The following is a 288358-nucleotide window of genomic DNA, read 5'->3' as shown; positions in this document are numbered from 1 at the left end:
AGGATGTGTATGGAAAGAGCCTGATCTGCACAGAAATGCAACTTGGCCAAAACACTGGAGTTCTGCTATTCCCCCCCCGTGGAGGAAAGGGAATTCAGGCATCCTGAAGACAGGCTCTTGATGAGAAGAAGATCACAGAACCTGGTCCAACTTCTCTCCATGAGCAGGGCCACCTAGAGCCAGTTGTCACCTAGAGCCAGTCCAGCACCTGCCACAATTGTGATCCAGCTGCTTCTCAGCCATGTTCTCTGATTATGGAAAAGAGTCTGAAAGCAAGAGGCCACATTTCAGAGCAGACTGAGTTGTGGAAATGTCTCAAGAATGGTTGTGTCTCACCCTGTGAAACTCTCCTTGGCACGTTTGAGCCCTCGTGGTTGTCTGTATTACAGGGATGTGTTGGGGGATACATTTGGTATTTCTTGGGGTGCAGCTGGAGTGGAGCTGCAGGTTGAGCTCTGGAGGAGCAGGAGCTTGAGCCCAAGGCAAGAGGTGTGAACTGCAGAGCCTGTGCACAACCAAGGGCCAGGGGACCTGTGGCTCAGCCAGGTGAGGGACAATCAGACATGGCAGGAGGTGATGACCCCAGATTCTTCCATTCTTAGGCTATGAGGGAATAAAAACTCACAAACCCTTTGTTTGGGGTCCCTCCATGGAGGCACTAGCTCAAGATGGTTATTGCACAATGATTACATTATTTTAAGGGTCTGGACATCTAAGACTCAATTATGGGAAACCTGGGGTAACTGAGAGTGTGAAGGGGCCTTGGTCCCAGCTCGGGTGGTGGGACAGTGACCGTGAGAGTGGCTCCTGGATTGTTGGACAGGGGAGTTTCTTTAATACATAAACATAAGAATATCTGTATCAAGATCTTTGTGGCTCCTTCCTCTGACACTTGCCAAGAGAGTGTTCCCAGTCAGAATATGTAAACATAACATGCATGTAGTGATCTTGCTGTGAATGCTTCCACGGCCTCTCTGATGTGTTGCTTAGAGATTTTCTGAATCAGTGACAATGTCTGTGATGTATTTTACATCTAAACCTAATTTTTATACTATGAATTTGCCCATTACCTGGTATCAGATACACCAGAGGGACATGCACATCACTTTGGTGCAAAACTTAATGTATTCCATAGAAAAATTTTTGTTCTGTGACCTGACTAAAAAAGAAGAAGAGAAAAAGAAAACCACAATTCTACAGTTTCAGCATGGTAGAGAACAGAGAGATTTGACTGAGATGGAGACATAGGGTTATATCCACCATCTTGATTGTTTTAAAGCTCCCAGAAGCCCCAGTGGTTCTCAACACTTAAAAAAGGCTCTGTCACTGCAGGGACAGTGATGGGTCAGTGTATGCAAGGAGGTCTTCAGCCACCCCTGGAAGCTGAGATTAGATCAGATCCATAGTGCCTTGGAGGTCCTGGAGTGGAGGTCTTGGAGATCTTGGAGTGGAATTGTCACTACTCTTGCTTAAACACTTTTCACAAAGTTGTTTATGCAAATCTGAGGCCTACAGACATGTCTTCAATAAAAATAAATTAAACAAAAAAAGAAAAAGAAAGAACAACAACAAAAAATCCCCAGAGCAGGTATTGCTGTTGAAGAGCTGTAAATTAGCTTCCTCCTCTCAATGACAGAAAAACCCACAGAGAATAAGGCTGCAGATGAGATGAAAAATAGAAATTATTTCACGGCAAAAAATGAATGGAATTTGTAATAAATACAAACACAATAGATTGAGAGAATTCAACACTGAGGTTGTATTTGCAAAAAACCTGGAAGAAGTTAATGTTAAGAAACTCGGACTCCCAGGCAGTGGCACATTGCCTCCAGCTTGAAATAAGGACATGGAAAAACTGTGTCAATTGGATATTAATGTGGCTGCAGTTTCTGGGGTAAGAAAATAGGCATTTTTTTATGTTTCCCAGGAAGTAGGATGTTAGCAATCACCATGCCTGTAAAGTATGGTGGCATAAATAAGGCTCAAATCACTTCCTAGAAGCAACATTCTGACTTTCCTGAAGTATGTGTGTACTGAAGGCTAAAATGAGAGGGGAAATGATAACTTGATATTGGATCCATATAGATTGTGTGACAATGGGGTAAATACTACTCTCCTGTATAAATTCTGAGGTGGGATGGGAGCCTGATAGAAAGTGCCTGTTACAGAGTTCAGTGCATCAAAGGAAGTCACCAGGAGTGGTGTAAGGCTTCACCAAGAGGCAAGACAATGCTGAATTCATGAGCTAACACACTACTGGCATGGGGTAAGACCCTAAAGACACAGAAATACCCTGTACAATCCCAGCCAAGCCTACTGTAAGGGCAAGATATCCTTGAGCTCCAACTCACCCAATACATCAAAGCTTTGCTCTGCTCCAGACCTGAGACAGTGTGCCTCAGGGTCACCATGTCTGCCCAGCTGCCACACATTTAGGCCACACTATTTTCTCCTTTTCCTGATATGGCACTTTGCTGGCCTCTCAAAAACCCCAAAGGCAGCTGATGGTGTTTCAGGGCTGCCACCAGTCCCAGTCACTCATCTTCTTCCGTCTCCAAAATGTGCCAGCCTGATGTTCTTCCTCCAGAACTCCTCCTCCTCCCTTGGCCTCAAGCAGCACCCAAGGGGCACTAGTGAGCCACCCACTTGCTTTTAGGTGGGACAGACCTCTCAGGACCCAAAGGCCAGCCCAGAGCATTGTCCTGGCAGTGGCTCAGCCTCGATGGTGTCTGAGGCTGTGTGGCAGCAGTGTCTGCACACCTTCTACTACCTTGAACCAAATGCCCTCCCACCTCTCCTGCTACCTGCACTGCCACCTGAGGGTGAGGTCCATGTGCAAACACATCCTCATTTCACTCAGGAAAGAAAACTTTTCTGTGGTTTGCCCTTTGACAGCCTGTTCTCTTCATATGGGCCTGGGGAATGTCCCAAATAAAAAGTTTGGGCTCCCCTGTGCCAAAGATTTTACCAATATTTCTTTGAGGACATACTGAGCTGGACACTTTGATCACAAGCCCACCATTCTGGTGTTTTATCTCCCTTTTATTGGATCTATTTGCTTCCCATCAAGCTTCCTCCCTGTCAGCACTGAGCAAGAAACACATGTGGCTAATACAGAAAAGAAATAGGGAGCTCGGTGCCTTCCCAGCCAGGTCAGCCAGAGGAACTTGCTAAATATGTTTGTCATTCCCTTGTTGTCTCAGACACTGCCAGAATATTTAGAGCAGCAAAGGCCCCTGCAGCCCTGCTAGCTGAAGGGCATCAGCTGGCAGCTTGGCTGTCTGGTGGAAGCATTCCTTTCCCTGTCTCCCAGTGCTCAGTGCCTGCCTGTTTTCCACCTTAACAGCAATTTTCCTGCTGTTTTTTTTCCAGATCCTGGCTGTTCTGATCCAGCTAGATCAGGAATGCCACAGCTCCTTTGCCTGGACAGTTTTATCTGAAGAAGATGACAGGTTAATCTGTCTTGGCCTGCTTTTGACAAAAAAGCTGATGTGACTTTCATCCACTTTTCCTTGTAGCATGGACTCTGCTGCAGGTCAGAGCCCTCTGGACAGTCATTCCTGACCCAGACTTTGTCATTCCCAGTCCTTACTCTAGTCCATACATGGTGTGTGCATGGTGTATGAAGGCAGGTCTGGAAATCCCTCCTGAGGGAGAAGTGAGCAGATATGGTCCCAGTAGAGTTGGATTTCTCCCCAGCTTGTCATCTGGTCCCACCAAATGTGGAACTGTGGTCTGGTCTCTGTAATGGCCACATGAGAACTCCATAGCAGCCACCCCAGAAAGAGTGGGCAGAACACTAGAATCTCATGATTCACAAAGACATTCAGGCCTGGCAGGACTGGTGGGAGAATTTCTCTAGCCTCACTGAGAATTCCTCACCATTTTGGATCATTTAGCCTGTTGCCATAAGTTTTTCCCGGTTTTGCTGAGCGTTCATATTAAAGGAGAAGTCCGTACCTTCTCACGCTCTTTTAATGTAAACATCAGCTATGTTCTATAAACATAGCCATTGTTTTTACATTCCGTGCCAGGACAAACAAGACTGTGTGACAGTCCCTTCACCAATGTGATGTGGAGGTGGGAATTCCTTCCTCCAATCCACAGGCCTCATAGAAAAAGTATAAAAGTAGGTTTTGGTAAATAAACCGAGTCTCCTGCCCTGCAAGCTCTGATGCACTCAGATCTGTGTCTACGGTCTGTTTTCTGGTTAGGCCTCCACAGTGATATTAGCCAGTCTGTTATAAATTTGAACCAGAATGGGATCAAGATAGAATAGGGGATATAGGTAAACTTCAGCTTTTTTGCCTACAGGCAAAAGAAAGGCAGCAGAAAGGAACTGCCTTTGTTATCATGAAAGTTTACTCATATTTATGATATATGCCTTTCACTACATGTGCCTGAGCCTTGGACTTCCAAACTATAATTCCCAGCCCCGAGGAAACTCCACAAAGTAGAATGTGCTTATCTTAAAGGTTGTCAGGGACTGGTGAACAGTAATGTTCTGTTTTGATGGTGAGCAGATGCTGTGCCTTGCCAGAGGGAGGACCATCCATGTATGTACCAGTGAGGGGGTGATGTCTTGTGTGGTAGAAGGATTAAGGAGTTTAGTGTGGATGTGTCCTGAAAGAAGATGAAGAATGTTCCCCCCACCTTGCTCCCCACAGCCCCCACTTTGTGAGGAGGAGCTGCAGGAGCTTCATGGCCTTTGATGGATTTTTCTTCCAGAAATTCACTGGTTTCCTTTTTTTTCCTGAGCTTTCAAAAAAGCTCACAGATAACACAGACAAACCTACCCCTATTCCAGTATATTTCAGTTTTATAATACTTTAAACTATCTGATACACCAGATATTTTATTCAAAAACCTTCCCATGGGATCTACAGCTTGCCTGTGCTGTTGTCAGCCATGCTGTCACATGAACAGGGACTGCTGGAGGCATCAGTGCCCCCTGTGCACCCTGATTAACTGTCTGGCAGGGAATATTCACACTCTGCTGCAGCAGCATTTCTGCTGCCTCTGTGTAAAACGAGAGCTCCCAGGAATGGTAGCACATGCTGAGAACAAATGCTGATGCTCTGATCTGCTGGAGCAAAGCTTCTCATCCCTACCCTTCTGCTAAGACCTAGCTGAGTACTGGACCATTGCAATGGTAAGGACATACTTTGTATATAAAACCAGTAAGAATCAGATCAGACTAAAGTAAAGTGTATTTCTTGTAGGCTGTTTGTGTGCCATACTGTGGCTGGCATGATGAATTGCCCAGGAAAAAACATGGTTTGGAGATCTATTAGGCATCCCTAATCCATGCTGGTGCAGGGAATGAAAAAAAAAATAGTAAGAAACATGAACTGACCTCAAAGAAAGTTGCTAATTTTCATAAGTAATGACAGACTTGAATGCATTCACTGGGATGAAAAGCAGTTCAGGATGTTCACTGCATGGGCTATGATAGATGAGAGCTAAAATCCATGGAAGTAGAGCATAAGCTGCAGGATAATGCTGCTGGTGAAATTTGGGGGGGGGTTTTGGGGGTAAGAGGTGGGCAAAGGCTGGTTTTATTGTTTGTTAATTTGTATGAATTGGTGGCTTTTATCTCTTCAACTTCTATTCCTCTAGTCTTAGTGGTTGCTATGCTTGTGCTCTTGCTTCAGAGTTCACAGAAATCAAAGTGGTTACTTTTCCTGGTATGGACTGCTGTGAGTTACATATTTGTAAAGGTGATGCCATCCTTTTTCAGTGTGGACTCCAAGTGGCTTCCTGAAAAGCTCCAGTGGCAGATTATCTGCAGTTAAGGGGAAGGTGTCATTTGACTGAGCAGAGGAAGGTAAAAACTGTGACCTGGAATGACAGGATAAACAGTTCTTGAAAGTGCATCAGAGTTAGCTAATCATTCTCCTTCTTCCAGTGCAGCAAACATGAGAGGATGACATCTGAGCAGTGTTCTAAATAATATTAGAGTGATGTAGAGGATACTTTTTTCACCACACACTGGAGCTTCAGTTACACAGAAGATGAGTAGGGTGGAAAGACTGAGAAGCCAGTGGGAAGAAGATTAGTGCCTGGAGATGTCTGAGATGTTGGAAAGTGAAGAAGAAATTATGGAAATCAGTGTTCAAAGCTCAGTATAAGAAAGAAAAAAAGGCCAGCTTGTAGTGAGAAAAGAGAAAGGATGATATCAGTCACATATAATGTCTTTGTGCCTCTTAACGTGCTGATGCTTTTGTGCCCAGCAGACACAGTTGTCCATGCCCAGGCTGTTGAAGGTCAGACAACTCCACTGTCCACATGGGGCAGCAGCTCTAGTGGAGCTCATCAGCTGCATCTATTTTAAATCTTCTCTTTCAGATGGTCCTTTATGCCTTTTATGGGCCCATGTTTCTTCCAAGATCAGTTACCTGTGCATCAGCACATTTCAGATCACAGGCAGCCTGACTCCAGAAATAGTGTCTTGATGCAAAATGACTCCTGTCCTCCAGCCAAGGCAGCAAATCAAAAGTGAGGGGAAACTGCTTTTCCTTACTCATCCCTTTCATATTGCACTCTGATTCCAAAAAGTCTCCAGCCATGCTTTCCAGGATGGCTGGAGGCAAGGGCAGCTCAGCACAGTGCAGTGAGTGTGATTTCTCTCCCTCTCCCACCTGTGCACTCGGAATTCTGGCCCAAGGTGGTGTCTCTGAAAGGACCTGCAATGTCACCTTTCATCAGCTGAGCATTTAGTAACAAATCCTCATTACCCCAGGCTGTAATTTCTTCCAGGTGAGAGAGGAGCCCCAAGAGTTTCAGGTCCTTCAAGTGCATCCTGATTCTTTCACAGTCAGAACAGCTTGTTCATTTTGGAGGGTGTTTGGAACATTATCCCAAGGGAACAGGGATTTTTGGCACTGAAATACAGTCCCCAAAGTTGTTGTGATGTTTGCTAGTCTGTCAGCAGGTTTAAAGAGGTACAGATGGAGCTGGAAATACTTCTCCATGTTTTCACTGAGCCACAGTAGTAACTGATTTTTGAATTATGTTTATGGGGTTGTTTGTGAATTTGTTTGTTTAAAGGAAGATGTTCTTTAGAACAAAACAAATTCTGCTTTCTTTCAAGGTGTGGGAGGTAAGGATTTGTGTAGAAAGAAAGAACACCACCTATCTCTTAGGAGTATATTGTGGAAAGGGAAAAGGAGTAATTTCCCTTCCTTGTTGCCCAGATATCACTGGCACTGATGAAGTTTTCACAGATTCACACATAGAGATGATGTCCCTGAGGAGCATCACTTACAGTGACACAAGAGTCAGCACACGGTGTCATCTTTTCCTTAAATACATTTAACTGGTGCCTAGCAAACTACTTCCATATTTGGTTATAACATGGGAGGATGCTATGGGTGTAAACCTCAGTGTGTTTGGGAGGAGGAGGACTTCCCAGTCCTGAAAGCTGTTGCTGCAAACACACTGACTGCTATGGTCACTGCAAAAGGCTTCCTTCCTGCTGTTTTGTCACCCCACCTCCTTTCCAACAATTCCAGCTCCCTTCCCCAGCAGTTTTACAGCTCCTTGAAGCACTTCCTGTAAATAAAGGGGTGTAGACCTAGCCAGGAACCTTGAGGGACCCACAAATGTTCCTGCAGTGTGATAGAGCCAAGTCTCCTTTACAAGGGTAAAATGGAAAATGGTATCTGCATGTAGAATCTGCCCTTGGCAGCTGTGCTGTGTGCCTGGCTCCAGTACTGCTACAAAGGTGGTTCCCTGTTTTAAGTACTGCTTCTTGCCTTGCAGGAAACAGCCTGGCATGTGTTTAGGACTTCAGACCACTACACTTTGTGTAGAAGTCTTGTTTCTTCCCTGTTCAGTCCAAACACAGTTGGTATCTACACTCCACTTATCCAGTGCTGCAGGAGTCAGACAGGTAGGACAGTTTGCCATTATTATCTATGGATTTTTACCTCTGTAAAGTGTGAGATTTTATGATTTCTTTCAAGTTGTAATGTTCTAAGTATTATTTCCACTTGAATACTTATCTTGCATGATGAAAACTAGCTCTTTTAGGTTTTTTTGTATTTGTACATTACTCTTAAGTATTCCTTAGCACAAAAGCTCATACATTTCAATACTGGAAACACTACACAGTAATGCAGCTGTTCCCAGCTTATTCTGGTGGCTCTGCATATTACACTGCTTGGGGCTTATCCTCTTGTTCACACTTCTACCAAGCTCATTAAGTTCAATTTAATTTACAACTGGAACATATTGTATTAATATTGGCTACTCTGCCTCACAGAGGAAGTAAGGCACTGCAATATCCTCTTATCCAAATAATACATTGCTTTTCTTTGAAACTGATTGTTAACACCATTTTCATGAAGTTATTACAAATGCTGTATGATCTTTAAATTTGCTCTAGAGTTACTGGCCTTCACTTGCCTTATTCTAAGGCAGCACATCATTTCTTGCCTAAGCTCCTCCATAAGGACTCAGAGACATACAGATGCTTTGGGACTACAGATGTTTTCCTTTGGGGCAACATGCCTCTAAATACCACTTGCCCAAGTGATAATGGGACCATCAATGAGAACCTCTGAGTACTGTACCTATGTAGAAACATAACTCACAAAGGCAAAAACATTTTTTCTATGCCAGGACAGAAAAGGTGCTTGTCCTGCCTTTGTCCTGATCCTCTCCCAGTATGGGAATTAATTTTATTCCCACCTTGGTAATGGAGTAAGTCACAATGGAGAAATACTGGAGATGGGATAAGTAAAGCTCTACTCTTACACAAGGGTTAAAGTAAAATAAATACTTCATTTGAAAATGCCCCGAACTTGTGTAACTGCAGAACTGAATTGTAACGACCAAAGTCACTGATTCTGCTGGGTATGCGAAGAAATCTACGGTCTTTATTATCTACACATTGACATGACTATGAACACTTGAAGAAGGAAGTGACAGAGGGCTCACATTTTGTGCCACCCTCAGGTCACTCTGCTGCCTCAGGACATGGTCACTCTTCCTCTCCTATCTTCTTGCCGATCTCCCTGCTCTTGGCTCGGAGCTTGTTGACCTGTGACTCTGCAATGTCAGCCCGCTCCTCGGCCTCCTCCAGCTCGTGCTGGATCTTGCGGAACTTGGACAGGTTGACATTGGACAGCTCCTCCTGTGTGGGGAAAGGCAGTCGGTCAGGAGCACAGGGCAGGGCTTTCACTCCTGCTGCAAGTCCACCTTGCAGATCTCCATCCTGCTCCCACCACTGCTCACACGTCAGCCTCACACAGAGCTCCTCATCCTCCCCTTTTCAGGACCCTACTGGGACAAACTTCACCAGGATTATGCCACAAGTGAGGAGCAATTTCACCCCTTTGATTTGCCATTTCTGTACTTACCCTCCCACTGCTTCCTGCTCAATTGTCAGTGTGACTTACCAGGTTGGGAAGATCCTGAAGCCTTCTGCTGCTGATTACTAGCAGAGACTCAGGAACTTGTCAGTCAGTGGGTGTGGCCCCCGGGTTTGTTTACTGGGGCCTCCTGTGTGGAACAGGCTGCACAACTTCCCTTAGTGAATGTCCCTGACCACAGGGTGCCCAGAGCTCACCAAGGCCTCATGACACAATAGCAAAACAGTGTGGCCAAGACATTTGTGTCTCAGGAGTTTCTTTCATAGCCCTCTCCTGGTATTCAGCCTCATCCCATGTGTGTATCCAATGGAATGTGGCCTTTTCCCATACTCCAAGCAATATACTTACAGCTTCCTCAGCTTGTCTCTTGTAGGATTTCACCTTCATTTGCAGCTTGTCCACCAGATCCTGCAGCCTGAGGACATTCTTCCTGTCTTCTTCAGACTAAAGTAGTTGGCAAACAGGAAAGAGAGTCAATTCTTGGTTCTGCATCACACAGGGTTAACAATTCCCTTGGGGATGGTGTGTTCAAAATGTGCCTTGCTGTGAGCAAAGCGTGTCAGAGCAGGAGGGCTCCTGCCTTACCTGGTAGGTCAGTTCCTTCACCCTGCGCTCGTACTTGCGCACTCCCTTCACGGCTTCAGCGCTGCGCTTCTGCTCAGCATCCACCTCCCCTTCCAGCTCCCGCACCTGCAAGGACAAGCCCATCCCTGCAGCCTCCTGACAATGTCTCTGCAGGGACACAGACACAACTCACTCACAACCCCAGCCCTACACACCCTGGCCTCCAGCTTCTGGATCTGCTTCTTCCCTCCCTTCAGTGCCAGCTGCTCGGCCTCTTCCAGACGGTGCTGCAGGTCCTTGACCGTCTGGTCCAGGTTCTTCTTCATCCTCTCCAGGTGGGCACTGGTGTCCTGCTCCTTCTTCAGCTCTTCTGCCATCATGGCCGCCTGAGCAGAGCAAAGGGGCAAAGGCATTTGGGGGCTGGAGATATTCTGGGGAGAGTGCATTCACCATCAGCAATGGCAGGAGTGTCCAACTCACATCTGTGATGGCCTTCTTGGCCTTCTCCTCAGCATTGCGGGCTTCCTGGATGGTGTCCTCCATTTCACCCTGGATCTGGGCAATGTCTGTTTCCAGCTTCTTCTTGGTGTTGATCAAGCTGGTGTTCTGTTGAATAATAAAAATTTATTCAGTTATTTCCAAAAGAGAACAATTATTTAAGAAATTTACTGTTTCAATATAACGTTATAAACTGAAAGTCTAATATCAACATCTTCCTGACGTATCTGATCAGGTCATACACAGTTAGATAGCAGAGAATTATTGAAATTTGAAGCAGCTCTTCTGACTGCTAATGCAATCCCACTCATTTTGCTGTAATCAATTTCTCTGTACAAATGTCATAATTCTGTTTCAGATAAAGTATTTTATTACAAGAGTTGATTTAGGAATTTACACAGAAGAAAATCTGTAAGCGAAGACAAAGGCCCATGGGATTTTGAATCTTACCTGAGTGTGGAGGAGCTGAACTCTCTCACTGGCATCCATTAATTCCTGCTCAGCCACTTTCCTTGATCTCTCTGTCTGCTCCAGGGCTGCCCGGAGCTCCTCAATCTCAGCCTGCAGCAGGTTTGCCCTGCGCTCCACCATGGCCACCTGCTCCTTCAGGTCATCCTGAGTCCTGAGAGCATCGTCCAAGTGTATCTGGGTGTCCTTCAAGAGAATAAAGTGACATTATAAGGTGAAGAATAAAGAGAAATTGTAAGACAACACAGCACTGTTGCACAATGGCAATGGCCACCAGTCCAATAATTATTATGGCAGTATAATACATATAATTATATGTATATATTTATGTGTGGAGTTACTGTCCCTCCATGCAAAGTGTATTAGAAAAGTCAGTAGAAGGTTGATTCACAGGGATCTAGAACAGCTGAAGAGTCAGGTCAAGTCCCTGAAGTTTTTGGAGAGTGGACTTGAGTTTTTCAAGGAATTCCTGGATGGAACCCCATTGAGAACCTCCTTTTAAGAATAAAGAAGCAAACAGGTGTTAAGAATGTTTTTTCTAGAGTGCAAGAGTTCTCCATTTATGTGTATAAGCAATCAGGCATGAGAGGCAGGAGATTAGCATGGCTGAGCAAGGACATTCAGGTCAAACTGAAGCATAAGTGGTAGAACAAGTGCAAAGAAGAATATATTCAGAAGAATATAGAGATGCTGCCAAGACGTGTGGTAATAAGATTACAAAAGTCAAGGCAGAGCTAGAGCTGAATTCCTGCTTTTTAAATTTTTGTGTGGCCTCACATTGAGTATTACATCCAGTTCTGTGCTCTTAAATTAAGGAGAGTTATTAAGGGACTGGATTATATCTAGAGGACTGAAGCAATGCCAATATTGACAAAGTAAATCCTTAAGTGGAAATTCTTGGTGAAAAATACCTTGAGCACTGCCTGGGTGTTTCTCAGGTTCTTCTGTGCTTCTGCAGCCACACGATTGGCATGGCTCAGCTGGATCTCCATTTCATTCAGGTCTCCCTCCATCTTCTTCTTCAGCCTCAGGGCTTCATTCCTGCTCCTGATCTCAGCATCCAGGGTGCTCTGCATGGAGTCCACAATTCTCAGGTGGTTTCTCTTCATCTGATCAATCTCCTCATCTTTCTCTGCTATCTTCCTGTCAATCTCAGACTTCACTTGGTTGAGCTCAAGCTGCAGGCGCAGGATCTTCCCTTCCTCATGTTCCAGGGAGGCCTGGACAAGTGGACACAAACATTGATAACGTTGATGAAAGTCCTTCTTACATTCTAGGGAATTGCAAAATATTTCCAGAAATCTCAGCTCTCTATACTTCCCAGACAGAACAGAGGGGAACCCAGGCCTTTTCAGACGATTTCCTCATTCATTTATTGCAGATACCACTCATTATGGTCATGTACCTCAGCTTCCTCCAGGGAGGCTTGCAGTTCCGATTTCTCCTGCTCAATCTGCTTCTTCACTTTCTCCAGCTCATGAATTGCCTTTCCTCCCTCTGCAATTTGCTCCGTGAGGTCGGAAATCTCCTCTGCAAGGAAGTGTGAAGAGCAGCATGGTCAGGCAGAGAGCAGAATGGGAAGGGCTCTGGTGCATCAAGGGGCCAAGCATGTTCTTGACCCTGCAGGCCCAGAGCTGTTGGGTGTGGCAGACAGACAAGCTTGTGAGAAAGGGAAGTGAGGAGCAGAGGGCCAGGGACTTACGCTGCAAGTTCTTGTTCTCCCGCTTCATTGTTTCCAGGTGGTCCAAGGACTCCTCATAGGCATTCTTCATCTTGAACAGCTCTGTGCTCAGAGAGCGTGACTCCTTCTGGGAGGCCTCCAGCTCAGCCTGCGTTTCCTCATACTTCTGCTTCCATTCTGCCAGGATCTGAAGAGAATAGTGGTGTGAGTTGGGCTTTGGCCATCATGGGGGCCTGTTCTGGCCAGGAGTGCTGGTGCTGGAGGCCAAAGGACCTTGTCAAAGTTCTTCTGCTTCTTATCCAGAGCAGCACAGGCAGCATTGGATCTCTCCACATCAATCATCAGGTCCTCCACTTCATTCTGCAGCCTCTGCTTTGTCTTTTCCAGGGAGGCACATTTGGCATTGACAGCCTCAACGTGTTCCTCTGCATCCTGCAGACGCTGGGCCAGCTTCTTCCTGGGAGGAGAAAAGCACAGTGCCTCATTAGAGCTTGCAAGGGTATCAGTTCTATACTGTCATGAGAGGGCAGCTGGTCACTTTAAGAGTTTTGAACTGGTCACTTTTCACAGATATGGAAGGATCTATCCTTTGCTATGTTCTATCACCTATTAGGCCTGTCATAGCACTTCCCAACACTTATATTTTCCCTTCCAATCAACTCTTTCTTTCTCACTTCCTCTCTTCCCTTTTTTAATCAAGACAGTATGTCCTTGCCTTCATCCCATTCTTGTCTTAACCCACTCTCAGAGATTCCAGTTTCCCTTGACCAGTTTCAGTCTGCTCCCATCATTTGCCACCCTGCTTCCCCACGTACTTGGCCTCCTCGAGCTCCTCCGTGCGCTGGATCGCGTCCGTCTCGTATTTGGTTCTCCACTGGGCCACTTCACTGTTGGCCTTGGACAGGGCTCGCTGCAGCTCCCCCTTGGCCTCCTGCTCCTCCTCATATTGTTCCCTTAGCAGGTCACAGTCGTGGCGAGCAGACTGCAGGGCATGGGCCAGGGCATTCTTGGCCTATATAGAGAGTGGGGTTGGGTCAAGGAATGGTAATATGCCCGGAAATTTCTTCCAAGGAATTAATTTCATTTTATAAACATGAGTGCTAGAAGAGTGTTTGTGATGAAGAACAAATGTAATCCTGGAGGACAAAACCCATTAATCAAACTTGTTGCAGAAAAAAAGCCATCCCCCAGGATGGCTTGTGCTAAGCAGATCCTGTGCCCACTAGGCATTGTGAAGCTACAAGTGTTGTCAGTGGCCAGTGGTAAGAAATTAGGAATTACCTTAATTTCTTCCTCTAGATGCCTTTTGAGTTCCTCAATCTGTTGGGTGAAAGCCTGTTTGCCTCTTGACAGTTGAGAAATCAGAGCATCTTTCTCATCGACCTGGCGTGAAAATTCACCTGGGGAAGCACACAAAGATGACATTCTAATTGTCGTTTATGACCCAAACAAGCTGGTTCAGGAGTCATGCCAAAACATATGTGAGTCTCTCTCACCTGCCTCTGTCTGCAGACGAGCTCTTTGAGCATTGAGGTCGTTGATCATGCGCTGATGTTCTTCTTCCTTGGTCTTAAGCTCACTCAGCTGATCTTCCAGGGTGCGGCACATCTTCTCCAGGTTTGCCTGTGGAGATCACAGAGAATGAAAGAAGATTAATGTCCCGATGTCAGCTTATTCTGAAGAGTGGGATTCTAACCAGAATAATGTGAACAGACTTGCAAGTTATGGAGATTTCTTTGGAGTTAGAAGCTTAGAAAAGAGTTCCATACAGAGACAGAGAGGTAATGGTGACCTGGCCATAACTTTAAAGGATATACATCAACATTATTTATTTTCATGTTGTTTTCATACTTTTCCATACCTTGGCTTTGGAGACAGACTCCATGTTGCTGGCCAGGTCATCAATCTCCATCTTCATCTCACTCTTCTCCTTCTCCAGCTTCTGCTTGACGCGTTGCAGGTTGTCGATCTGCTCGCCCAGCTCAGCCGTGCTGTCCGCGTGCTTCTTGCGCAGGGCGGCAGCCGTGGCTTCGTGCTGCAGCGTGGCCTCTTCCAGGTCACGCCGCATCTTCTGGAACTCTGCCTCGCGCTTCTTGTTCATCTCAACCTGAGCTGCTGTGGCCCCTCCTGCTTCTTCCAGGCGCTCGCTGATCTCCTCCAGCTCCCTGGACAGGTCAGCCCGATGCTTCTCTGCTTTGGCGCGAGACGTTCGCTCGGCCTCAATTTCCTCCTCCAGCTCCTCAATGCGGGCCTGCACAACACCAGGGACCCCTCACACCCGTGCCCTCCTCAGGCCTGAGCCTCAGCAAGGGAGGGGAAGCAACAGAGACTTGCCTGCAGCTCCTTGATCTTCTTCTGAAGTTGCATGCCCAGGGCTTGTTCATCCTCGATCTTGCTCTGGATCTGGTTGATTTCAAAGTCTTTCCTTTGGGCCAAGTGAATTGTGTTAGAGCTCAAAGAAAAAAGACAAGTGCTGCAGCCCAGCACTCAGCTGCCCCAGGGCCACACTTACTTCTTCAGTTTCTCATCCAGCTGCTGCTTATCGTTCTCCAAATCCATGATGCTGTCCTGGGCCAGCTTCAGGTCTCCTTCCAGTTTCCTTTTGGCTCTCTCCAGGTCCATGCGCAGTTTCTTCTCTTGCTCCAGGGACCCTTCCAGCTAAACACAACAACACCATCAGGCCTCTACCAGCCACGTCAGGCTCCATACCTGTCCCCTTCCTGCCCAGTGTCTGTGTGCTCACATCGTCCACTTGCTGTTCCAGCTTGATCTTGGCTTTGGTCAGAGTATTGACTTTGTCCTCCTCTGCCTGCAGGTCATCCAGGGTCTGCTGATGGGCCTCTTGGAGGGCCTTCTTCTCTTTAGTCAGCTTGGCGATGGTCTCGTCCAGGGCTGCCATCTCTTCAGTCAGGTTTTTCACCTAAAAAAATAAGCATGTTTTAAAATTCGGAAGAAAACATGCTCACTGTTTTTTGGTTTCATTTATCTCTTAGATGCTCAGAGAAGCCCAGCTCAAGATTTTCCAAAGCCAGCATGTCTTTTGGTAAGTTGCCTCTTTCTCTGAGAGTCTGTAATGTCCTAACACTTTATGTGACTGCCAATGTGTGTACCTTGTTTTCGGTGGCATGTTTCTCCTTCTCCACCTTGGCCAGTGTTAGCTCAAGGTCATCAATATCTTTCTTCAGCTCTGAACATTCATCCTCCAGTTTCCTCTTCTTGGCTGTCAGCTCAGCATTGATTTCCTCTTCATCCTCAGCCCTTTCAGTCACCTCCTTGACTTTGGCTTCCAGCTGGATTTTGGTTTTGATGAGCTGGTCACACCTTTCCTCAGCATCAGCCAAAGCATCAGCTTCCTAGTGGGAAGATACATGAAATATTATTTAATACTGAAGGTGCTGATGTGAATTGGTAAGACTTACAGAATTACTTCTGCAGAAACAGCATGCTCTGTCATTACATTACAAACAACAAATCTAGATTAAGTTTTTAGTTAGTCTTCTTCTTCTTGGACCTTTTGCATCATTAATACAATTCTGTGTAGTTACATTTCATTTCACCTTATTTATTTTGGGTATATCAGTAAGTCACTTAGATTTAATTGACATTTTCCTTCTCTCCTTTAGAAAGTGATTGTATATTATTATGTACTAAATTCGAATTTATGGGGAAGTGTTGAAAAATGTAAATGACTCTACTACTGAAGGAATATTTCAAACTCTCATTAGTAGCTTTATACTCAGCCAATGCTTTCAGTGGACAATAGAATAAGATTTATCTTTCCCTGAAATAGACATTTAAACACAAGGCTAAGGGAAAATGTTTTTTATGGTTGGAAGGCCAAAAGACATTGGAGACAGACATATGGAGATGGTGCTTGTGTGGTAAGTTGTAATGGGCATCTGTGTCTTCTGGGAGTAGTAGGCACAAGAGCTGACGTGAGATCTGCTATAAGAAATGGTAATCAGCTCTTCATTTTGACAGCTGAGTTAAGGCAGAGTAGTAGGTCAAACTACTGTCTCTGCTCCACTACAGTGACTACAATAAAGCCTTATGTCTCACATAATGTCTCTCTTTAGCTTTATGAACTCACATGGAGACATGTAGGTAGGAAGACTAAAAACTCATGCTTTTTAAACTCAAGCTCACAATACGAAAAATGAGTGGAGAAAGAATGTGGCCTTAATTTTATCTTACATGGTATTAGGCTTAAAGTATTTTAGAAAGCTTACTATCTAATATGAGAGTCCTGTATTAGGAAAGAAGAGTTAAATCTTATTTACTCATAAAAGTACAGAAAAATCTTACTCACAGCCTGCACTTGGAGCTGCAGGTCATTTTTCTCCTGTACCAGTTTCACCATTTTCTCCTCAAGCTCCTTCCTCTTTGCTTCAGACTTTGCAAGCTCTTCCTTGGTTTTCTCAAACTCTTCCTTCATGTTGGCCATCTCCTTCTCAGACTCTGCACTCTTCAGCAAGGGCTTGATCTTGAAGAACAGCTTCATCCATGGCCAGTGTTTGACATTCATGAATGCACGAATGTTGTATTGGATGCAGAAGATGGATTCCCTGAGGCATAATTAAAACATGCAATGAATATTCTCAGTCTGATGAATGTCAACACTTTCCCCCAAGCAAAGTGACTTTAACTGAAGAAGGGGAAGGTGTACCTCCGCTCCACCATTCTCTGGTACTCCACTCTCATCAGGAAGCCCCTGCACCTGGCCTGGGTGCGGGTGATGAGCTGTGCCAGCTTCTCATCCCGCATCTCCTCCAGCAGCCCTATCAGCCCAGCTTTGAAGAACACCTGGAGAGAAGGAATGTTGCAGCACATCACTGCCAGGCAGAGCAAAGCCCAGGCAGGCAGTGAATGGAGGGGGTTGTACCTTGGTGTGTCCAAATTTGTACTGGGTGTGATCCACATCGATTGACCCCAGGAGCTTCTCACAAGCCTTCTTGCTATCGATGAACTGTCCCTCAGGGATGGCACTGGCATTGAGCACCTTGTATCTGTAGAATCAGAGGAAGATAAGAATGGTTTTTTTCCAAGCAACACACAGTAGTCACTAAAGACCATGGACCCATAAGTGAACCAACACTGCTTTTAATGATGCTGACAAGCACCATGCCCTCACCTCTGTTTGAAGTCAGCGTAGAGGACTCTGCTGGGGAACCCCTTCCTGCAAATCCTGATCCCTTCCAGCACGCCGTTACAGCGCAGCTGGTGCAGCACCAGCTCGTGCTCCATGGCACCTGGCAATGCAGAGCACAAAGGAATGGCACAGATTGAAGGCAGGGATGAACGGGTGTATCAGAGCCAGGATCTTTCTGCCTGAGCATCTTACCAGGTGTTTTAGTCTCATTGGGGATGATACAGCGCACAAAATGGGGGTGAGTGCTCCGCAGATTGGTCATCAGCTTGTTGAGATTCTCCTGTGGGATCACGCATAGTAGGTTAGATGAAAGAAATTTACTTTTGCATACTGTGGACCAAGATGCCAAGGAACTAATATAAAAAATCTTAGGAGAAACCAGCTTTCAAATTCAAAGTTTATATTTAATCAAATGTTCTATATACTTTTTATTGAAAAACATTCTCATTTTAAAAAGTTTAAAATTCTTCACCTTATTTTGGAGGAAGTAAAACACTATGAATATTTTAACAGAAGCCTTTTTGGGATAAATATTTATATTGCATGACAGATTCTGAATTTTTTTTTTTTTACAAAAAATGGGAGTGAACTTTTATTAGAAATTCTGAGAGCCAAATGAAGACCGAATCCCATATCTGAGCAGTAAATCACTATGAGAGGCACTTCATACTTAGTAATGTTTCTTTAGAAAACCAATGCCAAAATACAAACCTGAGTGTATTTAGCTCAATTTTGACACTATGTTCATGCCATTTTATAGAAAATGAATCCATACTTTACCCGGAAAAGAGCTGAGACAGTCTGGAAAGAAGAACCCTTCTTCTTGCCTCCCTTCTTTCCACCACCAGCACCACCACCACTAGCCTCTTAAAAAAAAATGAAAAAAAAAAGTTTTTCAATACAACCTTTCTTTGTTGCATCTTTACATATCCCAAATGTTGAAAAATAAAATTTAGAAAAATAACCTGCTTCTCCTCCACCGTAAGAAGCAAAGAGTAAAGCCAGGGTCTTCACAGATGATTTCTGGTACAGCCCAATGACAGTTTCATTCAGAGGGTCCTTGTTCTTCTCCAGCCAGCCAGTGATGTTGTAGTCCACTGTTCCAGCGTAGTGCACCAGGGAGAAGTGAGCCTCAGCCTTGCCTTTGGCAGGCTTGGGCTTCTGGAAGTTGCTGGACTTGCCCAGGTGCTGGTCATAGAGCTTGTTCTTGAAAGAGGTGTCAGTTGCCTTGGGGAACATGCACTCCTCTTCCAGGATGGAGAAGATGCCCATGGGCTGAAAGATAGTTCAATAAACAAGAGAGAATGCCTGTAGAATATATGATTATGGCTTGGTCTCAAAGGGAATGCAGTAAAAGACAGGAGGCTGAAAAACAAACTTTGCCATGTAGAAAATTTACTTCTAAAAAATATGTTTGCATGATTCACCTTCTTGATTTACACTGTGCCATCGTGATGCAGGAATGTTTTCAAGGCCAAAGACCATGTTAAATTTCATGAAGAGAAAGAATATATTTTAAAGTTTTTTTCACAAATGTGCCTATTGCATATTTGCTTCTGGTTTTGAATTTTCAATCAGTGCCCTTAATTATATGGAACTATGAGAAATCAGCATTTCTTCATCTCAGAGGTAAGGCACTGCACTTGCTTTGCTGTGAACCATACAGAAAAATATGTGTTTTCCAGATCCCTAAGAATATGTTTTTATTTCTATTTAGGAACTGTCCTGTGTTTTTGAAGATAATATCCGTTAGCCAAGCAAATGGAGATACCTTCCATACAGAGAATGTGTGGCAGTGACTTCTATAGTTTTCTGTGGACATTGTAATATCAATAATGCATAATTAGCAATAGTACAGGTCAAGACATATTTCTGCAACTAAAACCAAATACAAGACTCTAACCACGGGAAATTTAAAACAATGGTTTCTTTAAAATGGAAGACATATTGAATTAAAAACCTACCTTCTCAATGAGCTCAATGCAGGCAGCCAGGTCCATGCCAAAATCGATGAATGTCCATTCAATCCCTTCCTTCTTGTACTCCTCCTGCTCCAGCACGAACATGTGGTGGTTGAAGAACTGTTGCAGTTTCTCATTGGTGAAGTTGATGCACAGCTGCTCCAGACTGTTGAACTGCTCAGTGGAAAAAAACCCACAAAAACCAACCCTCATCAATATGCCCAGTTCTTCAACATTCTCCTCCACCCTTTATAAATCTCCGCAGTTAAAACAGAACTGAATTATCAGGACCCCACCATAACAGAACTTATATGCAGCTCCAGAAAGAAATACCTACATAATGAAAATGAGGGATATTTTTCAGAGCAGATTTTTTTAGTGAATCTCCTAAAATTAATAAAATACTTCGGCATTTTTTTACTCAGAAAAAAAGACGAGTGCATGCTTTTGTCTCCAAATTGAAAACCCTTGATGTCTGATTAAACACATAACTGTTAATTCCTTGGTTCTCTAAACAATTTGAACATCTTTAACTCATTTTATATTTGCCAATGCCTCTTCTAGTTCTTCTCTAAAAGCTCTTCTATAAATTTATTGGAATTATTTTGAGCTATTTAATCCTTAGCATTAAGCTCAAACACTTGTAATATTACAACATATAAAATTCTATTTGCTGCTTCTGCACAAACAACATGACTCTGTGTTTGTAATGATGGAGCTTTTGAGGATTTTGTTTTCTGCTATAAAAGAAAATGACTGTGTTTTTTTCTGCATAAAATTGCAGATGACTAGCATGTTAAACCTTCAGAGGAACATTACTTGCAAGTCCACAGATATAACAGTCCTTCCCTTCAAGAGCAGCCCTCAAACCTGAAATCCTTACATCAAAGATCTCGAAGCCAGCAATGTCCAGGACACCAATGAAGTACTGCCTGGGCTGCTTCGTGTCCAATTGCTCGTTGATGCGAACAACCATCCACAGGAACATCTTCTCATAGACAGCCTTTGCCAGGGCACCCACTGAATTGTACACCTAAATCAAAGCAGAATGGAGCAGGAGGAAAATAGTACCCAAAGGAAGAGAGTAAATCAAGTCAGAGACTCCCAGTCAAGCTGTTACCTGCTGCACAGTTTGGCCCTTGGTCACGTATTCATTCCCCACCTTGACTCGGGGGTAGCAGAGGGCCTTGAGCAGGTCTGCTGAGTTCAGACCCATCAGGTAGGCAGCCTTGTCAGCAACTAAGTACAAGGACAAGGAGACAGAATAATCAAGGCCAGCAAGACATGCAGCACTTTGAGTGATGAACCCTTTCCAAACCAGCTGCAGTATTTAATGTTCTTGCGATTAAATTTTGCTTACTAGATCTCAGAGGAATCATAATTATTCAAATGAAATCATCTTTGCATTGAATGTTTTACACAGCAGTACATCTAAAGGCTATATGTGTGTTTAAAAATCTTCACAGAAATATCTAGAAGCAATGTATTTATTAAAAATTAATCCTGGGATTCATGAGTAATTTTGACTTAAAAAGTGATTTATGAAATAGAAATTCTATAACTAAATATAATGCCTTTATTTTCTTTAACTATCAAGCAGGAAAAAAATTGTTTCTTTCTCAGTGGGTCTAAGCACAATGAGCAAGTTATACTAATTCAGAGTGGTAGATCAGGAGAGATTTTTGGACATATATTCAGTTGGTAGTGCAGATAATGATGAACAGTAATTGAAGAAAGAATATATTTTGGATGGCAGTTTCATATCCATGTACCATCTCACCTAAACACATTTCTACTCTGTCTTCCAAACACTGAATTATTATTGCCATTTCTGTTTCTAACATGTCAGCCAAAGATTTCGCTGATACCTTCGGTGCCATCAGGCTCTGCCTGCTCCTCTCGTTGCTTCTGCTTGAACTTCAGGTTCCCGTAGTGCATGACAGCCCCTGTCAGCTTGTAGATGGCTGTTTTCTCATCAGCACTGAAGCCCAGGATGTCGATGGCACTCTGCAATAGGAACAGTAAAATAAAAGCTCTGCCTGGGAGATGAAAATAGTTACAATGCTCTGAATTGCTACTTACATCTGTGGCCATCAGCTCCTCCTGGTCGTTGATGCTGGCAACAGTGATCTCCCCTTGACTCACAAATTGGTAGTCATATGGGTTGGTGGTGATGAGGAGCATGTCTGGAAATCAGAGGATGGGTCATGTGGGCTCAGTTTAGTCAAGCAAGTAATATTGTGAGCTGATATTCAGTAATCTTCCTCCAACCTAGTGATCTTGCCTACCAATTAGCTCTGGCTTCTTGTTAGACATGATCTGATAAAAGATGTGGTAGCTCCTTTCCGCCTTGAGCTGGAAAGTGACTCTGGACTTCTCCAGCAGATCTGGAGGGGAAAATTAGTTAGAAACAAATAGAAACTGGGGAAAAAAAAGTAAAGAGAAGATAGGAAGAAAACAAGGAAGGCAGTATAGATGGTGGGGTGAAAATACATTATATGGATAGATAGGGGAATGGGTTGATTGTGAACTGCTCAGCAAAGTGTCTTACATGTTTCAATGTCAGCAGAAGCCAGTTTGCCTGTGGCACCAAAGTGGATTCTGATGAATTTACCCTGAAAGCAGCAGGAAAGTCAATCACGACCTGTTTTACCCATCTGGACAGCAAGAATATTCCAATTGGTGTTGACAGTTGTCCCAATTAACAACTCACAAAGCGAGAGGAGTTGTCATTCCTCACGGTCTTGGCATTTCCAAAGGCCTCCAGCAGTGGGTTGGCACTGATGATTTGATCCTCAAGTGTCCCCTAAAAGAGAAGTCTTCCTGTCATGATGTAGCTCATCCAGAAACAGAATAGTTGCAGGTTCCTGGCCCTGGGACCTCACCTGCATTTTGCCAGAGGTCTGCTCCTCCTTTTTCTTGTCCCCACTGGCTGCAATTGTTGCAAAGTACTGGATGACACGCTTGGTGTTCACAGTCTTCCCGGCCCCGGATTCTCCGCTGCCAAAGCCAAGGGAGGAGCAGAGGGAGCGTGGTCAGGCAGGAGGGCCCCTGGCACCGGGCAGCCCCGCAGGGACCCGTGCAGGGGGGTGTACGTACGTGATCAGGATGGACTGGTTCTCCCGATCTGGGAACAAGGCAGAAACACAGCACTCAAAACTCAGTCAACAACAGAGAGAGAATGAGACACAGTAAGTTTAACTAAGTTTAATCTTTAGCCTGATGTCAGCTTGACTTAAACAAGCAAGCCTCCAAAGCTCAGCACTGAGTGCAGAGGTGTCTTTCATTTAAAACAGTAGAAACAATGCTATGAAGATAGTAAACACCACAACAGCTGTGTGTGTCAGAACCAAGAAAGCTTTGAAAAAGTCTCTTCCCTTTGCTGAGACAGAGTATCCCTGGAGAGAAATGAATGCTCCAATGCCTCTGAGACAGAGAGAGCCACTCACCAGTCAGCATGAACTGATAGGCGTTGTCAGAGATGGAGAAGATGTGTGGAGGGGCCTCCTGGCGCTTCTTGCCTCGGTAGGCCAACACCACCTCGGGGTTGTACACCGGCAGCCACTTGTAGGGGTTGACAGTGACGCAGAAGAGACCCGAGTAGGTCTGTGGAGAAGGGACACAGCACGTTGGCTTCCCCTGGGCCTGGCCCAGCAGCTCCTGAGGCTGCCCAGAGGAAGCTGCTGCTGCCACTTACGTAGATCATCCAGGCTGCGTAACGCTCTTTGAGGTTGTACAGCACAGCGGGTTCGTGCAGGTGGGTCATCATGGCCATGTCCTCGATTTTGTCATACTTGGGAGGGTTCATGGAGAAGATCTGGTCATCCTTCACAGTCAGAGTCTGTCAGAGGAAGAAGGATATGTCAGCTAAGAATCCAGAGTGAGGATCAAATATTTTCCTTCAGCCTTGTTTTCACTCACCTCTCCCCCTTCAGTCTTGACAGTGACTTTGCCTGATTCCCTGCTCGTGACTGTCCCTTTCACAAAGGACTCCTTTGCATGTACCACGAAGACAGATGACTTGGCATCAAAAGGTTTGTTCTGGGCTGCAATTCTCTCCTTTTCTGACTTTCGGAGGTAAGGAGCTGCCTCCCCAAAGACGGCCATCTCAGCGTCCGTAGACATGGCTGCACTTTGTGGAGGGGTTTGTCAGCAGAGAACTCTGTGGAAGAGCAGGTATGTTGCTCAAATTTGACAAAAGTAAGCACTTGTTAGGAGAAGAAAAGAGAAATTTTGGAAAAAAACACCTCTATTAATACTGCTTGTAGCCTTTTGGAAGGAATTGCAAATTTTTGCATTGGTCCAATCCAATTCAATATCTATTGATTGAATACATCAAAATTATACTTTAGGAGATTATTTGACTTAAACTGAAATCACATAAATCACATTTAAATAATCTATAGACACATCAAATTCAATTTTTCAGGCACTGTACTGTGGAATTAAGAACCTCAAAACTTCTTTTAATTGTTTAGGCACTCAAAATTAATTTGGAATTATTATAATGCTCCTTCTTCAAAACTGATAGTTTTTCACAAAGCTCAGAATGCTCATACTCCTTTGTCTGAATTGCGTACTGAAAACACAAGCTTCTTAATGGCTCAGTTTCAGTATTTAAAACTTTTGTAAAATTTTCTCTAATTTTATTATCTACTTGAATCTAAGCATATACTGCAACATGACTGTTAAAAGAAGATTAATGCTGTTCAAACCACACTGAGATAGCTCCTTTTCTAGTGCTTTCTTTTGCCTTTTAAAAATAATAGAATTTTAGAGAAAAACAAAGTTCAAGGATTTAAAGCTCAAATGAAGTGTTTAAAAATAAGGAATTTTAAAGCCTTTATTAATTTATCTGAAATATTTTTTTTCTTCCCTCTGCCTCAAGGGAAAAAAAACCAAAAAACAAAGCCCTAAGTGGGCAGCTTAGGAGAACATTTAAATATCTCTCTCTGTATAGAGTTAGGTACCTGATATTTATACAACATTTAGGTACCTGATATTTACACAACATTTAATCTTGTGTTAATTGGAACTAAAATGAGAAAATATATAACATTTTATCTCTGGAGGAACTTGTAGTGGCTTCCAGAGGAGGGGGGCTGCATCTTCCAGTTCTTGTGAGGTAGAGAAAGGAGCAGAGCAGGGGACAAATGGCAGCATTGCCTTTTATAGAGGTAACAATTAGAGCTTGGTTTCTTCTATTACAGCTCTTTCTGCTCTTACTTCTTTAGTGATTCCATGTCAAATTTTGGATAAAATATCACATTACTTCACGTATTCTGAGACAAAATGCTGATTTTTGCAGTTTTCCTACTGTATTCTTAGTTCGGTTACATAGCTACAACAGCAAAGATTGGAAGGCAGTACACCTCACTCCCTGTCAGGTAAGCAGAAGTGAAGAATGTCCCCATTGGGATTTTCTGGCCTTCCATGAATTGTCAGAGACTTTAAACACAGCTCTTTAAAGAATGGGCCAGATGACCTCATGAGATTCCTTACAGCCAGGACTGTTCTATGATTCAGTAATTCACTTGAAAACCTTTGCAACCTCCAGTACCCCACCACCTTATACTGTGACTACAGTGAGAACATACAGTGAAACAGGGACCATTCACTCAGCCACACACACACCCCACCCCAAAGGATCTGTCTCTGCCCCGGAGAATTATTAAATCAGCTTCTTACCTCTCGTGACACCAGATGTGTGGCTTGTGGGCTGGCAGCTGCTCAGTACTGTAAAACAGAAATGGCAGTTCCCAAATTGCTGCTGCACCAAAACCAAGAGTGAAAATACGCAGGTGCCTTGAAAACAGATTTATAATGGAGTCCCCTCCTGGACAGGAGCACTGGAGGCAGCAGGAATGTGGTGGCACCTTGGGGTGCCATCCCCTCCTGCCAGCCTGCAGACCCCATCCTCTTACCTTGGAGCTTTCTGTGGAGCCAGGGCAGACGTGTTGCAGGGACGTTTTATACGCTCTCGCCTGCAGATGCTACAGATGCCTACTCTTTCTTCGGTCAAAAATATTTTGGCAAACCCTCTCTGGCTAAGCATTGTCTGGCAAACTGAACTAAGGGCATAATTGTCATTTGACATGACTAGATATAATTAGAAAATTTTGAGGTCTTAGTGGCTATATGAATACACCTCCTATAAATAATGTGACAAGGGTGTTAAGGAGGGAATCTGGACTAGTCAAAGCACTTAAAGAACTTGGATTCAGGACTTATGGATTCTATTGCTGGCTTTCCCACCGCCTCACTGCACGACCTGGGATGGATTGCTTGGTATGTCTGTGCTGCAGCTATCCCAGCTGTGCAATGGGAATGTCAACTTTTATCTTTCCCTTGTGATGGTGTGAATCTTGTAAGAAATGCCTAAGAGGAATACATTAGGCAAGCCACTAAGAGGGAAGTAAGTATTATGAAAAGCATTTGGCGGATGTGCTGGTAAGATTCTGAAGCAGAGGAGCAATCTCTGTGATAGTGTGATGGTGCTGGTGCCTGAGAGTCATAGACAGGGCAAGATAGTATGAGGGACAAAGATTTTGTCACAGAAATAAGAGGCTGGTGTGTAGCTGAACTACTGGAGTGGGTCTCAGAGAGATGTGAGGTCACTTCTGGTTTACGATGAAGAGCATACATACATTAGTGCAGACATACCAATCTGTACACTTGAAATTGCAAAAGAAGTGGGAGACTCTCCAAGAAGGGTTATTATAAGCCTGTGCATGAATTTGTGCTAAGGTGAGTATTGTAAGATGTGCTGTGTTTTCTGCTATGTAGGTCAGTGCAGCTTAACAACAGATGTTTTATCCTTTCTTGATGATGTTTCAATTAACCAGAAAGTACCAATATTGGCAGTTCAGAACAGGATTTCAGCTGTTTCTCATGTCTTTTTTTCCAAGTCTGACCTGTCAATCAGTACCATAAATAAAAGAAATCCTTGAGGTAAAGATTTGGGCTTGTAGAAATCTGTGCCATTTGAATATTCACACCCCTTTCAACAAGGAATAATTATGGGTCATGAGAGAGTCTACATTTAAATTCCTGCAGAAATTTCTGCTCCTGCAGAATTTAAAAGCCCTTCACCATCACAAAGTTCAGCTCAGACATCCCAAAGACAACCTCAGTAAAGAGACTTGCAGTCCTCAGTTTATCCTTGTTTCCATTTCTGCTAACATAAACAAACCATGGACTCAGCTGAAAGCCTGTCTCCCATCTAGCTGCCTCCACTGTCAAACTCACCAACCAGGAAAAAACCAGGTCCTTCCCACCTGTAAGGACACCTTCCACTATCCCAGGTTGCTCCAAGCTCCATCCAGTCTTGTCTTGAACACTTTCAGGCATGTGGCAGCTACAGCTGTTCTGGGCCACCTGTGCCAGGGCCTCAGCAGAAGAATGTCTTCCTAATATCCAATTTAAACTTGCTCCCTGACAGTGGGAAGCCATTCCCTCTTGTCCTTGTCAAAAGTCCTTCTCCAGCTTACTTCCTTCCCCTTTCAGGCACTGGAAGGTTGTTAGAATGTCTCCCTAGAGCCTTCTCTTCACCAGGCTGAATCTCCAGCTGTCTCAGCCTGGCTCCAGAGTAGAGGATGCTCTTGGAGCATCTTCATGGCTTCCTCTGGATTCACTCCACCAGGTCTGTGTTTTTCTTATGCTGGGGGCCTCAGAGCTGAATACAGTGTTCCAGATGAGTCTCAATGAATGAGGCAGAAGGACAGAAACCCTCCCTCCCCTGCTGCCCACACTGGGGGATCAGCCCAGCTTCCAGGACATATGGCTGGGACATGCTGGGCTTCTCATCTGGCAACACCCTCAAGTCCTTCTCCTAAGGGCTGTTCTCAATCCATTCTCCACCCAGTCTGCACTTGTGCTTGGGATTGCCCAGAAACACGTGCAAGGATCCTACACTTGGCCATACTGGACTTCATGAGGTTCACATGGGCCAATCTCTTCCACCTCCCCAGCTCCCTCGGGGTGACATCCCTTCCATCCATCGTGGCACCTGCACACCTGCATCACATCGTCTGGTGTCACTGCTAGACTTGCTGCTCCTGTTATCTAAAGATATTAAACACCTCTGGTTTGTTTTACCTTTTACAGTGGCAACTTAAACAGACAGCCATGAATTCTTAAGTATGATGGATAGTGGCTAAGCCATTTCCTCTGCCACTTCCCTCAGGACCTGAGGATGGATCTCATCAGGTCCCATGGACTTGTGCACCTCTAAGTTCCTTAAATGATCTGAAACCTGATCTTATGCTGTGGGTTGTTCTTCATTCTCCCAGTTCCTGACTTTCCTTTCTGCAACTTGGATGATGTGGCTTGAGCACTTGCTGTTTAACAAAGAGACAAAAATATCATTCAGTTTTCTCTAGATCCCAAGTAATGACGTGATCTGATCTCTTCCGGAGAGGGCCCAAATTTTCCTATCTTTCTTTTATCACCAACATTCCTACATAAGCTTTTCTTGTTGCTTTTGGTGTCCCTGGCCAAATTTAATTCTATCACAGCCTTAGCTTTCCTCTGCTCCTTAGTGCTTGGACAATTTCTTTATATTCCTCCCAAGCTACCTGTTCCTGCTCCCACCCTCTGAAGGCTTTCCTTTTGCATTTCAGTTCATCCAGGAGCTCCTTGTTCCTCCATGCACACCTCCTGGCATTTTTGGCTGACTTCCTCTTTTGCGGGGATGCATCACTCCTGAGTTATCCCTGAAAAGTCCAGTCTGCTCTCCTGGAGTCCAGGGCAGTGAGCTTGTTGTGTCCCCTCCTCGCTGCCCCAAGGATCTCTAACTCCACCATTTCATGGTCCCTGCAGTCAAAGCTGACCCTGAGTTTCAGATTCCCCATCAAACCCTCCTCGTTGGTGAGAACAAGATTCAACACAACCTGTCTCTATATTGGCTCCTCTATCACTTGAAGAAGGAAGTTATCATCACAAGGAAGTCTTGTACCAGTTAGAGTAGTCCCAAAGGAGGGCTAAGAACTGGAACACCCCTCCTATGAAAAAAAGCTGAGATACTTCACAGAATCATAGAATGATTATGGTTAGAAAAAGCCTCCAAGATCACAGAATTCAACCTTTGACCAAACACCAGCACCCTCACTAAACCACAGCCATGTCCAGTCATTGGGATTGTTCAGCCTGGAGTTGAGAAAGGTTCAAGGACATCTTCTTGAGGCCTTTCAATACTTAGAGGGGGCTTGTAAGAAAGAGCAAGGAATTTTAAGGGCAAGAAGCACTGGTTTTAAGCTGAAAAAAACATAGATTTCAAATAGATGTAAGGCAGAAATATTTTATGGTGAATGTGGAGAGACGCAGGGATGGGTTTCCCAGAGAAGTAAGAGATGTGCTACTGCTGGAGGCTGGGTTTGATGAGGCTCTGAGCAGTACCCGTGAGGTCTTCTCTGAGTAGCTGCTGCTGTCCTTCTGTTCAGTCCTGCTCTCAGTGGCATGTAGCAACCCTGTCCTGTGCAGTGCTGTCGGGCTGGGACCTAAGGTAGCTTCTCACGTGTGAGTCAGGCTGTGAGCAAGAATTCCTTCCTTGCTCCCTAATGTCCTCTCAGTAGTCAGATGACATTTTCTCTAGCTGCAAATCACTCAAGTTTTATTTAGTCAAAGGCCAAGTGTGTTTGGTCAGTGTTCCTAGGAGAACATAACTGTTGCCTGTGTTACGTAGCTATATCATATGTTATTCTGTAATACAGCTTTCCACAGCTATATAGCAGAATAGATCCATATTTATTCTTTGTGAAAAAAATTGTGAAGGACTTTGTGAAGTTATTGCAGTAAAGGTGAAAAAGATATGCTCAATTCCCAATTTTACTTCAGGAAAAAAACACGGTATTGTGTACATTTCAATATAACATCAATAACTATGGTATGCAACAGTCCTACAATATCTAAATGTAAGTATATATGGATATTCACCTCTAATTCTTACTGCTTTACAACTTTCCTGTACATGAGCAACATACTGTTTGCCAGTATATTTCAGTCTTAAACTCACATGACACCCTTTATCATTACAAAGAGTTACAGTGGTTTTCTCTTTTTTCAAATATTCTGAATATTTTTAGTATCTTTTTAGTAAATTGTGTTCTCAAATTCAAACAGGCATTTTTCCTGCTCTGATTGTTTTATATTGTACAAAGACAATACGAAAAATAATCAAAATACATAATGATGCAGAACTTTAGTTTCGTTTATAGAGTCTCCCACAATTTCTACACATTGAGTGAAATCAATTTAGAGAGAGTAGTAGCAATTTAAACCTGATTATGTTTATATGCACTCAGGCATAATGACAAATTCAGGTAATTTTCAGGGTACAGAGAGAAGAATAGAATTATCTATGCTCTTCCAGAGAAGCTGAGGAAAATGCCTATGTACTGAGCTGCTCTAAAATATGATAAAGCCTATGTCATAAATGAAACTGTCCTGCTGCCTTTTCCATAAGCCACATCTAGAGCAGCACTGATCTGTCTTCTCAATATGACCTTCAAAGGAGCCTTTCAGGGCTCTTTTTAGGTTACAGCAACAGCTGAGAAAAGAAGTTGCTGATTCCCACTGCTGCCAGGACTTAATGGAAACTCAGCAGGGGATGGCTGGAGAAATTAGTTTCTTCTTATGTGCTTTCTCTGATATTAATGTCTGCTGCTCTTTGCCCACCATTTGAAGGGTGACATATACCTGAGCCCTTTTCCTTGTCCCTCTCAAGTCTCTTTCCATGTAAAAGCACAGAGGGAAATAACATCATGCTGAACTCACACAGCAAAAGTTTGCAGTGCTGCAGTATTTGCTTCACAAGATCCAGGATCCAAGGTAGGGGAGATGATCTCAACAGGATACATTAATAAAACCAAAATTCTTCAGTATATTTATTCCTGATCTAGCTCTGGTCCTACTCAACAGCAGGTAACTTTTGACAAGGATAGTTGGGGCACTACTATGTGTATTGAAGAATGTGGTCTTACATTTGAGTTAATTCAGAGTTCAGTGGAGAATTAGAAGTATCTTAATGGTGTTCTGGTGACAGCAGGCTGTGTCCACCTGAGTAGCAAGGACAGTCACAGTTCCCAAAGCTGTATCAGATGACAGGAACCGTGCCATCTCAGTAGGCAGTGCCGTAAACATGCTCCTGCAATGCCAGCATCTCGCCAGGAATGGGAAGTTCTATTTCTTTCAAAAGCAGGTGATAATTTAGAGACAGCTCAACTAATAGCTTGGGAGGGCTTTGGCCTCGTGTCTTGTAGTAAACTCATCTATCTGATGAACTCAAGGACTGATTAAACTCCAACAATTTACAACTAGAAGTATTTCATTATGGAATGAGATTTAAATGATGATGGTTTCAATATCAGAACAAAGTAACAGCATAATTAAATAGCTGGAAGGAAAAGCTGAATTCACGTGTCCAGATTTATCTTATTTGACACTGTGTGATTGAGAGATGCTAAAGTCATCATCAGTTCCCTATAAGCTTCAACAGACCAGGAAGACAAAAGGTATGGGCAGGCAGCATAAATATTTCTTCACTCTAAGCATAATAGAGGCATTACTCTGAGTGTTTCTATCCACCACATAATTGCATTGCAAACTACTAGAAAAACTCAATATAAAAAGATGAATCTGAGGTATTCATGATTTGTGACAGCTTTATCTTCTTTCACAAGGCTGATCTTTCTCCCACTTGATGATTAATTAAATTTACTGGCATGTTGGCCTATAAGCTTCTTCTAAAGAATCCAAAGTCCTCAATCCTATTGGTTATCTGCTCTTAATTCACACAGTGAATTACACTGGATTACTGTGTGAATTACTGGAGAAAAGTCCATTTCATGCTGCCTTTCCTAGAACACTGCCTCGTGCCAGAGCACGTTTGCAGACAGGGGAAGCCAATCACTTCTACTGATAAATCATTAGCACATTTCTTGTCAAGCTTTTGACCTGTGCCAGCAACACATCTCCTAAACAGATTTAAAGGCATAACTGGACAGCTGGCATTTTCTGGGACCTTTCCCAATACAGTCTGCATCCAGCCTCACCATGCTTGATACAGAAATAGTTTACTTCTATAAGCATAAATAGTCCCATGCCAATTGGCCTAAGTTCCTGGACATGTTTAATTTACTGGTGTAGCTGCAGTATTACTCTGGAAAGGTTTGGAGGAGGGACAGCAGTATCTGTCCTTGGGAAAGGAAGGACCTGCCAGAAGAAGAAACAACACCTTGATGTAAAAAGGGAATTAAGGTTGATTGTGCCTCGATTAACTTTCTGCCAATGCTTCCATCTCTTCAGGGCTGGACTCCACTAACGCTGGATGCAAACCACAGCAGAGTCAAAAGAGAAGAGACAGATTGAGGGTGGACTCCAGCTACAGGCTGTCCTGCACAGTAGCGAGGAAGGGGCAAGGATCTGCAGTGCTGACATTCCCATGGAAGAGGGAGGATTTTATTGTGCTGAAAATAGATCCTTCTTGAGATGGAGACCGGGCAGCTGCCTCATCCTTTGCCAGCTCTCACCCATGGCTCCCCCTCCCTCGTGTTCTGCGACTGGCTGTGAATTCAGGAGCAGGAATTACAGCAAGGCAGCAGAGTCAAGTGGGAACATGGAGGCATCTCAACACTACCAGCCTGTATCCCATTAGGACACCATCCTGAGCCCCCATCTGTGTTTTTATCTCGATACCATTCAGCTCAGGAACCAGAAACTTGACTTTAGTGTGTGGATGAGGAGGTGGAAATAACACATGGTATGAAATACCTTGCTGAACATCCTGAGGTGTGTGAAGTGTTTTCACAGTGTATCTTGCAGGTGTCTCCTTTGGAAGCTGAGGATGGGCTGGACAAATTCGTGGTTGTAACCTTTGAAAATTGTCTGAACTGTCTCAACTGCTCAATCAGCAGCTAATTAGTAGCTGGCTGGCAGTTGTTACTGAGAACAATACCCCTGTGGCTCTTATCCTTCAAAATCTCTGTCCAAGCCCTATGACTGAGTCATAGATTACACCTTTTGCAAATTTGCCAATAACGTTAAGGAATTCCAGTGACAGAGATTTAATCTGCCTGCAACTTTGAATGAACAGGGCTTGTCAGATAGAGCTTATTGCTGTTAACTGAGTTTTTCTCCTTCCTAAGGCCAGTTTTGGTGATTCAGATGCATTCAGACTGTTCTCAGCCATTGCAAATGCAATCTTTTGTATACATCCAAGGATGTATAATTCCCAGCTCATTCAAGATTTCTTTCTTGTTGCCCTTGCATTCAGATTTCTTCTGCTTATAGCTCTGGTAGCAATCCTGTGCCTCAGTGAACATGGAGAGTCCATGTATTTAACATGCCAGTGGCACTCTCACCTATCTAATGGATGTTGGAGCCAGGGGATGTGAAAACAGACTCAGTGGATAACCATGCCCAGTAATGTTCTTGAGCTACTGCAGTCCCAGCTAGACAAGACAGGGGTTATTCATGGTGACAAGCAAGCCCAAAGCCTTTCTCAGGTGGGAATTCAAGCTCTAACAAATAGAGAGCAAAAATCTGTCTTTACATATGTCATTATTTTCTGTAAGTATTAATATAATGAAGCCTTTAAAGAAAGCCACAGTATGAAAGCAGATGTGTCACAGACAAGAAATCTCTCAGCTGGGCTCCTGTATCCAGTAGCTGAGAAAATGGGACAGGAGATGCTGTGAATATTTAGGGAAGATTGTCTCAGCATAAGGGAATCACGCACCTCCATCATCCAAAGGGTGTTAAAATGTAAGTAATAGATGCATTTTGGTGTGAAAATGGGGGCACTGGGTTGCCTGCTGGAGCCTTTCCTGTCAGCTGCTGGCTGCTTGTTACTTTAAACAAATGAAAATCACACACAGAAAAATAAAGTTTTTGATGAAACCATCAGCAGGGCATGTGGACTGCAGGCCCCAGGTACAAACCACAGACTTACTCCTGGGGATGACAGGAAAAAGTCAGCAGGGATGTCAGGATCCAAGAAAAAGTACATTTTTCCCCATGTCATGGGCTGGCCCTCCCTTCACATCCATGAGCACAGGCCTTCCATAACTGCTGGAGTTATCAGGGTCCTGGCTTTAACCTGCTGCTGCTCTCCCGAGGGAGACAAGTCACATTGAAGGAGAACAGACAGAGTTTGCAAACTCTCTGCAGGTGGGTACAGGGACCCCTGAGGGATCCCAAGCATGTGAATGGCACTGCTGCCCATTGCTGCTGTCTGCACTACATGTGCTGAAAGGTTGTTGCAGGTGTAGTCCTGTCCTGCTGAGAGAATTTCAGGTCAAGATATTTTTCCTGATCTGCAATACAGGAGGATGAAAAAGGCAATGGGGAGGGAGAATAGAAGATAATACCTGTGCTTTTTACTGGACTAGCAACTTGCCAGTCCTTCAGCATTAAAACGTATCTTGGGCATCGGTATTCAATCAGCTCAAAGCTGGCAAAAAGCTCTAATTAAGGAAACTAATAGGAAGTCCCAGGGTGAAAGAGCAACAGGAGGTATGATGTCACTTTTTTAATTAGCAGAGTTCTTGCAATAACTCTTCTGAGCAATAAGGACACCACAAGCCTTGTGGGAGAAACCTGTACTACTCATTAAATCCTTTGCATCTAAAGCCAGTCACTGCTGTACCAAGTTAGCTGTGACTGCTGGAAAATCTGCATTATAACATGAAAATCTGGATTGTTTGTTGCTGTCTTGACAACTGAGATGGTAACTTAATATTTGATCCACATGGGCTGTGTCACTGCAGTAAATAAAACAATCCCCCATTAGTTCAGAGGTAAGATGAGAGCACAGCAGCAAAGAGTGACTGAAAATAAGAGCTGAGAGCATTAGCAAAAGTCACATGTTCTGTGGGTTTCCCAAACAGGCTCAGTGATGTGGAGTGTACCAGAGTGGTACTTTGGAAACTGTTAGGGAGCACACGGGTGGCTCTGTAAGAAATTCTGGTGGCCCCTCTGCTGAAATATTCTGTGTAATGTCCCAGCATTACACATTCAGAAATTACTGACTCAAGGGGAAAAGGAGAGTTTGTGAAACCACAGGGGAGCAAAGAATCTCCCTTGAGGGAGGAGCTTGGAGGAGCTCAACTTAAAGCACTGGGGTCTTGGCCAGCACCCAAGGGACACTACTGAGCCACCCACTTGCTTTTGGGTCCTTCAGATCCTTACAAATCCACCCTACAGCACGTTGCATCCCCAGTCTCATGCACTTTGCAAACCTGACTTGCCAAGATTGAAACCCACATCAGCCTGGAGCCAGGATCAGCAGGCACAGCATGAGCTGCTTTGCCCAGGCAGGGAGAGGCCCCAGCTGGCCCTGGCTCCAGGAGCTCTCTGTGCACTCCACGAACACACAGAGAGCTCTGCCTGCCAGGCGTGTGCTCTGCCCAGAGCCACAAGCAGTGCCTGTGTCTGGCACTGTCTGTGCAAACACAGGGCTGTCCTGGCTGCAGAGCAGCAGCCCCTGGGCTCCAGGCTCTCCATGGCCTCCTGGCAAGGGAGATGTCCCTGCCCTGCTGGCTTCTTGTGACAGACATGTTGATGCCTTAAGTTTTAGGTTTCATATTTTCCAGATTCTGTATTGCCTTAGTGTGTGACTCTGAACTTCATGTGAAGTGTGAGCAAGTTCTCCTCACAGCTCAGTCAGACAAAACAATCCTTCTCCAGCCCCAGAACCAAGGACACCATTGCAGCTTCAGGCTCAGAAAGTGCAAACAACAGGGAACTGAGGAGAGCAAACTGGGAGGATGGGACTGCATCACCTGAAGCTGTAATTGGACAATTAACTCCAATATGTAAATGGACCAAAACTTACAAAAGTGTGAAAACTCGTGACCCACTGTCCATCTTGGGTGGAGCCATTGCCAGGCTCTTGTCCTGCCCAAGGTGTATCCTCTGAAGGCCTTTTTAATAAATACCCAGTTTATTCCTTTAAAATTGTCTAGCCTCTGTCCTAGGCAGCCTCTCCAGGCATCAATGTCAGGACCCAAAGGCCAGCCCAGAGCACTGTCCTGGCAGTGGCTCAGCCTCGGTAATGTCTGAGGCTGAAAAGCACAGGAATGATGAGACAGATGTGCTGAAGCTTCTCCTTAACACTACCCCATTCCTCAAGTGCTCCTGGCTCAGGCACATCCCAGTCCTGCTGTCTTTGCTCTGTGTGGGAACAGGAGTCTGCACCTGGTTTTCCTATCCTGGATTTGTCTGGCAGATTTTTGAATGAATGGAAACCTTCAGTAGCCACTGCACTGGTGGTGATGAGCTGTGCAGATTAATGACAAGTGTTTTGAGGAATATGTGACACTAAATGGTCTCCAAAGGATGGCTCTTCTCACAGGGGAGACACTCTTTGGGCCATGGATGTTGTCTCCTCTATTTTCTACCACACATGAACCATAACCTTTTCAGATTTATGATGTGGACATCTGCACTGTCTTGGCCTGAACAATTCTGTCAGCAATACATCCCTAAGGATCCCAGACCAGTTATTTTTATGGATGGTAGTATCATTGCTCCTTGGGGTTGGGTTTCAGAAACAGGGAGATTGTTTTTCACTGACATCTTAAAATTTGAGGGGGAGATTAGAATTCTCCAGGGAGTAAGTGTGGCATTTGTCTCTGTCAGCTGCATGGAGTATACAATCTGTTCCTATAATAAGAACACCAGGATTTATACAATTCAGGACATCATAAATTATGCTAAAATGTGGGGGTCTTCTGAATTCAGGAAAATGAAATATAAATTCATGGGAAAATGAAAGTACACCCACATTTGCCTGCACACTGTTTATGTTGCTCTCATAATTTCTCTTTGTGTCGATCCAGCAGTGGCTGTGCAGAGCTTGAACTCTTCTTGGGAAGAAACCTCTGCGTGAATGCACAGAAGGGCTGAAAACCTTTCTAGGCTGTTGTACTAAAAAACTCCTGGAAAAGAGATTTTTCCAATGCTGATTTTCCATGTAGATGAGGAGGACACCTTTTCTTTTTTGGCAGGAGGAATGAGGTGATAGGAATGTCCCCCTTGTCTGATTTCCACAGAATTCACCTGGACAAAGGTCTCCTGTGTGGCATCAGGGCTCCTTAGGGAATGTGTTGGGCACATCACAGGTACCCTAAGAAATGTCTGCATGAGCTTCTCTGTGCTATCCCCACACTGCCCTCACCCCATCTTCAGTATCAAAATTTGTAGTAGGCACTAATGCAGCAAACTTGTCAGGGAATTTTCCTGTGAAAGATTTCACACAACAATATGCTCTGTGCTTAGCTGCATCCTGCCCTGCCTCAACTGCTGCTCAACCAAGCATTTCCCAGAATTTGTGGGAGCAGGAGTTAGTGAGAGGGGGTCCTGTCATCTTCTTCTGCTGTCATCTGAGAGCCACTGAACAGGGAGGAGTGGGAGAGCTGGAACCTGCCTACCACAGTCAGCATGGCTCAGTCAGCCCTGGGTCAGAACAGCATCGTCTTCTCCTGAGGAACAGGGATAGAAGGAAGGGAAAACTGGGCCAGAGAGGAGTCTTTGAAGTTGCCTGGTGCAGTGCAGCTGAAGTAACTCACCCTCTCCAAACTGTGAAAGAATCACTGACCCTGTGTCAATCTGACAGGTTTCTCCCCTCAGAGAATTTTTTTTTTCTGGCATGACAGAACAACTACCTGGTGTGGGTCTCCTCATAGCTGTAGGGAAACAGGGCTGTTGATGGTGACTTGCATTTAGCTCAGAGGAAGGTGCTGGGCTTCATGCAGCTCTTCCCAGAGCAGCATTTCCCTCAGCTGAGACGTCCATGTGGCAGTCCTGACAGAGCAGTCCTGGCAAAAGACTTGTTAATACGCCCAGGAAACAATCCACACATGCAATGGCTTCGTGGATTGTTTGGGAAGAGCCCATGGCATGGCATCCAGTAGACACTATGGATTATCTGCATAACAAGGAAGTTTGGATTTTGTTTTATGCAGAGCATTCGGGGCTCTCCTGATGCAGGCCAACAGAGTGGCATGTGCAGGAAGAATGTGATTCCCTTCCTAGTGTCAGGAGTACAATGTGGCATGAATGAACCCTTTCCTAGCATGGTATTGTATAACCTCCAGTGAGCAGCTCATCCAGAAGAGAAGGCAGAGAGCACAGGAAGAACTCATCTCCTGCTAATAACAGACAAAGAGAAGCAAACAAAAAATTATGTGATGTAATATAATGATGAACAGTAACTCTGGAAAGAGGCCAACCCATCAGTCATTTTAGAAGAACAGATATAAACAGATATAAAGTCACAACAGTCAGTGCAAAATTCCCACCCCTTGTTATAAATCCAGTATTTACAAGGCACATGGTTCTCCCCCAGACAATTCTCTCCCTAATGGCGAGAAATGTTTGGCATGTCATGAGGGCTTTTGTTAAATGATTTTTGTGATTTGCAGATTGCTATTCGTGAGTGGGCATTTTGTTATATCATTTGTTTATCTAAGACTATAGTTTGGGCTTTACACATCTGTCTGGATACAGGAGCTTGATAAATATCCCTGCCATTCATTTGCTATCCATGACAAAGCCAAAACTTCTTGAGCAGAAAAACATTGGAACTCCTGGAAGTCCATCTGGAACAAAAAAGAAGATTGAGCCTTACATTTATAGCAAGACTGCTGTCATTTGGAAATGAGAAGGATATGAACACAGAAGCAGACACCTCCCCAGTCTCACTGTAACAATCAATCTAACAGTAAATTCTGTGATCTCATCAGGTCACAAATTATTGCCAAGTTATAGTGAAACCCAAAAGTCAGATGGAGAAAAATTTCTGATATTGTGCTCACCACTGCAGGGACCAGAATTTTATGGCATCTTCCAGATCTTAATTTCTGTAAAATTTATTTGTTTACCTCTAAAATTCTCAAAATATGGATATATCGGTGTTTGAGGAACAGAAACATACCTCTAATTCTCAAAATGAATTAGCAAATGGACTCTTTGCTTTCATTCATTTTGCTCCTAATATTTTCCTTCAGCCTTTTTTTTCCTTGTTTGTTTGGTTTTTTTTCTCCTCAGTGGAGTTATATAAATAAATCCATCTTGTATCAGTTTCATCTCCCTAGACTGTCTTTCCAATCACTCAGCAAGTGTGACACATCAGAATTCAAGCCAGTCTTTTCAAGTCTCTCATCATAAAGGAGTTCATCCATTCTCATGAACATTTTAATAATTCTGATGGGCTGGAACAAGAGAGAGACAGAGAGAGAGAGATGTGCAGTATGGACCAGGAGACAAGAAAAAACAAAAAGCAGTAGAGAGGTGAGTAAAGGGAAAGCAGTGGGAGAAAGCATTTACAGCTCAGTACTAACTCTAATGACCACCTTGTTCAGAAAGAAATATTTCTTTCTTCTCAAATGAATCCTTTCAGTAACTTGAGAGTAACTGAGTGGATTTTCCAAGCCACCCAAGACTCACAGTGGTTCTGCACAGGATCTGCCCCTTCAGGGGCCAGGCTGTCCTCATGAGAAGGACCATGATCTCACTGCTCTGTGCCTCACAGTTGCTTGCATGAAGGTCACACTCAATCTCGATTTACAAGAGTCACCTGCTTGTAAAATAGCTCACCCTGCAGTGCCCAGTGAGCACATACTCTCTCAGGAGTGTCCCAAATACCCTGGTCACCATCAGTACCTCTTCTTCCCCTTCTTTTGATGCTTTCAGATGTTTCTTTGGCACTTGTGGTGTCAGAAGGAACCAGGCACAACCTGCCTGCCTCTCCTGCAATGCCAGGAAAAAGCAGAGATTTGGAAAATTGATCTGTTTCCCATGGCACCCATGAGATAGTCATTGAGGTACGGGGCAATGGGGATGACATTGGGTGGAAAAACACAGAATATACCCAAAGCTGGTAGATCTTTTCATCAGACATTTCCAAGTGATTCATCTTTGCTCTTTCTTTTAAAATAATAAATTTGCCTTTAAAGATTGCAAACCTCTATTTATCACTGCTTAGATAACATTTATTCATAATTTATTCATAATTCCTCCTTATTTTGAAAGAGCCCAGCAGCATGTGCAAATGGTGAGCATTCCCCATTGTGAAAAATTGTCACTATCAAGCTTTAAATTGCATGCCACAAATCAGATACCGTGGGTTTTTTGGGGCATTAGGATATTCAGGGTAAGGCACTTTCACTAGTTAGTCCTAAGGAAACAAAGTTGCTCAAGAAGAAACAGTTTCTGTGGAGCAGGGATGTGTTCATCCATCTCTGATGACAGGAAAGGGAATGGAGCTCTTATGTTCTAAGACATACCTATCACTCTCTCACATCAAGATTATTATGGACTTGGAAGTCTCTGCAATAAAAACAAGGTATCAGATGCATCTATTTTAAGGTTTCTCTCAGAGGTGTACATTTATGCCTATTATGGAGCCATGTTTTTCCCAAGATCAGTTACCTTTACATCAGCACTTACCAGCTGACAGGCAGCCTGACTCCAGGAATAGTGTGTCACTGCAAAGTGATGCCTGTCCTCCATGTATGGCAACAAATCACAAAGTGAGGAGAAATTAATTTTCCATTTCACCTCTATTAATATTCCATTTTGATCCCGATAATCCTCCGTAAGTTTCAGGGTGTGTAGTGAAGGTCTGCACAGTGCAATGTGTGGGAATTTTGTGTTGCCCAGAGGTACCATTAGAAAAGCCAACTGATATTTTTGATTTTAAAAAATTGCAGATTTTTTTTTCTGTTTAAAAAACCCCACAATATCAGTAGTTTTTGCAAAGTACTGTAAGATAATAATTTATTAAGAAAGAAAGAAATCAAAATGTTTGATTTAAAACACATTGTGATTGCTTCAAAATAAATATATTTCATTCCATATCTTTTGTGACATCATCCAAAGCAAAGAGAATGGATTATGGCTAGTTATAAAGTCTATTTGCCCTTCAGCAAATAGACATAGACTTCAAACTTTTCTACACTTTAAATGCATTTTTTAAGGCAATTCACAAGAGAAACACATCAATTAAAAGATCACATTCTGTTGTTTCATTAGTGTTATGAAAAATTGTGGGATGGCTCCAATCCCTTCAGTCCCTCTGGTGGACACCAGACCAGTATCAGGTACCAAATATTATCGCTAGTCCCAATAACCTTTACTGGGTTGAATTTGTTGTTTCTATGACCTTATGCAAAACCTCAGAACACTTTTCATGGTGAAACCCAGGATGATGTTGACCTTGTGCCTGCCAGGTCTTTTTCTGCTTTCCAGACAGTCATCCCCAAACCTGTGCTGGTACATGGGGTTATTGCTCCCCAGGAATTGTCCATTTTCATTTACTGAACTTATGTCAGCCTGTTTCTCCAACTTGTTAAGATAATAATAATAATAATAATAATAATAATAATAACAACAACAACAACAACAGCACAGCTATGTGGTATATCAGCCACACCTCCCAGTTCTGTATCATCATCATATTTGCTGAGTGTGCACTCTGTTCCAGCATCTAGAATGCCAACGAAGATGTTAAAATAATGTGGGCATTTGTTTTGATCACTGGAACACAACAACATTTTTCTGTCAAAATTTTTTTTCCCACAAGTCAAAACATGAAGAACATTAATGCAAATCACCCGTGAGGGACCATAAAAGTTGTTTCGGAAATTTCAAGCTGTCAGATGCTGCATTCGGGAAGGCAAAATGACATGTTAGCTTTTGCTCTTATGTTGGGGATTGCATACCATTGCACAACTCATGGTTTTCTTGCAGAAAGATTAATATAAACAATTAAAACTCATAAGTTTTATCTGAAGGGTTTAAGCTCAATCTGACACCTTGGGAAGGTATTCTAGGTTGCAGGGAGGACAGCCTCCTCAGTCCTTATTTGACAACTACTGATATCCCTACAGAACCGTGTCCTCGAGAGAGGGTGCTGGATAACCAACTCCCAGGCTCACACAGGCTGTATCCCTTGTCTTTTAGCTACAATTATAAATTGCTGGCTATCATGACTGGCAGGAAATTCAAGAACAGCCCTGCTATTTCAGGGTAGGGGACCCCTGTCTTGGAAGCAGACCAGCATAAAAATCACAGCCCTTCACTCCCTGTCTGCACGAGTAAGTATTTAAATTGTTGTTCAAATTTCCAGGGAGTCCCATAGTTTCAACATTGTAACAAAAATATCTTTTTAGGATTTTGTTGTTGTTGCTGTTTTTGAGCCCAGCATGGTGAAAATAATTCTGTAATGATCCATATACATCAAAAGAGTAACTATGAACAGGCTGATTTCCTGGCACAGCAGTCCTTACCCATGTTCTAGGTCCCACATTGGTAGGGGACAAACCTTTGTCCATTCTGTGGCAATGGGAATTGTTGTAAATCTCAGCAACAATCCATAGGGAAACATCAAGTCCCTGCCCTGTTTTCCTGTACAGCTCTTCCTTTGGCCATGAGATTCTCTGCCACAGCTGAGGGTACCAGCCTGTTCCCTTGCACTCAGTGCTACATAATAGTGTGTAGCACTGTGCCCCTAAATATTTTTTCCTTTTTTTTTGCATAATCATAAGAATTAAAATGATCCATCTATATCAAATGTTTAGGAAATGAAAGAACAGAAAAAGACCCTGGAGAGAAGGAGTAATACAATCTGATACATTTAAAGTGTATGCATCAGAGTGCACCAGAGGACTTCCTGCAAACACTGGTTGTTAACAGCACAGTTCATGCTCTGTAGCAGGAGTTCATGCTGGATCAGCAGCAGTCCATTAGTCATGTTAGTAAATCACACAAGAAATTCTACACCGTTTTTGACAGGAGCAGGTGCATCACACGAATGTCTCTAGACTTTGGCAAATCTTTAGGAGTGTGTAATTTCATTCCCCAAGAAGCAAAACAAAGCTGAACATTTTTAGATTGTCCAGTAGCTTAGTTCTTCTCTAACAAGTTTCTTTTAACAAATTTACCTCTATAGTCACACAATTAGCCACGCTAATAGTTTCAGATTTGAATTATGAACATAACCAATGGAACAAAGAAGCTGGCTAAGCACCAAAGCCATCATCATCTGACAATTCCTCTTCATTTCAGTCTTGAACACAAAAGTGAGACATAAACCTATGTAATGTATTCTAATGCCACACAGGGACACATCCAGTCAAGAAGACACTGGGAGTCAGACGATTTTGGGCACACTTACCAAGAATATTTTCTGTCATCACCAGATTCTTACTCAGCACAGATACTGATTTACAAGGGGCATACAAACCTGGGGGAAGACAAAACAAAAAAGGCTGAGGAAAATCATGAAGAGTTCAGCAGGAACAAACCATGCAGTAAAAATCTCCTGTAAAAAAACAGGTGTGTGTAGAGAAAAGCCAAAGGGCTGTCTGTAGGGTGACAGTGGGGTCAGAGCTCTCAGAGAATGATCATCAATAGAGGGCAGCCTGCAGGAACAGCTTTCTAATGCGGGATTTAATCCTAATTTTTCCTGCCACTTCTCCAGGGCTGAACCTAACTGCTTTCAGTTTAGCCTTATTTTGGAGCAGTAAGTGGCTGAGCCATTCAGAAATGTGCCCTTTCCAGAGTATGCCAGATTGCTGAGGATGCCAGGGAGCAGCTGGATGCCACAGGGGCACAAACACGAATATTTGCACCTACCTTAAGCTCTGTGCCTTGGAGGGAAGGTAATTGGCCTTGCATTTCCCTGTTGATTTAGCTCTGTGTACAGAATCTCTCATGCTGGACATTCCCTCAGACAGGCAGCCAATGACCCATTTGGCTTATGTTAATTAGACAAGTCATCTGAGAGTGAACATGACTACTATAGTGAGAATAAATATACACTTCCTGGTGCTTCTGAAACCCTCTGATAGGAATTTTACTGTGCATTCAGTAATGATATTCTTGGCTATAGTTTCTTCAGTTTTTGGTTCCTTAATATCATTCTTAGAACTTATTGAAATATTGCTCCCTCTTTGTCCATACTTTGTGTTCTGAAGCAGAATGAAATGTTGTTCAACAGAGCAAATAATCTTAAAGCCATTAGCTCTTCTGAGAAACCACCCTTCAAAGTTAATGAACTCAGGACTTGGCAAATTACTGGGTTCCAAAATTCCTCTCTGGAGATACCTGGAAGAAGTTAGGGAATAGATTGTCTTTGGATTCCAACATATAAAATTCAAATTTCTGTCATTATCAGGACCTCCTTGCACAGTTAAAGGAGAGAAAGCCTGAGAAAAGTATCTAAGACCAAATGATCTGCCACATTTTTTAGCCCATTCTCTTAATAAATTGAAAACAGCCAATTAGAGAGTCATTACAGCACCAATAAATCAGGTATTAATGGAAAATGTTCTTTACAGAATAATGTTCTTCATAGAGCATTCAAACCCACACACAGAAAAATGAGGGAGAAAGCTCAGATTTTAGTACATTGATTCAAAAGTTACTTTTACAGTATATCATCACCTGTGTTTGAGATCTCATATTTAGTTTCACCTCCAGGTTAATAGGAATTACCTAATAAGATAATGGATCTAAGAAAAAATGACAGATTAATTACTTTTTTACTATGCTCTGCTTCTGTGATCATCTCATTTGACATCTGAAAATGAAACTCCTTCGACTCAGTTTCCTGTTATCTGAACAGTATTTTAATTTCTTCTTGGGAGTTAACCAAATAAACCCCTAATGATATTTTATTAGAGCGAATACTTCATAATTTCCATAGGAGGCAACTTCAGATTCACACAGGAAACACTGCCCTAGCTAATACATTACCAAGCTTCCCATTTCTGACTCTTTGAGAAGGTGTGACAAAATGGTTGAGAATGTCTAGAACAAGATAAAGTGCTTGAGAATTTGATGAAGTGTTTTTTCTTGAGTTATTTCTGTAACTCAGAATTACTGCTAAATAGAAAGGAGCTCTTCTTGACTGCATTTCTATCTTTTGTTAGCCAAATGCTCTTTAGATGTGTTCTCCATCTGCACAGAGAATACCTGTGGGAAAGGTTTCTAAACCTGACTGAATTTGGCTTAGTAACTCAGACTTTATTCAACAAGATTTAGAAGTAGGACACTTCATCTTCCAGAATCCTATTTATTTTGGAAGATTCCTCTTCTTTCTTCTTTGACTGATGTACTTTCCAACAAGCTTCCTACCTGTCAACACTGACTCGTTAATTAGTGGGTTTAAAATAGATGAGAAATGGTAGCATTAGTGACTTTTGAGCCAGGCAGACTGTGGAGCTTTCCAAACATGCTTGTCATTCACTAGGTACCTGAGACACTGCCAAAATATTTTCAGTAGTTGTTATGGTATGTCCTCCAGTCCAGCTAAGACTATGATATTAAAAACCCGCAGAGTTAGCTCATTCAGCTTTCATGGACCTGTAGGTTAAAATCTACTTGTGGCAGGGGTAGACAGAGTAGAGAGTAAGGAGATAGCACAGGCTATTGACATTGTTAGATCTGTCTACAGTTCACAACAAATCACCACAAATTTGTAATTTGAGGAAGAATTAAATAGGAAGAGGAAGAATGTTTTGCAAAGAGTGGGAAAACAGTTGTTTCCTGGCATATGAACTGATCAGGAGTTAAATAATATTCTCATGGGAAACAACAAATAGATATTTGAGGTGATTTTGAGAGAAGCTCTGTAAAGAATGTTGGAACTTGAGATTATGTCTACTTATTTCGTGCTTCCCCATTAATTATGGTATCTTAGAAAAATGGGATACGAAGGTTTTGAACAAACTGCAGAAAACATCACAAGATGGCTCTGCCCAATCAACATCCCATATAAAAACCAGATAATTTATCATTTCACATGGAACAGAATACTTCTCCATGGAATGTTTAAGTCTATTGACAAATTACATTAAAAAGCCCCAAAACAACAACAAGCACACAAAAAAAATACCTTTATGTAATCTGCAATTTATAAATACTGCCAGCTCTGCTATCTGAATTGGAACAGCATGCTTGGAAAGATTAATATGGCCTGGAAACCATTGGTGTGTAGGATATGATGCAGGAAACAGCCTCATTCTGCTGTTCCCTGGCTAAAAGGAGATCTTCTAGGAATGTTGGCAGATGATTAGCAGAAATGTTAGGACACTAATCCTTCAGATCTTCTCATTGCTATACTTTGACTAACTCATTGCTGTGAACAGGACCTGGAGATGGTAAGGATACACTTTTTTATTACATTTGATAAATACTGGTTCAGGTTAAAATAATTATAGTGAGGACCTTCTATATCCTTCACAGAATATGTTAAATTAAGATCTTAACATGCTGTCCTACTTTCTTAATTTTCCTCTAAGAATCCATTTGAATGCTTGTGATAAAGACTTGATTTACTGGGGAGGACAGAGATGGAATTTTGAATGGATTTGTAGAGATAAACCAGTAATTACCATTACTAATGGGAGTTGCTGAGTCATTCTCTAAGAAGAAAGGCACCTGGAACCAATAATTGATCTGCTTATGTAGAAGGCAGTGAATGGACTAAATGTAAACCCCCCAAGAATATTATTGATGAAGATTAGCTTGTGCAACAGTTCATGGAAGGCAGCAGCAGAGTTACCCATCCTCTTTCCTAATCTTGCACTTGCTTTCAAGAACTGATATCTGTAATGGCTTGTGTATTTATAATTGAGCCTTACTACATCAAAAGGGAAGCAAACATTCCATGTGTCCAAACAGAGAACGTGGAAAATGAACTTCCATAAGCATGAAGTCTTCTCTTTCTAGCAGTAAAACAGACTTTCATACATAAGTCTAAAGCAACTTGGAGAGGTGCTGAAACAGCCAGCTGAGGGAAGAAGGGTGGGTAAATGTGCATCCTGTGGTTGGGAAAGGATGGTACTGAGTGTGCAGGCAAGGTGAGCAATACACACATCTCCTATTTCCACAGCAAATAGTAGGTAACTCTTAGATAATATGCAGAATGTCATTTCCTTCACACATTTAAGCAGCTGAGTGACTCCAGTTACAGAACAGCTCAGTGAAGCAAAAGGCCTTAGAAGTATCAGTAAAGTGTAGAAAGCAGAGGGACAACAGGTGGCAAAAAGAGTCAGAGAAGTTCAGAGAGGTGTATGGAAGGGAAATTACAGCTGCTAGCCTGACATTACTATTAGGAAGCAAATGACTTAGAAAAAGGAGTCGGGGGCAGATTCCCTTAGCTGACCCTTGTCTGTCACAGGACTGGAGAGGTTTCATGGTGCAGGCAGATTAACATAACTGTGATGTGGAACTCTCAGACATGGTGCATGGAAAGACAACTAAAGTATGTTTTGCCTGAACTTTGTTAGCATATTTCCTATCCATCTTCAGCTATGAAGACCGTTTCACTCATCACTGCTTTCTCACTATATACAGATTTTTAATATCTTCAGAAATGCTGGGCAACTCACTGCCACGTGCCAAGGCAGAGGGAGAGGAAAGATCTCATCCCTGTCAGCAAGAGAAAGGAGGTAACTGGAGGGCACTGGAGCTGGAGGGCACTTCTGTGTCTCCTTTGGGGGCTTAGGTGGGGACATTGAGGTCTTTGCTCCCCTGGGGGCTTCTAGAACGAGCCAGGTCAGCCGAATTAGGTCTACTATGATCAGACTTATTATATCCAGCTGTAAACCAGCTGTATATTGTTACAATACTGAGCTCTATAATCAATAAATTGGCCTCATGCACGCAAATAGTCTATAAAAAGGTTTCTGCTTTCTAATAAACTGGGATATATATCTTCTACGAAGGCTAGAGCCTGTGTCGCTCATTCAGCCACTCCTAACACAACAGCGACACCTGCCAAGCAAGAAGAAGGTGCAGGAGGGTCTGGTGCCAATCTCAGCCCTCCGGAAATTCCCACTTCCAAAGGACTCCAACAAGGCCTTTGTTATATTTCCCATCCCCATGCAGATGCTCAGGACTCTGTTCCTCAGGGTGCAGAGCTGCCCCAGCAGTGGGATTTTCCCAGCACAGGCCAGGACAGCCTGGACCCTTCTGGATCCCGTATTCAGGGCCATGAGAGACTTTCTGTTGACCCCAGGTTCACCCCAATACCGGCCACTCCCTTTGCAGTTTCAGATGGTTTTCCAAATAAAAGAATAAATCCACATAAGGGAATTAGTTTATTTCTCTCTCTCCCTTCCTAAACTAAGGTACCCTTCTCTGGCCACTTAGCCTGGTAGTTTAGCTTCTGTACTGGCCACTACTGGTACAGTATTGGATTAATCCAGGTTTACTTGGGGGGTCTACTCCTATCTGTTTCCAGTGTTTCAATATACATTTCAACAGAGAATTTGGAATATCATCTCCCACTTTGGTTTTAGAAGAAATCTGCCTCATATTCAATAATTACAAATATACAAGCTATTACCTCAGAATGTCATAAGGGTATTTTGGGGTTTGTAAGGGAGGGGGGAGTGGAGAAGAGAGACTGCCAAACCAGCAGTCACTAAAAGTGACACAAGAGGGTGCTTCAAGTCCACAAATGCGATCTCAGTCACGGACACAAAACTAAAGCAACTCCAAAACTCCAGCAAACAGTGAATCATGCTCCAACACTCTCTCAGCAAATGAATTTTTATATCACAAGAGTAGAAAGATCACTCAGCAGCTGGCAAAAAAGTCTAGAAGAAACTGTCTAAGAGAATTTTCAGCTGCACTGATTTCTGCAGGCTGCAAGACTCAAATGATAATTTGAAAAAAAAAAAAGTGTTCAATAGCATGCATCCAGCATTGCTAAAACAATTAATTATTGCTCCATTGCTTCTCTGAACTTGGGATGTGACAGTCAACAAATGTCTCATTACAATTCACACAGAGCTGTGCAGTGTGTTCCATACTCTCCTGCCTCTCTTGGGAAAGAAGCTGAATGATACCTCTGGAACTTGCACTCAAAATTAGCCATAGTAACTCTCTGATTTGTTTGAACATATCCTCCAGCAAATAGATCCTCCAGCAAATAATGTCTTCACCTCAGAGCAATTAAACCAGTGGAACAGGACTTCACTTGAATATGTTTACTGCTCTAATCCTGCCTTTGCCATATGCTGATTTCCCCCAGAGGGAGGAAGTCTGAGTACCATGCATGATTTTCCAAATAGAATAATAAATGAGTGGGTGTTTGAGCTCTGAAAGGACGTGAAGCCCTGAAGCTGGTGTAGCTGTTTTGGTATTTTACTTGCATAGAGTAAACCCAACATTTTCCAGCATGTTTTCAGCTCAGAAACCCGTGTGTGCTTATGCAATGCATCGCCAAGAACAAATGAAGGTGAAGCACATATGACAAATTAATGAACAGGTCAGGCCTCTGCTATCCCACTTTTCCAGCTGTGGAAGGTTTTACTAATTTTTAAGTACAGTAATTAACGTGTTTCTGCTGGAGGGCCCTGCAGGAAGGGGCACTCATGCCCAGACCCTTTTGCCCAACATGGGCAGGGCTGTTGGCAGCCAAGCCAGACACCCCTCACAAGGACACACAGCCCTGCTCCTGCCATAAAACAGCTTTTTTATCCTGGTCAGATGCAAGGGGATGTTATTTGGATGCTTTTCTGTGCAAGGAGGCTGCAGAAGGCCTGGCAAAGGGCTGTGGACCTGGAGAAGTTTAATACTCCACCAGTGATGCACCTCAAGGCCCTCAGTTCAATGGGGGAAGATGCTCAAGGAGAGGGGAAACCTCATTTTTCTTCTACTGCTTATAGATAGCAGGATTTCCAGATACAGGCTGTCTCTGGGCATCAGTATTTCAGTTATATATTCAGTATATAACTATAAAAATTGTAGGCAGCTGGTCCCACAGGCCTGGGTGGTGCTGGATGTGTGTCCAGCTCCTGTTTCAGTAAAAGCAGCATGGCCAGTGGCTGCTCCAGGCTGATGCTTTAAGGAATCCCCAAATTCATAAGTTTTTTCTGCCTTTCCCCCAGTCTATCCTCTGGGAACCTTTTCTGTGCTTTCAGGCAGACTCAGAGAAGGCTGCAAGAAGTTTCTAGCTCAACCAACACCCTTAATCTAAAAATATGAGGCATATAATTGCTGTTACCACTCGTAACAGCCTTAAACCTGTGCAAAGTCAACCAGTGGCTTTAATGCGGCTGCTCTCCATTTAGATTATGCTCCCGATGAGCTTGTCATTGCTTCATTACTTTACTCCCTTCATAGTTTTCCTGCACTTTGATATCAAATGATCCTTTGCTCTCAATGACAAGAGCACGTGTTTCTGTGAAGCATGTGATAATCTCACTTACAGACACAATTTGCTTTATGAGTGGCCGTGCCACCTTCAGAGATCAGCCTAGTAAGGAGGACTAGAGGAGAAAATGTGCAAAAATTGAATTTAGTAATTTTTTATGGTAATGTATTTGTATATATTGTGATGAAAGGCAAGAGATTGATATACTCCAAGTAGTAGCACATACTTCATTAACTTTATTAGGCAACATTACTTAGGACTTCAGCAATATCAAGTGCTAGTCCCTGCCCAGAGTAGTATCACAGAACTTTAAAGCATCATTAATTGCCAGAGCATCTGCCTGCACACATGTAGTAGAAGTGAGATCACTCTAAACAACACAGATGTATATGTTTATTTACATGTCACTCAATTTTATGGATGCATGGAGTTGCTGTAACAAGTGTTGAATTTGGTCACTCCGCATGCAGGAGTTATCCTGGAGGTCGTGTGGCCTGGTTTTAGCCCTGGTGCATCCACAATGTGCTTGAGATGTGATGTTTAGATTTGCACCTGGGTGTAGTTCTTCCTGACAATATTTTTTGCTGATGTGGTTCCTCTAAAGCTAAAAGAGCAGTGGACAGTTTGTAAGCATGAAAAAAGGCCTCCTGCTTTGTCAGAAGAAAGCAGGTCTTAGCTCTGCAAAGGAGCATTGTGAATTTATGTGCAAATAACTGGGAAAACTTCAGCTGAGAAAAAAAAAAAACATGTCACGATTTTAATAAAAAGAGCCTTCTGGTGCTTTTACTCAGCATATGCAGAGTAGTTGGTGTGGGTAAGTGTTCTCTGTGCTTCACTCTGCTATCCCAGAGAACAAGATGTTCTTGCAGGTTCAAATCAAGATTTAAATACTTCATATGTTCTCCTTGTCCAGTACTATGTAAAAACACACAGCTCTGATATGGGACAGTTTTTGCCCCTTTTCCCTTTCTCTGCTCAGGCAGAAGGATTCTCATTCTAGTAAATCTTTTTCCAACTGAATGAAAAGTATGATTAAAAAAAAAAAAAAAAAAAAACGGGGAGGAGGAGAGGGAAGTAGTTTTTATACCTTGTGACAGAATTTTGTTCTGATCTGCAGCTCCTGTGGGATTGGCCTGTTGAGGTTCCCTGGTCCAGCAGCTCCACCCAGGGGTGCTGCCTCTGCCATTCCTGATCCTGACAACTGCTGCAAAGAACTCATTTGCAGGGCTAAAGTTTTCAGCATGATAAATTCTATTTCCCCCCTACATCATTACTTTCCAACCTCACTTTTTCCTTTTTAATATAACTAAGCCAAGTGGGATAAAGCACGGAGTAGGTTTCTGCACTCCAGGTAAAATTTATAGCTTTTGGAAAGCTCCTATGGCTCAGGATGTTAATTGTAACCTGGGAGTAGAGCTAGAAGTAGTAAATCTTTAATAACCTCGTGTGCTGCAGCTGGGAAAGGGGGAAAGCTTGAACAGTCTGTTCCCCTAAATACACCACTGTGGTGTCCCTTGGTGCCAGTTTTGGTGATGGCACAAAACTCAGAATTTAAAAAAAAACCCTAAAAATTGTACAAAGCATGCATTTATGAACAAGGGCTATCTCCAGATTTCTCCAGTGTCCAAGCAAAATTTGATTTTGTCATGGTGACACAGGTGGGAGGGCAGGACTCATGGATAGTTCTAGGAAGGGGTGGGAGAGCTCAGCTGGGGAAGCCGGGGAGAGGAGCCTGTTCAAGGACTGGTTCCATGGCTGGATTTCATCCTCTTCTGTTGTTCCTGAGGCTCATCTTTCTTATATGCACAGAGATAAAAATCCATTTTCAGCTTCTCCCACTTGAATTCCTTTCTCCTGTGTAATTTTACTGTGTATTTAAGCGGGCATCTGCAAATCCAGCCCCAGACCAGAATTCCTTTGCTGTAGGCAAACACAAAACAAAAACATATTGTCTGCTCCAAAAATGTTTGCAAGGTCATATTTTTGTAAAAGTAAATCCATTTTCCTCAACTTTGTTTTTCATTCTGAGGTGATAATTTAATCTATTCTGCTGTTTAGCCATGAGTTAGATGCTAGAGTCATTTGAAGAGTATGAAAGAGTATTAAAAAACTGTAACAATCTTCTAAAAACTTAAAATAAGCAGGTTTCATGACCCAGCAGAACAATTCAGAGAGAATCAAGTGATACATGGCAGAGGTAAGACATCTGATGAATGGCTCCAGTACAGGAGGGCAGATGATGTCAGCTTCATTTGCAAGTAATTGTTTTTGTACATGGCTGGCATAAAATCTGCAGCAACCTGGCATTTCAACATTCTCCTCAGTACAAATTGGCAGCAAAAGCAGATGCTTTAATATTCAACCAGCAGCACTTCTACTGAACCTAATTAATTTATATAAAATATCTATCTAGTGGAGAGAGAGAGCACAAAAACCACGGTAAAGCTGCAATGTTGCTCAAAGCACTAATCTGAATTTTTCTGATTTTCAAAGTGTGAGTTTATTGCTGGGTTGGACACACCAAGGTAGGGCAGGTACATCGAAACTGGCTCAGGATGTAAGGCAAGGCATGGTGGACTCCAAATATTTTTAGTTCTCTGAGACATTTGCTGGTTCATGGAGAGAAAATAATCACCTGATGGCTGCTGGTTCTAGTCTGCAAAACAAAGCTGTTGGTCTCATTTTGTCCTGTACAGACAGGTATGCTCATCATCCAAAAACTGCCTACCAGATCTAGCACTGATTAACTCCAGAGCTGGCCATCTTTGCCTAGAGATGTAAATGAGAGAGGAACACAGATGTTAAAATACCAGTTTATCCTCAGATTTTGGTCCTTTTCTGTCTATTTTTTGGTCCTTCATTGTACTTTCTGTTGTACTTTGTTCTCACTTACATCTGTGCACTGTGAAGGTTAAGGAATGTGGCCCTTTGTCTTTTGGAGAAGTGATTTTTGCAAACAATTACTATTTTTATGAAGCCCTGAGAGCAGCCAACATCCTGTCAGTGGTTTGGCACGAGGCACTTTGGGGTGAGGCCCCAGGTGGGGATGACTGAAGTTCTGTTATGCAGAAGAACTTTGTCAAAGGGGGAAGAATAACCTTGTATCCCTCCCAAAGCTTGTTGGCCATCCTGCTGCTAGGTACAAATGCCTTCCACTGAAGGGACCTTGGAATGAATTGTTGGGATTCAATGATAGACCCATATATTGGCACATCTCGAGTTCTCCTTGATCCTTGTAAACCCACAGCCATCACAGGCTGTCTTTTCAAGTTTTGCTTTCCCTGTGTTGTCCCAAGTTTTAGGGAAATGTGGGGCTCTGTGGGCTTCAGGAGCTGTGTGAACTGTGGTGCAGAACAGGATTTAGATGTTGGTGATGTTGACTTAGTAAACGTCTCAAAGCAAGCTATTTATGCAAAGATTAAAACTCTGCTGACTATTTGCCTGAATGAAGAGCCTGAGAGTTCAAACATCTGTGTCTCTCTTTACCTTTTCTCTGGCTGCTAAATGATTTTTATTGTATTTCATTTTATTCAGTAACCTTATCACAGACTTGAAATGAGTTTATCCCCCTCAGACAGAAGCTGATGAGGTCTTGATTTTCCAAATAGACTTCACTTACAGTTGCAGAAACCTCTGAAAACTGCTTTCCTTTCCCCCCCTGCAGTTCCAGAGAGTAAATGGTATGCAGTGGTATGGGAAACACAGGCCAAAGCCAAAGCTTATCTGCTGAAAGTTCCTATTTACAGAGCTGGGAGAAGTTTTTTCCTCAATGGAACAAGTGCAGAGCAAAACAATGGCTTTTCATTTTCTTTGAGCCAATAATCTGAGGTTCAGTCCCAAGCAGTGCCCTTGCTCTGCTTGTGCTGTGGTTCAGCATTGCACCATCTGCATGGAACTGCATGGAACAGGAATTAATAACACAGAATGGGAAAGAGCACATTACTGATTACTTTAGATGGATCTTTTGAAGTTATTAAAAATGAAGAAGCAGTGAGTTTTAATTAGGCACTTTTCGGCAAAAAAGGGACTGACTTTGTTTTCTTTAGTGGGCTGTAATTGTGTATTCATGTATTTCTTTGCTGCCACTTGGAAAGAGTCATATTTTTACAGGAACATAACCCATTTTCCCTTTATTGTAATTGTTTTGGAATAAGAAGTAATCATCCAGGACTGAACAACTTTCTCTACCAAACATTTTGTTCTCAATCCTAGTAAATTGCTTTGAGAGTTGAACAAAGCTCTGCTCAATCATGCAAGATATCCGTTCCAAAGAACTCCAGGAAAGTAAACCTGCCTTAGCCCATTGCAATAATTTTTACTTCTCAAAGATAAAACTGTGAGAGCATGATTCCAAATGCACAGCAATCTGCACTCAATGAAGAAATTAGTTTAATAAAACAACTTCATGTTCTTCATCTAAATCTCCCGACCTGGCAAGCGTTTAACTTCTAATTTATTACTAATAGAGCAATTCTGCACTGATACGACCTTCCATCTGTGGGAATTGGTGTTTTGCAGTTAGCAATGAAGGTGTTGAGCTCTTCTGAAGGGACCTGCATGGGAAGGCAGAGGGTGGAGGGGATGGGGTGTAAAACAGGAATCACTCACTTGTGCTTTTTATTGACAGTCTGTTTGCAGATACTGCCTGTACTCCTGTGCTCCAGAAGAAAAAAACAACACAGGAACCTGCTGTCCAGTTAGCATAATTGACTTTTATCTCTCTCTCTCTCTTTTTTTTTTTTTTTTTTTTTTCCTTTTGTTTGTTCATTTTTGGGGTTTTTTTTGCCTACATGTATCAAATGTATGGATGAGAAAATCTCGCTGGAAATCTTTCCTTTTATGTGCAAGCACATTCCCTCTAAAATTGGAATTTCAATCTTTCAACCTTTTTTTTTCTTCCCCCTTTCCCATGTCACTTGCTGGCTTTATTTGTTAGTTAAGTCAGAAGTTGAGTGTACAGACTGCACACCATGTTCTTGTACTGGTCACAGTGCAGCCACTGGCACATGTGCTTGCCCATCTTCTTAGAGAAGGAAAAAGGCAATAAAAGTTTTTATGGAACAAGAAAAGTGATATTGGTAGTAGTTATTGTTCACAGAAATGCAACATTTTTCAAAGAGTTGTGTGAAGGTTTCTTGTACTTTATCATTTCTATTTGTGGCTATGGGAGGTTGGTAGCGACTGCTTGAAAGAAACCATCCACCTATTGAGTAAATAATATTTTACAGGTTAATAAAGAGTTCCTTTCCTATTTCTTTTAAAGATTATAAAATAGTGAATATGACAGGAACAAAAAGTTAGGGTTTTGAAACTGCTGGGGTGTAACAAGCTAATAATGATGGAGCCTTGGAAAAGGGCAGTGCACCTGGGCATTTTCAGAACCTATGTAAATACAGGTTGGTGAAACAGCTAAATAATGTTCATTTTATCACTACAAGTGTCTTCCAACTCTGGGCAAAGTGCTGCTTTGTTTTCAGTCTCCTGCTCCATGAGGCTTCTCCTCATTAGCAGAAGCTGTTTGTGGTTTGTTCTTTCTACAAACTCCCATTGAAAATGTTCACAGCAGCTTCTTAGCTCTGCATGACACAGATAAAGTCAAATCTGGGGTTTAGGATGTTACAGAAAAGACAGGTGAAATTTAATTGACTTTATAAGTTCAAAAGATTTCAGGCAGATACAGATTTTTTTAATTATAAGATTTTTCTACTGTATGCATTTAATAATGCTATGCATTTAGAGAAAATAGACAAAACTTTACACACTTTGGTGCCACACAATGGCACTCATCTTTTTCCTGTTCATCTTAATGAACTTCAGAAAACTACTTATTTCTCCACTGAAAGTATTCTGTTGGGAGTTAGGATATTACATGATGTAAAAACAGGAAAAGGAAAAAAAGAACCCAGACCAAACTATTTCCCTTTCCCCATTATGTGGTTTGTAGGTTTGGTTCTTGAGTTTTGTGGTTGTTGGAATTACAATATATTCATATTTAATGCTGGAGATGTGCTAAACTACACAATGAGTCTGAGAGCAAGGATCAAAATACTGGGTGGCATGGATGAAATTATGTTTTGCATGATAAACGTTTATAACCATAGTAGAAAAGTCTCATTTGCCTTCAGATTGGTGGTGTGTTAGTATATGAAATACCCTAAACTCATGGCAAGACACTCTGTGGGTGGTAATTTTAATAATTTATATTTTTTGTGCTTATGCTGTGTAGCATTGTGGGAATTCTAGCCAATACATTCTGTAATGTATATATTTGAAGAGCTGTATTTTTTTAAGATACTCATCAAAAATATTATTTGGTGTTTTTTCAATCAAAAGATGATAAATTCCACTTAAAGCAACGTATGTGCCCTTTCCCAGGTGAGTTGAAATAAGGATAAAAGGTGTTATTGCCAGAATTGCTGAGTTCTTTTACTGTAGTGACTTGCTGTGTGACCTCAGCTGTATTTCATTGGTCATCAAATGATGATTTAATGATAACGTTGATGACAACAACCAGAGACAGTTTCCATGCTCTTGGGAAAGCAGAGTTGGCTGCTGCTCCTGCTGTGCTGAAGCCATGGAGCACCTGGGAGCTGCTCACCTTCAACCTTCCCCACCAATATTTGAGTGCACACGGCTGGGGGTTTGGCTGAACTGTTCACAAGGACACCACAACCCGTCCTTTTGTTAGCCAGAGCTCTAAATTATCCCTTACAGCTCAAGGAATAACCAAAAGGTTGCCTCTTCTGAGATGGATTTGTTTGGGAGCAGTAAACGTGGAGTGGGACAGGTTTCTGTGGCCACAAGATGGCAATCACAGAGCAAACATCCACCCTCTCTGTAGGATGCAGCTTTTAAATTAGCACTGGGCTCCTTGGGATGCAAAGATTCCCATAAAATATAAATGGTCCAGCAGGTAGAGAAAGGTGCATGTATATGTAAAATGTACATGTGCTTGTTTAAATGGTATTTCTTCGCTAAATCCCACAAATTCCTAGTGCAGTATGTAAAGACACTGTTCACTGCTTCAGGCAATTGCTGGGATAACTTTTTCTGGTTTATCTTTATCACTTTAGGGCTGTGGCAAGTGGAAGGCAGCAGTATTATATTAATATATGTATTATGATTCCAGTATACTGTAGTTACTATAAAGCTGTTTAATAGCGGCCTTTTTATTTAATCTCTTTTACCAGAAGCTGCAGAAATTGTCTGGTTACTTTTATATTTCAGTCCTGAGGGCAAAAAAATAACTGTAAAAATTGGTTTGGAATGTTCCCTGTTAAACTATTTTCACGGGTCAGAGGCATGACATGAAATATTTCTACAGAGAAAATAACAAGTTCTGCAGTACGTCACTGCTACAGGCTCCATTTTCACATCCTGTAAAATAGCTTCTCTCCTTTCTCCCCATTTTTCTTGCTGTGTGAATGGATATGGAAGTGTTATCAGAGTTGGCTGCAGTACCGTGTGCTGATTTTGATGGAACTATTTCAGAAACAAGTTAGTGTGAGCCTCTTGTGCAGGGATTCAAGCAGAGAGCCCACACAGTGTGATCACTGCATTAAAACACCTCTCTCTCTCCACCTGACTCTGCTTCTCTTAATCTGCAGAGGTCAGGCACCACTTCAGGTGGCTGCAGCAGTGAGGGGAAGTTGAGGATTGTTTGCAGAGGATGATATCCTCTGGATCAGAGTGTGCTGATCTGGGGTGGGCATCCTTTTGGGAGAGGATCCATCCTTGGCTGGAAATGCTGCCTGCAGCCATCAGACTTCACATCTGTGCAATGCTCTTGGTGCCTGGGCTTGTGCACATCTGTTTGGAAGGCTCTGATCAAGCCCACAGGGTTGTTGCCCCACTAGACACGGAATTTTGTGGGATCCAAATTGTCACCAAGGTAGGGAAGTGAAAGGCTTGGACTCAAAGCTGAATGCAGAACACTCCTTTGCCATAGCTGCTGCCCAGAGCCCATCTCTATTCTGTTTCCTTTTTGACATTGAATGGAATGTGGTTTGTGCTCCCTAATAGAGCTGGCACAATTTCAGGCTGATATGGCTGTCCTGGCAGTGTCAAGTCTGTCTCGAGCCATCAAGGCACAGTGGCTCGTTACATACTCATTTTTATCACCTCCTGCCTCCCTCTGCTGGAACATGGAGCAGAGGTTAAAAACATCCCAGTGCACTGGGACTCCTCTCCAGCTGCTAGGAGCCCACTTTATCTCTGACCCTTCAAGGTACCAAAGCCAGGCTGCTTTAGCTGTCACCGGCTTGAAAGGAAGTCTGTCCCTTGGCATGCTGCATCATTTATTCCTGCTTCTTTCTGATCTCTGGACTTGAAATCCACCTGTTATCACTGTGGAGGCCCAACCAGGAACACAGACTGGGGACACAGATCTGGGTGCAACAACAGCAGCAGGGCAGAAGACTGCCCTTAGTTTATTTTTCCATTATATATCTGTGGCAAGGTGACCATGGATTGGAGAAGGGTATCGCCACCTCTCTTGTCACATTGGTCCAGGAGGCTGTCATTCAACCTCCCCTTGTCTTGGAGAAAGTATTCATAACATTGCCAATATTTACAAAACATGGTCCTGTGTTTACAATTCACCAGCATGAGAAACTGCACATTTCTCCTTTAATATGAACGCTCAGCAAACCAGGAAAATTCATGGCAACACACCTACCATTAACGTTCCACCAGATGCACATAGAGGGAACCTGTTGTAAACAGCAAAACATTGGGATATTTTTTTCACACGCAATGACATTGATGATTTGAAAACAATCTGCAGCTTTATTAAGCAAATGCATGGTGTTGGGTTTCAGTAACTGGGATAGTTGTTTATTAGCTCTGTTGGGCTGGATTTTAACAGGCTGTGCTGTGAGTTGTCCATGATGATGGAGACAGAAATGTGACAAGAACACACTGAGATCATGCAGCAAAAGCTGAATTTTATTGTTGGGCTCCTTTTTTAATAGGGGCTTCAAATTTCCCGCTCTTACACGTGATTGGATAAAGGTGTTAGCTCCTCCCAGCTCACTGGCCAATGGGATGGGTGCATTCCTGGGATTGGCTGGGTCCCCTGTTTGGGTTTGAATCTGACCTATCAGAAACACGCCTGGGGATTTGTTAACTTTTACCTGCTAATGAGCTGGGCTGGTTGAGCTGGTATTTGTTAGACCAGATTTTCTGTGCACCTATAGACCAGCTATACAGAAATGCAGAAATGCAGAATGCTCACAGTGAGCATTCTGTACTTAGGGCCGCTTGCAGTTACCACTGTTCTGAGTCTACTTTTATTTTGCAAAAGCCACACTTATTTCCATAATAAATTCCCTGTTTGAAGTTGGTGGGGAGTGAGGCCTGAGGCTCAAGCAGTAGAGCAAGCCTAGACATTACAATAAGAATGGCAATAAATGTAGTAATAAAAGGGATTTTAAATCAGCAGTCACATTTCCCCCCTGCCTTGAAGTGTTTTCTCAGTATTCTGCCAGAACTGTTGTTCAGGTGCAGTTCAGGACTTTGCCTGTTCTGCAGCTTATTACTTTAAAATATAAACATTAATATAAACATTAAATTTTGTCTGAGAGGTCTGTTGGAATTCATTGCTTCATCACAAGGACCTAATATTTGCAGCAGCAAGGAGAGTTATCCAGAGGACCCTTGAAAAGCTTTTTTATATAGGAAAATCGGCCCAAATTGGGTGCTACACATACTAGTAAAGAACTGTTATTCCTATCCCCATACCTTTGTCTGAGAGCCCCTTTATTTCCAAATTATAATAATTCAGAGGGAGGGGGTTTATATTCTCCATTCCAAGGGAGGCTCCAGCTTTCCCTGGCAGACACCTGTCTTTCAAACTAAGACCCTAAGATTTAAATAAAAGGGAGGGAAAGTAATCTAATCTTCATGGCTTTGCTCATGGTTTATAAATGGAGAGCTGGCTGTATTGAATTTGGTGTAGCAATGTGTTCTCTTGTGAAAGTGAATTAAACAGAATTTGCTTATCTCTTGCTAACTCTCCTGTGTTGTCATAGCACTGGGATATTTTTTTAATGTGCATTGGATTAAAGTTATTTTTGGACCTTAAACTGTGCATTCCTTCTTAAAAACTGTCAGAAAAAGGTGGACAGCCCTTCTTTCTGGGCTTTCTTTCTTTCTGAGAAGAACTGGTTTTTTTGAAATTTTTTATAACTTTGTGGAAAAGAGCCCATTCTCTCTTGATGGCATTTTGTAACTTCTCTCAGGGGTGAGGAGATGGTAGAGCAAGGGTTTGAAATACCACCAGTCTGAGCAGTCAAACTGAGTTTTTCTTCTAGTGGTAGATGTGTACTGGGAAGAAACTCATGGATTGACTGCCTTTGTATATCTCGAAAGTTAGAGAATAGTTACACTTTCCTTATTGGTTTAAATTTCCTAAGGAGTTTCCCCCACACATTCAGATTCTGTTCTCTCAGTCTTTCTCCTTGTGGGCCTGTTTGTTATCCTGAGGGACTTGTGGGTGTGATTGGGGAGATAATTTTTGTGAGAGCAATTTCTTCTGCAGCAAAGGCTTCTGATGATGTTTAGGAGCTCCTGATGAGCTTTTCTCCCTCCACCTCTTTAACCACCAAGGATTGCCCAAAGCCATGTAACTTTTATTTAGATATGTATTTAATATATTTATTATATCTAACACACATATATATGTGCACATGAGCTATAACCAGTTTTTAAAAGCAGTTAGGGACTATTAGCAGTAGTGGTCTCTTTTTCCATCATTGCTCTGCTGCTAATGTCCCCTGAGCACAACAAATATCAATATGAAAAACAAAAAGTATCCAGCTGGGAATTGTCTTCATGACTTCACTCATGAGAGGAATTTCTCCTTCACAGTTTGGAAGAGTTGTAATGCATCCAATTCTGCTGGGCTAACCATAAAGGAAAGCTTCATAAGAGCTGAACCTTCTGTGTTTGTAATTTGTTTGCTTAATAGATTTGTTTTGATGAATGCAGCAGTAATTATAAACCCTTTTACCAGGCACAGATTTGAGCCTCTCTTAAGGGGCTGTTTAGTGGTTACTGCTGTTTTGCTAAGCTTTTATAAAAGGTATCATCACATGATAAAAATTGAGCATTTCACAACTTTTATAATACTAGGAAATGAGTTGGCTGCATTTCACTGAAAGGGCTTTCATTAGAAGTCTGGAATAGAAACACAAAAATATTTCAAGGATTTGTATAGATTGGTAAATTCCTGGGAAGACGAAGAATGTCACAATTTGAAATTAGGGTTACCTAAAGCCATATATATATATATATATATATATATATATATATATATATATATAAGGTTTAGCTGAATTTAAAGCTCTGATTCTGAATAAGAAACTGTAAACTGGACCTCAGTTATCTGACTGTAGTTGAAACAAGTCTACAGTTGGAAAAGCAAAGGGTAAAAGTTCTGGTGACTCAGATGGTGTCCATATATTTATGGATAGTATATTTTCCCACCCTCAACGGAAAATATTTGGAAGGCATTCAATTATTCTGGCCCTAATCTGTGTCTGGTTTTGTTGCCTACTTTTTAAAAATTAAACTTGTGAAGAACTTTTTCAAGACAGAGGTTATGCAGCCCCCTTTTATGATAATTGAGAAATATTGGTGAAAACTACTTTGTGCCTGGGGAATCAGCTCCTTGCAAGAGTCTGTGCAGATCAAACAAGTTGTTACTAAAAACAGATTTTTGACTGATAATATCCACCATCTGGGAGCAGTGATTGCAGATCAAAATTGGATTCACCACGGGAGGTGGTTGGTGCTGCTTGATGTTGAAATAGCCTTTGAGAGAATAGGAAGAAGAGCTGTTTACAGGAGATAGACTTCCACAAATTTCTTGTATGAATCCATTAAAACTCTGTTCATATCCTGGGGAAGTGGGCGCTGAGTATTTTCTAATATCATTTCACATTGAAAATGAGGGAGAGAATTTATATAAAAATATATTTCCCTTTTCTTATGACGTTTCTCTATTTGTTATCCTCAAATCTTGGCAGGGGAGGTTAAAACAACCACCAGATTAATGACTTAAAAAGATCTTTCTCTGTAGACACAATCTGATCTTTTTTAAAAAACACTGACTACTTAGAGCTATCAACAGATGCTGAGCAAATCCTTGTGTGACTTATCCTTGTTTTTTGAGGCTGAGAAAGACTTTGCAAAAGAGGATGAGAAGTGGGGATTTTAGCATTCCTCTGCTGGCACTCCCAGCCCTGAAACCTCCACCTTTTTCCAGCTGCAGACTGTGGTAAACTTGCATTGGAATGACAAACCTCATTGATAGGAAAACCATGGATACTTAGGTTTGTGTTTCTTTGGCTGAATTTTTGTAACTTGTGTAGTTTCAATCAAAATTTTGCACAGACCAAGGGGTAAGAAACTTCCTGGGAGAGGCTGAATTGGAGCCACCAAGCACAAGCCTGTTCTCTGCATGAAATACCTTTGTATGGATGTGAGTATTCACAGCCTCTTTTAACCCAATGCACCCAAGACAAATTATTTGGAGGGAAATGGTTTTTGCATTCCACAATACTTATGATATTTCTAAGTATGATGTCCCTACTGCTTTTGTTATGTGGGAGATCCACATTCCAATCATAATGCTGAATAAAACAAGCTGTGGAAACAGCCCATGCTCTTTAATTCCAAGGAATTGTCTCGGAATCAGAATACAAACAGAATAATTGGGTTTTTGGTGTTAAATCCTCTCTGGATCAATTGCATTGATTCCATTAAACCACTGGCTGTTCAGTACAGTATCTATTTGATTATGTTTTGTTGTTGCTGTATAGATTTATATTGAATATTCAGACATTTCCTCAAAAGATAATGTCTCTCCTCATCTTCTGTTTGATACAAATCACTGTAGTCTGTGAATTATAATTGCATGAAACATGCAGGAAGATTGCTTTACCTGAAGATGCCTCATGAGTGGCCAGTAAGTCTTTTATTTTTGTCCTTTGATGAAATAGCAATTTATTTATTTGGGTATCTGAGAGATTGATTTAGAAGTAGCAAGCAGACTAGAAAGAGCATATATTTCCCTCTTGACTTTTGAGCAGAATTGGTGTAAATGAATAAGTTGGGGAGGTCTCTCAGGCTTTGTTGTACTGGTGGAATGCAAAAACAGGGTTGTGCATTGAGCATGAGGAAGGTTCTGTGATCATTATGTGAGAAATGCAGGATAAAGCTCAGGTTTGGGCCATAATGAGGTTCTTACTCTTGATTATCTTGGATAGATACAGAGGCCAACAGGACTCCTGATTTCACTGGGAGCAGAACTTGACATATGAATTACATTTTCAGCTCTAAGGACCTAATTCTTCAAGGAGTTTAAAAGCTGAGGTGAGAGCAGGCATATTCATTACAAAGGTCTATTTTTGTGGAGTCCATTAACACAGTTGGAAGACAATGATAATGCTATTAAATGAGTAGATTTGAAAAATGCTTGGGAAAATTGTCTTGTTAACAGGAACCAATGAGCTGGTAACCTGAAATTAGACCAGTGGGACTTATTATACTTTAGAGATACTTGGAGCTAGAGAGAGAAGGTTCAAGATTTTAAGCATAGAAAATACATATTTTTAAATTCCAGGTTAAATTGAGAAGGCATGATTACACGTGTCTTTCAATATATCCCAACTTGCAAAAATTCCTAGTTCTGTAAGACCTTTGTGCCAAAATGAAAATAACAATCTTGACCTCAAATATTTTGTAGCCTAGCATAAAGGAGCTTTGGCACTGGGTGATGTTTGAAAGGGATTATTGCAGGAGTTTGCTGATTTTTTGTCTGTCCTTTTAACCGTTGAAGGCTTTGCAGAAATGGTACCTTCCTAAATGCTTTTTCCAAGAAAGATCTGATCCTTGCTGGTGGAATATTCTGCAAGTTTATTGGTTTAAAAAAAATAAATTCAGAATTATGAGATCTAGAAGTCACTAATATATTGCACATTAGGGCAACCTAGTACTTTAGAATTGTGCAGAAATAATGGGGAGAGGTACTGGTTTTATATAAGTCTTTCATGAAGAGAGAATCTAAAAAATCTGATTTAGCTGGAATTTATATATATTTTTTTATGAGCTGCATTTCATAAATGAGTGAATGTGGCCAAGGACAACTGGGGAAAAAGCCAAAAATTGTCATTTTTGTAGGGCGAGGGATGTTCAGGGCTGGTTTTCTGAACAAAAATAAACAATTTCCTTAATCACAGAAAATGTTTGATGTTGAATGAAAATGTCAAAGAAAAGAGACATGGATAATCTGCATGATTATATTGATAGAGTATTGTTATGACACACCTGAATAATGACCATAAGATGCCATATGCTCCTAGCTAATTAGTATTCTTATTGGCTTAATGAGACGTGATCTTAAACGGGTAAAAACTCAAAATAATTTAACCATATTTTAATAATTTAAATATGATTTATTTATATTTAAATTATTAGGAAAGGAAAGTTACGAACAGTGATGCTTCAGGCATGGTAAAAAGTAGACAGGAAATAAAAGGTTTAAGTGTGGGTGAATGTTTTACATTCAATTCTGACCTGGCTGCTCATCTGAACCACAAAAGCAATTCCAGCCTCCCAAAGCCTCTTGTAACATCCTGGCACAACATTGCACCTACAGGGCCCTTGGCAAAATGAACTATTTTTGGACTCATGGGAAGGAATTGACACCTGGAAGGAAGTAGGAATATAATTCCTCCTCATGGAGTTGCCTTGTACCCTTCTGCTATAAGAATTATTCTGTGTTTTTCCTAAATCTCACCAGATAAAACTATAAGTCTTCTCAGTGCAATTTCAGACTTTCATTTAATAACATATGAAGCAAATGTATAATTTAATTTATGTGCCCGTGGAGGTTGTTAAGCAAGATAAACCCTCACATATTAAAATCATAATAGAATTTATGCAAATCTCATTTCCTGCCTGAAATAGTGGGTACTATTTGTCAAAACACTTTTTCTTTCCCTAACACAAGGCTCTGTGTTGCTGCTGGTTTTTGTTTGGTTGCTTTAAACTGAAGTAGGAACCAAAAATAATTTCAAACTGATTTGATGCTTAATTTTTCATGTAAAAAACCTTCAACAAAATAACACCACCAACACCTATGGTATGAAAACAGTAATTCTTAAAACAGCAGCCTGAGCCTCTACCTGAATTTTCAAACTTTAAATCTGAACTCTGTGCACTGTGGTCAAGTTCTGGTTTAGAATGTTCTATCTTTATTATATTAATGGAAGAATAGTGATGTTTTGGCTGGGGAAATGCTATATTGCTGTAGCCCAGGCTTTGCATCCTTCCCGTTCTCTTATGCACATTTTAAGACTGGTTTATTTTCTCCTTTTTGGGGAGGAGGAAAAGTCTTTATCTGACATTTTTTTCCTGGATATGTTAGTATGAGTGACTTCCCAATTATCTTTTTTTTTCTTTACCAAAGTGAAAATTCAGATGGTGAGCCCAGTGGTGTAAGTGCTGTGTCATGCTGTGATCCTTCTCCCAAGGTCCCAGACCCCGGTAGTTTCTGACACATGGGGTGAAATTATTGGTGAGAAGAGTCTTTTATTAACAGGGAAGGCATGGCAGTGCTTTATTTTCTGTTTCCTTCTGTGCTCCTGTAGTTTTGCTTTGTGGTTATCAGTCATGGCTTGTGTGAATGCAATTTCTCACATTTCATTTGTGAGCTGTGGTCTCCTTAACCACGGCTAATGTCAAATACTCCCTCTTTTGTAACATTATCTCTAAAATGATAGGAATGTTTTTGCTCTAGAGATTACCTAGTTAATTCTTTTCTCTGTAGCCAGGATGTTGTGGGAGCTAGCTTTGGATATTGCTTTACAGTTCTGCACTGAATTGGCTGATGTGTTTATCTTTTTTTCCCCTCTGCATTTATAATCTTTCAGTCCTTAACAACTGTTCTTTTATATTTACCAAACTTTGAAGGGCTCAGTTTCCTGTGAATGTGGAAGAGTTAAATTAATCTTTGCTGTACGTAAAGAAGTTTTAAACTGTGAAATGCCCTCTGGAGTGCTGCTTTGTTCTTGAAAAACTGTAACTACTTTAGGGATTTTATAAGCTTCTGATTTAATACCTGGATTTTCATTGTAAGTGAGGGATGACCAAAACAAAAAATAGGTCAAGCTTTGGGGAAATTCAAACTTAGATCTGTTGAAGGAACTGATGCCTTGAGAGGCTGACCTAGAACAGAGACTAGACAGAGTTAATGAATAAAGTTGATATTTATTAAAAGGCCTTTAAAGATACACCTTGGGCAGTACAAGAGCCTGGTCAGGGCTACACCCAAGGTGGACCCAAAATGGTCACAAAATGGACAAACGGTCCCAAGGTCTTAAAGTTTTATCAGTTTTTGGTCTATTTGCATATTGGGATTAATGGTCCAATTATAGCTTCAGGTTATGAAGTTCCATCCTCCTTGTTTGCTCTCTTCAGTTCTCCATTCTTTTTGTTTTTGGGTCTGAAGATTGTAACGCTTGTCCTTGGTCTCAAGGTGTGAAGTGTGGCAGCGTGGCGGGAGGGTGAAACACCGCCAGCTTCCCAAAGAGTCTCCTTCAGCAGCCGCTGGAGTGGCCTCAGGAACAACCACTTCAATTCCATGGACACACACACACCCCACAGATAGCTCAGCAAAGGAAGGCAGGAAGGGCCTTCTGCAGGATGGATTCCTGTGCGCCCGATTTTCTGAAACCTGAGAATTGCTGGCATTTCCCAAGAGAAAGTTTTCAGCGGTTTCTCCTTTCTCGGGCAGCTCTGTGTAAATAATTTTTCTGGGCAAACAATATTCCTTCCCCATAACCTCTCTGCCAGGTGTTGTTTCTGTTACTGAACCCATGGAGAGAGGTATCCATCCTCTGGACCAATGGTATTCCTTATTAGCACAGCATGTTATAAAAAGGCAGAAAGAAATTGTAATAAAGCTTTCTGATGAAGGAGAAACTGCTGAAAACTTTCTCTTGGGAACAGCCAGCAATTCTCAGGCTTCAGAAAATCCTTCCACAAATTCCTTCCATAAAGGTTTATTACGTTCACCACACCGAAGGGATCAGGGACAAAAGACCAGGATCAAAGGAGTGCCCAGGGTTAAGCACAGGGTCAGGAATGAATGGTCTGAGGGCAAGGGGAGATACAAGGGCAGGACAAAGGGCAGGGGACATGGGGACAGACCACCAGGGATACCACAACCAGTGGGGAAACAGGGAAGAGGGAAGCCACGAGAACCAGGGACATATATGAACCACAGAGGTGGGCAAAGCCCATGGACCTATGGGGAAAACAAAACTGAGGCAGATTAAAATAATATTGCAGAGCTCCATGGGGGAAGTCTTCCTGCTTACCCTAAGCTCTGAGGCTTTCTCAAAGCCTGTGGTAGATTCTTCCAAGGTGTTGGCCTAGAAGTTTTCCTGACAGGCTCAGGGGACTCCACAAGAAAGGATTTTTTTTTTGTCTACCTACCCTGTGAAGAGAACGTACTGACACTTAATGTGAAGCTCAGAGCTACACACCTGGGCAGCAGAGGATCTGAAAAATAGGAAAGCTAAAACTAAAGGCTAACAGCTCAAACTTAAGGCTTCTGCTTTATTCTGGACATATTCCTGCTGCTCTGCCACAGGATTTATGCCCACATGAAGGGTGGGCTGGAATTTGAACTCTAAAATTTTTTGAGGTTTTCCTCTGTTTCCATAAGCATTTCTAGTGCTCAGTCCATCTTAAAATCAAGCCTGAAATGTCAGTGATTTTTTTTTTAATCACATTTTAAAAGGTGACTCATTGTGGATGCTTTTATTGTATGTTGGGCTGGGAAGGACAGATAATGGAGTTTTGATAACAAAATATCAGAAAGTGGAAGAGATCTCATTATTGCAGGAGTTGAAAAGTTAACATATTTATTAAAGTTCTGACAATTGTGACAGCCACTCTTGCCTGTAAATGTCAGTGCATTATAAACTTCCATAGCTTCTCCTTGTTTTTCAGACTCTTGTCAATCACTGCAATTATAACATAAATCAAAAGTCACAACATAAACTTTCTTTACTTCTCTGCTGCATTATTTTTAAGCTTAACATATGATAGAAGCTGTGATTTGTTTTTCTGGAATATTTGACAGCTGCTTGCTATTAATAGGATTTTTTTTGAAAGCACTGCCTTTGAACCCTGCACACTGCTCTGAATGCCCAGCCACAGCAGGGGAAATCTTTGCCTGGGTTTATTGCTCTTACTGCACCTGGATTTTAATGAAATATTGCAAACAGGACTGTACAAAATCTTACACAACTGATCCAAAAAGGGAGATGCAAAAAGGGGAAAATATGCATGAATGGAAAGAGTTATGTGATGAAAGCTCAGAGAAGGGGGGAAAATTTTAAATTTTTTAAAATTTAATTTTTGTATTTTTATTCCTAAATCAAAATTGCAGCTGTAGAGGTGAGGAAGAGGAAAGGTGTCCACCATACACTTTCTGCAAGCTGTCTGTACTCTGAATGTTGAGCTTTTTTTCTTTATAAAGAGCTGCAATATAACTTTTAACTTTATCAATTGTATTTTAGCTTGAGGTAGAATGACACACTTCCAAAATACACCATTTCCATAACTGCACAAACAAGTTGTTTTTATAGTACATTTCCAGTGTGATTTATCATCCCATATGTAATTTTTTAACATGACAGTGGCAGCATTTAGTGAAGAATAGCAACAGGGTAAAAGTTTTAGGTTTTCCAGAATTTCTCAGTGTTACATCTTCTTTTTGGTGTGTGTGTGTTTATGTTTTGTTTTCATTTTTATTTTCCTCTTGGACTTACCACAAAACATTAGATCATTTTGTGCTGAAGGGTTTGCTTGTTCCTGTTTTCAAACTTCCTTAATCAATTTCTTAAAATACAAATTACTTATTTTTTTGAGGGGCTCTGATTTCCTCAGTGAGTAAACATATCATGGAAGCTTTTTGAATAAATAGTTTAATATTTTAAACTCCATGGCTGCTTTTCATGTTACTTGCTGACGACTTCAGTTAAAATGAATTAAAATTTCTTCCTGAGCCTAGAAATCTACCTTTTTGTATCCAGTTGTTGATAACATTTTGTTCTACAGCTAAATTATAATTTAAGTTCTTATTATAATTAGCATCATCTGATTTCAAGAATGTTGAACCATTAGAAATGCTCCAACAGCTTAGAAGATTATGTAGTCTATAAGCCAGCTGGCAAACACTAAAAATGGAATATCTGTTGTGATGGTCTTGGAAACTGCAGAGTCCCTGTCTTATATTTGGGTGCATTTTAGGATTCTGATTTGTCCACAATAAAGTGCACAAGCCATTTTAATTGAAACATTTTTTAAATTTGGAAATATTTTCATTTTTCCATCTTACCATTTTGAACATTTGAGGTGTGGAAAACTTTCAGTAATTGGGCTGTATTCCTCTTGTTTATTTGTTTTTTTCTGAAGATGCCTCTGCATGTCCTACACAGAATTGTCTGGTGTGCTGTTGTCTATTCTGGTTTTTCCTGTTGGATAAACCTAGCAGAGCTGGCGTGAATGAGACTCACTTGAATTTGTGAATGAAAGGATATTTGATATCACAAAACCCAAGCCAACTGTAGCCCCATTCAGCTCAGTGTAGGCACTTGTCAGGTAGATTTTCTCAGCGGTTCCCATTGTTCAGGTTTTGTTCATGGCCCTAACTTCTTATCCACAAAATAATTCCCCTGAAATCAGAACCTGAGTGTGCTCTCATTGTGAGAAGAGTCAAATTCTCAGTTCAATCCACTTCAAGAATAAAACTGTTGCTTATTTATGTGGCAGGGCTGGCAGTGTTGACTGTGTATTTATTTTATGCACTTGAATTCTTCTGTCTGTAACTTACATGTGTGAGTCTGATTATTTGTCAGTTGTGATGCAGGCAGGTCATGAGCTGCTTTTGTCTTACAATCATGCACAATCAATAAAGGAGTGAGCAGCTCCTGACAAATATTAAAGAATTTTGGCATTTTTCTGCTGGCAAATTGCTTGTGAACAGATGGCATAACTTTCAGATTTAGTCAAACATTAAAGTTTTCCTATTCTGCCACCTGAAACAATCAGATCTGAAGCCAGTTGAGTAAGTATAAATTCACTGCCAATGTGTGGTGGAATAATTTATGCTCTTCAGTCTTGTAGATGACTTGAATGCATAAACACCAACTTTTCAGCAAAGGAAGATTTTCTGAGAGTTCTCTAGCACTGTGGCTGTTGTGTTGGTTAGTTCAACTAGTGGTTTTGTGAACTTTGGTTTCTATTTACTGTCTGATCTAACTCCCACTGAATTAAAAAGTCATTATCTTTGATGAAAAATGCAATTGTTTGTGTTCTCTAATGTGTTTACTGTCTCTGTTATGACACACCCCAAATCTTTGAGATGGGTTTCACAGGCTGAGTGTGATGGAGGAGTAAAGCTCCCTGTGCCCTGAAAATCTTGTCATGAGCTGATATCTATGGTTTTAATGGCAAAATATTTATTGAAGTGAAATATACATCAAGTAGATCTAATAATTTATATATATATATAAATGTTTTATGAATAGAATGAAAACAACAAAGGTATTTATGTAAAGTTAAACAAACATTTTTACCCTGGCTCTTCTGTAAATAATAGCATTTTAACCCTATTCTTTATCAGTGTATTTTGAGGGCTTCATTTCAGACCTTCATTTCCTCATGCTCAGGGACACAAAGGATGCAGATGGAGAGCCACTGCTATGTGATATTTTGAAGAGAATTTTTGTGGTTTTGATGAGGATTTTGAATGAGAAGAGAAACAGTTCAGGTTGAGAAGCAAACAAAACATTGGCAGGGGTGTTGTGTTGCATGACAGCATTTGAAGGAGTTATGGGGAAATTGGCATCAGGACCTGGGTTCTGCCTGAGCTCTTTCACTCACAGTTTTGTCCAAAACAATATCCAGAAAACCTCTTCAGTGAGATGATTTTAATTGCTAACCATCTTTGTGTGTTTTTTAGTGTGTGGGATTTTTTGTTTGATTTTTTTGTTTGTTTAATTAGCCAAGAGAGTAGGAAACTTCCAAGAAATATGTTATTGTATAGTTAGGAGAAGAACTGAATTTAAAACCAACCAGCTTTTTGTACATTTTTGCATTTACATGGGGTTTTATCCAGGATCATTTCCTCAATTTCTGATTTATCATTGAGAATGGAGTAATTGCAAAATAAATGTAGTCACTGAGGCAAAAGTAATGCACATGACAGGTGCCAGGTGGATTTAGATGAGAACAGACTGAAAGCTAGAGGCTGCCTTGGTAAACTAAGACACTGCTTCAGTGCTGAGGAGAAAATCAACGTGGAGATGTCAAGGGAGACTCACACAAAGCAATTAATGATGTGCATTTCCCTTCTCTCCTTCTGTGGACTTTGAAGAATCTCAGTCTTTTAAAATTCTAAGATACATCTCGGACCGTGTATGGAAAATTTGTGATTATCTAATCCAATTTGTATGGTAAGAGGGTAATTTCTTTTTCATCCACATTACAATTTGTGTCCCTGATTTGCTAATTCCCCATGGAGGATGGGTTCTTTTATAGGGTGCTTAAATCTGATTCTAATTTAATATAAAATCTAAAAGAAGGAGGAAGCTTTTAAAATAATGCTTGATCACTTGCAACAACCAAATGGATTGTTTTAAAGGGAATTGCAAACAATTTTTTTTTTTTGCAACACCATAATGTAATGAAGATATAAGAAAAAAAAGTGCTTTGTAAATAGCTCTAATTCCTTGATCGTTGACATTGGACATGAGTTCCTCCTTCCTCAAATTTCTTTGCTGTAGAAAGAAAACTGAAGTTTCTTGCAGTACCAAAGCAATGCTTACACATACTGACTTGGAATCTAATCTATGTGTTTTTTGTAAAACAACACTGAAATTTCTTACTGCATACAAGAGAAAACTAGACTTTGAATTATACCTAAACACTAAAATTTCCCCGTGCATCAATATATTTTAACTTCCCTTGTTGTAGAGTCTACTTTATAAATTAATTGCCTTATTAAAGTGTGTAGATTTATATGAGTTTATTGGCTTGTTGTACCTGGTTTTGCTCGTAAACAACAGTAAGCACACTGATTTACAAGTGCTGTTGATAACTTACCAAGTACAAATGCAGATGTGTTTTTGGGGGACCTGTTAGGATGGAAGCAGGGAAATACTTCATTTGAATACATTGCTGCAGTGCTATCAAATTGAGGCTGTGGGTTTTTTTGCTGCTTATATCTCTTTTTTTTTATTTTTCTTTATGCACTACATGTAACCTCTGGCTGTTTAGGATGAGCTAGAAAGGTATAAGCATATGTTCTTAGATGATGATTACAGACAATACTTTGGCAATCAATGGTTTTGAGGCCAGATGGCCATCAAAAATCCCATAACACTTCCTGGTTTGCAAGATTTATTTTCTAGAAACCGAACAAGCCGCATATTTAAAAATGAAAAAATGTTGTAGCTCTGCATAGCTACATTTGTTTAGTTTGAGAGCAGCCATATGCTTCCATGTGGAGAGTCCAACGTGTCACTGCTGCAGCAGATGGACGTGCAACTCAGAACCCACCTTGGTGTGGGGAGTTCTGCAGGAAGTCATGGTGCCCTCCTTGGTGTTCTCAGCTCATTTAAGGCATCCCAGGGGCTCTAAAACCTCACTCAGACTGATTTTGTTCTGCTGAAAGAAACTTTATGTGGATCATAGGACACACAAGTTTCATTCTTCTGTTCTGTGGTTCTGGGTACAATCACACTTGTGAGGTACAATCACTTCTTGTCGGGTAGTTGTTTCTTTATATGAAGATTTCCCCTCTCTGGCAGTCAACTAAGTAATATTGCACAGTATGATACACAGAATATCTCCAAAAATTACTTCTTTTGGATACCAAACACACCTATTTTCTGCTTAAGTCGCCCTGAATTTGATCCCTCTGGCCAGCACAATTTCTGTAAGACCAGTGTGTTGCAAAGTGATGGTGCACATGAAACTTCAACTTGAGAACACTTGTTCAGTGACTCATTTCTTCTCTCTCTATAAATATGGTCAGATGCCACAATGTTGTGACCAGGGGGACAACCTGTGCATTGGGCTTATTAATTTGAGGGCATGTTTTTAATGAGGGACTTTGAAGTGACGCTGTGCTGGAGTCTTTTAGCTAGCTCAGCCACCAGGGCTGAGAGGGGGACATGTCTTCCGAGCGGGGGACAAAGCTTAGAGCTTCCTGCTCTGTGGCATGGAGGTCTTAGATTGGCACAGGTTGGGGACAAGGGATGAGAGGGAAGTCTTCTGTTTGTAATCCAGAAGGGTTTACTCTTCTTAATGGTCAGGGACAGAAAGAACTCAGAATGCAGTCTGCAACAGCTTATAAACAGGAGAGGTTCTGGGGGTAGGCATCAAATTCTAACGAACAGGGAGAGGACATGAGAGGAGAACAATGAGGAGTTTTACACTTCAGGAACCAGTGGGAAAAAAGAGGGAAGAGAACAATGAGAAGTTTTACACTTCAGGAACCAGTGGGAAAACAGTGGGAGGAGAACAAGGAGGAGTTTTATACTTCAGGAACCAGTGAGAAAACAGTGGGAGAACAACTCCAATTGGGGCCAATGGGGCAATGTGGATTAGGGAATTCCAGGGAGGGGTTTAGGCAGGGGTTGGCCCAAGGGAAGGATTGACTTAGAACATTCAGGAAAAAATGGGTTGGGTTAGGTGCACCTGACAGCTCAGGGAGTGGAAACAACCTTTGGGACAAACCATTAATTTTCATTAATCTGAGTTGAGACCCTCATAAATCAGCCAGAGCCACCTTGCCTCTGGTATTCCAATAACTGTCTGAATGTTCTGTGATCTGACTTTGCCATTGTCCTTGAAATCCAGATGTGTGATGATATACTGCAAATGTGTGGCTAAAATTTATGGCTTACACCTTTTTTTTTTTTTCATTTTGCAGAATGAAGCCTTCAGTAAAATTGGGATTTGATAGGTGCTTATGAAGATTTTGAATGAAGTATTATCTTTTTTGTTCATAATTGCTGAAGCAGGGACTACTAGGGAACGCTGGAAAAATCTTTAAACAGTTGTTTAATCCAAAACAAAACAAGAATGCAGCACACACAGCCTTGATATTTAAATTACAATTTATGCTTGACATGGCACATTGAGTTCTGCATGAACAGTGATTGATTATATTTGAGATTATGGTAAATTTAAGACCTATATTTAGGGGATGTGTATATAGAGTGTTTTTATGCCATATAGCAGAGGATTTAAACAGAAGATTGAAAACTGAACTGGTCATAGATCCTGTGCCGGAATTTCTAAGTGCTTTGAGGTAGAACAGGAATGTTGGGACTTACCTACAGTTGGCTTTTTTCTGAAAAGTGTTGCCACATTTTTCTGTCTGGAAGAGAGAACAGGTGGGATAAAGAAGGTGTTTTAGGTTGCAGTACATTGCTCATGTTATTTATGTCTTACCTGCTGGCTTACCTTTTAGGACACATGGTTATTTTACTTCTTGAAGAGTGCTTCTAAAATGGTAAAGAGAGGCCCTAAACCCTCCTCCTTCATCATCTTTCCATTGTAGAGAAAAACTAGATCCCAGCAAACGGTTTTATTTTCTCCAGCAATCATTTGTAGCAATACTTAGCACTTTAAAAATATGCTTTTAAGGTGTCGGTTTTACTGCAGCCCCTTTTGATTCACTCTCAGCTGTATTTACTTTCCCGTTACTTTTCCTGTAATAAAAATATTTCTATAAATAAATACCCTACAGGTTTAATGGCTAAATGTGCTGTCTGTCCTCAGCTGATCTGCTTGGTGAGTAGGAATATGGGATAGAATGGTTTGATTTTCTTCCTTATGTACCGAAACACCCAACCTAGCTGGATTAAATGGCTCATTTTTAGCATTCATTAAAACCAGCCCGTGACAGGAATTGTGTAGCTGCTGAATTAAGGCCACACAATTAGGTGCTGCTTAATGTCTGAGATCTAACCTTCCTTAAGAGAAACCTTTCTCCCTCGTCATGTTTGTGTATTTCAAAGAGGTAATATAAATCATCTTCTATAGTGATCCTCCTCACTTACTCCCTAAACACCTTTTAAACTTTTATATTTGTACCTGTAATGGAAGAGTGATTCTTACTTCAGTAGTATGAAATTAATCAACAGACTCTGCTTCTTGGAGAAATTGTATGACCCACCCCTCTAAAAACAAACAAAATCAAGGTTTGCATACCTTGAAACAAATTGAAAAATTAGCTTCTTTGATCCTCCAGATTTTTTGCTGGGGAATCAAGGTTGCACCCATGGTGCTCAAACCTTAACACTAAAAAGATTGTGGGCATCAAATCACAGGTGGAAATTGAGGACATTAACTTTTCTTAAAAGGAATAGACACAGAATCACAAGGAGAAAAAGGAGGCAAGAAACTTATTTAATAAAATCATCCATTAAGTTCTAGGTCCTGAACTGAGAAACTGGATATTAGTTAAAAGACAACAGGCCATATAAAAATAAAGCTCTGCTAGACAGGAACAATTAATTGTACTGTAAGAGAAATAAGTTTAAATGCATTGTCTCCATCGGATTTATTTACACCTTAAGGGCTAAATTATCCTTCTTATAATTTCAAAATCTTTGAATTAAGTGAGGGAGAGAAAATAAATGCATAAAAGGCGACTTCTTGACAGTCTTGTCAATACATGCTCAGAACTGACAACAGGAGAAATTATGGTTTCAGCCTAAAAAATTGAACTCCTCAGGGCTTTGAAAACATGAAGATGATGACATCACTATGCCAGAGCTATGATCTATGGATCTCCCAACTGTTACAGAATAATCAATGACTGCCACATGTACGACACTTTGTATACACTGAGTATAAAAATGTATAAATAAGTGTTACAATGCTCTGAGCTGCAGGGGAGAGAAGAATTGGTATATTTATAAACATTGTTTCTTGTACAATGAGATAAAGGTAGACACAAGAAACCCTCACAGAGCTGAGAGAATTCTGCAGTCAGTTTAAACTCGCTTAAGTACTTTAAGTGCAAGGCCATAATATAATGACCTTTTCACAAACATGTTCATCTTGTACTTGAGAATAGTGGGCAAAAGGGTGGAAAGGAGCTTTAGTTTGATGGAATAAAGAAATAAATCGGAATATACAAGAGGAAGAAAATTTGCTAGTTAAGAAATGAGTAAATGTAATTCTGCTTGCAGTGCCCAGATAAACTTCAAATATGTTGGCTCAGGGGTCTTTATACAGGATACAACACTGGTCTGGCTCAGGGTTTTTTCAGTGGGCTGTGGTTGGGTTTGTGTTCTATAGCACAGGCATACTGTGGGCATTGATGTGGGAATCTTCTGTTTCACCAAGTCTCTGAGTCTTCACACACATTCTGCAGAGTTTGCAGGTGCTTGGGTTTTTCTGTTCACTAAAGCATCTCGAAACAGGTTTTGGCTGACTCAGTAAAGGTGGAAGAATAAAAGTGTTTCCCTCTGATCTCTGTTCGTTTTTGATTTCTGACTTGAGGACTGAAGCTCCTGCTCATCTGCTTTGCAGGACAAAGTGTCAAAAAGCTGAGATTCTTCCTTGTGTCCAGACAATGCAGATTGAGGGTGTCGTGCTGATTCATCAGGATTCAGCTCCCTGCAGGTAACATGACTCCTTTCAGCAGCTTTGGCATTGGCATTCATGAGACTCTGGGGTCAGATCAGGACCCTCTTGCTGGGGATTCTGCAGTGCTCTGTGAATGGTGATGATTAGGTTATCATGTCTTTGCTCTGTGATCCCTTCTACAAGAAAGGCCTAGGATTTTCCTGTACATGGATGAGACCACAGATATCCCATTAAATTCTGAGGGGAGAAAGGGGCATCAGGTTTGAGGCATTGCCTGTAACCTAGTCACTGGGAACACTGGCTAGTCGTGCCTCAACAGGCTTTTTATGTTTTATTCCATAACTCAGTGAACATTTCATCATCTGCCTATCTATTACAATTTATAAATGAATATAAGCAGTGTGCTGGCTTTGGCTCCAGTTTCAAGTGTTAAATGAGTGAACTTGAATGAAGATCTTGCCTGACTTGTCTCCCTTGTGTTTGATATTAGTAGAGAAGGTGAGTACAGAGCATCTGTGTCCTTTTCCAGGTCTATGGATGTTTGTAAGGGAAGGGCCATGGCAGTGCCATGCCCAGGGGATCAGCTGGTGAGGTCTCAGTGACACAGGATATATCCATGATGAGATTCTGTGTTATTTTTCATTTCACAAGAGTGACAGCAGAGCACTAGATGAGCTGCAATAATTTTAGCTTGTTTCTCAAGCATTTGTAGGCACACAGGAGATTTGTGTGTGGTGTCTGGGGCCTTGCTGCCAGTTTGTGTCATTGCCATTTCCAGGTGGGATGGGAGGGTTCTCTCACAGCCCATCTCTCATGCCCAAGTCTTGAATTTCTTTGTCACCTTCCATTTTTAGGAAGCAAAAAATGGTTACTAATTAGAAGGGATTTATTCCCAGTGGATCAATGCAGATATTCCTGGGGTGCTGGGATGCATTGGGAAGAAAATGATTTCATCCACTACTGTAAGAAGAGGAATCAAAATGCTAACACATGAATTTGAAACTTAAGCAGCAATAGTCATTGCACAGCTGCTAACACAAAATAAACTCAAAAGCAAATATGACCGTTTGTGAGAGAAGGCTTTCTCAGCCTTGTCCAGGTGAAGGATGCAATAAATAAAAACAAAAATCAAAGCAATGCTTAGGGCTTCGGAGAAGGGTGCTGCTGTACAGAGTAGGATATCTCTGTTTTATAATTACATCATGCACATGCTGGAGAGCATTGGTTGAGCAATTGTTCATGCTGAGGCATTCTAATGAGCACGATGCTTCACACTTTGCTTTCCCCAGTAAGTATTGCTCTGTAATTTGTTTTTGTACTCACATATTGATGGTCTCTGTAAAGTCACAGTTGCAGCTGTGCCTGAGCTGCAAATTTATCTCAGATTTTGTAAGGGCTTCCACTGCTGCAGCATCTGGATTGTTTATGGGGTGGTTCCCACATCAGCCCTTCCCTACTGTGCCAAGGCTTTTTTGTGGTTTTTTAGGTGTGAACAGAGACCTAAACAGGGGCAGGGATTTGTCACAGATTCCAAGAGCAGCCTCTGGTGGAACAAACCTCTCCCAGGCCCCCAGGCTGTGGGGAAATCCCAGAAAGCTGATTACTGCTTCCCTTGAATGACCATATATTCACACTATAAATAACAGTGCAAACATGGAATATTTTAAAATATGTTGTCTCTTGTTGAGCTCTCTTCCCCTGAACAATCCTGACGGCTATGAAGACAAGTCAGTTCTTTCAAATTTTTTTTTTATGGGTTCTTTTTTTTTCCCTGGGATTTTTTCTTATCAATATTTCTTTTTCTAAAATATTAATCATATTTGATCTTTCTGTTTCTTTTAAGTTACTTTATAATTAAGAGGAAAATGATGAATATTTTCATGAGTGAATGTCTTGCATTAATGTTCTTATCATTAAAAAGTATAACAGAGGTTTAGGTTAATGTATTTATATGTGCATTTATGTAGCCTCAGCACTTATTTTGTCTGCTAGTGTTTCTAAGTAGCAATTAGAAAATATATTCAAAATGAACTTGATTTCCAGTGACTGTGCATAATAAATGGACATATGCTAAACATAATTACATATTTAAATGCATTAAACTGCAAGAATGATGTGGGATATTTCAGCAAAGCTCAGTGAAGAAGTGTGGGAAGTATCTGCAGTAATTGCTCTAGATTTAATTGTACCATTAAAGGCATGAGTGTTTATATTGTAACAATATAATCTGATTTAGGGAGAACTTGCAAAAACATGGCAAGTAATTGTAAGTTTTCTATAACCAGTATTATTTGTATAGCAGCACAGTGCTATCCCTATTCTTGTAGCAAGAGGAGAAGTTCCAGTAAGATATCATTTATAAATATTTAAAACTTTTTTTCTGGAGGCATAACATGCTTGAGATAGAATGGATTTGATTTTTAGATCGTCACATAAGCAAAATATCCTCAGGGCAGGGGCTTTTGTTAAAATCATGTAAGGGAAGATGGTCACAGAATAAAAACTATCTGACAAAAATGTTGCCAAATAATCTTTGTGTAAAGTTGGTGCTTTCAAAAGGTAAAGTTTAGATGAAAAAGTTTCTGTTTTATTTCTTCAGTTACCGAGGCGAAGGGCCTAAATCATTGTCTTGGGAACACTTCCAGGATTTCTGTTTTTGTTTTTTTTTATATGTATTGAGCTGGAAAGACTGATGTCCAGAGGTGACCCAAGGCAGCAGCTGCAGGGAGGAAATGCTGGCTGGTGAGAGGCTCTTGTACATCTGGGGTGGGAGGTTATCACAGCAGAGAGGGATTTCAGCTCCAGGCCATGCAGGATACAGGGAATTCCACTGTCAGCCCTCAGAATTAGAGATACTTGAAACCCAGCCAAAGGCTGCTTGAAGTATTTCAAAATGCCCTTTTCTGTGTACACAGTGCTTTTAATGTGCAAACAGTCGCAGGAAGTGGATGTTGCCACCACTTGTTTTTTTAAAATAAGCTTCCAACAGTTTTTTTTAGATTAGATACAAAACTGGAAAGCAAAACAAACAGAAACACAACTTGACATAATTCTGAATTACAGCACTATGCCACTGAGCCATCAAATAAGCAATAGGGGCTTTTTTTTTCTGTGTTCTTCCTTGTTTTAAAACCGATTCAAGGTCATGGTTTGAATAGAAAAGTAATTGGATTTGAGACACCATATGTTGTGGGATGCTTATGACATCCCTAATGAATGTTATAAGGGTACTACTTCCAAAAAAGTGTTGACATTAGCATTGTAATGACTGTTGACATGAAAACTTTCATTAAGAGAAACATCTTGAAGTCAGTCTCATCTGATTTTTTTCCTTCCTCTCTTCCACCCATCATGATAAGATGCCCACTCCTAAGACACAAAGGGCTTTGCTTACCTTGCCAGGCTCCAGCGTGTCACAATCACTCACCAGACTTTACTGCCCTCTCACAACACCTCCTGATTCACAGTGACAAATCCTACCCTATAAAAGCAACCAGACTGCATTGCTGTGTGTCTCTGGTTAGTCATTTCACAGTATTTATGGTGCTGCTTCCACACAATGTTATTTCTATGCTCTGTTTTGTAAATCAACTACAGGTAGACTCTGTTAAAAGAAAATACATTTTCAAGGCAGTCAAGTTTGGAGAAGTTTCTTTTTTTGTGTTTGTCTCTTTCAGTGTTTTTGTCTGAGAAGCACAAAGGTGATCTCAGATTTGTTCCCTTCTTGCTTGGCAATGTAACTTTGAAGAATCCTTCATGTAAGGAACCTTAATATCATTTGTGCAGGATCTGTTCCTCTCCCAAGTGTCCCAAACAAGCAAGTTTCTCATTAATTTGTGAAAAATTATCATAAGACTGCAAATAAAGAACAAATATAGGAAAAAGAATTTGATACTATTATTCTCAGGTGTTAACATCAAAGAGGTAATAAAACATACAAAAATTCTGAGTAACCACACAAACAAACATCATAAAGGAGCAAACTGTTACAGTCTAACAATCCAACTCCATTCCTGCTTTGAGATGTTTCCTTTCTCATCCATTTCATGTGTGTAGCAAGATCACAATCCTTCCCAAATCACAGTGCAGCATTAGGGGTTGTAAATAGAGCATTCACAGTTTAGTTATTGCTGGTTGCAGTTTCTCTAAACTTGAACCTGGCCTTAAATTTCTTCTGTTTCCATGGTTGCTTGCACTGGCTGGGAATGACAATGCTCTGTCAAAATGGAATGTTGGAGCCTGTACTTTGGAGTCCCAGTGATTTAGTTTTAGTTTTAGTGTCTCAGCTGCCCATCTGTGTGGGAGGAACATGGGCAGCAGTGGGGTGAAATTTGTGTCAATGGAGTTCCATTTTTGTATCTCTTCTGCAGCTTGAGGAACACAGATATAAATAAATGTTTAATGAGAGAGGCCTCCAGGATTGTGAAACTTTGGCATGAATGACAAAAATGTCACTATTATTACTCCTAGTGCTGTCAAATTTAAATTATGTCTGAAAGGAGGCTGCAAGCTAAAATCAGCTTGCTGCTATATTGCTGCATCATTAAGGGAAAAATTCAGGGCAGAGGGAAAAGATTGATGTTTTCTCCCAAATTCTGTTTTCTGCCACTGTGCCTATGACTTTCTATGTTGTCTTAACATTCCTTCATAGGATTTTTATCGCATATTTGAATATTAATATATATCCTCATCATGTTGACATATTCCCTTCTCTTTACAATGTGGGGTTGACAATTGTTTTTTCATCCAGCACATTAAATTTGGCACTTATCCAGGAGTCCTTCAGGGCAGCTCTGCAGGGATAAACTTCCAGGGAGTTTCTACTAAAGCTCAGGTAGCACAGAAGGACAGCAAGTGGAGCAAGCATGGGGCATTTCTGGTGATTTTTTTGCAGAATCCTTGAGCAAGGGTCACAAAATCTGCCAGGTGGGTTCACAAAATTCTTGACAGGGCACACCCAAATGGGCAGTTGGGAAGAACATTCTGGCCCTGATTCAGCATCACCTTCCCTTGACCAGGTCCAAACATGGTCCTGGTGCCTTTGGACAAATGCCATGGGTGCAAATACCTGAATGCTTCAGAAAGTGGGAGTGAGGTGTTGGCTGTCTCCTTGTGCTGGGAATGCCCACCCAAGGCTGAATTTCATAGCCTTGACCTTCCCTCTGGGGCAGCTACATTATTTTCCACTCTTACTTTGTTCCCCTTGGATTTACTTTTGGCTCCAACTCTTTCTCCCCTAATGGGGTGAGAGCATCTGCCTAAATTCATAAACTGCATCGATATTTTTGCTGTTTTTCTAATACTTTTAAGGATTTCCTTCTCTATTCAAAAAGTGTTATTTTCCTGTCCTTAGAAGATCTATTATCCTGTTTTTCATTTTCTGTTCTGAGTATGGGTTTGACACATCTTTAGGTATTAGAATAGAAGCCTGACACTGTAGGAAACAGAAAATGTTTGCCTGCATTACATTTCATATTATAAATGGTGCTTATACAGGCTCCTTGAATAATTTTACAGTGTGCTGTTGAGAACTGTGCTGAGCCATTTGCCAGTAAATCAGCATCTCTTACAGTAAACTTTGCATGCTTTGTCAGCCACTATATCTGGGGAATAAAATCTAATTTAAAAACTCCAAACATGGAGCAGTTACAGCTTATCTCCCTGAAAAACTTACAGTGTTTTGAGTTTAGGAACCAAATATCTGGATTTTTTGGGGTGCAGTGTTCAGTAATAAAGCTTTGAGATGTAAAGTAAAATGTGCAAAACATCTGCCTTTTGCTACAAATCTGGTATCTGCAATAAAATACATTGGCCATTTGCAGTTTTCCCTTTAGTTCCTGACTTTTGTGGAAGACTCACCTCCTGAAAGCTGCAACATTTTCAGCTTTGTGTCAGTTTAGGAGGCAACATCCTGAAAGGAGCATCTCCTCTAAAGAAGGCAGGATTCAGCACTCCTCCCCCACCAATGATACCAAAGGAATTTTTTTGAGGAAAGTGAAAAAAAAAACCCTGTTTATTTAACACACAGAGTGCACGCAGACACAGGGGGGAAAGAAAAGAATAATGTTAGGTATTAAAACCTTCTGGCTGTGGAGAAAGCTGATGGATTGGAGAGTTCTGCTTGGCTTCTCCTGAGATCTGGAGCTGGGGTGCAGTGACCTGGGGCCTCCCCACCATGGTCTGTTCTCATCTGAGCCAAAAAGTTCCAGAAGAAGCCACAGCAATCACCAGAGAAGCTGTGTGCAGTCCCATATGCAGAACCTTTACTGCATTGCTCAGAGCTGCTTCTTTAAGAGAAGGGTGCTGGTGGAAGTAATGAGGAGTGAAATCCCCAGAAGATGAAAATAGGAAGAGCAAAGGCAGGTTCTGTTAGAAGCAGGGAGGATTCTGAAGTTTTATCCTGGTGTATTTTTTGTTTTGTTTTGTTTTGGTTTTGTTTCTGGTTTTGTTTTGTTTTTTTTCTTTGTTTTATAATAAATGTCTTGAAAGATCCTACTGTTTGACATACAAAGTATCTGAACAACTGGGACTGGATGTCTAAATGTAAGCACTACTGGAATAGACAAAACACTTAATTCCAAGTTTTATTTGGGTCTATTTCTGCTGCAAACTATAACAAAAACCTAAGCAATTCATGGCAAGATATGAAATCTTAACTCACAAAATTGAGTTGGAAATGTTGACAAATATATTTGTGGTGTCCCAGTATGATTTCCCAGTATGATGTCCCAGTCCCTTTCTCAATTTGCAGGGTTAATCCAAAGCACAGCATGATTCCTTCCTAGAACTACTCCCTTCTATCACAGCTCTCCCTCCCCTTAAATCCTTTCTATCAGCTTTCATTAAAATAGAAAATAGAGTTTTTTACTTATTACAGAATTTATTATGGAAGCCTGGCTTGTCTTCCTTACCTTCTGTCACTGAAAAACTTGGACCAACAACTGCTGGATATTTATCCAAAAATATAGATTGATGCATTGTGGATTTTATGTTCTCAGTAACTTTACTCTGCACCCTAAGTGAAGCTTAAAGGACACTAAAAAAGTAGGAGAAACAAGTTTATAAGTTACAGATCACTTAAAAATATTGAAGGCCTGTGACTTCCATTGTTTTTCAGATTTTATTAGCTAGGTAAACCTTGAGGTGGAAATTTTGCTTTTTCCAATTACAGATTTTGACACTATTAATCTACAGTGAAATACTCACTGTGTGACATCTCTGTGGTTGTGTTGTGGATTTTCCCATCACTGCATGGCATTGGAAGTAATTTGAAATGCTTCAAATGAAATAACTTGAGGATCAAGTATTTTACAATACACAAACAGGATCCTGGGAATTAAACACCTTGAGGATCAGGTAATTTATACGTGTGCTGAGAGGATCCTAGGCCAGGGTCACCAGTCCAAGACCTGGTGCAGACAAGGCACCCTTGTGCCAGCCCTTCTCACCCAAGCCTTCCCTGCACCTTGCACTGAGCAGTTGAAATGTTGACAATTTTGGGTTCCTCAGTTTTCCATCCTGAGGGTCCCCTGAAGGCCACTCCTGGCCTCTTCTAACTTTACAAGCTGCAATCTTTCCAAACAACAGACTCTTGACTTTCCTGTCAGGTGCTCCTTGCACTGTTCTCCTCAGGCACAGATAAAACAGCATTTTTGTCACATTAAAGCTCCCTGGCTGTTCCCTCACACTTCTTGTAGTGCCTGTTCTTCCATTTGGTGCAAACAATCTCTTGTTGCCAGAGCATTTTCTGGCTTCATCTTGCTTTCTGTGAACTCAAGTGTGGTACAATGTGAGCATTAGGGATGGGAGATCATGAGGCCTTGACCCCTCTCCAGACCGAAAGAAAAACCAACCTGAAAAATCCCTCAGTATTCAAGAAGGTCAAACATGCGCTGTGTGAACTTGTTAAACACATTTATTGAGTTCTTGACAGTAACCAAACACAGTGAATGACCAGTATAAATAAGAAAAAAAGGCATTTCCTTTTACTTGGTCAGCTCCTGCTTTATCTGTAAAGAAAAAATATCCCTTTCACCACCAATTTACAGGACTGAATGTTTTTCCCAATAATGGCTTCAGCAAGGAAAATGACAATTTTAAACTAAGATATGTTTCAACTGCTTTCTGCTTCTGAGCCCAGTTCCTGTTAATGATGGACCAGAAAGTAAAGTTTTACCACCTCTAAGTGCATTCCCAATTGTCATTAACTCACTTGAATGGACTGCAAACAAAGAAATGATGTAAAAATAAAAGAAAAAAACCAAGAAAAAAGAGAAAAACACAAGTAATGCATCCACAGGTAGTAGAGGCTTGTTATTTCAGAAAGGAAAAGAGAAATCAAAGGTAGTAGAGGCTAGTTGTTTCAGAAAGGAAAAGAGAAATCAAACTTAACTAAATTAATTTGTTAAACACATTTATTGAGCTGTTAACAGTAATCAACACAATGTATGGTCTGTTGTAAAACAAGAAACAGAAAATGGATATATTCTGATTTTTCCAAATCCTACTACACATATGTAACAGAGGGAAATATTTCAATTTCCTTTATATTCTGCAGTGATTTATTTACAATACTTATCTCTCAAAGTCTGTCCCTTTTTAAATCAAATTAACAGAAAGATCATAACCTAGAAATAAGTTTCCTTTACAGTAATCTTGTTCTGTCTTGTCAGTATCCATGAATGGTAGTGAAATAATGAGAGCTTTCCAAGGATTACTTGGCACACAGAACACAACTCCACTTTGATGCTGTACTGAGCCACCTTTTTTCATTTTTTTTTTTTTTTCAATTGAGGGAGGGGAGGGAGAAGAGGAAGAATTTCACATGTACAAAGGCTGAGAAGTCTTTCTTTGTGACTAAATTAGTTCAGGAAAATCGTAATCACATTTACTGTAATACTTTCTCTTTGCTTTGCTTTGTTTTGTTGTGTTTTTAGATGGCCACCAATCACATGAATGAATTTGGAGGAGTTTCCAGTATGGCAGCTCTTTTCCCACAGCACGTGGTGCTCGTGAGCCCAGAGAGGGAGGTTGGGTGCGTTGCAGATGATGTCAGTTCCCAGAAGGAGCATTCCACTGAAGATTTGGATTCTGCCTGCTCTGTCTCATTTGAGGAGCCATTCATTTACTGGAAGAGAAACAAACAAAAGCAATTATGCTTTAATAAACTTCAAATATGAAACCAGTTGAACACTATGAATCAAATTGATTTAACACTGGATTAGACACTTAGACAAAATGTCTTTAAAAAGTCAGGAGGTTCAGTTTCCTCCTCTATCTAGAAAAGAATTAATTCTGAATGACTGTTTCTTTGAAGTATTGCAACACAGTCATCTGCCTTGCTGCTGAAAATGTCCTTTTTTTCCTTCAGTGCTGCTCCTTCATAATGATGATGTTACTGCTGCCAGGGCACTTCCACACCATTATTTCAGGCAACACAGCTCAAAGATGCATGAGACATTAAAGCTCAGTTGTGAGCCTCAGCTGTGGCAGTGTAAGGCTCTAGCTGCAGGTGACTGAGCTGCTTCATTGTTTATATCCACAGCTCCACACAGCATTTAGCAATTTAGGTGTTTGTTGTGGTGCACCTGGAAGTGAAATTAAGTCTTATCAATCATTAATTTTGTTTCAGATCAGTTGTCGTCAAGACTAGCTCACCCTCCTTTGTGGGTGAGTAAACCAGAGCAAAATGCACTTTGTAAGGCAAGAAGACTTTAAAATGAGGCTAGAAAACCAAGGGCCTGCTGTATTTACTTCTAAAAAAACCTATTAGATGTCCCAGGCTGGTTTTTTGTCATGCTTTTACCTGTACATTTACTCATCTATTTCAAATGTGTGGCACTTGACTGACACAGTTATGTTGCTGTAGGACACAAAATGAACCACACTGACTCCATGAATCCTCAGAAGGCTAGAAAGAGAGTTTATTCAAAAATGTGATTTCTTTATATACTATTTACAGAGACCAATATAATTGGATGGGCAAAGTTAACAACTCTTCAGCCACACTGGTCAAGCCAGAAGGCCATCAAGAAGTCCCTCCTCTAAAAAGAATGAATAACATAGATATAGTTAACAAAACATCTCTTTTTGTGTACAGCAAATCACCTGGGAAAGAAATTTCACAACCCAAAACATCTCAGACATGAAATCAGGGCTACACAGTTATTTCCCCATATCTGGAGTTTTATGTGTTTTTCTTTATGTGTCTTTTTATGCCCTTGGATGTCTCAAAGAAAGGAGCTCAGTGAAAGCATAGAAAGGGTTATTGTGGGGGAAAAATGTACCTCTATACTGTAGTTTCTGTGCTCTATTGTTTGGACAATCTTTTCCCTGTAAACTAAAGTTGATGTTGGTTCGGATACATCGATTGTTGAGAGGCTGGACTGGTCTGAAATTGTCACTCATGCTCAGAAATATCTGTGATGGCTGGTTCTGGCTTAGTAGTCGTAAAGAATGCATCTATAAAGACAAAAAAAGGGTTTTTTTAGTGCTGGTCTTTCTGTAAGTAAACAACATACAACACTGTTAAATAGATCAGTTAATAAAGAAATAAAACAGAATGTCAGTGAAACAGAATTTCAGTAAAACAGAATTTCAGTGAAACAGAATTTAACTTTGACAGTTTGTAGTCAGAGTTAACTTAAAACCATTCCTTCTGTGCTCCTCTGTTTCTCAGCCCCATTTTAAATGAGAGTAACCAGTTCTGTGGGGAGTGAATGAAAACAGTATTGAGGTGTCCTTGGGTGAGCTGGAGAGTGATGGAATCCACAGTGCTGGGTGGCAGCAGCTGGTACAGAGCAAATGAACTTGATGAATGACAAGAGGCAATTTCCTGAATTTTGTAGCTATCAGTGCAGCTTTCAGATGAGAACCCACAGATTTGGTTTGTGTTATTCAAGAACCAGGTAAGTGCAGGCTGGATGGGAAGGAAAACTGACAGTGATGCTGCTGAAGTCATGAAATTAATGATGTTAAAAAGTGAGAGCCTCTTTTTGCTGACAGGTCTGTCATGGTGCTATCTCTGCTGTGACTGTGAGTGTTCCTACAGCAGACTACAGCCTTCTTCTGAGATGGTTTCACAGCTCAGAGGGAAATCCTGAATCACCCTGTGCATCCAGCACTGGTTGGCAGAAATGGCTGTTACGGTGACTGTGCAATTCTTAATTGATTCAAGTCAAGCAAAATCAGAGAGGGAAAAAAAGTTTCAAGTTACAAACCAGAAATCCTCAATATTTTTGTTTAAAGATATAAAAACAAATATTTCCCATGTCAGTGTACAGCCTAAGGGGTTTGTTTATGGCTTTTAGTGGGAAAATCCAGTAGCTTGGTTTAATGTACTGGAAGTCTATAACAGCTTCTAGAGAAAACTTGAGTTAGGCATTGCTTTTTCAGTCTGAGTCCACAACATAATTAGTAAGTATTCCTCAGAAGCCATTTACAGCATTAATAATGGAGGATATAACTAAGTATTAATGGAGGATGTGATTAACCATTAAAACATGACAAGGAGCAAGTATCATGAGGTTATAACCCATAGGTAGCAGCACAGACTAGAAATATTCTAACCCTTATTTTGCACATTAATGTTGGACCAAAAAATTTTGCTTGTAGGAAAATATTCAGGTCCTTTTTTTGAAAAGTTCACAATATTGATCATTTTTGCCTGTGGTCAGCTGTGTCATTCTCCCAAATCACCCATTTAGAAAAGAAACAAAATGATTTCTCTGCCTCCAGACTAAACTGGACAGAAGGAATATCACAAAAAAAAAGCAGCTTAGGCTTTTAAAAGTCATCTTATTTACGATGTTAATACGATTTTAAATCCCAAAGTGATATTTAGGGTTGTTTTCTTGCTCCTCATTTCATTTCTCAGGCCATGTTTCTTCTGCTGCCTGCTTGGGGCAGGCAGATGGTGGTTCAAGTATTCCTTGGGGTTCCAGCAGCAGGAGAGGAGGTTTTAGTTCAGCCTACAGCTCTGCAGACAACTTACTGATGGAAACTCTGAAGAGGAGAGCAAAATCAGTGCTAAATTTGCTGGTTTCTGATGCCAGGCATTGGATTGTAAGCAAGTTGTACAGAAATATATTTTTTGAGATTTTTCTACCTGTGTGTTTCCTCAGCAGCTTCCTTTTGGATGTGAAGTTGTGTTTTCTCTTGTATAATTTCTCCTGCTTCTCTCTAATGGGGGCTTCAGTATAACAATCTGATTTTTCCAAAGGTATTTGTTGTGTGTATCCTGTAATTTTATTCTGTACCAGAAAGCATTTGCTGATTTTATTCCTAGGAGGCTCCCGATACTGTATCTGTCACATTATTGTGCTATTGATATGTGTTTATTCAGACCTAGGAATGGCCTCTGTTGTCCATAATAACCTCAGTTATGTTTGTACAACACTGCTGTACTTGTTTTAGAGTCCCCAGGTAACTGTTCACAGCATCACAGAATGGTTCAGTTGGGAAGAGACTGCTGGAAACCATTTAGTTCAAACCCTCATGGAAAACAGGGCTCCCCTCAAAGTTTGTGTGTGTAGACACTGACAGAGCTCTAAACAGCTGACTTTTTTTTTTGACAAAAAAACTCTTCAATGCTTTTGCAAATTGTATAAATTGCATGCAGAAATCCCTACAGCACAAGGGTTGAATCTAATGTAAAGCTATTAATAATATGTTTAAAATAATATTTTGTACCTATTGTAGATTGAATTTGTAAATTGCTTTACCTGCATCCTTGTTATGTAGACAGGTTTGTTCATTATTATCCAGCTTGCTGTTTCATAGCAGGGTGGAATTGTCATTGACCCATCATATGTAATGAAACTAGATGTCTCTGGATAAAGTTCCTCAATATTAAGCCCCTGTAGTAAGTATGCATCGTCTGGAGAACAGAGGACAAAACAGCTCAGGTAAAACAGCAGCAGCAAAAAAGAAACAAACCAACCCAAACAAAACAAAAACTAAACCAAACCAAACAAACAACACCGCCCTTTTCTTGTCTCCTCATTCCAGAACATGGTGCTGAGTTTTAGCAAAGAATGAAGTTGAACAGATGCACATTTCTGGATGCTCCAGCAGTTTAGACAAGAATGACACAGCAACATCCCCAACCCTGCTGGCTGGAGATTCCCATTCACACCCTGAGAGTGAGCACAGGCTCTCACAGGGTAACCCTGAATCACATTTAGGGACTGCAGTCAAATACATCTTAAAGTTGCACTTATTGATTGAGATGCAGAAGCATTTGGAGAATGCCAACTTTCCATCTTTTGGGGTGATTAACAATTTTTTGCTCAACAAAGCCTCAGGAAGGCCAAGAGAGTTAAAACTTAATTGCCCTTCTGGCACAAGAGGAAGTTCCAGTTGATGCATGATGATAAAACTGCTCCATGAAGCCTCCTGGCCTTTCATATGCACAGTGGTGTGCCAGCTCCCTAGAAAACTGAACTCCAGGTGGAAAGCTTGCTGGGAAGCAGTACCAGGGCCCCTGCCTTTATTGTAAAGCTCCCTGGGAATTAATGAGGTGTATTCCTCTGCAACAGAATTTATTCTGTGGATATGTACCAAAATATAATGAGATATGGTTATATCTTTTGAAATTCATCAGAATTCCTCAGTGTTTTCTGTACTACCAGCACTAATTCTCCTGGGTAATGCTTGCCCTGCAGTACTTTTGGCAGTGCTGCCAAAGCTAAAACTCAGATTTTTCTGCCAAATCTTAGGCCGTAGGAGCTCATCCACTTAGGGATAAATATATTTTATTACTGATACACTGCTGCTTGTGTGTGTCTCAGAGAAGGCTGGGGTGGTTATGATTTGTAGCATTGTGAGATCTCTTTGAACCCTTTCATTTGTGTTTGGTGTCTCCAATTTGGTTCATTTGCAGAGGGAACATTAAAATGTAGGCAATAAAAGTGCACACTGAGGTGTGTTCCCTCTTTCAATGCTCAATATGAGCTGGCAGAGAAATCCAAATGATCAAGGAAGTGTATAAGAGCTAAAAAAGAAAGGCATAATTTAACTTGAATTTAACATACTGTAGCTGAAGGACATAACTTAGATAAGCAAAAGACCTGTCTGGTACAATCTAATGGGGAAAAAAAAGGCTGCAGACTAATGTCTTGGGCAACAGAAAATCAAAGAACACAGAGCAAATGTGACCTTCCTTTTTTTTTAACACAGCAAAGTCAACAAGGTACAGGGGTTTGGGGCAACAATATTGGCAGCTGCAGCATCAGTGCCCCTAAAATGGCAACTTATTGAGGAATAATAAAGCAGTTTTCTTTTGAGATATCCACACAGCTTCTGACTGAAGTCTGCTTGAAAAAACCCTTGTTTCAGCTTGTCACAGTAGATTCTTTGGGCTGCAATAACAGAATAAAATAAACATTTAAAATCTCCTTAAAAATTCCTTGGGGTCCACTTTACTTCACTGTAGCCATTAATATCTAAGAGTACAGATTTCCCTTTTAATACTCTTCGCCTGTGGAAATTTCATGCAGCAGGAGAGACAGCACTTAATTTTGTTGCTGTTCTTAAAAAAACAACAACCAAAACCCTTTATTTATGTCATGAACTGTCCTGACTCTGAGCCAGTGCTCCATTTATCATTCCCTCCATGCTCCTCCTGAGCACAAGGGGCCTGGGCATTTTGTTAGCACCGTGCTGAGTATTGACTTCAGGAGTGGAGCCCTAAAGCAGAAGCTGAAAAACCCCAGCTGCTGAAGGCACACGAGAAATCCTTGCAGTGTAAGAGGTAAAATTAGTTTTCAGCAATGATGCTATAATCCATCATGCAAGACAACTGCAAAATTACATTCAATAACACTTTCATGTTCCCAATTTACACTAAAAATTCCCAGTCAATACTTGTTACTACAGTAAGTAACCCAATGCCCTGTGGAATATTGTATGCATTGTGTCTACCAGGGGTTTAATTTTAATGGATAAACTTAGTGAAAACAGTGGTTTAAAAATTAAAGCAAATCAGTAAATCACTGCTTTTCCAGCCTGTGTTTTGTGTGTTCATCTTCATGCAAAATTTCATTTAGTAAACCCAAATTAGATGTGATTTGAATTGTGTTCCCCTTGTAAGGAGACAAAACAAGCAATGGGAGGTTGTGGGACACTGACAGCTCCAGAGAGGAGGAGTTCCTACTGTAAATGCAACACACAAATGAAATATTTGGTATTGGGAGGGTGTGGCCCCATGGGAGAACATCTGGCTGGTTCCCAGACAGAGGCTGGGAATATGGAATTTGTGTGTGAAAGAGCTGGAAAAGGCACACACAGCCTTAATAAAAATTCCCTCTTTCCAGGATGCTGCAGGTAGGCAGGAAGCTCTTCCAGAACAGCCTTGCTCTGTTTTTGCAAGGAATAAGGACAAGCAGTTTAAAAATGGGTCTGATCTGCTTCTTCCATGCAGAGAGGACAATTGACACTGATAGAACAATCTGGAAAAAATATCCTGAGAAGACTCTCTCTTTTCTTCCTTTCCATAGGTATTGTAGAGAACTGAGTTTTATTATCACAGGAGCCTCTCATTTGGAGCAAAGATGTAACAGGATTTGTTAGCTGTCAGGTAAAATCAGAGGAACATCAGTGGGTGAAACGTGTGTGTTGCACGACAGGACAAGGAACTATTTGTGTTACCAGCTTGCTGTGTACTTTCTGAAAGTTAAATTCTGGTTTTGTTAAACTTACAAATTTAATAGCAACTTAGAATATTTGACAAAGGAAACAAGGTTTTCAGGAGAAGAGGTTTAATTAGTTATATATATTTTTCATTATTTTCTCTAAAATACCTTAATTAAGCTCCAGTTTTCCACAAGGTCAATATACAAACATAGAATTATTGAAGATCATCAGTTAAAGGCTTTTCAAATGTGAACACAACAAATATAAAAGCTTTGTCAATGACCTCTTTATATCTTTTAAATGCAGCAGTAGCTGAATAGAAATGTTGTAACTTTTCTGTACAAAAAGAAAACACTGATGAATATTAAATCCAGTTAATGGTGCAGCATCTTGACATAACCACATCCAATATAATCCAGGCTGCTCCACATGTCCCTTTTACTGCTAACAGTAGGCAGTTTCTCCTGAGCATTCTGTGTGCATACAGTATATGTATGTGCCAAATATAATTTCATTAATCTGTTGTTGCACCTCCAGACATAAAACAGATTTTGAAGTTCAAAATTCATTTGATAAAATGATGACCTAACGAGCTTTTACACATTCCTGAGTTTATCATGCAGGGTTGCTGGCAATGCAAAACTGGAATTTCTGCCCATAATGAAATGACTCTTGTTTCAGGATCACTAAATGTGTTATTTGATTCTGAAAGAACACAGCTGTTACCAGAGGAAATGAAAAGAAACTTACTCTTATACGTTATTCTCGTTATGGTGTCTCTGTTAAGCATACGATTTAGAAATGGATTTGATGATTCAGATACCTACAGAGGAGAAAATGCACAATGTCAAAATCTTCTCACAAACATTTCCTTGCCAGAACTGCAGCTCTGCCATTTGTGCACACACATGCTCACTCTCTGACACTCCTCCAACTGGGTTCTGCCTTTTCTTCATTGTTGTGGGAGAAGGAAATAATTACTGACTGGTTTTTCTAATGAAGCTTGGTAGAAAGTTCATAAAATACATAAAACACAAGGATGGGAGAACAGGGTGAACAGAAATTCATGCCTGAATAAAAGCGTGAGCACAAGTTTCTTCTCCAACAGCTCTGATGAAATTTGCAGGTGGTTGATATATTTGGCAGGATTTTAATTGGTATTCTATTATTTTATTTATTGATAAATTCATTTCCTTGCAGCAGGCTATTTTAATTGCAAATTAAAGCTCTCTTCCTCTGGTTTATGTCTGGATAACATATGAGGTAACACCTCATGTTCAGGTGGAACATTCCATGTGTCAGATTCTGCCCCCTTGTTGCCTCTTTCCTGTTGCTCAGCAGCCCTGGGCACAGCCTGGTCCATCCTCTGACACATCCCTGCAGGTAATTCTAAATATTGACAAGATTCCCTCTGTCTCCTCTTTAATTTTTCCCTTTTTCATGAATGCAGATCAGATTGTTGGGTCATAATACAATACATTTTGGACGGGAAAAAAAGGCAGACTAAATATCTTTCTTAAATATTAGACCTGTGTGAAAATTGGCCTTTTATATCTAATTATTCAGTATGCTCTGTGAAATGCACACTTTTAATTCTGAGGTTAATGCTTTGTTAGGACCTTTATGAAATGGGATTAGAGATTTAAGGGGAAGTAATAGATATCCCATACCTAGGGTGGGATGAAGTGAACTTCAGCATTACTCAGAAATACAAACTTTTTTATACTGGTGAAACAGACACACATAATGGCAGAATAATAACAGTTTTTGGAGGGGAGAAATACATTTTTTATATAAAATGAGAGAAGAGGTTTCTCCAATGTAATTAAAGAGGTTTGGGAAAACCATGAAGTCTTGAGTTCAGTGTTAGATCACTATAAACTATAGACTTAACTGTGTACCTTGAATGCAACAGGATGGAGACAAAACATTCACGTCTTTTTAACTCAGTGAAATGGAAGATAACTACTTTTAGAAGTTCTACTTTTAACATTCTTTCAGTTTTGAAAGTTTTAAGATGTTTTAAATAACACTGACAAAACCTGATTTTGCTGGCTTTGACACATCAGTATGACATGCCCTCTTTCCCAGGGCCCCAGCCTACTGGAAGAGATTTGGATGAATAACATGAAAAAGACACTAAATCTGCAAAGCTAGTAACTTCTGCCATAGCCATTAAAGTGTTATGAGTGAAGTTTATGAATGTAAAGGGTTTTTTCCTCACCTTGCTTATCCCTTCTAATTTCCCTTCTGTTGTAAAAGCTTTGGAGCAGAGATGGTGTGCTCAGTTCAGGATGAAGCTGTCTCTGGATTCCAGGTCACAGCCTCTGGGCATTGCTGTAGCATAATGAGGAGTCTAACTCCTACATTTACAGTTCAGGGAAAAGTGTACTGTCTGTATATTGGGAATCTGCAGCACAGAATACTTACTTTCATAAATATGGAAACTACCACCAACCCGTTAGGACTCTTAGCAGCTTCTGTGACATTTGCATACAGCTCGTGGTTATAGTGGATCAGCTGAACCTACAAAACGGTGAAGGGAAGGATTGAAATTAAAATTACAATTAACCAGTGGCAAATCATCCCACACAGTGTTTGCAAATACTCCCCACACACTTCTTGGTGTGTATCACAATCCCATCTCTGCTTTGGGTACTTCGCAGCAAGGTGATTTTCCAGGCATTTGCAGCACGTGTCATTTTAATATTTTCATTCACCATCTGGCTCCAGCTGGTGCAGGATCAGCGTGTTCTCCTCTGAATTTCCAGCCAGTGAATTCACTCACATGCAGTTACAGACTGCTCTGCAGGGGCTGACATCCCTTCCCTGTTCCAGCAGCACTTCCATGGGCACCACGTTATCTGTGCTCTGCAGCCTCAGGCCAAGCACAGAGGAACCAGGGGTTGAAATATTTGAGGAAATATATGGGATATGAGTTTGGAACTGTTAAAACCACCACCCACAGAATTCAAAATACTGATATTCACTGGCTCCAGATTCTGAAAACTTGGTTACAGATTTCCTACAGTTAAGCAGTTACTGTATTTTTTTGACCAGGTTCTCTTAGCTCCTGCAGCTTTCCTTCTGCTTTTTGGTTTTATGATTTGCTGGAACTTCTAAATTTCAAAGGCACAGTTACCTTCTCTCACTGCCTATGTAAATGTCTTACCCAGAACCTTGACATTTGATTTGTCTGGGATCACCAGACACTGTTACCATTTACATTGCAATTTGTAGCTTTTTTTTTTTTTAAAAAAAAAAGAGATTAACAAATGTAATGAATTCCCGTGACAGTCAAGTACTTCTGAACAGATGAAAGGCTAGTCAGCTTTACTTAGCCTAAAGATCTTTCTTAGTTTTAAATTAGAAATTAGAATTAGAAAAGGCAGGTTCCTGTTCTGGCATTGTCAGAGTTGCAGCAGCCTGATGTTCACATTTAAAAATCAGATCTGTCTTTCATGTGCTGATACTTCTAAAGGCTGTCCAGAGAAATTTCTGGACTTACACATTGTGAAGCAGATCAGGATTAACTTGGTTTATATCTGGCAATTTTTGTAACTGTACAAATGTTCCAAAACCAAGACTGCCACTAAAGAAATGTCATTATAATGTGCTGTCCAAGTTCATAATAAGGAAAAAAACCCAACCCCTAAACCTCACTGAAACAGGGTTTAATGCCTGTATTGGTTAAATTGTCTTTTGGGTGAATGTGAGGTCTGGTTATTCAGTACTGAAACAGAACTGTGAGGGTTTTTTTCTGCAGGAATGATCTCTTCAGGATCATTACACAGACTAAACCTCACTTTGCCACCCAAAGATGTAAGTCCACCAATCCATGTGCTGCTATGAATTATAGCAGGATCCCAAGTTACGTGTAACTTACACCGTTTATTATCTCAGTCCAAGATAACAGAAGAAATAAATGATGTGTTCAAACAGTTCTATTTTCCACATTCTACCGTGACTGTAAAATGCATTTTTCATTTAAGTAAATCTTACAAGCTTTATATAAAAGTCCCTCAAGCATTGTCCACTCACCACTCCCCAAATCCCTTTGTGATGCTGCTTTAGTGCTTGGATGTTAATGTAAAAAGGGGCAGTGGAAATTCTGAAAGAGAAAATTTAAACTGGTGTGATCAGAAGATTTTTTGTTTGTAGCTTTGCTATTTACAGCCAGCAGTTCACAGACCAAAAAAATAATGTCAGGGTCGAAAGTACTGCTATGATATGTTAATTTCAATTACTTTTGTCCTGTCTCAATTGGGAACTATGTAAAAAATGTCAAAGGAGCAAATGGGATCCTCTACCAAATTCTGACAGCCAGAAAGCAGGACACGTGAAGGTCTCATACAGAATTAATGAGGGCATTTATTCTGCAGGGCACAGAGGTTATAATGCTCATTAGTCATCACTTTGTGGTACTACTGGACTTTGATAACATCACTCTTCTGGGGACTGGGCACTCACTGAAATTTGTAGCTTAGTCACATATTTGTCTTTTTATGTACAACTCTTTATCCTGGCAGCCAAACTAACTTGTGAATTATCAAGGAAATAAGTTATGAAATCTGCTTTAGACTTGACCACCTCCTGTACAAAGTCCCAGAATAGCAATGAATTAGATAAACTCATTTTATATAACAAACCAAAACGCCCAGTGCAGGAATGGGTAAAAAGAGAGCCAAATTCTCCTTCCACCTATGGGAACCCTGAGTCAACATCAAACTCTTGTTTTGACTGATGCCACTTAGAGAAATAAAACCCCTCAAGTACACACAACCACATACAGGATATTTGTCCCAAACACAGGTCTCAGTGCCTAATGGAGACATTTTTTCCTTAAACCTGTCACTTTCTCTATGTTGGACTTGTATCCTTCTTCCTTGCACCCAAATTAATTTTAAATTTAATTTGGTTTCCATGGTACCATGGTTCAATTCTTTAGCTTTATATTTTTTTAGAAAAAGGTTAACCATCTAAAGAGACATAATTTTCAAAGCTTCTCATATGGAACAGGCTAATTTAGAAAGATTCAAATGAATGAGTGTCTTAAACACAGAATACAACAGGATAAAAAATATAATTCCCTACTAAATTTCCTCTGAGAATAAATTCTTTAAGTTGCCTGAAATACACGTAAGCATTTGGTCTGTATAAAATACAACTGGAGTCTTCCATGAAGGTGAAGCCACATAAGTAAAGTGGCTCATGTATGAAAATCTCACTTTTCAAATGATGACAATGCATTAAAAGCACATCACAAGAAGAGCAGACTTAAAATGCTGAAAGCACCCTTTGAGTTTAGTTGGGGTTTCAGGGCTCAAAGGCAATACTGAATCTTGTTCTAACCTACTGATTTTCTTTGGAAGATTCCCCTTTAAGATTAATTTGCCACAGAACTACTGATACCTCTTTGTTTTCCTGCAGCTACAGAAGCTCTACTTTGCAGGAAAAAGAGGGAATTAAGATTAATTACTCTCTTTTAGCCGATGAAAAACCAGAACGTGGCCTTGTTCCATCACCCAAGAATGTGCCTTGGACCAGAACCAGAATCAGGACCAGAGCTTTTTAGCCTCTCAGCCATGTTCTGCTGCAGCCAAACATGGAGCAACAGGAAACTGTGGGAATTTAGAATATTGCAGTACTTCACACACTTTTTTCCACAGTCCTCTTGGGAATAAGATAATACCCTTTATTCTCATTTGAAGAGTTATAAACATTTTTGAGTCCATAAGTATATTTTATTTGTAAATGACAAGGGAGGTAAAGCATGAAGTAAATGGCAGCAGGGAACAGCTCATCTGTAACCATAATATTTATATTGTGCTGCACTACCTGAGAAACTGTTGGGGTCTCAACTTGTCTCAACTTCATTGAGAGCAAGCACAAAGTATGTATCCAGCAGGGAACAAAAGTAAATTAAATTGTCAAGGAGAAAGGTTAAATGTTTGTTTTGATTCAGAGTTCAGTAAGAACTGTCTAAGATATCATTAAGGAAAATAATTATGCATTTTTGTTTATCCAAAGTTTAATAAAGACAGCAAAAGAAATGTAGTTTCTGCACGGTGGGTGCCTAGAGAGGAAAATCATTTTACTGAGTTAAAAGCTATTAATAACAACAGTTATTCCACTGTTAAAATACAATTGCTTATACAGTTCTTGTAAAACCCTTTGGAAAAAGCAGCAATGTTGCACCACCCAAGAGTTATTTATGGCTTTAATTTTGTGGATATGAACAGGTATGAGATCAGTGCAATTTGTGTGACTGACAAAACTGTTTTTAAAGTTGTCCTAAATGAAATTAAATGTAACCCCAGCTTTGTGGAAAGGCACAGCACCAGCTGTGAGAACATGGACCAGCTCCTCAGAACCTGTGCTCCTGATTTGTCTTGTTTTCCTGGACCAATCCTTGGCAGTGATGCAGGGGAATGTTCTTATCTTTGAAGAACAATTCCATCTTTTCATGCCCAGGGTACTCAACCATTAAATGTTAGTGTCTGACAAGGTGGTTTTACCCACACCCTGATAAATTAATCCTCAGATTTACCTTTTATTCTTTATATTCTATATAAGCCCACAGCAATGTGGTGCTCTTGCTTTGTTAATAAATTGGTAACATGAATGGTACAAGATCACATGTACTTCCAGCAGTTTACTTTGCATTTTAGCAAACTACTGCAGTTTTAAGATCAAAATCTGTTAAAATGATTAACTTTGCTATATTAAACTAAGGAGAAATGCAAGAAAACAGCTGCTCGAAATAATTTTTTATCTCTGACTCTTTGATGTTCTTTTTATTAAAACTGAGGCTATTTAGGCTGTTGCTGACAAATGTGGTTTGTGCTTTGTTTTGCGTTTTACTGATTTTGACAGTTACTTTGTGATTTAAAAGAAATGTATATAAACAACTGGTTTAATACAAAGGCTTGTCATCCACATTTATAGCTAGATGCCAGCAATTGTATTCTACACAAATAAACAATATTAGAATTCTTCTTTCCTTAAATGAATAAGACTAAGAATGCATGGAGGGAACTCATTTTTCTCCTGCTTCTGAGCAGACAGCTGTGTGGAGAAATGCAATAATCGTGCAGTGAAGTGGAAATGCAGTTGAGTTAACTACTCTTGGCTGCAAAATCTACCTTATTAGAAATAATGGCATGCTTGGAATTAGCACTGAGGCTACAAATGGTGTCTAACCACTTTGTTAGAGCAGCTGGTAACAAGAACTAACTAGCTATAAAGGGTGTTCAACAGTGAGCCTTACCCAGCCTTCCTTGGTAACATGTTAACATGGGGTGTTATTTTCAGCATGTATTTTGGCTCCTAAAAATGAATACATTATTATATATATATAAAAAAGGCTCTGCCATAACCTGCTTTAGGGTTGAAGTAGTTAGCTCTAGTTATTTCTTGATGCCATTTGGTTTCTTACACTGATGAGGCTCTAACAGAGCCTTATTCCTTGTTCATATGCAACCACTGCAGCTAGAAAATATATATTAAAAAATATGACCTGAATGAAATGTAGACTATTAAGTCTTTCTCCCTAATATTTATATATACTCTGATTTCTTTCCTAAATCTTACTTTAATTTATTTGCAAATAGGAAACAAGACTAATTACGTAATATTTAAAACTTGATGTTTCTCTTAAGCATCCCCAGGACTACAGTAAAAAGTATAAATTACTGTCTGAAGGGACCAGATTGGCCATGCACATCTCAGAATTTGTTCTCAGGACTTTCACCTTTGTGCCAACAACAAAATAATGAAGTAAATAGGCCAAAAAAGTAAAAGTGAGAGGCTATGGATTCCTAACATCCAAATGCTGCTGGAACTGCTGCAAGTGTCACAACCATTTGTACTTTTTTCCACACAGAAAAAAAATGCAAGGAAAGAAGAATCCAAACTGAGCCCCAGAGGTACAGAGGAGTTCCTTGGGTGCTGGGTGCTGAGTGACTCAGGAAGGGTTTTTGACAGGGGAGTCACTGCTGAGCCAGTGCTCCAAACATGGATAATTTTGGCTGAGCTGCCATTCAACCATTCTTGTCACTTATCGTTAGCAGATGAGCAAGAACTGAGTAAACATAAATAAATGACACTTCCCTGCAATTTGCTCTGTGTGAGGATCAAATTGAAGTTTGAGGCTCAAATGCCTAATGTTGATTGTGTCTTGGCTGATGCAGAATTTCACTGCAAGCTGTAATTTGGCACTGACCCAATCCATCATCTACAGAAGTTTTATCTTAGGAGTGAATAGGGATATTGTAGGAAAAAAAAACACTATTAGATGAGTCTATGATAATTTCTGGATTCATGCAGGATTTTCTGACTAATTTAAATTGTTTTCTCATTTTAAATACAACAGATGCTCAGGCACCATGATGATGAACTCGGTATAAATGCTCCATTTGGTAGATTCAGTTACATGATGGTGCTCTTTATTTCTGCTAGAATTCTGTGTTTCTTTAACAATGAACCCAGAAAGCAGCAGAAAATGGCTCCTGCATGTCAAGAATGTCAGGAAGTGGTGATTGATGCTATTTCTATTGTTCACTGCATTGCCCTGAGACACTGAATACAAAAAATGCCAGAGCAGGTCACTGACAGAAGAATTAGCAGTTCAAGATTAGCAATTAGATTTCTCCAAAATCCACCAGAACTCTCAGTCTACCTCGCCAAAGAACCATCTGTAGTTCCATTTCTGTTCAGGGGCTGGGCATGATGGCAAGGGCAGGCACAGACACATCACAGACTGATGGATAAAAGGATGAGCAAGAAAAAGTTAAGAGATTTTGGTCTAGTGAAAATGACGATCTTGCCCCTTTTGTCCTCATTTCATCATGTACTAAGGAAAAATAAAGTTTAATCTACCTAATGCTAACTAACAAGTTAGTGTCAGGGTTCCAAACCAGAAGCAGAACTAACGCAATTATCAGGTTTTACCTGTTCTCTTGAGCATAGAAGTGTATTGTAAATTCAGAATGTTGTTTTTCTATTTGTGCCAAAAATGAAGCATGGGATTTTATAGTCTTAAAATGGGAGCAATGTGTGTATATGAGGAAAGCACAGAATAAAACTGAGGATGTATTTTGAGAAGTGGTTGGTACTGTCCATTGGAGAAGATGTGGTAGCCAGGCAGGGGCTGGGCTCTTCTCCCAGGTAAACAAGCAACTGGATGAGAGAAAATTACCTCAAGTTGTGCCAGAGGAGGTTTACACTGGATTTTAGGAAAAATTTCTCACCACAAAAGGCTGTCAAGCCCTGGAAGAGGCTGCTCAGGGCAGTGGTGTGGTGGAGTTCCCACCCCACAAGGAAGTGCAGATGTGGCTTTTGGGGACGAGGTTGAGTGTGGCCTTGGAAAGTCAGAGGATAATAATTGATCCTGTTTAAATTAAAAGGTCTTTTCCAACAATTCTCTGTTTTGTTTTTTTTTTTCCTCATGCTTTTCTTTCAAGAGTCTCCTTCCAGTTTAATGACTGTGTTGCTCACCTATGACTTAAAAAAACCATGTTCAGGTCTTACTCTGCCTTTGAGCAGATCTCCCTGCCATCTCTGCCCAGTTTGTCAACTCCAACATGGGAATAGCTTCATTTTTCTCCAGTATCAATATTGTGAGAGGCTCAGGTGTAACATTATTGGTATTGGGGAAAGCATCTCAATAATGAATGCCATGTTATGGAGTTCAGTCTGTGTCATTGATCCATGACAAGGACAATTTGTGACACATCACCCATAAAAGGCAACAAAAGAAGATCAGAACTTAAAATAGTTCTGGGAGAAGACTGTGAGATTTCCACTTGATTTCCAGCACCTCAAAATATGGTAGCAGGAAAACTTTTAAAGCCTGATAGAAGAGGAAAAAAACTGAAATGGATGTAATTGCTGGTTAAGTTGCTGTTTTAATGTAAGTTGAAAGCTCAAACACAGAAGAGTTTGAGAAAGCCTAGCTTGATTCAAATAGCCAAAAGCATTTCTGGAATGATGCTTTATTGAATTGTCAGAGGTCCTTTAGGATATTAATGCTGTATTAGATGAGATGATAAATTAGAGTCAAATTTTTAGAAATGATTCTGGGAAATTTAACACCTGTCAGAGTTGCAGAGTCAAAGATTCAGAGGACGTTGGCACAGATCTGCCCTGTAGGCAAAAGAAAAGTGGATTTTTTTCATTTTTGTTTAAGAATATCCTGGAAGCTTGTTTTAAGCTAAGGGAAATGCAAAAGCCTTTTGCTGTTCATATGAATTGCATAAAAGCCAGTTTTATGTTTGTAATTTAATTGGCAAATTTGAAGTTGAGAAATAGCAAGAAAAAAAACCAAGAGGACAGGGATTATCTAAGAATGTGAGATAGTACAGCTTAAGACAGACAAATATAAAATTATCTTGTTTCTGAATGAATTGAGTGGCGTTAAACTCAGTTGGGAAATAAGTGACACTTCAGAGCTGAAACTAAGCCAGTTATCTTTCTCAAGTAAGCCCTTTAGCTTCCTCTGAAGGCTTTGGTGAAAGAAGGAGGTTGTTGGCAAACACTGATGAACAAATGCAGGACATGGACATGGTGGTGGTGGAAGGGCCAGCAGTAAAGTCACATTTGCATTTTTTAGCAGCTGACTTTCTATATCAGACAGGAGATGTCAAAGCTTCTTTTCCCTATTAGACAACACAGTCTGTATTCATTTGCAGGTTAGTTTATACAGCTGAAATGCTGGAAGTACTGGAATGGAAATACCTGAAATGCCAAAGAGATATTTTGCCTTAATGAAAGAAGATCAAGGAACGTGCCATGCTCTAAAATGCTGAGCTCCTGAAGAACCAATCTTTGGTTTGTTGGACTTTCTGCTATTAGAAAAGATGACTTTGGGCAGTGATTCAAACAGAAGTCTTTGGAATTTGTTTTGTCCATGTAGTGAAGTCTATTCTGCTGGCAGCAAGCCTGACCTCAGTGAAAGCAGCTCTTTACTCTGGCTGGCAAAGGGCCTGGTGCTCACAATGTTCCTGACTGCCACACAAACAACACCCACTATTCCCTTCTTGCTGCCACCAGCTCCCACTGGGAGAGCTACAGACTCCTGAAATACCAGCTGGGTGGGGATGTGGCTTTTACAGGGGGATAAAGTCTGAGTGGGGTGAGAAAGGTATGACCTGCTTCCATCTCCTCATGAGCACTATGTCCTTTGATGACAACACCTCAAGGTGGTGAGCAGTCCAAGGCTGGGCTCAGGGGTCTTTTCCAGCCTGAACTGTGGTCACTGAGGAGGGCAGGCAGAGAGCAGCAGTGGTGCCTGACCCTCTCCCACCCTGAGAGCAGCCACCTCCCCCTGCCAGGACACCCTGGATGGTTCAAAGAGTGGATGATGCTCCTGCTGTCCCCAGTTTGGGTGCTCCCAGTGTGACTGGAGAGCTGGGCTGTGGTAAAGAGTCTGGTTCCCTTTGAATTGATGCCAATCTCATAAGATCATGCCAATATTTGACTGTTCGTGCACGGTAATGGAAATGTGTTGTTCTTTTTTAGGTGTACAAACAATGACAGCGTTGTACAAGCAGTGTCTCCTGTGAGTTTTCCCTTATTCTTCCCCCATGCAATTACTGTTCACCAATTCTCTCAACTGTACTGTCTCCAGTCAGTCCTAGTGCTGTGCCTGACACCTCTTCCTTTATTTAATATCTTTGCTATGTACCATATCCTCTGGTATGGCTTTTGCACAGCAAAAAAACCCCAAACCCCTTTCTCTTAGTGCACAGATGAAATGGAGCTGAAAATTCCTGCAGATAAAAATCCTGCTCTTTAAACTGTACTGCTAAGAATTCTTCAACCAAAGTAGACACTTAATTGAAGATAATGTTGGGCCTCTCTATAACTTTATTACTGTGTCAATCTTACATCATTAAGCACGTATTTCATTTCGTTATCCTGTAGTAAACAGTTGTCGAGGTGAGATAGGCTGGTTTGTGGTGCCTGTAGGCAAAGCTGAGTTTTATTTTAAATGCAGGTTTTATGTGGGGTCGTTGGTCAGAGACAGAAATGCCAGGATTCACCGAGAGCCATCAACAAACATTGGTGTTTTATTGTTGGGATCCCTCCCTAACTGGGGGATCACATTTCCAGGCTGGCACAGCTGATTGGCTGGCTCTGACCCCACCCAGTTCCTGATTGGCTGGCTCTGGCCCCACCCAGCTCCTGATTGGCTGGCTCTGACCCCACCCAGCTCCTGATTGATTGGCTGGCTCTGGCCCCACCCAGCTCCTTGGCCAATGACATGTCTGCAGTCTGCACTGAATGTGATTGGCTGAGGCCCCAGTTTGAGTTCAAATCTATCCAATCAGTGCTCACCCAGGGACTTGTTCCACTTCTGTTCTAGAAGGAGCCAGGCCAGCCAAACTGGGTTTATGTTGTGGCTGGATTTATCTTGTCCAGCCACAGACCGCCCGTGCTGTGACATGCACGCAGTGCTGTCTTCAGATTTGAGTTATGGAGCAACATTACCTTGCTGAAATACCTGATTATTTGTCAATGATGTGAAAACCTGGGAACTTAAATGTGAGAAATTCAAATAGGAATGTGGCTGTTATTTTTCTTTCATTGACATTTTAACAATATCAATTTGCCAGGCTGTTGTGAGAAAAGGTTTCCATATGAAACTGTCAGTGGGGGACTGCATATCACTAAAAGGATTCATAATAAAAGACTTACTTCTGATTTTAATAAGCTTAATCTATATGCAATGTAAATGTTTAGTTTTATAATTCATTTAAATATATATATGATTGAGTTTTACTGCGTAACAAATTATGTCTTCCTGTTTCTCTAGCCTTTGCAAAGCCCATTATCTCAAGTTTAAAGGGAGACACATAGAAAGAAGGGAAGGAAAAAATCTAGTTCTTCCTACTTTTAAGAAAATGTCGTAGAAGTGTGAGCCCAGTATAAATTCAGAATTGTGTGTCTAGAGTTCTCTGATCTCCTCAAGAAGTCCCTGAATCCTATTAAAAATGGCTGGTTTCTCAGCAAGCTGCATGAAGAATTTTTCCTGGGAGAAAGGTTTTAATAATTAAAATTAGTCAATACTGAAGTGCAGAAGGTTATTTGATCTTGCTCAGAAACTGACACTTTCCAGAAGGGGAAAAAATGCAATCTTTCTAGTAAATCACTTTGTGCAGAACTGGGAGTCAAGCAGAAGAAATTTGCTGCAGAAGAAAAGAGGGCAACTCACCAGGGAAATAGGAAATGCTGAAAACAATTGTGAGTTTGAACACCAAGGTTGAGATTTTTAGGACATATCCTGAAAAAATCTGTAAGACTCTCCAGATGAGATGTAAAAATGCATTTGTTAGTACTTCAGGGCATTCCATCTCTCAACCACATTATATAAAGTTGCTGTTGGCTCTCTCAAAATTTCAGTTTGTCTGCTTTCCCCTGTAACTCCATCTAAACTCAGCTGTTTTATCAAGTCAGTCTACATTTCTGCACAGAACTGAGGCTGCCCACCTGCATTTAATAGACTGAAATTTTGCCCCTATCTCCATTGTCAGCTCTGGACAGAGTCAGCAGATGAAAAGATTAAATCAAAGCCGTGCCCACAGCTGTCTGTGCCCAGCAGGGCTGGATTCCCTTTGAGCCCTACTCTTTTCCAGCCTTCCCTTTGCTGCCTGTGCCACCCAAGCCATGGCATTTCCCTTGGGCATGTTCAGACCCAAATATTCCCTTTTTACGAACACAAATCCTCTCCCCTGTCCTTTTCTTCCCGTTTCTGACCCGTTTATTCCTGTCACTTAAAATCTGTCATTCTTCCAATGCCATCCCACTCTTCCATCCCCCACTGTGAATTTCCTAGAGAGGCAAAATTGTCCTTAAACACCCCCTGGCTTTCTGTCTCAGTGGGGTTCAGGGGTTAGAGAATACAAGTCTGAGAGCAAGCCCCTGGGAAAGGGCAGGGATGCTGCTCTGTCACCTGCATCACTCCGGGGATGTCACATGTGGCTATTGCAAGTGCCTCTGGAAGCACAGAGAATCAATCCAGGTGCTCTGGCAGGTTGCAGTATCTCACCTTCTCTTTGTACAGCTAAACCGTGTCTTTGCATTCTGAATTTCATCGCTGTTCTTGCATATTTAGAATCTACAAATTTCAGAAGCAACAAAAAAATGGATCTGAAATGCTGCATTAACTGTGTAACAAAATATTATTTTATTTTATCATACAAGGAGGGCAGCACTAATGTACAACCTAAGTGTACAGTGATGCTGCAATTCAGCAGAATTGATGTTGTGGCTGAGAAAAGCCACAACTTTCTGAATTAGTTTGACTTGTTTGATTCACCCTGTTTGATCTCTTCCTGTGGCAGATCAGATGAGACAGCAGAGAGGCAGACAAAAAAAGACTGTCAGGGCAAGCAAACCAAGAGATGCACAGTTTTTCTGCTCCCACTTCCCAACTTTGGAGCGTTAAACTGCCAGCAGCAATAAAGGGAAAAAGAATTCAGTGCAACCTGTCTAAAGCAGGAGCAGCTCACATTGCTTCAAACAGGAGGAAGAGGAGGACGAAGAGGAAGAGGAGGAACAGGAGGAGGAGCAGGAGGAGGAGGAGCAGGAGGAGTAGAAATAGGAGGAGTAGGAGTAGGAGTAGGAGTAGGAGTAGGAGTAGGAGTAGGAGTACTAGGAAGGAGGAAGAGGAGGAGGAGGAGGAGGAGGAGAATTTTTCATGAATCAAAACATCAAAGATCGCTTCTTAATAAACAAAGGAAAATATTTTCACCTAATTAACTATTAAATAGTGGGTTATTCATTCAAAGCAGCTCAGCATTCACCTGCTGCTGGTTTTATCTCATGTTTATATATGTATGCACACAGACATATGGTTTTGAGCTCTCACTGTGCTGACCATTTGAGAAAATTTGGCCCAAAACCTTGAAGGCTGATGCATCACAGTAGGGCACAGACTTCAGATTACAAAGACTGTGCTGGTTTTTTTTCTCAAGTTATTGGCAATAGTTTTACTGTCTGTAGCTGGAGGTGTTCACCCAGCCACACGTGGCTCTTTTACACATAGTGCCACTACTGTAAATGAGATTTCCAATACGAATTAAAAGCATGCTGTTGTTATCAGAGTGCAGTTTGCTTTGCAGAAACTGGTGAAGGTCCACTTCTCCACAGATAGCAGGTGTAAGAAAGGCGTACAGAAGAAATGTGTGCATGTTAAGGATTGCTTTCTTTGCTTCATTAACAGGACTCTAATAAACAGTTGTTCAGTTACAGGTCTCCTGATTAGAATCAAAGTGTGAAGACTGTCAAAATAATTAAATGGTTCAATAAATCTGAGGCTGTACATCAAAAGAAAAATTACTGTATATTTAGAGACATTTTAAGAGGTATTCACCCCATCAGCATTCCATGAACTTTGAAGACACATTTTGTAAATTATTTTTCACTGCTTCATTGATTTTTAATATTGTCAAATGCTTATGGCCCTGCAACCCAGAAGTACTTTGAGATTTACTTAGCCTGGCATATTTATTATACTACATCTTCTCTATCTGGCATTGTTTATACCTACCCTTTTTCTATATTTACAACTTTGGAAATTTAAAAAGTAGCTGATGAGAGGCAGGTTCAGGCATAGATGACAAAAGGCTTTCTGGGTGGCACAATATTGTGTATTTATGGCAGGAGGTTCATGACTGTTCTTTGGTGCAGTTGATGTTGCAGTTTGCACAGTGCACTGTCTTGGGGTGATGAACTTCCACTGGAGCAGCAACAGGGCAAGTTCTGCCTGCTTCAGGGGCCCATCAAGGATATTAAATGGAACAGAATAATAAGAAAATTCAAGAGGGAATTTTGAGAAACCAGGTGGCAAAATTTCTGCGTCTTTGCAAACACCATGAGCTCTCATGTCCTGGTCTTCACCCTGCCATGCTTGTTGTCCTGACTGCAGCTGACTCACCCTCTGTCATTTGTAAACCCAAATAATTACCCTCAATAATTACCCTGCAAGGTAATTGGTAGTTAATGGGAAAACGTGCTAATGGCTGTGCAGCCAAAAGCATTCCAAGGGCTGTCATTAGAGTCTGCTGTGTCCAGCCATCAGCAGTTCCAAATTTCCAAGGGAACCATGACACGACAGCTTCCAGCACTGGACATCTCTGAATTAGGAGTTTGGTTCAGGCCCAGCTTGAAACAAAACAATGAACTAAAAGGAGACAGATGGTCCCTTCCAGCTCCTCACTGCACTTTTATTTTCCTCATCATAAACATTAAAGGACAGATTTTCAGCTGATATAGGATGATACAGCTCAATAATTCTGCTGGTTTTCTAGAATTCTCCTTTTTTTTATTTTATTTTAAATGATGTACACCTTTAGATTTAATATTAGTCATTCACTTTTAGTTATAAGCTGCCACTTTCAGAGCACAAAATAAGGAATTCTATCTAGCAGTACACAGATAAAATTGATCTATGCCAAGCAGCCCAAAGATTGTTTGATGATCACAACCAAAATATTAATGAGTTTAGAAGATCATTTGAAAGATGAATGACATAAAAAAAATGATGTGATATTCTTCCATAGGAAAAAAAAGCCTGTGTCTTAAAAATGCTCTTCTAACCTTAATCTTTTGGTAATTTCTATGGTATTAGCAATTTCTAGATACTTTACTATTTGGTAATACCTCTTGTACATAAAATAAGAATAAATGAAGCTCATGTAAAAGCTCACAGTGGAGTTTGCATTTTAAATTTAGATGGATTTATGTATTTTAAATCCTAGAGATTGCATCCTGGTTTTTTCTTGTCTTGTGACCCCCCCAGTTTTTTGCTTCTGAGAGTAACAGCAAACTTACATCCCAAATTACATCTGTCATCGTCCCCATGGTTTCACTTATTTCCAGGGGTTTTTGATGTATGAAGATTTGTGGGGATAAACCCTGAATAAGCTGCCTGACAGCTCAACATTCTAACAAAAAATTTCCAACTTTCTTTGAAGTATTCATCTTCAGAAATGACTATATCTAAAAAATAGTGAGGTATTTTCAAATAGGCCACGGGAAAAAGGCTTATGGAACTTTTTTTTTTTTTTTTGCCCTGCCATTTTTCCTTTCATCATTTTCCTGGATTTCTGAAAGAAAATCCTATGAGAATAGAATAGACTGACATTCATTAGAATCTGGAAGAATAGGGTGAATTTTTTTTTCTTTCTAATTAACTGCCCCAGGGAATGGCTCTTCCAATCAGGGGGAAGAAGAGCTCCTATTGTGCCTTTTGTGGCTTAGGAACAATAGATGGGGAGGCTCTAAGCTATAAATCAAACAGTGAAAATCCTCTTAACTGAACACACCCTTGGGCTTCACACAGAATGAGGCCTTGCACTGATCACAGGCAGAACTAGTTGGGAATTTTTTTTGCTGAAACAGGGTTTTGCTGGAAAATGCTTATGTGTCAAAACCAAAGTACCTTGTGGAGGGAATTTGATTTCAAAGAGATTTTTTTTTTTCTGAAAGACAAGCAGAGACTATCAGAAACCTCCCTGATTTCCTGCCAGTTTGTCTTGTGATTCATCCAAACCCTGCAGACCAGGTGCCTTCAGGACCTGGCTGGTTTTTCTGTGATGTCCCTGCCCAAGGAAGGGCTGGGTGTGAATAAAATCATATTTGTGGGTACAGACAGACTCTCAAAGGGACAGCCTGGGTATGAAGAGCATGGGGGCTTTAAGGGCTCCTACAGAACTCTCTGTAGCACTCTGTTCTCTCTATATATTACATTATAATCCTGGGGTTAGGCTGTGATTTGCAGCCTTGGATGCACATGGAAATATTCCTGCCTGATGCCTCTTTCATGGCACTAATTGTGCCCAGATCAGGAAGGGTTAGGGCTGGGTTGTTGAAACCACAGCAGCACCACCCTGCCAGGCTTGTCCATGAGCCACCTCACTGGAAACATCTCACTGCCTCCACTGCTCTGATGGTAAAAATGGAATAAAATGCGCAAAAATTTGAAATAAAAGAAAAATCTTGGTGTTGCAATTTGTGTTTTGAGTAAAATTGGCTCCACAATTTGAGTAAAATTGCCACAATACTCTTCAGAGCAGCCCACGAGCTCCAAAACCACAAAACTCAGAACTAGGGTTAAGAGCTCTGTCTGGGCTTTTGATTATAGGGGTTTTTTTGAAATACAGGCACGTCCTGCTAAAGAAATGTGTGGTAAAGAGGGCTTCACGTTCTGCCTGTGGTGGATTGTTCTGCAAATGCTTTATGTATTTTTAATGATGTTTTTATTGGTAACATATTTTTGTGATATTTTATTGACACTTCCCTGTTTTTCAATGTGGAGAGAGCAAGCAGTGAACACTAACCTGTCTTCTAAAACACTTGACAGTGACACACTTAATAGTACTAAGAAGGCTTTTATCCTTTTCTGAATCAGAATTCCTTATTTCAGGCAAGTATGCTAAATTTATCATGTATGCACATTACCATAAGCTTTTCTGTTCTCTCAAAAAATAAAAAAGTTTGCTTCTTCTGGAGAATCTTAGCAGAACCCCAATTTGAAAGCCATGCTCCTCTAATGCTTTATTTAATGATTTTTAGTGCAGTGCAAGTGCTGCATTGAGAGTTTGGTGGAAGTGGAGCAGAAGGAAGAGGCTGGGTCTGCACAAGCTCACTGGGGTACTTCAGGGAGGCAGAGGAGCAGCAGGGGATGAGGATGAGAGGCTGAGCTCCTGCAGCCACTGCTGCTGCCAGGTTAATTCCTGTGGCAGCAGGGAAGGGATGGGACCATTCCCCCAGGCTGTGCTGTGGACATGGAGCTCAAAGCACCAGGCTGGAGGTGCTGCATGGCACTGCCAGCCTTGATCACTCTGTGCTTTGATTGTCAGAGAAAACGGGAGGGAAATGGCTAAAGGTGAGAAGAGCAAAGATTCACATAACAACATACATCAAATATAGAATGTTCACATTGAACACACCTTGGGAAAGAAATTTTAAAATATCTTATTTTCTTTATTCATAAGAATTTTGCATTGGAGAGAGCATGGCAGCTGTTTCTGGCCAGTCCTACACTGAAGGTGAAGCAGGTGAAGGCTGTGTTGCCACCTGGTTCTGTTATGAGCAGAATTTCCATGGACTACATGGTAATGGCATGTTCATACTTGGATAAGAAAAGGTAAATAAAATTCAAGATGATGGAAAGAGATGGCCAGTAATGGGCTTGCCTCTTCTAGCTAAAATCCAATCCAGGACTCTGGCTTTGATAGAACTTTCAGAGTAATAACTTGTATATGGTGCTTTTCTAGTATGCCTCTGGCAAATTGTCAGTGACAAAATGTTTTCATGGCAGGTAGATTAAAAAAACCCAACCAAGGCACTGAAAAGTAGCTGAACATAATTAATTAATTCCTACTCTATTTTAAACCACTAAGTCTTGGCAGTGCATGCTGTAACATCCAGTTAGTTTATACAAAGATAAGAATGCAGACAGATAAATGTGAGATATTAAAAGATAAATGGAAAGAAAATTGACTTGGAATAAATGTGGTTTAACCTTGTCAAATTTAATTCTTCAGAGTGTTAGCACTGATGCCATTGTGGCTGCTACCACTTGCACGCTGTTTTAAAAGTAGATATGCCCAAGAAACTGTTCTAATTTAGAAAGACATGCTTCTGAAATTATAACAAAACTGAATTGTGCTTCCCTTTATTGTGTGTAAAACATCCCAATCCATTATCTATCACAATTTTGTCTAAAGAAAACAAAATTTAAAAGTATTTCCTTCTCAGTCTTTATTGAAAGCACAGAGATGGCTAAAATGAAATACCTCAAATTTAAAGTATTTTGAATTTCTGGGAGGCAATGCATGCCAGGAAAGGTCTACAGTGATGGAGGAAGGTCAAGTCAGTATTCTAAATGAAAACTGTAGCTCTGCCACCTCCCAGCAATCCCTGAAAATGTAATGAAAAGGCTGCTAGAAATGACGTGATTTAGTTGGCTTTTTGCCAAGATATTAAAATGTATCAGGAGAAACCGTTAAACATAAAGTAAGGGACAAAGGCCTATCAAGAGTCACTGAAGCTACAGAAATAATCTGAAGGTCAGGGAGCTGTGTATTAAGAAACAGATTATCCCTGGGAAGGACAGAGGTGGGAGCTGGAACTCCTCCTGGCCTCATGCAGTCCTGGATGGATGTGATGCCCCACTCCATTGGGGTCCCAAGGCACAGTGACCAGCAGATCCCTTTGGGATGAGGAAAACAGGCTGTGCCTGCCTCCTGTGCCTGTCCTGGCCGTGGGAATGAGCCAGGAATTCCCATCTCCTGTGAGAGGACTCTGCCAGCACATCCAGACCGTTCGGAATCAGGGTCGTGTTCATTGTCTGAAGCTCTTTCATTTTTATGGAGCAAAATAAAAATTACTAAAGATAAGTGTCCAAACTGACTCCCCACTGTCAGGGTGCAAGAGCTGGGCTTGCTGTCAGAATTAGTTTGTTTTGCTTCCACTTAAGCATTTCCTGAGACACCTTGTGTGGGGTGTGAGTGCCCAGCACCAAACAGGCTCAGCAGCTTCACTGGACCCTCAGTTGTGGCTCATCTGTCATTACCCCTGGACTCTCCTCTTTATTTTCTGATCCCCAGCATTCCTCATCCAGCTCAGGGTACTGTCAGTGGGGACAGACTGGGCTGACAGGGATTTCTGCAGTCCACACTTAGAACAGAAACACCAAATCAGTTTTACCCCAGACCAATCTGTTGCCTCCATGAGGGTTTTGCCCAAGGTGAGGTTTACAGTAACTGCTTACTGGTTTTTATTGTTTTGCTAAATTATAATAATAAAAATGCCTATCAGTGCTTTTTATTTTCTTTTGTGGTTGTCCATAGTAGCTCCAAAACCTCTGTACAGATTATTAGTAGATTGCTCCTTTCTTTGGAATGTTACATTAAATATATTTGGGGAAAAAAGTTAAAACTTACAAAAAGTGTAATGGAAAACTGATTACCAATTGAGATAAAACAAAACCCATTTCAAAATGCACCTAGTTTTTTGCCTGCAGAGGTAAATTGATCTTTAATTAAAGGAGAGTCATCCTGTAGCACATGAAGTCACCCCAAGCAAATGATAATAATTTGGAATGAGGCAAAGTGAATACTCCAAAAGTGACACTGGAGGTTCAGAGTGCTGAATGTTTTCATGTCCCAGTGGTTTAAAAAAGCAAATCCTACAGCTGCTACTCTAAGCAGAAAAACTCCACCTTATTGCTTTATGATGCTGGATTTTAAAATTGAGGCACCAGAGGGATTTAGATTACAGGCAGTGACAGACTGTGCTCTCAGAACATTGACACTCTCTCACTTCTCTCTCTCCCCCCAAAAAAGAGAACAGTTGGTAAACAAAAAGTAAACATGTGCAAAAAAAAAAAAATGTATTACTAAAGGACTCTGCTTTACTCAGAATCTAAGAAATTCAGTATTTATTATTCCATGCAGATATTTTGCTGCGTCACATGCTACATTAATGGCTGACATTGTCATAAAGCTTGGAGTTTGTTTGGAAAGCTCCTGAAATTCTACTAATGGATGGAGAGTTCATAAGATTCAGAAGTTTCCACCAAAGGAGAGTCTTCTGTCAAGAAATGCCCATATATGTGTAGATAAATGCAATGCCTCTAAATATCTGCCTGTAGAGTTTCTTGAAATTCAGTGTAAAGCAGACATAATCTAGGGGGTTGTATCCCAAAATCCTCAGAAAGCAGAGACAGAAAGGAAAAATGCTGGCCCCTAGAAATGGAGCTCCTTGCATCAAGCACCCAGAATTTGCTATGTAGAATCCAGAAATAATCATGTTTAGAAAAACATGGAGAAATGCAGGGAATGTGGATGCTTTCAGGCATCAGTGAGCAAAGAGAGAAACACTTCTGGTTCTTGCTAGGACTGATTTGGGAGTGAATGTCCTGTGGCACATCAGTGGGAATGACAAAGAGAACATCAGTGTAGCAGCAGCTAGTACACAATAACCCTGTACAGGCCATTCATTTAAGAGTTGGACTTGATGATTCTTGTAGGTTCCTTCAATGCAGAATATTCCGTGAATAAGTGTCTTTTTAAACTTCAACCCTGCTTTTTATTGATATTGTATAAAATTTGGGGTGAGGCCATCTGTAATCTTTAGTGAGGACAGAGATGTATTCTTACAACCAAGGCATATATCCATGTCCCAGTGATTTTGAATTACTCATGTGAGCAGTCTCCTTATACTTTAGTGATGACAATATTACCACCTCACCCTGATTTATATTCTGTTCCTATAGCAATTTAATTTGTTACCTATTGACTTTCTCCTTTGAAGCCCCACATTACTCTGAAGGTTATAGAGATTTTGCTAAGCCCCCTTCCATTAGACACATGTTCCCTCAGCTGCTACTTTCTCCACAGGCTGATTTTTCAACATTAATAAGCATTGCAATACAGTAAACTTATCTCCTGGCTGAAATACTTCAAAATGACCTGCTCCACTTCCAAGAGAGGCTCCAAAATGTGATACCAGTGGCCTGTAGTGACTGAAAAATTAATTTGGAACTTCCTTTGATCTGTGGGCAGCAGTGCTGGGGTTACCTGGTGCAGTGAGGGCTGCTCACATTTGGAGGAGTGGGGTTAGGAAGAAGCAGGTGATTCCTGTCCTCCTTCCTCAGTGGCATCACTGTCTGATTTAATCCTCCTCCCCGAGGAAGAGGAAGGATGATGGGCCAGTTACAATCTGATTTCAAGCTTTTCCTCTGTAAATGCCACCACCATGAGGTGTTTTGGGAAAGTTATAAAGGGTTTTGCAACCTCACAGGCAAGTCTGGGGTGTCCAGAAGGTCTCAGTAACAGAGCCACAGTTTGTGATTTAACAGTTCAGAGTACTCTGATTCTGGGGCAGGCTGGATTAAACTGTCCCAGCTGGCTGGCTGGTTCTCATAGGCTGTCTACTTGACAGTCCCACTTCTAAAAATATCCCAGGTTGGATTTACAACACTGACCTCCCTGATAAATAATCCTTCACTATCACCAGAAGTCCCCTACTCACACAGAACATGCCTGCAGTTAAAGAAATGGCAGTAGCAAGAGGAGACTGGTGTTTCAAAACCTTCAGCTTCTCCCTTTTATCTTCATTTTTTTGTATTTTTGTGTTGGTTTTCTCCACAGCTTTTAAAAGCAGCAAAAGTAAATCTCAGTTCCAAACCGTGTGTACAGAAATCTGTGTCCATTTATTCAGATCCAGTTCTCACTTTCATTTTAATTCTTCTGTAGCAAATGAAATAATTGTTTGTTTATAATTGGTCCACAGATTTTTGGAAAGGTGGGCAAAGAAGAAATATATATTTTTTATGTGTTGTGGACTGTGGTCTCTTGTTGGAAAGTTTCCAGCCACTGAGTGTGTGAAAAGTGCATAACCCCAAATAATTAAGCTCTTTGACTTTCTGCCTTGGCACTGATAAGGCTGCCACAATGCACAGCCACAAAGTGATTGGAGGGCTCAGGCAGCACATTTTTCATTTTTATGCTTAGGAAAAAAAAAATGGCCATAAAAGTTTTTTATTACTTCGCCACATGGTAAACTTAAAGAGTCCCATTTTCACCATGAGCCTTTGGGAAGTTTTTACCTTTTTATTTTAACAAGGCAGGCAGTACCTGAGCTACAGCACTCAGGCCAATTCTGCCATTTGAATGGAAAATGAGCTTTTTCATTAAATCATACAGACTCTGAAGCACAAAAACCTGTTTTGCATAGAGGCATTAGGCAGCAGATACAAATTGACTGGTGTCTTAGCTGGAGACTTTGCCTAAGCCAAGATTTTCTTTTAATCATTATAATACAGTAGGATGTTCCTGCAAAGAATAGGGAATTAAACTCACTCAAGTCCCTATCATAGGAGCAAGTAAACATTCCATTTATTTATTTAAGCATTCCAAAGCCTGCCTGCCTCTCCACTTTACCAGTGCCAAACATATTGACAATCTGATACACAGTTTTAAAGCCCTTCAACTATTTAAACATTAGTTCAATTATTCTGTCTACTAAAGTGATAACTGGGGGCTAAAAGGTAACCAGATTATTGTAGAGATCTCTCTTAACAGCCTTTAACACCTAGTTATAAGCTAAAGCCTGGAAATTACAAGCCTCTTGGTATCATTCAGTCCACAGCACATTCTGAAGCAATTTGCTATTTCTAGGCTGTTTTTCATGCCATGGTACCACTCCAGTGCTCTCCAGTTTGCTCTGAGTGCCTGCCCACGTGCAGAATTAGGCAATAAAGGTCCCTAAAATAAATTACTTCCTTAGTGTCGACACCAGGTAGGATTTCCAGATGTGTGAAGAACTTTGCAGCTGGTTCAGGGTGGATTGATGCTGTTTAAAGGCTCCTGCTCTGTCTGGACTTGGATTTAATTTAGCCAGTCTAAGTCTTGCAGTGCTGGGAGGGAGGTGCTGCCCTGTCCCCTGCCCTCTCCTCAGGCCCCCCTGCCTCTCTGCAGTGTCCTGACTCTGGTATGACTTGGAGACCTCAGTGAAAATGAGGGGAGAGACATGGATGGGAATGGAGGAAAGGAGCAGCAGGAATAATTCTGATTGTGATCTCCTGGAATAGATCATCCTTCCAGGGTAACTTCTGAATTGTGTCCCCAGTGAAACAGAGGTTTCTGGAAAGGCCACAGAGAGTTTGTCCAACACAGCTGGGATCAGCAGTGACTTGGCAGCTCAGTCTGCAATTAGCAGTCACACAGTGACATCCTGCAATGATTTTTCCCTGGTTCCTAAAGCGTAAGCCAGCAAATATTCCTTGCTGTTCTTACCTGCACCAGCTAAATGAGACTAATGAACCTAGGCAGTTATTTTTTTTTTTTGATCCCATCTCCACTGACAGCATCATCCAAGGCAGGAGTGAACAGTAATCAGCAGCAAGCCTTGAAAGCACCCGTGGCATCACAGACTCTCTCCCAGGAAGTGAGCTGGCTTTTTTACAGCTTTCCCCTCACTGCTGAGAGATGTAGATGTCACATCCCCCAGTGCTGAGAGCTTGGGGAAGATTACTCCTTTATACAGGAGTATATATTATATATTATACATATATATATAGGAGTATATTATACTTGTGTGGGTAGATGGACACTCAAAGAGCTCCACCAGCTGCTGCCCTTCCTTGGAAATCTGCAGCCATACAGCACCACTGATTTGCATCAGGGCTTGTACTTTGGAACAGTGTGTTCTAGAAGGAAGACTTGACTGTGCAGGTGTAGGTGCAGGTTGAATTAATAATTAATGCTTGACCTTGCTGGAGCTCACCTGCCCACCAGCCCAAAACAGCTTTTGAAACCTTGAAAAAAACACCCTCAAAGGACAGAATTCATCTCAGTATCAGAAAGGGAGTCTTTGAAGCTCAGCTCTCCTGCCTGCTGTTCGTCTGTGCTGTGTTGTCAAGGGAAATGCATCTCCACAGAATGATTTGTCCTGTCCTAAGAGACCCAGCTCTGGCTATCAGGACTGATCAATCCTCTGAAGGTGCTGAGCTCTTCCTATTCACTGCAGGAGGATTCAGACAATAAGATGAATCCTTCACTCACTGCAGACCCAGCTGGGCCTGACTGACTGACAGCAGTTTCCACTTAGCTCAGTTTTCTGCTTTTATTAAGAAATGTTGAGGTTTCTGTTAGAAAACACCAAATAGTATTAGTATTTCAGAACTTCTACTTTCAAAACTAGAAGAGCCTAGCTAATAACAGTAAGTATTGCCAAACAACGGTCTACATTTTTACATTGTTATAGTCTAGGACTGATGAATTAAAACCTTAAAAACTCTTTTAAAAGCATCTGAAATGGTGCTCATATGTCAAAAAAAGTGCCATGGTATGTTTCAACCAGATTCGACTTTCATTTTCAGTCAACTTTTTTTTTTTGTTTGAACATTGCTCTTGTGTGTCTGAACAGCAAAGCAAAGACCTTGTTTACTACAACATCCTTTACTTTCAGCACTTAAAGGAGGAATACGTGATGAGTTCACTTATAGACTTCAACAAAGGCAACCAAAATTGGTTGTGTAAGACATTAGTAATTTCACAAAAAAAGCTGCCCCAGGCTATATGTAGCTCATACAACAAAGCAAATGATTACCATCAATTACAACGTCATCGTAGGACAATGCTGCAATTAATTTCTTACTCTTAAATAACTGCTGTTGCTCAGTGCCAAAGAAAATGCCCCATATTAACTGACTCATCACCAGTCTGTGATGCATAGTACAGATGTTAATTTGATTACTCATCTCTGAGAAAATAAGTGCTTTACGATGAAAAGGCTGATCTTTTTTGGTATCCTGAAAGAATGGTAACAGAGTGGCTTTAAAAAAATCCCTACAGTAACACAGAGTTATTGGGAAGCATTATTCTGAGTTGTGGAGTTGAATGCTGCACAGTTCACAGCCATGGCCCAAGCTGGAGGAGGATGGGGTACTGCAAACCTCATGCATCTCTTTTATGTGAAAATGTCCCTATATGAGGAAAACAGAAAAATCCCACTTTGTTTTTCTCAGGAAGTCTGCAAACTTTATTGTACATCTTGAAAAAGTGCTCCATCTAAGCCACTAAAATATTTATCTAGCAAGAAAAATGGGCCATTCTGGAATAGGTATCAGGATCAAGAAATTATGGTCTTTCCTGGGACAGGAAATACATGTTATAGACGTGTTTAACATGAGTATTCTGCCATGGACTAGGTGTGCAGTTAACTTTATTTCTTGAGCAGAATTCAGTGGAATCACCTCCAGAATCAAGTATCACCTGGTTTCTGCATGAATCAAAGGCAGAATGGTTCTCAGTGTAATGTTGCACACCAGTGAGAAGCAAAGGTAGCACTTCTATGGGAATCTGAAGCACTTCCAGCATTACTTTGCAGTTAATCTTGTACTTGCCTTTACAAGAGACATAAAGCCTCCATCCATGGAGACCTTTATAAGTAGCACAGATGAGGGTAGAGGGTGTCCCTATATACATTAAATATGTAGATAGGAGCCACAAAATTTGCAGTGCTTGGTTAAAAATTAGAAATAAACAATTCCCTGATTTCCAGAACGGCGATGAGAAAACCCTTTCAACAGATCAACTTGCAAATACCTTTAGTCAGAAGTAAGAGGTGGGCAATTCCTAGTGGTGACATACCTCCCCAGAGAAGGCCTGTCCATTGAGGAGGTGCTCTGAATCACCTCCAGAATCAAGTATCACCTGGTTTCTGCATGAATCAAAGGCAGAATGGTTCTCAGTGTAATGTTGCACACCAGTGAGAAGCAAAAGTAGCACTTCTATGGGAATCTGAAGCACTTCCAGCATTACTTTGCAGTTAATCTTGTACTTGCCTTTACAAGAGACATAAAGCCTCCATCCATGGAGACCTTTATAAGTAGCACAGATGAGGGTAGAGGGTGTCCCTATATACATTAAATATGTAGATAGGAGCCACAAAATTCGCAGTGCTTAAAAAAAGAAATAAAAATTCCCCTGATTTCCACAATGGCGACGGGAAAACAGTTTTAACAAATACCTTTAGTCAGAAGTAAGAGGTGGGCAATTCCTAGTGGTGACATACCTCCCCAGAGAAGGCCTGTCCATTGAGGAGGTGCTCTGAATCACCTCCAGAATCAAGTATCACCTGGTTTCTGCATGAATCAAAGGCAGAATGGTTCTCAGTGTAATGTTACACACCAGTGAGAAGCAAAGGTAGCACTTCTATGGGAATCTGAAGCACTTCCAGCATTACTTTACAGTTAATCTCATACTTGCCTTTACAATAGACATAAAGCCTCCATCCATGGAGACCTTTGTAAGTAGCACAGGTGAGGGTAGAGGTATCCCTATATACATTAAACATGTAGATAGGAGCCACAAAATTCCAAGTGCTTGGTTAAAAAAGGAAATAAAAAAATCCCTGATTTCCAGAACGGCGATGAGAAAACCCTTTCAACAGATCAACTTGCAAATACCTTTAGTCAGAAGTAAGAGGTGGGCAATTCCTAGTGGTGACATACCTCCCCAGAGAAGGCCTGTCCATTGAGGAGGTGCTCGGAGCCCTGGCTGTCCTCGCTGCCGAAGTGCAGCCGGATCTCCTCCAGGCGGTGGCTGTAGGTCATGGGGCCCCCGGAGATGTTCACCAGGTGCTCCTTGTCCAAGCGCAGGGACACGTGTCTGCCCGTGTTGTACATCGTCCCACTGACCTGGACACAGTGGAGAGAAGGAAAAAATAGAGGGGTTTTTCTCAAAGTAATCTGCAAATCTTACAAACTCTTTGGAGTTTGCTCTTTAGGCAGCTTCACTCAAATACAGCTGTTGCTGTAGGACACGAAATGAACCACACAGACTCCGTGAATTCTCAAAAGGTTAGAAAGAGAGATTTATTCAAAATGTGATTTCTTTACATACTATTTACAGAGACCAGTATGATTGGATGGCAAAATTAACACCTCTTCAACCACACTGGGCCATCAAGAAGTCCCTCCTCTAAAAGGAATGAATAACATAGATACAGTCAACAAAACATCTCTTTTTGTGTACAACAAATCACCTGGGAAAGAAATTTCACAAACCAAAACATCTCAGACATGAAATCAGGGCTACATACAGCAATGTGTGAGATGAAATAACAAACCTCAGGTCTCACTTCAGTTTCTGCTTTGAACCTTACACTGTGTATTCAAATATTTTGCTAAAACCATATGTACACATTTCAGCCTTGGCTGACATGCTGAATAGGACTGTTGCTCTTCTAATTAAGTAGAGTACTACTTTTGGAGTACTTTTCATGCCAAATCTGAATAATGCCTTCACTTCCTTCCCTTTCTGCACTGGAAATGGGAACATTTCAGCTGATATAAATTATTAAAGTACACTTGAACAAAACTGAAATTTAATTCTTTTCTCCGTCTTTTAATATTTATAACAAAATTACCCAAAAGTAAAGGTGCTGCAAAAAGCAGAGATGCAATTATCCATTAATAGGGAACTCTATGCCCCTGGAGCTGCAGGTAAAAACTTTCACTGTCTTTCCACGCAAGTCTCTTTGTTTTGTTATAAATATTTTAGATGTACAATTGCCAGATCTTTTAGCCAGAGAAGTGCAGAATTAATTCCAATTTGATTAAATATGTCTAGTTCCTACTACACATCAAATAGCTCCTTGAGATTCATCTTTATTTTTAAAAAGGCTGAATGCTGTGTTTCATTTGCAAACTGATTTACAGCTGCTGTAATGAAAAAGAAAATGATTGTGGGAATATTTCATATGGAATATAAATCTGTCATGATTTCCAATGTCTTAGAAAAAAATTCTAGATCAAAAAGTTCTTTAATTTATGCCATTGGAAAGTCAAATATACCAGTTTGAATTCAAGTAGAATTATGATTTATTTAAAAACATTCTGCATGGATACAAATGTACACTTGAATAACATTCATTTTAATTTAAGAAGCAGAAGTGTAGCAACAGTATGCTTTGTTGCACTTCAATTTAAAATTAAAGACATGACTATTATGTATTATATCCCATACTACATCAGTACTATGGTAATTAACATTGCTGCAGTGTCATTTTATCTATAATACTAATTACTGAGTTGAAATGACCTGTTTTCTTGCAAAGTACGTTGTAAAAAGTTACAGTGAGCAGACTGTGCACTAGAACTAAATGGAGGAGATTAAACAGCTTTTGATTGTTGTAGTTATTTATACTTTGATACAGATGATCTACTTTTTTTGGAGTTTATTCCAATCTAAAATAAACAGTAATAAATTTCTTATGAAAAGTCATAAAGACATTTATTCTTGTTCACTGCAAATAAACCACAATGATTTTATTTATAAATGCTCCTTACCTTTTCTACTTGATTTTGCATGCATAATAATTAAATACCAGGTTTAGTTTAATAAGTGGAAGGTCAGTTTATTGAACTCAGTTTCAGTACACTGCAGAAAAATGACATAATATTGCTAATCACAAGTAACAAATGTAGTTTAAAAACAAACAGGGGAAAATGGTTAAAGCCTCTTATTCACATTTGGAAGCCCATTCTTCACTGAACCCTCAGTTAAATCCAGCAGCTATGCAAAAAATACTCAGAATGCATTTTCTTACATAAATTGGCATAAATCCCAAATGAGGTTATCATTATTTTCTCTCTCAAAGTAAAACTGACCCAAATAACCCCTAATGTGAATCACATCACTCTCCACACAGCAGAGAGGGGAAATGATAAGAGGCAAATTCATGAACAGGAGCAACATTTTGTCTTTCATATCTCCCCCTTCATAAAAATGCAGTGCCCATAACGACACAATATTGACTTTTTGGAACCAGAATTTCCCTGCACAGCTGCAGATGGGGAATATCAGGAAAGCAGTGCAGCATCTGAGGTGTCTCATTTCTGACCTGAGCAGAGGTGTGAACATTAGAAGTGAGACTGTTGAATTCTCCTGCATGGGCACCAGGCAGGACAAAGTCCAAGATCTTCAATATGAAAACCACAAGGCCTTGACCTTTTCTGTGCCTTCTTGGATTTAAAGGAAGCACTGGTTTTATTGTTGTGTGTGCTGAAAGAAAGAGGAGCTGCAGAGACCACCTGAGATTCAGCAGCAAACTGCACCTTCAGGACATGCCCAGTTATGATGTAGAGTCTCATATTTTCCATGCACTGAGATTACATCTAAATGAAAAGGCTGAAATATTGAAAAACTTTATTTTGTGAGCAGACCCTGTGACCTGCCTAGGCTCTATAGTTGGCTATGCTTGATTATGGGAAGGACCATCTCAACATTATGTGCATTTCTTTCTTGCAGTTCAGGATATTGTCTGGTTTATACACAACCCCAAAATCTTACCAACTTTACAGGTGTACATTTCAAGTATAACCATTTACAGTAAGGACACAGAAACACTTAAATGTGTTCACCCTCTGTTTGCAAGCTCAATACCCACAAATGCCTTTTGCAGAGCAAATGCATTTTCTTTTCCCTATGTGCAGTTTTCCTGCTACTGCAGGAAAATGAAGTTCTGAACTTGCTCACTGCTGATAAGAGAAGGATTCTCCATCTTTATAATACTGAGCCTTTAAAGTGATGGTGACATCAAACTAAGTTGGTTTCGGGGAAAGCAAACTTGCACGTGGCCTTACAAAAAGTTACAGGTGTAGAAGTTAACAAGGAAATATTTTCTGCATTTTGTACATTACCCTACAAAACACACAGTATGGAGAATGGGCACCTCATGGGAAAGATTTGCCTTTTCCTGGTACAGTCAACAGTCTCTGCTACTCCAGAAAGCACAGTATCTTTTTTTAATGTGGACTGGATAAAATGCTATTGGGTAGTTTAAAAGGCTCATATAAAAGACCTGTTAAGATCTATTTAACCATTTTCTTAATTTTTCAGACAAATCTCAGGTGTTTCAGTGTGGTGGGCTCAGTGCTGCTTCTGGCTCTGCTTTGTTCTCTGCGTGTTTGACTTGAAAGTTACACAAAGGTGAAGAATCAGCAAACAAACCTGGGGAGGAAATAAGCACTAAATCTTGACCTCCTCTTTTAAAGAAAGATCAATATTCACATTTATCTTATGTTCTAGAAATGAGACTGCAGTAGAGAAAACATATTTAATGTTCCATATGGCTGGTCTGAGAAAACAGGAAAATCCAAAATCATCCAAGTTAATGATCAGGCCACAATCTCATTTGACCTCATTTTCCTCACAGATTTAGAAACATTTCCAAACAGGGAATATTACCCGTGGCAAAATCCCCATGTAGAAGAGAGCACTCTCATGAGCTTCAGTCTTAATTATGGAACACTTCTACTTTGGTAGGCTTTAATTAATTTATTAACATATTCCTGATGTAGTTATTTTTTATTTAATCTCATTACTTTTAATTCTTGCTTCACAGAGCTTTGTGCACATAATTCTCCAGCAGCATTTTTCTTTATCTTGATGCAAGACATCCACACGGGTATGAGGCTGCTCAAATATTCCATTCTTCATTTCTCAACAAGAGTTGGGTATTCCATGGTAGCTCTGTATAACTTGGCCCTGAGACCACAAAAAAAAGTCCCAACTCTGCTCTTTAAAAGGTGGAAAATGAGCAAAGTCAGTAAAAATGCACACTCAAGAAACACAATCTCTTTGATGCATATTTATCTTGAAATGCTACAGACTTTATGACCATTAGGAAAAACCCCAAAATAATAAAAAAACCAGCAAAATCCCTAAACCAAACTAAAAAAGGCACATAAAAACCAGTCCAGAAAAATTCTTTTTTCCCCCAAAGGTGTTCTTTAACCCAGCATCTGTGGGAACATTTTTGTTTTGTTCCAGCTGTGTATCTTGTTCCCTTGGTCTTTTCTTCCACAAATAGTCCTGAACAAAATACTTTTCAGGACTTCCTTTGTGGCCTACATCTTTACATTACAATATGGCCTTCAAAACCCCAAGACAAAGAAAAAGAAGCCTGTCTCAGGGTGAAAACATGCTAGAAAAGTGAGCAGGGAATGCAAGAAGAAAGGGGATGGATGCTTTGCCTTTCAATTCCGTGCTACATCTCAAGTTCATCACCCATCAAGGGGTGGCACAGGCCCTCTGCTTCCTGAGGCCTTTACAAATAGTGAAATAGTACATTTTGGATTTATGTAAGTTAAAAGTGGGCTGAAGATTAGTTCCAAGAACGTTTTTAAACTTGTATCAGTACCTGCCATTGGGCCAGCACTGAATGTAAGGGAGCAGGAAAATCAATTGTGTATGGCTGCCTGCTCTGGTGTCCTTGGATCTTATCTGCAATATTAGATGTTCCTTTTCTTAGGATGAAAACAGATACAGTCCTAAGAAAGCCTAGTGCCTTGGAGGGAAACAAATCACCAAGGTTTGAGTTGTGTTTTTGAAGGAGTTATAGTGCCCTGGTTTTATGTGCTGCAATAACCAGTTTTTCATCATCTGCTGCCTGGCTTTTCCATTCTTTCCTGCTGGAGTTCCAGCAGAATAGGAGAGCAGATCTGCAGGCTCTGGGAGGGGTGGGAATTGTGGGCTTTCTGTGAGCAGCCACTTTGCCATTACCTTTGGTTTCTGCCCCTCAGCAATGGCAGCAGTGCCATGAGGATCCCAAGGAACTTGTGATGTTCCACTGGATTTCTGCTCAACTCCTCTCCCTGGGCAGCCCCATGGAGGGACAGGTGCTCCATGAAACATTAATGCATTAACACTAACTTTAAATTGGTCATAGCATCCCCCATCTATGGATCTCAAGGTGAAAAAATGAAAAAAATAAGTGTGCAATTGATTTTTTTTGTCTCACTGGGATCTGTCAGCATCTTTGCCAGGTTGGTTCATTTTCCTCCTGACAGGAGGAATTGTCCTATGGAAAATTTCATCTCTGATATGACATCTGAACTTGAGTTTCTATATGCAGTGATAAACTGAATCGTTCCTCTGAGGTGCCTCAAGCAAGCTCCTTTCACTTAATGGGGTTATTTTGGTGCTTGTTCACAGTATCTTGACCATATCCTGTGATATGAAGTTTAAAGTCCTCCCTGATTTAAACTGATTGGACCTCCCTTATGCAAAACAGAGGCTGCTTCAGGGTTTGAAAGCAGAGTTTACACAGATTTCAGCTCTGTGATCAGAAATCTGACTTTTGGGGCAGTGAGGAAGCACTGCACCAAACCAGAATGTCAAAAGTAACCTGCCAGAGCCACCTGCTTTGCTCTCTCCAGCAGAATTATCTCCCTTTATTTCACAGCAGTGGCTACATGAGAACATTCATTCTCTTAATATTGTGCTTATGTTATCCAGTAAGTTTTAGTAGTTTTATGGTGTTGATTCCTCTGGCTGCTGCTAGAGGGGGCCCAAGCTGGAAAATAAAATGATTTTATAGAGTTGTTATTCTAAGTTATTTAACAGTTCTTTAAAAGCTGTTGTGTCTTGAAGTCTTCTCTTAAAGAGGAGATTGCCATATTCAAATAGGAGACAGCTGCTCTATCTATATTCCAAACTTTTGAGATCTTTATCCTGGTCCTGAGGTATTTTCTGTGTGTACAGAGATATATGTACAAAAAAGGACTTTTAAAATTGTATTTAAGCAATTATTTTCAACAGAGGATGAAGTTTTATTTAGGTACTTTCAATGAATATTGGTACATTTGAAGAGTTATGTTATCTAATTCCTTTCCCCTGCCTTTATGCTTAATCACTGCACGCAACATTACATAAAGAAATTGTGCAGAGGCTTTATTTTTGAGAGTAATTTTAGGGGAAAATCTCTGTTTCCTGCATTCTTTCCTTGCAGCCAGCAGAGAGCAGCGTCCACCCATCCTACACAGCCTTTACCTGTATCCCACAGAGCCAGGAAGAAAACTCATCTGGTTTATTTGGCACAGCTGGAACTTGCAGCTTTAATTCAGGAGTGGTGGATCTGTAGGACAGAACTGTGGGATCTCAGGGGTTTGGGGGATTCAGGCTCTGCAGGTTTCTTGGTCATCAGATAAAACATCCAGAGTGGCTTTTCTGGCAAGAATTCAGTGTTGTTATATTGTGTTTATTAAAATATATGTGGAGAGAAGGAAAATAAAGATTAAAAAACACCACTTACTGGGAGGGAGCTGCAATCTAATTGCTGGGCTTTGAAGAACAACAGGCATCATCATCAATACTTGATTAAAAAAGGCCCATGTGAAAAATGAAAAATGTAAGAGAGAAGCGTAAAAATTAACATAATCTTTTCATATTCTCAGTTGAAAAGTTTTAAAAAGGAAATTATGTTAATGAGCCCAATTAACCCATTTACCTGCCTAATGTAATGTGTCATCTACCAGCCTTTGGCCTGACACACTTTTTTCTGCTTTTACAGCACCATTTTCAGTAGTAATTTCTCCCATTCACTCCTCTGCCATTTTGCCTGTTTACTCCCCTCTGTCTGCAAAAGCGTGGAGTTAACCTCATAAATTAAATATTCAGGCTTACTGGCTAATGAGCACAATATGTCAAATTTCACCGATCAAAATAACGTGCTTCAATAATGTATACTCCATTCTGTATACAATATAATTTTAATGGGGGACCCGCAGGGTCATGGTTAGTGGTGAGATAATTATAAACCATAGGATGTGAAGGAATGAAATTGCTCCAAGGACACTGGGAACACCCCACAGAGCCCATGTGCCACATGCTGCCTTTTAGGGAGAATAAAAGTGCTTCATTGTGTTCTCACCAGTCCATTAATGCAATGATTTCTGCTTGTTAGTAACTATGGAGCCTAAAGCAGATGCAGGCAAATTTATGGTGTCTTGCATTAATAATTGCTGGGTATGCTGACACCAGCTTTGCAGTGAGACCATGCTCTCCTTAATCTGAAATATTCCATTGTGAGTAAAAAAAGATATTTTAGGGCATTCTAAGCCAGACTTTCTCAGCTGTTCACAATCTTGTGTGTCCACAGCCACTTTTTTTACCACTGAGGACAACTCTCATCTCATGTGCTCTGACAGTCACAAGGATTATATGAAGGAGGGAAAAATTAGATTTGCACGCTCCTCTTAGTTTATTAATCTTAGTTTAGAAATAGCCAAAGTCAAAAAGTAATTAAAGGAATAACTGAGTTTTGAAGAACTCCTTACCCTAATGTAGTCTCAGTCTATGAAGAGATTTTAGTTTGGTTTTGTTTGAAGAATCTGCATTTAAAGTTGTATTAAGGATATTTTTTGTTTCTGCTAAAGAGATGTCAAAAAAGCCGCCTTTCAAAATGTGAAGGCTTACATAAATATTTAAAAGGTTGTAAATGGCAGAGAAGCCAACAAATTTGTGAGAAATCCAGATCAAAGAAAAATTGCTCTTTCCATTTTTTATGTGGGTTCAAAAGGTAAAATTGAATATATTAAAAAACAGAGCTCCTTTTTAGTGAGTTACACTGAGATGCACTGACCTTTGGAGTTGCCTGATTTCAGAGCTTTTCTTTCAGAGAAGTCTTGGCTTGAAAAACTAGAGGTTTTCCAAAGGAATCCAGATCAGACAGAAATTTATAGGATATATTGAAATTAGTGTGTTTTAATTTCCTTATGTTTACCATTTAGCAAGACAGACATTTGAAGCTTAAATCTCATTTGATCAACTGCATATTAATAAATGTGTTCCAGCTTTCTATGATCTTAATTTTGCTTCTACATTTTCTTCAGTACTTTCATTCCTAACACATCCTTCCCTGCTGAGAGGATGAGATATAGCCAGTTGATTGATTTAAATTCTCTTTTAAACCATCGGTGCATCTCCTACTTTACTATTTGCGCACAGCATTAGCAAAAAGGCTGTGCTAAATTAGTTTGAGAAGTATCTTTTAGGTTAAGTAATTAATATTGTGGTGTTGTGGAGGTTATTAATGCACTCACTGCTTTATTTACCTGCATCCATGTATCTTTACATGTATATATCTCTACATATACATGTACAGAAGTGAAATATTTTATTTTTTACTAACTTTGTTAATAGAAAGGAAGAGAAAAATGTCCTCTCACACAGGCTGAGATTAATAAGAAACCTTTCTTCATGTTGTGCATGCAGAGCAGCAGATCCAAGTGCCTGAGAATCACAGAGCTTCCTGCCCAGGGTAAAGGATGTGCCCTCAAAACTCTCCTGTTTCACACCACAATCAACACACACCATTACTACACTTATTGTAGTTATTTATTTCTCTAGCTCCTTTGCTGCCAGAGTGTTTGAATTTCTAGGCCTATTAAGTTTTCATAAAGTCTCTAAAATAATGAAGGGACTGCTGCTGTTTTTTGCCATCCTGTGCCCAGTCCAGCCATGGCATTCCATGAACTGATCCTAAGAAAAACAGCAGTGTCTGAGCTGTGGAAAACCGAGCCCAGGATGATTTTGCTCAGCCTTGGAGGACCGAGGAGATGGATCAGAGAGGAGCTTGGCCCTCCCTGCTGTTTTTGGCCCCTTTCCCTGCCCGGGGCTGTGTCACTCCCTGCTGCAGCCCCACAGTGGCACCACCCAAGAGCTGCTGCTCCTGGTACTGTGAGCCTGCAGCCCTCCCCCTGATCCCTGCAACAGATCTGCAATTGTGGAACTGGAAAATAAACCCCAAACCACCAGGCTGCAGCTCTTCCCAAAGCTTAATGATAATCCTTTGTAGTGTTTCTGATTTGAACTATCACTAACAACTGCATCAGCAGCAGAGACTCTGAAGATAGGATGGTCACAGATCAGAAGGATATCAGGAAACATGAAGAAGCTCCTTAATTAATTTCTAATCCTTTTTCAGCCTTAATCTTCTTTTTTATAGTAAGATCTGGCATTACACATTTTCTGCACACATGCTTTCTAGATGATGTAGATTAAGTCTTAGGTCTCTGAATTGCTAGGAGCAGCATGTTGGTAGGTTAGCTCCCACTGCAGCCTCATGCTGGAATGCCTAGGATTAATCTCTGTGGGCTGATATATTCAGCTGAAATATTCATTAAAGGTATCTGTAGTCATCCAGGATTTTAATCCATGCTCTGTTCTGTGTTTCACGAGGGTTTGTTCAATCTCTGCCACAGCTGGGGCTTTGTGCATTTATTCCAGAATTAGACTTACAAATAGCAGTGCAGGGAGAGGGGGCAGGAGGGTACCAAGTGAGTATCTTGTTTCCAGGAATAAGAATAAATTATTCTGCAGTTATTTTGAGTACACATTGTATAACCAAGAGGTGGGGAGCTTTTTTCCTTACTAGCAATTGATAAAATGTCTTCTAATTTCTTTTGTGAATACATGAAATAAGTGGAGAGGCTTCCTCTACCACGCTAACAAATAGAGATGCAGGAAAGGTGGCCACCAAGCACCCTCCTCCACCCTTACCCTGGGGCAGAATCTGAAGTCTCACCATTTGGGGGATTTGAATGTTGGAGAATTCTGTCCCTATCAAATTCTGTAGCAAAATAGTTTCAGGATCCTAAAGAAGGACCATAATTGGCTTTTTCCTCCCTACTTTCTAGGGAAGCTTTTAAATTTCCCTATGGTTAAGCAGGAATTTTCCATCTAACTAGAGGGGTTTTTCTTTTAACAAGGAGTTAGTCAAATTTAACAACTACCTGGACAACGATCACCTGATTTTGCTTCTGACACTTCCAATAGGAGAATTCCAGGCTGTAACCATAGTAGAGAACAGAATGTTCATCCCTTCAAACTCAGGAATGAAGGTAGGTCAGTGCTGACAATGTGTTTTAAATTGTTCCTGACTCAGATGCTCTTGCAGCACCACCAGATCCACATTTAGATAAGAATTTATTCTGTCCCACCGCCCTGGTGAAACCTTTTTGGTTTTGTGGGGTGTTGGTACCAAACCAGCTCTGCTTCCACTTAAACACACGCCAGAGAAACAAAATGAGATTGACAGTGAGCCTGCCTGATGTTCCCAGCCAGAAAACCTGGAGCTGCTGCTGGCAGACACAGCCCTGGAGCCACAAAGGATGTGATCCCACTGGAAGATAATTGGCTAAATCTGGAGATTTAGCTGGAGAGCTAAATCTAGGAAGTTGTTTTAAAATTTGCTGAAGCCTGTGCAGCCCTGGGTTCACGCTGTCTCTGACATGCAAGCAGGCTGCTTTCAAACTGCTATCAAAGGATGTTATTTTTGCCAAGAGCCCCAGTGACTGAGGTCTCTGCAATCCCTACAATTTGGTGCATTGATAACCAGGGAATTGCCTCTTTATTGTTCTAAAGCAAAATCCTATTTACAGCAAAACCTGTCGCTTCACAGAATCCACAGACTTCTAAAGAGAAAAAACTTTTGCTTACTGCTAAAAAATACAGTGGAAAGTATCGCTTGAGGGAATATTTAACAATACCTGCAAAATACAGGATTCAAATCTGTGCCATATTTAAATTCATATGTTTTTTATTTTTTTACCTAGCAGCTTTTCCTCTATTGTAACATAAAATTAGTGTATGCCATGTGTGTGCAAATATTTATTTATCATTAGCTTTATGAGTCTCTTTCTCTTTTTGACCATTGCCGCTATTCAGCTCCTCTAAGTATTCTAACAATTATGTAAAGATGCCATTTGGGAACCCTGAATTGTAAATTTTCTCCATATGTGGTACATCCAACCTCCTGTTCTCACTTATCCATGTAGATGACTGCATCAGAGTATGTTACATTTCATGCAGTAAACCAGTTTCCAAGCATTACCATATAAACATCAGGTGAAATGTAACACAGCCTCAACAGACCTCATTAAAATGTATTTATCAAATAACTTCTGTCAAATGGAATGGACTCAAGGAAGCCTCTTGCCATTTATTTGTGTGGAGCCTGGTGCTCCTTTTATTGATGCCAATGGGGAATTGACTGATTCTCTTCTCATGCTGGATTTACTGCAGTATAAATTTACTGGCTTCAGCAGCGCTACTGCTTCTGATTTACACTGTTGTGAGAGGAGAATCAAACCTGCAGTTTACAGCTGAGGATTTGTACCAGATCAAGCATTCAGAATGCACAGGGAAATGCCCCTTGTGAAGATTAGTGGTCATTCTTTATGTGGAGATCACTTGCTTTCCTGCTTTGAATACTCAGTCAATGACTGTTTATAGCAGAGCACATACAAATCAGGCTTATGAGGTATTAAATCAGATTTAGGGTAAATTTTCAAGTTGTCCTAAACAACGTGGCTGAAAAATGGTGGATATATTTACTTGTACAAGTCAAGTGGCCACTCATCCCTTGTTAGCACAGGCATACAGGAGCTGTGAATTTAGGCAAATGCATTTACCAAAAAACAGTGGAGATCACATGGAAATTTAGTCCACATACCTATAGTTTGATTTGAAATATTTTTTGTTCTTTATGATTCATAATTCCTTTTTTTTTTTTTTCTTAATAAAAGATCTCCTGGCAGTACAAGAGATTTGGGGATTATTGGCAAATACAGAGTTTTGCAGATCTGTGCATTTACAATGAGCTACTTAATATGCAGCTTTCCTGTAAAAAAATAAAACCACCCAGGTTTTGGGCTCAAAGATCAGCTGGGATTAGGCTCTTTCTACTGAGGAAAGAGGCACCACCCTACCCTGATTTCTTGTGAAATTTGCAGGTCTAAGCAGAGCTTAAGGTCTTAGTTTTGATGGAAGGACTCTGCAGTGAGGCTGAAATGCCACCACGCCATCCCAGGGAAAGAGCCCACACAGAGCTCCAGAGGTGTCCCTTTCTGTGCCCCTTTCTGTGCCACCCTGTGTGGAGACAGAACCAGCCAGGGTTCATCACATGCTCTGTGCAGGACATCACAAAACACCCACAGGAATGCCCTGACTGGGCCCTTCTGAACGTGTTGAGGAGGATTGAGCCCTTTTGCTCAAATGCCAGAGCTTTGCATTTAGAGTTTCAGGAAGAACCACGCATTTATAAGCAAGTTAAGATGCAGCAGAGCTTTTGTTCATGATTTAGGACGGGTGGTTTTCCACCAGCAGCTGTGTGAGCAGCACTGCACAGGTGAGGCAGCTCCATCTCCAGGGCAGTCTGTCATGAGCAGGGTGTACCAGGATCGGGATTCAAGGGGAACAGCTCAGCCAGGTATCATTTCATCAGAACACTTGGAAAACAACCTTACAGTTTGATTTCCCTTTGCCCAACACTCTCTGCCTTCTTTACCCTGCTAAATTTAGAGCTTTTAGGACACTTTCCCCTTTCGTTCCTTGTGTGCTCCCACCATTTTTGAATTCCTCATATGTAACATCCAAACGTGTGTGTGTGTCTGTATGTGAGAGACCTGGCTACTTCTAGATCAATTTACTTTAATTGCCTCTAGTCTTTATCTGGAAACTGTGTAAGAGTTTACATGGATTTCTCTTTCATTGATAGGGAAACTAAACACAAGACATTGTTTAAGAGGGGCTTTATCTATGGAACAAAGCTGATTTATTGCTATATAAACTGATACAAACTGCAGTGCAGACAGGACCCTTGGATTTGGAGCTCTTCAGGCATCAGTGAGAGCTGGGGGAATTTCAAACCAGGTCCTTTTCACTCAAATGACGACAGCATAGGCACGTATCATTTATTTCATGCATCAAGGGAGATTTTAAGAGGCCTCATCACTCAAGAGAACACAGACCCCAGTCCTCAGCTCTCCTGAACAAAACAAGCCTTCCCTGAGCTGTGTAGATGGCTGATGATTCCCCCCAGATGACCACAAACCTTTCAAAAGCTGGCAGCTCACACATGCTGCTCTCCAAGGCAGAACATTTGTTCAGATTCCCCTGTGGTCCTTCCCTACTCATTCCCTTATTCAGGGTGTGTTTTGAAGTGCCAGCAATAGGCACAAGGCCTCCCTCCCTACATCAATGGAGACAGGGCTGCTGGGACATCTTTTCAAGTCCTGGGAGTCAACATAACAGCATCTCTGTCTTGCCTTGTTCCAGGCAGCTGAATAGAGGAATACAGCTAAAAATGGAGAGTCAAAGAATCAGGATTTTACTAGCAAGTGAATGGCATTAGTCACCCAGTGTGGCTGAGGCTGCCTGCTCAGAGACCTTGAGGAAACTGCCTCTGTTCCTGAGCACTCACACGGTGTCAGGAACCACAACACAAGGCACAGTCTCCTCGGGCATATTAATGATTTCAGGGGACATGCTCAGTGTGTGGAAGAATTCCCTCCAGTCAGTCTAGGGGAAGAATTCAGTAATGATCTGAGCAGCTGCAATTCCATGATTTTGCTAAGGTTCATATGGCTAAAATCTTGAATAAACATATGCTGAAGCCAGCCAAGTAGGAACGTGTGTAATAGCCATGGTGGGGGGCAGATCTGAAGGGTTTTAAGAAAACACTGGTTTCTCACACAGTGAAGAAAAGAAGCTTCTAAGATCACCCTGTGCTCCAAAATGCAGCTTTTGGGCACATGCCCAAGGGAGCTGTTGAGGCTCAGCTCCCAGCAGGGAAAAGAGGTGGTAGGTGGCTCCTCTTTTGTTTGTGGAGGAATATTTCCCTTCCTGCTGTCTCCAAACTCCAGGCAAGATCTTGCTAACCTGCACTGGGCTGGCAGTGACACACAAGGACATCAGTCACCACAATGACTGTAACACTTCCATGCCCCCTTGTAAAATGATATTGTGGAAGAAAAGACATTTGGGAGATTATTTACAACTGAATGCTTTTGGATTATTTACTACGGAAATGAATCTAATGCTTGTACAGAACTTGTAAAGAATAGTCAGGTACACCTGACAGTTTATAAAGATATCATTTTTTGCTTATGCATTCCCTTGGCAACAAACTGTAATAATCTAGAAAATACTAAGGAAGTATCTAAGCAACAGAAGAGAACTTCAAAACATTTACTATATGACTAACTGCATCACAGTAATTGAATTTCCCTAAATCAAGAGGAAGAATTAAATTAATGGAGCAATAGTTTGACAAGTTTGGCTGCAGCTAACAGACATAAGCAAATTCATTACTTAAGCATATAGTTAATTATGTTTGAATCGAGAATAAATTGAGTGATAGCTGTTAATTAGGCCTGTGTGCACAAGAAAATAGGCAATACCTTTCCAGCAGGCTATAAATATATGTGCTTGCACGATGCTGAGAGGTGTGGGTGAGGAACAGGAGAGTTGTGGGTGTGAGGCTGCCAGCAGGTGCCTTGCCTCCTTGGTTTCAGGTCAAAGTTATTTAATTCAGATGAATGAACAGAGGCTCAGGTTCTGCTGTCAGTTCTGTCAGTTCACTCTGGGCCACTGATTTCCCCATTTTTCAATTAAATTTGCCAGTGAGAAAACCCAGAGAAGATGCATGATCCTGATGAAGTGCAATCCTCACACACACTTTTAGAGAGCCAAGGATTCCCAGAGGAGCTGATGGCCCAGGCAGTGGGACAAGGGCTGGGTCATGAGGGGTAGAATCTGCTAAATACCTTGGACCCTTACAAGTTTTGCATCCTACAGACCGTAGTAAAAAGCCATGTAGCTGTTTTGATGGCTTTAAAGTCTTGATAAAGGAAAATACTTGGTTCTGAAGTAGATCAAATAATATTAACGGTCTTTCTCTCTGTCTTGGTTTGATAAGACAGGTGTCTGCCCGGGAAAGCTGGAGCTTCCCTTGGAATGGAGAATGCAAACCCCCTCCCTCTGAATTATTATAATTTTGCAATTAGAGGTTTTCAGGCAAAGATACGGGAATAGGACTAACAGTTCTTTACTAGGAATATTAAAAACACAAATGTAGTATTACAAAAAAAAACCCCAAAAAACAACAACAAGCAAACAAACAAAAATCCTAGAAACCCTGACGGAGTCAGAATATGACCTGACACCCTGTTGGTCAGGGTGTTGGAAGCAGTCCAAATAAATCCTCCTAGAGTGACAGATGTGGTTCTGTTGGAGCAGAGATGATCCTGTAGAAGGTGCAGTGGTGGTGAGATGGGTCTGGTGTTCCTCTGGGAATGCAGTGCACACAGGCTGTGCTGGGCTCTGAATGCCAGGGTTTATCCAGGTGGGAATGCAGTGCACACAGGCTGTGCTGGGCTCTGAATGCCAGGGTTTATCCAGGTGGGAATGCAGTGCACACAGGCTGTGCTGGGCTCTGAATGCCAGGGTTTATCCAGGTGGGAATGCAGAGCACACAGGCTGTGCTGGGCTCTGAATGCCAGGGTTTATCCAGGTGGGAATGCAGAGCACACAGGCTGTGCTGGGCTCTGAATGCCAGGGTTTATCCAGGTGGGAATGCAGTGCACACAGGCTGTGCTGGGCTCTGAATGCCAGGGTTTATCCAGGTGGGAATGCAGTGCACACAGGCTGTGCTGGGCTCTGAATGCCAGGGTTTATCCAGGTGGGAATGCAGAGCACACAGGCTGTGCTGGGCTCTGAATGCCAGGGTTTATCCAGGTGGGAATGCTGGGCTCCTCCCCTGGGTGCAGCATCTCCCATGGATGATGGAATTGGATCAGCCCTGCAGGGAGCCTGGATGGCCCATGGACAGCAGAGATCCCCTGGAGGGAGGATGAGTGTGGAAGAGATAAAGAACCCTGCCCCAGCTGGTTTTACCACCTCGCCCATTAACAGAAGGCACCTGTCCCCTCCTCCCTGGACTTATGTGGAATGAAATTACATGTAAGAAACTATGACATATCTTTTTTAGGGGTGTGTGGACAGACCAAATGGGTAAATGGGCATTCATAACCATTTTGATCTTGTACAATAAAGCTCAGAAATTTCAGTTCCCACTAGTCAATGGGACATTAAAATTCTTGAAGTTTCTAAAAACTAGGTCTCCAGTCTAGGGTAGAAGAGATCTTCCATGATACAATAATAAAGATATTAATCATGAACAAAGTAGTGCCAAACAGCAGTTATTTTAGGAAAGAAAAGGTTAAAAGCCATCTAAATTTCTCACACATAAGAGTGCCTAAATGCATTCCTTTACCTTCTGATCGGAAGTATTTCTAATGTCTGCAATTTAGTTCTTACTGTTTTTGCTGCTTCCCATTCCACAGGTCGAAGAAAATTAAAGGTTATCATTAAATTGCACAAGTTACAATTTAAATGAAATGTCAGTCAGTATTAAAGTAGTTTAAAAACTGAACAGACGTTGATAGCTAAATTATTATATAGAAACAGTCTATCTGTGGAGAAAAGACAATTTTCTCCTCCCTGCTGTCACCAGGCACTCGGTCCCTTTCACTTGCGGCTTCTTTTCTTCTGCTTCATTCCTGACCTTTTTTTTGTCAAGTTCTCATTGAAGGTGAGGTTTGCATTTATCCACCCACTGGGTTCCCATCTGCTTCTGAACCATCTGAGACCCAGATACCCTCCTGGTCACCAACCTGACAGACATGGGCAGGTTTTGTGTGCCCTTTGCTTTTCGTTGCAATCACTGGCAGCCTGGAAGTCTTCAGTAAGTCCCAAGAAGTGAGCAGATTTGAGATGTCCCACCCAAGGTGTTCCATGGGACAGAGTTCAGACGCTGGGATGTTCTTTGCTCTGTTCTGACAGCCTCAAAGCAGGTTCAAGGTCATGTTTATGTCACCTTCAGTGCAGGGATGCCACATGTGCTCTGATCAGTCTGGAGACAGCCAACAAGGGCTGTGTTTGCAGCAGTGTTTTGAACCCAGGAACTCAACCTGACAACAGCAGAAGCTGCTGGGCTTTCAAAAAGAGGGACAGTTTCCAAGTCCCCTACTGCTGCTTTGAAAATCTGACTAAAAAAGCTAAGTGCATCCAAAATATTTGTTATTATCTGTTAAGGTATGATTTATAGTAAACATCAGACATTCAAAGGACTCACCTACACATTTATATAAGGAAAATAAGATACATTAGCAGCAGCTATCATTGGTTCTTTTCATTTTTTGACCACTCCAAATTATTCCAGACTCCCAAGAAACATACTGAAATAAAGAGTGGGTCAAGAAATATATGGAGGGATTCTTTTTTTACTGGCTTTTACTGTTTCTATGTCAAATTTCCACATTTTTCTCACATATCCATTGGAAACAAGCACTTTTTTAATACAGACAAGGCTTCCTTTTGTGTAAATCCACTTCTTAGACCAAACTGCAGGACTTGGAGCAATTACAGGAACTGGGAGGCTGTGTTATCATCACACTGGAAATCAGGCTTGTACACTGAGGCACTGATCAAAAGTAACAGGATTCCCATTTTTACTCCAGGTGGAAAACTTCCCCATAAACGAGGGCTTAACTTTAAAATAAAAATCTGAGAAAGGATGTGAATAACCCCTTGTTTTTAAAGCACAACTTCCATAATTGTAATTGTAAAAGTAAGGGAATAATTGTAAAAATGAGGGAAAAGCATTCAACCCCAAGCACAGATCTCTCTTTTCCCTGAAAGCCAACCAAGCTCAGCAACAATTAAATACCCGTGAGAGGAAAGCAATAAAAAGACTGAAGGAAAAAGTAGTTACAATCCATAGGATGTTTTTAAAGTCAAATATAAGGAAACAAAATTATACTTTGAAAGCATTCAATGAAAAAAGCATTCCAAGAAATCAGAAGGAATGTAAGATCCTGATTAAGTAGTGTTAATTAATAATAATGGGTAGGTCTCTTCAGGAGGGAACAACCTACAGTTAAACAATGAAGTTCAATTAGTAATTACTATCCAGTGTTTCTAAATATCATGGTGCCTTGGAAATGCAGATTCATGGGTTCTGATTCCTGATACCCTGAGGTAAATACACAGTAACTGCAGCAGAATTATGTGGACTCAGCCAGCCATAACTGAAAGCAGAATTTGGCTGTAATCTATGACTGGTAATTCCCACTGAGTTGATTATGCTATTTCAAGCTCAATCAATGATGTGCAAAAAGAGGAGCCTCTATAAAAATGTCAGTGCAAACAAAAGGGAAGATTAGGATGATTTCCCCAGTGCTGATGGAGTTCCTGGTGCTCCAGATGCTCCTCAGCTAAACAGCTAAAGGCTTTTCCCTGCTACCCATGAAGGCATTTCTGAAGAACAAATATTTTGCTGCAAACGTCATTGAATTGCTCAGGACTGCAGGCATTTTGAAGGCACTTTCCAGGGTGGTCTCTCACCCAGGCAAGTCAAAATTTTCTACCTCCTTGTTAAAAATGGCAAAACACCTAAGGATAATACCAGCACTTGGGGGAATGTTTCCAGAAGATGGGCAAACTGCATGCCAGGTCTCTGTGCTGCTGCCTGCTGGAAGAGCTTCACCAAACTCAAGAGGAAAGTGGGTGAAATAACAGGAGACTGGAACTGAGAAAAACTCTGTATTACAAACTCCAGCACCTCACCCAGACAACCCCAAAGATGCCTTCTGAAAACTGTCCAGCCACAGCAGCATCTCCATGGGAGGGTTATTGAATGTTTAAATGTTGTTTTGCAGTTTATATTTTATCCTCAACACAAAGTCAAAATCCAAAGCAAGGCAGCAACTTTAACCAACTCAGAAAAAATATCAGCAATAGAATTATGATGGCCAAAAAAGAGAAATCAGAATACTTTAAAAATTGTTCTGCTGGTTTTCTCTACCTCTGAAACTCCTCACTAGTGACAGGAAACCTTTTTCTAACTAGAAGACCTTGGGTGAGATGACACTTACTGCTCCAAAAAGCAGAATTTTTGGGTTGCTGGATGAGGATCTTGCTGTGAGAAGTGTTTTTCAGATGTCTTTGAAATCCCCTTGCACACCCCTCCCCATCCCCATCCATGCTGCTGCCCACACACACAGTGATGTCAGATTTTTCCATCTCTGCTTTCACACTGGGTGGTTCCCCAGATATGAACTGAATCTCATTGAGTGGGGATGAGGAATTTGCTTTGAAAGCACACCTGGGAGCTGAACTGACAATCTGAAGTAGATGCACATTTTCAGAACTCCTGATGATTTTACAGGACTCGGTTGTGAACACATACATATTTTTGCTGGAAATATTGACTTGCTGCTTATAGCCATTAGAAAGTCTAACCAGTGCAATCATGGCAGCTGCAGGTGTTTATACAGTTACCAATGGGTTATTAAATCTCCTCAAAATCAATGACTGATCTCCTGGAAAAGGATTTAAAAAGCTGGGGAGGAGCATGAACAGCCAGGGGAATTATACAGAAGCCATCCGGTATTTTTTGAAAATCTAATTAAAGTAATTTGACCCCACTGAGACCATAATAGCAGGGACATCAGAGAAGGAGCAGTAATTTACCTTCCTTCCTATTGATTTCTGGAATGTAATTGGAAGAGCCGGGTATTTTTAGTCCATCTTAAAAGAAAATAGTTTATAATTAAAGCTTTATCGGTGTTCAGGGAGGAGAATCTAAACAACATTTTAATTTGATTTGCTGCACACTCTATTCACATTTTTTAGCAGTAAGTAGATTATTAATAGCAGTAAAGATGGACTGGTCTGTGCTGTTGAGTTTTAGCAGGCTGTGCTGAATTTTCCACAAACCTGTCAATACAGCACACAACGTCACCACTCTGGAGCTCCTCAGAGACATAAATCAGCAAGACATCCCCTCGTCATTTACTGCAGCAGTAATATTTTATCTGGTATTAACTAAATGCTGCTCCTGTTTATGCCCTGTTGGTTCTGCTTTCAGAACATTTCAGGCACGTTGTTGTTCCTGTGACTGGTTCTGCTCAGCAGCATTAATTTAATCTGTTTTGTTCTGGCTTTCTCCATGACTGAGGACATGCACAAGGGCTGGAAGTTCAAAGAATGGAATCACAGCCTCCAAGCAAAAAACAAAATTCCTGTTGGCATCCTTCTGGGATTTTACAGATGTGAGGAAGATGGGATGGTGAAGCAGAACATGAAAAATGGCTTTGTTTTGCCTGGTACATCTTTTTCAAGACTTGAACCAGAAACCTGTTGTAATTTTGATGCCTTTGTGAAGGCAATGACAGAATGGGACCTGAACTAGTAAGAAGTGAGAAAAGACTTGACTCAGTTGCCAGACAAAGCAAGTGGTTTTCAGACAAAGCCTCCAATGTGAGGAATGTGGGGTTTCCGAAACACCATGTCATGATGTTAATCATTTACATATTTAATTGAAAATATATTTTGCAGAAACTAGGAAAATTACTCCTGGTCTTACCTGAACCATGTTAAAACCACAATTAAATAGTAAGATTTCACCAGGTTTGTTCAACTGTTTCTCTCTTGGGTTGGCCACATCTGGTAGCACACCAGATGAGCATTTTATCTTTGAACAAAACGAGCTCAGTGTCACAGTACCCTTAGCTGTGCTCTAGCCCTTATTCCAAAAGAAAAAAATGGGTTTGGTGTTTTAAAAGTCACCTTCTCTCCACTGCATTTATCTGCCCAAGTTGGACAGCTGCAGTTAAACTCACTCCCACAATTGATCACACACACACACAAGCACAGTCTCTTTCTCTCTCTATCTGCCTTACACTATTCCAGCTTATTTCTGGCAAACAATAGGTTTTCCTTTAAATTTAAATCTCTGTTTTAATTCTCTCTCCCTCAAAAGCAAAGTCTCCCAGTCCTAATTTTTGTTCCATTTGCCTCTAAACTGCAGGGTAGATATTCAGTGTTATGACAAAGTGAAGCACTTAAGGAAAAATTCCTATCAAAACTCTTGTTTCTTGGAAGTAAAAGCTAATACACAGTCTTGAGAGAAATGCTGCAGTTGCAATCCTGTGCACATAATGCAACTATCTATCACTGTTGGGCACTTTTAACTGGATGATTCAAGATTTACTTCATCGCTTCAAGACATTTACAAGAAGATAAAGGAATAAACATTTGATAAAAGATAATCCCATATGTTACAAATAATGACTTCTCTGGTGTCACTATAAAGCATCTTATCATAATGAAGCAAGGCGGAGAATTCACACCCTTGGCTTGAAAAACTGGATTCTTTTTTAGGAGCTAAGGAAAGGATAAATTTCAGTCCCAAATGAGCAGCACTGCACAACGCCTTCAACTGTTATGCAAACACCTACAGGAGTAAGGGAAATATGGCATATGCTATGCCAAACCAGTATCACCATAACACTGTCTGGTACAGTGTGCTCCACCAGTTTAATAATTTTTAAATTCTGCTCAAGCCATTTTCAAATACCTCTAAACTGATTTATCAGTTCTATTATAATTATTATTCCAATGAAAAATGAAGTATTACAGCAGCAATCAACCAGTTTGCTCCCACGTTCTAAACTTGTGCTTTCTTTTTCCATAAATTGTTTCTTTCCTCAGAGAACTGGCTGCCTTAAATTCTTCAATAAATTTGTAGGTTTGTTTTTGCACTTAGTAGCAAATACATTTATTGTAAAATACACTGTGGGTGCATCTAAATAAAGGCAGAGGCTGAATTTCTGCGATTCCCTTGTCAGCAAGGATGACACAGTGTACAGAAAGCTCAGAGGTTAACACTCTAATAAAATTCAAGTCAACCCCAGTGATTTGGTCTGATCTGCTAGGTTTGGGCAATTTTATCCAGAAATAAATAGCCTATTTGTTGGAAAAAGAAGTATAGATATCAGTGTACTTGTGAATTGTTACATACAGACTTGAAATTGCATGTGAAAGAAAAACTAGGGCCTAAGGAAGGAGAATTCCTTCCTATTTTAATGATATTTTCAGGATTAAAACCCAAATAGGGAACAGTAGCCTATTAACATTAAAGTGATTGCCTACAATATTAAAACTCAAATCCAGGTATTAGAACATTTATTATCCTTTTAACCCCTTCCAATAGCATAGGGATTAGTTTCCCCCAACTGAAACTATTAAAAAATGAAATTAGAAAAAAAACCTCTCAGATTCTAAACTTGCACAACATCTTTTCTGTCGTGTCAGAAAACCCTTTGACTCATTGTGCAATGGACAGGAAAAAAGATTGTCACTGTGCTAGTTCACCGTGGTGGCACAAAAGCAGGTCTTGGTCACCAAACGTGCCAGCTGCACTTTGACACGTACAAATGGCTTTTCCAGTAGTTTTCAATGCCAAATGGGTCCTTAGGAATATGATTCCTCCCTGTGGCTTTGGAATATTTCTGCTGTAATCTGGATGGAGCTGCAGGGTCATGGCAACTGTGGGGGTACAACAGGCTCCTCCACCTTCTCACTGGCACAGAAAACTGGATTTTATTCTTAATACTTAGCAGTTTTCTGTGTGGCTGCAGATATATGACTGTTTCCCTCCTCTTGTCTGAGGGCTGCTTATCTTTGTGCTGCAGGAGGGATGGGAAAATCTGGATTTTGCTGGTGCCACCAGGACCCTCCTGTGAACCCACAGCAGCTGAGGCTGAGCCAGGAGCCTCCAGCTCCAGGCAGGCTGTTCATGACCAGCACGTAAAGCTGCACCCCAGGAGCTCTCCAGCTCTGATGCTCTGTCACTGAGCAGTATTTGGGTTAATAAGAGCATGAGCTGACCACTGACTTCTCACAGATTTGGATGCAAACCCTTTCCTTAGGGGCTGTTGACAGCTCAGTGCACAACTTCATCAATTCTTCCCTTTTAACAGCTTGGTTTGGCTTGCAAAATGTGTCCAAATTGAGGGGTTTTTTTTCTGAAAAAGAAGCCTCATTTCCTTGGCATTAAGCAAAGAACGATGTCAAGTTTCCTTTGGAAGTGAAAGTGGAAGTAATTTGGTTGAGATGAGTTCTCTAGGATTTGGTTCAGTTACAGAATAAATTCCAGGAGAAACAGCCTCCTCCCACCCCAAATCAACACTCTTCAGTAGGAAAACAATTCCATACCAACAGCAGCTTGGCAACTGCCAGGAGTGAAATCCTGCTTTTTGCTGAAAAACAAGACACTTCTACCACGGATTTCAGTGCAGCCAAATTTTCTTTCCAGTTCATCTGAATCCCTGTCTCACAGCTGGCTGCCCAGGTTTCAGAGCCCCACAGGATGGGTCCTGGCAGCTGCATGCTGCTGGAATAAAGGATTTCCCAGGCATTTCTGCTGCATTTCCTCAGCCAGAGCAGCTCTGAGGCAGCAGCAGCTGCAGGCTGCCAGAGCAGAGACATCTCCTGGGCAGGAAAGGGATTTTTCAGCTTTGTGTGCTGCTGGAGACCCAGCACAGCTCAGGGTGCTGGTGAACAGCCCATCTGTGGGATTTTCGAGGAAATATCACATTCTGGTATTTAACTGACAGTCAAGGTAAACACAACTGCTGCTGAACACCCCATCTGTGGGATTTCAAGGAAATACCATGGTCTGGTATTTAGCTGACAGTCAAGGTAAACAGAACTGCTCACTGCTCTGCTTAATGACTATGGAATAAAAGAGTGTCCTCAGGTAGGAGATTCTAGCAGGCTTCAGGTTGACTAATTCTTCAATCAGTCATTGACTTTTCATTCATTTTTCAGCAAGAGAACTGGTTAGGGCTAGGCTAATGGAATTTGATGCCCAAGTTTTAAAAAAATCTACCTAAATCTATCTTCACATATGAATTTTTCTGACTTACAAGTTTCATAAGAAACACAGGCATCTCTTTTATCCTGAAAATATAGTTTTATAGTATCCTTGAACCATCAATATATGATGCATCAGGAATGAGAACATCAGTGGATGTTCTCCAAACCATTAAGAATATTTCCAACAAAATGATTTCTTCTGCAGTATTTTCTCCTTTAAGACTTCACATCTAATTCACAAACTTTTCTTCCATACTGAGATCTTATCCTTCTTCCCCTAAGGAAAATCCCACTCTGACTTATATACAGTCATTAACTAGTCATTAACTAGTCCTTTACAGATGTTCACTAATTTTCCTTCCCTTGTCATCTTTCTTGGCATTATAAATACTGCCCACTGTTCTGTGGTAAAAAAATACATTTAGGATATTCACACACACATGGATACATGTTCACCTTGTGATTGCCCTACATGGAGCAGTAAAAAGAATAAAAATATTTTCAATATCTTCAGCCCAAACCCTTAGAAGAGATTTAAGGAAATGTGTGTGGGTGATCAAGCTACTACTGCAGGAGTCTGGAATGAGTGTGTATTTTGAATTTGTATGGAGTTTTTGTTGCTGTCTTTCAAGTTCAGAAGCTGTTTCACAGTGTAAAGTCTTTAAATTTAGGGCAGGGTTTGTATTTTTTTTAAACTCTCAGAAAACAGTAATTGGAAAGATCTCATGGTTCCATGTTAGGAAGGGTTTTTTTTCCTTTATGTTCCACTTTGTTTAATGAGTTCTTGTGGATGATCTTAACAAATCAGTTTTTCTGCTCCAGAGCTCGCAAAACCCCATTTATTGTAGAAAGAATTTAATCTTTAATGCAGTTGGATTCAGCCCTGCACTGGGCCTTTCCCTTCTTACTCACTCTTTGCTTCCAGTTTCTCTTTACAGCTGTTTAAAACTGAATGAATAAGCATAAAAAAGAGAGAAAAGTACCTTGTCCTAATGTGAAGTTATTGTTAAGCCTGGTTTCAGCTGCAGAGTCCTTGCAATGCATTGGGATTTCTGCCCTGCTGCTGAATTTGGAGGGTTGGCATGAGTTTACACATGGGAGTGAGAGGTGACTGAACAGCCAGGAGAATTCTTTGTGCTCATTTAGCAATCCCTGACTCCAGCCCTGGCCATCCAGGGCAATGAGCTGCTTGGCTGCCATCAAATTTCAATTAGGGAATGGTCCCCAGCGCCACCAGGGACTTGTGGCCTCGCCCAGCCTAAATTGTCAGGTGCAAAGGCAGTGAAGGGTTAACTGTGCCTGGGCTGCTGTGGCAGCTCTGGGCACCTCTCTGCACCCTCACCTGCATTTTAATGTTCTCCTTCCCAGGACCTGTGTAGATGCAGAATAAGCTGCCTTTATTTGCTGGGTCCCTGGAGGAATTTGGGAATGAGCTGCAGTCAGAAGTTGCTGATGCCTTGTGGGAAATCTCTGAAGCACATTTTGTTTGGAGTCTATTCTTTATGTTCCCCATAGCATATTTTCTCTGTCTCTTTTCTTTTTGCACTAGAATCTTTATGAGAGAAGCTGTTGCTTTTTTGGGGGCACGATTTCCCTTACTGCCTCAGACTGAATTTCCATGTTTTAAGTATATGCTGTTTGAAGCAGCAATTAATGCAAACTCTATTCCCCAGAAAGAAGAGGTTGGGATTTTTTAGCAGGGAGGATGAACAAAAAACAAGGGAGAGGTATTTGCTCAAAACTTCTGTTAACTCGCCTGGTGAGGGTGCAAGATGGATATAAGGGAATGAGGAGAGGTTTTTCCCCTCCTTCTATCCTAGCTGGAAATTTTCTAGGCACGTCTTTTGTTTCTCTTCAGAATGACCTGAGAGGGTTTCAAACCAAGGCCATGTTCTGCAGCATTAAATGTGACAGGAGAAATGGCATCACTTAATTTATTTTAGTTTTGATTTTTTTTTTTACAACACGGATAGCATAGCACAGTAACTGCGTTGGATATTTTGGGACTCCACCATCTCCCACTTCACTGCTGTCACCTCAGTTTGTCAGCAAAACATTTCACTGCTGTCATCTCAGTTTGTCAGCAAAATAGTGTTTTAATAAGAACAAGCCAAGAATATTGCCTGGGATCCAGGACAATACCTGAATCTATCTCTGATTCTATGAATTCCTTCCCTTTCATGTGACTAGAAAATCTACAGGTATGGCCAGACAAGCTCTGTCTGCAATTACACATGAGCAAGAGTATTTTCCATAGATTATACTTTGAATTATTACCAGAAAATATTAGTCCTCTTCAGTGTGATGTGTGAGAGGAATCAGGTGCCCACAGCAGCATTTATTTTTTGGCAGAACATGGGATAGGGGGTGTGGCTTGTCAGGAAAATGAAACCACTGACATTATTAAATCACAGAATCAGTAAAATACAATTAAATCTGGATTAAATCCTATCACTTAACTTGCATTTCAGAGGTGAAACTCTGTTGGTCTCTTCCAACCCAAGATATTCTATAATTCTATTATAATGACACTGCAATTTCTTAACTTCTGTTTAACAGTGACCACTGCAGTTGCTACTGCATGTATTTCTGAAAATGAAATTTTAATGCTGAAGGAAAGGCGTCACTTGCATGAAATACACAAAGAATAATGATAATTTTTTAATGATGGAATTTAACTTTTAGGATTAGATCCTGGTCCTAAATACAGCTGGATAATGCCAGTGATTTGTATGTAATTAAAAGGTGAAAGATCTCCTCCTCCTCCTCTGATGGTTATTAGAGCAAATCCCAGGAGGGAGCAGGAGTAACAGCACTTGTCTCTTTGCAACTGAGAAGTCTAATAAAGAACTGCTTTATCCTGTGTTTGTAGAGAGTTTCATGAAGCTGAACTGAAATCTCAAGTAGCTTTATGTTTGTTCAAAAATACCACACGATGTTTAAAGGTGTTTTACCAGGACTAATTCTCTTGCCTAATACTGTGCAATAGCTCCCGTTGGAGCTACTACTGAAATAAGATGATTTTCTAAAATAAATGAAGAAAGAAATGCATAAAAGGCATTAAAGCATATGAAGCTAAACAGTTTATTATTGTTGGAGAATTACCTGTATACGTGATTGCCCAGGCTTGCCTGTTAAGGATTTATTCCTTCATTTTGAGGATGCTCAGTACCCTAAGTGTTATTTTGTGTATAATAACAAATGCTTAAAGCCACTGGGGGACCCGTTTCCAGAGCTACTGCAGTGATTTTCTCCCCATTCTGGTTTTATAAGGATGCTGTTCGGATAGAGTGAAGTATAGCAGTGCCAAATTCAGAAAACTCTTATTTTCCAAAAGTTACATAAAATCCCTTTTTAGCCACCCCTTTCAGTTTTTCACTGAGCACTTCTGCTAAAAATATTTACTGTTTTCAAACCATTACACTGCAAAAGTACAAATTACAATTTTGAATCATTCATTTGCAATTAAATCCATCTTTTAATCCCATTTTTTAAAAAAGGTTAAGAGGCTCCACTGACCAGAAATATCAATTTTATTTATACATATATGTCAAAGTCTTTCCTGAATATGGAAAGTGCAAGGACCTCATCCCCTATCAGCAACATCCAGGAGTTAAAACAGGCAATCCAGTGGTACTGAGAACATATCCTAATTTAATATATTGAAAACTTTACATTAATAGGCAGATTGCAGGAACAAAAATAGGGATGCAAAATTAGTGTAGCATTAAAAAAAAAGGACTATCAGAGAAAATTTCACCTTTGGTTTGAGAGCACAGAGGGGATGAGGAGGGTGAGTGAGGAAGGAGTGGCAGCAGGAGTGGCTCTTCCCTCTGGAAGTACCAGGGAGAACTCCCCTGGAACAAACAGCAGATTCTTCACACTCATTATTTTATTTTATTTTCATATCATTATTTTGAAGCAGTATTTGCCCTCCTACCATGTGGCATTGCCTTTCACTCTGCTTTTTACTACATTTGGATATGATTCATGCTTTTATATTTTTTTACATTTTCAGGTATTCTCTTAGGCATGATTGACTTCGTTGCTATTTTAGAAAAATATAATGGTAACATGATTCTGAGGTTATAAAAAACTATGCACAGTGAGAAGCCAGAAACAGGAGGCCAGAAAAAAAATATTCAATTACTATCTCATTTTAGAGTACTGAATATTCCCTTCAGTCAGAAGCACCAAGGCAAGACACCAGTGGCTTATATTTTTCAAATAAGTGTTTTGGAGCAGGTCTTCACAGAGGTATAGTTTACAAATTTTTACTGATTATTTCTGATAAATGTTAAATGTTTTTCATCTCAGCAGTAAACTTGCTCTTGACAGTTACTGTAGCACAATATGTAAAATAATATTACAGTTTGCTGGCATTAATTTATCTTGATTATTCTAATGATTTGATATTTTTATTGGTACGCTGGGTTACAAAAAATGCAGTATAATTTAATTTTTACCATCACATGTGCAGAAAACACTGGAGGCATTAAAATGATAATAGAAGTGTTATGCTAATATCACAAAAAAGGATGCAAAAATGATTTATGTTACTTTCGTCTCCTATTTGCAGTTCATTAAGTTACTGTCTTCTTGTAATGACCAAGTGAAAATTAAAGTACTTCAGAGAAGAACTTTGGGTTCAAGCATCATTAGAGGAAGAGAAATGGGTTCTTTGATGAACTTGACTGCAGAAATCTTTAGAGCACAACTTAATCAGAGACATTGATCTCTGATGCTAGAAGGCAGACCTATGATTGAACTAATCTTTTTAATGCATATTTTTCCTTTAAAAAGCAGGATATGATGCATGAGAATGATTTATTTTTAATATACTTCCAGTTTATAATGTAGTATTGTACACTGCACTTGCTTTTTTACTCACTGGAAACTGAAATCTAGAAAAAAATAAGATACCTCTGAGGTTATGTATCTCCTTTTACTCTCTGTATTATGTAGGATCTGTGACTCTGGGAAATGGGATATTGTTTCTAAATAATGAACTCCCAATTCACTCAAAAAAGCATCATTTACATTCCTTTGAAACATGAAACACGACTTACAGTTAGATAACTGCAGATGGTAAAAATATCTTCAACCTATTTGCTGTCCTTTCTCCAAGAAGAGTTTTTTTAACAACTTAATGAGATAGTAGGATGAATTCCACTCAAATATTTGAAATGCCTCTGATTTTTTAAGGTTACAGCAAGGCTGTAATCAATAAAATCTAATTCATAGAATCTGATCCTCTGGAAAGAATAGTAAGAATAGTGATTCTTCTCCAACAGCTTCTATTAGTGTTCAAGAGAAAAAAAGCCCAAATCTAAATTTCAAAGAGAATACAGAATGTTAGAAGGGGAATCTAAAAGGTTAAAAGGTTTTTTTCCTCTGCTATTGAAATAACAAAGATTAATACTCCTTCTCTACCTAAAATTTTGTGTGCTAACTTATGCCTGTTTTTACACTTTCATTCCAGAAAGATCCCACAGTACCATCCCTTTCTAAAGAAGTGGAATTCTAGGGCTGTATTCCACAACTTCAACTTGTTTGTTCCACTCACAAAAATATGATGTGCTAAAACAGCAGTAGCAAATTGTAACATGTTTCCTTTCCTTTTGGAGTTTGGGGGCCAACACCCTTGGAAGATCTTGGCACTACTCCAGTCCACTTTTTTTTTGTTTTATTGGTTGTAAGTGCAGACGTGGAAGTTGGAGCCAAAAGCATCCCCCAAAAAATGTCTCTGTAAAAGAGCTGTACCAGAGCAGGATGGGCTTTCTGAGCCTCCAGGAGTTTGCTGTGGATCCACCTCATGCATTAAGAAAAACCCTCCAGCACTTCGAGCTATTTCTGAAAGATATTCTCCCTTTTCTCCCACAAAACTGTTATTGCTGTCAAATAAACTGACAGGGAATTAAAAAGCTCCTTCTAAAATTACCGACTCCTTTTTCACTTTCAGCTGCTCCAGTTTCCCCTGTTTTATCTGCTGCTGAACTTGCTCTGTTCAACAGAGCAATCCCTTCTCAGCGTAAACCAATACTGCCTCAGCAGCAAAGCTGCTGGGTATTAAATACAGGATGATGGAGATAATTTTTAATCAGGTTAGGGCTTTAATTACTATAAATTAGATTTTATTTCTCTAAGCAAGCCAACGGAATTATTTGGGCTATTTAAAACAGGAGCTCTTCAAACAGTTGAAGTAATTTACAAAACAGATAAGCATTTCTCATCTTTGTTCTGATGTGACAGTAAGTTTATGCCTTGAGAAGCATTTTTCTGAGAAAATAGGTCTCACAAATGCCACGAAATTGAATTTAATTCTCATTGATACCAAGTCTCCTAAACTCATAAAAAAACAAAGGTTAAGCATGAAAGCAAAAAAAGAGCAAAAATTACCTATTCATAGGGAAAATTCAGTTTGTAAAACAGTAATTCCTGCCAGGGAACCCTGTTCTATCTTTTCATGGGATTAAGCCCTGTAAGCAGTACATTATCCTCATGTCCAACATTAAAGATTCCCTTGACTGGATCTCTGCACCCTCTTTAATCACACCTGAGTTCAGAAAATGCACTTCCCAGAACACATTTTTGTGCCAGCCAAGCCACATTTAATGAGCAAAATGGTTTTATCTGGAATGATCTCAACAGCTGCAATTTCTGACAACATGAAAACCCTTTGCAAAAGGCATTTCTGATCTGCCAGTGACACATTTTACCCACAAATATCCTACACTTAAATCTTTTTTGTCCAAATTAGATGTTGAAAAGAGATTGTTTTCCCTCAAAATGCTTATCCAAAGCTTGCCTAAATATAAGACTAATAAAGCCTGCCCCCTAATTTCAAGGTAAGGGCCACATAATGGACATGAGAAACAAATGTGTGCTGGGTTTGTGTGACAGAAGGCACGACAAACACCTTGTCACAACTTCATACAGAAATCAGATGGAAAGGTTTCACATCTGGATAAGGGGAAATCTTGATCTGTGGCAAGCAAGACTTTTTCTTCCAGCTGAAGTAACCCTAAGTCTCAGTTTTGTTTTATAACAGTGCTTCAGACAAACCACAGTCTGGAGAGGAACATGCAGGAGTGAGAGCTGTTTTCAAAACAAACTGGGCACTTCTTCCTTCCCTGCTCTGCTCTCAGAGCCAGTCTGAAAGGCACTGAACTCAACAGACAGCACAGACAGAACAGAAAACTGGGGATACCAGCATCATAAACCACCAGGACACTGGGTTTCTCTGGCAGTTGCATCACCTCCTGACAGGCAGAAATGCTCAGAAGAGACCCTGCAGCAGAGTAATTTTTGTGTGGCAATGTGTAGCATGTGTGTACCAGGCATTCTGATGCACCAGCCACATTGCTTGTGAGTAACCACATCAAGCCACCTGCAGGTTTGTTATTAGAACCCTCAGGAATTCATCAGGGTTACTGTGAAAAACAGGGCTAAAAATAAGAAGAGAAGAGCCTGAGAATGTGACTACCAAGAATGTTAAACCCAGATGAAGGAGGCACAACGTGTTGATGGACCCTGAGCAATTAGATGTCTTACAAGAGATGTGTCTGCCTCAAGAACAAGGGACTTAGCCACCCCAGAGATGTGTGCCCACGTGGACTGTAGACTTAGAATCTATAATTGGAGCTGTGTTGTAAACAATAAACAGCTTCTGGTGAAATCATATTGGTTCAACTCTTCAGTGGCCCTTATCCCCCTGCAGCTCTGCTGTTAAGAGATTGCAGGGATGCTCTTGGCCTCAGGTGGATGTTGGTGCTCTTGTGGGTAACTGGACTTGAGACACAGGGTTAGCTGAAATCACAGTTACTGAGGGGATTGCAAGAAGCAAATACTGAGGAGGCCCTGTGAGAAACTCTGCAAGCTAAACATGGTTTTTGTTTTTACTTTCACAACGATGCATCAAGGAGTATCTGGGGTATTCCATATCTGGGCTGAAGAGGATGTGTAATCAATAGATAGACTGTAAGAGTATATAATGATTCTCTTGTATTTTTAAATATTAAACCCTTCACCATTTTTACAGTAGGAACTCTGCCTTACAAGCCCTCTCTGTGATCCTGGGATTCCATTTCACTGCTGACAGTGACAATGACAAAGCTTTCCTCTGTCCTTCCCCTTCCATCCTCGTGGTGTGTTCGGAGCTCTCTGTTACATTACTCAATAATGTTTTCTTAACAGATTTTCTGAGTGTTACTCCTGAATTTGAAAGAATACAATATTTGTATTGCATAATAAAAGAGAGGATAATTTTTATAGGTTTTATATATTAGGTAATCAGCTTCACAGATGATCAAAGATTAACTTTAAATGGATGCTGCTAAGAAAGATCTCCAGTCTTAAATCAGCTTTTCTGCTTTAAACCTTTCTCTTTAATCCTCAGCTTCAAGTAATTTTATCAATAGATAAAATTGGAAAATCTTTTTAACTACAAAGCATAATATAATCTGATGACCCTCAGTGCTATCTTTTCTTTTCTTTTCTTGAGATAACTGCAAGAGAGCATAAATACTTTGTCTTCTTATAAGCTGCACTGTACATCAGCCACAAATTAAAATTATTAAACAAAATCTGGATCCTTTTAAAAACCAAGCTGAATCAACCTCAGGCCTTTTTCTCAGTTACATAATATTTTCAGAGCCATTTCTATGTCAGGATTTAAGGCCAGGCTCTGCAGGCCCAGCACACGTGTGCAGGACTCGTTAGGGCTGCAATGACCACGTCCTCACTGTGCTGGAATGGGGGGCAGCCAAAATAACCACTTCCACCAGCATAAATACTTCTGCAGTGGCATAAATAGCTCCCAAATGAAGGCTAAAAGGTTTTTTTTTCTGAGAAGATGGCTTGTCTTGTCTACTTTTTTTCTGAGTAATCTTATTTTTGCTGTTTAATACCTCATTATCTTGCTTTAAACTAATAGTATTCTCCACCATTACACTTAGGGGAGAGCAAAGGGTACCTGCAGTGTAACTTTTGTTCACTCATCTTTTTTGATCAAATTGCTTCTGGAAATGCCCATCTCTGCATTGATGCAGCCTCAGTGAAACTCAACACTTCCAAACACAGGAGCTGAATGCCCCTTTAGGAATCAGATCATTATCAGCTGCACTGGAACAAATCTGGAGTCCTCAGTTTACGCTGACTGACTCAAGCCAATCTCAACCTCAGCATGCTTCAATCAACTCTAAATACCCAGTTTAGTAAGGAAACTTAAAAACCAGATTTGATATGAAAACATTTCCCAAGATCCTTGTCAACTGCTGCACTATCATATCCACAATAATGAATAATAAATGCAATAATAGGAAAATGCTATCACTACTGCAAAAAAAAAAAATCCACATAAAATGAGAAAAACGATTGTACGAAGCGTAGTGAAAGGAAAGAAAATAACCAGGATTTGGAAAACATTTTATGCCAATTTTAATCACTTTTAGACTTGCTGACAGCAAGTAAAAGGCAAACAGTCTTCAAATTAAAATGTCATCTTTAAACCTCAGTATTCTTGTTTATCAGATTGGAAGATCTGATTTTCTTGGTATTTAAATTAGGTTTACAGAGATATTACTCTACTATTTCCAATGCAGTTACTCCTGATTTGTAGAGTGTGAGAGAAAATACAATCCCACACTCTTTGTTTTGACAGTGTACATATTTTTCCATGCAATTTAAATAATCAAATCCCTTTTCCTCCCTATTCAACGGTCACATCTCATGAAGTTGGTAAATACTTCACAACTCCAGTAAACAGCAGAAGAGGCGTTTGGAAGAAAAACTACACATAATCATTAAAAAGACAGAGCATAAAAAACTACCAGAACTGCAGGGCAGCAGCAACATTACAGACAAACTCTACATCTGCACTCAGTAATAAAAATGAAACCAGAAAAAACCTCACACCCTGTGCTATGGAGGCTCAACCTGCAAAATCAAACTGCAAAGAAATGCATAAAGATGGTCATGAACTGCTTCTGGAATGTCATTAGTAAGAACAAAAATTGCTCTGAAAAGGGCTACAAAGGCCATTTTTGGTTAAAACATTTAAGATGAATGTTACAAACCCTATGTTTCTAGGAAGAACAAATAAAATGGGGCTGAAATTCCTGACTGAAAAAATAAATGCCCTGCGTTGTGAATATCAGACACTGAGAGGTACCAGTCGATGAAGACTTTATATAGTGAGAGAGCAACTAAACATTTCAGCAGAATATTTTTAACCTCATGTTAAAACAAACTATGTAATAACAAACTTAAGGAGCATCACTGACAAGAAAAGTAGAGGCATGGGGGCTTCCTCTCAAGGCCACAGTGCCTTGTGTACATGAGGAAAAATTATTATCTTGCAAGAGTTCTTCAGGATGTTCCTCCCAGAACACCTTGCCCAGCTCAGTTCTGACACTCTCAAGTCCTAAGAGCATCAGCTATTTCAGGTGGGAGATTCCCTGGGAGCAGCCTATGGCCCACTTGCTCTCCCAGCTGGAAAGTTTTTCCTGATATTCAGCCTCAATTTTCTATTTATTTCTTCCCATAATTCTAAGTATATGGCTCTTATGGCTCAACAGAGTAATCCAGGATCACAGTCTTAGTCTTTCCTTTTACTGTTTTACTGCCTTCTCATAATTTACAGCCTGCAAATCTCTCTAAGGAGATCCTCAAGTGGCCAATTGGAGAAGAAGAGGCATTGCCATGCCCTGGGACTGTTACCTGAGGAGAGAGAACCTGTGCTGCATCACTCCTCTGAGTAGTGCCAGGCACAGGATCTGCTATCCTGCCTCCTATAACCCTGCCCGTGGGTAGGATGATATTTTTTTTGTTATAATACACACTTAGGGCTAAACTGGACTCTGCTTCTCCTTATCTGAGCTGTAGGTGAACGTCTTAGGTACAAAAACACTTAGCAGCAGTTCCTGGAGCTATTGGGATGGCTCAGAGCAGACACATAACATTTCACTTGACTTAAATTTGAATCAGCATTTGAAACAAACTCGGATGCTCAGAAAGTTTTAAATTTCCTCCCATAACTTTCAGTGTGGGGATTTTTATCTTGTCCCATCCATGCAGTGTCAAATGATGAAATTACAGAAAAAATTAAGGTACCATGGCAGCTGCTTTCATTTGTTGTTTGTGTTTGAATCCCATCTCGATGGTGCAGAGTATGTTGGACTACAAGGAAATACAAACAAAAGCAGAATGGTAGCAATTATTCATTCTGCTGACAAAGTATAGAAAGCAGAGATTAAAGCCAAAGACCTGTAAGGATTCTTATGCAGAATTTGTATGTTTTTCTGAAGTTTGTATTATCACATGAGCTGGTGACTAAGCAAATCTACACCATGTCACACTGGTCTCACTGACCCTCTACATGCTGTTTTTATCCTTTCCATCAACAACAAAGTCTTCCTTAATAGAAATCTAGATTAATTATTAATGTTATGTGAGTAAATAAAAATGGAAAACCAAACTCCTTTTTCCAGACTTAACATTTTTAGCTTAATAGTAAACCTCTGGTACTCTAGCACTTTATTTGTTAAAGTTTAATATGGTTCCAGTGCATGTTTCAAGCATTCTGTACTCAGCCATACTTAGAAAACAAATAAGATAACTAAGTCAAAAACAGTCCCATAAAAATCCAGTTCTTTTTAAACAAAGAGCAAAGAAAATGTTAGTGAAGATGAGCTACACTTTTTGTTTATTAAAGCTAGATTTGATTTTAACCTGTTTAGACTTTGGCCTGTTTGACCTGGACAATTTGGTTTGGGGCCAGTTTCTAAACTGAAAGAGAAAAACCTGCAGATTAATCCAGACAACACACGGTCACTCAGCTTTTCCAAAGCTCCAAACCTGTGTGCTCCATCAGCAGTTTATTTCCCTGTGAATCTTCCCAGCACTGCTGATTTTGTGCCCTGTAAAGCTCCCCTGCCAGCTCGGAGGATGTCACAGGGCTCCCTCCCTGCCTCGCTCCTGCTGTGCATCCCCTTCCCTCTCCCATTCCCCCCGTGGAAAAACATTCCCATCAGCTATCCACCCTCTTCAGGGCAATAAAAACAGCATTACTGCTTTGATATCTGCATTTTACAGCTCTGTGCAGCCTGGAAACAGTGGAGCTGTATCCTGGGAGGTTGTGGTGCTTGTTCCTCCTCTCTTGCATTATCTGGACTAAAGTGCTCCAAGGATGCAGGAGGAGACAGAAGGAGTAGGCAGAGCTGATGGTTCTATTTTAACCCTCCTAAGAAGGTAGATTGCCCTGGTTTAGGAATTTCTGAGCATCTCAAAAGTCCTCCTATCAAAAAAACAAAATCATCCATAAAGCTTCAGGTTCAAAACAGACAGAAGGAATGGCCCTGTGCTCCTTATTTGTAAGAGGGAATGGGAAAAATTGGGCAAAACCAGTTTTGCACAGCTTCTTCTCAGATATTTCCCTCTTTTAGCCTCAAATCCAAAGGACATAACGTTACCATTAGATTTTACTCAGGCTTCCCAGGGTATGTTTGTGTTGTTTCCAGGTGAGAACCCTCCCAGAGTACCAAATTAAAACTTTTGGGTGTTTTGCTTTGTCCAAGAGAAGATATGGGAATCAATTTAGGCCAAGCAGCAGCCTATCTAAGGAACCTGCCTGCAGGAGGGATTGTGAAAACAGCCCAGACATTGCTGTTAGCTCTGTAAATCTCCATTAGACAACCCGTGAACCCTCTTTTAATTTTTGATGATGTGTCTGTGGCCTCCACAAAGCAGCTGCTCACTATTTGTGTTTCTCCTGTGCCTGGGGAGTGCTAACACGGATTGGGCATCACAGCTATTAAGCCAGGTGCTATGAAATATGTAAAGCTATTTCCCAAAGAGAATTGCTTCCATCATATTTTTTTTAAAATAACTGTTAAAATCCTTCCTGTAGCTATCTGCCATCTCAGCTGACTCTGAAAACGCATTTCTCAAGCTGATGCCTCAGACAGCTTTAAAGGATGCCTGCAGCCTGCAGAGAAGCAGAACAGAAGCAAAGAACAGTGGACAGAGGTCACAGGATTGAAGATTTTACTTTTCCTTCCATTTGTATAAATCTGGAGTAATCTTAATGTCCATGGTGCATGCACTGGTGTATACATGATTTCACCCCCTAATTCTTTGTTTTGCTCCCCTCTCCTTGAACATGCTGGGCAGCAACACTGCTAATAAAACTATTGTGACTTTAAAGCACTTCAAAAACTCAGATCATGGCTAAATTCAACTTTTTTATTTAACTTTTCTCTTTTTTATATACTCTTTGAGTATATAAAGAAGCTATACCTATATAAATGTCTAGGAAAGCATCCCAATATAGATATATACTGAAAAATAACCTTGATAAAAACAGACTGGCTTTCTGAGGAACCACTGATGGAGAAAGTACATATAAATGCTGCAATGGCTAAAACACGACTGAGCATATGTGGCTTTTCAAAGCAGTTATTAGAAATGAAGCCTTTGGAAACACCTGCTTGGCTGTTTGAAGAGCATTTCATAAAGAGTCTGATGAAACAAGTTCAGATGAAACTGGAAGGGCTACACAGCCAGTTCCAGTGAAGAAGGAGTATTTCCACAGGACACCAATGGATGAATCATTGTTGATATTTTTATGTTCAGAATTCCAATTAGTTTTGCACTTTATGAACAAAATACTTGTTTTTAAAATGGACAAAAATAAGAATATTCAGCTGATGTCTAAGTGTCATAAGCATGGCAAACCCCAGGGGACAGACCTATGGCTTCAGCTCATCAGCATTTCAAGACTTTCATTCTAAGACTTTCCACAACTACCTGTAAAGTTTTTCACTGCCAAACTTATATAGTGGTGGCTTTTATTTTCCCAATTCGGTTCCCACTAATCTCAGTTTCTCCTCTTTCTTTTTCTTTGGTTTATTTATTTTTTTTTTTAAATCTGCCATCATCACATGCACTGTGGCAGCTGTGGAGTGTGTAAACTCCTGGCTTTATTTCTGATTTTTACACAGGGCTGTCCAGTCAGATCTGCTCAGGAAGGCCCTGATTTGCCCTTGGCTTTGGAGTCATTACAGAGAGAAAAAATTCCTTTTTCCCTTAAAATATGAGAAATTCTCTTGGCTTGGTTGGATTCTAAGGAGCTGATGGTGCAGGTGAAGAGGGATCCTTTATCAGGACAATTCTTCCAGTCCAGTGTGAGGGGCTCACCTGCTATGGAGAGAGGGCTGAGGAGGAACTTGAGAACACAATGAGAAATGCACCTTGAATGTCCATCTGTGCAGGTGGGGAGTGTGTTCCTGACATGGAACATTCTCATTTGTGAGACCTGGTGAGCCCCTGGATCAGCAAACCAGTCCGTGGTCCACCAAAGAGAGGCTGAGCATCAAACAATGCATTCAGTGACAGGATGAACAGAGGAGTGGAACAGAATCTTATGGGAATACTTTAAAAACACAGATTTCTGGCATTCCAGACAGCTGTGAGAAAATAGGTTTGGTTTGTGAATGTTCAACAAAGCTGAAGTCTGTCAGCTCAGTAACGTGATGTGTTTACCCCAAACACTTCTAAAAGGATCTGCCCTGGGGAATTTTTTAGGATTGTATTAATTCCATGAACAATGTAAACTTGTAGTGTCAGAGTAAAACTGTAGCTATATATCCATGGATTTATATCAGTACATGTTTATACTTTAGGGATTTCAAATAGGCTTAACTCATATTATGGGTTGGTTTGGTTTTGTTGTTTTTTTTTTTTTTCTGAATTAGTCATGTACAACTTCTATTTTAACAGCTCTTCCCAGAATTTCAGAGCTGTGAAATGGTTCCAACTCACTGTGAACATGCAGTACAGTCAGCACACTCTTCATTTCTTAATGGAGTACTGGGCAGAAATATCCTACAACATCTTTGGAAACATTTACATTCTCTTGACAGCACAACTATTGATTTCTTAATCCTCTTAACAAGAGGGTGATGGCACAAAAGGCACAGTCTGTGGAAACCTCTTGTTTCACGAGTCACCAAAGATGTTTAGTTGGTGTCAAATTATGTGTGGTTATGTTACAGGAACATTTCAGTTCTGCTCAAAGTCTGTAATGTTAAGCAAAGCACTTTATTCATAGATAAGGACATTTCTGGGTCGTGGTTATTTGTTTGAAAAATGCATTGAAATAAACACAGTAAGGGAGGAGAAAAGGTGGTTTGGGTCCTATATGTACATCATTAATCTTCTACAAATCAAAATATGCTAGAGTTAATGGAGTTTATATTAATGCTGGACCTACCCTTTCAGAATCTACCCAGAGGACCAGTTCTCCTAAGAGATATTACCAGTGGTGCCACATGTGTGTGGGAACTACAGGCAAAGTAGAACAGAATATGAATATATTTTTCAGCAATTTCAAGAGCACACAGACATTGCTGCCCTGACCATCAAAAGCTGCTTGTTCTTTTCATTTCCTAGTAAACAAATTGCCATTTTCAGAAGTGCTGACATTTCAGCAACGTCCATTGTTTTGAAATCATAGGTGTTTAGAAGAATATTTATCAGTCATTTCCCAAATCCAATGTCCAATCCCACAAACACAGAAGGGGCTGTGGGATGAGTCACATGTAAATTCAAAGCAGCTCCATTGTCCAACTAATTATTTTTCACAGCGTGAGCCAAGTGCATTTTGACAGATACAAACATCCACTTCACCCAGGTGGGAGTGGAAGATGAGGCCCATCAGAGAAATGCTGCCTCACAGGCAACAAAGAGTAACTCCATTCCAAAGGAATACATCTCTCCTGATGGAATAAGGAGTGAGAAGATTTCCTTGCAAAACTTCCAGGAGTCAGTCCTAACACAGAACTGTAAGAAACAGTTTCTGCCATTTACCCTCTGCAGGATGTAAATTAACTTGAAATCCTCTGCAAGTGTTTGGGCTGTGAAAGGAAGAAAGGAGGGGCAGTGAAACAAAAGAGAGGAGCAGCTTTGACTCCTGCAGTGAAGCACAAACACTGTTCCAATTAAGCTCTACACTGAATTTCTGTACTGGTCCATGAAGCTGCTCTGTGCTTCACATGAATGTCTGTGACAGCCTGGGAGCTGCACAGGCACCTCCCTTCCTCAGCACTCAGAGCCTGCCATGAATATGCACAAAGAACAAATAAAAGGTCAGACCAAATAAAATCCTTTTATGCTATAAAGGATAACCCCATCCATCTTGTGCTCCTGCTGTGGGATGCTTGGTTTTGTGCATCCTTCTTAGCTCCTTTTCCACCTGTGTGCAGGTTCCATCCTTCCTCACCCCATTCCAGAGGTGGATGGATAAATCCATGGATATATCCTAAAACTGCATCCCAGCTCCAGTCCAGCTGCTCCCCTGGCAGCTCTCACACCAGCCCTTGGAGCACTTTGAGGGTGACAATTGCTCTGCTAAGGTGGAGCTGACATTTATCCATCCAGGAGATTTCCATGGAGAAGCTGCAAAGCCATCTTGGTGAGTTTTAAAATCTACCCACTATACTGCAAGCAATTAATACTTCATCATCATCATCATCTGCTTGTAAAACAGGCAAATACTGTCATTTTCACCTTCCCTAACCCAGCCTAAAACACTTCAGTGCCTTTAGATACCAAGTGGGCACCTCTGGAAAAGCTGGGCTGAGCCTGGGACAGAGAATTCCCTCTGAGGCAGAGCTGCCAGCCCTCTTCACCTCCAGGTCTCTGGCTGCAAAACAGCTCCAAGTTTATATCTCAGGCCAGGGTAGGTACCAAATAAACACTTTGATGTCTGCTGTGCTTGTTCCCTCTATTCTGCAAATATGGGGTAGGAAAATCGGGGTGAAATTAGATGTAAAATGCGCTTTTCCAAATTACACACCAGATAAACAAGGGAAACTCCCACTTGCATCAAAAGCAGTTATGTTCACCTAAGCAAAGCTGTAATTTGGTTCCTCTGTTCCCAGATACTCATTTCTTAAGTAGCATCTTTCCAGAGAAAAATATTGGTTTGGAAAGCTGACAAAATAATAAAAATGCCAGGGGAGCTCACAGACAACATCCAACAGATTTGAAAATATTAATTTCTCTCTAGTTCACAGACACCTTTATTTACATAAAAAGTGTAAACCAAGCAATGGACAAATGCAGGTTTAACAACAACAAAAGAATAAAACCCAATTTAAACCATACAGAACATTGCTAACCATTTGAAAATCATATCAAGTAGAACTGGATGATGAATCACCACAAAATTCCCATTTAGAAGAATGGATTTTTTCCCTATCTTCCCATAAAACTCTGACTTTTTACCTCTGAAAGTGCTTTAATGAATTCCATAAACTATTTCCTCTGCAGAAAACTCTGTGAATGAATCACCAATGCTACAGAAACGGGAAAAGACAATTCAAACACGTTGAAAACACAAGAATGAACAGAGCTGCAGCTGCTCAGGTAGAATACACACAGACAGAGGAGGGCTGCTGGTTCTGGTGCTGTGCAGGTGCAGCCTGGTGTCTGTCCCCCAGTCTGTCCTAAAGGGGGACACAGCAGCCTTGGTGACACTGTGACACATTTCTGAGACATTCCTTGAGCCAGATGTTCTCTGGGATGTTGTGCCTTATAATTAACATGGAGGAGCAGTAATGGACTGACCAAAGAAGTGCAGTGAATTAAGAAGTGCAGGAAATTAAAAACAATAAACCCAAGTGTTTCACTGACCAAAATTCGTTGTTCTAAAGGAATTTATTCTAGGATGCAAGTTTTCAAGAGAGTGGGAAATATCCAGGGGACAAAGGCTTGCTTTTCATCGATGACCTTGAATGTCACTGCTGGTTACCCCTGGCAACAGCCAGCTGGATTTCAGTGAAAGAAAAACGCAAGGGAGAGCAAGGACCAGTGTTGCCAGTGAGTTTAATTACCCACTTCCATGTCGCTATTATCAAGTGTCTCTGGGGTGCTTGGCTTTTTTAGTGTTAAATCCATGGGGATGGCAGCACCCTGTGCTGTTGCTGTTCTTTATACAGGGCTGAGTGAGAGTCTTTTTTAGGGACATCAAGCTCTGGCATCCCTGCCCCACTCCTGGTCCCAACCCTTGTTGCCTCTCCTCTCCAGAAGGCTGCTGAGCCCACAACACCATGGATCTGCCTTCCCTCAGCACCACTGTCTGATGGAAGCCATCAGAACAGAGTAAAACATGCTGTATTTCAGGGAAATATCCAAAAATATTTATCAGAAATACCAGGCAGGGATTGATACCTGGTTTGGTAAGCAAGGTAGTGTGCTATCCTTTCTTGCCCTCAAGAAGAAGTCAAATTAATGATCCCATTTTCTGGCAAACCCAGAAACTCTATTAATTTTACTGATGAATCATAATACAGTAATCACTGCCAAGAATTTATTTTGGTGTTTGATGTGCGGTGAAGCTAATATAATTTAAAATTACAACATTGTAAGATATGTAGTGACAAAGGATTGATTTAAAATCACAATTGAAATGAATCACATGCTCAATCCCCTGGAAAGATTAGTTATGGCCAGTCAAAAAGAAAGAGATGAGACTGAAAACAACAGGGGTGTGGGCTGGAGGCAGCTGAGCTTCCCCATATTGGTTGTCTCTGGAACACACACTGAAATGCCTTTAAATCACTGTACTTGTTGGGTGAAGACATTTTTCTTGGATATGAACACAATAACAATCACAAGAAGGTGTTCAAGTGATCTGTAATAAAATCTACTCAATAAAATCACCAATTCTCCACAGCTACCATCCCCCAAGAATCTTGGTGATCTGCAATCTTCCAATCAATCAGCTTTAAAGAAAGCTTGAATTGTTTCTCCCAAACAATTCAGTCATGTGATTAAAAGGAAACAGGTGTGAGATGCAAGAGTCAGGGAAGAGATTGTACTTTGGGGTTTTGTCTGATCTGAAAAGCCAACCATCTCATCTGTTGCATTCATTCCCCTTTAGGAAACATTAATCTGCACAGATGGTGAAACCCAGTAAATCTCTGCTACCAGCTGCAGAGTGGAATTTTTAATGAAATGGGAGTTTAAAGGTTTCCACAGAAAGCACTAGAATCACTCCTATTATTTTCTGTGATGCCCAAATTACTCTCACTGTTATTTGACAACTCCTGTGCTGTAAATACAACCTCCACGTGGGTCCAAGTCACAGCCCAAACACCATTTCAAAACGGCCTTTGTTTGCCAAAGCCAGATGTTGAAAGCTTTCCAGCCAAAGAAAAATAGGTTATCCACTTATAACCTGTTATTTGGACACTTTATTTTACCTTTCTCTGAGATTTAAAACAGGCTTGCCATGTTTGTAAACTGAAGTGAAGCCAGAGGATGAAACATAAAATAGGATTTGTAAAGAAAGGTGACATTTAAAAGTAACACAGTCACCACCCGTTTTTCATCCTTGTGATGTAAAGATTTTGGCTGAAGAATGTACACCAGCACTTAGATTTTTGGATTAAAAAAAACCACAACAAAACACAGACACGAGCAGAAAAAGGAAACCTGAACTAGAAAAAGAATTATAAAGTAAGAGTTTGGAGTAGAGTTCCTTGCCAATACTATGTCAACCCACAATAAAGTATGTGACTTAACAGTTTGAAAATCATAATAACAGAGATGTAAATTTTACCTTGAAATTTATGTTAATAATGTGATTTCTTTATTAGCTGATGATACCTTTGAGAACGGCAGTAATTTCTATTAGAGAATTCCTCCAGTAGTTATTTTATAGGACATTAGAATTAGAGTGCAATTAATCAGATTCACTGAGCAGGACTTTACACACGTGCCAAACAGGTGTTGCTCTTCCTAATGAAGGTGATGGATTTGCCTTTCTGATGGTTTTTTTCTCTGCAATTCTGCAATTAAACAAGTTTTGCTTCAGGGCTTGCAGGACTGTGACTTACTATAGGAATATATTTAAGACAAGAGTTTTGCATTTGTATTGCAATCCCAAAGTGTATGTATGGGAACAACACTAAATGTAAATTTAGAGAAGGTTCTGAATGAGGCATGATCCCAATCAGAAAAAAATTCATAACTGTGGAAGTTATGTAGGAAGTTTACTGCCAGAAGAACCAAATCCTGTGATAATCCTCAGGTAAAACAAAACCCTCTTCATTGGCTTTTCCTGCATTGCAATGCATGAACATGGAGAACAGAAAACAAAACAGATAAAGGGAAAGAAATCTTAAAATACACTCAGACTTACTTTGCTATTTTCTTTAAAAATACTTTAAACACTTTTTTTCTTTTTTTTTTTTAAGAATTGATATCTAGGCCCCATTTCCAATTAGTTTATTAAGGGCTTCTTACTGATCAGTACAGTACAGCTGTAAATTGCTTCAAATTGAGGAAGGATAATGCAGAATGCCTCATTGAGGGAGCAGAGATTCAGGCTCTGCTTCTGCCTCACCATCACAGTTACCTCAGATATTGCAGTAAATCCATGGTTTTGGGAATAAAACTTATCTTGCCTTCCTGTGTGTCACAAAATGAGCAAATTCAGACGGGGTGAGAGTCAGTATTGCTCATATGACTTCAGTGGGGATGAAACCTGTCAGTCCAGATAGAAAAGAACAAGGACCAAGAGGTGCCTTGGAAATTAGACAAATTCAGGGCTAAATTCTGAAGTCTTTGCTACATTAGAATGAAAACAATTGTATTTTACAGCACTGCAAATATGAAGATAGAAGTGAATAAGTAAGGATTTTACCCCTGGGGACTTCTGTTTTTTTTGTCTGCTGGTTAATATGGTCAGAACCAAAAGGCCAGAAGTTCATAAAATAACCCAAGGGTAAGGTAAATAGTTTTGAAAAGAATCAAGTAAATGATTTGTGTTATGTGTGTGCAGCCTCCATGGCAAAGGTGCCATCAAAGTGTTGGGTCAAATCAAATCAATCAGTTAAAGTACTATAAAATATGAATGCAGAGGGAATAGATGAGATCTTGATGTGAATAATAAAATAACCGAAAGTACTTGAAATAAATCAGTCTTTCTTTCATGCAGCAAATACAAAATGCAATATATTTCATATTAACTCTGGATGAAAAGAAGATCTATTCAGATGAAGATACAATATTAGAAGTCTATTTAATCTAGTGGAGGACAACACTTGCCCTAAGTGATCGTTTACTTCAAATAAGTTTAAGAGTCAGAGTTTTAAAACTAATTCAGTCTTTGAGATGCAAATAAACACATGAAGTGATTTTGAAAGGCAGAGACATATTTTGGCACTAGATTCTGTTGATGAAAATGGGATTCAGGAAATTTGTAAATCTTCATTAGGTGTGGAACTACGTTGAAAATATAGTGCCAGGAGTCTTGAAGAATTTCCTCTGAAAATTCTGTAATGGGAATGGCTTTATGTTTCAGATAAAAAAACAAACAAAAAACCCACCAAACCAGAATAGCTTTGTTTCTTTTTAATTAGTCTTCACTGTGACATTTATCTCTATAGTGCAAGAAACAACAGAATTAATGTTTTTAATTGCAATGAGCAACATTGTGATGGAAAGTACAACAGGGGGGAAGAGCCCCACCAAGTGTATTTCAACCCAAGAACTCCCACTAAAAGCATCTGGCTTTACTGAATGCTCATAAGGAAAACATTCTTTTAGTTATGTATAATCTACAGGTGCATTTCATGAATGAAAAATGTAACATATCTGGCAAAAAAAAAATCTGTTTACAAAAGCAACCTTACTTAACTCAAAATTATTGAAAATCAGAAGAATAAACATCCTATTCTGTTTCTCCAAATCTGTTCTCTGTATTGTTCTGACTATATCTGAAGGTACAAATAAATATCAAAAGCTACCTAAGGATGTTCTCTACTTCATATTCCTTGCACAGCCTGACAAGAGAAAACTCAGGACAAAATTTAGGATTAACCTTTGTGAGAAACAATCCAAATCACTCTCTGACAGCTTCTTTCCCAACCTGAAATGGGAACAGCTCATATCCCTTTTAGAGAAAAATGAGGTTCCTAAACATGTTTCCTATCATTAGCTTTAACTCTCATTCTGAATGTGACAGCTGAAATCCTGGCATGTTTTCAAGTGACACCTGAGGATTTTCTGCCTCCCCAGGAAGCAGTGAGCTGTACCCTTCCTCTCTGAGGCTGTGACATCTCCTCTGCACTCCCTGCAAAGGCACAGCACAATCCATGGTGAGCAGAGCAGTTACCCTGGATCTATCCCAGCATCTGCACATGCAGGATATTTTTCCTGGGTGTGTTTTTCTTTATCCCACCAGTGCCTGCTCTGGTTTTTGCCTTCCCAAGGAGTCAGCACAAGCCCTGCCCATATCTGCAGGCAGTTCTTGCAATTCTGCCCAGAGCAGAATGTGGGATGCCCTGGCTGCCTCTCCATGAGGGTAAGGACTGCCCCTCTCCCTGCTGAGCCATGGTTTTAGTGGTTCAGGATTTGCCCTAGATAAACTTAACAGGGCACAATGGATAAAGCCATTCAAGGATAGATTTGTGTTTCAGTAATACTAGTGCAAATCCAGAATTATGCTGGATTTGTGTTTATCTGAGACAAGAATGTAACATACACAGGGTTTTTATAATGCTGCTGTGATGTTTTTTCCATGTATAAATGAGTAAATATCAGTTTCTCAAAAACATTGCTCTTGTAGAATTAAAGGACAAGATGAAAGAAAAAAAAAAACTTCAGCCAACTCCTACCTGGAATTACCAACCAGATTTTTTTCTGATCACTTTATCTATTAATTCTGTTTCACAGCATACAGCTTCAGTCTCAGCTGGTTACCAGACCTCAATTATTCCTTTCATATTTTGCTTTCACAGAAGATACTGCCTCAAGGTCTAATTTATAAATGAGAAAGACTGTGCTACAATTCTCAGCAATAAACAGCAAAAATGTTGTCTTTGTGAACCACTGCAAAGTATTAAATATTCGTTCATTAGATTTTAAGTTTCCTTCCATTGACATCCGCAGAAAATTACAGTTTTCTGTCAGGGTTATTTGCCTTCATATTTATCTGTCATGCAGTTTGTGTCAGCAGTTAACTGAAGTCTGACTAGCACAAATAGCCATGCTGGTATCTACTATTATAATTGCCAGTAAATTTGGGCTGGAAAATAGTAAATGCAGTTTTATTCCCTGCATTTGATAGGAAGTCCCACAGAAATCTGCATGAATTTATCAAATGTCACTCCATTGGAATAAAAAATCTCATCCTGTTTTACAGGAAATATTCTTGAAGAGCACATGGTTTGGTAAATTATAATTGCTAAAAAAAGGCTGTTTGGTTTTAGGTAGCTCACCATTACCAAAGTAGTGCTATTTGTGAAACAGAGATTCCCTGGTGCTACAAATGTTGTCACTCATGATACTCCTGCTCTAACCTCTCCCTTGAAGGGCTGAATTTCCAACCTCAGGATTCTTGTCAGGAAAACTCTGTGAAGTGCTGGAGAAACTGGAGGCAAAGACACCACTGAACAGAAAAAACCCCTAACTAATACAAAATAAAAACCAAACCAATAAATTAAATAATGAAACAGACAATGGAAGTAGTAACAAGAAGGGAAAAAGGAGCTGGGAATAAAGGGGGGATTCATGTGGGGTTGGAGAGGAGGAAAGAACTGTCATCAAGAACCTCCACAGGAATTTGAAGAAAGACATTTTGCTGCTTTTATCCCAAGCAATTATTCAGGAACCATCTCCTGTTAAACCATATGTGAGGCAAAGAATGCCACCCATGGCATTAAAAATGAGAAACAAAGATTTATTTGGTGGACAAAACCTCCCAGCCCTTGCAAAGACAAGGCAGAAGCTTTTATTTAATGTTGTGGCTTGTTGAACACAGCTGATGTGTTGCTCTGCTTACAATAAACAGCTTTTGGGGTTTTCAAATGCCTCAGCTTTGCTCCAGTGTGTTTAATCACCTGCAAAAGCTGTTTATTGCCTTGTATACTTCCCTCATCATGACCATTATCCTTTAAGTATGAGGCTTTATGGCGAGTCTAAGCAGGGCAGGGTACAAGGCACCATCAAAGCTGTGTGCAAGCAGAGATGAAATAAATCCACGTGAGGACTACAGACCATGAAAGCAGGAAGATAAGCTGTAATAATGCAGTGCAATGCTTTCACAGGCACTCTGCTGCTCATTTAAAATGCACCCTTGTTTGCTGAGAGCCACCCTGACAATCCCACCTGCAACTGCCAAAGGAGGATGTGTACATTCCAAGAAAATTATTAGGGATTGTGACAGACAAAGGCAGACAGGCTCATAAAGGGCATTTGTGTGTATTTTACTTCAAAAGGCTTCAGCTCAGGTGCTTTAAAAGAGCTGCAAACATAAAAGAGCAGACCACTGAGAAAGTATTTAAATGAGAAAATGTGATATTACCGAGAGCACTTCCTTTGGCAACAGAGGAGCACTACCTGCACTTGCAAGGAACCTTTTCTAAACAGAGACCAGGACAAGATAATCAAGGCTTTATAGGATAAAAGAGTAGTTTTATTTCCTGCAACAGGCAGAGATAGAAAGATGGTGAATTCAGTGCAAATCTCTGAAGTTATTTTGCAAGTATTTTTCCTTTAGTCAATACATCACAATATCAAGGTGTGTAGGAGCTGGGTTTGAGAACAAAGACTCAAAGCAGAGTCCAGCATAACATCAACCAAAGCAGTGACACACACACCTCACTGCTGCAAAAAACTCCAGTCTCACTAGAATGCCTGACTTCCACGTAGCCCTGTAGCCCAGAGAAGATGGAGAAGAAAGGCTTGCTGGAAAATAGAAAAATGAAGCTGACATAAATCATGTATTGAATGCAAAGGCATAGGGCTAAAAACCTTGCCTTGTCTTAAAAGTCCTGAAATATTTCTGCATATAAGGCATTTTACAGTTATTGACAAGAAGGTCTCCAATTCTTACACAGTAGAAGTTATGAATATATTACTCCCCTGGGGGGATTTGTTTTCCTTTTTTTTTTTAACATTTTCCTTTTATTTAGAACTTTGGCTGTTAAGTGGCTTTTCCATGCCTGGAAAATTCTAGTGACTATATAGTGACTAAGTGACAATCTTCAGTCACAACTGGCCTCCTTTAGATGGGAAAGTTTCTCCTGCACTTTCAAATCCATGAGCAAGAAGTGCTGAAAAGCCACCAGGGAGTGCTCAGCCAGTTCAGACTTTTGTGGGCAGCTACAACTGCCTCACATGCCCTTGGAGGAGCACTGGTAGTGTCATATGGGTCCCTAAATCTTGCTAGAGAATGAATTAAATTTACTACTTAACCAAGCATGAAATTATGTTTTCAATAACAATAAAAGTCGCATAAGCTGGGAACAATTACATATCTCATTGAAGAACCCAGTAGCACCAAAGGTGTCCATCTGAGTAATTAAATAATGTGTGATTGCCCATCTACAGTGCACCAGGACAGAAAGCTGATAGCCCAGTCAGCTCCAACGAGCCAACAGAGGATGCAGGTCATAAAGCTTATTGATTGGGCTCAAAATACCATAAAAAGCTGAAGAAATGTAACTTCCATTTTGCAAAAAAACTGCAAAATGCATCTCTTTAATGCTTTGTGGACTCTTGCTGCCATGGCAGATCCTGAGATGAGAAGAATCCTTCTCATTCTGGAATTGCTGTTCCAATTCCCTTCTTGCCTGCAGCCAGTTTCTGTCTGCTCTTACTGGGAGCTGCTTCTCCTGCTCTCTACAGCAGCATCATTCTTTTCACAGCATTTGATGTGCAGAACTCCCCTCTCTATCCATCTTCTCACCCTATTAAAAAATTATTGCAGTCAGCCTAACAGTAATGTTTATAAAGTTCGTTGTAATAATTTGACATACTCAATATTTCATCTAGCACAGCTGGTTTATTCTCCCATTACATTTACCAGATGCTGTAATCTTGTTCCTAATTTCTGTGTGGAGTGTTTGGTCAAAGGCTGGTGCCTGTTCCCACTCCAGCACAGCTCTCTGTCTCCAGCAGTCACCTCCACAGGAGAACCAAACCTTCTGAAGATAACAGATGGTATCTCCCAGAGGCAGGAAGAAAAGTTCAAGTTTTGCACTCCTCCCAGTAGTTCCTCTTTTTAGGAATCTCTTCAGCTGCCAGCACATCCCTTTGCTTGTGATTAGTTATGCAAGGCACAGTGGGGCATTAAAAAAAAAGGACCAACATTAGTAGATAAAGGGTATTAGATGTTGAAACAATATGTGGTTTTACAGCTGAAGGGCTTTCAGGAAAAGGCAAGTCTAAGTGCAGGAGAGGATATGAGCAAAATCCATTAGTCAAAATAATACATAATCCTTTAAATGACATAATCAGAGAGCCCAGAACTAGCTGAGAAAACATACTATAAAATACCTCACTATTAACAGCATTATCAGATATTTGGGAATGAAACAGGTTTTCACCCAAAGAACGATGGAGATGCAAGTGAAACACATATATAATAATAACAAAATACATATACATATACATTAATAAAGAACTGTAACTCCTTTTCCCATCTCTTTGCCTGAAAGCCCCATAATTTTGGAATTACAATAATTTGGAGGGAAGGGAGTCACATTTTCTATTCCAAGGGAGGTTTCAAACCAAGACAAACCTTGTAGAGGTTTTCATTAGCACAGCCTTCAATGAGCAAACACATTTTGGAGTTTGTGAGGAAGATACTTATAAATGTGTTTCTTATTTTATATTTTTGGCTTATTTTGTAGAGGATGAGGGGTAACCATCAGCAGTCCAGGCAGCCATACACACACCACAACAGTCACTGAGAATGAAGGATTGGTCCTTTCATGAACATATTCCACCTTCCCTTGCAGAGGTGGAATCATTTTCATCATGAAAATGGTTTCAGACTTCTCCCTGCTAAGTAATTTCTCCTCTTTCCTAGCACTGTTTTGGGAGAGTAGGAAAAGGAGGAGATGAAGCAGCTGGACACATATAAACATCTTGGCAATATTTGCAGAGATATTCTAAGGGGAACTGAGCAAACCTTCAACTTCAAACAGCATTTAAAGAACATGACATTTGGAAAAATACCAGTCCATACAAATATCCTGCTGTTTGGGCAGAGGTTTCCCCAAGCCATGGACACAAATGCAGAGATGGCCACTACGGCTGGCTGAGCTCCACAGGAGCTGTGCAGTGCCAGCTGAGATGCTCTGTTTTCAAAACTTAACTAATTTTGATTCCTCTGCTGGTTCTCTGAGCTGGCTCTGGTACTTCTGAGCAGATTCCCTCGTGCCCCTTTGGCCTATGAGCCTTGGCCATTGAGCTGGGGAGGATTTTGGCTGTGCCCCAGCTCAGGGTAAGTCCCACAGTGCTTACAGTGTCCTTGCACTGCAGTTTGCAGTGGCTCTCAGAAGGCTTTGTGCTGCTTTACCTCCCTGACTTTTATCACAACTGTAAAGTAGCTGATCACAAATGAGCAAATGTTTGAATTTGACCTGTCCTTGTCGTGTCTACTCTGAGCTGGGCTGGTTGAGCTGGTATCTGCCATGCCAAATCATCTATGCAGATATACTCCAGCTGTATCTGTTACACTGGACCAGTTCTAACAATTCATTTTTTATATTTCTGCAGTGCTGAAATATGTTTCACACCACTATCTGTCCTTTTGGTACTCACCAAAGCAAAACTTGTCAGTTGTCATATACTGCACTCTTGAGAAAAGTGCTAGTAATGCTCTGAATTGATTGAACAGCATGGAATCAGAACTAACTGGCAGAGAAACATTAAACTGATTTCAATCCATACATCTCTTTTCTCCTACCCTGTTTTAGTTTAGAAACTGCTGAATGTAGCCATTATCTTGTGATGCATAGAATGAACCAATTATTTATAAGGATATTAATTTAAATTATATGTGATTGCATTCATTAATGCCACATATGAGCAGGCAGATGTGTGGATCTTGCTGAATAACTTCCATTTATGCACACTGAGCTATAGAATAAGTCCTTGGCCAGTAGACATCAATTCTTCTTATTTCCCCAGAGATCAACATCAGGTATAATGCCCTTGCTTGCCTTAAAAACAAACTGGTTTTAAACAGAACTTTACCTGCTTTAGGCAACAATTTCAGTCCTTGAGTGTGACCTAAAATGACTCATAAAACATAAGGTCACTGATGTGGCAAGGTTTAATTACTTGGAAGGAATACACTTGGTGTGTAAAGCAAATGCAGCTGCTCAACAGGTTTTTAGGAGAAAAAAAGGAAAAAAAAAAGTATGGCCAAGAACTGCAGTTGAGTCCTAAAGAATTCTAGAAATGGAGCTTTTGAAATTAAGTCCACAGAGAACCAGGAGACCAAAGACAGATGGGCTACAGAAAGGCAAGGGACAAAATCTGGGGGACCAAAGGCAGAGCTCTTGCAGAGGTGAATTGAGGAAGGAATCCCAGCAAAGGACCAGGTCAGTGGGAAGTGGGGTGGTTTGTCCATCCCCCACAATCATCCAGGACAGGCTGGAAATCCCTGCTCTGGAGACTGAAACCCAAGGTGCTTCCTGCCTAAATGTAAGATATTCTGTTGTGCTGATTGCTTTGGTGCTTAAGGGAATCCAAGGCAAAAAGAGCACAGAAAGTAAAAGGGTGTCGTTCTTTGTGACATGGAGGAGAGTGATTTGCAAATGAATAAGGGCTGGCATTGTTTATCAGAAAGGGCTGTTTATCTGAAATGGGTTGCTGGATAAAATTCATTAAAATGGATAACCAAGGGACAAAGCTAGGCTTGGGAGAGAACTGGAACCTGGGGAGTTTCCTCAAAAGCAGCATTTCTTCTTCTGCATGTAAACTCATTAAATATCTTGTGCTGAGATTATGGATCTTGAAATCCAATTATCTGTATCTATGACACGCAAGACTTCAGGACCTGCAAAGTCACTTTCTCAGGAAATGGAGAATCACACATACAGAACAAGAGTACAACTCAGAATAACATCTGATGGTGCTTGAATTGTAAATGTGTGACCTGATACTGCACTGAAATCGTTGGGCAGCACAAAAAGCAATGTATCACTGCTCACTGCAACCTTTTTGCAAAAAGAAAGGATCAAAGAGGTATAAATATTTGGGAAATAGCACTACCATCCCTTTTACTTCTGAATGGAATGGGAAGAATTTTCTTCTCAGTCTCAGAGCAAAGGTAACCATTAAGTCACCTGCTGTGTGACACCACAGACTGGGCTTTTCTCCCCTTGTAGGCTGCAGGGTAGGAAAATAGTGATGTTGTCCTTCATACCCTCCTGCCAGACCATTTCTTCTCTTAAGGAGAAGGAAAACTATTGCTTTTTTTCCAAGCAGTCTAAGAAACTGTAGGAAAGTTTCAATCTGGTTTACTAAAAGGCTTTCACTACTAACACTGAAATAAAATAAACTATCTAAAGGAAAGGGATTAGCTTAAATGGAAACTTTTGACACTAATTCTCTAGTGGAATGGAACAGTTTTGGTCTGCAAGGTGAGAAGGGAGAACTAAACAGGTAACTGGTTTACAGAAAATAAGCAATGCTCCCCACTAAAAATAAAACCCACGGGAAATGAGTGACAAGCAGTGAAAGGGGTAAGAGAAAGTGGAGTCAGTAATCAGAAATTGGTCTTGGATTCTGTTCCTATGGCTGAGCCACTTCTGTTCCTCATAAGTTGATTTCCAAAGTGAAGCACACAAAGTAGATATGTTGCTTTCAAAATTACCATAAATATTGTTCAAACTCAGAAGAAACTGAACTTCTAAATTAAGAGCAAAAAATTTATTAAGAATTTGAATTACTATTACAAGAACAACTGAACTGAATATTTCCTTCCATTTTGCTCTCTCTTAGAGCTTGAGTCTCCTCCCAGCCACTTCTCCAAAAATTTACAATTGTGACTGTGTGCAAGTAGCTGTCTCTTGTTCACTGTGCTTGTAAGCTAGCTTATTATAACTTTGATTTGAAACCACATCAAATCCCTTTTTTATTTATTCGTTTTTCTTAGGATCAGTTCCATAAAACCCTTTCATGTTCAGCATAATCACAGTTAAGTCTTGTCCAAGAAATTCCCTGGCTGCCACAGCACTTGGTACAGAGCACTGAGAGCTGAAGTGCTTCAGCCCATATGAAATAAACCTTTAGTTTTTAACATACAAAAAACATTAATGACAAAGTGAACACAAATACACTACCTGCCAAATCAAATCCTCAGTGAAGTCTTAACTATGAACTAAGAATTTTTATTAAGGCATCAAAATTCCAATATTTTTTCCTCAAAGGAGAATTTTGATTTAACTGTTTTGGAAACCTCTCTAAGACAAATCACAAGAACAAATCCTGTTCTTGTAACACGATAGGAGGTTATCAGTGGAAGCATTTGTAAGCATGGTAAGAACCTCATCACTGATACAGCATCTCCCAGCTTGACAGTGCCTCCAAATGTTATCAATAATCAGACATTTGCTTACTCTGTGCTGGTACAAAAACCCAGCTCAATTTTTAGAATTGCTGAAGACATTGAATATCCTGAACCTCCTGTATTCGACTCACTGACAACTTCCACATTCTTGAATTTCATGTTTTGTCACTGTAACTTATAAATAATGTGAAATGTGTAAGCTTTTATGTACATAGCAGAGTCATTAAAACTCTGAGTTTTGTTTATTAAGAAAAGCAACACAAAACCATTATAAACTAATGACCATTGCCAAGACTGCTAAAAGATTCAAGATGGTTTATGTATAAAATAATTTCAGAACTGAAATATCAATCCTTCAGCTGGATAAGCAGAATTGATTAATTCAGTGATTGGAAGAGTATCTTTAAAACACATTGCATTGTAATTCCGCCTCAGAGCTGACAGATGGAAGTAAATACTTTAGAAAAATAAAATATACCAAATGTTTTTTTACGTCTACTAACTCCATTTATTTTATACACCAGAACAGGAGAGACCACCTACCTTTCTTCCCCCTGTGTTTAGGCGAAGAGGAGTTAGGAAGGGATCAAAAATCATATGGCTGGTTTCAATATTGACAGGTGACTGTCTTTTACCAACAGAGCAAAGATTCCAAGCTGAGTTCACCAAACCCCAAAAGGAGGGCACTGCAAAATATAAGAAAGTGCAAGTTTAAAGGAAGTCTGGAAAGAATGGGGCAGTACATGCCAGACAGATGCCCAAGTAATTAAACTTTTTATATTGTCTGCACACACACTTTGAAACTGAAAACAGGCAAATTCATCTTGCATTTGAAATGTAAAACTTCATACAACAAGACCAAAACGTATGGTTTCATATATTTTTTTTAATCAGGAAAGAAGATGGGTTAGTTCTTTTCCTCTTAGATACTCAGTTCTTCTTGCCTTCAAAGTTTGAGTGTATGTAGGTGTAAAACTGGTTAAGTTAATCTATATTTCATGTCACTTTTCTACAAAATTAGATGAACTTTCTGGGGAACGCCTGGGTTGTTGCTTGCACAGCAAAACCTCCCTGTAAGTGTCTGTGCAGGAGTGATGGAAACTTTTCCAGATGTTGCCTGCTCTAGTAGTTCAGGTGTTATCATCTACAGGTGTTAACTCTTATTACAAAATATCTGAAAACTCAATTTTCAGTTGGAACATTTTCATTCTTGGTGCCAGTGTGTCTGTGCAGCCACAGATGCTACAGGTGCAGGTGAACTCCAACAGCCAGAATTGATGTAGTGCAGCCAGCAGAGTTTAAAGCTGCCTTGCATACAAATGTGATGTGACTATGTGCTACTAATACCTGAAATTTGCGGGTGACTTATCTTTTTCTAACACCTGAGACAATCAAATCAGCAACTCCTCTTAGGATATACTGCATGGGAATCTCAGAGGAGGGGTGACAATGGAATGTTTCACAGCCATGGAAAGCAATGATCAAGGAATAGCACCCAAACTGGGTGGGATTGCAGGTGCCCATGCCAAATTGTGTCAGTCATCTTTTATTTGAGTAAAAAACCCTGTGTGCCACTGCCCCAAAGAAGGTCAGATGGAAGGTCCTTAAAATAAGAGAAGCTTTGTGTGATCTGAAAAATAAATTTGCAGTATGGCCTTAGAAAGTTTTTTGGCTGTGTTTGCCCTCCCAGTCAATTCCCACTTCCACTGTGGACATAGAAGCCTAGAGAAGTTCACAGAATATACTAAACAATAGTGCTAATGTTCTGAAATTGAATAAAGTAAGTGTAGGGTAATTAGAACCAAGCAATCTCACAACTAGCTGTGTTTTTTCTGAAGAGAAATACCATAGCAGCTCAATTCAGCTTTTGTAAGAGAGAAAATCCCTTTTATACAGAGGCCTAAAATAAAAGTTTAGGTTAATTGAGAGAGCCTGGTTTCCCTTGATTAATCCCCCTGTTGTGTTATTGGTGTTATTTTTAAAAATGAATTAATGAAACTGTAGAGCTGTAGAATCAAGGGGGAAAATAATACATGGTGAATCTGTTGCTTAAATGGTTTCTTTCCAGCATTACTGAAAAACCCCCCAACAGTCTGGTCAGAAATATTCCTGGAACCGCTAAAAACCAAGTCTTTAGCAAGTTTTTTAAATAAATAAAAAACCTAGACCATGGTAAGTACAATAAAACAGTAAACCAAACATGTCAGCCCATTATCCTCACATTGACAGCAAAACAATTTATGATGCAACTGGGATTGACCCAGAAAAGCTGCACTGGAGAAGAGCTGCTAGGAGGGGTTGTTTTATGATGTTAGTCCTGTTCCTGACAGGGAACCCTGTGTTCTGTGCCCTGGAATTTGTGGAGAGGGAGCTGCAGAGCTGTGGCACTGCCCTGCAAAGACCACAGCTGTCATCAGACACGTGAGTCTGACCTGAAACCTTTGATTCCTCCCTAAACATCCCAAACTTGAGCTTCAGAACCTCTGCAGTCCTGCTGCTATTTCTGGGCACACAAAGAGAAAAGTTCCCCATTGCTGATCAGAGTGGTTCTGCCTGTGCTTCAGCCCAAGGTTAATTAAGATGACTGACTTAAGACTGCACACCTAGGTTGACTTGAGGATGGGGATATTAAGCAATATTAATGTCTGATTACATTTAATTAAAGTAATTAGTGCTGCTGCTTAGATGCCCAAAGTGATCTGGAGGTATTCAGAACTGTAATAGAAAAATCTAAGAAGGTTCATGTAGGAAGCCAAGGCTTAAATTAAACACAGGTACTGAATTAACTGTTTAGTCTGAAGAAATCAGGTGTATGAATGTAAGAAAACATATAAAAATATTCATTATTTTTTATTCCAGCTTAACTAGCAGACAAGGTTCTACTTGGGCTTAAGTCATTAATGAAACAATATCTTCCACAATTATGCTGTATTTCCATAAAAATCTGCTCATGTGGAATATGCTGGTTTTATGTGTGTGAACCTCAAGCATTTTAGACAGCACCTGTGCTGTACAGGAGCTACTGTGACTCTCTAGTTTGCATGCAGGCCAAATATCAGCTCAAAGCATCATTTACCAAGGTGCTCCAGCTCCTGGCTATTGTACACAAAGCCTGAATAGAGTGATTGTGTCATCCCTGTTTCCTCTACAAATCCCCCTGAACTGGCAGTGCTTGGGAGCTGAGTTGTTGCAAGCATATTACACAGACATCAGATCATAAGTTTGTGTCTGATCAAACCTCTCTTCAAACTTCTAACAAAAATTTCAGAGTTTGTCTATTCTGTGTGCTGGCACACTATGGACAACAGATTTCTGTGTGTGTGCTATATGGGGAGGTGAATAACTTATATTTTATACCTGTGCAGGAATCTCTGGCATCTTTATTTAGTCTGTATCTTACTGCAGCTGCTCTCTTTTCAATTTACTGGGACCAATTTATATTGAGATAGATGAAGGTGCTTGAGCATCAGCATGACACAAAAGCATGAGGGATTCTGATGGCTTTTACCAAACCTATGCATAACAGCAGTGAAATAAAAGCAGCTAGAACAATAAAGCAAGGATTGAGAGCTATTCTGGTGATGAGTACCACAGATTTGCTGAAATAAATACGAGCCTCCCTTCTCCAGAGGAAAGCCATGAGGGAATGGTGTCCCGGGAGGATGTCCTTGCATAGGGACAGCAAAATTGCAGATAAGCAGAATGGTATTGCCTGCATGGAACTGTTTGCATTTGTGCTGAGAGGAGCCAAGTTTTCCCAGGATGGGAACAGGGGTGTGCTGTATGTGACATCTGAATTGCTTGAATGTAATAAAAATCATGCTGGACTCAAAGATCTGAGTCCTGGAAGGGCTGTGCACAGGTATCTGGTGTGAAATTGGGTCTGAGCAAGGCAAGGACTCTGCTTCAGCAGTAACTACAGAAGCAATACTTTTTGCATTTAAAAAATGTGTAGATTTGCTGCTTGGGGCCATGGTTTAGTTGTGGACTTGGGGTGTTGGGTTAAGGGTTCAGAGGTCTTTTCCAAACTCAGTGGTTCAATGTTTGTGTAACAGGTATCCCACTACACTGAATTCAGATCCCTGCAGGAAGGGAAAGCCTTGTGTAGCTGATTTTTGTGTAACCCAGTGAAAAACTAGATAGAAATGAGGAATTTTCTTTAAATGGCCACCAGAATTAAGGTGTTCTGGGTTGTTCTGAGCCTTTGTTTAAACAGAGGAAAGAAGCCAGAAAATTTAAATTACTGGAAATAAATAGGGTGGCTGGGAGTAAGGGAGCATTTTCAAAAAATGCTGTCTAAATAAGAAAAATGGAAAAGGTGATAAAACTCTTACCAGTTAAATATAAAACTAAGACACGCCAGAAGAAGATATCAAAGAACAATTTTGCAAGGTCTTAAAAGCCACCAATAACTTTTTTAAGAGTATGAGGAGCAAGGACACTGGCTTGGTGTGTAGGACGAGCTGGTGATCAGGGTGTAGAGGAGCACAGGCAGCATTATGTGGCAGTAAAGCTGCATGAATTCTTTTCCTTACTGCTCACAAAAAGGTGCCAAGGGATGTTCCCACACAGAAGCTTCTTCATGGGGAATGAATATGAGAAACTGCCTCAGAATCAAGCATCAGAAAAGCGATTTTTAGTATAAACAGATAAATTGAACAAATTCATTCAGGTCAGACAGAACTCTAGGATGAATACCACAGTGATGTGAAACGCCAAAATCCTTGCTTAAAATTTGCACCAGGCTTGGAGAGACAAAAAGGGGAAAATGTGATGCAATTTTTATGGTGTTTATTTTTATAGATGCTTGTTTTTCTCAAGGTATCTGCTCCTGACCCCTGTCAATGACACCAGGTGGAGTCTAGGCAAGACAGTCAGGTTATTTCTGTTTTACTGCACCAAGCCTGTAAATTCCTCTTTGAAGTCTGCTCAACTTCCAAGAGCACAGATTCTCTGAATTTCAGTTTCTCCAGAGTTCATGAATTTAAATGAAAGGTGTCAACTTATCCATGCAGCACATCTTTGTTTATATTTTTAAGCCTTAGCAATGGCATAAAACACCATCAGATTGTGTTTGTGCAGTGATTATTCTTGCCCTGTGTAATTACTGGCCCCTCAGATAAAATCTCAAGCTACTTTACTGAGGCTAGGAATTGGAACCACAGAGAGAACCGTTAATCTATGTACATCAATAAAGCAGTCCATTAATTATTTTTACCTGCTCAGCTTGAAGAAAATTATCATACCAATGCCTCTCTGCATCATACCACATGGCTGCTCTGCCTCCACATAAAAGCCAAAGGTAAAGTCATAAAGGTTTTGAGAGATAAATCAGGGACACCAGAGAAATGACAAAGTATAGAATGGCATTCATCTCAGTAATTGGTCACAAAAATCTCCAGACTGCAGTAACATTAGACAGTATCACAATGGCTTCAAATCTGAAAGTATTCTGATATCTTTTTAAGCAGCAAAGCATAGACAGCTGAAATACATCCTCCAAAGTAAGACAGCATTGCCATTATTCAAGAGATATTAAAAAAAATTAAAATTTTCATCAATAAATCTTGAAACATATAAAAGATTAAAATTTTGAAGATCTTCAGCAGCATCATATTAATACTGCTAATTCCGTACTCATAATTCCATACTGGTCTGCTCAAATGTCATCTTCCCTCTGTATGAAGGATTCTCAATGACAAGAAAAGTTCAACCACTGTACACATTAAATGGGAGATAACAAAAAAATAGGAAGGGGAAAATGAGGACTTTAGATTCTGGAAAGATTTCATCTTTTAAAAAGTGGCAATTTTCTGCTATGCATTCCATAAAGACATCATGCAATACCCACTACAATTTACCTTTAAAATTATAACTGCTTATTTATGCCTAATTAAACATTTTCTTAAATTAAGAGTATTACCTGGGAAAAAGTATTTAGCAATCAAAATTAGTGACCTCTGGCCCTGCAAAGCTTTTGCTTATTTTTATCTACACATTTGGGATACAAGTGTAGAACACAGTAGCACTCCTTTCATTATAGTGATTAAACCAGACTAATTCGCTTCTATAAATTATGCTAATCTTGGGGTAAAGAATAGTTATACAACAGAGTGTAATTACATTTTTCTCTGCCACCCTGTGGTGAGCTCACACATACTAAAGCTATACAAACAACCACTAATGCTTCTGAAAAATATAGGTCAGCTGCTAATAAAGGTGTTTACAGATGCTTTTCATATTGACTTTTCATTATTCACTATTCATATGGCAGGAGTAGGAAGAGGCACCTATAGGGAAAAGTATATCCAGGTCCAAAACTAAGCAGGTAACAATCTTCTGGGGCCAGGGTTACTAAAGTTCTGAAAAAAGAATGTGTTTCTCCCTCCTTCTAGTCAAAAAGATACCACAGTTCTGAGGGAAATGGGTTTTTCCATGTAATGTGAGTGAAGATCCTCCTGCTGGAAGATTTAGCACGACTATGGCAAAAAAATTTGGAAATTAAAACAGATTAAAGAACAGTTTGGTTTAAAGGTTAAAAAGCAACTGGGATGTTTCGTGGAGCTGGCACAGATTGTTCATTAAAGCAATGAAAGAAAGGGGTAAGGGAAATCCTTCTTGGCAAATGAATTAAAAATGAGAAAGAGGAGGAAAGGCAGCATCTTCTCCCTCTTTTCCATCCCCAGTCCCTGTGGACTGGGTCTGAGCCCTGCCTGCCTTTGAGGGGGACATTGGGGCTGCCTTCCTCTCCTGCCACTGCCCGTGCTGTGGGTATAACTAATGAGCTGCCATTAATTACTGCCACTCAGCTGGTAATTTCTAACCAGGTCTGGTCAGTCCCTCAGCCATCAATCACTGATAGGGTCCAAGAGAGTTCCCTTGAACCAGGCACAATCACAACCTGAGCATTTGCCTGGCACTCATTGTAATTTGGGGGGTGGAAAAGGGGGAGAGATCAGCCTGGGGTTGAAGTGAAGATTGAAAGGGAAAAAGATGAAATGCCAAAAAAAAAGCTGTGATGGTCGTTCTGGACTTGAAATGGGACTTTGCATTAAAATGCAGGAAATTTTGAGCTATCCTGTGATCTCTGATCTTTCCTCTTCATGTTCTTCATCTTTGGGTTTTTTTGTGGCTCATGCTGTAGAACTGGGGACTGTGGCTGTTAAAACGAGTGACTGCTCTGAAACAGGATGAGTGAGATGTAAAACTTTAAAGAACATCCAGAAGGTGAAGAAAGCCTCTAATAAATGAAATGGAGTAGAAAAAGTTGCTCAGCGAAAAGTAATTTGGAACTTAGTGTTTTAAGGGAAAAGACTGCTTTTCCAGCAGATACCTTGAGCTCTGATCTGTAGATTCAGCTTTATTTTAATGTCTTTAGGATACTATCGATCCTTCTGCTGAAAAACATAAATTAAACTAGGAACATAAAAAAATAACAAAAGACAGTGTATTTATTCTGTCATAAGGGCTTGTTCTGGGTATCCCAGTGCCTCACAGTATACTGTTACTAAAATAACTCTCAGGTATTACGTTGGAATTTAAGTATTGCCAAATGCAGTGCATGCCTGCTGGTGCATCCTTTAGGATGGGTTTACTGAGGACATCAGTAATTTTGGAATTGCAGGGCATTAGGGGATCATTTTGGAGCAGGCAGGTGTGAGGGGCAGGTGTGAGGAGCACTCAGGAGGGGTTAAGCAGTCCCATTCTCCAAGTGATTTTTGTGTGTGATAGCAACCCCTCGAGAGCTCCTTGTAGCTCTGCACTGTTTTGGCTTCCCACGAGACTCCTGCAGCTGATGACAGCCAGGGAGGCAGAAATGTCCAGCCAAGACAAGTGAGGAGCCAGCACGGAGTTCAGCACTGAGCACTGCAGTTTGTATCTGCAATGACAGCTCCAGACAGGAACAGTGACATTCTCTGCCCTGGTGTTTTCTGGAGTAATCAGATTTCTCTGACCCCATCCCACAGGGCTCTGGCTCTGCCAGGGGATGCTGCTTCTGCAGTGAGAGTACCAAAACTCTAACTTTGATTATTCTTGGAAAGGCCAGAAGTGAGCACAGCTGACTTGATGCACTTACAGGCTGGAAAAAAAGGTTATCTGGGCAATCCTGATCTCTTAGAAGTCTGACCTGGTGCTGCCAAGCCACAACCCTAAACAGAGCCATCACTGTGAAATATTTTGGAATGAAAAGAAACCTTGGCATGCCCTCAGCAGCTACATCAAACTGTTCAGGTAATTGCTGGGCAGTGATTGATCTTTCATTGAATGATCCATTTTCCTTTGTGTGGTGAAGACTCTGAAAGTTTGATCTTTCTTTTGGGGCAGAATCCAGTCCCTGCTCCCCTGACAACCTGTGGTACAGACAGCACGTGGCACCAGCCCCTGCAGACAGGCACAGCTGAGCACAGCTGGCTCAATCCTTATCTAGGAAAATTTCCATGTTCATGCACATCTCTTGCACCCAGAGATTCATTTGAAACACAGTTTTGTGTTTCTCTGTGTGCAACAGGCAGGAGCACAAAAAGCTTTGTGATCCCTCTCACTTGGGATGAACCTGTTTTTATGGGAGTTCCAGTAACTAAAGTGCCTCTAGAGAAGTTTCTCTTCTGTTCTCTCTTCTCTTCTCTCTTCTGTTCTCTCTTCCTCCTGAGCACAGTTTGTCTCCTGCAGGTCTCTGAGGCATCTCAAACTCTTTGCACAGGAATTACTCTCTGGGATGTACAGGATAGCTGAGTGCACGTGTATTTCTTGTTTCATGCCACACTGTCTGATTTCTGTATTTTGGACTAATACACTGCCTGGGACACAGAACTGTTTCTTACCCAAGAAGTTCCTGCATCATTAATTGGATGGTCACTGCTATGATGGGTGTAAGGCTGGTCATTATTGACCTGATTTTCAGAAAGACTGAAATGTATTGTCTGAATTCTCTGAAATCAGGTGAAAATAAGGGAATATAGCAAAGGATGCACTTTTTCTTGAAAAAAATGGGCCACTTACATAATCTAAAAAAAAAAAAATCTCTCAGTGTGGTGATCAGTCCAGAAAAACCACTTATCAACAACATAAATACTGAAGAACTTCTTAAAGAGGACGTGGAACCCTAAAATCTCTTGGAGGCACGAAGAGAAGAATCTGCTCCCCAGTGTGTCCCAGAGGGCCCTGGAACACTCCCCACAGCTCACATGGAATGAGCATCAATTGCTTCCAAGGCAGATGTGTAAAAGATAATGGGTGTTGCCTTTTTGGCAGCCAAAATTCAGTATAAGATAGTGCCTTGGAGACTTTATTACTTGTGACCTTCACCCAGGACTGAATACATCTTATTTTGTGGATACAGAATTTGATGGTCTTTCCAGCAGTAGAAGAATAAAATCATACCTGCCTTATGAAAAGAGGTTTAGGAAGAAAAGTGTTAAATGGGTATATCGAGATTGATTAGGAAATTTATAACTATGCACATGGAAAGGACTGCAAAGGTGTCAAGAATTACCTTATGGACCCAAGCTGCTAAATCAACTCTGAAATTTATTATGAATATCAACTACACCAGGTAATAAAAAAATTGCCCAGAGGCAAAATCTGTAGCTTCATAACCACTGAAAATATAAATTTCAGTTGACCTCTGTGTCACAGGCTAATATTTTTAGAAATCAATGCACAAAATAATCCTGAAAACAGAACTAACTGAACTAGTTCATGGTAAGTCCTTAGACTTTGGAACTAAAAACTTTTAACTGTTTCTACATATTTTTTTATTAAGAAAAAAATTCTTCTGACTTAAGTTCCCGCTTGATTTTTAAGGTTTAATTTGAATTAGCTGAATAAATCTACAGTTTCTCTGCACTGCCAGAGGGCTATTCAGAATAAACTGGTGCCATAAACTGACCAGTACCTTCCATCAGTGTATCAGTCTGGTTTTAAGCAAAAAATAAAGCATTCATTTTTAAACACAAACTGTATTAACTGACCTGAATACATTTAGTGTTAGTTGACATGATTTCAGGTTGTGCTCTCAGTGAAAAAGAGAATACAGACCACAATGGCCACAATGTTTATTTCTCTATAAGAGCCTTGTGTGTTTTGGGTATCTGGCAATGTCATTTTTTTTTATTATTTAAACATTTCTAATAGAAGTAATATCCAGAAGGTTTAGTAAGTACAGATTAACTCTATTTAGTGTTCTTACTTCTGTTTAAACTTCTAACACAAAGCTACCAAAGTCCGTAATCATAAATCCCATTAAAACTGCCATATACAAATTCATTACAGGTGTTTACTATTAAGAAGGTTTTTTTTCAGTATGACCTGTCCAAAGAAAAGTGAACATCAGTCTTGCAAACTTGTATTTTTCTGGTTTATTTAGCCAAGTTTCAGCACTGCCCCAGGCAGAGAGGAAATGGAATAAATTTTTGAGATTTTTGGGACAAAGAGAACTTTTTTTTTAAAAAAAAAAACCTTTCTATCTAGATCTGTGATAATACATAAAATAACTTTTTGATCTGAGCTTTAAGAAAGGTATTTGAAGAAGTTCCTACCCTGCTTTTCAAACAGCTGTAGAAATGTTGCAGAACTGGAGTGGTACACATGGAAATAGAATTCCCATTGGCCTGAAGTCATCTTAGCAGAGGAGCAGCAACTATAAACTACACATAGTGGCTAAACTTGCTCCACTCTGCTCTTCTTCTTTAACAGAAAAGAATGAACATGTTACGAGGAAAATGGAATTTTCAGAATAGTAGACAGCTGAATGTCAATCACAAAACCTTAGCCAAACAAATACTCTCACAGCTGGTATTAGCTGCACTATTTTCCTAAAGTCTGGACTGTACTACCCAAAGTTTCCCTGGCAATTTAACTTTTTTAAAAGTTAAAAAGAAACAGGGCAAAGTCTGTGTCTCTCAGGCAAGCAATTGTCATTGGAGGCTTCACCTCCATCAAATGCCTTTTCTTTGTTCTGCACTATTTGCTGTTGTCAGCTGAAGTAACAGATATATCTATTATGCTGCCAAAGGAAACCAGCAGAGCAATAGAACAGCAATTCCTGGGCCACTTACAACCAGCCTGCTACAAGAGGAGTATCAATTCAGTTTCTGTAGCATTAACTGTGGCCAATTTAATAGAAAAAATGGTCTTTATACATAATTTCTCAGGATTTGGCCCAGTGATTTGCTCATCAATCTTATGATGTGAAATAATACTTTTTTGCTGTACTTGCATGTGAGTTATTTCAGAAACTTCGCAAGGCCTGGTGTTCTTGTTACACCACTGATTTGCTATGATAGTGAATTTTAGTAATAATCACTCCTTTGAAACCTCCAGCACCACCACTTAGTAAGTTTGAAAATCCTGACAACTTTAGAAGGAAACAATACAATTTCAGTGCTTACAGTTAAGTGCTTGCCTGAATCATGGATACATTCTGAATAAACGGCAGTTGCCAAAAGATACTAAATAAGCTATCCATATCTAATTTCAAATTTATGCCTGGTATCTCTTACAATCCCTGAAATTCCCCCTTTAACTTCCATACATTTCATGCATGTTCTGGTTTTGCAATGTAGCATATAATAAAATCAAAGTGAGTGCAACCTTTTAACAGAGGGAATAATTTCAGGGGTCTGAGGAAGAATCTCTGTTTTTGTTGACACAATTGACTTGACCCATTTTCACTTTCTCCTCCTCCAAAAAATCCAATTAGCAAGAAACAAACCCCCATAAGCTGTAACCTCTGCGAATTTCTTCTCTGACACCATTTGAAGCTGCTTCTGCTGGTGGAAGGATCTTTGTGATGCATTTTAAATCAAAAATTCTTGTGAGCTGTTGTCTGGATGTGGCAGTTCAGATGGACTGACTAATGCTCTAGTCAGCCCTCATCACAGACTGCCTGGGCATCTCCAGATGCCAGGGATCAGGAAGCTTCCAGTTCTAGAAATTTCTTTGAAAAAATAGGAAGCACATTTTTTGCAGCCTAGTGAGGTTTCTTTAAAGGGTTCTTCCCTGAGGTAACACTTCTTGTAACTCCTTGGAAGTCTGGAAACACTCTGTAACTCATTAAGCAGATGAGCCTCATTTTCTGCACTCAAAACAAACAGATCAACTTCCAAGGCAAGGCTGCTCTCCCCAGGCTGAGGCTCACAACCAAATCAGGTGTTAGCAGCATTAAAAACCCTGCATATTTGGATGGACTCAGTCTTTTCCTGGGAATTATTCCTGATGTGGAGGTTAGAGGTAGCTCTTGTGTGACTGGATACCAACCCCCCCTTCATTTGAGATATGCAGCATATTCTTAGTGGGTTTGTTTTTAAACTCAGTATTCTGTATTTACCTTTCTTCTTCTTCTTCTTTTTTTCTTTTTTTTTTTTTTTTTTTTTTTTTTTTTTTTTTTTTTCAGTCTGAGGTGCAAGAAAATTTGATTGTAGCAAACCATCTATTAGATGAGTTTTGGTGCAATATCTTGATGTTAGATGAGTGCAGACAGATGTCTCATTTTATTTCTTTCATATTTCCATAGTAGTCTCTTTCCTAACTCAGCTGTATCAAGCAGTATCTGACAGGATGCTCCATGGGTCACATTTAATAACTTGTAAATTAAAAAGCCCTCACAATATAGAAGTGTGGAAACTCAGAAATACATTTAGCTTCTCAATCTGCACGCACTCATCCTTATATGATGTTTAAATCTCATGAATGAGGTTTAATTAAATGCATGGAAACTCCTGAGTTTATCAGAAGTTTTCCTTCTCTTCCAACTCTTCTGTTTTCTAGTTCTTGTTATCCCTTGTATATTAGCATTTCTAAATTGTACAGAAACTTTATAAGATTTTACATTAGAAAATAAATTCCTGAAATTGGCAGTGCTTGTTCTGGCCACTGACTGTACAGGACCATGTGGCAGTGGGCACAATAAATAGGTTTAAAATGAAGTAAGCTTCTTTCTACTACTGAATAAGATGTTACCCATATTTTGGACTTAGACTCAACCTTAAATAAGATGTAAGTTTAAGGCAGCTCCCCTGAAATTCTGCTATGAGATAAAAGCAAACTAGAGCCAAACACCTACCACAGCTTTTAAGAAAGGAAAATATGCCAAGCTTCACAAGCTGATTTCTAATTGATCATTTTACCATTTGCCTTGACTTTTCCAGAAGGAAAGGAAATTGTCATTTCTGGTTCTTCTGTTTCTAATCCCTGAATCTGGGCCTCTCTGAAGGGTGATCACCCCCTCTTAGATGCTGACAGAATCCATAATTTTCATTTGCCTCTTCTTCATTGTGCACATCCTGCATGTTAGAATTAACACCAACACTAGCTTGTCCTTTTAACACTAATATGCAAACCTGTCACTTCTTCATATTAACATATATTTGCTCTTTTCAAAATACCTTCTGGCTGACTACTTATTCTCCAGTTCTTGACTTCATAGGCAGTATAAAATTTTAAATGGTAATTGAGTCATCTTTTGATAGGCTGAAAGGGAAGAGCAGAGTGTGATGTTGCCAACAGCATGCTGTTTGCTCAGCAGTGAAGTTTATGGAGTATTGCTTTATTCAGACCAATCATTAGGTTCAGTACAGGTGGTAGCTGGATAACACACAGTCATGATGTACAAAAAAATCCATACCCATTATCTGGCACCATCTCCTCACCATGAGAGATGTGAATTTACAGCTTCTCTGCAGCTCTGGCCGACAGTGACATTCAGCACGTGGCCTGTGTCACTCCCTGTGTGCAGGGCAGAAAGCTCACAAGCAGAAAAGGTTGTCAGAAGGATCTATTATTTTTTTCCTCTTTTTTTACTATTAAAACTTCTGACTTTTTTTTTTTTTCTTAACCATTACTAGCAGGACTACACATGGGGGAACAAGACAGTTTTCTAATGTCCCCTCACTGCAAGCACCATATGATCTTTGCTACAGTGAATTGCATGAGCTCCTTATTCTGTTGTTTTTAAACTGAGTCTGTCCAGATCATTCATAAGTCAATTGTGCTGTATTTGCTGCCAGGTTTTTATCTCATTGACAAATGCAGCCACTGCACAGAAACATCCTGGTGCAGCTCATTCATAACCATCTCTACTCTTTCCATTTTGCAACACTCATTGCACTAGCACTTTCACATCATGGGTTGTCTGCTGATTTTCTGGATCAATTTTTTTTTTTATTTTCAATGTCACCAAAAGTGCCTAAAACTTAAAAACTGATTTAGACAGTGGTTCTCCTTCTTCTGTTAAAAGGCTGAAAGCCTGAGTGCCTCTTTATTTCATTTGCTGCTGCTAACAATCCTATCAAAGCATGGTAAAGGACAAATATTAACTGCAAGGAACATGTTCTGAACTGGCGAGGCTCTGGTTAAATTAATGGAGTTATGCTGACTTTTATTAAGTGTTGAGGGCCTGATTCTCTATTCTCCATTTGTTTTCTGTTTTAAAAATATAGCCAACTTTGCCTTAACCTCTAATATTTTTTGGATGAATTGCTAAATCCTCAGATGGCACTACTTGCTGAACATACAGCATAAATAGCATTCCTCCTTATGTAGTTCCTGACTGACCCAGTTTCTCTGTTCTTCTGAGAAATTCTGGCTGCTGTCTCTTGCTTTCATGTATTGTGCTGCATTCTCTAATCCTCACTTCTCCTCAAGAGACCTGATGCAGGGCTACAGGTCCCAAAAGAATGACACCACTTCCAATTCAGCCTCCACTGGTTTTGCCTTGTGGACTGAGGCACTGGATGGTTGTGACATCTTTAATTTCCTTGGATTTCACATGCTCCAGGGGACAGGAATAGTATCAAAAAGCCAAGGTAGAAGGTACGACCTATTCAGGGGAATACAGTCAAGTGTGACTTGCATATGCCTTTCTGTCTCCCTAAAACAGGTTTCTGAATGTTTTGCAATTCTAAATTACTTTCCAACAAAATTTCTCTCACTCATGTTGTCGACTCCTGAACTCTCAGGCCCTTGGCTGTAACCAAATCCTGTAACTGACACCTTCATCTCTCTTCTTTTGGTAAGATTAAAAAAAAAAAAAAAAAAGCATGCTCTTCTGCCTTTTCTCTGTAATGTCATTTATCTAGCTGTGATTCTTATGACAGCTTGTAATGCTTCCAGAACTTGCATTTCAAAGCACTTTTCCAATCTCCTTTTGGATGCCAGGGTCTGGCCTCAATTCACCCAGCTGAAAAGTAGCCAAGGGTTTTGTGGAGCAGCAGAGACTTATTTCAGAAGAGTTAGAGGTGGAATAAGCAGTGTCAGGCTGCCTCCCTTGCCCTTCAGCACTTCTTAAGGTTGGGCTCAGCTCTTCCAAAGCCTCCTGGGTGAGGCTGGGCACAGGTAGGACAGGATGGGATATAGTGCCAAAGCATCATTATCTCAGCCTTTGCTGAGGAAGGTTTATCAGCTTTTGAGGATCAAATCCCTCAGTGGCAGAAAGGAAAATACTTCATTGTCCCTTCTCTCTTCCTGGAGGGAGAGAAAGCACAAGGAATACCAGCCACAGCAAGTGGCACAATCAGGGCTATTCATGGGAACTGCAGGTGAGATCTGTGTTACACACAAAAAACCAGACAGAAATAGGAATGTTCTTTAGAACCAAGACAGAAATTAATGTAGAATTTATCTTTTTCAGACCAGTAGAAATTCTGCTGTGGCAATCCATGTATCTGATTAAAATAATTATTTTAAAAATTGGCGGGAGGGGTTGAAAATACATGGATACACCATTTATAGCTACTGCTCAGTAACTTGGGTGATTCTAAAGACATCATTAAGGAAGGGGTAAGAAATTTAACTTGTTCTACCACTGTGCACTAATTAAACTGTTTAGTGCAGATATCAGCATAAATAAGGAATTAGCAAACAATGCTGTAGTAGAGGATGATTTGTAATATCAGCACATTGATGCACTGGGCTCAGATACTATAATTTGACTGGCAGCACTTTATTAAGTTTTGGCAGCATCTAAGCAGACTGGGAGAGCTGTGATGAACTCAAGCACATTAATCCAAGCTCCAGCTCTGGTTAATACTGATGAGTGAAGGCAGTTAATTGAATTATGTATGAAGTACTGCTGATTAAATATTTCACTCCTTGCTATAGAATTAACTCTGCTTTATTAACAGCCACTGTTGTCTCTGATAGTGAATGTCAGAGGGACCTCTTCTCAGCCACTCACTTTCCTTTTTCTAACCATCTGCTCAGGTTGTTTATCTATGTACACATCTACTCCTGCTTGTACTGCCCTTTGAAAGAAGCATTTTTGCTTCTCAGAAATGGTTGTGTGATAGTATGGAAGTTTCCTTAAAGAACAGGTTTCAGTGAAACTCCTAAAATAACTTTTCTCATTGACAATAGAATAGGATTCTACATATTACACAGACACAGACTTTTGACTGATGCCATATCCAGCATGAAATGCAGCATTAATGGGCAATGTTCATTTTGCTGTCATGATGATTTCTACTTCCAGTTTTTACAACATTTTAAAAATTTGTACATAAAACCTCTGTTAATGAGGAAGAGAAAGGAAAAATCCAGACACACATAACCTCAAGTTACAAAGAAATTGTAAAGCAAAGCTTTACAAAATAAATAAACAAGTGTCCTTTCAGGAACTCTGCTGAACAACTACAAGAATTAGTGTCCTCACCAGCTGGCAGATGTTCACAATTAATCTCACAGACAATACAGCTGAAAGAGACCTCAGTTATTTAACTGTTAGAAGACAAACATGACTAAAGCTTATCAGGACAGCGGCAGTGGTTTAGCAACAAGTACAACAAAAGCCTCAACGTTCTGCAGACACAGGATTGCTGCTGGACCACGTTCTCACAAAACCAGCTTGGTGCTCTTTCATCCTTTGCTGAGATGTGTGAAGAGTTGGAAAAACACAGTGAAATTTGATATTAACATTTGTATAAAAAATATGGAATATGTGGAGTGTACAAAGCCACAAGTTCTACTGTTAAAAATGCTGATGAACATTTTTTAATTATACCCTGTTGGAGGTTTGACAAAGAGCTACTCTGTTATTTTGAACACAGAGCCCTTTCAGATAAGCTTGGAAATATTCTAAAAATTATTCTAAAAATAAGCTTTCTGGTGATGGTCCTATTCCTGGCCATATGTAAGAGGTTTTCAGTGACATGAAATGAAGCATTGTAGTGACAGAATACAGAAAATATATTTAAATAGTAGCAGAGATCAAAGATGGTAAGTTTTAATACCTAGCAGAATACAGAAATGCTGCATGCCCACTATTCCATGGTAATTTATAATCCATTTATTTCGTAAAGCCAACTGAGGAACAATCATTTTAAAATGTCTTTGGACAACACAAAGCCCAGAGCAAGTACCTTTGTATAGATGTTTTAGGACTTCTGTTTTATTTTCATTGCTTACATTTCTGTGTCTCCGGGGGAAAAAAGTACAATTAAGTTGATGTAGTAACATGAATCAGTAAAGGAAATGCTTATAAAACAATGTTTAATGAAATAGAATTAGGTGTTTTTTAACTTGAACTGCAAGAAAGTCTTTACTTAGGATCTGAGGGTACAGCAAGACCTCTAGTATTGCTTTCAGATGACTTTTCCTTTGGTATTCTTTTAATTATGATGTTTTAAAACAAAATTTTGAGTGTTCAAACACGGTTACCTGGTTCATGATACAAGTTTCAAGATAGAATTAGTCTCGATTTTTCTTCTACTCAAATATGGTGCCAGACTAAAACCCTGTATAAGCCTAAGGATGTTCATTAACAGAAAACAGGAGGTCCCTCTCTGAAGCCTCTGATTCTCTCTGTATGTTGGAGGAAGAGTTCAAATACCTCAGAACAAGGGCCAGGGACAAACACAGAAACCAGAGCCTGGAAGTTATTTGTTCTTTCAGTTAGAATCTGATCCAGTAGCCATCGCAAAGTTATTTTCTTTTGCTTTGGTAGATCTTTAGAGGAGAGCAGGGTTCCCTGAGGACAAACTGGATGATGCCATAACTTCCTTTAGAAAGTGCAATCCCTGGTGATTGGGGGTTAAGACTCTCAACACCAGAAAACACTGGCTAAAGCCATGCAAAAATGGAAGAAAATTGTTACGAGCAGAGGCTGGAGCAGTGCACAACAACAGAAGGTCCAGCTGGAATTTTTAACTTCCTATGAAAATATTGATTTGGGAGTCACAGGATGCGGAGCAGATGAGGAGGAGGCTGACAGCCATCTGTGGAGGAAGCTCTGCTTGTTTCTCAGGGGTTCCAGAGATCACGGCGTGCTGCCGAAGGTGCCAGCTGGCCTGCTGCCACCAGGCTTCTCTGTGCCACCAAACAATCTCTGGGAAGCCTGCCCATGGAATCATAGCACATATTCCAAACAAGAATCGCTTGGTATTTCTTCATTATGAAAACTGGTGAGCAGCAGATTTTCTTTCCAAAGCTCAGACGTCCAGGGCTTCTCCTGACTGGTGGCGGTGGGGGCATGGCTGTGTGACTCAGGAGAATTGCTGACAGCACAGCTGGAAGTGTTTGCTTTGGACTTTTGTTTTTTCTCCCATCTTTTTGGCTTACCCACATGAACACTTCCCATGACCTATTCCAGAGACTGTGGCTGAAGAATACTCAATTTATGTAATTTGCCATATTCTTGAATCTTCCATGTCTTGAGGACAAATGATGGCTTCTCGCGTTACCTTTCTGTTCTCTCAGTAAAAAAGGACTATATCTAGTAGAAAGCAATAGAATCCTCTTCTTTCTTGAACCTTGAGGCTCCCTATTGTTTGTTTACAAACACATTTAACACTCTGAATGGAAATGCTGTGCAGAGCTGACAGACAAAAAGCTCAAGCATGCAGTATGTTGGTTATTCTTACAAGACTGACATGCTTTGGGATGCTTTACAACAAGGAAATTTTACTTCATTTTATTCAGTTAATTATAATCAGCTTAAAAATGGAGATTAGAATAGGAGCTATATACCAGTCTTACATAATTATATATAATAGATACATAAATATATGCATGTGTACCTATAAACACATGGATTGTAATTCTTCCTGATCAAATTTTAGCTTTCCACCTTATTACTATCATTTTGGTTGTAGAATTCAGGAGCAATTCTCCACACACAGATTATTCTCCACACCCTTTACACTGGGTCAAATCTGAGGTAAAAATGGTGAGAAGAGGCTCAGTCCTGAAGACTCAATTTAGAACAAGAAATACCTGCAGAACACAGAGAACTCAGTAGATGATTAATCCCCTGTTAAAGATGATTCCTAAAACCTCAAGTATCTCCAGAAGGTCACTCCCACCTTCAGAAAACATACACAACAACATATTTTTGGAGTTCTGCAGAAATGCCTTGCCTACACAGTAAATTGGACATATGTTCTTGGATTCAGCTGCCAGTTCTGTTAAAGAATTCTGGTCCCACCGTTTTTACTAAATAAAATTTTGCATTTATTTTGGTCAAAGCAAGAACCAAATCTGCATAAAACCATTGCTCATGGACCTTGCAATGAGAGCTGAGTCTTCTGTTGACATTCTTATGCTTGGTTGTGGGTTGCTGCTGCTCCTCCAAGCACATTCCTAACTTTAGGTACTGCAGCTGGAAAGGATGCTGGATTGAGCACATGCTAAGTGGCATTGCTAAATCAGAAATAAAGTGGTAATTCTTCTTTTCTACTATCCTTTGCACAATATGGAAATGTTCCTCCATCCCAAACATCCTCCTTTGCTGATTGGTCCCAGTAGCTTCCTGTGTCTGCACATTCACCAGGCCATAAATGAGGGAATGAAATACCAAACTCCTGGGATCTTTTACCAAATTTATTACCTGCAGTAGATTCCATACTAGAAATGTGCACAGAATTCCATACACATTATGTACACAGTAGATTCCATACTAGAATGGAATCTAGTAAAAATTTTACTTTTACCTGCAGTAGATTCCATACTAGAAATGTGCACAGAATTTCTCATGTAAAATTGGGATGCATTTTTTCTTAGGTGAAAGTAGAATCAGGCTGGTTTGAAGGTTCGATGATTGATGTTGTATTTGAAATTTAAAATAAGCTCAAATCCCCAATTCAGCTATCACTGAAAACATTGGTCTGCATAAAATACTCTACATTATTTGTGAATTACATGGTACAAGCTATTTAAAATAATTGTAAAATATTCTGAAGGTATATGAAGAAACTAGAGCTGAGCATTGGGTACAGTGTAGTACCTGGGGTGGTAAAATTACAGAAAAAGAGAACAGAGTAAAAATTCTTTAGGAATAATAAGAAATGGAGTAAAAATATTAGAGACATTGGAAACTACCAAGTTGATCCACCTTCTGCATCTACAAATAACACCATAGGCTTTTCCCAATATTCACTGGCTGATATTAATTTAGAATTAGATATTATATCCTGATTTCCTGTGTATTTTTTCCTATGAAACTAATTTTTAAAAGCCAAAATCCTATCAGTCACAAAAAATGTTCAATGTTAAAAACCATTAAAAATGCAAAAAATAAGGGAACAGACTCCCAAAAAGACAATGCTGGGAAAAAAAGGTTTTGAATCCCAATAGTTGTTTTGCTTAAAAGTAAATTAAAAAATTCCAACCTGAAATTATTTGTGCATCTTCATGCAAAGACCTTGGCGTTCAAGGAGCACTCTATTCATCTTCACACATCATAAAATTCCACTAATTAAGTTTTCCCTTGTAAAATAATTTATATTCACTGTTCTTCAACCACTAGATTAATTTTTACCACCCATATATCATTTCCTGGTATTACAGAAGGCGTGCTGTAGATAAAAGTTTTGTACATCAAACATTTGAATCTTAAATGTGAAAAATCTCTATAGGCATAGGTATTTATACAAATATAAATGTGTCTGTATGAAGCTCAATGGGAGAGCCATATGGCAAGGAAGATGGTTCTAAAAAAGATGCTTGACAAAACCAAAACTCCAATATCAGCATGAAGAGAACAATGACATTAAGGTGTTAAAAGCTGGTGAAATGTAAAATTGTGATCATCTTTGGCCGTTGATGGTTTGCACTACACAGTGGCTGGGTCTGTTTGGAGGTTTTGGTTGCAAATATAGGAAGCAGAACTTGATCATTTATCAGTGAAATGCCTACAGATAAAGGAATTTCTGCTTGTTCTTTGGAGCAAGTGGTTTTATGGAGCTCTGCTGGTGGCTGAATGTCTCTTTTGAAGGAGTGGGGTTTAAGGGATGAAATATCCAACTGAGCTCATGAAAAGACCAAAGTTTGGCCATTTCTGTTAAGCTTCTAGTGAATTCAGACTCTGACAATGAGCAAATCTGGGCATTAGCTCAGACAGCCAGTGAGGACATGTAGATATAGTTGGGATTATGTCCATCCATAATGTGAAATTCTCTATATATCTGCAATTCTGTCCATTCACAGTATGAAATTCTCTCTATATTAAAGTTACTTTCATGCAAAGTATGTCAGGGAGAGAATGGAAAATCAAGTTGTTCTGTGACAAGATTACCCACAGCTATATGGTGGTGAGGCACAGTATCATCCTGGCTTCTCTTAAAATATGATATGAAGATGGAAGTTAGGGAGTAAAAACACACACCAAATTTAGTCTCTGAATAAGGACGCCTGAATCTGGTTCTATTTGTTCAACTCCTGCTGTAAAAGGAAAGCACTTCCCTAAAATATGAATTTCCTACATATTTAACGCTACAATATGGAGGACTCCTGTGAAGTTCAAGACATTTTTAGAAGTCACATCAGTAAGAGCTTTGGCATAATCATAGAAAAGCATGTGCTGGGCTGGAGTGCCCAGTGCCCTGTTTTTGAGTGTTGATTCTAGCTATAAAAGCAGATATATCAAGCCACAGAGTGGGACATATGGAGGGAAAGTGGAGCACTTCTTTACTGACACAAAACAGAAGTTTCTGTGCCAATCCTTTTGCCTTTAGAAGAGAAAAGCATGACAGAAATGTTCACTGCCTCTCTCTGCCTAGGGATGGTAAAGGCAGAATTGCTGACAACTCTTTAGTGTATGAAAGTGTGTGGAATTCAAGGAGGAACCCAGTGCACTCCTCTGCCTGGTCCTGTCTGCAGACAGGTCATGGTACAGGATTTAGTGCCCTGTTCCTCTCACAGGCAGATGTTACCTCAGTTTAATGCAGTTTAGGAAAACTGGAGGTGTGTGATTGGTAAGCAAAACCACACCTTTAAAATACTTGTGAAAACATTTTCTTACTAAAGCCAGCTGCCATTATTCCAAGAGCTTTGTATTTAAGAGCCTGCACCTCAGAATCCCCTCTCCTCCAATTAGGGCCAGCATGCTCCACAAAATCCTTGATGTAAATATATGGCCCAGCAACACTATTATGTACTGAAGGTGTCTTAAAGTACATTATGCGTGAAAACCAATGCAAACTCATGTTGCAGAACAACACCAAGCAGGAAATTGAAAATTAAATGCGAGTATCTCAGTAATAGCTTCCTGAAGGGCACATTAGAAATAGTTCACCAGAAATCTTTCCAGAAGCCTGCAAGAAACAAGAACATCTTTCACTTGAACCTGTTTCTGCTGCCTATAGTTCTTTAAGGTAATTTAACTTTCTCTGGATTTGCATTTGTGGCAGGGTTTAGGAGGTGGGGATGAACTGATTCTTCAGGTGTTTTTACCTCACTTTCAACCCCTAAGAGAACAGAGGATACCCTTTACTACCCTTTGTAAGAAGTACAGCTCTTAGTTAAAGATTATTTAAGTCCTTTGGAACTTCACAGACAGAATTAGAAGGGTCTTCAGGCACTAAATGATACAGTAGTGCCTTCTGGGATCTTACCTTCCTGCCTAAGCAAGTTAGATGCCAAACTCTCAGAACTTTTTGGGTGAACCTGTGTATCTCAGATATTTCACCTTCTTTTCCTTGGCCAGTCATTTGCATTTTAAAGCACTTAAGTTTGCAGATCTGGCCATCAATCTTAAAAAGCCACTGGAACTTGGACTGTTAAACCACTTCTGAAAGTGAAAACTATTAGGAAAAAAATTCCTGTGTTTTAAATCTGCACTTTCTAAATCAAGAAGTGTTGTGTGTGAAACCAAGAAAGTTTTTTTTTCCTCTGTATTTCATAATGTTCACATTCTGGAGCTCCTTCATGTCTTTATGTTTACAATCTAATGGTATTTTAGGCAGAGTTTTAATGCAAAAACTATGCAAATGTAAAGTGTTTATTATGAGAAATGGATACAAATAACCATAAATATTCATGACTTCATGTAACAGGCTGGGAGAGTTTCTGAGTCATCTTCTACAGTGATTACTTGGAGCTCTGTTTCATTCCCTAAGCAAGTACCTGAGCCTGCCCAGATGTAATTTATTAATGTATTACTTGAGAGAAGGTTGTGAAAAGAGTGGTTACAGAATCAGCAGCAAAGGAAAAATAATGGTAAGACAGACAAACCTGAGAACAGAAGAAGAGCTTCATGTCTTTTAATTCAATGAAATTTTTGCCACTTTAATACTTTCCTCTGGTCTTTGCAGAATTTCACTGTGGTTTCCCTGAGAGGTGTGGGCATTGAGTCATAGCTCCACACACAGTGTAGTGACTGGAAAAACACAAGATCTGTGTTTTTCTGTTCCAAGAATCACTTTATTAAGCACACACCAGTATTTATTTGCTTTTTCAGTGTACAAGTTCAGGTTCAAACTATGCAGCCACTGATTAGGAGACCAACCCATTACACAAAGAAATGGCAGAGCAGATGTTTCTTGCTCTTTTATCTCAGAAACTCTCACACATCCCACACAGCCTCTGTGGCCCAGTGTTCTGGACTGCTTAATATTAAGCATTCTCACAAAGGTATTTATGGCTGCAGATGATCTTTGGTATGCTCCTTCTCATGGGAAAAAGGTGCTTGTTAAGGTCAAGAGCAGCAGCTGCTTCTACACACAACTCTTATGTCACAGCTCAAAAAAATGTAATTTTCATCTTTTTTTCCCCTCTTAGTTACTCTTTCATCACTAAGCCAAGCATAGGACTTGTATGAAGAATAATGTAAAATGAGTTGGGAAAAAGTATTTAAAATTCTATCTAAATATAAGCTTTCTTTAGACAGTGTTCTTCACTGGGAAAGTAAATCCAAGTCTTTGGCAGTGACAATGATGTGACCATTGCCTCGAGACAGTTAAATGGAAGGACTTCCACTGGTTTCACCAGGCTCTGGGTGAGGCACCACCTTCTCCCTACTGCACTCTCCAAAACTAAACTAACACAAAGCAGCGAGCCCATAAACTGAAAATTACAATGGGCAATAAAACCTTGAGAGACGAGTTTCTCTATTGCTTTAATTTACACTCCTGTTAACCAATTTTAAATGCACATTAAAATACCAAGTAATTCTGAAGATGTCAATGTATGGATAATAGAGCCTGCCAAGGCCACGCAATGTGTTTCAGCCATAGCCCATTAGACTTCAGTCATTTATTCTTTATTTTAGGAAAGCCTAATCTGAAGGAAAAAAAGCCATTTGAAGATGCCCAACTGCAGGATAGGAAAAGCAAAATGGAATCTGAACTCCCTCCTGGGAAATACCCTAACAGACACTCATGAAAGGGAATTCTGTAGCCATGACCTACATAGCCCAGTCTGGAAATACGTAAGAGTTGACTCCATAATCTGAGATGTTCTCTCCTATGTCATGTGCTGTGTTCTGAGTCATATACAGCAGCTAAATCCTGCAGTTCTAAATTGGGACTAAAGATGGGAATTAGCTATCACTCCCAGCTGCATCCTGAAAGGGCTTTAACTGCACCTGACTGGGATTTGGAGGAGCAGCTCCTCTCAGAGCTGAGCATCCCATTCATCCTGTACCTGGTGGTGTTGTGGTACCACCAGCATGATCCCAGTGTTTAATCTGCCCATTCAGCCCCTCTCCTCCACAGGAAGCAAAGGATAAAGCATTAAATCATGATTTCCTCAAAAAGCACATTATTAATGGAAATGCAGTATGAACACTCTAGGACAAAAGAGATGGAGCTACACTGCACAGCTGTGGACATAAGTGATTTTGCTGCACTTAAAGAACTTGGAAAGAGATGGTTTTAAATAAAACCATTGTAAAGGGAACACAATCCTGTATTTTTTTTAAAGAATCAGCTTCTGATGGCGTCTACTCAAGGGATGTAGCATTTGTTTCAGCAAGCAGATCCCACTGTTTCCAGTGTGACCTATTTTCAACCAAAAGTAATAACCTAGGATTTTCTGAACTGGCAGCAGCTCTTGCTTTTGTAGCAACTACTTCGGCCAGATTTGTATCCTAATTATTCTAGTGTAGGAACCACATGATGCCTGGATTTCAGAGACGCAACTAAACCCAACTTGACCAATTTTATAAGCAAGGAGGAAAAATCCCATCTCTTCATCTGTCTATTGAAATGTCATTGTTTTACTGCATGTGCTTTCAGCCTTTGGGTCTGATTTTGAACTGGAACAAGTGGGTGTGGAATGGGGCTGTTCCTTGGCCTGGACATATCCACCCTGCTTCCAGCCTTGCCAAAATGTCACTACAGATAATAATTTGTGACATTCCTCAGCTCTATTGATCTGAGGCTCTGCAGTGGCAGCTCTGGTGATGCCCGTGCAAGAGGTGCCAGCAGCAGTGCCCATCCTGCTGCCTCTCTGCTGGGGCAGTGGCCCTGCTTCCTGCCAGTTAGCCAGAGCACAAAGGGCTGATTCAAAGGATCTGCAGGAAGGTTTTTTCCTCTTTAATCAACAGCACAGGGATACCAGGCAGACCAGCATGGCATATCTGAACTGCCTTCTTGATTCTCTGCCAGCCTCCAACTGCTGTCTTGAACACAGCTTATCCATTTTTCCATACCTACATCTCATTTAATATTTGTAAAATGACCTCTCTGAATAAAGACCCTCATCATTCACCAGAACCCACACAACAAACTCACATATATTAAAGACACAGGAAGAATAAATTAAAGGAGGTCATTAAAGGGTCCCAAAGAACCACCTCTGTTGGGGTGGAACATCTGTCAGCTACCTGCTCTGGTGTCAAGCGAACAACTTCCAGTGTGACCTGGTTATTTTGTGCTCCATCCCTAAGTATTCTTCTCTGCCATGCAGGCTCTAAAGGCTGCTGGGCTGTTGTCTACAAGCACTTGTGAATTACAGCAATGCCATTTGCACTGCTGTAGTTAATGACCTGTCAGGTTTCCCATTATGATGTTATGCTGTTATTTTCAGGGTTTATGTCCTGACTATAAAGTTGGTGACTGCTTGGTCTGGAAACACTAATGCATTTTTTTTTGTACGGTTTATAAATATAAAATGAAAAAGTGCCCTAATATAAAATCAGCCTCTATTCAGAAAGGTAAAAGGTGACAATTTTAAGTAATATTTTCAATGCTAGAAAAAAAGTCAATAAGACTGAGGAAGGTTCCTTTTTTGGGTAGAGTCATTAACCATAATAATGCAATTTACAGCTCGCAGGGGCAGCAGGTACCTGGAAATGCATTAAGTGTGTGACTGTATTTTATGGTGAGTTCTGGGAGGATAAATCTTTCACTGACCACAAATACATGTACCCAGAAATGCCATGATGGGGTGATGGTACGGGATATCTGTATTTTAATCTGTGTAAGTAACAGCAGTAAAACGTATCCAAATAAGGATACGTTTTGCTACCTACAGTTGTACCAAAAATTCCTGGCACTTAATTGTTCTTTGTGCTAATAACCCATTTTATTGTCACTGCAAAGTAAACAGCATTTGCTTCAGGACAGTGGGAAAGAGGAGTTTCAACTTCATTAGCAAGCATCTGGAGTATTCCTACACCAAAAAAGTCATCTAATCTAGCAGCAAAGTGCAAAGGACAAGAATTGACAGGGACCTGCAAGTCACTGCCTTCAAGTTTTTCCTTATTTCCACATTCCTGAAGCAGGAGAGGGACACTGCTCAGGTCCTGGCAGGGGAAGCTGCAGGTGCAGCAGGCCAGGTGGTGGCACAGCGAGGTCCAACCTGCCACTTCAGGTGTTGGTTACAGCAAGGGAAGGCTTGACCTTTGCAGAGCCTGGTGGGACTGGGAACAGGCAGGAAGGCAACTTGAATCACTGGGTCACGTCAGGATAACAAAGCAAAGGCCAGGATGCTTCTGCTACATGCAGTTTTTATTTCGTGAATACCAGTTATAACTGAGGAGGAAAAGCCACAGCTAAGAAAGATCACTAGGCTGTTGAAAAAAAAAGGATTTGAGACCACGTTGGCAAAGGACTGTGTTTCAATCACAAGTTTGTCAAGATTTAAAATTTTAGATCTTCAGAGCACTTTGCTGTGGTTAGTTCACATTGCTGGCCCCCTAAATTTTTTTTTTTCTTTCATGGAAGGACTGAATTAGAGGGAAAAACAGAATTTATAGATCTGTTTGCAAAATGGCTGCAGTTACAGGCTGTATGTAAAACAGTAACTTCATTGAAAAAGCCCTTTTATAAAGGACTGCACAGATGGGTGTTCAAAGGAGTGGGAAGGACCTGAAGACAGCAACTTTTTGAGTTTCATGGTAACAAAAGCACCTGTAAAGGGTGATCCCCAGTCCCAAGCTCCTTGGTTAAGTGAGAAAGGGAGCTGTGGGAACTAAGTCATGGTGCCACCAGGTGTTGTAACAGAGAAAAAATCCATGTTGTATTATATTTAACACCCACATCAAATTAAAAAAAAAAATCTAGTTTCTTTCTAGCTACATGATTTGTAAAGAGTCATTTTTTGCAGAATCACCAAAGGAAGTGAGAAACCAGGAAAACATCTGGTATGAAATATACTTCCTTCAAGCTATCTTTAACTGACAACCAAAGATGAAATATTATATATACTAACCTAAGTTCAAATCAGTAAGTGAAGGATTTCCAGAATCTATCCTCCATCACCCTGAAGAAATGAACTGTTCCAAAATATTGCTTTCTAAAAGAAAAACTGCTGTCATTGTTCCAATAAATAATTATATACGGGTAGTTAATTTTTCAGAGGCAGCAGCAGCCTGTGTGATTTTGAAGGGTATGTGCAGACTGTTTAAAGCACTGCTGTAGCTCAGAGTGCACCACTGTTTTCACTGATAAACAAAATGCACCAGATGGTGAGTGATGCTGCAGCCTCCTGAAATTCCAAAATAAGGCCAGGAGAGATGTTACAGTTGAAAGAGTGAGCAGGGCAGGAGCAGCAATCAGCAGGTTTGGTTTTTGCTGTTCAGGCAGCCACACAAAGTGATCACCAACTCAGTGTGTGGCACAGACCCCTCTGTGACTGCAGGGTGGCACAAACTGAGAGCTGCAAGTTTAACAAGTGTGTGGGGATGAAGTTTTGCATCTTTCTTTCAAGCCATGGACAAATAGTTCATGGTTCTTACAGTGACCTGCCCATCAAAGGTAGTTTTTGAATGTGTACATAAAGACATTTCTAACTTTAAAAAAAAAAAAAGCTCAGAGCTGTAATAAAAGAAATCTTGAAGTCCAGACAGGAGAAGCTAGGGACACTAGAACTGCCTTTGTGGGCCACAACAAAAGCACATGGGGATAGCAGGAAGATTAAAATGAGGTTTTGGCACTCATCATCAAGCTTGTCAATTGTTTCAGACCTCTTTTCCCTTGTAAATCATTATGAAATTCACGTATTTCCTCCTTGGAGGCAGTTTCTCTGTGCTTCACAAGCACTGCCCATGTTTTGAGCCAGTGTTGCCAGCTGCTCAAGGTCAGGGCAGAATCCCACCCACAGGATCTTTGCAAAAGGCAGGAACAGCATCACAGAACTCCAGCAGTCTTTCCCCTTTTAGAGTAAAACAAGTTGTGAAGGAATCATGAACAGGGGATTTCTCCTCTCAGAACCTCAAGGAGAAAGGTGGGCTTTGACTGGTGATCTGTGGCCAATAATGAAACCCGGTGGATGTAGATCTTCATCTGGAATTAGAGTTCATTTAAAACTTATTTCAAGTAAGGACAATATCATCTGCTCCCTCAGCAATGTTCACTCATTATTTGATGGATTTCCTCCTGTTTGCTGAGCACAAGCACCCTGTAAAGTAACTTTAGATTTGGTATAATTCAGTAGGGGGCCCAAATACAGTGTCTTCCCTGGGAAGGAAACACTTACATGCTTGTGCTATCACACAGTCCAGAGTTTCCACAACAGGATAGAGGTCTGGCAAGTGCATTCTGTGATCACAAATTCCATTTAACCACCCTTATATTTTGTGCTTATCAAAGCCCACTTTCATAATGCTATGAAAAAACAGGACCAGTGTGAAAAGATACAAAATCACAACCATTATCAGAGGTTATACACATCTATTTGAAGCAACAACAATGGTACCAATGAATTTGGAATAGGCTTGTCTTGGCCACCTGGAAATTGCTTGCACCACTTCAGTGACACAACATATTCATAGTCACAGCCAAAGAAAAGACATGAAAAAGGTTATTTAAAGGTGTTTTAACCCATCAAGAACTACTTTGATATTCCACACCAGAAAAACTCTACGTAGTAAGCATTTGTAATAATATAAATTATTTGATTATTATGCAAATCACCGTGCATAAAGTAAAGTATTCCTTCTTTGTCTTTGAACATTCCCTGAAGTTTAATTTGGAACCTAATTTGCATTCAATTAAAATTTTAAAGCTGTACTTACTTTCTACTTTGTTTGCCTACATGATTTAAATCATAAGAGCAATTCTTTGCTTGGAGAAGAGGTGAGAGACGGAGAGTGGTTTCTGCACCAGTAGCAGATACACAAATCCAGCCTTAATGAACTTTTCCTCCTGCACTTGAGAACTCTGCATCTCTCTTTCAAGGCTGGGCACCAAGACAGACCTGAGTCACAGTTCCTGTGCTGAGAGAACCTGCCAGGTCTCAATGCTGCCTTCTCTTGGAGCACTGCAAGAAGTAAATTTGGGAAAGACACTGTGAGAGGTCTTGTACCTCATCTCTGCCTTCCCTCCTGTGAGGTACACATCACTGGCTGCAGCTCAGTGGCTTATAGCAGGAAAAAAACTGTCCAGATGAACATTAGAAAGGGATTTAAAATATTTTTTTCTAAAATCTATCCCAGAATATGGAGAGTCTGGGATTTGGGGAACACAGTGAAGTATGGCTTGATTTTATGAACTGCTCAGTGGCAAATTTGCACAGGACCTTGCGTGTATTTAGGACTTGACTTAAATGCTTCCAAAACAGATTAAGCAGAAAAAACTTATGAATGGCACATTCTAACCCAGGCATATTATGATGCACTCCTAACTGCATTCTTACACAGCTCTCCATGAAAGAAGTGAGAGTTCAAAGAGAGACAGTGACTTTGCCTTGAAGTAGGTGAAAAGTATTCACCCAGCTAAAGCTTTGATAGACAAACTCTGGAATGTTTTACAATTAAATTGCCCCTAATTAATCATCTCTGCATTTGTGGCTGCTCCCCTAAGCAGCTACAGAGCTGGATTCATGTCAATCATATTAGCTGAGATGCCAGTTCTGAACTACAGTGACAGCTCTTGGACAAACATTCCTAATATTTTTGGGGGTGTTCGCCTCCAGCCCTGGGTCAGGACAAGCAGCTGTGGCAAGAAAACATCCTGGCAGATGGCTGTGGCTGTTTGCTTCAGTGCACATCAGTCAGCAGCTCCAGCAAGAGCTCCTCACTTGCCTGGCAGCTCTCACCTCTCAGGTGCTAATTAGCATCTCATGTGAGATCTGATACGCGACTGCCACCGGCACGGATAAACTTAATATGCACCAACAGATCCTCTGTGAGGTGTTAGTCTGAGAGCACAGCCACAAATGCAGCCTTGAAACGCTTTAAAAATGGTTTTCAAAGGCTCCCAAATCTAGGTGCTGCTGGAAAAATAAAATTAGTTGTTTGTTCTGTGATGGGTCTCATGGGATTTCTCTCTTCTGCTGAGGCTGACAGGTTGCAGAGCTGAATTTGAAAGAAAGGTACTCCCAAATTCCCCTTGCTTTCTTCATGGCTGCTTCAGTGAGCTGTTCATTACTGACTTTCTGGATCAGTTATTGAGGATGTGTGCTGGGTTAGTCAGATATTCAACACATACTGGTAATTCAGGTTTCCCTTAGAAGGGAAGTGTCCCTCCACACCACTCTAAAAGGTCTTCCTTTCCAGAAAGTTTTAAGTCATCACTGTTTCCTCATTCATCTTCCAAGGATGTTCCTAAGCCTAAATTTCTCACAGTATTAAGACTAGAACACCACAGGCATGAACTGATCGCAGGTTTCTTTACATCCTGACAATTCCATTATTTTTCTCAGTAACTTTAAATTTAGGCCTGTTTAGCAAATATTTTTTTCTTTCATTTTCTGCTGGGCAACTACCTGAGTTGTGCAACTCAGGAAGGATGAAATACCTTGAAAGCAGGTGATTATATTCTCCAGGTTTCTTCCCCTGCTGTCACTGTGAGGAACCAAGCATGCACAACAACACACTGGAGTGTTTCTGACAGCCCAAACCAATCTCAAGCAAATCTGAAAAGCTACTTTATGCTACATCAAAATGTAATTAAGCTCCAGGCCTGTAGATTTTCACAACCATTTCAGTGCCAGAAATGTGTGGGTTGAAATATTTCATCTCATTTGCACTAGAATTCTTAACAAGACATTCAGCATTTTGGGAATTTCAGATGACTGTCAGGTTGTAACAGTTCTCACAACAGAGAAAGGAGCTGATGATTGGTCAAATCTATTAATCTTCAGGAATAGCTCACACAACAGCCAAACAATATTTTCTACTGTTATGAGGAAATAAGAATCACATTACAGTTTTCTTGTTGCATTAATGATAAAACTTGAAGCACTACTTTACCTTACAAGATATAGCTAATATATGTGAATTAATGCATATTCTCAATTACACTGAAAAGATACTGCACAGAATCCTTCTAGCTGCCTCTTGATTATTTATCATTTACTAAATCTCAATGAAGCCCAGTTCATTTGTTTCAGTTTGTTTACCAAAAAAAAAAAATCAGTGAAAATTGCATGCAGAGGGTTCCTGTCCTAATCTACTCTAAAATCTAATCTAAAATTTAGAAATGCAATTACCTAGAAGTGTTGCAACAGATAAATTATTTCATCTAATTAACAGTAATACTTTTTAGTCCCTTTCCCTTTTCTGCACACAGAACACACACACTCACAAAGCAGCATGATATTGGTTTTACTGAGAGAATCCAGGAATGTCATCAAAGTGATTTCTTCCCTGAAAAACAGCCATGGCCTTTGGATGATGGATTAACAGAAACCTTTCTGTGCTTTACTATAATGTGATGTTGAGTACTTGTCAACTAAAAATCTTTGCCATGAAACAAATCAACACAAAATATCTTCCCCAAATCCAACTATATTAATTATAATTAAAAAATGCTTAAGAAAGGCTCAGATTTTAAAATTACACTTACCAGGAACAAAGCTTCCCTGGACCACCTCCTTGTAAGCCCACCAGCCTTCATGGATTTTTGGTGAATTCTGTTGAGCTAGAAAGAAACAATCAAAGAAACTATAAAATTAGGGCAAAACATAGGACTTAATTAGCTCAACTTTAGGAACTTTAAACACGGTACTATCCTCTCAGAAGAGTCACTCAAATGATCTTTATTCAATTTATAGAATCATGGTATGCATATGTATCTCAGAGAATCTTGTGTTCATCACACAGTAAAGGATGGAAGACTTGGAAGACTTGATCACTAAACTTAACAATTCGGGTAGAAAATGACGATTTATAGCACTCCAGTGGCTTCTGTGCCACCTACAAAGTCAATATGGGACAAAAATGCAGAGGAAAAAAAGAGTGCTCAGTAGTCAATACCTGAGTCCAAGCTGTCTGACTGAAAAGCAGCTTCTCCCCCTCCTTTCCTGAGTTTCCCAATGATCTCTCGCATGGCGTGGGCACAAGTGGCAGAGTGAACCACAGCCAATAATACCCGTGTCTGTCACTGCTTCACCTCATCCCACCAGCTCTGAGCTCCAAAACCAGGCTAGAAAGGCACAGCCCACAGCTTCCCCAGCACTGGCTATGGCTCCGGCGCCGAGGCAGGAATTTGGTTCTTCCATCTTCTCCATCTGCAATGGAGCACCCACGCCCGTCCCTCCCCTCAGCCACCCAGGCAGCTCGGCAAAAACGTGATTGTGACTGGTGTCTGTGACATGCAGCAATTTCACAGTGTGACAGCAGCTGGGAGCACAGTGCAGGAACATATCCATAGCTGGTCTACAGATAATTCGGCCTAACAAATACCAGCTCAACCAGCCCAGCTCATTGGAATATAAAAGTTAACAAATCCCCAGGCGTGTTGCTGATAGGTCAGATTCAAACCCAAACAGGGCACCCAGCCAATCCCAGGAATGCACCCATCCCATTGGCCAGTGAGCTGGGCGGAGCTAACACCTTTATCCAATCATGTGTAAGTGCAGGAAATTCGAAACCCCTATTAAAGGGGACACCCAACACTAAAATTCACGTGTTGCTGCACGATCTCGGTGTGTTCTTGTTGCATTCCTGTCTCTGTCATCAGCAACAGGAACACAACAAAAGGTTTCTTTGATCAATATTTTGATGGTTGTAGCAACAAAAAGCCTAAGCTTTGGATGAGGTTTGCCCGTCATGAGACTTGTTGGCTAAATGATTTCTCTAAAGCCCTGAAAAGCCAAGAGCAGAAAGGTCTTGGTCGGTCAAGTTTGCTGCTCTTTGTCATCACCTCTCTTTGTCTTGCAATTGGAATTAGAGCAAATTTTGTGGTCAAAATGTAAAATCTCTATTAAATTGAAATATTTTCAAAGGGCAAACAAACGCACAGCAAGAGAAACGTTCAGCTGATATACAAATATGTTATGTCTTCTCCTGTATTTTGCTTGGTAAGTTCCTATTTAGAACAATTCTCCCTGAGGTGCAGAAAGCTCAGTTACCTTGTGCATCATTTCACTTAGATTTTGGGGTTGTCTTCTTTTAAAGACACTTTCAATTTCTTTTACTAGGCCAAGATTTTTTTTATACATAAATATGCAGCTACAGAAGACGCTGGATTTGGCAGCTTTTTGCTGCAGTTTCACTTCTAATTCACATATTATTTATGAAAAACACAACTACCCTGGGAAAAGTTCCAGCAGTATAATAAAAATTGTTGCTGTCATTAAAAATTATGAAGAGGATGTGAAATTCGGGCTAAAAGGGATACAAGATAAAGACCATTACATACTGTTCTATCAAATTACAAAACAGTATTTATGATTTAACTGACTGTATATTGCAGAAACAAAACTAAAGCTGAGGTTAATTAAATGTACTGACAATACGCTGCCTTACCAAAATCCAGCCATGCCAGGGGTACATGTGGATGCTGATTTCTCCTTGCAGCACTGATGTTCCATTAACTGAGCAGTGATGGGCTACACTGAAGGGACTGTTCCACTGTGCACCCTTTACAGTCTGCAGATGAAATTGTCCTCATATTTTAGTTTTTATAATGTTGCCTGGAGAACTCCAACTGTGAATGGCTTGGTCGTGCTAGACTGCACTGTACAAACATTTGGAAAATGGCAAATCCCAACTCACAATCAAAATATATGAGCATTGTTCCTATCCAGACTGAACTGCAATTTTTTGGATCTCAACACTTGCTTTCATGTCCTCAGCAGGAGAAGTTCTTAAAGATTTCAAAATGGCAGTAGGAGGGGACACTAAGGAGTCCCAGCAAAGTAGAGCCATATTTCTTCTACTTAAAATTTCCCAGGAAATTACACTGAATTAAGGTGCATCTTGTAGTCATGCACACAGCTCAAGTTGGTTCAGCCATGCAGAAGCAGATGCATTTTAGAAGTGGCTGATTTATTTTTATTTTTTTTATTTCTATATATATAAAAGCAAGCTAAGACTTTGGGTAGGATGGGTTTTTCAAATATAGCTGCCTAATGTCAGCATTCATCAAATGTATACAATTGAAAAATATATTGCTTTTTCCCACTGTGGGGCAATCTGAATGATACATGCCAGGTCCAGAAGAGAAGTATAATCCATTTTTTGGAGTTCATATTAAACCAAAATTGAAATATGCTGTCTCTGCAGTTCTGCTTCAGTGAGTTACCCCAAATATTTACAATAGCTAATTCCAAAAGGAATAGCAGGAAAAAAATATTTTGATTACATTTTTTTTCAGATCTGCTGCATTAGTATGGAACATGAAATGAGCAGGAAAACTGGATTATCAAAGCTCTGTACTAAATAACTGGATGCCAGTGCAGTTGCTTGAGAGAAGAGCATGACCTGGCATCACTCTGCACATTCCACAGATATCAGTTCAGTTCACATGAAAATGAAACACAGAAAATACAATACCAAATTATGATTTTTGTGCCCTAGCTGTATCTAAGATAGAGCAACAACAATGCTGGCAGCACTGCTGATGTACAGAGAACTGAGTCCACTGAGGAAACCCAGAGGCAGGGCAGGTGGGGTTGGGAGGGGGCAGCTGGGGTGACAATCTCCTGTGCTGTGCTCCTTCCTGAACCCTGAAACCTCAATGTTTTATAGCAGTCCAGGCAAAACATCCTGCAAAGTAACGCAGAGAGTGACTGAACACAGATTTGCACTCTGCAGTGCATGTGAAATCCAGCTTGGTGCCGAAGATTTACTTGGATGAAGCCTACAGGGACTTTACTTAAAAAGGGGAAAGCTTTATAAAGCTCTCATTTCTCTGAATGCGGAAAGAAGAGGTCTGGTAAGGCCAGGGAGAAAAGTTTGTCTTCCAAAATCTTCTCCTGAACCATCACTCCAATCTCTGTTATGCAAGTGGGCAAGAGGAATTATGAAAGGAGGAAAAAGCTGTTCCCTATTTTTGAAACATAATCAGACCCATACCTGGATTAGTAATGGTACAAGGGACTATAAAATTAGAATGCCATATGGACAATTCTTGCTGGGAATCCTATCTGGGACACTCACACCTGATGCACACACAACATAGGCTCTCTGCAATTGGTGTATTAATGCCCATCTGACAGGATGGCTCTGTGCCTGAGTAAACAGGTTCAACCTTATGGCTCAAGGATTGTTGCCAAGGAAATGGATTCTTCCTGCGTGCATGACACATGAAAATAGCAAAATTCTCTCAGCAGCCTTCTGATTTCAGTTAAACTATTGTAGCTCTTCCTGCAATTCTCCCACTCAAGGACAATATAGAGAGACACGTGGGCTCTTGGTGTGGCCTCTGACACTGCTGTGGTCCTACCAGGACACTGCTCCTCTGCAGAAGCTCCTTGTTGGCAGGGGGAGATGAAAGTTCTAGAAAGAAATCCTGGATTCCTGAAGAGGGAATATCTAAAAAAAATGCAAAAACCCCACAACTACCATTTGTGATACCTCTGAGGCTCCTGCTTTTACCACTAAAACCCAGAGTATGGCTTTTGCTTCCTAGAAACACTGTTGGGTTTGCAAGGCATGAAAATAAACAAGCCCCTCTGAACAGACACTGCAGGTTACCTGCACAGGAGCGCTGTAACAGCAATTTTCAGCAGCAGCACTGCATTCTGCCATTAGCAGGGACAGTCCAAAATGACACACTTGTCCAAGTGCTCGAGGATACTGAATGATGCCCATTTGTGCAGTGTTCCCTCCCCTGGCACTGGAATCTCTGGTACCTGAGGTAAGTAGCTCTGCTGATACAACACCATGAGGACAGATCTCTTTCAATAAAGCTGCTGCAGAAGATATTTATTTGGAGCTCATATGTCACTTGTTGCTATCATTCTGTCAGATTACTGCAGGTATGTCTCATTGTGGAGCATAAAATTACAGGCTAAATTCTGCAAGTTGTTGGTTGTGCATTCTTGTTTCCCAGTGGCTTCCATGCACAGGGAAACAGCATTGTACAGGATCATAAAAATGCACAGTAAATGCAAACAGCAAAGGTGCCAATGCCTCATAAAGTCAGCAGTTAACCCTTTCTGGCTTAGAGGCTAAAGTAGCCTCATGTTTCAAATAAATAAAAAAAAAAGCTATTACTGGGTCAGTAAATGTATTTTTACATGATCAGATAGAATTGTGTTGGATACCAGGCACCATGGCACACATGCTGGAATACCTGCACAGCATTTGCAGGGCTAAGTCTTCACCTTGCTGGAATGTTGATGTTGACATAATATAAAATGCTGTAGCAAATACAGAATGCCCCTCAGTGAATATACCTATTTGCAAGATATAAACAAGCCATTCTACAATTACTTATTTACTCTCTGTACTTACATGAAGTATTTGCCAGCTTTTATCTGATGGCATTGTTTATGTCATTCACATCTGAGCCTGAGCCAAGAATAAAATCCTGCCAGATCAGAATTCTCCATTCACTTTACTGCCATTTCACATAGATGAAAAATGCAAGACTGGGGAGAATCAGGCTTGCAGCATTTAGGAAAAGATCTTTCCTCACCTGGACTTTATTGATCTGAGCTCTTCTGATTGTTAATTCTGATCAATCATTCTGCAGGTTTATCTCCTCTTACAACCTAGAAGTCTTGCTTGTGATAAACTTACTGGTATTGCCCTGGCAGTAAATATATGACAACATTTTTATCATTGTTACCCCTTCTGCACAGTTATGAGATTAAAAACAAAACCAGCTGCAACTATGAGCATAATAGTGTATTAGTTTCATAATAAACTTCGTGAAATGCATCAAGTCATTGCTAATGCTTTGATAGGAAACTCACAGAAAAATGGCAGAGGGTCTGCTACAAGAAAAATAAATCCTCAAATCTGTGATAACAACGGTGAACACTGCAAGTGAAAGATATATTTACAAGGTATTAGATGCTGGTGTGATCTTCACTTAGAGACCTTATCCTGGTTCTCTCCTAGCCAGCATAAGCCTATTACTGAGCTATTTAAAACTACTTGATTTTCCATCAGAGTTCCACAGTTCACTCTGAGCAGCTTCATCACTCTCAAGGTGTCTCAAGTAATCCAAGACAGCTGTGCCTAATGGCAGAGATTAAAATGAGAGGAATTTCCCTGCAGTGTTTCAGAAGATCCTGAGTCCTAACAGAAATGTAGTCCTGCACAACAGTACAGGGCAGTTAAAAACAAAATAAAAAGAAAAAAGCTGTAAGAAAAATTTTAATCATTTTTGCTGAACTCCATTTCCACAATCTCATGCAATACCTGCTTTGTAATTATTTTAAGTAGTTCTGATTTACTGAATTTTATTTGGATGTTTTGTGCACTGTTAAACCCAAAGGAAAGTTACCTAAAATTTGGAGGAAAGACAGACTTACTCAATCTAAAATATAACTTTCAACACCTTCAGTCATACAAGAACCAGCTTTAGGTTCACACCAACAAATGCCTCTTAAAGCAAATAGGATACACATGGACAAAGTTGACCTGGCAGCAGGGGAACTAAGCAGATGCAATAAGCTGAAGATTTAGTCCTCTGTAATTAATATTTAGTTCGTTTAAAACAAGTCTGTACATAACTGCAGCTGTATTTAAGATGATTTTATGCAGCCTTTTTATATTAAAGACCCTAACAACAGATATTTCAGGCACTAAATAAAGCATCATTTACAGATGTGTAGCTACAGGACAAGAAAGGTTGGCCTGCTTATGAATCCCACAGCCTACATTGTGAGCATCAGCATACGCTGAGGGAGGAAAAACAAAACAAAGGATTATAAAGGGATCAATAAATAAAATGCTTTCATCAGCTAGGCCAGATTTTCTTCTTTTTTCTTTTTTTTTCCTGGATAACATTTTGCTCAGAAAACATGCAAATGCTCTTTCATTAAGTTAATACTCTCCAATTCCATAAATCCTTCTTCCTCCATCCCCATGTGTAAAAGCTCTCACTGCTGCTGTGAATTCCAAGCAGTATTCAACACAAGAAAAGCGGATGTGACCTGATTTTATCACATCTGAGGGCAAAAGGAAGGCACTACCACGGGAACTTTGCTCTGGCACAGAGACTTGACTATTCTGTCTATTTTCTATTTATTGTGATTTTGTTTTCTGATAAGATTTCCAATTATAAAGCTTGGCCAAAGGGTTAGATTTCATATAGGCAGGCTCATATAGATGCAGGGAGCAGTGACAATGTGGTGTTGCATTGTAACAGAGCCAACTATTGCACCCATCAGCCCCCTGTAGCTGGCTTTTGAGAAGAGTAGAAATAAAATTATTTAACAACTTTGCCTTCTGACCTCTGAATATTATCAAATGTGTTGAAATAAGCTTATGTGTGAGCAGGAATAATTCCCAATAATGTTGATGAAGAACACCCAACTGGACCTAAACTCCCCACCACTAGCTCAATTTGTAGAATATTAAACATCCCCATAAAGCTGCTCTCCTTTTAATGTGACTAAAACACAGGCCTAGGAGTTAGACCTCATAATATAAAAGATGGTGTTTGCCCTCTCCAAGAACTTTCTGGAATACTAAGGAAGCATTGCACTTAATGTCATTTGCTTCAATTTTCAAATAATACATGTTTTTTCTTCTTTGGCAAAATTTCATTTCTGAAACAATGGAGACACAGGGAACTTCTGTATGGCTCTCTCTGCTGTCTGGGGAAGATGAGCAGCTCTGAAAAAACACTGAAAGTTTTACCTACAGATTACTGTCAACTAAGGATGCAATTCTCTGCTTCCTCAGGTCCCATTCATATCTGTGGGGTTCATATTACTTTTGAAGTAGGTACTGTTCTCTCCAAAGAGAGACAACATTGGCACAAGAATCAAAATTCTCTGACACAAGAGTCAAAATTTCTCCGAGGCTGAAGTACTGTAAGAAATAAAAGCAATTAAATTATTGCTGGGAGGAAAAATATAGCTGTATAGCAGCAACTGGAACATAATATTGATTACAAGGAGTGGGGGGGAACTCAGCACCTTTCACTTCAGTCACTGATGGCACACTCAGGGCTTCAGGGGTCCCAAATCACATTAATACAATTTGGCTGTCTTGGTGTTTCCCCAAGTCTCATCAGCACACCCAGCAGCCTATTCTGTATTGTGTTAGATGGGGCAGTTCTGTCCCTTGAGTTGTTCAACTGTGTCTAGAGATAAAGTCTGAAAAGCTCTGTGAAATAATGCAGTAACAAACAGCAAGGTATCTTGTGATATCAACTCCACAGCAGCTCTTACATCCCATTGCAATGCACACCCTCCACTCTCATCAATTACCAACTTCAGCCTGGTTTGGGGACACTCAGCAACTTCAAAGAAATGGCCTCAATATCCTTGAGGCTTTAAAGTTCGATGCATAATTAATGCTAAGTTAATAGGGTTTCCTCTAAAAGGAAACCACTAAGTTCCTTCCTGAGCAGCACATACGGTATTGACGTCTCATCAGGTTTCTGCCCCCAGCTGCTCTCTGCACTCTCCAAACACAAAGTTACTCATCAGGAGTAGCACACACAACTGGAGCTGTCCCTTTAGCTGCCACAGGCAATTTTTTCTTGTTATCTTTTCCCAAATCTGTCACTTCAGGAAAAAGAAATTACTTCTTCGTCAGTCTTCCCATGAAAGGGCTGTGCCCAAAATTTAAGTATTCATCACTGATTAGGCAGGGTCTTCCAATTAACCTCAAGGATAACGGTATGGCATCAATACTGGGTGCTTGTTCCTAGAAAATACACACAGCTTCAAATCCCATGGAATTCTACAGCATGTGGAAACTTGCAGTCCAGAATGTGACATGGAAACATTTCAAAGAGATTCATATTACACAGAGAATTCAAAATGCTTAAGCAATACTATTATGACTATTTCCCGTGGTTTTGATAAAGGATTTAACTGAAAAAGGGGAAAGGGTGCCTCCAGTGTCCCTTGGGGACTCAGCAGGACTAGGAGTGGCAGTCTTGTACAAACTTTACTCGAGTCAATGCAAACTGATGCCCATGCCTGAGACAGGCAGAGTCCTCTTCTCCTGGCTGACAGCCATGCAAAAACAATGTGACCCACAACATCATCCTTCAAAAGCTAACAGCAAAGGGGAAGCAAAATTATTTTGATTACACTGAACTGGATTCAGAGTCCCAGATTTTCAGGCATCCTGCGGCTGAGAGTCAGGGCACTAATCCAGATCATCTCGCAGCTCACTGGACAACCTAAATCCTCAGCACTTAAACTGGATGTCCTGGAGTTTTCTGAGATCAACATATAAAAAACAAACAAAAAAATGTTTTCCTGCCCATGTGAGAGGGACCAAACTGATTTTTATTTATGCCTCAACATATGTTACACACGAGGTGAAGAATTCCTCTAAGGGGCTGTACACGTGCTGTGTACAGCCCTGTCCCTGGGGAGGCTTTGCCTCCAGCCAGAGGCAGAGGATGCTTCCACCATGGGCTGTGAGCAAACCCCCTGTTGGGGGGCAGATGCCTGGGAAAAAGGGCTGTGGGTGAAACTTAGCAGATAAAATCAGTTAACTGCAACACAAGTGGGATACGCCTATCTACAGAGCTATTTCCTAAACACTGTCTCCTGTACTTGCCCCCTTCCCTATTTTTCAGCCTTTCCCACTGAAGCCTTGGATTTACAGATGAAGAAAAGGTTGGAGGTACAAATGAGAAAGGCAAAGAAAGGATGGAAAGGTATGCAGAAGTCAGCAATGATAGTGATGGGAAAAGCCTGACTCAAAATACTTCCAGTCCTTTGATCTTCCAGCTAGAATATACTGAATTTTATGCACAGTATCTCAGCCAGCCTACAAAATCTTCAAGTCCACTGGAAATAACCTCCTGAATGCTAGGCAAACTACTCAGGAGGTTAGCAGTTTCTACAAAAAATATTTGGAATACTGAAATGAATCTATAATAAACAAAATATTGCTTGTGTCAACACAAAATAAGGAAGCTTGACATTAGCCTCACAGATATTAAAATTGTCAGGAGACTCTGAGCTAATTCATTTTGGTTCTCCCCTTAGCATAAATTCCTGCTGAGCTGTTCATGAAACTCTGCAGTGACCACCAGGGAAACCCAGGGAGGGCTGATGAATCCTGCACACAAAGCAAAGTCCACCATCTCTGGCTGGGTGACCATACAATTATGGGGGATCATACAATTATGCAACACACAATAATACTGATTCTGTAAATTTGATTTTGAGACCTGCTGGGCAGATTCTTAGGGTCAAAATTGAACGACAGAACTGGCAAGTATCTCACATTAGGGTCATTTATCCAGTTTTCAGCTTCATCTCAGGCTAGTTTCACTGCAACTGGCATGAGGCAAAGCCAGGTTTTCCATCAGCTACAGAGGAAACTCAGCTCAGTACCAGAAGGTGCCAACTGACTTTATGCTCCTCAGACTCACCCCCACCCTTCCACACATTCATGGAGTTGATCCAGCCACGTACCTAAAAGTAACATGTGTTTTCTTAAACCCTTATGGTGCTGTGTATGTGGCATCTGTTTGTTTCTTCCCCAACACAACCTTGTGCAGCAATATGTTCATAAAACTATTTTCTTTTTTTTTTTTTTCCCAGCCCCCCAAAAAGTTGTTGTGCTCATATGGTAGAACCATAAATGTAAAATACAGGTTACCTGGGAGATCCCATTATTGTTCTGGAGAACAAACAGTTTAACCAAGGCTGCACATGCTTCAAAGTATTCTGTGAGTTTTTTGGCCAAATCCCTTCCGTGCATGTCTCCAGCTCCCAGAGTTACATCACGTCCTCTCTCCATGGTTCTCCAATTCTTGTGTTTTTATGGTCTTCTTATTGGCACAGCATAAGGAGCTTGAGTCTATAACTCTCAGTAATGCCAGCAGCCCGTGTAACTCTGAGAGTTTTCTTGTCCAAGTGATGATTAATCAGATTTTTAACAAGACTGACGCAGCACTCTGCAGAACACGACACTTTGATAAATGGTGCTCTCACAGCAGCGTACACCAGGGGCATTCCAAAGCACTCAGCCTGATGGAATTCTCCTGACGATTTCAAATATGCACCAAGTCCCAGTCCAGAACAAACACAAGGTTTTTCACGACCCATCTGCATCAGAATCTTTCTTTTTGAGGAGGGATTTCTTTAACTGTGATTTTCTCAACCCTCAGCTTGGTTGAAGAAGATCTGAAGGATGTGGCACTGGATTTGAGCTGCTGTGGCCCAGCTCTGCTGGTTGGATACAGGGCTGTGCCAGGAGCACATCCACACAATGGTAACATTAACATTAACATTTATCTCATTATTTTCTGCCCTCAGAAAGCAAGCCTGAGTGAATGGGAGATGCCAGAACAGTGCATAAAGCAATCTCTAATAGTAATGAAAGAAGTAGTATCTGTTTAGTCCCAAAGAACCAGGAGACTACCCAAAAATAGTAAACTTTGGGTTCAGGCTTTCTTAAAAGATTTTCTTCAATGGCAATCCAGTAATGCTCAATATTTATCCTAACAGCTGTAAGGTAAGATTTATTCTAACAGTCTTTGTAGGGATAACAGTGGATTGGATTTGAGTGGAAAGGAGATCTACACCCTTCCCTCTCCCCTATACCAGAAACAGCTCACAGGAAAAGAACAATTTTTTCCCCTTTACGTGGTATTTAATTCAATTGATCAACTTTTTTGTGAATTTGGCATAAGTAAAATGACACTTGGGCATGATTGATATTTAGCAAACTCTACCTCTACCACATAAGGATGTCAATATATCCTTTCCTTTAATTTCTTAAATAGCTATTTTACATCAAAGAGTAAAAGAAAAAAACAAACAACAACAAGAAAAGGTTTTGTGGGCCATCAAGCTACATTATTATTAAAACAATCAAACCCCCAAAGACTAGACATTCCATTTTGGAAATTAAGTTGATAATCTGAAGTGATCACTAATCGCTTTTCATCAGACATCTTTAAAGAATTTTCAACAGACAATTATAGACCTGTCACAGATCAGAGGGTAAGCACACATTAAAATGTTAGGCATTCCCCATCCTGTTGCTATTAAACACAGTGGGAATCCACAGATAACTCCGCTGGAATTTCAGTAAACGTCAAGGTGATCTGGAAGCTCAGCAAATTTCAACTGTCTCAAAAAGCACGATTTTGAAATCCTGCCACCTCAAGTGCTAATCTTTCTGCTCTCCCCTGAACAACTTTTCATTCACCCCAGCAGTAAAAAAAGTGACAAGAAATGCTAAAGACAGACTAAGGAAAAAAAAAAACAAACCTAAACTCCAAAAGCCTGCTTAAACAATAGTACCACTTTCTGTCCATCTGCATTTGGCAACATTCTGGAATTTAGTATGGCATCATCTGCAATGGTGCTGTGTGGAAATGTGGTTGACAATGTAGCAATAAATGACATGAGGGACATAAAATGGCCTATTTCCTTAGGAAAATTATCATCTTCAACAGGCATTTTGTATTATTCATCATATATTCATCATCATCCTTCTCCCTAGCACTGTTTCTCAAGTCAGTCTTGCGTGGACACCCAGAGGGGCTCAATCAATTCATGTGAAGTCAGTCAATAGAAACTAGTGCAGTACTAGCAGGGCTAGTGCCACAACTCCAAACACAATTTCAACCATAAATCAGCATAAATGAGGTCAGAATCCACTTAAAATGTTAACAGAGACATCTATATTGAGTTTAATGTAATAAAAACTAGCATAATTTACCCTATTTTGAGTACCAACTAGCTCTGAGCTGCCCTGCCTTACATAAATCTGCATTGAGAATAATGCAAGATTTGGACCTGTAAGCCTCCAGACCCTCAAGGCAGCTTTTTCATTACTTTATAGTTTGTCTAGGCAGTTATCTCTGTGAAATGCAGTGCAAAGCATGACCATTCTGATTTGGTGGTAAACTGTGAGTCAGCCCTCTCTGACCTACCCAGAGAGGTTTGTATACCCTGAGCTGCAGCACCTCTTTATTTCTGTATAATGAGTAGTGGAAAATATTTTGAGATACTAGGCTAAAAGACATTGTAAAAGTAGAAAGTACTGCTTTAATAGCTTACATTTCTCCAGGCTTTGAATTAAGAACCACAGTCATTGCTAATGGATGGGAAAAGGACATGTTTTACTTACCTCCTACACATGCTGGTACCCTTTGATAAAAGGCTAATATAGAAATTTGTTAATACTCTTCCACGCCTTGGTAGAGCTGGATGGTCTGTGATCCTCAATACATAAATTAATCAGCACTTTAGGGGCTGGATGAAGCCCATAAATGACATATGGCCCACAGTCACATTAAGAGTATCCTACAGTAACATGACAAAAATGAGATGAATTTTAGAGTTTGCTCTTTCTTTCCTCTAAAAAAGGCATCAAAAAGGACTTTGTGAAGGAAAAGGTCTCCAACCTTCATTCTAAACACAGCAAATAAGAGGACTGCTGTCCTTACAAGGCTGTGGTATCTCTGCTGAGCAGGACACAAAAGCTGTCTTGTTAATGGTCTCATCTTCTTTCTCCTCTGCTGCAGTCTGGTCAAATCCACAATGACTTCAACAGAACATGATCTAAACCCAGATCTGCACACAACAATTATGGAAGAACCTGATGGTCCCTAGGTCAGATGATCTGTTAGAACTTCAGATGAGGCTGGTAGCTGGAAGTAGAAACGCTGGGTAAAACAAGGGGACTGCCTTTGTTTTATGCCTTCCTTTAAGATGGCTGTTTGAGGTTTTTCCCTCACCCTGCCACTCACGACTGAGCTTAGAAAGAAAGGGCTGCTGCTGAGACACCCAGAGCCAAAGAAAACCCTCAAAGGCTCATTAATGGAAGCCACCCAGGCAGTGCCGTGAAAGGCCAGGTCAGCCAGACTTCCTGGCACTTCAAGGTAGAAGTATCACAAATTTTTGGAACACGATTCAAACTCCCAGAATGTTTCAGTTTCATTCCCTGAACGTTTCTGAAGAAGTGGTTTCCCTTTTCTTCAAATGTGCAAGTAAATGCCAGAGTCAGAGTATGATTCTCTACCTTTTAGTAGACAGTTGCTAACCCCAATGTACATTTTTACAGGAGTTAGACTTTCAGGTCATTTGATACATATAAAATATTTCTCACATTGACCTATTTCACTCAGCACTTCTCCAAATCAGGCCTTGGAGGAAACTAGGGACACACAATTAGTGACCACCCTCAAAAAGTTTGGTTAAAGTGTGTTTCCAAGCAACAGAAATTCTGCCAGAGACAGTGATAAAATTCTATTCTCTAGATAAGCCTTACATTCCTTTGTGACTATCTTTTCCTCTTCCTGCAATCCCTTCCTTTATTCACTGCATCCTACAACCTCTGCATTAAATCAAGAATGTGTTAAATTAGTGTCTTTTCCCACACAACCTTTGCAATGGAATTTCTAAAGTGTTAATATAACTTTAGTTGTGAAGATGTACAAATTCCTCACTTGCTTCTCCTCTCATTTTTAAAGAAAACTTTAAAAAATCCCTTTACCAAATAGCCTAATTTAGTACCTGCCTAGGTGATTACAAAATGAGGTCTTCCAGTCTTTGTCCCTCACCTCACTACTTTTCTCAGACTAATTTCCTCCCCTCTTTCTGCCTCCACCATGCCACAGCTTCTCATTTGGGCACGATCTCCTCCACAGCAAGTGTCTGCTCATCTGCCCACCCCAGCACAACTGTCTTCACCCAGCCATTCCCAATTATAGCACATCCCAAAATCTAGCATGAAGCCCTTCATTTGGTAAGACGTAGGCTTTGGGACTTATTTTGAGCTCACCAAGGAAATCTGTTTCCCTCAGCTGCCGGCTCCGTTTTTATCACACTCGTATCTGTGCATGTGTGTGATGTGGTTTGCATCTGTGGGCATAATATTTGCAACCATAATAAATGCGAATGTGATTTATGTGAAAGAACAACAGCAGATGAGGTCAAGCAACCTGGGAAAAAAACCAGGAGATGAGACATGAGTGCTTCCTTTAAGAGTGGGATACGGAAGAGCTCCTGGGAGTAGTAGAAGGGATATGCCTGAAGTGAGTCCCCACACCAGCAGTTACAGCACTGAAAGGACACTTGAGGAGCATGGACAGAACCAGGGTACACAGCTGTCAAGCTGAGCCCCTGCTTTTTCAGATTTTTTTCTTCAAAGCTGCTCCATCTCCAATTATCCCATGCCCTGGATGCAGGTAGAAACAAGTTTGGGAACGGCACTAGTGAGCAGCAAAATGTTGGGAAAAAGAACACAAAAATAGGCAGCAAAGAGAAATCCTTCATTTTAAACCTTCCTTCCATTACAAGTAGAGGTTTAGGAATCTCCTGAGCCAGAGGTTCCACTGCATTAACCTAGGAATAACTGTAAATAATAATACTCACAGCTTTCACCTCTAGGAAGAAGCAGCCTCCAGCCAGGACAACTCAGGTGTATATTGGAAAGATCAGTGGAGCTGTGCTGACTTACTGTGCAGATTATCATTTAGGCTGCAGTAGCATCCAAAAGTCCCAATTAGGAGGAGTGTTCCATCCCATCAGGCACCAGATGAATACCCACAGTCAGGCTTGCCCTATTCCAGGGAGACAGGCCAGGCTGCCTTCATATGCTGCTAATTGGGCTCTCCTTGGAACTCATCCTGATTCTGCAACATTTGCAGATTGCAGCTGTTGGTTTACTCCACTGGAGTGGAACACGAGAATTACTTTAGTGCATTCCTTGTGGAATGCAGGCCTTGCCAGTAGACTAAAGGATGGAACCCACAGCCTAATGATAAGTTATAAAACATACCTTCATCCTCCAGGCTCCAAGTGTTTGACAGGATCATCAATTTCTGTCTGCCATAAAAAAAAAATTTGATCACAGCCCTGTAGGCTCAATAAATAGGACATTCATGGTTCAGACATCTTTAACTGCCTATGGGAAGTTGATAGCTCCATCCAGTTCTTTCAGGTGACATTCTGACCTTCCTCTCCTTTTGGGGAGGAAACCATGGAAAGAGAATAAAAAGAGGAGATGATGTACATCCATCTTACTTACTTTTCATTCTGCATCTGAAACAAATTGAAATCAGCCCTTTCTGAAATAGCCTTTTCTAGTGCTTTTTTCATTAGGATACTAACATCTTATTTTAAACACCTTGTCCCAGAGTCTTCAACAATACAGAAATATTGAACACCTAAATATGAGATGATGTCCATACTGTCACTTATAACTAAACAACTCTACAAGAGGGATCATTAAGCTCATTATAGACATCTTTAAAAAAACCCACCTGTTTTGAGGCTGAGAAAAGAACAAATGCAAAGTCAAGGTCCCAAGTTCAAATAAATTCTACCCTGTAGATAACAAGGAGAAGATTCCCTTGGGGACAGTGGGAACTAAAACAAACTATTGCCTATATTCAGGAACAGGGATGTTAAGGTAAGGTACAAGGGAAAGAAGGGCACATAAAGCACACGTGGTATTTCCACATCACCAGAGTTGTACCTGGGAAGGCTTTTACTGGCAAGTGTCCAACTCTGTCAGCTCTTTGTTACATAGCAGATTTTATTCCACATCTGAAGACCTTCAAAATAACAAAACCATGCAAAGGAAAAGCAGATTGACTTTTTGGCAGGAAGTCAATGTGCAAATACTAATGAAATAATCTCAGTAAGCAGTCAGACTCTTCAAAGGTCAACAGCAACACAGCAGAGAACTTCAGCATTTAAGTTATTAACAATTCTGTCCTCAAGGATACTGGCAGCTCCTATGCTCTAAGTTAAGGGTTTTAAAAAAATAATCAAGATTTGATGACTGAACAGTCAGGGCCTCTACATCTCTATCTCTGTGACTCTTCAGACAAAGAGATTGTCTTGTACCTATGGAGCTTCCAATCCAATTCTTAACTATTTAGGACCAGAACCAAAAGCAATTAGGAAAGTGGACTGTCATCAATGCCCTTTCTCATTTGTTTCTGGCAAAGTACAATATGGAACACCCAATCTCAGTGCTATCTTCCTGCATTCTCCCTGTTAATCTGTATCTTGTTCTTTTATCTGTTTCTCCACTCTTCAACCAAACACTTTTCATTTCTCAGTAAGGGGGATCCCTCACTGATCTCCCCATGTCCTTCTCTCCTAACTCAGAACTCAGAGTTGGGTGCAAGCAATGAGAGACAATGGTGAGGAGGAGAAAATTGCCCTCAGGAATCAAAGTCAATGACCTCAAACTGCCTAAGCTTTGAAATACCTTAGGTGAAAAGTCACTTGCTGCCCCACAGTCTGATTTTGGTGGTGACAACTTCAGTGGTTTTATTGGGATCAGAAGCAAGACTCTTGGAAGATCGAAGCACAGCTTAAGTCTCCCAGTCACTCCATCGTATTTAGGTGCTCAACATTTCTGCATTGTTGAAGACAATTAGACAAGGTCTTTAAAATAACATGTTAATATCCCAATGAAAAAACCACTAGAAAAGGCTATTTCAGAAAGGGCTGATTCGAGAGCAGATTCACTACTAATGGCCACCAGAAAAATGTCAATTCATTTCAGATGCAGAATGAGAAATGAGGAAGATGGATGTACATACCTGGCTAAGTTAGAATCATTTTATCAATCTATTTATACTCTATAGCAAGAGCTCAAAATCCACTGTTAGTAAAAACTGCTTAGGAATAGCACAGTAAGCCCCAGGCTTACAAGCAATCACTACAGTAACATAGTCTGTTTCCCTGCATCTTTGCAGTCCTTGGAGAGGTATAGATGCACATTTAATGAGCAATGCCTACCATCTGTTAATATTGCCTCTAAGAACAACTGAGAAAAAAAACAGCAATACCAAAAGTGCACGAGATGGCAGAAGCTTTAGAAAAATGGACCATCAATGATCGGGTTTTCTGTGTATGACTGCTATGAAAACAAATCCCAAAAAATGAGTAGACTAAAGGTTTATTTTGCAAGAGTTACAATATTTAGGTCAGTCTTGAATCTGGATTTAACCAGGCAATAAACATTCAGGTTAACAGAGCGTATCAGGCTCACCAAAATGCCACATCCCAGGACCTCAGGATTCAAGCAGGATTCAAGCTCTGGGCTCACTCCTTTGTTAATGAACTAGAACAGCTTTTTTGAGTTATGCTGATTTACATAAAGCATTGCCTATAGAGGAAAATAAGAGTATTTCCTCATAGCTGATAGGATGAAAACTTCATTTTCTCTATCCAGCCATATACATTTCAGTCTTTTATTATTAATTTCTTCTTCGTCAAGGAAGGTTGCCAAAAATCCATTTAAATGCTTTGGGTTCACTTCCACAGTCCCAGTTTTATTTGAACACAATACTAAATCTGGAGGGGAGACATAACTGGAGGTCCACAGTTTGCATGATGAGGTATCTTTGGCCTACTTTATCCTACAAAGCTTTGTGACAAGAACAGATGTAAAAGCTCCTTGCAGTCCTTAATCAAGACATACTATTAACTGAGATAACCAGAAGGCAAAAGAATAAGCCAAGTCACCAGGGTTCAGAAACAGAGATGGTTGCATGAGATAAAGGGTTTATTTTAATCCCAGGAATTCCCTGGCAGAGTTTAAGTCAATTATAATGTTAAAGCCACATAACCTTGCTGTATGCTAGTATAAAGATGTAGAATACATTTGTAGTCATTTAATAATCATCAAATTTTATGAAATACTGACCCTTTGAATCAGAAATGCATTATTTGTCAGTGATTTTAATGGGTTATTAACTCATGCAAGTTACAAAGAGTTACTTCCCTTTTCCAAGCAGATTATTCCAAGTACAGTTAAAACACAAAATTATACTTTCTTCTGTTTCATACCTTCTGCAAAGAAAACAAAGGTAAAAAAACTTCTGCTTGTTTTCATCACAGAAAGGCAGGAATCAAAACCACATTCAGAGCAAGATATAATTAGGTGATAATTCAACTGTGTTTCCTATTAAGGTGATAGTCACTTGAACTTTATTTAAACACCAAAACCTTGTTGTTTAGAGATAGGCTGTCATTATTTATTCAATCAAAACAAAAATAAAACACCCCTTCCATATGTCATGCAGACATGTATGCCTACACCACTCTGGCAGGCAGCAGGTACTCAGCTCCTTTCATCAAAGGAAATAATTTTTGAAAGACTGCATTTTGCCTTCTTCTAGAACTCAAAATCAAATTCTTCTTTCTTTAATTTTACTTTTAGCAAACTGCAAACACATGAAAGCCAAAAAACAATTCCAATTCACAGTCTTTCATACCGAGGTGGTAAATAGAGCCCAAAACACACACAATGGGCTCCATACATCTCCTCACCACACGTAAAGACATTCCTACAGATTAAACGTCCCCCAAATTCTCCCAGCCACAGCCACGGTCTGGTTTCTTCCACAGCCTATTCCCTCTGCCCTAACCTTCATCTCACCCATACTGTGCTGATGAAGACCTGTGGGACTGGTATTTCTGAGGCCTGAGGGTTGCTAGCTAGCAAACTTTTCAGCAGTTTCTCCTTTCCCAGGCAGCTTTGTGTAAATAACTACTCTTCCCGTAACATTTCTGGGTAAACAATATTCCTTTCCCATAAGAACACCTCTCTCAGATGTTATGTTACTGAACCAATGGAGAGAGGTGTCCATCCTATGGACCAATAATGTGTCTTTTTAGTGCAGCATGCTATAAAAGGGTGGAATGAATTGTAAATAAAGCCTTTTGATTCTCTTCTGCCTGCTGACTGCAGTCAAGCATCTTTATTTCATGTCCAATAGTGACAAAGACCAACTAAAATTCTTATTTACAGACCCCTGCCTATTGCATTACAGTCGTAGGTTGGAGACACATTCAGGACCAGGCTCGCCAGTGATCGTGAGACAGACTGCCCAATTTATTGTTTGGTGTTCCCTTTTATAGGGGGATCAAAAATTCCACTGCCTGAGCAGCTGATTGGATGGCGTTTAGCCCCGCCCAGCTCCCTGGCCAATGAGCTGTCTGCATTCAGGGCCGAATGGGATTGGCTGGTGTTCCGTGTTGGCGTTCAAATCTGTCCTATCAGCGCTCACCCAGGGACTTGTTCACTTCTTTTCTATACCAAACTAGGCAAGCCGAATTGAATTTCTTATTTATAGTCAAATTTATCTGTCCAGCTCCAGACCAGCTGTGCTGTGGCACCTTCTGAAACCCCACACCACTCCACTGCAGTGTCCAAAGTTACCTCATGTTTCAACAGACAAATGAATTGGCTCCTTGTTTTCTTCCTCTGTGTTTTTTGGGGTTTTTTAGAATTTGTACATAGTTTTTTACACCTGGGGATTTTTTTTTATACCTGCACAGAAATTAAGTACTGAAAATAAGTCCAGACGTTCTGTCTCACTGTGCCAGATCTCTGGGAAAAGCCCTGGGCCCTGACACTCCAAATACTCTGTTAGTTTAGAAAATGTAATTCTGCAAAAGCTTGAACAGCCATTTTAACTTTGGCCACATCCTTAAATGTCAGCAAAACCCATCCATGTTGACAACCATCCCTATTAATGGCAGACAGAGTGAAGGGACAGAGAGGCTGTTTTAAAAGTTAGGGACAGTTGCACCACAAAGTAAAACCAACATTTAATTTCTGTAGTTCTTATTTTAACTTCTACCAATGCCAGCTCATATATAAACAATGTAATGCTTTTTTCATCCACATCTATTAGAAATGGTACACACTCTTAGTATGCTATAGAATAGGGGAAATAAAAAAGTGTAAACTTCACTTCCATTCAAGAGTAGCCAAATCAGTCTCAAAGAGCAATAAATTATAAGATACTGCAAACACCAAATGTGAAGAAAGACAGTTAAAACCATTACAAATCCGTATCTCTCAGTTACTTAAGAATCTATAGGTTCAGTCAATTTAAAAGATCTAGGAATAGGGGTTTAGTGGATTAGTAACAACAGACCATTAATCTCTGCAGCCTCAATTTTAATCCAGCAATAACCAAAGTGATTGAAAATCATTCTGACACGTGACCAGTAAAGCTCCTGAGCACGGTTCTCTCCCGTACCTTAATCCCACTGCAGAGGTCATGGCACCTTTCTAATGGGACTATTCACCAAGGGACCTCTGCTTCATGTTTGACTGAACTCTAGGCCAACATTTTTGGCTGAGAAATTCCTCTGCACACTACCTCCCTGAACTAACAGCTGATTTTCAAGATTTTATTTCGCACTTCATTTCAGCCTGTATTAGCTAAGCTTTCCTTCTTTCCTTGAAAAATGTCCAAAATTAAGTTGTCTAAAGCAAACACTCATTTTCTACATTACATAATATTTTAAATAAACATGTAGGAATTGATGACTGTCAACCTAAGCAAATGCCAGGAGATTATTTTTGTACAGTTTATATAATATCAGTGAAAGTTACATCCAAAAAACCTTATATTTAAAACCAGAGTATATGGTGTAATACTAGTGCATTATTTTAAAACTATTTAAAACTATTATTTTAAAACTATTTTATCTGGTTTTAAATATAAGAATGCTTTATTTCAAAGATATTAACTTCTGGAGTATTCAGTGACAAGAATCAATCCTTAAATGACCACTAATGTGATGACATTAAGTGATCAAGACACATTTCATCATTTAGTCCTCCACAACAGTTATCAGTGTATCAGTAAAGAAGCCATTGAAAGAGACACATTGCAAAATGAATTTAAATTCAGCTGTTGCTACCTGTGGCCTGAAATCTGAGCCACAGGTTCCTTTTCAAGAGCTTTAAAAATAAGATGCTGACTACCGTGTAGTCAGAAATGCTCTTTTATTACTGCCTAGTAAATAAATTTTTAAAAACATAAAAAACAGAGCAGACACAGCAGACACAGACACAGAACAGGGAACTAAAAATGGGAGAGTTTTGGGAGTTACTTGCTGCTATTTGTGAAGCATTATACAGCAGCAAAGTAGGACAAGGGCTGGAGGAGAGAAAGGAGAAAATCTACAAGTTTTGTGCCCTTTGGTAGATATAATCCAAATACATAAATACGATCTAAATGTATTGCAGAGATGTCCAGCTGTTTTTATAAACAGTACATTTTTTTTTCCTTGTGGTAGAAGTTGATTCATAATATTATAAATGAGCCCTCAAAACAAATTCACATATGTGTTCACAGTATACCCAAGAATTCCAGCAGTACAGAAAGGAACCTGTTGGGTTGTGCTGAGAGCGAATTTCAAAGACAAAATTTAGAACCAGAATCTCTGGTGCCCTTTACTGTGTGCTGTCGCCTACACCCACAATGAGGGGATGTGAAACACGAGGCAGGAAAGTGCTGCACTAGGAGGAACCCACTCGTTACTCACAGCCCAAATAGAACCAGAAAAAGGCCAACTGAGTGAATCTTAATAATTTAAACAGAAGTTAAATAACACACATTTATGGAGGAGCCTTGTCTGGATCTGAATTTTACCTTATTATCACGCTAACTCCTGGAAACTAATTTAAGTTAAATTCTAATTGATTTAATTCTTATGTATACCATAATTGTATTCTATAATGACTTCGTGCATGATGAGGAGATAAAATACCTTGTAGTAGAAAGGCAGAGAGAGAAGGAGGATCAGCCTGTGAGAGGAGACACCAGGGCCCTTCTGTGACCCTGCACCCACTGAGGAGATCCAGCCCCTGGACAGGAGGGCCAATCCTTGTGTCACAAGGCAGAAATGAGAATGAAAATGGACTGCAGCTACTGGAAGTCCTGCTGACTGACTTTCCACATGACATTTTACCTTAGCTTCTCCATCTGTGAAGGTGTGGCCAACACTGTGTATTCCCTGCAAACTGCTTCAAGTTCTGACACCGAAATTCTTTTTAGTTTGTTTTTTTTGACTGAAATATAATGCAAAGCTCTTTCATTCATACCTTTCATTCTTATATAAACCACAACAAGCAGTCCCATTCAGAGAACTCTCCTGTCAGTGTTACACACTCCCCAGCATTAGGACCAGTGTAGGGTCAATTAAACTCCTTTCCCTTCCAGCAGTGGGGACCATCATAGGGTCACTCAAACATCTTTCCCTTCCAGCAGTGGGATTAGGACCACCACAGGGTCAAACATCTTTCCCTCCCAGCAACTTCAGCCCTTCCCTCCCATAACTGCAGCTTCCCACAGGCTTCACCTCCAAGTCCCGAGGCATTCCACTGATGTAAAAACAAACAGCTCATGCAGCATAAAATTTCACTCCCAGGAACACTACTGAAGCACTGTGATCCTTTTTTACCAGCAGGTATAAATTTTCAGTACCACCTTCTTCCTGAAGTTTCTTTTCTCTGCCATGATGGCAAATGTGAGTTAATGCTCTTTCTAGCAGCCCAAGAATGTCACATTGCCCAACAAACCTCAGCTGTAGCAGGAGGAATCCTTCTTGACTGCTCCCTTAGCTACCCTAACACCATCCCACTGGGAATGGCAGGGTTTGCTGGAGGAAACAGCCACTTCAGCATCCCTTCAAACACTTGTGCACAGTCACATCATTAGCATTCATTATCTTTTTCTTTTAGCATTAATAATCCATAGGAGGCCTGCTGGCAGAGCAAAAAAAAAAAAAAAAAAAAAAAAAAAATCCTTTTAGGATTATTCCTGAAGCAGAACAGGGTTCTATAGTAGTTAACAGCAGGAAGGAACTTAAATTGGAAACAACCCACAAAAATGACAAGAGGATGATTTTTTAGAAACCACGTTTCCCCCTGAATTCATCTACTCAAATGCTATTTCCAAAACACAGAGATGTCAACACATTTAGAGGGGGAAGAAAAAAAGGGATAACGTTGCTTAGCTGCCTCCTCCATGCATGTGCTTAGAAGCCACTTTGGTGGAGTCAGTGCACGATTCTTTGCATTCCATCCTTAAAGCCTGGCCAAGTTAAGGACTAATGATAAAGGGAGGAAAAAAGACTGTATGCTTATTTTAGTATTTTGCCAAAGAAGTACATCCTAATTCGTTTTTTGTGGCTTATAGCTGATGTGGTGTTTTTCTGGCAACAATATCAGAAAAGTTAAAACTGTGGCACATTTCAGTTTAATGCTATTTTTACTACAGAAATACAGATGTTACAGATTCATGAATTCAAAACAGAAATGTTTGCATGTGGAAACATACATCTAACAATGAAAGTATTTATTTTCTTTAGTTCTGACCACTGATTTCAGAAGGCAATGTATGTGAAAACTGGTCTCCTTCCATTTTGCAGGATGAGTAAATTAAATATTTTAGGGCTGTGATGCTGCAGGGCTTTACCTGGCCCTCTACAGGAGCACAGACACCTGCCAGCTAAAGCTTTTCTCATTATTGACAATTCCATTTTTGCAATTTTTAAGGCCCAAGTCTCAGTAACACCAAAGCCCTTTATACCATTTTTGGGAGTTGCAAGGACTTTTAGGGTGGATGTAAATCTAGGTTACCTTTACCTCAACTGTCACCTACGGATCTCTACATGACAAATTTTGCCCTATTGGCAAATTGAAAGTTTGCACTTATGAACACCCATGTGCATGAATGAGGCACTACATCATTAGAAAGGCACAACACAGGATGCAGGTCTACAAAGTTTCAGCCCTCTATTTTCATGACAATAATAACTTGCTATTTTAGTTCCAAGAAATTCTATTAGAAGACCCCTGGCAGCTTTTTAACTATCAATGGTTAAACTAGCAATAAAATACTCTACTACTTTGATTTCAGCTGTAAATAGGTTTGGCTGTAAAGCCTCCCCTCTTTCAAATGCCAGATTATTATTCTTTGAAAAAAAAAATCTTGTTTATTTACCAATAATGTCAATTACAATTTGATCCCTATTTCCTGCTCTTCCAACATGGTGTGCAGTGAAGAGAAAAACAAGACAGAAGCAAAGTAACACTTATCACAGTATTCCAGTATTGTCCACAGCTAACTGTCACTTGGTTTTGTCTGCTGCTTGAGCTGGTAATGGGATAATGATGGAATAGTTTTATACAGTTCTCTATTAACAGCCCAGATGGGCCAATCATCCCTTCAGTCTTTGCCACTTTAAGTTTAGCCATAAACAATCAGCAAGGATGAAAACAGCAACTTCCTCCTCCTAAATTACCACCTTTCAGCCAAGAAAGAAAGTGATACTCTGACCAACAGCAACAGAGAAAAAAACAGTCCTTTAGAGAAAGCAGGAATTCCTTGTGCATTCCTATGAAAAGAATATTCAAAATGCAAATGGAAAGCCATTTCAATCCTTGCTATATTTAAAATGCTGTAGGACTAAAAACTGAGAACTTTCCAAAAACGTCAAGGGCAAAACGTCTCTACAGCCTCAGTTGCATTTTAAAGAGCACCCTTAAATTGAGAGTGCTTAATTTGAGTTGGGTTTGAGTCCTGATTTTAATCATTTTGTCTTGGAGTCTTGGTATCTAGTTCAACTGGATAACAAAAAGCCAACGCAAAAAGGTGACAAGATTGGAAAACTGAGTATCTACATCACTGAGATTTGGAAAAGAATAGCAGCAATAACCAGTTTCTTTCCACTGGTTTATTGGATGGAAAATAGCTCAGCATAATATGTGCAAAAACTACTCATAAACATTACCTTCCACTACCTTAACATAAGCTAAAAATATGTGTGTTGTTCCAGCACTTTAGCACCTATCTGGTCACATGCTAGCTGTAACACTAACAATAAAAATAAATAAAATTATAAAAAATACAAGATATGCACCAGAAAAAAAGTAAAAGCAGACATTTACAGGAGACTACAGAGGCTACTTCCAGAGAATTGTCAAGCAGAAACATCTTTACACCTTTTGAGAAGGTGTAAAAAATCTCCAAAGTGAGAAAGCATTCCAAAGCTGAGGAACTGAGAGTCTCTGGATCCAACCCATGGTCCCTCCATTCTGTGAATGTGAGCAGACAGGCTGAATCCATGTGGATTTTCAGTAACATCAACAAATTCCATGCAGGCATGAAAGTTTGCCCAGAGACATGAGGCTCTGGACAGAGTATTAAAGCAGGAAAAAATACTGTAATGGGTAAAGTTCTTAGTTGCCAGAAATCCTCTACATTACACCTTCCTGTATGCCTAGTGCTCACTTTCAAATATATATGTGTGTATATATATATATAATATATATGTGTGTGTGTCTATGTGTGTGTGTGTGTGTGTGCACTGAATAATTCCTCCCCCTAGAATATTACATATCTTACTTAACAGTGACAGAAAAAGCTGTTTCTGTGACACTATTTGAGGATAATTAACACGGTTTCAACATTTTTGTCCTAACATAATGAACCATTCACTGTTCTAATGTTGGACATTAGAGCTTCAATATTCTTCTCATCTACAAGAGTACTTCTGCTTGAATTATCTCAGGTTGTGTGATGGTGTGAGAGGAAGGGTTATCAGACCTTACAGACCATGATTCAGCAGGTAATTCCAGCCCTGGCATAATTTAAAGTTCCTATAGGGCATCTCTGTGTTATGCCAGGTAATAAGAGCTCAGAGACTGCAGAAGCAACAAGACAGAAAATGAAGTGTGACCATGCTGCAAATCCAGTCCTCTGTGCCAGGAGATGCCACATCAGATGCTTAATACTCAGTGGAATTCCTGGATAGATGAGGGGTTTTTTACACCATCTCAGTTGCTCATCCTAAATGATTTATGGCATTGAGTGCTGCCAAATAGGCCATAGAAGTTGCATCATAAAAGAGATTTGGCCCCATGTGCCTTAACAGCATGGCAAAGGATGAAAACACTTCCAAATAACAAGATAGCTTTCATCCATATTAGTTCCCAGAAGCCAAAACAGTAAGAGGTAGTATATCAATTCATAGGAAGGCACAAATATGTTAACCATGCAGATTTTATAAATAATTTTGTTCATGTATTAACAGAAAATGTACAGGGAAATCTTCCTAATCAATACCCATGACAGATTCATTTTCTTATTTAAACCAAGAATTCTGCAAAGTTTTGAAAACAACTTCCTAGCTTTTTTTCTTGAAATTGATTGTTAGTATCTAAATTCACAAAAAACCTTCCTCGTGGTTCATACAAATGGCTGTGCAAGCAAAGGTGACAGCTACCAGAGAACACTGATACTAGATCATCTTTGGTGGTATTATTACTCAGGAAGGAAATTCTGGACATCATATAACAACTATTATCTTCTTTCTATATAAACATTATAACCCCTGTGCCAGGAGTATCTGCATCTTCAAAGGAACAACATCTAGTGAGGGTTTATTCCAGCATTCTGTGTATAGGATATCTTCATTTCCTCTGCTCTGTGCTCCTTCTATGCTGAACTGTATCATTAAAAGGATAAAAAAGTCATAATACAAATCATGACTACTTTTCTAAGAGACTACAACTCAAAGGAATAAACATGGCTTTGAAAGAAAGCAAGGGCTTTCATTTCTGTCTAAAGTACAGAAATGGTTTTTGTGGTCCTTCAGCCTGTTTGTATTTCTCATTTGCATCTGCACAAGGAAACTAGATTCTCTTTTCAAACTAGCAATTCCAAGTAGCAAAAGCCTTAATTCAGTATGCCAAGAAAACAAAAATAATCAGTTCACAAAGTTCACAGACAAATTACTTCCCAAACACACAGAAGAGCCAGTGATTAAAAAAAAAATCAATTTCTAATTCTCAGTATCATTTCAATCTCATACACACAAGTAACTGATGGATAAAAAATGTTAAGAATAAAGTATTTTGAAAGTATATATATACACCTCTTCTTAATAGATTAAACTACAAGCCGCATATTAAGTCTCCAAGAAATTCATGAATGTGAGAGACACCAAAAAAATCAATCGTATAACTTCATCATTACTGATTTAAAATAAGAAACACAGCCAAGTGCTACATTCGGCATAATTTATACTTAAATGTTATGCAAATTCACAGCAAAAGACATAACACTAAACCTGTGTTTAATAAGTTTATTAATAATGATTAAAGAACTTAATCTTAACAGTTTGTGCAATTCAGTGAATGACATTATCCCTTTGAAGGGCAGCCCCTAATAGGCCCTAATCCAAATAACCAGTGGAATTAGCAGGAGGAAGATCACAGGTTTAAACACACACTGAATCAAACATTAGCTAATGTTCAGGAAAGATCCTCGTACAGCAGACCTGTCTCGACTCTTCACTGTTACAACAATTGAATGAATAAGAAAAATAAAAAAAAGAAAATAAATACTGCCACACTTTTTAATTCACATTCCAGTCATTTGCAGCACTAGTGCTCAACTAGTGGGTTTTTTAAGTGACAGATTAAGTGAATGACCAGTGCTGAAGAGCTGAAATACAGTGTCTGCAATCCTGTGCTGAGGCAATCCCTTAACAGGCTGCATGACATCTCCTCCTTGCACTGTTATCCAGACATCCCAGCCAGATAATTTGCTACAAAACCCAGCGTAAAAAGGCAACATACAGAGTCACTGCCAGTCAGATATCTACAGATCTTATACCTTTTTATTAAGATGACAGATAGAGAGGATTCCTGAAAAAAATAAAAATCCCCGGGAAGAAGAAAAAAGAGAAAACAAGGCTGAAGCCTTATCCATGCTCTGTGTGGTCAAAATTATCTGAAACCACAGCTTTAACCATGCAGCAGAGACATCCCACTTATTCCCTTTATTCACTCCATTAAAAAAACAGAAGAAAAAAGAGAAAAAGCAAGGAGTGGTGTGTGTACAGTACCAGGTGTAAGTGCTAGAGGGAGATGGAGAGCGATGGGAGCCCCTGCAGCACTGATCCCGCTGCTTCAGGAGCCTGGGTCCCCTGTCTGAAGAGCAGGGAAGGAGAGCAGGAGCTCAGGGAACAATGACAGCTAAATCCATGGCTCAGGCAGCTGCACAGAACGGGACAGCTTCTCTCTGTCTCAGGATATTACTGTCACAAGGGCCGAGAGGGAGATGAGCTGCAGCCTGCCATTGTCACTGTGGTACTTCAGGAAGTACCGATCTGAGGAGCACTGGACAGGTGGCACATCATGCTGGGCTAAATAGATAAGTGTGAGATTTCAGCGGCAAGAGGCAGCAGGTTTTGCTGTTCTAAAAAGCAGGAGAGCACATTTTTTTGATGGTACCAATGGGCACGAGTGGAAGGTCAGCCCGGGGTGCTGGCAGTGTCACCCGGCTGCCTGGTGGCAGATGGTGCCAGTCTGCAGAGATGAAAGGAAGGCTGATGATGCACACGGTGGGCTGACAGCGATGCTGTTTCCTCAGGAATAAAGGAGCTCTGGGGCAGGTGCAGGCAGGACGAATGAGCAGGGATGCTGAGCCCCCAGCACTCCCGTGTGCCCAGCCCGGGGGCTGGAAGGGTGGATAGGCTGGGAGGTGCTGCAGGAAGCACAGCGGGGCTCACAGTGCCAGGGGGATGCTCCAGGTGCTGCTGCCTGGGGGACACAGCCCAGGCCAATCCCTGCATGGTCCCAGGGGAGCTCTGGAGCTGCCTCTCCCTGCAGACATCCAGGCTGAACACGGGGATGTCCAGCGGGACCCTGGATCTCCCCCCAGCAGTGCCTTGCTTTGCTGCCCGTGTTCCCATTTCTGGGCTTATGCAATGGCATAAGGGCAGAGGCAGCCTGCAGGAGGTGCAGCAGTGGGAGATGCAGGCAGCCTGCATCCCCACGGGCTCCCTGGAGTGTCCCAAAGTGGAAAACTGGCCACCTCACAGCTCCTGCCTCCCACTACAGAATTATTCCAGCATGACCAACATGACAAATTAACAAGGGAGCCAGGGCTTCTGCAGCCAAAGGGAGTGTTTTCCCCGAGAATAAATTGTTCAAATCCTTTACGCTAGACACCTAGGCGTGCCTATTCATTAACTGGACAAGCTCTGGTGACAACTGAAACGACCTTTCTGCATATTGAAGAGATAGAGATCTTTGCAAGCTTAAAATAAAGCTGGAAATCCCAGCCACCACAAAGCTCTCTGAATGGGGCTTTCATTAAAAGAAAAAATAAATTTTCAGAGCACAGGCACAGTAAAGCTCATTTTAAAAGCAGAGGCATATTCCTTTACTGTTACCCATCCCTTTGCAGACCCTGAACTGTGGCACCAGAACATGACAACTCCATCAACAAACCACAAAACCTTCAGGATCTGCACATCAGCCAAGTTTAAGAACTTCAGGAGACAGGAAATCCTGGAATCACGGCAATGTTGCAAATAATCATCACAATCAGGTACACTGGGAATTACAAGCATCTCCTTTATCAGTACACCATGTTGTATATTGCAACCAATGAACGATAATTAAGACACATGTATTGGAATTGAGCGGGAGAGGGAAGTGATGAGAGTCGATTCCTGTCACAACCCACTCACAGTACATCATTCATGGATTTTTTAACTACAGTTCTGATTTGTTTTAACTGTTCCTCTTCCCCCTTAATAGGGGGACGCCTGGGGACCCTGCACGGTATCTCCCCGCTCCCTCGCCCTTTCTGTGCTTGCTGCATACCTGAAATGCAGACGATGAAATTCGCTTGCAGAAGAAAAAGCACCTCCCAAACAATTTCCATCCTCCGATTCTCATGCCAAGTGCATCCCTCGGCGACAAAAAATAACCAAGATCAATATCGCAGTTTGAACGATCCCAGCAAATTTCCTTTCGGACTTGCAGCCTGTATTCCCCAGATGTGCTGACAACACATGTCCGAGCTCTGTCTGCGCACGGCTCGAGCGAGATCCCTTCCCTTCCTTCGCCCTCCAAAAAAGACCACCAAGCCAACTGCCAGCACCGGGCTCTTCCTCTTCGAGCGACAAAAAATCCCACCAGATTTCCCAACACGACATAGACAACAATCCCCAGCCGATCCGATATCCGGAGAGTCTCAATTCCAGGGGCGGCCGGGCGCAAGTTAACCCCAAAACTCTTTGACGGTCTCAGCGGGGCAGCGCTGGCATGCCGGGCAAGCAGGCAGCGCCGGGGGGTGGGGGAGGAATTCCCGTCCTGTTGCAGCAGCTACAGAATGAGCGGAAAGAGATTAATGCCCGCCGCAAGCCCCGCCGCCCCCGCCGCGCTCGGAGCGCGCAGCCCCGGCTGCCCGGCCCCGCCGCAATCCCGGCGCGCCGCGGCCGCTCCGCCGGGCGACTGCAGGGGTCGGGCTTGGCCCGCGCACCGGGAGCCGTGCCGGGATCACCGGGAGCCGTGCCGGGATCACCGGGAGCCCTGCCGGGATCACCGGGAGCCCTGCCCGGGATGTACAGGGAGCCCAGCCCGGGATGTACAGGGAGCCCTGCCGGGATCACCGGGAGCCCTGCCCGGAATGTACAGGGAGCCGTGCCCGGGATATACAGGAAGCCTTGCCCGGGATGCACTGAGAGCCCTGCCCGGGATGTACCGGGAGTCCAGCCCGGGATGCACTGAGAGCTCTGCCCGGGATGCACCGGGAGCCGTGCCCGGGATGTACAGGGAGCCCTGCCCGAGATGCACCCCCGCAGCCCCCGGGGCCGTCTGGAAGCGGGGGAGGTTTGGGGGTGCGGGGTGTGCGTGTCCCCCCCAATGCGAACAGCACAAGTGCGGAGTCCGCATCAAGCGCGGCTCGGTGCGCATCGCCGGGCGGCTTGGCTGAGGACGCCAGGATTTTTAAAACTTATTTAAACAAGAAGGAAAAGAGATTCAGACCCGAACTTGTGTCGGGTTGGTTGCGGAAGGGCAGCGGGAGGCTCCAGCTGAGAGTTAGCGAAGTGCCCGCGCTGCAGCGCGGATCTGATGGCATTCCCTAAGCACAGCAGCTCTGCGTAGCTCCCCCTCCCACCACCCGCCGGGAAAAAATAAAGGAAAAAAAAAAAAGAAAAAAGAAAAAAATAATTGGGGGCAATCCCTCACTTACCCCCAAATCCGCCTGGTTTTTATCTCTCCCAGCTCACCGGACGCGCCGCTCCAGCCTGCAGTCCCAAAAACAAATCGAGGTCAAGCCGCGAGCCTCCGGCCGCCAGCGCCCACCTCCAGCTCAGCTGCCGGGCGGTACCATCGCCGCCCCGAGCCGCCGCTGCTCCCCGGAGCGGGGCTACTCCGCCATGTCCCCGGGCTGCGGCCGCTGCTGCGGGCGGCGGGCGCGGCGGGGCTGGGGCGGCGGCGCGCACGGGCGCGGGCCGGCGGGCGCGCTCCGCCGCGGAGGCGGTGCCTGCGCGGGCGGCGGGGCCGCTCTGCGCCGGGACCGGGCGGCTCGGAGCGGGGGCGGCACACGGGGGGCACTCCCCACCGACCTCCCACGGGAGCCCGGCTCGCCCGGGATGTCTTCTGCATTCCAGAGGATGCCGCTCACCTTGGGTGCGAGCGTGTGCGGCCGGTTCGATTGTGCTCTCCCCCGCTACCCCAGGGGAATAAGATTAAATAAATAAATAAATAAATAAATAAAAGAGAGGCGCACCTGGCGCGGGGAGAGGCGGAGAGCGTGGTTCCCTGGCTGCGGATGGGGAACCGGGCGCAGCGAGGCAGCTCCGGCAGAGGCAGGGGATGCTGCGGGATGCTGCGCGGGGGCTGCCCCGTGGGATGGCTCGGGCTGCCCGGGAGGAAGGGAGGGCACTGGGGAAGGAAAATCCCGGCTCAGGGCAGGTGTGAGGGGGTGCAACCGCTCCGACTGCGGATGCTGTCGATGATCACGGCAAGGGAAAGGGGAGGGAGAGGGATGCGGTGGGGATCAGAGTGATCCGCTAGCTCTAGGCAGGTGTGCAGAGGTCATATTACAAACACTCCAGCGGGGGATGCATGCAGAAGAGGTTGAAAACGGATCGGTTTGTAAACAGTTCTCAAACCTGGGCATACTTGGGGCAAACAAGGGCATACTTGTACCTTTGTGTAGATTCTAGCAAAAGGAGGATGCCTGAATCTCTGAACGGGGAAGGAAAGCACCTTGAAGAGAAGAAACTACAGGGCTATGTTATTTCCATCATCTCTGAGAAATATTAGAACTCCCAGGTTTCAAATATACCTGATGGTGTTTAACTGTGGCAGATGAAGAAATCCTTGAGTGCTTCAGAGCAAATGGATGGAACAAAATCCTTTCTGTTTTGAAGGGAAGAATTGGACTGCAGGCACTTGATAGTCAGTGTGATGCTCGTGTTCATTTTGCTGGTTCCCAGGGTAGTGCAAGTGCTCTTTGCACTGCAGCAGTCTCTGCTGATGTTTACTCCATCTCACAGCTTACAAAGAGACTCAGGATTATATCAAATTAATTGCTATTTTCTGCCCAGTGAGAACAGTGAGGCTAGACATGAGGCACTGTCATTCAAGGCTTATGGACAAGAATTCCCATCTATATTTATGGACTTTGTTAAACAGTGGGGCTGTGCTGCAGGAGGGAATCCTTTCCCTGACAGGTTTGCAGAATGCTGAGTATCATTTTAATACTTAAGTTTTAAGTATTCTATGCAATTCTCTTCTTTATGTCTTATTAAAATCCAGATTAATATCTCCTGTTCTGGGATTATAGAAGGTATGAGTGGCATTATCTATCTCTAGTCTAAATGTATGTAAGCACACCTAGGAAGTGCTCAGTAAAGATTTCCATTGATGTTTACTAAGCTCCTTTACTATAACAGATTAATGTTTTCCATGGATTTGCCTGTGAATTCTCTTTTGAGTTTTCCCAAAGAGTTTGTTACAATAACATCCCAATCCAGAACATATTAACCCTCAAAGAGACCTTGTATTTTATATTTACACAGTCATCCTTGTTCCCAAACAAATCTCCTTGAAATTATGGCATTATGTGTGGGAAAATAAATGTCTCAAGCAAATGAGATGACCTGTTGTAAAAGGGTGTGTTAACCACTAGGCCAGCAAAGAACTGAGAATGCCAAATCCTAAGGGCAAGCTCATGTTTAATTCCTACTGATCACTGGGACTTTATTATGAGTTTAATGGCAGAAAAAAAAAATAGGTAGTTGATGTTGGCTGCTAGCAGATAGCCAAAAGTCCCAAATATATTAAATTTTGTGCATGTTTTTAGTAAGCTTATCATCCTTATGCAAGCCTTATAATTATTTCAGAGGCCTGTGATAAAGAAATAGTTTGGGACTCAGACTGAAAAATCTGTGATGGATCAAAGGCAACTTGGAAGTTTCCTTCACCTGGAAAATACAGAAGGGAACTTGGAAACTTGAGGGGTTTTTTAATCTAGATAAATAGCAAAGAATTCATTCTGCTGTCATTTCCTGGCTGTGATGTGATTTGATTGGCAGTGGCCTTCATGCTTGATTTTGGAGTCATTATGCCCCTATTGGCTCCTGCAGCTCCCCAGGAAAACTGAGTTGAACAAAGTTGAATGGATGTCAGTATGGCCTGTTCCTCCAGAGCCCACGGAAATCAGCTGGGATATTTCTGCAGACTGAGATGATGGTTGGATCAGGCAGAATTTGCAGGCAGAATTTGGCACAGTCTGTTTGATCCCAAGGGAAATGGTTTAAAATAGGAGGGTGTATTTGAGACAGGAGGAGAACATCACTCTGCTATTTACATGGCAGGGGCATTCCAAACAGACAAAACTTTTGGCTGCAGCACCCATTTTTTTGTTGTTTTTGTAAGGGTTTCCTTTCAAAACTCCTGTAATTCACTAAAATGAAGGAGGTTAGTATTTACTGCCCTTATTTGAATTCCATTCCTATTAATACTGTTGGATAAACTTAATGTTGGCAACCTTTAAGCTGTACTGGAGTCATTGGACTGACGACTCATGCACTCAGGTTTTGGGGTTTTTAAAATCTTGTAGAGGCACAGTGTCTCATACAGCACAACTGCAGTTTATAGTCAATAACTGGAATAGCTGCAGCTGGAATGGCCCTTCCTCAGCTCCTGTGGGAACTGAACTTTTGTGTTCATTTGCAAAAGAAAACGTTTCTCTCCTAACTCCTTCCTCTAAATCTGGCAGGTTCTGGGATGAATTGCTTGTACTGATGCCTGCTTCTAAATCTGTTTCATCTCCCTCACTTTTCCTCTGTAAAATGGTGCTGCAACTCATGAAGATGTAAAAATACAGCAGAAAATGCTTGCAGTAAGCTCTGGTGATAAATACCATGTGAGTCCTAAGAAAAGCTGTTCTTTGAAAGAAGTCCATGATGACTGATCTGCAGGTGCTACCAGTGGATTTATGGGACATGTGAAACTTATGCTTTGTATTTGTCTAGAAGGAGAGTGGAGGAATTGGCATCCATCACAATTCAAAAGGATGAGAACAAGCTCACAAAAAGAAGAGACGACTCTTCTGACTTTTAGAAATCTTTATAAACGTCATTTAATGTCATTTTCAAATACCTTGAAGGGATCATAAAACTTTGCTCTTCTCTGATCATTGTACCACTTAGAAGTGGAAAGGTATGAACAGCCATAACCCTGGCACATTTTTAACAATACTCAGGACCAAAGGGGATTGTAAGATGGGAGCTTTGATAACAAAAACATAAAGATGTCATTGTCAACGATATGGAAATATACATGCTTGTTGTAAATGTCTCACCAGCCCACAGCTAAGTGATGGATCAGAACTTCCTGTGTTCTCAAAGTGCTCCTTTTGAGCACTTTTAACTCCTTCATGAACAAGTTATTTTGGGCCCCACAATATGCTTTCTGTCCTGGTGCCTTTAATCACTGAAACAAAAAACCTCTTTAACATGAGTAAGCTGAATATATGGGGTAGAATTTAAGTCAACCAGGTCACTTCTTCATGTCAATCATCTCTTATACACTCACCTTTACCAAAACCAAGAGCCACCAATCTGCTCTTCTTGTGTGGTTTGCTCACATAAATTTGCCTGGGTTTTTCTGCAGAGATGCTGGACTTTTATTTAGGGCTAGAGATGTTTGTACTATTTGAGTGCCCTGCTTATGAATAGAATCATAACAATAATTTTTCAGTTGAGCTGCAGGTGCAGAATACAGGAACCATCTTTTGCCAACATTTATTAAGTGCATAAAGTGATCATCACTTATTAAAATCTGTAATCCCAGTAAATAAAAGACAATTTTAAAATTACAGGCTGGTGGGTATCCGAAGTCAGCTACTAAAAACCTGTTTGACAAGTAGCAAGTCATTAATAATTAGTACTACAGAAGCTATTACATCTTTGATTGGGGAGAAATGGACTGAGGCTAGTATTCATTATTCAATTAGATTTAATTCCATTTGGTATGTGTTTTACTTTATGTGAAGTTCAGCCTGTAAAAGGATCATGGTAGCAACCATCCAAAATGTTAATTTGTGTATAAAGCAAATAGGACACATAATAACTTCATCATGTAGTGCAGCTCTGTTGACTGACAGTGTAAGTGCTGCTAGACTCACTATGGTTAATTAGATTTCTTTATGCACTGTACAGTAGCATTACAGACAATCATTTATAAATGAGTTTATTGAAATTTCTATATTCATATAGTGAAAGTACATGAAACTCTTTCTCTTTTGCCTCTTCAGTACAAAAATGTGAGATGTCACTAGGAAAAAATAAAACGAAGTAAAATCCTAAGTCACAGCAGCCTGAGTTAGCAGATCAAGTCAAAAGAGCTCGGGGATCAGTGGCCTGCTAACTGGTGAAAAGGTTACTAAAAGCTTTGTCTTTTCTAGCTTTTTATCTTCTGCCAGCTGGCTGGAATTGCATACATTCCCAATTTATAAGTATTAGTCATATCTATCTGAGCAGCTGAGAAGTTCAATATTTCCCAATTTGTTGTATTTTCCACCACAGTTCATTCAAACTATTAGCACTGCAATAAATCTGTCTTTGCATTTATTTCCCAGTCTTTCTCAGCTGTTTCTCCCTTGTTCCTCATTAGGAATTCCTTGGTATTATGGTCTTGCCATAGTGTGAATTTCTTCCTCTCCTCCTAAAACCACTTGCCACCACGAAGAAAAGAGCTTCATAATGTGTATTTCTGTGGCAATATTGCTGTGTGAAACACCAAAGAGAATATATTCTATATTTCTGGCATGTTACACAGAAATCATCCATTTTAGACCCTCCACCACTGGACGAGTCACTTCATCAGTATCAACGTCAATGCAAAAGCAAAGGTCAAGATTAGCAGGGATATCTTTAAGATGCCAGGCAGAGTGTTCTCCTTGAAAATTCTGCCTGCAACTGCTGTCCTGTCTGAGCTGAACAGTTCAGGCACATCAAACAAACAGGAATTGACCAACAAGTTTAAGTTACACCCGTTTGTTTCAGTTGTTTTCCCCTGTGCAAGGTGTTCTTGCATAAACTCACTGGTTACTTTCCCCCAGAGATCCAGGAGAGCTTCATAATTTATGGATGTAGTTGGGAATTACTCTGAACTTACACTATTGTGGGGAAGGCTCTGTAACGATTTAACAGAGCTGTAGTGACAGGAATTGGTAAAAAGAAGGGGACAAGTGGAAGACCAGGCAAGGAGGTCGTTGTTATTCCAGCCATGTGTATTATTAGTGCTCTAGTAAGTGAAACATTTCTATATTTAGTCTCTTTGGAAAAAAAAAAAAAAAAAAGGCAGTGGAGGATTTAGTAACCACAATAGCAACCATTTTCAGTGTGATTCATGCATCCAAATCCTCTGGTTCTTGTTCAACACTCCTGTCTTTTTTTATTTTTTTTTGTCCCACCTATTCAATGTGTCATTCATGGTACAGCAAACAGTGACGTCATCCTTGCAGGCAGACTTCTGCAAGGGAACTGGTAACATATTTTTGTTGCTAAGTTAGTTATAGAGATTTAAAAAGTGTAGGGAATCTTTTGTTATGAGTCCTGTCTTGTGCTGGTTGATCATGTCCACAGTAGTACAGAACAGGAGAGCACCAGAGTCTGGACTTGGAACGTGTTCAGGATGAGAGAATTCCTAAGTGCAAGAGGAAATGAACATGATAATTCCTTGCAAATTCCTATCAGTTTAAGAAGGGATGACTGGGAGCCCAAACCTGTTGAAATGTCTGCAGTCAAGGCTATTGCTCCTGATTTTTCTGCATTGAGAAACAGTCTAGATGTGAGAACATTCAATGTGCGAGGAAGAGTGTATTTTTTACTGCCTGCCTAAGATATACTTGTAAAATATACTATGTATAGAACTTATATTTGCTTTAACAGAGATAAATCTGATTTTTTTTTAAATTTCTGGCTCCTCACCATTTGCCTCATAGGTGTGTTTTCAGGGATGGTGTAGTATTAGATGATGCACCTATGAAGTCAGAGAGCTTTTACATACTTAAATGTAATATGAGACTTAAGGCCAATCAGAATAAGGAACTGCTGTGGAAAACTGAATTCTGTGATGTTCTGGGAGCACAGATCTGATTTTTTACTCATAAAATGCTATATATGTGTGTGTGTGTGTGTGTGGGCAGAAAATTAAATCCCAGGATGCAGTTTGCAAGATTTGGAAAAGGGAACCCATAGTGGAGCAGAACACAGCAAAAAGATTTTTATCTCTTCATATAGTATGAGACTAACCTTTGTACTAACCTTCACACTGCTTTTCACCTGAAATCACTTATAAACAATGGCCTTTCAACAATACATTTCCATTCAAGTTTTAATTTTAAGCTGAAATACTGATTTTTTTTTTTTTTGGTGAGGCTGCTTTCAAAAAATCAAATATTGCACAGGGACAACTGGAACAACTGGTGTGGAATTGCCTGTATAGAGAAGATGCAGAAGGGCAGCCTCACTACCGTATTTTCTGGCATGATAATTAATTACCTTGTTTTTTAGCAGAATTGTCAGATATGAGCCGTTAGATGCTGCAGGAAGCAAAGCTTTCACATGCATTCTCTTTGCATCACAGAAATAGATTTCAATGAATATGCCTTGAAGATTTCATGTCCTTCATTCTTGAATCTGTTTCCTAGAGACATTTAAATCACAGATGGTACTAATGGGCTTCTAGCACAAGACTTATTATTCGTTAGGAAAATAAAACTGAAAAGAGGTCTGGGTTTTGTTTTGTTTTGTTTTTTCCAGAAAATAATCCAGCTTTGCAGAACCAAGCTGGCTCTTGGTGCCAGGGCATTTTTGCTCTGCTTGGCTGAGGCAGTTTTTTCACCTGTGCTTTATTTTTATTGCCTGCATCCAAATCCCTTGGGGTAATGGGTTCAGCAGTAAAAAGTCCAGCACAGCTGAACCCCAAATCATTTAACGCTGTAAGAAATCCAGATTCCACTGCTGAAATTAGAAATCCTGTGGCTCTGATCTGGTTTTCCCTGACAAACACTTGGTGGATGTTCTGTCTTCTGTCAGTGTTGGGTCTTACTCATGGAGTTTTCCCGTGGAAACAGAGATAAGCTGTGTTTGTGTCAGCTCCTCACCTCCAGAGGGGTGGGTGACCTTGGCTGGGGTTCACTGAGGTGTGTGACAATTAGGGTGCACTCCAGTCTGTGAATCACCTCTTTGCCACCTGGGTGGAGTATGCTGGCCTCAAGGCAGGGGAAATTTATTCCCTCCTGGAGGTGCTTACCTCACCTTGACCTCTGTTTCAGGTCAGGAGCTCTCCCCTGTGCCATCACTGCAATCTTTAGGTCACATCATGCAGAGGGGCTCACTCAGGAGCCTCCTGAGCCCTCCCTGTGTGTGGATCCATGGGCTGCCATGACCCAAGGATATTGCACAGCACCTGCTCCTCTTGCCTCCCTCTTGATCCTTCCTCCAAGATGCTTTGCCCTCACATTTTATTTTTAAAGCAGTTTATGCTGCCAACTACAGCATCACCAGGACCTTTGTAGCATTTTATAAACCCTGAAGTACAGTGGTTGCACAGCACTTACACTGACCTTCATCAAGAACTAGGCCTGGAACAGAGGTGGTGTAAATGAAAAACTCAGTGCTCAGAGTACTTTCAAGCCCCCTCCACACTTCTGTCAGATTTAGGAACACGTCCCTGGGTTTGTGGGTTTCCCCCAAAGAGGCTGGAAAGCAGGGTTAGACACAGCAACACAGTGGGATTCTGTGGTGAGGAGAGATAGAGATCCTGCATAGTCACTGTGGGGATTACTGCAACTAATGGATTTCTCTTACAACAACGAGGAAAGCTTATTAAAAGGGAGAAAATAACTTTTTTTTCCTTTAGTTTACTAGTTACTAAAGCTGGGGACACAAAGAGCAAGGAACATTGCCAGAAAGGGAATCAAATCAGCTCAAAACTTTGTTGTGTCACAGAAGCTGAGTTAAGAAATCTCCACCATGCAGTGCATGTGGAGCTGCTGTTGATGAATAAAGCACTGAGAGCAGACCTGAAGTCAGAGCAGAACCACAAATATATCTGAAAGAATGAAAATGGCCCAAGTTCAAAACACATAGGCTCTCATTCCCCTGTCACTCAGGATGTGACTTGAATTAAGAGCTTGCTCTTCACCTCTAACGTTCTGATATTTTATTAAACACGCAGTGCTCCAAGAAGACTGACTATAGTATCAAGCAATACCATGCAAAAGCACAGGAGAGAACTGAGATATATAGACAGAATTGAAAATAAAACACCACCATATTAAAGTCACTGCATTAAAAAATAAGTAGGCCTGATTTCCTTCTGCATCAGAGGTTCTTTACGCCACTTTGTCGGAATAATGGGGCCATGAAGTGTGCATAGCTGTAATTACTGCTGCTGCAGAGGCCCTCTGAGCTGACAGACTGGTGTAAATGGAGCATTGTATAAATGAGAATTGAGTTCAGTGTGGTGCAGATTGCATGTTCCTCTGAATTTCCAATACATTCAAAAATTTTAAGTGGGAGAAGTGGCAGGGATATCTGCCTCCCTCTGTGGGAAATACACATATTTCAGTGTATAGGGGAGTTTCAGAGGGCTTCACTGTATAACTTTACCCTTCACAGAGGTGTGGTCATCGGCAGAAAGGTATTGCAAAGTTGTTCTGGTAAAATTTTGCACGTCTTTTGTTCAGCTATGACTGCAAGAGAGACTCAGACTGAGCTTACCTGGTATAGAACAATTCAGGGGAATGTCCCAAGATGCTGGAGGGAGCTGAACAAAGAAAGGACAAGCACAGTCACCAAAAAAGTGTTGACCCTTCTTGTCTGGTATGGGGTCTACGGCTGCCATTCCAAGTGATTAATCCACCAACTGTACTGAGACCAAAGGGGGTTTCATGAGAGATTCCCTCTGCCATTCCTTTCTAGACTGCAAGGCTGGTGTTCTGTGACAATTCTCAGGTATCAGAAGCATAAAATACTGTGTGGAGTGTGTTATCTACTTACATAATAAAGAGCTGGCCAGCCGAGAAACATCCTTTTAAAATTTTGAGATTTCTCTAGGGGAAGGATGAGGTCAGAAGAGCTGGGGCTGTAATCTAAGTTTCTAACAAGAAAATTGAAAAGCAGGTGAGAGAAACTGCCTTTCAAGATTCTCCTTTATTATTTCCCTTTCTTCCCAGAATTTCATATCGGGACAAGACCCACACAACACTTCAACAGTCTCGAAATTCTGCTACAGTGTAAAATGTACTGCTCTGCTCAGGTGAATTGTACCCAGTGTGTGTGTATAGGGTAATGAAATCTAATCCTCCACTCTTGATAAAATCCATTTAGCAGTGACCAGATGCTTCCTGTGCAATCCCAGGTCTGCTGCATCTCCCCTTTGCTCCCATCTGTCAGTCAAGAAGGTTTCTCAGGGAGGATTTCCTGTTTATCCTGTTGACTTCTCCCGCCCTGCTGCTTTGGGATCACTTTGAAAAAGAATTGCTGCAAAATGCAATAATAAGGATTATCTCTGCGGCCTGATTGTCCATGTGTTTTGGGTTGCTTTATTCTGGGAGCAGGCTCCCTAGAGTGATTTGATAATTTTAAACAGGATTATACCAACTATATATGATGTTGGGAAATATTTCCTGGCTAGCTGGAGCTCTTATACCAGTACTATCTTTTCAGTCTAAATATGTGAATGGCTGCCCTGAAGTTCTTAACTGCAAATTTCACTAGGTAAATTATTGTGATAAAAACATATTGGGGTATTTGGGGTATCCCCAGATTTTTGGACAAATGCAAACTTAAAATGAGAAGAATTAACTACCTGTGATTGGTGTTTGTGGAAGTTTAGGTTATGAAATGACTGTGAAGCCAAGATGCACCCACCAAAATGCTGGTGCTGCAAAGCACTTGAACATGATCTTGAGTTCTTTGCTAATTACAGCCTGAGGCTAAAAAAGTTTCAAATGGAAACTTCACCTTAACTGCCACATATAAATTGGTAAGTTATACAGAGAAACCTTTATTATTATGTTTTCATTCAGAAAATGTAGTGGAATTAGTCAGGAGTAATGAAAGTGCCATAAATGACAGGCCTAGCGGATAATCCTTGATTAGAAATGTCCTCCAAGGCATATCTTTTGGTATTAGCCTAATTTTAAAAAGGGAGGCTTTGTGTTACTGAGAAATATGTGTTCCTAACAACAGAAGTGGAGCTGAATCACGTCCTGCAAAGCAGCCTGGGGTGTGTGCAGTCCAGCTCTGGTTAGTTAGAAATGCATCACACAATTGTGCTGTCTCAAAAGGCAGCGCTCATCTGCAAACCAGGCACAGTGGGAACACGAAGGGATGCTTGAGAGTACTTCAGTGAGGAGGAAAGGGGAAAAAAAAATAAGATAAAGAAAATCCAGTCCCCGTTTCTCTTTCTGCTGGAAAAATAGCAATGCTGTGATCCCTGACCTTTTATTAACAAGGCAGTCCCTTGCAGAGGACAGTGATTCATTGCAGGGCACCTTATCTGCATTTGAGCAGGCTCACCCCCAAGGCATTCCTTTGTCTTCTGCTGGAACTACCGATGGCAAGAGATTCACTGCACCAGTTATAAAGTCTAAAGTGCTACTTCATCCTATCTGCAATATGAAAGACCCTTTAATGAGATTTAGAAAATTATGGATAAAGCCTAGTTTGACTTTTTTTAATAAAGCACACTTTGATGTCTCTAACTAATGTGCATTGTTGCAGCGTAAGCCTACAGAGAAGAAAGGGTGCATTATTTGAATTATGAATTGATGAAAGGAATATGATCCTGTATTTGAAGGTAATACAAAGGCAGAAATTTCCCATAGGTGCAAGAAAGAATAAAAATGTCTTTCTTGATCTTGTCAATTGCAAATCGAATCGAGGGAAAAACCCTGCTTTAAATCAAATGTTGGACAGTCAATGAGAGGTAAGAAATATTCTCTGTACAGAATGGGTGGGAGAGCAGCTTCCAACAGATTCAGGGACGAGAAGTTGGGCTGAGGGCACAGGGTTAAATAGGAAACAAAAAGGGGCAGATCCAAGGGTCGAGGGCCAATAGGGGTGCAGGGGAGTGGCTGGGAACCAGGAGAACCAACAGAGTAACAGGGGCAGAGCACTGCAGCAAAATTGGGCCAATGGGGGTTAAAGGAGGGAAGAACTTTCTGGAAAGTACATAAATGGTAAAACAGGGGCTGAACAGGGGTGACATCAACTAACTAGACAGTAATAGAACTTAAAAGATATTATCATGTGGCTGTAAAAGCCCATGGGAAGAAGGTTTTCCTCACACTGATGCAGAGGGGTGTTTCTCCTCACCTGCTCCAGCCCTCCAGGGTTGAGATGTTTTGTTAATAAGTCCCTGGGCCTTCTCAGTTCCACCCTGTTCACTCTTTCAGACAAAGTTTGGTGTGCCCTTAGTAACTACAATTCTTTGAATTGGCTCAGTGGGAAGTAATCAAGCTTTAGAGAATCAAGATTTAGAGAGACTTTCTTGTTTTTTTAACCATCTCAGGAAGTGCTCAGTATCAATATTCAATCCTTTTAGATATAACCAAAATAAATTATATGCTGTGTCTGAATGGTTACAGCTTGAAGGGGAACTTTTAATCTCATAAATATAAGGTTGCATTCTTTTATTTTTATGACATCTGGAGTTCCTTGAGTTCTGGATGACTTTCATTCCTACCCACACCTGTGTATATTGCTTCAGAATCAAATGGTGGATGAAAACACAAATGCCTGGTGACCCTGTGTGGGGCTAATAGCTTTGGTATTTCCCAGTCCTGATTTACAAATGATCAGGGTGTGTGTAAATTATGTAAATACCTTTGCTGTTTGCTCCTTAGTCCAGGCTATTTTCCCTTTGTTGCCCATCACAGCTGGTTAATTGTCACTATCCAATCTGGATGGTTCTCTTTAAACTCTCCACACGTAATTAGGGTTTCTAGTACAGTCATAATAAATATTTCATCAGATGTAAGGCATACATGCTTTTTTTTTTTTTAGTGCTGGTGGCCTGTGATGAATTATCAAAAGCTAAACTGAAGGATCTGGGAATAACTCATAATATAAAGGTCCAGTCACACTTCCCCACCATCCTACTTGGTTCCTATTCCATTTTCAGGGGAAAACTAAAACGCACAAATGGAGCAGGAGTGGGACTTTGTCCAGTTTTCCAGTTTAACTGTGGGAAGGCTTTTCTCACTGTGAATTGTGCCTCTTTTGTCATTAAGATGCTTTGACTAGGGAATGGGTAGGACACATTATCAGCCAGGATGAGAATCCTGCAGCATCTCACTTTCTCCACATTGTCCTCTCCCACACTTCTGCTTCCTGTAGTTTCTTGGATGCTCGAATTCCAGGAGTCCTGGTAATGAGGAAAAATCTATAAAAAACATTTTGTGATCATCAGACCTCAGATCTAGTCCCTGTCCCAAGAATCCAGCCACAAGGTCAGCTTGTAGATTTTCATTTCAACAAAACTATGAAGACTTGAAATGTATCTACCCCAATATTTGTTATTCTAATCCCCTTACTGCTTGTCTAAGAATATCCTCTTAGAGATCCCATTTTCAACATCTGCAATTTATTTGCTGTAAATTTTGCTATGTTACACAGACTAATGTAGCATTTGTGGACTTGACAAGGTGAATTTTTATTGTCTTCTATACCTGTAAGGCTTTTCAGCATTTCATTTTGATGATCCACATATTTCCATAATACAGCACCAAATTCTTAAATTTGCTAAGCAAATTTATGTGCTGCAAGTGGAATCACACAGTGCAAAATCTGTTTGCAGTAATCTGAGAAGTGTTCTGGGGAATTCTCCTGATCAAGAGGAAATCTCTGCCATCAGAGAGCTGCTGGAAGCAGCTGTTGGCAGCCACCCTTTCCCCTGCTTCTGAAAAGGTGAGGAGAGGGGTTATGTCTGGAGGAATTCTGGAAGGGACAAGGCATGAGGCCATGGGACAGTGCTAATGGAGCAATATTCCAATTTTCCTACCAGCAACAGGCAAAGCTGATTCTTTCTGCTCTACTGAGGATGTGGGAAGTGCAGTTTACTCTCTGTTACCACACTCCTCCAGCTACAAATATTTGCCCTGTTTACTTTTCTCCTGTTCTCATTATAATAAATTCCTTTTAGGGATTGAATCTGTGTTTTGATTTAGTGATCTCCTTGGGCACCTTCTGCTTTTGCAAGTAATCCTTATTCATAAAGAGCTCAGTTACAGGCAATAGGGCCTTAAATCTAATTTTTTGGCATCTCTGCTTGTATTTATGAAGAACTATTCTTGTGAATAAAGTGTTAGCTTGTGGTAAACAATGGTAAATAACGCCAACAGCTACAGTCTGGTTACAGCTACAGCAGTCAAAAGAGCTGAAAACTCATCTCTCTGTCAGACACTGTCACTTTTCTAATATGGAAAACTTGAGAAATTCCAGGATATTTGGAAACATTTCTCCCCCTAGCAGATGATGAATTTTCAAAGTGATGCTTAATTAGTCTTGTTACTTTTTAATGAACTAAGGAAAGATATTATGGAACTGCTAAAGGAGGATAAATCTGTGAATTAAAAACTCTTAGTAGCTGGGAAGTTGATAAAACAAAACCCCACTGCTTTACCTTTGTGCAACAAAATGCTTTAATCCCATTTGATCTGTACACCCAATATTGATACATCACTATCTGGATAATTGGACAGCTAAAAAATGTGACTGGAAGACCATAAGGAATACACATATTTCTTATTCTTACTTGAAAAATACTCATCAAATTGATGGTTTGGTAACTTTTGATGTTACGTAATAACAGAAGCATATTGTCATGAAACTGTAGGCACTTCCTTTCAATAGACAGAGAGATATCCCAATAATTAATCCTTTCTGTCTCCCACCAGTGAGGTGGGAGGGTTGCCCTGGGTAATTACTGGCTGCCTTCTCTCCATTTCTGGCCTTCTGAAGTCTGCCAAGTTCAGGTGACAAGCAGCTGAAGAATGGAACAAGCTATGTCATTGTATTAACAATATAGATCATGAAGCTGTCTCAGAGAGAAAAAATATAAAATACTTGTAGTTTGGGTTGGTTTTTTTTATTTTTTCCTCTTTTGCTGTAGATTGTTCTCCCATTTCTAAGAAACAGACATATGAACAGAGCCCCCAGATCTGCCATGTCCCCATAACATCCAGTGACCCCTCACTGCTCTGTGGCCATTATTTCCACATGTAAGAAAGGTGCCTAACTGGCAAGATGGGGTGATGGAAGACTAATACAGTCCAGAATTCTTAAGTTTTTGAAGGATTACTGAGTGGTGCAACACCTCAGCATACTTCATTCCCTCTGGCCTTGCCTTCCTCCCATGCACAGTTCTGGACCAGGTCAAGTGCTCACGTAGGTGCACAAAAGGGAGGGCACAGCAGTGTTGGGCACATGTTGAGCCCTTCCCCTTCTCCTCAGCCCTGCTCCCCACTTCAGGCAGCACAACAGAGAAATGGAGGGTCTTCTCTCCAGAAGAATTTTAGAAATGTTCACAGGCTGCACATGAGCACTTACAAGGCTTTGTAATTGAAGAGGAGCAGCATCACTTCAGCAGCATCTTTGAAAGTCAGGGACGTGTGTCTAACCCTGGTACAGCCATGCTCTGTGACCTTGGGCAAGGCACTTAACACCTGTGTTCCCCTATTCCCTGCTGTGTAAAATATTGCTGATGCTTATCTAGATTAAAAAAGAGCAGTGAGGCAATGTTCATTAATTATTGTTGGAGGGTGTTCTGAGATCCAGTCCAATGAAAGTGTAGGGTACAGTGCTCTGCCCTTCTAGAATATATTTGTTTGAAGAAGGTAAAACATATCTTCTACTTTTATGTGAAATGAAAAAGAAGTAAAATACAACTTGGAAGCCTCATTATAATTGGCTTTGTTGTTTTCTAGTATGTAGGGGTTTTTTTCCTGTACTGTGCCCAAGGCTAAATTCACAGAGGTGTTTATAAAACATGAAAAGATGCAGACAGGCACCTTATACAATTTGCCTAAATACTCTGGGAATCTGCTCCCTGTGGAGTCAGGCATCTCATGTGCTTGGGTGGCTTCGTCAGTCCCTAGGGAATGCCCACCTACATCCTTATGAGTTCAATTTTCCCTTGCAGTCTAAACTGCAACTTCACTATTTGCAATGCTTAAAGACACAGAGTAACCTTTTCAAAATCGTGAAGCCATTTTTACAACACACCCCTCACTGTCATGTAAGATTTTTGAAATATTTTGCAATGTAAAGTTTCAGGATGAGTCTTTATTAAAATGTCGCCTTCGTTTCTTTTTGCACATTAGTCCCATTTTATTTCTGAATTCTATTTCTGAATTTATTTCTGATTTCTATTTCTATTTCTGAGTTCTGTTAAAGCAGAACACACTGACTGGCTCCTCAGTTGCAGATTCCCCCAGGGCTGTGAGTGGTGAGCAGCTGAGAGCTCCTGGATCCCACAGACAGCTGTAGGAACTGTTATTCCTGATGGATTTGCTTCATTGCAGCTGGCCTGAGTGTGACTGGAGGAAATTTGGGAGCCCTGACATGGTAAGGGGATGGTTGGGTGATGCTGCACTGGGGCCTCACCTGGAATATGCTGTTAGAGGTTTTCCATTGAGATGTGTGCTCAGACAATTGCTGCCTCTGTGAGTGCTGCTCAGTGCACATACAAATCCTACAGGAGAGGCCCAGTTCCACAGCCAGAAAACCAGAGTTGTTTTTCTGGGTACTTTTTGGACTTACTATAAGCTCTGTCACCATTCTTTGCACTATGCATCTGTCAACTGATGTTTTCTCCAAGAAAACTGAATTTATGACTATCACATGAGGCACAAGGAAATAGCCATTCAGTTCATCATTGTTACATTACTAGTGTGAAAACCATTTCAAGAATGAGTCATAACAGCCCAATCTTTGTATTTGGGAAGAAAATAAAACTATTTGACTTTTCAAGAAATTGGTAGGTATTTCTTCTGGGTGTGCTGGAAGGAAATTTAGATTCTTTGGATATTTCAAATTCTAAATAGAAGTTTAACAATTGTTTTTGCATTTGGAAAAGAGAGGAGATTGATCAGGGTTCAATTTTTGTCTGCTCAGCAATATCTAAGTTAAAAATACAGGCTTAGATTATAGCCTGTGAAATGTAAAACTCCCCTTTCAAAACTGGCCTAGGAGAGTGGACCCATCAATGCTGAGAAGGAATCCAGGAGGGGCTTAATAATTGCATGAGGTATATTAAGTTGTGGTGTTGCTTTTCCTTTCTAGAAGTGGTGTCCTCCCTTCTAGGATCAGCCTGGAAAAGATGCACTGCATTGAGCCACTTGCACTGACAAACAAATGGCTGAGATGGGCTATTGTAAATCATCTTACGAAGTTTTTCCTTTGTGCAGTGAATTTCACTTACCTTAAAAAAATAATATGTGAGATCTTCAGCTTGAGCAAAACTTAGTTTTTCTGGAATCTTCAGTGTTCCTGCTCTCACTCATCTATCTGAGGACCATTCCCTGCAATCTTTCTTCCTTTTCAGTCTCATTTAATTTAAAATTTATTTTAAAACCTGTTGAAGTGTCAGCTTCTGTAACAAATCCTAGAGGCACATGTCTTTGACAGAATCTGGTGCCTATGTGATGGTGTGGAGTAAGGACATTTTCTTTGTTCTTAGTTTCTTTTCAGCTGAGGCAAAAAAACCCCAAAACACTCAACACAAGACCCTGAGGTTAACAAGAGATCTTGAAAGAGAAGTGTGAAATATTTCTCTGGTTTGTTAGTTTTCCTCCACCATGCTGAGGATCAGCTAATCAAGACCATGAGCCAACAAGACCAATATGATGAGTGTCCACCAAGTCACTGAGAATAGACAGGATTTGTTTTTTCAATCCCTTTTCTCTGTAGTTTACTTCTGGTTTAATAGCACAAATTTTAGGAAGCTCTTTGTGAGAACTGAAGGGACTTTTTTTTTTCCTTTTTTTTCCCCCTCCTCTTTCTTTTTTCCTTTTAGACTGCCACCTTTAAATTACACTTAGAGGCTTCTGATCTCTGCAGTGCACACTACAGTGGCTTGTGACACTGCTTTCTGTGCTGATATTGTAGTCATTTAACACATTACAGTCCCTCCAGCAGGCTGGTGCAAAATCTTCTTCAGCTTACAGTGTTTGAGAGCTGGAGGTCTTGACTCTAAATGCAGGGATGATTCCAGCAGGCAGACAGCAATTACCAGCCCTGGAACGTGTCCAGAGCAGCAAGGCTGACAATGCTCCTTTCTGCAGTCCTGCCCTGGCAATGCTAATAACCCAAAGCTCCCTGTTAATATATCTGCTGGGGGATGTGCATTCTAATAAGCACTCACAGTCATATACTTACTTTTCTCAGTTTTCATCTGAATATGTATGAATACATATAACATCAGCCAGAGCAGGTTGAACAGTGAATTTGCAAATAGGCATGCAGGATGGAGACTTACAGAATGCTTGCCTTGGTAAAATTGTAGCAGGTAAATTATGAGTGCTGTAGTCTATAATCTGCACTATTATCATAATTGCTATCTGCATTATCTTTTTGCATGGCGATGAAAATATTTTGTGTAACAAAATTAAATACCGGTGTTTGTTGTACTGTGTTTAATACTTTGATATCTTTTAAGTGTGTGGTACTGTAAAGAATAAATCAAGTGGAATTTAGATCAGTGATTGCCTCTAAAGTGTCTGAGATGAAATGTGGGAAGATTGAGTATAAAATACTTTGTGAATGCAAGACCTTGAAACCTAATAGAAGGTCATTAAAGAACACTGCTAATTGAACAATGAGATTATTATCACTGTCTTGAAAAACTGTTGAAAAATAAGTCTCTTTGCTCTCTGGGTGTTCTCTGTGATTAAATGATTTATGGCTGAGTATCTCCTAAGACTCTCATGCTCTAAACCATCTCCTTGCTGAATGCTGCCGTGGTTTTCCACCCTGGGGCACTTGGCAGGAGTCGAAGGGGGTCTCTCTCAGCTCTCTGCTCATGAAGACCTCTGTGCCCTCAGGTTCACAGCAGGCCCTTGGTGTTCACAGCTTTGGGCTCCCAAACGAGGTGTGGTGGGAGAAGCAGCCACACATCTGGGATTTGCAGCTGCTGACAGGCAGGACCTGCACATTTATCTGCCTGTTTTTAGAAAGCTTCTGTTGTAGTTATGTTTTTGTCCTTTCTAATATCTAAAACAAGTGTTAATGCACTAAAAGGCTGGATAACACCTCAAAATAAATACCCAGGGTTGGGGCTTTTCTGTATGGACAGACTCAGCCTGTTCCAGTGGTGTGTTTTCTCAGGAATTTTCACAAGCTCACAGCACAGGGGTTATTGGTGGGCGTGCAAGACTGAGGCAGGATGAAAAAATGATCATGGAAGCTTTTACTGGATCTGGGATACCTGGGGATGAGTTCAGTCATCTGCTTCTGCAAGGTTCTTGTGTTCATTTTCTATAAATTAAAAAACCAATTGAGACGTCAAGCATTTAATCAGCCGCAATTATTCCATCAAGTTGTCAGGTCCTGAGCTTTGTCTGACACCACAAATGTCACTGTCATGGCTTTTACTCATTCACTTCAGGCTGTTCAGATAGAGGATATGGGGGAGAAATATCCTGCCCTCCATGTAACCATTCCATAGATATAAGAAAGAGTAAAATAGATCCATGAAAACAGATGATGATGTTGAGATATTGTAGAAAAGCAGCACAAATTTTCCTTTGTTCACAGCAGCTCTTCTACTGCAATCCCAAAAGTAAAATCCAGAGCTCAGAGTTTTTGGTGGAGTATTAAATTAAATTCAAGCTGGAAAATACCCAAGCACACAAGAAATCTGTTTACATTTTATGGACTAACTTGGTATGCTTTCATGCTGTCAGGGCTGACTAGACTCATCCATCAAGGTCATGAAGCAACCCAGAAGCATCCTGTGCCTGGTATCTCACCTGTGCCCCCCCAGAGCCATCTGTCCCAATCCCACTGAAACTGGGGATGAGTCTCTGGTTAGAGCCATGGAATGGTGAGGGCAAGGGAGATGTTGGTCCAAAAACACCCAGGCAGTTGAGTGCTTCTTGTTTTGTCTGTGTGGAAAAGGGAAAAAGCCTTGGGGCCAAAAGCACAAGTGATAGGAGAAACAGAGAAAGGCCACCCTGCTGTTGTGGTCAGAGTCATCCCTTTTCTTCCCTGTGCTGTGAGCACTGAGTGGGCACTGCCCAGAGCTGGGAGCTTTTGGGACAGAGGGTTTGTATGTCTCTGTCACTGTGCTCTGTTCTGCCAGTGATCCCTGGTGTGTGCTGGCAATAAACCTCTTTGTAAGCAAACAAAAAAGCACGATCTGCTTTGATTCACAGGATATTAAATCTCATGTTGAGTCAAAGAAACAATTTGCAGTGTGGCACAGTGACCTGTCCAGCTGCAGTCAGTGACCTTTATCCAGATGAAAAGCCTTCTTACAAACATATGTCTCAAGTGAGAGAGATTTCTTGCAAGCATGCATTGAGTGCTTAAGTCTTGGGCACTGTGATGCATTTTGATAAAATAAGAAAAGTTTGGGAAACCTTTCATTGTCATATAAGTCATAGGAGGATATTATAGGAGTTCCCTGACTTGGGATTTCCTTCCCATTTACAAGCCTGTGGGTGTGGTGCACATTTGACCATTGTTGCCTAGGGCCCTGAGGACTTACCTGGTTATTTACTGAAGGAAACAGGTATATAAATGTTATATAACAATTGTATTCCTGAGAGCAAGAAAAGCTTGAACAGGATATAATCTTTTATTAAGGCTATGTCCAATCCTTGGATTTTTAATTGAGCTTTGATAGGCTCTGGTTTTTGGCACCTACTGGTTTTATCACCTAATGTGGAAGTAGGTAGGTTTTTGGCTGGATTAGTGTGTGTTACACTACAGACACTGGGCTGTGCCTGTTTGAGTGTTGTGCTTCCAGTACAGAGCAGGCTAATCTGTAAAACTGTTAATTGCCTTACCTGGAAAGCTTCTAATTCTACATATTTTACTATATTATTAGTTGAAAAGTAGGCTAAATATCTGATTTAACAAGCAAAATAAAACTTCAGAACTTCATGGTGTTTCTTTAAAACTCATTAAGTTATGATAAAAATCTACCAGCGAATCATATTAACTGAAACTTAGATGGAGGTAAATGAATTTAAAGATCTGGATGGCTTAAATTATTCAAATGTGCATTTAGGGATTTAATATTTCATCTGTAGTTTGTTAGCCTGTAGTTACATGTGAACTTTTTGCCAGGCTAAAGGAGCCTTCCTTCCTTCCCTGAGGTGTTCATCCCTCCTTTCAATGGGGATGTGTGAATTTATTTGGGGGGTGGGCAGGGCAGCTGCTGCTCCAGCTGTTGTAACCAGAGTGATGGTGAACATCTCACTGTGGCCTCATTCTCTTTTTACCACCATTTTAATGACTCATCACTCCCATTCTTTACCCTTTTTTTTTTAAGGGATCACTACAAACATAGCAGGGTGCACTTGGAATGCTTCACACACATTTTTGTTTTGTGTGACTTTTTCCTCAGGCTTCTTAAGCAAGATGAATTGTTGAATATATTTGCATGCTGTTGTGCTTCAAATTATGTATTCACAGATTTTTTTTTGTCTGCACACAACTAGTTGGGTGTAGATGCTCATTTTTAATAAGAAAGTGGCAAGATTCCAATACACTGTTTTCTGCTTTTTTGTTTTTAAAAAGAGTGTCATCCTCCCCAAGGAATTACAAACTAAGATGAGGCAGATTGAGGGCAAGCATGTGGTTACAAACAACATGTAAATAATTTCATTTAAGATGCTCAGTAATGACTTTGAAAACTTTGCAGGCAAAACACAAACTTTTTACGTAAAGCAAATCCTTCAGATAACATTTCCCAGTGTATGCATCTTCATTTTGCTTTGTTTCTTTATCTTTTATATTGTGTCTGTTGCAAGGAAAGTTTAAAATCATTATGCTATTTCATTCTGGCAGAAAATTTTGACAAAATTCAATGTATTTCAGTTTTCAGACTTAGTTTATTTTCTTGATTAAATCTCAGCTCTTGTGCAGTGATCTCTCTTGGTTTTGTGAGAGGATGGTGGCCTTTGGAAGAAAGAGAGACGAGAAAACATGAGATGAGCTCTAGCACAATAATTCATTTCTTTTCCCAACCAACTCTGAAAGACTTTGGCAAGAGTGCCTCAAGCCACAGTGGCTGAAGGGTCTCAGTTTAAATGGCCTTTTGTGTGTGATTTGGACTTTCAGTGAGGCATTCATAACCCAAATACCTCAGTGCCTCCAGCAGACCTGTTTCACCTTGGATTATCGATTTAAAACCATCAGGTGCAGAGCGGGTTGCTGGCTCGGAGGAATTTGCAGCTTTAGTCTAGCCCATTTACAGATTGCTGATCTACCATGTCAGACTAGAACATTGCACATCTTCTGGAAGAAATGGCTGAAATAAATCTTCTCCTGCAGTCTTTGTGCAGATGTAGCCACGGGGCTCTGGACACAGCAGTGACCATGGGGCTGTTCCACAACTCTGCCCCAAGCTCTGGGGGTGGAAGATGGAACAGATCCTTTGACCTCCCTGCCCTGGGAATAATGCAGTGCTCTGGATCTCATCTTGCACCACAGCACAGTGTCCCAGTGCTGCTGGCTTGATGGTTGGATTAGATGATCTTGAAGGGCTCTTCCAACCTTGACAATTCTGTGATTTTGTTCATAAACTGGCCAATCTTTGGATAAAGTCTTCCTCCAAAGTCATGTGGCTCTACTGGTTCCAGGTGCAGCTCTCACAGTATGGAGGGTGATGAGATGTTCTGGTTTTTAGTGTTCACTTCCCAGTCCTAAAGCAGGGAACATTTTTTTTCTCTCAGCAAATCCTGCTCCTCTCCTGGTTATGGCAGTGGAGTAAAAGCAATATCCATAATTCATTTCATTGCTTCAAAGAACCAGACATGATCACAGCAGAATCAAAAAAATGAATGCTAAAACAGAGGCAAAAGGGTGAAATATATTACACTGATGACATTATGGCAACATAATGAAGAAACTGAAAGGCACAGAATGAGATCTTATATTTTCCTTAAGTTTAGTAAACCCATTCTTTTCAGCTTTATGGATGTGATGAACATCAATAAGATTGATTAACAAAGGCTGTAGAATGTTAAAATTATACCATGTTGCTCCCAGCTCCAGTATTATTCATGCTTACAATGGGCCATTACCACTACACTGTTCTTTACCCAGGAAAATAATAAATTAATTGCTTTCTTCTGTCTGTTTTTACCTTGCCTAAAGCTTGTCAACAGCTTCTCTGTGAAGATTGCTGCGATTTCCATTTGCATAGTAAAATCTGCTTCTTCAGCTTGGGAGAGGCTGCCACAAGCCTGGTTTGCTCACTCCCAGTGCACAGCCTGGTGCTGCTTGCTGTGAGCAAGGGACAGAGCTCCTGGAGGTGGCAGTGGCTTTGGAGGGACAAGGGCAGTGATCACTTGTGTTCCTGCTGAAGTTTCTACCAGCCTTGCTGTCACCACCATCACCAAACCCCAAACTGGAGCCTGTGGCCACCATAGGTTATGTGCCACTTTGATATTTTGTAGGATATGTGATTATTTAAGCCTTAAATTCCTACTTGTGAGCTGCAAAAATCTTCCACAGAGAATTATTTCCCTTTGACTCGATTGTATACCAAGAAAAGGAAAATCTGATTTACCACAAACACATCTGTTCATCCAGGGGACAAGGAGAAGGACTAGGGGTGGTGCAAGGTTGATTTGAAGTGAAGCTGAGAAGGAATGGGCAGGCTGTGTTTGTGTTTATTTAACTGAACAGAAGGGTTGTACTTCTCAGAGGGGAATGTTCACATGAGGGAAATGCTAGGGGATAAAAAACAAAATTTAATCTTTCACCAGGTTCTCCATGGAGCTGGCAAGATTTGGGTAATTAAACTGTTTACCTGTATTTTGTGTGCCTGGGGTTACAACTGGATGCTGTCACCCTCACTTTCCTCCACTGTGTGATTTACTGCATTAGCACCTGCCTGCACACACATCATCCTGGAATGGAGAAAGGGGTTTGCACTCAGGGTACAGGAGCTTTAGGGATCCACTGAGGGAGGAGGATCATTTTGATTCATATGTTTACATTTTAAATTTTTTTTTAATTGTTCCTTTACTGTGAAGGAATATTTGTGGAACTGCAGTTCCGTAGGGAAGCCAATCAAGCTGGATTTTTTTAAAATCTGCTCATGCTACTCAGAGTCTCTTACTAGTAAAGATAGTTTATAAACAAGAGGACCATATGTGGCATTTTCATCATGTAAACGCTCTGTGATTTCCCAAGGCTGATTTAGGAAATATCCTTCCAGGATAGGAGGCTGTGTGGGCTCCTTTCAGTGCTTTTTTTTTTTCTTCATAGGCAAGCCAGACAGACCCCAGCTGGTAGGAGAAGCAGAAGCAACCAGGCAGGACTTTAGCAGGCTCCTCTAAGTTTGCTTGACTATTTCCTTAATATTATAAGCAAATTTCCTTATTTTTCACTTCACATTGCCTCTCTTTCTTCAGTTCTGCTTCACTTAGTCTTTTCTTGGTGGTTTTCCTTGCTGTTGCTGGTTTTTTTGTCGTTGTTTTTTGTTTGTTTTGTTCCCTTTACTAGCTCCTTCCATGACCTGAGAAAAAGACCTGGTGTTTGTTTGAATCAGTTCAGGTAGTCTATTTTTCCTTCTTTGCCAGATGTTTTCAGGGCAGATATAATTCCCTAGCCTGTATGTACAGCACAAAATGTTGACTTCATCCCAAATACATGGAGTGGTCAGCTTGGATTGAAAATTACACTGATTCTGCACATCTGAAGTGGTTTTGTGTCTGCTTTGTAGGTGGCAGCTATTTAATTCAGGAAGAGAGTGACTTCATCTGACAGCTTTGCAATTGTACAGCTCAGCCAGTTACTACTTATTTCTCATAACAACAACTTGCCTTTTTTATTTTTTCCTTTTGTAATAACACTTATATAGGCATTAGGAGCTCCTGCTTTCTGTAATGGCTTTACAATTCGAATTACATGTAACTTATTCTTACCTTATTATGAAAAATACTACCTTCTTTCCTTTACTCCAAACTGTATTCTAATGCATAAATCTCAACTTTCTCTTTTTAAATGTGGGAGTGTTTCAGATGTTTCATACAAAACCAAACATCCCCTATAGATCCAGTGTGCTCTCCACCACTGAAATGGGTACCATATTTCATAGAAACTTAGAAGCATTCTCTTTAATTCCTTTATATAAATTATGATCCATTAATATTTCACCATGAGGAAAACAGGCAAGCCTGTCTTTAAAGAGGGAACGCAGGCAGGAACAGGAATGAATAATAAAAAGCTTCTCTGTCTAATGAACATCTGATCTTTTACGAAAATATTTGTGGGATGAGAGCATAAAGTTCAAGCCTTGGGATGGTTTGTGCACTGAATATAAAAGAGTATGGACTAAGTTAATCAAGGTACTTCATTGAGTTATTGTCCTACACTTTGAACAAAAACTAAAAACATCAAAACATTCTGTAATTCTGAAGTCTATGAAAAGATTAGGTATAAAATGTCAAAACATTACTTTTCAGCAACTTAATCATTTTCTTTTTATCTCTCTGCCAGAAGAGAAAGTTCATCTGCACTACAAGAAAATGTATTTTAAAAATGGCATAACTGTTTCCACAAAAATGATTAGCAAATCAATATTTATTAAGAATGACTTTAAAATAATGAGCAGCTCTAGTGGAGATGTTTTAGAAAATAACTCAGACAAGAGCACTGAACATTAACTAAGAATGTACTGTCTGGCCTCTCCGTTGGCAACCAGAAAGAATTGCTTATGTACCTTAATCTTGAACATTTTTGTTCTGTTTTGATATTGCCTGCTACAATCCATGTACAGTCCTTCCTCTAACCAAATAATTTATGTAGTCAGCCACTTAAATACTGTAAAATACCAGATGATATCTTTACAGTATCCATGTAATACTGCATGGGGGAACCATTTCATCCAGAAAGGATTTCTCTGGAAAAGTGAGCATGGCTAGAGGAATTCCTGATGCTTTTTTTCCTGCATGGTGCTCAATTTAGCATAGGAATCAGCTCATCAATTGCTGAGTAAGGCAGGGGCTTATGTGCTGTCCTCATTCTTTTCTTCCTTCATCCTCTGGTAGAGAAACAGAATTTCTGGGTTTCCCAGGAGTGTTGCAGATGATGTGAATGCAACAAGTCCTGTTCTTAGGGTTAATGCTCCTTGTGTTCTCCCTCTGCCACTCACACACACAAAGGAATCACCACAACCTGACATGAAATGTTTTAGAACATCCACTCTCTGCCATGCAATTATTGACTTTTACACGGCATTCCTACCATGCATTTCAGTGTCATGCTTCAGTATTTTACTGATCTGGAGGTAATGTGTGTCTGAAAATCTTGAAGGCTATAAATTTTATGTTGATTGACATCATAGCATCTGGATTTAGAAAGACCTGGCATGAAGAAAATGTAAAACTGGATGATTATGTGTGATTAAATAGTTGACTTTTATATTGTATATTAGTCATGCCATCATCCAATTAAAAGGATAATGGAAACAATAGTGATTTTTAATTTTTAAACCAGTGTGGGCTGCATTAAGGGGATTATGGAGCTTTATGAAGTAGTTTGCATAATGTAATGCTCAGGAATAGAATGAGTCAAAGCTGAACTGCACATGGTAAATTAGGCAACTTTTACTTTCTCCTTGACATAACTCCAGACTATAAATTTTGCCTGTGAAATTTAATGGAAGTGTCTCCAAGTTAGGAAGAGATTCACATAACAAGGTTGCAATTTGTGCTCTTTTTTCAATAATTCTTTTCAGGCCTGACTTTGTTGTGTGAACACTGAGGCCAGGATGCTGGCTGTGGGTTTTGTGCTCTGCTAGACCAGACTTTACCTTTTCTTCAACAAAAACTGATTTAAATAATTCTAGATGCTTCATGCCAGTGGCTGCCATTATATTTTATCCACTGAAGCCTGCTCTGTGCATTCTGTTGCTTATTACCATTAGTGAGCCTTGTTCACCTAATTAACCCAATGATCCTCTCCATTTCATCTGATTAACTGCAAATGGGTAAGAATATATTAATGTGGCCTCTGATACCATTGGTAAAGGTCAAAGGCATTGAATGAGGCTTTTTTTGCCTTTATGGTCAAAGAGCACAAGGGCACAAGGCAGAGAAGTTTGAAGCACTGTGGGAAAGGTGTTTCTTCCCCCCCTTGCCCATCTCATTTAAAACTGGCAATGGTTAATTCAGCATTTTCAATTTAGTTGTGTTCTCCCCCCCAAACCAGAGTATTTCAGATACTTGGTTGTTATTGAAGTGGAGCTGACATTTTTATAGTAGGGCTTTTTGGTCCTGCTCATGTGAAAGTCTCAGAGCTCGCATTAATCTTGTCAAAGGCAAAAGGTTTTATATGTTGCATAAAATAGCTGCACATTTGTTGTTTTTAATAATGCTTGCACTTTCAGGGTTCCTTTGAAAAGATAATTTTATAATCCAACATTTTATGCATTCTTATTATTCTGTAATTCATTATGAGTTTGTTTGAATTGACTGATGGTTTTATTCTGAAAATCCCTGATCTTCATATTTTGTCTGGGATCATGAGTGAAACTGAATGGTTAAATATAGATTTATACTGGTGTGTTAATGACCTAAACTAAAAGATCCTAGTGCTCAGTCATGTCACCAGAGAGAAACAAACCTCTTCTTTTTTTAACAAGAAACTCTTTAATGCAACAAGAGATTTATAACTTCGCTGCTCTAAATTCCTCTCTCGGAGTTTCAGTGGTTTAATGCAAAGATAGTCACTCTAGGGCTACCTGGCTGTAGGAATGTCTGAATTAGTGCTCTTGGAAGGGGATGATTTAAATGGTTTCCTGAAATTGCAAAGGAGACATTTGCAAAGCAGTCCTAATGATATGTAAAAGCAATTGAAACGTGAAACTATTTTTCCTGATTTCCTATAGCATTTGACAGCCCCTTTCCTCCTTCATTATTATGTGTGAATATAAGAAAGAAAATAAGAGATTGGGGTAAGTCTGTGTGAATTTTGTCTCAAGCTGAGGCTGCATAGACAGCATGAAATACCAGTACTATGAAAAAGATAAAAGCTGCCTCAGCTTATCTGTACAAACAGGTACTAAAACTCTCTTTTCCCAGGAAGCTCTGTTGGATGACTGGTGGTGTTTTACAGACCTCTGGCTTGCAAGGCAGAGGTACCACCTGCCCTGAACATCTGTCATGGTTTGGAAAAGACAGGTATCTGTCAGGGAAAACTGGAGCTTCCCTTGAAATGGAGAATGTAAAACTTCTTTCCAAATTAGTACAATTTTGGAATTAGGAGCTTTCAGGCAAAAATATGGGAATAGGAATAACAGTTCTTTAGTAGGAATGTTAAAAATACAAGTGCAGTAATACAAAAAAACAAGGAAGCAAGCAAACAAAAGTCTTAGAAAACCCTGACAGAGTCAGAAATACAACCTGACACCCTGTTGGCCAGAGTGTTGGAAGCAGTCCAATAAATCCTCCTGGAGTGATAGATGTGGTTCTGTTGGAGTAGAGATGATCCTGTAGACAGGTTCAGTGATGGTGAGATGAATCCAGTCTTCCTGTGGGAATCTTGTGGAAAAAAACAGGATCCCTGGGGTCCCTGTGTCCCCATTTTTATCTGGGTAGGAATGGCTGGCTCCTCCCCACTGGGTGGAGCATCTCACACTGGGATGGTGTATTGTGTGATGTCACTGGTGAGCCTCAATGGCCCATGAACAGAAGATATCCCCCATGGGTGGACAAAGTTGATAAAAGAGATAAGAAACCCTGCCCCACCTGATTTTAACAGCTGGGCTGTTATCAGAAGTGATCCACCCTCCTCCCCCCTGGAGTTACAAGAGATAAAGAAAAAAGGAACCATCCCCCAACTGCTTTCTACAGTTGAAATAGAATACACTTTTTTTTTTTTGGTTGCATAACCTAAAACAACATCCCATGGCTCACCAGGAGTTGGTTGCTGTAGTTTGGCAAAGGACAGGGACACGAGGAACAATGTCCCGTGTCATTTGTCCACAGCTCAGACTGAAAACTTTCAGTCAGCCCCAATGCTTTCAAGCATGTAAGTGAATGATTCCCTGTTGTGGGGAAGAAATTTAAGGTGCCTGAATTTCACCTGCAATGGCTGTGTAAAGCAGAGGATGGATTTATTGCATTGAAATAATAAAAGTATTGCCCATTTCTTCCATGTTAGAGGAAGAAATGGGCAGAACAAGCTGTGCACAAATTTGGTACACAGAGAACTCGAGTCATCCTTCCTGGTGTTGTTGAAGGGGGTTGTTTCTGAGCCTTTTATTTATTTTGTCTCCCTCAGCAGACCTGGGAATTCTTTATATTTGAGGACTTATCTGTTGCTTTATTATTTCTGTATTTTGTAATAAAATGTGGCTTTAGAGACTGTGAACTTGTACTGTCCTTTGGTCTGTCTACTTAAGGGAAAGAAAGATGGGGAGAACAGTCCACTCCAGAGATGTATCTGAATTATTCCATCAGCCAGCCCTGCAAATAAGACTTTTTGGTGCTGTAGTGGAAAAGAACCAGATATGTGAACTGATATCCCAATATTGTTTATTTTTGAAAATATTTTTGTTTAGAAAAGCTGCTTTAGAGGAGCAACAAAGATTTTGTTTCCCAGAATTTCGTTGCCAGGGAGTTTCTTTGCCCAGGTAGTGGTTGCAGTTTTGAGTGATGATCATCCTGGAAAGTTTGTTAGTGCAGTGATTCACACTCCTCTGTGTCTTAGCCAGGCACAGGCTGTAGTTTTGTGCTTTGCCTTTAATCTGGATCCACTTGGCATCACTTTGTGAATGAAGAATCCAGGCTCCTAGAGAATTCTCTGTTGACTTGATTCTTAATACACTTGAAAAAAACTATAAATTACTCAGGTCAGGTAATTATAAATTACCCAGGTACTTGGCCACTGGTACTCACACCTTGCACTGAAAGCTGTGTCTGGAGGAGCCTCCACTCCATTCTCTGCTGTCCCCACAGCTGGCACAGCAGTGGCCACCACAGCTGGCCCCTGACTAGCCACTCCTCGTGCCATAAACCCCACAGCAGGGCAGCAGGTGGTGTGTAAGCTGTGGGAGTGTTGAGCGGGGTGAGATCTGAGAAACAATCCTGTTGGAGGCACAGCAAATGGCTGACTCCCCACAGTGAAACATTTGGGTAATCCATTGCCATCTGGCTTTATTTTGCAAACCCACTCAATTGGCCAACACATTCAAAATATCACTGCAACTCCTTTCTCCCAGAAAGAGTCTTGAAAAAAGGAAAAAAAAAGCTGATAAAAATACCTACACTTTTTCCCCCCCTCCTGTTCAAATTGTGGAGAATTTCTTTATATTCATGTTATCATTAGGTTTTGTAAAATTGCCTTTTCTTGGATTGGAAAATGTCCTTCTGTGGGAAATGCAGGCACAGGGTACCTTTTACAAATGCTGTGATTTTATTAGGTGCTCAAATAAACTGTGATAATGAGCTGGTTCAGCCAAGTAGACTGGGAGGAAATGACTCAGGGCTGTCATACCCATATTTGTCAGAGTATGGGTGGTCTAGCACCTCCAGACAGAGATACTGATGCTTGAACTCAGCTCTCCTTTTTCTCCCTTGCCTGTCAGTTGCAATAGTTGCTTCTGTCCACATTTGCATGATTGGAATGTCTTTGCCCTCAACTTGAGTGAGTTTTGTGGGGCAAATCCAGAATGGATTTGAAAATACAGCTATCTGCTGTTAATTTTGGGCTCATCTGACAACCTTTTGTCATAGAAGTTATTTCTGAGGAATTAACAAGGGCAAGGATTATAAAAGAATATGCTTTTGGAGAATTTATTATCCTTAAAGTTTCTTGAAAAATGGGCAGCTTAAACTCCAATCTGTATTTCAGACCCACATGTGGCTGTCTTAGAATGCAGGACATACTTAGATAAAAACAGCTAGACTATAAAAAACAAAACCAAAACCAACAATAAACCAACACCACACATACACACCTCACTGAGCCAAGACTCCAAATCACAGGCCTGGTGCAGTGTAATAATCTAGTACTGTTCAAATATGCAATGAAAAGCTTATTTTGTACATCTCACTCTTAGGTAGCTGGGGAAATTAATGCCCTAGCCCGAGGCCTCTGTGTTAATGACCCCCAGCTATGCAGGGATGAAAGGTTTTGGATGTCAGTTTGTTCCCCACTGCTGAAATTCTTTGTGGAGCTACAGCCTTTTATGCAGGGCTCTTTAAAATTTAAATTCATAAATGTATCAAACATGGGCATTCTTTTTCATCCCTCCCTCTCAGCACTGAGATGTGATCATATTAGAGTCGATGTTTACTGGGGAGAAGCTCCTTTTCAGAGATGTTGTGGAGTCTTAATTGGTCTGATGAGTGTGCTCTGCAGATTAGGCTACTCCCCATAGATAAAAAGATTACAAGGGCATGCAGTGATAGAACAAGGGAGAATGTCTTCAAACTCACAGAGGGTAGATTTAAATTAGCTCTTAGGAGGAAATCCTTTACTGTGAGGATGGTGAGGCAGTGGCACAAGCTGACCACTGAAATTTTTGATTCCCCATCCCTGGAAGTGTTCCAGGTCAGGTTGGATGGGTCTCTGAGCTCCAGTGGAAGGTTTCTCTCCACACGGCAGGGTGCTGGAACTGGATGAGCTTTAAGTTCCCTTCCAATCCAAACCCTGCTATGAATATTATAAAACAGGCTTAAAAGAAGAATAAAACATCTTTTTCCATAAAATTTACTGCTTATGGTTCAGTAAATGTCCTCCTCATTCCCCTACTTTGCATCCATCATTGATCCATAGGCAAACTCTGCCTGTCTCTAACCAATATTTCTGAGAAGCCATTGACTGTACTGAGCACACCCTGAGCTCCTTTGCTTTTCCATGCAGAGCCCTTGTGTTGCTCTGGCTTCAGAACTGCTGTTCCATTTTCTCTCTGACTGCTTCTGTCCTTTCAGTTTTATGGCATTAAACAATTCCTGGCCAGGTCTAAGAATGGTTGGCTTGCTGGGTTGTCAATGAATTCTAATCAAAATTAGGCATCTAAAGGCACTTATGCTCCTTTTGATTAAAGGGGGAGAACATGTCCTAGGGATCTCTGACAGTGTCTTGATGTAGATAATTCAGTATATCCAGATACATAAACTCAAGTCTTGTGAATTCTTATAAATAAATATGCTTCAGACCTTATCCCGTGCCCTGTATCTATTCATCAGTGTGATCACTGGCACAAGAGAAACCCATTTGAATGCAAGCTTGAATATAGGCCAGAGGAAACTGAATGTAAGTGTGAGAAAATGTACAGATCCTGGGGCCAAAGGGAATCTTCAGAATGGCTACTCTGCCCTCCTGTAAATTGAGTAATTCATGCTTCTTTTGACCCCATCTTATTTTCCCAGGAAGAGTGACAGCTCTCTGTGTCCTTTGCATCAGCTGTAACTTTTTACCTCTTCAGCTGCTGTAATTTGCAAGTTCCTGGATCATTTTGCTGCAGGTTGCAGCCTGTGTGTGACCCTGGGATGCTCTGGCATCCCTCATTCCAACAGAGCAATGTCCTACCTGCAGGGAGGATCTGGTGATGGGGATTTCAGGGCATTTCTGGTCAACTCGGACTAAATGAGCTCTTATTAATGAGAAATACTGCTACAGAATTCAGTGGTGAGAAGTTATCTTCTATTTAATTTACTATACTTAACCACGGTGTGAAGATGGATTTAATTCTGAACCAGATCAGAATTAAGGTCCTTAACACCTTTGTCATTGCAGTAGTTCCAGTTGGAAGGGACAGTGGGCATTTTAAATGTAAAGTGCTCTGCTTTTTGCACAGGAGCACAGCTCAGTTGAGCTTGAGAATTGTGGGATGCTTTCTGAAGCACTATAGGAACAATTTATTCATTTCTGATTATCAACATTGTGCTTTTGAACACTTTCCTTTGACCAATCTACAATATATTTGCTTTCTTTGTGTGGGAGTGTACTAGTGTGAGGGTGGCACTTGTGTTATTAATGGAGCCTTTGATCACCTGCCTTGCTTATTAGGATTCAAGCCTAATAAAAAGTATTAAACTGAGCTTAATAAGGGTATATTTAATATATTTAATAGTCTTCTTCAGTTGCTTATTTAAACTTAATTTGCTTGCATGAGAACTGTATGATACAATGCAGACTTCTCAGTCCTGGAAAATACTTTATATTGATTTACTAACTGAAGTTAGAGACTCAAGCATGTGCTTTAATAAGGCCAGTTGTTCTTGCATGTTAACAAAATGAACATAGCAGGCAAACCAATCAGCAATAATCACTGGTAATACCTTTGCCATTCATATGGGTGGCATTAAGAGATCTATTTGGAACAGAGCTCATGTTGTCAAGAACTTCTTATTAATTCAGATGTAATTAATTGTAGAATTAATTGGGGAATTAAAGCAAAATGCCACTGGACTAAATTTTAGCATATCTCTATTCAAGCTACAATACAACATTTTCATAGAGGAAACTTCCCTGACTGACTTGTGTGCTCCTTGGTTTAAGGTTTTTTATAGAATAAGTGGAATGAGTGGAACAAGAGATGGGGCAGGGGGAGTTGGGTCTGAAATCTTGCCTGATTATTGCAATATTGTGATGTAGGACTGTAAATGAGAGCTGCCCTACAGCTGGGCAAAGAGGCTCTGACACTGTCCTGGGCACACACTCGAGGAGGAGATGAATTTGTTGCTGCAGCTCTGTCTGCTCCCATGCCACCTTCCCTCTGGATTGCTCATTATCTCTGTGCCAATTAGCTGTGAGGGCTTGATGAACATTGTCAAGCTCCACCCACCTGCGACAGCCCACAGGACTCCTGTTAAAACATCCCTTTTTTTCTTTATCTGCTGAAAACCAAATAATGCAGTTCTTTAGCTCTATGTGCTCTTGACAGCTTTAAAATTATATAAATTCACACATCCATCATAAATATATATATATATATCTCCGTTGTTTCAGGCTGCTAGCACACTCAAGTAGTAATCAATTTAGATTTTGACAAGAATATGCAGATGCTAGATATTCCATGAAATTTTTATTAAATTACAGTTTCTGGAAAATCAGCTACCAGCAAGTTAGACCATTTCTTAGACTGCTGATTTCTAGTTCTCATCCTGCCTCATCTTTTTACTCCTGAAGAGCAGAAGAGCCTAAAGCAGCTTCCTTGGGACAGCTGTAACACGACCTGTGTTGTGTTCTGAATGTGCTCCTGCATTGCTTCCTGCCTCAGCTCTCGGGAGTTTGGGCAGTTGATTAAAGTGACAACTATTTATTTATTTAAAACTTAATCACAACTGCATTCCAGGATCTGTGAAAAGGTGCTTTTGACATTTTTCGCACATCAATGTTTAATTAAAAGTCACTTGAAAACAAATAAAGAATTGGGGGTGACATTTTACAGGAGTTTTTACCTGATGTCTGTAATTCCTGATGAACAGGACTTGAAGGCAGACATTATAAAGCTGCTGTGTGGGATGTGGATGAAATATTATCCCTAGTATTTCAATAGAAATACTAATTCAGGGGTCTCAGAGACCTGTAAGGATAAGTCATGGCAGAAACTCACAGAATGATCAATATCATAAGCAAGAACTCTGGACAGTAAAATAGTAAAAAGTGATGGGTATTGCTGAAGTATTTTGAATAGATTTCACTTTCAAAGCAAACCCTTACATACCACAGTGCTCTGCACAATCAATACCAGAAATTAAAATGCAAAACTGGCAGAAAAATGATGGAGAAATCTGGAGCAGCTGTGAGCAGGCAGTGGTTTTGCAGCCCAAGAGAAGTGTGACCTTTTCTGGCAGCTCTAAGTAGACATCTCTGTACAGTTTTGGGCTGATTGTACTCCTAGGGTAGGGTCTGTGTGATGTGTGACATAATTAAAGTGGTATTTGATGAAAATGAAGGTTGTCCATAGATGTCATATGCATAGATGTCATAATCTATCAAAGGATGGTTGGAAGAGAAATGAAACCTTAAAAAACAATATGAGGCATCTACAACTATTTCTAATAGATGATTTTCTTTCTCAGGCTAGTGAATTTGAGACAATAAAGTGGGCTTGATTTTTAAAATCTTTTAATACAGTTAGACTTCCTGTGAAGTTGCAAAGAGATGCAAGAGCAGCAAAAACCCCTCACAGCTGCTCCTCCCTCAGCATAGGCTCAAGGAGGTTTTGCTGGTGTAAAATGAGAGGCTGCCATGTGGCAGTGGCAGTGGTTTTCAAGTAATGTCTCTGGATAGAGCATAAACTGTGACATCTCTGAAGCAACAAAAGGCAGTTTTGCTAATGACAGTTCGTTAAGGTTGGCAGGATGCCAGTAGCATATTTTGATTTTTTGCTAGACTCTTCCCTTTTGCCCAGAGGATTGACTGTGAGGCAAATTTGGCTGCTGCTAATAAGCACTTTATAAAATAATCATGGCAGAATTACCTCAGCATTGACATGTACCACAGCCCACGTTGTGTTCTGTGGAGTTTCTGCTAATGGCCTTTCAAGCTGATGAATTCATAAATTGGGATATGGAATAAGGGACTCTTATTTGAGTCTGGTTTACACTGCAGGAGCAAAGCAGGACTCTGTTACTACACTAGAGGACAGGTCCCTACATGATTTTTAAATGACTGCAAAAGTGTTGACTGGAGTGGAGTGAGATCAGGCAACTCCCATCAATGTCATGACCAAGTGAAGATGGATAGCTGTGAATCCTGACTCTGTTCATGGGTCAGAAAAACCCCAACTCTATTTCCATGAAACAGAGGCTCAGGGGGCTGCTAAAATAAAAGTCTGGCAAATCACAAACTTGATCCTAGTTCTTTTTGACAGTTAAAATGATAAAAATAGACTACTCTTCTCTCCTCAAGGAGAAAATGTTCAATTGCAGAGCAGGTGTCCAGTAGCTAACTCGTGACCAGAGCAAAGCAAAGACTGGCACGTTGCTGAAAGATTTACTCTGACTTTGGGCTGCATTCTGGAATGGATGTGCCTGAGCTCTGCTTGCCACAATAAATGTTCTTCTTGTGGTCTCAATTGCATTTGCCACCAGAAATTTAGGAATGCATTGGATCAGTCCCTGAAGGAAGAGAAAACAGACAACAAACTTGATGGCAAAGCTGGATCTTGTTTTAGGTGAGGGATCCCTCATGTGGGAATTCTATCAAATATAACTCTGATCTTACTGAAATTCACAGAGAATCTCATAAAGAATCTGCTGCCCTCTTCAGCTATGTGTGTCAAGGGATAAATAATTTGTCATCAAATGTGCTCAGAACCTTTCAGAATTTGACCCACATTTATTAAAATCTATGATATCATGTTAAACAAAGAAATAGTAAAATGTGCTCTTCAGCTTCAAGAGTTTACGGTGTTATAGTCTTGGGGAGTTTTCTCCTGTTTTTTGTGGCTCCATTATTTGTAGCTTGAAGAGAGTTACAGGTTTCTGATTTAACTCCCCATGGAACAAGTATGACAATTAAAAATGTTATTCTGCTGTTTAATGGCCGTGGATCCCTGCATGGCTTTGCATTTTATTTATATCAAGGGAACATCTCAACCCAGCGAGGGGGAGAGAACACATTTACCTGGTTCTGTTGTCCACTGTCATGCAGAAAGTGTTATTTCTTCTTTAGGTGGCCACAAAATGACTTTCTAAAAAATTCTTGGGGAAGTTACAATTAAGCCCATATGTACTGGAACTTTCACATTCCACTGCTGATGGTTGTGCAGAGTATTTTATGTCAAGGTTTTGGGAGTACTTCATCTGCATTTTTTGTTTCCAACAATGAATAAAAATAATTTTAATATTTTTATGTAAAAGTACATGTGTACTAAATCACTTCCTTGATGAAAATCAGTTTCAAATGCACCTAAGTGGGCTTCTCCAATGCCCCTTTATTCACAAGGGTTCAAAACTGGTAACCCACAATTGCATTCCAAAGCAATCCAGCTCAGTTGCCATGGAGACTGCCAGGATGTTAGTGATCTGGATTATTATTTAAAAAGCTGAACCACTTCCTTGTGTGCTTCCTGCTTCCCTTTTTCCTAATCCTGAGATCCCATCAGGCTTTGAATGCGCAACCCTCTATTGGCAGTGAATTTGCTTTTTTAATCTTTGCTGTTGGAGGAATTTAGAGATCTGGGCACTCCTGAGCTCTGAGCCTTACATGCCCTTGTCCCCAGGGGTTCCTGTGTGGGATGCTCTGGATATTAATCCACACATCAGTGCTGGCCAGGGCTTTGGCATTTGGGGTCAATTCATGTTTCCTTCCAGTGCAAAGAGCCAGGGTTTACACCTCTACACTCTATCAGTGGTGAAGCTTTGCTTCCCTTTGCATAAACCCCAGGTTTTTTGGGGAATATCTCAGGTTTTATCCTCAAAGAGTGTATTTTTTTTTCCTCCTGGCTGACTGCAGAATGTGGGGTGGGTTTTTCTTAATGAGGTCAGGTTAAATGTTTAATGACATCTGTAACAAAGTTGTCATTAGCTCTTATTTGGTACCCTTAGGCAAAAACTAATTTGAAGCTTGAATTATCAAGACTGCTTCTGGTTGACAGAAAAATATTATGTTATTTAAAAAAAATTATTAATTTCCAGTCCCAAAGTATGACAGATGTTTGCCATTCCTAACAGTGCATGAGGTGTTGACAAGTTTAAAGAGTGAAAAAAAAAAAAAAGGCTAAAACTGAGAAGGGTGAAAAGACCAAAACAACTCCCCAAACTTTGTTTGTGGTTCCTGTCCTTGAAAGGTGCAGTGTAGTCTTTCCTTATTTATTCATTCCACTCCACTTTGCCCTCTCTGCCATTATGCAGGCTCCAACAAGGAAGGTGACCCCTAAGTATTCAAAACAAGTCTGGAGTAATATACTAATAAAAATTCATGTGGTGCTTAAAAAAAATGAGAAAGAAAAGCTCAAATCTTTATTCAAGGTTCATTAAAATGTACAGACCATTCTGCAATACTTTCATTATCAAGCTCCTTGCTTGGAAAAGGCCTGCCTATTGTGTGATGAATCCCCATATTGACTGTCTTGTCCTCTCCAAAGGTAGAAGATAAATATAAAGATAAAGATAATAATAATAATCATGCAATATGGTGGAAGAATGATAGCAGACAAGTTTCATATGCAGTCTAGTTTGAGATGCATTAGCTTTTGGCAAACTGTTTGTCCTCACATCATTTGGCCATTCAATATCATTGACGGGGTCTGTAACTCACACTACAAATAAATCAAAATGTTAGCAAAGGTCCATGTTAGTTTGCAGTATAATACCTAAGCCCTGAAGAGAACTCTTCTAATGCTGCCATGGAGAAGTAAAGGGCAACGAAAACCAGAGATAAATGCAAACTTTTGGGCTGGAATAATTTATCATGCCTGAAAACCCTGGTGCAATGAATGATCTGTTCAAAGGGGACGTTTACAATCCAGCAGATCTTTTCCTCAGCTTTAGGGACTAAGGGACTAATGTTGCTTAGGAACAACCTGCATATTTAAACACTGTTTTAAACAAAAGTGCCATAATCCAGTTAATTAATTCCAAGCTCTGAAACTCTAATTTCTGCACTACTGTCTTGTCTAAAGGCTTTCTTGCTATGAAAACATACAAGAGCAAGTTTTCAATCATTCAGACAGTCTTTATTTCTATTTTACTGTCTCCCAGTCAAGATTTTCCAACTGGTGACATCCCTGTGTATTTTTAAGTACAGCACCTTCTTTCAAAGCTGTGTAAGTAATTGGTTACCTGAGCTGTCACCATTTGGTTCTGTCTCTACAACTCCAGAGTCTCTCGAGCTATAGATAATAACAATTCCTGCCTTGGAATCCAGCAGCCTTGGGGCTTGTTCTTCCCTTTATGCAAAGTCAACGAGGAGCTGCTCCATCAGCTGCTGTGACTGCAGCTGGAGCATTTGGAAGAGAAATTGCTGCTTGGTCTGGCTGGATGAGGAGTGTGGAGATGCACAAAACCATGGGTGCACCTCTGGTGCAGCACTACGGGACAGCAGAGCTGAGACCTTCCAAGCTGTGTAAAAGTCACAAAAAACCTGCTCAGCAGCAAAACTGCTGGTGTTTTAGTAAGGTTTGGTCTTGGAATTTCCCTTCCAAGATACCCTAATTAGGGTTTTTTTTCTTCTGAAAGTCCTGTACCAGGGTTTGAAAGGATGAATGGAAGTTGCAGCTTCAGTTTTTAGAGGGGTTTATTCAGTTTCTTATCTCAAGGTTAAGCTTACTGTGAGCTTAACCTGCTGAAAAAACACCTCTGGCAAGCCCCCCCAGACAGAAAATTCAAGGTCTTTTAAAGGTCTCTAATCCAATTAACTCTTAAAAAGTACTAGATTTGCAATTCTGTCCCAATAATCTCTACCTGTTCCAGACACTGAATTTCTGCCTCAAACCCATTCCACCAATGTTTCTGTGCCACTGTCACAGCAGAAGATGAAGGTGAAGGTGAAGGTGAAGGTGAAGAAGAAGAAGAAGAAGAAGAAGAAGAAGAAGAAGAAGAAGAAGAAGAAGAAGAAGAAGAAGAAGAAGAAGAAGAAGAGACATCGCCCAAAGTTCTCCATCTTGCCCTCATCAGCTTCCATTCTAAAAACCCAAAACCACACATTTTCACCCTGTGACAAAGTAAACTCCTATTTATTTCAAAACTTCGTTGTTTTTGGTTCATCTCTGAGTACTGGAAGTTTTTCCCATGGACTGAGATCAAAGGCAGCGCCTTCCTGGGGTCCCAGCCAGGTTCTCAGAGCCCCAGGGCAGCCCGAGGGGTTCCCCACATGCCCTGGATTCCAACAGTTTGGGATCATTATCCCAGTGAAATCTGGGAGGGTCTGCTCCAGCACTGTGGATGTCTGTGTGTGCTGCTGCTCAAACAAGAGCAAGATGGAACGCTGCAGATGACACGAGAGCTTGTCCCATAATATCATCATCCTCACAGGGGCTGTGCTTGATGAATTACAGCTGTCACTGAATAAAGAGTCTTTTTAAGGATATTATGTCTGTGGCAGGGCTTTTCTAAGTATTCAGTTCTGTTCCATGTCAGGACTGAGAAGGATCCCCCCATCCACGAGGAGGTTTTTTTCAGCTGGATTTGCCTGAATGCACAAATACTTTACCAACTCCTTTCTTTTCTGTGTTCTCTTGAAGGTTTTCTAAACATGCAATGAGCGTATTTTAAAAAAGAAGAAAGGAAGAAGGGAAATCTGGAAGATAAAGGGCTTAGAATCAGCTCAAAGAAAAACAGTCACTTGTGATAAATGTAAGGTTGCTGGTAATTGATCACAATATTGAAGAATTTTACTTCCATTAGCCTTATGGTCTCCTATTACATGCTCTCCAATCTTTAGTAAAACTAGATCCATGTGAACCTTTTGTAAATAAGATCAATCAAAGCTCCTTTAAAGATTACCGAGATGATGAAGATATTTTTTTCCCAAGCATTGCTCTGCAGCCCTACCCACACATTTTGCTGGGAATTAAAATCTCTGGTTTTGGCAATGACAAGGGGGGAAAACCAGAGTCTTTGGCTTTACCTGGTGTAAAGGAAGTGCACAGGAGAATTTGATGAACTCTGTGTCATAGGGTGAACACAGGAGCACTTTGTAGAGGTGAATTTTGAGAGCTGTCCAGGCTTCAGTAAGTCCACGAACATGAGATCAGTATCCAAGTATGATTCACCTAAAATGCAGGCAGAAGTTTAGGTTTTGAATAGCAATTTTTCATGTGTAGTTTTCTGCTTTTGTCTTATGAAAGGGATGAGTTTTCTTTTCCATTTTCCATTGCCTTTGTGGCTGCATTTATGCTTCCTGCTGACAGTGAGTAGAGGTTTCAAACATCATACTTAGTGCTTATTGCTATTATCCATCAATACAGTGGCACACAATTCCACCGATTTCAATATAATTGAAGCAAATTAATTTTAATAACTAAAACCTGAACATTAGCATTAGTTGAAATGGGAATAAAATTGCTCCCATCTCATGTTTAAATTACTGCTCCTTTTCATAAATTTTAAAACAGCTGACTCTGGATTCCTACCTGCGTTTTTGGGGGAAAAAATTATTGCTGCTATATTTTAGCAAGGACTCATGCAGAATTCTGTGGGAGCTGTAGTTATGCAGGAGATAAAGTGCAACAAAAAAGGCTGAGTGCTGCACCAGGAGTCTACAGCAGAGAACATTACAGCATAATTTCCTAATACATAACTGGGCATCCCCAAGGGGTGCAACACATTATTAACCATATTTTCAAACTGTGCTAATGGAATGAATTGGAAAGAAAGAAATCAAATATTTGACTCATTGAAATAAGTGCATTTTATTTCAGGCTTTATGGAATTACTTGTTTTATTGTTCTTGCATAAAAATCTCAAGATGTTTAATGCTGGAATTATTTTGACCTTTGTTACAGCTTTTCCTGGTGGACTTGTTCTGCTGGGTTGTCTTAAAATTATTTTTTTCCTTAGTGAAACAGGGCAGTTCCTCTAATCTTTTATAATGAAAAATAATAAGCAAACCACTACAAATGCTCTCCCACTGCTTTGGTCCTTGCTGAGTCTCATGGCAGCCTGATGTCCATGCAGTCAGCAGTGACTGAGTGCTGTGACTTGTACAGAACAAAGGGAGTTCTCAGTTTGTCGCCTAATTCTACACACATTAAAAAAAAAAAAAAAAAAAAAAAAAAAAAAAAAAAAAAAAAAAAAAAAAAAAAAAAAAATTAAAAAAATGGAATTTTATAACTGTTTTTAGATTTCATTTTCCCAATTCCGTGTCAAAAAAGGAACCCTCTGAGAATTTCAAAGCTCTGGGTAGATCTGGTCCACATTTACAAGTTTGTAAACTGAGAGCAGTAAAAGTTGTGGCTTAATTGATCTGACTTTTCCTGCTTGGGCAAACAGGCTTGACAGAGCCAGTAACTTTGACAGAGTTCCACTGTTGCAGTGTAACTTGTTGGTATTCAGCAAGATAAATGTTTGTGCACAGCTCTGCCTCTCCTGTGCTGTTTGGTATTTCTCTTCTGTGCCATGCTCATGGCTCTGACCTGCAAGGCAAGTCTCTATCTGCAGCAAAAAGCTTTCTGTCTGGCTGCTTTTATTGATTTGGAAAGTTACAGTGGGTAAACATATTAGTAGAACTGTCCTTCTGGAAAACTGCATCTGCTGTATTTACTCTGTTTTCATCATCTCATGAGCTGGTTGATTAAGCAGGGGATACTCCAAACTTTTACCTGCAGCAGGGAATTGTACAGGGCTTTGGGGGCTGTGGTTGGATTGTGAGAATATCTCAGATATTTCCACAGGCAGGACTTGATGCCCGAGGCTGAGGGACCCTGCTGAATTTTGCACTGTGCTTCTGCAGTTTGAGAGGTGCTTTCCTGTCCTTGTCATTCAGAAACTTTCCTATAATAACCTAATTGCTATTTACAAAACTGTGTGCAGGAAGCAAGAAATGCAAATCACCGTGGTTGATGCAGACTGGCTCTTAATTTGAATTAATGCTTGAGGATAATGGTGTGTTTTATCTCTGCTCAATTTGACTGAGCCTTATTAAATTTTTATTTTTACTTCCCTCTTTTCCTTGAGTACCAAGAGTGCACAAACCTTACGGAATGGTGGTGGACAGGATCGTGTTGGAGCAGGTGATTTTGGAGGGAGGATTAGAGTCCTTGCATATGAGAACTGCTGCTGCTGCATTAAAATTTACTGGTTGATATGCACAGGTGCACAAAGTGAGCAGGCTGACTTCTTATTTTGGGATAGTGGGTGCCCTTTACTCTCTTCATGTTTATGAAAATTAAAGTATAATTATGAAGCATTTGTTTTGAAGTTAATTTCTTTCTCTCTGCCTTGCCTTTGTGTTCAGGTTGAGGACTGGAAAGTGAGATTACGTAAATTGTTTAATTTAATTAGTAGTCTCACGGTAAATGTTCTGCAGAGCATTAGTGACTGACCTGTGCCCTGACATTATTGAACTATAAAGCAAATACCCATGAGAAGAAACTATGGTGAATTAGCAAATTTTATAGCAAAAGCTGAAAATTAAACTCTCCTCTCATATAATTGTGTCTATGCAAATCCCTTGTAGTAACTCTGTAATTCAAGGAGATGAAAAGCAGTTAATTTCCAACTCCTTGTTGAACTGACAGGGTGCTAGTGAACCCTTTTTTCCCACCTCACCCCAAATCCTTTCCCCCTCACCTTTGTGTGGCAGAGCTGTAATTCCCTGAGGGCATGGAAGGAGGTTTGCAGTGTGTATTAGGGACTCTCTTAGAATCTCTTGGAATCACTATATTTAAAATGTATGGGAAAACCTTGTGGGTGGTGATGAGAATTTAAGCCATTTCAGTGTAATTCCAATTCATTACTAATAATTCCTTCCTTGTTTTTTAAATGTAAATTGTGTAAGGGGAGCCTAAGAGAAATCAATAGCAAGATGCAGGATTTAACGTGGATCAAAGTGGAATTACTTTAGGTAATTTATCTTTAGAGATCAGTTGCTAATAATTAATGTCTTTAATTTTATGAGATACTATTAGCAGCTTGTAGAGGAAATGTAAACATCTTCAGATAAAGAATGCTCCATGTGTGAATATACGTGCTAGCTTCATGTGTGGAAATATGACTCTCAAAATGTTTCTAATGCTGTCATCTATCTAGGAAAACCAAGCCATCTGCCACCTTGATTATGAGTGAAAGCTGTGATAATTTGGTTTCCTAAAGAGAAGAAACTAATGAATTTTTACCCATGTTGAAAGCTGGATGTTAGAGCAGAAAGCAGTCCCTGCTTACCAGCATTTCATAAGTTGCATTTCTTAAACCCAGACTGGTTTTTATTTTGGTGATGGTGGATGTTGTTTGGTATTTGGGTTTTGGTGGTTTGCTGGTTTTGTTTGTGTGTGTTTGAGATTTCCCAGCACCTCAGAGCTGTTTTGTCATCCCTTTCAAGGCTCCTGCCATGCTGGAGGTATCAGTGCTGATGGGTGGAATAAGAAAGAGTTTTGTATGTCTTGGTGAAACCTCAAATGAGAGCAAAAAACATTGTTGCATAATCTCTTAAAAACATTTTAACAATTCTAATAGCTTTTCTTTTTCTTTGAAATCTAAATCTCTGACACTCTCCCTATATCTCACATTCCATTAGGAGTGTGCTGTGATATGGCTTAGACACTTTCTAGCTTGCTACAAAGTGATGTTATCTTCCTTCCCCAAAAGTTTGGTTTCTGAAGGCATCCTCTTATTTATTTACATCAACTTCTCTGTTGCATCATCAAAAGCAAAATGTGTATTATAGCTTGAAAGGAGCACCCAATCCACTGATCAGTGCAGGAGTGAACCAGGGCTTTTGAACTGTCTGCCAAGAAGGTACAATGAGGTGGCTTGGAATTATCATCAGGTCCCAGCTTCACCTTTCTCTGAATTCTTCAGAGCAGCAGAAATGTTGTTAAAAGCATATATCTGTTTTTAAAGTAGGAGATTGTTGATTAAGTGACCTTTGTTCCCAAATATTGATAATATTCAATGTGCAGAGCCAGGGCTTGTAGAACAGTTTGGTGTGAGCTTGGCTCCTGTGGGCCTTCCACCAAGCTGGACAGAACTCAGGAGAGCCTGCTGGGCTTGGAGCCTGGCTCTGGTTGGGTTGTTAAAGGTAAATCCTTAAATCTATTGAGTCCAATGTGCTTCTGCTGAGACTGCTGATGCTGGAGGGTGAGGAACACCAGCTGGCACCGTGACCAAAATGAGCTGATTTCACACCAGTGCTCCTCTGGGCTATTAATGGAAATACTGACATTTACCTCCAGGAGTTCCTGGGCCATTAGAGCACAACAGTTGGGTTTTTTTTGGAATGGCAAACACTGAGGTCAGCTGGGGTACAACATGGGGCTGTGCTTTCTGAAGCTGACAGACCAGATCTGGTCTAACAGCTGAACTTGAGAGGAAAATACTGTCCAAGTTTTAGGACCTCAATCTCCAAAAATCAAATCATCCATGTGTGGGAATCACCCTGCACCAGACTGTGAGATTAGCCTGGCTCTTTCAGCTGGATTAGAGTTAACACAGCTCCAGCAGCAAACAGCTGAAGCAATGATTGCAGTTTACAATCAGGATGCTCAGGGCTTCAGGGAAAAGCAGGACAGGACGGGGGGGGAATGTGTCCAAGGGCAGGAGCTGGCAGTTGTCTATGAAGCTTTAATTTCATATGGTTTATCCAATTAATCCCTGTGGCTCCTTGGACCTGCTGCCCTACCTGGCAGGTGGGCTTAAAGCACTGAAGAGCCCGGGAGCAAAGCGGGGAGAGCTCCTGGTGCTGTGTGAAACAGCTCCCAGCAGAGCAAGGAGCTGGAGACAAAATCATCTCCTCAACATGATGCAGTTGTACAAACAGCTCTTCTGGAGTGTGCTGCACAGTCACTGAATTAAAGCCCTTAAGCAAACCAGGCAGAAAAGTATAAATTAGCTGAGCACGCTCATACATCTGAAAAATCAGTTTAAGTCCTGGAAGACTCTTGCCAGCAGGACCACACTTTTCAGATCCAACAGAAATGTTCAACACAAATGTATTTTTGAGTACTAGCATTAAATAAGAGTCCTCTGAACCAGTGACCTGCAGTCTGCTAAATTATCTTCTCTCTCAATAAGGCACAGGAGAAGTGTTCATAACTGGGCAGTGTAAATGGACACGAGTTGATTACTGTCTCAGTCCCTTTGGAAATGAAATTCTGCAAGTCTTCACGGAGAAGTGCAAGATGAAATTACATCTTTGCTAATGTTCTGCATTAGCTCCTATCTGCACCATTGCTTGGAAGCTTTTGTGCCTTTTGAGGAGGATATAATTCAAGGCATAGGGGAGATGGATGCTGGAGTTAAAAGACCTCCCTTTCCCTGTGCATGGTACAGTGACAAGTTTTTGCTCCCTCATTTCTTGGCAAAGGCTGAACTATAGAAATCACTCCAATCATTTATTAACCATTGAAAATCAGAGCTGCCCCAAGCAAGAGTTTATCAGAGCTCAGAGCTCACTTGATCAGATCAAAATCCTGATCTTTGTGTTTTCAGAGTTCCAGTAAGCTTCTCTTTCAGCTGGGAGCTGTACACACACATGACACAAGCTGATGATTGTAGGGGATAGATTGGAAGGCAGGGATTTCCAGGAGCAGCCCAGGGGAAGTGCTCCAAACCCCTCAGAGTGCTCTCTGTGCCCTGGGCTCCCTCCAGCCCTGGTGAGGGTGCAGACATGGCACATCCTGTCCTCATCTTAGGGTCTGACCCTTCTTGTTAATTTTGCACCTTTCAGGGTGAATTCAGCCTCATCTTACCATGTTTATTAGCATGCAGGGAGAAAAGCTGACACTCCAGAGAGCAGGCATCTGAGGGTCACGGTGCAAAAATTGTCCCATTATAAAATAAAACAGAGTAATGGAAGAACATTATACACTGAGGTGGCACTTTCCATTCCTACATATCACATCAGAACCTCTGGCTGCAAAATTAAGGGTTTCCTGTGCAAGCCATTGTGCACAAGAACCATTTTTGCTCATCTTCCTCACGCCTTGCAGAGGATCCTCATCTTTCAGCATGTGGCACTCTCTTTCACATGGCAGCTCTGTGACAGGTTGCTGAGGGTTGCTGTAATGGGTATCAAAGCCAAGCAATCAGCTGAGATGATACCTTCCAGTTCTGTGGGCAGAAAGTCCTCACCCACACTTAATGGCAAAAGGAGAAAAGCAAGCAAAAAAAAAGTTTCAGAAGTTTCTAACAGTGAGACTTTGAGATTCCAGAAGTAAAAGAAAAATTGAGTAAAGATGGAAAGCAAAAATACAATGAGCTTCAGCAATCCATCAGGAATTCCATTCTATAAGACAAGTGCTAACTTGTACTTTCCTGTTTTGAATATTTTGATTTCCCACTTGCATTTCACACCCATTCCATATTAATTGCTAATATTTCCTGACCCAGATCCTTCAGAAAGTAGCTTTAAACCATATCATAAACCCCCTGCAATTTCTGCTTGTAGTGATCTGTTGGGCTCGGTGATTGTTCTCTATGAATTTAAGTGAACAGCTTTTTAAAATTCATTTTTAACTGATTCAGCCTTTCTTTTGGATCTCAGGATGGCTTAAATTTGGAGCTCCTTTAGCAAAGGAAGTGCAATTACCAAAATGGGGAGCAGAGATGTGATGATGATGCAATGACCACACTGCGGGGAAGGCATTAATTCCTGGGAGGCTTTTCCCATAATTTACTGAACTGTTTTAAATGATAAACTACTGTGAGGTGATGATCTTGCGTGTATGAAAGCCTGGCCTGCCTTTTCCTCTTTCAGCTGTTGTGGTGAGGTGTGTGAATGACGAATGGTGAAAAGCTTTTTTTTAGGAGCTTCTTTGCTTATTTTATAAACTGTGTCTTCAAGGGAGCAGCAATGGTTCTACAGTAGGATCTTCAATAGGATCTCCTTGGTGTGGCTGTGAGGGAGACAGTAAGGCACGTGTTCCTCATGCTTCAAGCAGCTGAAGATGAATACTAATCATGTTCACCAGGTCTTCTTTTATCACCTTATAAAATATTCCAGGTGATTTTCTATTATTTATTTTAATGGCCAGAAAAATATTTTTTGTTATATTGGGTGAACTTTCAAGAAATAGCCACTGGTCCATTCATTGTTTTCTGATTTTAGTGATTCCGTGTGGCCACTTTTATCTAAAATCCAAATCTTCTGTTTTACTCAACTTTGCAGGAACATGCTGTGGAATGGTTTGAGTTGGCTTGGAAGGGACAATAAATTTTATCATGTTCCAACTCCTGCCATGGCAGGGACACCTTCCCCTGTCCCAGGCTGCTCCAAGCCCCATCCAGCCTGGCCTTGGAACTTTCCAGGGATCCAGGGGCAGCCACAGCTGCTCTGGGCACCCTGTGCCAGGGTGTCCCCACCCTCCCAGGGAACAATTCCTGCCCAATCTCCCATCCAGCCCTGCCCTCTGGCACTGGGAGCCATTCCCTGTGTCCTGTCCCTCTGTCCCTTGTCCCCAGTCCCTCTCCAGCTCTCCTGGAGCCCCTTCAGGCCCTGGCAGGAACTCTGAGCTCTCCTGGAGCCTTCTCCTCTCCAGGTGAGCACCCCCAGCTCTCCCAGCCTGGCTCCAGAGGAGCTCCAGCCCTTGGAGCATCTTCCTGAAGATTAATGATCATAAAAATGGAGCATTCACACCTCACTTCTAATTAATGTGAGACACTCCTGGAATTGCTAAAAACATTCTGAAATAATACCTGATGCTGAAAGGATACCTGAGAACTTGTGCTCAAGGGAATTTTGACTTTTCTTTGGAATTTGGCAAAATATCTATGCTTGGCATAAAATAATTAAAAAGAAATCTAGTCCTTCCTATGGGAGTAACCCTTTTTCTTTTTTGTTTATACATAAACAAGCACAAGACTGAACAATTGCTGAGCATGATGCATTTTGTTTCAAGACATCTCAAATGCCTACAGCTATACTTGACTCCAGCAGAAATTCTGTGTGTTCACTCTTAAAAATTAGGCTCTTTGTTCTTTTCCTAGAGCAATGACAATCTGGGTCTCAAAGGAAAAAACACACTGTATCATAAGCTGGGAGAGTGTAACAATATGCTTGGGTTTCTGTAAAGAAATTTGTCAAAAAAAGTCAAAAAAAAAAAAAGAAAAAAGAGAAAAGGAAGATTTGAATTTTTAAAAAACGGTTTTGATTTAACACCACCTTCAGGATTTTAAAATCATACATGTTTTTTCTTCTCCAGTCAGTATTCCTGTGGGGACTTCTCCCACTCTTTTTTGTCCTAACAGAAATGGAGTTAAAAAGGCATTGCTCTTGTGTTTTAATTGTGAATAAGAAAGCATTCCAGCTGCCTCAGGTAGGAAATGGGAAATAGATCTTTTCTTTTTCAGGTTCTTGTTAATGTTTCGGAATGAAAGAATAGGGAAGAAAAGAGTCAATCCTGATGCCAGATCCCACAGACCTCACATAAATAAATGTTTTAATTTTTCATCTGTTCCACACACATTTTTCTGAAGTCTCTCAACTTCCCTGTGAAGCAACTTGCATTTGTTTGAGTGTCTCTTATTTAGAGGGGAAGAAGTTACTTCCCCCAGAGATGTTATGGGTGCATTCCCAATTACATTTTTGCAGTGGAAGGTCCCTCCTCTGTGCATACACATCTGTTCACAAGGAAATATTGATTTGGAAAGGAAAATTCACCCTCTGAGTGTTGTTACCTCTGAAATTCTGAGCAGCAATCCTGTGCTGGGAGCTGTTGGATGGCAGCAATGCCTCTGTGGCAGGATATTTCTCTGAAGGTCATGTTTGTACCACATTTTAAATGGGGCAGGGTGAGAGGGTCAAATCAATGAGTGTCTCAGCTATCTCCTGCTCCATCTGTGGCTATTCTCCAGCTCCTTATCTCCTCCTGGAATTCCTGTCTTGAGTATCCACCGGGGGTTTGGTGTCTGTGTGCATAAAGTGCAGATCCCTCTCATTAACTCATAATTACATACTCTGGGCACTTACATTTGCTCCAAACCTAAGGAGATGTTGTAGGAGAGAATTTGGTGTTTCTTTCAGTCATTCAAGCTGTATGGACTGGACAATTGCATGGTTGGAAGAAAACAGACTGGACTTTGCTAAGAACACAAAGCTGGGAAAGAACTAAATGACCCACTGGCCATGTGTGATGTCTTAGGGATGAAGTACAGTTGTTTTCAAAATAGTAGAAATGAATAAATTTATTAAACCCATCAGACTGGTTGCAAATAGTAACTACTCTTGCTAAAATAGAGTAATTTGTGGCATTTGGTTGAGCTTTGATGATGTGCTCAATATATGACTTGGTCTTTGCCATGGTAAATGTAATGGCTTTTTAATAGTAATCTGTAAACTGAATGAATTGAACATTTCAGTGGAGATCTGGTAGAATGAATGGAAATTCAGGATATTCTGACTGGTTTGTTAATTGCTTGATAGTTACATTAAAACTGAGTGAAAAAGTGGATGGTGTTCAAAAGAATAAGCTGAAAGTACTCTTCCAACTCCAAGATAACATATCAATTTAGGGATTACAGGCTTTCTCATTTAAATAATTATCTGTGCTAAATTTTACTGTCTGACATTTTGTAAAATCAAAGTAATGAGCTTAATATAGAGAACATATTTGAAAACATCTTTGTTGGAGCTGGCTGGAAATTTCAACAACTGTTTTTGATCACAAATAGAAATTTCATCAAATAACAAATGTTTTTAGAAAGTATGAGTCAATTTTTTTAGCAGACTGAAGTTAAAATAACACCTTCAGAATTTCTTTCTTGTTATGGTTATTAAGATAAACTAAGAAACTTTTCAGATGACTTCTTAATTCCAGTTCAGGATTTTCCTACAAATTTGAATTTTAAAATGACTGGATTACCTGTGGAACACAGGTTTGATTTTATGACAAAGTCTAACCATATTAATCAAAATAGTTCAATATTTCATTTTGCTCTTTGGTGAAATAAATGGTGTAATTGACTCAAATTGAAGACTCTGAATTTTGCTTTTGGTCTCAGTGATTCTTTTATCCTAATGTTCCTCCTTACAGTAGAACAGATTTCATGTTCAAGCCCACTC

General features: G+C 40.5%; 2 protein-coding genes across 2 annotated transcripts; both read right to left on the bottom strand.

Moving 5' to 3' along the window:
• Positions 1–8860: 8860 nt before the first annotated feature.
• Positions 8861–25698, bottom strand: LOC134557330 (myosin-1B-like). Its single transcript, XM_063410251.1, has 40 exons — positions 25623–25698; positions 25387–25434; positions 23620–23860; positions 23396–23539; positions 23148–23304; positions 22798–22825; positions 22584–22698; positions 22412–22504; positions 22250–22313; positions 21987–22085; positions 21781–21884; positions 21567–21705; positions 20819–20937; positions 20582–20731; positions 19702–19872; positions 18703–19012; positions 18518–18603; positions 17930–18017; positions 17720–17837; positions 17471–17594; positions 17255–17391; positions 16898–17153; positions 15699–15941; positions 15332–15508; positions 15101–15246; positions 14923–15013; positions 14450–14839; positions 14085–14211; positions 13870–13988; positions 13404–13600; positions 12862–13045; positions 12610–12775; positions 12313–12437; positions 11819–12127; positions 10890–11093; positions 10422–10547; positions 10157–10327; positions 9963–10067; positions 9726–9821; positions 8861–9139 (listed from the first exon to the last, which is right to left on the bottom strand). Exons 3-40 carry the CDS (start codon positions 23821–23823, stop codon positions 8987–8989), a joined length of 5835 nt encoding a protein of 1944 aa, XP_063266321.1. The 5' UTR covers positions 23824–23860; positions 25387–25434; positions 25623–25698; the 3' UTR covers positions 8861–8986.
• A 58760-nt stretch (positions 25699–84458) lies between these two features.
• CA10 (carbonic anhydrase 10) lies at positions 84459–238717 on the bottom strand. Its single transcript, XM_063409695.1, has 10 exons — positions 238216–238717; positions 236841–237344; positions 206890–206964; positions 174992–175134; positions 120228–120413; positions 94625–94720; positions 92945–93017; positions 89284–89438; positions 86848–87022; positions 84459–85688 (listed from the first exon to the last, which is right to left on the bottom strand). Exons 2-10 carry the CDS (start codon positions 236899–236901, stop codon positions 85666–85668), a joined length of 987 nt encoding a protein of 328 aa, XP_063265765.1. The 5' UTR covers positions 236902–237344; positions 238216–238717; the 3' UTR covers positions 84459–85665.
• Positions 238718–288358: the final 49641 nt, after the last annotated feature.

The sequence above is a fragment of the Prinia subflava genome, chromosome 12 (genome assembly GCF_021018805.1).
Source record: "Prinia subflava isolate CZ2003 ecotype Zambia chromosome 12, Cam_Psub_1.2, whole genome shotgun sequence".
Classification (NCBI taxonomy): domain Eukaryota; kingdom Metazoa; phylum Chordata; class Aves; order Passeriformes; family Cisticolidae; genus Prinia; species Prinia subflava.
Note: the sequence above shows the minus strand (reverse complement) of the source record. Positions and strands in the feature narration are given on the sequence as shown.

Coding starts and splice junctions, on each gene's coding strand:
- CA10 (XM_063409695.1), bottom strand. CDS start 236,901: ATGGAAATTGTTTGGGAGGTGCTTTTTCTTCTGCAAGCGAATTTCATC. Junction 120,414..174,991: donor TAAACACAGGGGGAAGAAAG/GTAGGTGGTCTC, acceptor CACTGTGTCCAG/GTCAGTGGGACGATGTACAA. Junction 87,023..89,283: donor TCTACATAACAAGGATGCAG/GTAAAGCAATTT, acceptor TTGTCTTTATAG/ATGCATTCTTTACGACTACT.
- LOC134557330 (XM_063410251.1), bottom strand. CDS start 23,823: ATGTCTACGGACGCTGAGATGGCCGTCTTTGGGGAGGCAGCTCCTTAC. Junction 17,838..17,929: donor CAATGAGACTAAAACACCTG/GTAAGATGCTCA, acceptor CTGCATTGCCAG/GTGCCATGGAGCACGAGCTG. Junction 17,154..17,254: donor CAGAGAATGGTGGAGCGGAG/GTACACCTTCCC, acceptor ATTATGCCTCAG/GGAATCCATCTTCTGCATCC.